Here is a 288,358-nt window from a genome sequence, read left to right as displayed (position 1 = left end):
AAAAAATCCATCAAGCAAAAAGTTGAAATCAGACCAGAGAGTACAAAGAACCCAGGGCTATAGAGTCAATTAGGAGGGAGGAACACAGAGAGTCTACCACTCTCAAAGACCAAGAGCACTCCAGGAGGGGGCCATCATTTTTCTTTTTTGAAGTTCTGGACATTTCTATTATCAGGTGTCTTTATCATACAGTCTGATTGTGAAGGACTGCAGTTGCTAGTTAAGAACTGATTCTTATCTCAGAAGATGCTTTTTGCTGGGAGTAGTTCAGGAACTAGGCTGAAAGACCATTTTAATTGTGAGCGACACACTGACATACAAAGAGCCTGCATTCCTCATTCAACCCTATGCAAGTTATAGTCCATTTCACAGCAACACCCACCTAAAAGATGCTTTGGGCTGATAGTGTGTCAACATTCCATCAGCATCCAGTCTCAGTACAATCTCTTTCTTTGTTAGAAAGATGAAAAATTAAGCAGTATTCACAAAAGTAATAGTGTGCACTCTGCATTGATTTTTAGAATCCCTGGTGCTTCGTTTATCCAATTGGCAGACTCAGTTTGCATAGGCCACTCATCAATATTATCAGAGAACAAAGGTGTCATTCTAAATTGGGGGGAGGGATAGCTCAGTGGTTTGAGCATTGGCTTGCTAAACCCAGGGTTGTGAGTTTAATCCTTGAGGGGGCCATTTAGGGATCTGGGACAAAAATCTGTCTGGGGATTGGTCCTGCTTTGAGCAGGGGGTTGGACTAGATGACCTCCCGAGGTCCCTTCCAACCCTGATATTCTATGATTAAATACAAGTCAGTATGTGTGATCTCAGAACCCCAAGGAGACAGGTTCACCCCTTGCGGAAGATGCATTGAGCTGGAACACAAAGGATGGCTATTTCCATTTGCCCTTGCTTTGATGAATTACAATGTTGTTTACCGACATATGGATTTATGAATTGTTATTTGACTTACAAATCTAATGCTATTAATTGTATTGATAAGTGAAATGTATCAGAGGGGTAGCCGTGTTAGTCTGAATCTGTAAAAAGCAACAGAGGGTCCTGTGGCACCTTTAAGACTAACAGAAGTATTGGGAGCATAAGCTTTCGTGGGTAAGAACCTCACTTCTTCAGATGCAAGCCTTGCATCTGAAGAAGTGAGGTTCTTACCCACGAAAGCTTATGCTCCCAATACTTCTGTTAGTCTTAAAGGTGCCACAGGACCCTCTGTTGATAAGTGAAATGTTCATGCACAGAACTCAGCCCTAGAAAACAGAAAACCTTGAAGTTATAATGATAGCCAGGGCTACATTTTCTTTGTTTCAGAGTAGCAGTCGTGTTAGTCTGTATCCGCAAAAATAACAGGAGTACTTGTGGCACCTTAGAGACTAACAAATTTATTAGAGCATAAGCTTTCGTGGGCTACAACCCACTTCTTCGGATGCATATAGAGTGAAACATATATTGAGGAGATATATATACACACACATACAGAGAGCATGAACAGGTGAGAGTTGTCTTACCAACTCTGAGAGGCCAATTAAGTAAGAGAAAAAAAAAAAAACTTTTGAAGTGATAATCAAGATGGCTCAGTACAGACAGTTTGATAAGAAGCAAGTGTGAAAATACTTACAAGGGGAGATAGATTCAATGTTTGTAATGGCTCAGCCATTCCCAATCCCTATTTAGCCCTGAGTTGATTGTGTCTAGTTTGCATATCAATTCCAGCTCAGCAGTCTCTCGTTGGAGTCTGTTTTTGAATTTTTTCTGTTTTAAGATAGCCACCCGCAGGTCTGTCAAAGAATGGCCAGACAGGTTAAAGTGTTCTCCCACTGGTTTTTGAGTATTATGATTCCTGATGTCAGATTTGTGTCCATTAATTCTTTTGCATAGAGACTGTCCGGTTTGGCCAATGTACATGGCAGAGGGGCATTGCTGGCACATTGGTATATCACATTGGTAGATGTGCAGGTGAACGAGGCCCTGATGGTATGGCTGATGTGATTAGGCCCTATGATGGTGTCACTTGAATAGATATGTGGACAGAGTTGGCATCGGGCTTTGTTACAAGGATAGGTTCCTGGGTCAGTGTTTTTCTTTGTTATGTGGGATGCTGTGGTCAAAATTCTTTGTTGTTGCGAATGGGAGTTAAGTATATAGCTATAATGAAGTTTAAAGGTTTCCTCAAGTAACACCAGGCTCCTTTCTGGCAGCAAGAACAGGGCATATGCCAGAGGCAGCAGTACCAGTGGCCCTTCCTAGAAGCATTCTAGCTGATTATCAGAGATCACTGAGGGACTGCAAGGAAAGCAAAAGCTGAAGCAAACTATGAAAGGGCACAGCATGCATTTGCCCTTCCACTGACCTTGTTCTGCCGGTCACTGCAGAAGATAGGTTGGGGCCATGGTCCTGTCCATTTTAGGGTCACTGTTGGTGCTAGACTCCCTGGTCCTTTTGCAAAAGCAGTGCAAGGGTCAAGATTTTAAACTGTCTGCCTGTTGGGAGTGGGGTCCTTGCATCCCTTCTCTCACCCTGTACAGCTGCAAAGTGCTAGCCACAATCTATCCCATAGGTTCTCTAGGATGGGACTGGGGAGAGCCTGTGATAATCTCAAAATTCTTGGAGGCTTGTTTTCCTTAGCTGATTAGAGTGCTTGTATGCAAGACCCAAACTCCTTGTCCCTCACCCTTTGTTTCCTTGGACCATTTTGTTCCTCCTGCCCAGCCTCTTCTCCCTTTTCCATTGCTCCTAGTTTAATTTCCGGCAGCCTTTCTAAGGTGCCAGCTCCATTCCTGTTTTTCATACATGAGCAGCCAAGTACGAGCATCCAGCATTAGGAGTCCTCTCTGCCAGCAGCGCTTCGCCCCCTGCTTTTCATCTCACACTTTGTCACTGCTGTGTCGTATCTCCCCACAGCAGCACTTTGTTTCCTAGCTACATCCATGCTCCCACAGCAGTTCCCCATCTTTAGAGAACTGTATAGTTCATTGATTTGTTAACCCTGCCTGAGACTCGTCCTTTTGTTGTGATTGGCGATCTGGAGGAAGATGAAGAGAGATACCATTTGCTGAAAATTCATGGCTTTATTGGAAAGCAGTGCCCCCCCCCCATCCCCCAGCATGATACCTCTAGCCATGTTAAACACAGACTTCCTAATACAGGAAGTATTGGGATTACATACATTAAATACCTACAGGACACAGCTACATAGGATGCAGGTATCTAGTCATGTGAACTGCTGTCCTTTGACAGATAGAGCCAGCCAAAAAATCAGTATGGTTTGCTCCAAAGAGTATATCACATCTGTTGGCCCCACCTTCTTATAAGATAACTGCAGTAGAGCAAAGTGATGGTATCACCTCTGACAATCCATTTCCAATGGGATTGCAAGACATTCTTCAAACCCCCATTAGAATTATGGATTCATGATCTATTTGAGTCTGGTTTCTTTTTAATGTATGTCTCTTTCCATCTCCAATATTACACCCTCTCTGATCATCTCCACCTTAACTAATTGCAGGTTCTTATTTGTTCTGTTAATATTGGCAAATACCAGCATAAGGATCCATGAAGTCCAGGTATACAGCACAGAACTCTGCATCACTATCTATATTTTAAGCGTAATACATAATAGGCGCGTGAGAAAAGTAATAGATAAATCAGAAAGAGTCTGGGCAAAGGTTTGTCATTTTGGTAGTAAAGCCTCCATTAGCTAGAGTGATCCTCTAAAGCCATGTATCATTATTCACTGTGAAATTCTTCCTTGTGCAGAGGGCTATATTGAGGGTTTAAGTGGGATTAAGTAGAGCCTATGTCTCATGTTAGCCCTCAGCACAGGGGTGAATTTCCATTCAGAGTAATAACTCAAAATTCTACATATTTGCACTTCAATAAATAGTTGAAGTTGCTTTCCCTGTGTACATGCCTCTTGTGTTTGTTTTCCAGCAATAGACTAGCACAGGGATCGGCAACCTTTGGCATGCGGCCCATCAGGGAAATCTGCTGGCAGGCCGGGCTGGTTTGTTTACCTGCAGCATCTGCAGGTTCGGCCGATCGCAGGTCCCATTGGCTGCGGTTCACCGTTCCAGGCCAATGGGGGCTGCGGGAAGCAGCGGCCAGCACATCCCTTGGCCTGCGCCGCTTCCCGCAGCCCCCATTGGCCTGGCATAGCGAACTGCGGCTCATGGGAGCTGCGATTGGCCAAACCTGCAGACACTTCAGGTAAACAAACCGTCCTGGGCCACGTGCCAAAGGTTGCCGATCCCTGGTCTAGCAAGTAAATTTACAGCCAGGAATTCTCAGAAACAGTCATTTTTAATCAACTGTTAGAGCACTTTGAACTTGTAACATGAGTGCTTGCACCATAAATTTGACTAAGAATTCTTCTTATTGAGTGATGTGTTTAAATCAAGACTGATGCCGTTCTAAAATTAATACTCTATAAAACTCAAAGAGTAGTTATGAGATTGATTCAGAGTTTACTAGATGAGGTTCTTTAGCCTGTGTTATGCAGGAGGTCAGGCTAGATGATCATTATGGTCCATTCTAAGTTTAAAATCTATAAGTCTCTGAAAACCATTTTAGGGGTATATAGCTGGGCTGTAAACATCCCTTACTTTGAATCTTTTTACATGGACATAGGATATATTTTGTTGTAAGGAAAATAATTCAGTCCAATGTTTGCAGGATAGCTGCCTTTTCTTAGCTGTCCTGAAGCAGCTAGTAAATTTTTTTGCTGTCCTAGCACATCTGAAATCAATTGAAAGTAATTGACTGACAGATGATAGACATTGAACTTTCTCTCACTGAAAAATCACTACCAAAATTCCTGAAGGTGTGTGCATGCGGAGGGTGATTGGAAGCTTTTTGAGGCATTGGCTGTTTTCTGTACAGGGCTGAACACACTGTTGGTGCTTTGCACATAATGATTAGTAAATTAGTGATCACACACACACACAACATTCCCCTTTCCCCAGCCCAAGGAAATGCTCAAATCCCTGATAGTCTGGTCACATCTCACGTTAGTGTGTTTCTTAAAACTCCCCACTTTCCTCTCTATGGGCATAATTCAAAGCCCATTGAAACCAATGGAAAGACTTCGTCTTTGGGCTTTGGCTCAGTCCCTATACTGTGTGTGATGAAGTAATGTGCCTTCTCCCCTTTGCACCACCTGCATAAGGACTGGCTAGGCATGCAGGAACCTCTCTCTCCTTACACCCTGGGGGCACATGGGGCCAGATTTACAAAGCTATTTAGGCACTTAAAGATGCAGAAAGGTGCCTAGTGGGATTTACAAAGGCACCTAAGTGAGTAAAGCACCTAACTCCTTTTGACTTTCAATGGGAGTTCGGCTCCTAACCTACTTAGACACTTTTGTAAATCCCACTGGATGCCTATCTGCATCTTTAGGTCCTAATGGAGACATAGTTTGGTCTCTTCATGCTGGCCAGCAACACAGTCAGGATGGGACAATATGCCACCCCCTGTAACAGATACATATAATCCCATGTATACGCCCCATGGGCACCACGTTGCTCTGGGAGGCATTCTGCAGCATGTTCTTCAGGTGCCGCCTATGCTCCAAACAGCTGCTTAGTATGGGCTACGTGCCACTGACAGAATGTAGCACTGTGTGATTATCATATACTTATAATCATTCTTACCAAACACAGAAACCAATGAGAATAAACATAGCAGGAAGAAATTACAGATAATTACAGAACAGTACATGCCTCAAACCAGTCTGCTAGAGAAGCAAGACTTAAACTTCCCCAGTGAAGGGCTGTGATGCCGCAGTAAGACTCCTTGCTAGCATAGCAGCTCATGCAAGCAGTGCCTTTGCAGAGTAGGGACCTGTGTCACACACATTCCACAGGATTCCTAGCAGAGCTGGTTGAAGATTTACTGACAGAATTTTTTTCCATCAGAAAATGCCATTTCATCAAAATCAAGCCTTTCTCTGGGCACGTGTCAATTCTGATGAAACTTCGTTTTGGAAAAAATAACCCAAAACAAAGTGTTTTGATAATGTCAGACCATTTCATTTTGACATTTTTGGAATGAACTGCTAATTTTTCATTTCAAAATGTATTTTTGTTAAGTTTATACTATACAACATTTAAAAAATGAGTCAACATTGAAATGAAGTGTTTTATTTTATCAAAATGAAATGTTTTGATTGGCCCTACATTATTTTTTCCCATAAAATTTAATTTCAGGAAAAATTTCAAAATTCTTTATTTTGAATAAAAAGTTTTGAAATTGTTGAATTTCCTGTAGAATAGAATTTCTGGTTCCCACACTGCATTCCTTGTCAGTAAGAGGTTACTAGCTATACATGCTGGTGATGCAAACCCAAAACTTGATCATCGTTCACATTCAGATATAGCTCCAAACTTTTCAAAAGATGATTTGCATATTAGTATAATAGTGAAACCTTCAGTTTAATGAATCAAATGTGTAGAACCTGTCTAATATCATTACTGCTTTTTGTAGCATGGAAATTAAAGGGCCAAACCTTGCTCACTTTCCTCACACAAGCAATCCCCTGCTCATATGTGATACAAGGAGGATTTTATCTATCTAGGCCCTTCTTAATCACAACAAGGTCGGTCATGTCTGAAGTGTCAACTTGAGACGGAATCACCTGCTTTGGATGACTTGTAGCAGAGTTGTAACTTTACTTGAAAACAATTGTTTTCGGTATTGATCATTAGTATTCCATGCTCCACGTCAAATTCTGTCAATTGTTAAGCGCATCCTAAGCAATACATTCAGTGCAGGTTTATGTTTCAATCTCTTGAAATTATACAAATAATAAAAGTTGCAGGAAGCTACTTTTGGCTGCCACAGTAAACACACAATTTAATAGCACATAGATTAAGTCCAAGTGAGAACCTGCATGATGTCTGTTGAACACGTTGCTTCTTGCCAGTGTTAGTGATTACCTTTTTCTTAATTAGTGCTCATAGGGCAATGATTTCCCTGTGAGTTTCCCAGGGCAATCTGGAAAATGCAAGTATTAACTTAAGCAGCACAACTAGTCTAAAAGGGGCAGTGCATAATTTCTGGTGAATATGCCCAGGGATTCCTGACTCCTGTACACATTGGCCAGTTGAAATGGTCCCAGAAGAGGGGATGCTGAGTATGAATTAACAACCTTATCTGAAAGGATCTCAAAGCACTTCACAAGAGATACAATACAGAAATGCAAGCACTTCTGGGAAGAAGGATGTCTGTCTGTCAGTCAAGTGGAACACAGGATATTAGCGGACCATGTACACCCTTGTAATTAATAATAATATTAGAAGCAGGGGAGGGAAATATTATCTGAAGCTATCAAGACTTTTACAAGAGCATTGTGAGATTTTAAGAGTAAAATATCCAGAACTCCACATAAAATTATGTGTGTGCAAACATACATGTGCATTTGAGTGTTTAAATTCCACAGGCAAGTACAGAACAGCAATTGTGTGTACAACCATGATGCTTGCATGTGCAAAACCGGTTTTTTTACTCCACCACCGACGAGGGGATTAGCGCTGAAATCGGCCTTTCCGAGTCGGATTTGGGGTAGTGTGGATGGAATTTGACGGTATTGGCCTCCGGGAGCTATCCCAGAGTGCTCCATTGTGACCGCTCTGGACAGCACTCTCAACTCAGATGCACTGACCATTTAGACAGGAAAAGCCCCGCGAACTTTTGAATTTCATTTCCTGTTTGCCCAGCGTGGAGAGCACAGGTGACCACGCAGAGCTCATCAGCACAGGTAACCATGATGGAGTCCCAGGATCGCAAAAGAGCTCCAGCATGGACCGAACGGGAGGTACGGGATCTGCTCGCCATATGGGGAGACGAATCAGTGCTAGCTGAACTCCGTAGCAGTAAACGAAATGGCAAAATATTAGAAAAAGTCTCAAAGGCCATGAAGGACAGAAGCCATAACAGGGATGCACAGCAGTGCCGCGTGAATGTTAAGGAGCTAAGGCAAGCCTACCACAAAGCCAGAGAGGCAAATGGAAGGTCCGGGGCAGAGCCGCAGACATGCCGCTTCTACGCGGAGCTGCATGCCATGCTAGGGGGTGCAGCCACCACTACCCCAAACGTGTGCTTTGACTCCATCAATGGAGAATCATGCAACAGGGAAGGGGGTTTGGGGTACGAGGAAGATGATGATGAAGACAATGAAGATAGCTCACAGCAAGGAAGCGGAGAAACCGGTTTCCCCAACAGCCAGGATATGTTTATCACCCTGGACCTGGAACCAGTAACCCCCGAACTCACCCAAGGCATGCTCCCAGACCCTGAGGGCTCACAAGGGACCTCTGGTGAGTGTACCTTTGTAAATATTACACATGATTTAAAAGCAAGCGTGTTTAATGATTAATGATTAATTTGCCCTGGCAATCGTGGCCAGTACAGCTACTGGAAAAGTCTGTTAACGTGTATGGGGATGGAGCGGAAATCCTCCAGGGACATCTCCAGAAAACTCTCCTTCATGTACTCCCAAAGCCTTTGCAAAAGGTTTCTGGGGAGGGCTGCCTTATCCCATCTGCCATGGTAGTACACTTTACCACGCCAGGCCAGTAGCACGTAGTCTGGAATCATTGCATAACAAAGCATGGCAGCATATGGTCCCGGTGTTTGCTGGCATGCAGACAACATCCATTCCTTATCTCTCTTTGTTATCCTCAGGAGAGTGATATCATTCACGGTCACCTGGTTGAAATGGGGTGATTTTATTAAGGGGACATTCAGAGGTGCCCGTTCCTGCTCGGCTGAACAGAAATATTCCCCACTGTTAGCCACGCGGTGGGGGGGAGGGGTGAAGTGATCATCCCAGAGAATTGGGTGTGGGGGGGGTGGAGGAGGGTTAGTTGGGTTTGTGCTGCATGTTAACCCGGAAACTGCAGCCCCTCCTTTTACATTGCAAACCCATTTTAAATGGCCAACCCAACGGGTGCTTGGTATGGGAAATGAGGGCGTTGCTGTTTGAAACCATTCCCACATGTTATGAAGGTTAAAAAAGCCAAAAGACTGTGGCTTACCATGGCTGCCTGCAAGCCGAATTCTGTTGCCTGGCACTGCGTGAGTGATCTCTCACACCAAACTGGCAGGCCCTCAATATAAGAAGAAAAATGCGACCTTGTAACGAAAGCACATGTGCTGTGTAATGTGAACAGCAAAATTTAACATGAAAGAGTGTACCCATTGTTCTCTAAAATGTGTCTTTTTTAACCACCTCTCCCATCTCCTCCACCAGCTGCAAATGTTTCTCCTTCGCAGAGACTAGTGAAGATTAGAAGGAGAAAACGGCGGACTCGGGATGATACGTTCTCGGAGCTCCAGATGTCCACCCACACTGACAGAGCACAGCAGAATGCGTGGAGGCAGTCAATGTCAGAGTGCAGAAAAGCACAATATGAACGAGAGGAGAGGTGGCGGGCTGAATTGCGGGCTGAAGAGAGCAAGTGGCGGGCTGAAGAGGATAGGTGGCGTCAGATTGCTGACAGAAGGCAAGAGTCGATGCTCCGGCTGCTGGAGCATCAAACTGATATGCTCCAGCATATAGTTGAGCTGCAGGAAAGGCAGCAGGAGCAGAGACCGCCGAAACAGCCCCTGTGTAACCAACAGCCCTCCTCCGCAAGTTCCATAGCCTCCTCACTCAGACGCCCAAGAACGTGGTGGGGGGGCCTCCGGCCACCCAGCCACTCCACCCCAGATGATTGCCCAGGAGCAGGATCAGAAGAGATGGCAGTTGTGGCATGTGCATGGAGCAGCCAGAGATCAATTGTTGCTGTTGGACTTAAAAGCAGGCTTTGCTGACTTCCGTGGCCAATTAAGTGGAGTGATCAATCAGACAGACCTGCTATGGCTCAGCTGTGCTCGCAGACTACCCAGAGACTGGGCAGGCACTGCTGCAAGGCTTTATTTCTAACACACTGTAATTCCCCCAGGTGGACAGTGCAGGTGTGAACTAAGGGTATGTCTACACAGAACAAAAATTCTACACAGCAATGAAACAGCCCCGCAGTCAGAGCCCCACAAGCTCAAGTCAGCTGGCACGGGCCAGCCACTGTTTTTTCTTTGCTGTACAGACATACCCTAAAAGGTTCCAACTTCGCATTAGCGTTGTCCTGTTCGAAGAGGTCACATTAATGCAAACTAGGAACCTTTTAGTATGTCCTTGCAGTGTCCACATGGGGGAGTTACAGCCTAGCACTTTGGTGCACATTGCTGTTCACAACCCCATAGTCCTAATTATGGGGCAGTGCAAGAGATTAATCGAAACTGGGTTAAATTGTATTATGTCTGGTGAGTGAATATTATGTTATGTGTTGCTTAAGCTACGAAGATAAGCGGTAACTAATGAAAGGGAAACAAAAATAGCTCAATGCCTATGAACATTGTACGTGTTAAAAGCAACAGAGGGTCCTGTGGCACCTTTAAGACTAACAGAAGTATTGGGAGCATAAGCTTTCGTGGGTAAGAACCTTCACTTGCATCTGAAGAAGTGAGGTTCTTACCCACGAAAGCTTATGCTCCCAATACTTCTGTTAGTCTTAAAGGTGCCACAGGACCCTCTGTTGCTTTTTACAGATTCAGACTAACACGGCTACCCCTCTGATATTGTACGTGTTGGCTATTTTCATTTTATACAGTGATTTCCATGAGCATCAAAGCTATAAGAATATGCTTAAGAGAGATTATATAGAGGAATTATTTTCTACAAGTTGGACTGTTTTGTTATATAAAAAAATATAATGAGAACTGATCATTTTAAAATAAAAATTGCAATCATATTAAAGGTAAATGGAGTTGAACTCCCACCCCCGTTATGTTAAGAACTTATGTGACATGCATTATTTCAGCAATGCAAGTTGGTTTGGAAGTCAGTAACAAAGAGAAAAGGGAATGTAGCAGGAATGAGATAATTTATACCAATACAATGTATTAAGTTATACACATTGGGAATTAGACATTCACTTTGTGAATATTTTTAGCTGCCCTGTGTTGCATGGTGCAGGCAATTTTCTTATGTACAAGAAAAGGACAAAAGAGAAGAACTATCATTAAAGGGTAAATTCTTCTACTGTAAACACCAGAGGCCTGGGACTATGCAGTGATCAGGGGCCATCCAGGCAGGCAGAGGGTATATCTGCACTGCAATTAAAAACCCACAGCTAGCCTGAACCAGCTGACTTGGGCTAAGGAGCCACTTAACTGTGGTGTAGGCATTTGGGATCAGGCTGGAGCTGGAGCCCTGCCTGTAGGACCCTATGAAGTGGGGGCAGGGATCCCAGAACTCGGGCTGCAGCCCATGCCCAAATGTCTCCACTGAAATTAAATAACCCCTTAGCCCGAGCCCAAGTCAGCTGGCACAGGCCAGCCACAGGTTTCTAATTGCAGACATACACAGAGTGATCTACTCTGCAAAGGCAGAAGCATCTGGCAGATAATACATTGCCCCATTCATGACCCCTGTTATGGATTATTGTTTACTACATGCATTATAGTATCACCTGGAGGCCTCAACCAAGATCCCATTGTTGTAAATGCTATATATACACAAAATAAAAGGCAGAGCCTTGAAGAGTTTATGTGAAATAGACATTACATTAAATAGGCAAGACAAAGGAAGCATTGTCATCTTCACTTTCCAGATGGGGAATAGAAGCAAAGAGAGATAAAGTGACTTGCTCATGGTCACACAGGAATGTTGAAGCACAGCCAAGCACTGAACCCAATTCTTATGAGTCTTAACCTCAAGCCCATCCTTTCTCTCAAGAATAATGAGTTTCTTTCAAAGGCAGAGTGTCTTGGTTAAAAGCAGTCTGGAAAATGGCTTATTCCTCAAAGTGGGAAATTCCATAGGAAATGCCCATTTTTAATGTCGTTTGTTCAGGTTTATAATAAAAAAAACCATCTGAACATTTTCAGTTTTCAACAACCAAACAATGAAAAAAATGTGAAGATGTTTTGTTTTTTTGGCCACTGAAAATGGCAGCCAGTCAAAAAGGTGTTGCCCAAGTGTCCAAAAATTGACTGCCAAAATCCCACCCCCAAATTTTCTTTTTGTCAAAATTTTTGAGAAAGTGGGGGATCCAAGCTTCCCTGACAGCACTAGTCTTAATTTTTTTCCTCACATGGATCTTTTCTAAATAGAATAAATGCTGTAGACAAACAGAGAAGTTTGGGCAATGGATTAGCTTTTAGATTGTTTACAGTTTGATCAACTGATCACACCCTGCCTATTTGTTTATTTCTGTTTTTAACTTACTCTTGCAGCGGCGGAGTTAGCTATCAGGAGGGAAACCTTGTCCGTCAAGCTCCAACGTAAATGAGGAGTTATAATTCTAGGTTGGGGAGACCAAGGCGGAGTATCTAGGATTTGAACTTCAATTGCCAAAGAATCTAGCTATTTAAATTCTGATGCTTAGGCAACTAAATCATCTCCTGAATATGACCAGTCATGATCGTGTGGCCTTCTAAGCGGGCAGAGCCAAGCTGTACACAGGTATAACAGAGCAGAATTTGGCCCGTGGAATTTAACCTGAGTGACAGGCAGAAGGCAGCTTAGTTGAATTGTCTTCTGCAGAAGCTTTATTTTGTGAACTAGACTTCTGTATGAGTGATGTTTTTCTTTCAAGTGTGAAGAATTTTTGTTTTCTGTATCAACAAATGAGCTAAAGAGAATGTAGATTTGTTCAAATGTAGGTTGGCTAGAAACTTGTATGTGGATTTGTATCTCCTCAGGCCAGTGGATCCAAACTGTTTTCATAGTGTGAAAGACATCTTCATGAAGAGTTTACCTCATGGCTCATATCTTGGGAACCACTGCTTTGGGGAATTTGAAACCTTCACAGTAAAAGTCTGTATTCAGGTGTCTACAACAGGAGCTACAGGCACACATCGGAGGCAGAATTTGTGCCTCATTGGTTGCTTGTTTATGTTTTATGCTTTGCCATGACTCATGAGCCAAGGACAGTGTTTGTTGTGCTGACCCTGGAGCATGTCAGGAGGCAGATTGAAACTCTGAGGGGCCTAATTTGCCCCCTGGGTATTTCTTCACACAATGCACAGTCAACTTGTGGACCTCTTTGCCAGAGGATGTTGTGAAGGTCAAGACTACAACAGAGTTAAAAAAAGAACTAGATAAGTTCATGGAGAATAGGTCCATCAATGGCTATTCGCCAGGATGGGCAGGGATGTAAAACCAAGCTCTGAAGTGTCTTAGCCTTTGTTTGCCAGAAGCTGGCAATGGGCAATGGGGGATGGATCACTTCATAATTATCTGTTCTTTTCATGCCCTCTGGGGCACCTGGCATTGGCCATTGTTGGAAGACAGGAGACTGGGCTAGATGGACTATTGGTCTGACCCAGTACGGCCGTTCTTATGAGTTCCTCCTTGCTCTGAGGGGGAAGTGCTCTGCACTACAGCAGCAGCTACACTGCTACCCATATGTGTATGAAAGGGGGAAGTTGCAGCTCTCCAGAGAGTACATCTTTCCCATAATATTATGCACAGGGTAAGAAACCCATTGGGAGCTCAAGGAGGCAATTTATGCCCTTGCTTTCCAATGTAGCAATGTAACCCAGGTGACAATTTGGCCCTTTATAAGTCATTGGCAACTGTGGGACAATATTTTAATTGCTGTTTTTCACATATGATAGTGGCATTATATTTCTGCCTTGCACTTCATTGCAGGCCACAATCCTTAAGAATGCAAGGACCTGCAGTAACAAATTTTGCATTTTTTCCTTTGTGCATTGCAAGATCTGTAAATTAATTCCATTTTTCCCCGATAGACACTTCTTTTGTGCATTAACCATGATTGGCTTACCTTGGACATTAGGCTGTAATTAAACTACTTGTCAAACAGAGGAAAAGAGTTAAGGATACAGCCTAGCCTATAATTTTCTCCCAGTGTATTTAAATTAAATGTCCATTCTAGTTGCATTCTCCTTTTTTCCTTTCAGTTTTGACTTCTTATAATTACTTTTCTTTATAGTTCAAAAAGAGCTCCTAACATGCACGGCAATTACGGTAAACATGATTAACTGACATAGAAGGGTTAAAAGGTTTTTTTCTCCTGTTATCAATGCACAGGCATATTACTACCCAGTTTAACACAATTAGAAGCTCTCGTCAGGTTCAGATCTCACCGAAATACTATGGGTGCTGCTGGGTAGGGCTAAGGTGCTTTTTCACAATATATCCAATTCCTGCATAACATTTACCCATCCTCCACCTGAGTCTAATCTAATTCTTTAGCCTTTTAACAGTCGTGAGCACTAAAATTAACTATAGCCTATAGGCAATGGTCCAACAGAACAAAGTCTAGCTTAGCCTGTTCCATTTTCTTCTTCTTTATTGAACTGAGGCTTGAAATTGGCAGCTGCATAAGAAGACATGATTGCAATGTTGCATCAAAGCCCATTTCCTATGCAGCTCACGTTTTCCCTGGGCTCTCTATCACTTTGTGCTGACAGCAAGAATGGGTGCAAAGATTTACTGACTGACACTGCAAAGTTGCCGTTGCCAGGAGTGGGAGACACCCTAATGATGTGCAACCTTGCTGAACCGGCAAAGAGAGAGACACTGTTTCCATGGATACACAGTAATATCTCTTATGTACAACATCTTTGTATCGTCTTCCCATCTGAGTCCATGCTGCAGATAGTGGCTGATTATGTCTCATTTAATTATTTAGTGCCTCCCAAGCTATTAATCAGTGAAAATGCAAATAGGAATGTGCCTTTGTAAATACTATTCCAGGAGTGTGCTAGGAATGTCTGATGTACACAAAATAACATGTCACTCTCTGCCCATTCCTACCAGTTGGGGATGATAGAAGCAGAGAGACCCTGAATGTGCATTGTCTGGGCATCAGTATGTTCAGAAACAGTAACTATTCTTACAGCTAGCTCGTTTTGGTGTTTGGCAAATAAACCCGGTACAGTCCCTAGATTGTGAGCTCTTTGATGCAATTTTCTTTGTTACATGTCTGAACAGTGCCTAGCACAATAGGAGCATGATCTTTGTTTGCGGGTTCCTAGATGCTACCATAATACAAATAAGTAATAGTACTAATTGAAAAATCTGTCAAAGTAAGAGGGTGAGAGAACCAAAAAATATCTCTTTATATTTCTCACTGTTATTGGAATTTGTATATCTGAAAAAATGTCTCCAAAGCTGAGAGGTAAAATACCTGGGGCCCTGTTCTCTTCCTCCAAGATACAGGTGACTGCAGTGGGGCTTACTGTGTGTGAGACTAGGTAGTGGTTAATAACATACAGGAGGAGGAGAGCTCAGTGGTTTGAGCATTGGCCTGCTAAACCTAGGGTTCTGAGTTCAATCCTTGAGGGGGCCTGTCAAGGCTGCTTCCCCACTCTGAACTTTAGGGTACAAATGTGGGGGCCTGCATGAAACTTCTAAGCTTAACTACCAGCTTCTCTGGTCCACTGCCACCACTCCCAAAGTGCTAATTCCCTTCCCTGGGTAGCCTTGGGAGACTCTTCACCAATTCCCTGGTGAATACAGATCCAAACCCCTTGGATCTTAGAACAAGGAGAAATTAACCATCTCCCCTCCTTTCTCCCACCAACTCCTGGTGGATCCAGATCCAACCCCCTTGGATCTAAAAACAAGGAAAAATCAATCAGGTATTAAGAAAAAGGCTTTTAATTAAAGAAAAGAAAGGTAAAAGAAAACCCTCTGGGAGAGATTAGCATACCAGCTACTCTCACAGACAACAGATTCCAAACACAGAGGATGTTCCCCTGGGCAAAACCTTAGTTACAGGGAAAAAAAATACTCAAATACCCAATTTGACTATTCCTCTAATTGCACAAGACAGGTTACAAAGAAATAAACATAAACCTATTTATTTCCTTCACTAATACTCACTACTTAATAAGAGGCTGAATTCTGGAGCTTTTCCACTCCGGTCCAAAGTGAAACTTAACAGACAAAGGGGACTTTCCTCCTTCCCTTTGAACCATCTTGTCCTCCCATTGGTTCCTCTGGTCAGGTGTCAGCTAGGCTAGGTGAACTTCTTAACCCTTTACAGGTAAAAGAGGCATTAACCCTTAACTTTCTGTTTATGACAGGGCCACTTAGGGATCTGGGTCAAAAGCAATACTTGGTCCTGCTAGTGAAGGCAGGGGGCTGGACTCGATGACCTTTCAGGGTCCCTTCCAGCTCTATGAGATAGGTATATCTCCATATATTAGTCACTTATCTCAAAATAACATAATGAGATTTGATGAGGTTTAAAATTATAAGAAATACAGGCGTTATAGAATCATAGAATCATAGAATATCAGGGTTGGAAGGGACCTCAGGAGGTCATCTAGTCCAACCCCCTGCTCAAAGCAGGACCAATTCCCAACTAAATCATCCCAGCCAGGGCTTTGTCAAGCCGGGCCTTAAAAACCTCCAAGGAAGGAGACTCCACCACCTCCCTAGGTAACGCATTCCAGTGCTTCACCACCCTCCTAGTGAAATAGTGTTTCCTAATATCCAACCTAGACCTCCCCCACTGCAACTTGAGACCATTGCTCCTTGTTCTGTCATCTGTCACCATTGAGAACAGCCGAGTTCCATCCTCTTTGGAACCCCCCTTCAGGTAGTTGAAGGCTGCTATCAAATCCCCCCTCATTCTTCTCTTCTGGAGACTAAACAATCCCAGTTCCCTCAGCCTCTCCTCATAAGTCATGCGCTCCAGACCCCTAATCATTTTTGTTGCCCTCCGCTGGACTCTTTCCAATTTTTCCACATCCTTCTTGTAGTGTGGGGCCCAAAACTGGACACAGTACTCCAGATGAGGCCTCACCAATGTCGAATAAAGGGGAACGATCACGTCCCTCGATCTGCTGGCAATGCCCCTACTTATACAGCCCAAAATGCCGTTAGCCTTCTTGGCAACAAGAGCACACTGTAGACTCATATCCAGCTTCTCGTACACTGTGACCCCTAGGTCCTTTTCTGCAGAACTGCTACCTAGCCATTCGGTCCCTAGTCTGTAGCAGTGCATAGGATTCTTCCGTCCTAGGTGCAGGACTCTGCACTTGTCCTTGTTGAACCTCATCAGGTTTCTTTTGGCCCAATCCTCTAATTTGTCTAGGTCCCTCTGTATCCGATCCCTACCCTCTAGTGTATCTACCACGCCTCCTAGTTTAGTGTCATCGGCAAACTTGCTGAGAGTGCAGTCCACACCATCCTCCAGATCATTAATAAAGATATTAAACAAAACCGGCCCCAGGACCGACCCTTGGGGCACTCCGCTTGAAACTGGCTGCCAACTAGACATGGAGCCATTGATCACTACCCGTTGAGCCCGACGATCTAGCCAGCTTTCTATCCACCTTATAGTCCATTCATCCAGCCCATACTTCTTTAACTTGGCAGCAAGAATACTGTGGGAGACCGTATCAAAAGCTTTGCTAAAGTCAAGGAATAACACATCCACTGCTTTCCCCTCATCCACAGAGCCAGTTATCTCATCATAGAAGGCAATTAGGTTAGTCAGGCACGACTTCCCCTTGGTGAATCCATGCTGACTGTTCCTGATCACTTTCCTCTCCTCTAAGTGTTTCATAATTGATTCCTTGAGGACCTGCTCCATGATTTTTCCAGGGACTGAGGTGAGGCTGACTGGCCTGTAGTTCCCCGGATCCTCCTTCTTCCCTTTTTTAAAGATGGGCACTACATTAGCCTTTTTGCAGTCATCCGGGACCTCCCCCGATCGCCATGAGTTTTCAAAAATAATGGCTAATGGCTCTGCAATCTCATCCGCCAACTCCTTTAGCACCCTCGGATGCAGCGCATCCGGCCCCATGGACTTGTGCACGTCCAGTTTTTCTAAATAGTCCCAAACCACTTCTTTCTCCACAGAGGGCTGGTCACCTTCTCCCCATATTGTGCTGCCCAGTGCAGCAGTCTGGGAGCTGACCTTGTTTGTGAAGACAGAGGCAAAAAAATCATTGAGTACATTAGCTTTTTCCACATCCTCGGTCACTAGGTTGCTTCCCTCATTCAGTAAGGGGCCCACACTTTCCTTGACTTTCTTCTTGTTGCTAACATACCTGAAGAAACCCTTCTTGTTACTCTTAACATCTCTTGCTAGTTGCAACTCCAAGTGTGATTTGGCCTTCCTGATTTCACTCCTGCATGCCTGAGCAATATTTTTATATTCCTCCCTGGTGATTTGTCCAATCTTCCACTTCTTGTAAGCTTCTTTTTTGCGTTTAAGATCAGCAAGGATTTCACTGTTTAGCCAAGCTGGTCGCCTGCCATATTTACTATTCTTTCTACACATCGGGATGGTTTGTTCCTGCAACCGCAATAAGGATTCTTTAAAATACAGCCAGCTCTCCTGGACCCCTTTGCCCTTCATGTTATTCTCCCAGGGGATCCTGCCCATCTGTTCCCTGAGGGAGTCAAAGTCTGGTCCAAAGTTATGGTCAATACAAACAAATTATAAATATGTTAAGCACATTAAAAAAAACATCCTGTGAATCTCTATGAAACTAACAAAATATGGTTCATTTGATTCTCAACATTGTGAATAGGCTGGTTCTCACCATTGGCATTACCCTTCTGTCTGAACCTGAGCTAAAAATCACTGAAGTCAGGACAAAGACTCCCACTGACTATAGTTCAAGAAGCCCCTGTCAGATATTCCTTTAAAAACAAAATTAAGCTGGAAAGAAAATACTTTTACCCCTTTGCCCACTAAATATCAACAAATCACTCTTCTTCCTTGTGACTCATACCTTACATTCTCTATCCCTGCAGCTTTCATAATTAACCATTTCCCCAGATTTGAAATGTCACAGTCATAGTCACTGAGTACCATGCCACATGTACAGTTACAGCAGTAGAAATAGCACAGGCTACATGAAAGAAAGGAATGGTCTTTTGCGTTCAGGTGTGTTTTCTGAGTGGTTAATTATGATACTAGCATTAATTCCTTTAGGTGGGGAAGGTGAGTTATTTCAATGTACTTGCAACTGCAGGAAATACAGCAATAGCCAGAGAGAGAGAGAGAGAGAGAGAGAGAGGGTATTTGCAATACCAGCTTCTTTCTAGCCCCTCATTTTGGTAACTCAGGTGAATAATTTTGTCAAATGGTAGAACAAGTGGGAAGTCCAGAGAACACAAAGGTGATCTGATCTATTTTAAATGACAGTTACTTTACATTATGAATTTTTTTAAAATGCCCCCTTCTATAGTATTTGTATGAGCCCAGTCCAAAGCCCATTGAAGTCAATGGGAGTCTTTATATTGACTTCAATGGGCTTTGGACCAGGTACTACATATAGTTAAGTCAATGGCAATATGTGCACATCAAACTCTGTTTTACCCCTTTGCTTTATTTAGAATGAAATCCACTTGTTTTAAAATATGTTTAGATGTTTGTGTATATATGTTCCATAAAAGACATACAAATACAAACAGCAGTTTGAGGGGAGATAACTGAAAAGATACAAAAAGTATCTCCTAGAAAGTATGATGCATACATTTACAACACAATGTTAGTTAAAACCCTCTGGGAAATCCTTCTGTGATAAGAGCCAGAACACCTGGAGTTTTGCTACAAGATACGATGAATCTTTGCAAAAGATATTCATGGCAAAGAAATACAATTGGCCCAGGAGCTGCAGATATGACTTGTTATTCATCAGTCCAGCAAAGAAAACAAAGTTGTTTTTCAGGCCTGATTCTGTAACCCTTACTCATGTTGTGTAAGTATTTAATCACATGAGTAACCTCATAGTCAGAGGTGCAACTTGAATGAGTCGCTTCTGCTGAATGGCGGTAAAGGCTGAAGAATTGTGCTCTCAGGTATCAATTCTCTATGTTATTCCAGACAAATGAATAACGCTGTGATGGAGCCTACCTCCAAGATGTTCCCTTGTGGCCCAGCAGGGCACTTCTCAACCTGTCATGGGGTCTCCAATGGTTATTTGCCATCTCTCACAGGGCCAGTGCAGTGGTGCTATAACCCTTCAGCTAAGGCATACTTGAGTCCCAGCCTTTCCAGGATATTAAAGTCCAGAAACAAAGAAATGCTAAAATCAGGGTCATCAAAGGAGTTTCAAGCAGCACCCCACCCTCTTTTTTCTGGGATTGTCTTCATGTAGCCAGTCCTTAAAATCAGTCTCCCTAGGCCAGGTGACCCCATCCACCAGGAGACTCATCTAGGTAGCAAGTTGTCTCCAGCTCTTAGCTGAAACAAGGATACCCAAACCAAACGAGAAGCAGAGCTCAGCTCTCCTTCCTAGTCAGCCCTGGGCTTTCTTCTTTAACTCTCCTTTCTACCCCTGACACCTGCTGCAGGAGTAGCAGGGTAGAGTCAAGCAGAGTCAACTGGAAAAGAGTAGGTCCATGGAAGTTAAGGCCCAGATCCATACCAATATTTAGGTTCCTAACTTTCTAATAGAAGATTGGGCCTGCTCTTTTCCAGTAATGAAGATGAAATAAGAACATAAGAATGGCCCTATTGGGTCAGACCAAAGTTCCATATAGCCCAATATCCTGTCTTCTGACAGTGTCCAGTGCCAGGTGCCCCAGAGGGAATGAACAGAACAAGTAATAATCAATTGAGCCATCCCCTGTTGCTCATTCCCAGCTTCTGGCAAACAGGTTGGGAACACCATCCCTGCCCATTCTGGCTAATAGCCATTGATGGACCTATCCTCCATGAATTTATCTAGTTCTTTTTTGAACCCTGTTATGGTCTTGGCCTTCACAACATCCTCTGGCAAGGAGTTCCATAGGTTGACTGTACATTGTGTGAATAAATACTTCCTTTTATTTGTTTTAGACCTGCTGCCTATTAATTTCATTTGGTGACCACTAGTTCTTGTGTTATGAGAAGTAGTAAACAATACTTCCTTATCTACTTTCTCTACACCAGTCATGATTTTATAGATCTCAATCATATCTCCCCTTAGCCATCTCTTTTCCAAGCTGAAAAGTCCCAGTCTTATTAATCTCCTATTAATATGTTGAATAGGACTGGTTCCAATACAGATCCCTGGGGGACGCCACTATTTACCTCTCTCCATTCTGAAAACTGACCATTTATATGTACCCTTTGTTTCCTATCTTTTAACCAGTTACCAATCCATGAAAGCACCTTACCTCTTATCCCATAGCAGCTTACTTTGGGTAAGAGTCTTTGGTGAAGGACGTTTTCAAAGGCTTTCTGAAAATCTAAGTACACTATATCCACTGGATCCCCTTGGTACACATGCTTGTTGACCCCCTCAAAGAATTCTAATAGATTGGTGAGGCATGATTTCCCTTTACTAAAACCATGTTGACTCTTCCTCAACAAATTATGTTAATCTATATGTCTGACAATAGTGTTCTTTATTATAGTTTCAACCAGTTTGACTGGTAATGAAGTCAGGCTTACAGGCCTGTAATTACCGGGATCACATCTGGAGCCCTTTTTAAAAATTGGCGTCACATTAGCTATCCTCCAGTCATCTGGTACAGAAGCTGATGTAAATGATAGGTTACAGACTACAGTTAGTAGTTCTGCAATTTCACATTTGAGTTCCTTCAGAACTCTTGGGTGAATACCATCTGGTCCTGGTGACTTATTGCTGTTTAATTTACCAATTTGTTCCAAAACCTCCTCTAATGATACCTCAATCTGGGATAGTTCCTCAGATCTGTCACCTAAAAAGAATGGCTCAGGTTTGGGAATCTCCCTCACATCCTCAGCCGTGAAGACCAATGCAAATAATTAATTTAGTTTCTCTGTAATGGCCTTACCATCCTTGAGTGCTCCTTTAGCACCTCGATCGTCCAGTGGCCCCACTGGTTGTTTAGCAGGCTTCCTGCTTCTGATGTACTTAAAAAAAAAATTGCTATTATTTTTTGAGTCTTTGGCTAACTGTTCCTTAAATTCTTTTTTTGGCCTTCCTAATTATATGTTTACACTTCAATTGCCAGAGGTCTTTCTATTTTCCTCACTAGGATTTAACTTCCACTCTTTAAAGGATGCCTTTTTGCCTCTCACTGCTTCTTTTACTTTGTTATTTAGCCACGGTGGCTCTTTTTTGGTTCTCTTGCTATGTTTTTTAATTTGGGGTATACATTTAAGTTGAGCCTCTGTTATGGTGTCTTTAAAAAGTTTCCACGCAGCTTGCCGAGATTTCACTTTTGGCACTGTACCCTTTAATTTCTGTTTAACTAACCTCCTCCTTTTTGTGTAGTTCCCCTTTCTGAAATTAAATGCTACAGTGTTGGGCTGCTGTGGTGATTTTCCTGCCACAGGGATATTACATTTAATTATATTATGGTCACTATTACCAAGCGGTCCAACTATATTCACCTCTTGGACCAGATCCTGTGCTCTACTTAGGACTAAATCAAGAATTGCCTCTCCTCTGGTGGGTTCTAGGACCAGCTGCTCCAAGAAGCAGTCATTTAAGGTGTCAAGAAACGTTCTCTCTGCATCCTGTCCTGAGGTGACATGTATCCAGTCAATTTGGGGACAATTGAAATCCCCCATTATTATTGAGTTTTTTATTTTAATAGCCTCTCTAATCTCCCTGAGCATTTCATAGTCACTATCACCATCCTGGTCAGGTGGTCGGTAATATATCCCTTCCACTATATTCTTCTTATTAGAGCATGGAATTTCTATCCATAGAGATTCTATGGCACAGTTTGATTCATTTACGATTTTTACTGCATTTGATTCTACGCTTTCTTTCACATATAATGCCAGTCTCCCACCAGCACGACCTGTTCTCTCCTTCCGATATATTTTGTACCCTGGTATTACTGTATCACATTGATTATCCTCATTCCAAGTTTCTGTGATGCCTATTATATCAATATCCTCATTTAATACAAGACACTCTAGTTCACCCATTTTATTATTTAGACTTCTAGCATTGGTATATTCTGTTGGAGAGTGATGTGCTAGAAGAGGAAGTGCTGAAATAAACTGATAAATTTAAGAGCAACAAGTCACCAAAACAGGATGGCAGCCATCTAACAGGGCTGACAAACTTTTAGAATGAAGCAGCTGACAGAATATGCAATCTTTTATCAAAAATATGCAATCCTGCATCAAAATTATCTACTGCACCAGAGGAATAGATACAACTTATGCTACCCTCTATCTTTTAAAAAGGTTCTAGGACTGAGTGGGGTTGATTTTAATGAATGTTTGGAGCCTAAATACCTTTTGTGGATCTGGGCCTATATCCCCAACATCAGAAGGTTAAGATTTTCCATGTTTCACCAAAGCAACTCCCATTAGTACTACCAGTTGTACATTTCTAATATGGTTCTCAGAGATTAGTAGTATCCAAGACAGCAGCAATTTGGTGCATAGGCTGCTGCCTCAACCCAATTAATATCCAACACATAATTTAATCCACATTTGGGAGACACAGATGGGTATATCAAAAATCAGCTCCAAGCTTCTAACATATTTATTTGTTATTTTTTCACTACCCTCTTGTATGCCACTTTAAAGACAATAGGATACATTCTGCACTGGCTAGAATTCAATGGTACCCCACTGAATTATCACAAGGGATATAAATCAGCCTAGAATTTAACCTATAACCATTTATTATTTTGTGTATATATATATATATCACAGAACCAGGCTGAAAAAAGTAACTTCCTTTGTAGGACAGAATGTTATATATCATGCTGATAAGGCTCTCTGTATTAATTATTCAGGGATTATCATTCATTACCCACCTTTGGCTGGATTTCTGCACTGCAGTACTGAAATGCTAGCTGCACTGCCGATGCCTTAATATAGAATGTTAAGCCTCATTAACATTGCTTCCTAGTGATTATGTAAGAATATTTCATTCAAAAATGCTGTTTTAAGACAAAATTATTAAGCAAGCTGTGTGCACTGAAAGCACTGGAATGTCTGACAAACAGATACATTGAAAAACAATGCCTGATAGAAGGGACACTACCTAATGTATGCCCATTAGGAGCATTAAAGATAAGAGTTGCTTGATATTGCTATTGTAAATCTAGTTTTATAGGAGGGATTCTTAAAGAGAAATGTCTGATTTACTGGTTTTTAGCAGACTGGTAAGGGTCCATCATTGTTAAAAATTTTAAAGGGAAGCATATTTTTTTATTAAAATTTATATCACCAACTTTGGGTTTGCATCACTGCTTTCTCCCTTTACACATCTGGGATAATGACCACTTGCCAAATCACAACAACACTGGGATTCAGCTCCCAGTGTTCCCAAATGGTTTATCGTTAGTCTGTTGGTGATGGAGTGAGAGACACTAAAGCCAAAGCATTGTAATATAGAGTTCTGTGTGTGTGTGTAGTGAGAGGGGAGAATTAGTAAATGGCTGGCTCAGATTTTACTAACGAGCGTGCTAGACAGGGCCAGCCCTAGCTATTCTGGGTCCGTACGCAGGCCCCCCGTGGGGGGCTGTGTGGGGCCCCAGGCCTCCATGGGGGATGGGGAGGTTGGCCCCAGGCCTCCGTGTGGGCTGGTTTGGGGAACAGGGAGGAACCACCCCCCAGCACTCACTGACGGCACAGCTGGGGCCGGGCTGCTGCACTTCCCGCTGCCGGTGAGTGCAGGTCCAACCCTGCTGCACTCATCAGGGGAGTGGGGTGGTGCTGGGGCGGAACAGGAGCGGGAAGAGGTGGGGCAGGCGCTAGAGCAGTGCCCTACACAGCTGCGTACTTTGCATATGGGTAAGGACGGCCCTGGCGCTAGAGTACATTTTGCCATTTCTTTCTCAGTATAACTGATCAGTAATTAAAACAACTCCTGTTGCTAGTGCAAGGTTAATGTTCATCAGGTTCTCTGTTTTAAAATGTTGACTTTCTTTTTCATTTACCTATTCCCTATTGCACACATCCACTCCTTTCACATTAGATTTCTCCTTCCGATATTCTCATGCATTCTGATATCACGTTGCTGTACGAATACATTGTGCTTCCATTGAAATGTGTACTATAAATAGAATATGTTTGAAAATTGTTTTTCCTCCACTTCCTCAACAGCCAAATATAAAACATTTTATCCCGCATGAAGACCAAAAGAGGAGGTCTCCTCAAAAAATTAAAATGGATTTGTATCTGAATCCCAGAAGTAGGATTGAATCAGCATTCACAATTCAAAGCTATAATTTACTGCCAAAACTCGCTAAATGCTGGGGAAGTTAATACTCAGATCGGGATTTCAACCCCTCAAGGTGGGTGGTATTGTGTGCTGAGGTTTTGGTTCTGCCCATTATAGATATATGGGGCCAAATTTACAGCCTACAAGAGTCTAGAGGGAGTTTCAGCTGGCACAAGCTGCATCTCCTACTGGTCCCCTCAACCTGTACATTACGTCAACTGAGATTCCCTCTAGACTGTGCCTAGTGTCACTTAACTTAGACTCCCTGACCTTGTCTACACAAGAAATACTTGGGCTCACATAATGCTGCAACAATACAGCTCCACCATTAACAACAGTGGAAACTAGTGGACAGGATTCAGGGTTTTCTCCCACCCTTTCATCTAACCCTACTCTTGCTGGAGATATTGTTGTTGATCTTCTAGTGGGAAAGTATTGTGTTCTGCCATTTTGAAAACATGTTTAAAAATCAGGCCATTCCTCTCCGAGAACTAACAAAAGCATTTTGCCACTTTATTTGCACTGCCTGTCCAGAGTGGCTCAGTCCTGAACTTTGGCAGGACTGCCTCTAAGGGAAAGAGGTTAATTCCCACTCAATCTTTTAAGCAGTAGCTGCAAGTGCTCAGCACCTCTAAAAATTATTGACTGACTCTCACTCACTCCCGACATGTGTTGGCTTTGAACTATTGACCCGGGCCATATTTAATCCAATTACTGCTAGATGAAAAGCTCAGGGTCCCACTGCCAATCAGCTGAGCCATCCATTACCCCCTTCCCAAAGATTATAGCTCTGTATTCTTTTCTGTTAGAACACATGATATGACTCATTGAAATATTTGCTTTGTAATAAAAGTGTCTGAATAAAAACCGGCAAGACTCATTAGCAGTGATTTTAAAAGAAGTTTAAAAAAAATTTAAAATCTCAGAATTTAGAACTTTAGTATAGTATCTGGCCATGATACAATTATTTTATCACTATTTGCAGTAATAAAGGTTAATTTTCCATAGACTGGATTCCATCGACCACTCAGAGTCCCAAATTTCTTATCATTTTGAATACCTGAAAAATCGTAACATAGAGCATTTCCTTCTGTTTGTGGCATAGTAGACTATCCACTAGAGCTAGTTCTTCAGCACTTTACATTCCAAATTGGCATTTTGTATGGGGTCACAATGAGAAACAAGTTAAAGTTATGGGACATCTACTTGTGATCAGTCTATTTGCCTAATTAGAACTTAAGGGAAAAAATAATCATCTCCCCAAGTAGTTTTCCTCTGTTACAATGATTTTTTCCCTATACTTATATGTTGTTTTCTTCTATTCTTATAGCAGGACTGGATGTGCCATTGTGTAAACAAATCAGTCATTAAAAAAATTGCTTCATCTAGTCTTCTGAAACATGTGAGTGATACCACAGAGAAAAAGTACAATTTCATCTATATTGTATATTTTTAGTGTGTAGGTACAGATCACAATTCCTCACATGCTGTGTTTATGCTATTGACCTTAAGACAACTTGCAGAGATTACTCATTTCAGTTATGCAATATCATCAGTCTTTAGGTATGTGATGCTGATATTCCCTTAAGCAAACAGCAGATAGATTTTACCAAATTAGGGTGAAATATGTCAACTTGATGATTAGATGAGAGTAAACTAGTAAAATAGATGACAGAATTGCTTCTATATGACTAGAAATTAAACTAAATTCTAGACTGACTTTAAAGACATGCACAAGAAATCTAATTTTAGCAAAAATGATTCTTTATTGGCCATAGTTCACATTCTTGGACAGCTTAAAGTAAGATGTATACCAGAAATAAAGCCAAACATTATCACAGATAGCTGCTGTAAATAACATGTTTGCCATCAGGATGTGTATTGCAGTCAAATCTGTCAAACTTAATAAACCACATTTATTATAATTTACAAAACTAACAATGCCATAGCTTGGTAACACTGTTGTATTATTTAGAATGCAAAGAAGGGCTACAGGGAACTCACTGAGAGATATTTCCAGTTAGACTTTACTTTGATATTTCTCCTGAGTATGTGTCTTATGAGTCATATTGTAGCCCACTGCATAAGGACAGTAAAATGGCAGCACAAATAGGATGCAAAAGCATCATTGTTGTGCATTTGTACTGTAATCATTTGAAGACTCCCTATTCTAATCCCCTTGGGCAGAGTTTGCCTGTCAGGAGCATGTATAATCTGCAGTGTATGAGTGTGTGCGCACAGGGAACATTTCCAGGTCTATATAATCTACCTATTTGCCTCATTTACACTATTCTGGTTGGGGACGGGTGGCAGGCGAGCTCCCTCCTAACTGCGCTCCAAGCCATCCAGTGGAGCACGGGTCTGCTGCTCTATCTCGGCATTTACTTTTCCGCCACGCATCCTTCTCCGCCAGAGAACTGGAAGGATTTGGAGGCCAGGGTGGGTGACCGGCTGCGGAGATGGACGGGACTGCTCCGGTGTCTCTCCCTGTGAGGGAGGGCGCTGGTGCTGAACCAGCTCGTCCTGTCCATGCTCTGGCACTGGCTCAACACCCTGAGCCCGGCCCTGGGGATCCTGGCCAGGCTCCAGAGGACAGCCCTGGAGTTTTTCTGTCCAGGACTGCACTGGGTCTCTGCAGGGGTTCTGAGTCTTCCCCTGGAGGAGGGAGGACAGGGCCTGGTCTGTCTTTGTAGCCAGGTCCATGTCTTCCGCCTCCAGGCCCTGCAGAGACTCCTTTATGGTGCAGGTAGTCCGGCGTGGAGCACGTTGGTGCACGCCTTCCTCCGCCGCCTCCGAGGGCTCCGATACGACCGGCAGCTCTTTTTTCTTCACCCAAGAGATTTTCCGCGAGACCTCTCTGAGCTGCTGGTCTTCTACCAGGACCTCCTCCGGACCTGGAAGCTTTTTTCGGCGATCAGGTCCATTGTGGCCACTGAGGGCGCAGACCTGCTCGCGGAGCCCCTGCTACACAACCCCGATCTACGTGTGCAGCTGGTGGAGTCTCCCTCGGTGAGCCGGAGGTTAGTCCTGGCAGAAACCACCAGGGGGGACTGGGTGGATCCCAGTGCGCTCGGCCGGCACATGGGGCTCTCCACCCTTCCTACCCCCCTGCGTGTACTCCAGGAGGTGGGCGCTGCCTTGTCGCCCCCTTCTCTCATCTTCCTGCGGCAGGTCCTGGGAGAGGGCGCTCCCCGCCCACCCCTCACCCCGGGTCCTCCGGACCTTTTTATCGGGCCCCTGTTCCGCCAGCCCCCCCCCCCCCCGGTTTCCCCGTTCCCGTACTCCGAGCCGGCTGCACGCCCTGCAGCCAGTCCGGTTCCAAACCGCGCCCAGAGACAACCTGTACACGCTCATGCTCCACACACTGCATTTCCTCACCCTCGCGTCCCGCCCCAACACCAAATGGCAGGACTATTTACCACCTGTGGAGGGTGAGGAGCCCCGGTGGGCCAGCCTTTATTCCACCTTGGTCCCACGGCCCGCTGGGGACATCGGTTGGCAGCTCCTTCATGGAGCCGTGAGCACGGGCGTGTATCTGGCGCGGTTTACCCCCATTCCTGAGGATTGCCCCTTCTGCGGCGTGAGGGAGAACCTGGCGCACGCCTACCTCGAGTGCGCCAGGTTGCAGCCCCTGTTCCGGCTCCTCCAGAACCTCTTGTTGAAGTTCTGGCTGCACTTTTCCCCACACCTGTTCATTTTCGCACACCCTATCCATGGCCCCACGAAGTCGCGAGACCTCCTCATCAACCTCCTCCTGGCTTTAGCCAAAGTTACCATCTATAATACCAGGAGGAGGATGTTGGATGAGGGGGTGCTCTGCGACTGTGGGACCTATTTCCTTTCCTCCCTGGTCTCACACCTCCGGGCGGAGTTCCACTGGGCAGCATCCGCTGGCTTCCTTGACACCTTTGAGGAGCAGTGGGCGCTGTCCGGGTTTCTCTGCTCGGTGTCCCCATCTGGCACCCTTATTTTGAACCTTTGACCGTCACTTCACTTCGTTTTTTCATTAGTTGTCCCACGCAATTAGTTGGTTCCTGGGTCCAGTGGTCCCGCCCACTAGGCTGGGGGATGGGCCTTTAGAACCTCCCAGGTTTTTCCAATAAGGCCTCACTACACTATCTTTAAAAAGGGGAACAAAGAGAACATGGGGAATTATAGACCACTTCACCTAACTTCAATACCTGGAAAGATACTGGGAAAAAATTATTAAACAATCGGTTTGTAAGCACCTACAATAATAGGGTTATAAGTAATAGTCAACACGGAACTGTCAAGAACAAATCATGCCAAACCAACCTAATTTCCTTCTTTCACAGGGTTACTGGTTTAGTGAGTGGGGGGAAGCAGTAGACATGATATATCTTGATTTTAGTAAAGCTTTTGACACAGTACCACGTGAAATTCTCACAAGCAAATTAGGGACATGTGGTCTAAATAAAATTAATAAGGAGGGTGTGACAGATGACAATAATATGGACAAACCTTATGAAATTAAGATAAACTCATTGAATTAAATTTAAGTATTGGGGAACTCCACTGTATTGAAAATGCAAATGTTTGTGTATTGTTGTGGGATTGTATAGAACTTCTTTTTGAGGAAGGCAGGAGTAATGCAATCTCCATGAGATATTAGGAACTTCAAAAGATTTTTTGGAATAATATGCCTGAAGTTCATTACATAGGAAATACTTGGGTGTGAGAGGAATGCAAATTGTCCACCCTGAAACCAACCTGCACTTTGAGCAGACACCCATTGTCTTGCTGATTGCTTATTCAGAGTCTCTTCAAAGAAGAAAACTGGATAAACAAGGGACTTTCTTACTCATGAGTCTTCTTGTTCTGGGCAAAGGGGTGTTATGAATTTGAAACCACCGAGTGTTTTTAATGTTTTCTCTGCATTGCTTTTACCTGAGCAATAAAATGTTCTTGCTTAGAAATATTTGTGTGGAAGCTTAACTGGGGAAATCACACTGTTATTTGTCTCTGAATAGAAAGTAAAGCATAGATGCTGGCCTGTTTAGGCAGTCTGCCTTGCTGGGAAATAACACACTATAGAAAGAATATTGTGCACTCTGAAAATATGCTGGTCAGAAGGAAGAGAGACAAGTGTCTCCATCCATGAGAGGCAACAACTGGAGAGTGCATGCTTTTGCTGGACCCCTAAGAGGAAATACAGATGCAGTTTCCCTGAATTATGACACAGGGTGCACAACCAGTTGAAAAGTGCAGTTATCACTGGTTTGGTGTCAAACTGTGAGGGCATATCTAGTGGGATACTAGTCAATATTTTCATTAATGACTTGAATAATGGAGTGGCGACTATGCTCATAAAATGTGCAGATGACACCAGGTTGGGAGGGGTTGCTACTAGTTTGGAGACCAGGATTAGAATTCAAAATGACCTTGACAAATTGGAGAATTTGTCTTAAATCAACAAGATGAACTTCAGTAAAGATAAGTGCAAAGTACTTCACTGAGGAAGGAAAAATCAAATGCACAGCTACAAAATGGGGAATAGCTGGCTAGGTGGTAGTACTGCTGAAGAGGATCTGGGGGTTATAGTGGATCATAAATTGAGTATGTGTCACAAATGTGATGCAGTTGCGAAAAAGGCTAATATCATTCCGGAGTGTATTAACAGGAGTGTTATCTGTAAGACATGGGAGTTAATTTCCCTGCTCTACTCAACACTGGTGAGGCCTCAACTGGAATACTGGGTCCAATTCTGTATGCCACACTTTAGGAAAGATGGGGACAAATTGGAATCCAAAGGTTAGCTACAAAAATGATGAAAGGTTTAAAAAACCTGACCTCTGAGGAAAGGTTAAAAAAAATGGATATGTTTACTCTTGAGAAAAGAAGATTGAGGGGGACCGGATAATAGCCTTCAAATATGTTAAGGGCTGTCATAACGAGGACAGTGGTCATATCTACTGAAGGTAGGACAAGAAGTAGTGGGCTTAATCTGCAGCAAGGGAAATTTATTTTAGCTATTAGGAAAAACTTTCCATCTTAAGGGTAGTTAAGCCCTAGAATAGGCTTCCAAGGGAGGTTGTGGAATCCCCATGATGGGTGGATTTTAAGGTGCGCATCTGTCAGGAACAAACATCTGTCAAGGATGGTTTAGGTACATTTGGTCCTGCTTCAGCACAGGGGGCTGGACTTGATGACCTCTTGAGGTCCCTTCCAATCCTACATTTCTATGATTCCTTGTGAGGTTGTATGAAGAGACAAAATTGAAGTTGAAAACTTTTGCCTATTTGTCCCATTGGGCTCAGAATATTACGGAATAAGCCTAACTGTACAGTCATTAGTACCATGGTACTATCTGAAGAGGTGAAAGGTCAATTTCAACACTCTCCAGTTTAAATTGAAAAAAGTCTTAATGGAATTTCATGGCAGTTGCTTCTACTACATACTGTCAAAAGCCCATTTTCTTCTCTTCTGCATTAAGGACAGACATTCTGGACACTGATTCCAATACAATAAAATACAGCTTTATTTCATATAGCTTCTTTCTTATCCACTGTGAACAGGTTTGTGAACAGGGGCTGCTAACAGGGAGTTTCGCAAGGGTGAAGGAGGAGCAAATACAACACCCTTGGAGTAAATGACGGTCTCTAGTGTGTGTTTGTTTGTGTTTGGGGGTTACTCACTGTGTGCTGAGCTTGTGTTTGTCCGTCTGTTTGGTTGGTTGGTTGTTTGAAGGACCGTGTGCTGTAGCTGGCAGTTGGAAGCTGTGAGCTTCAAAGGAAGGTTTGAAAGCTAGAAGCCTCTGTTAATTGGCTGAGCCTTAGTCAGTGGGCGGGGCTATCAAGCAGGCCAGGGCTTTATAAAGCAGTGCGCAAGCGACCAGGGGCTGCTAACAGGGAGTTTCGCAAGGGAGTTGGGAAGGGGGCAAGGGCCCCTTGCTGTTTTTTAAAACTATAAACTAAACTACATTCAAAACTTCTTGATTCAAACAAAACCCTTTCATTAACTAGGAGACCATGCAGGCAGAAGCCCAGCAGCAGAGTGGGGGCTATCCAGTTTATTGCGCTGAGTGCGGCATGTATGATTACCAGGGCCGCCCGGGGGTGGGGGGGCGCAAGTGGGGCAATTTTCCCCAGGCCCCGGGCCCCCACGAGAATATAGTATTCTACAGTATTGCAACTTTATTTTATGGAAGGGGCCCCAGAAATTGCTTTGCCCCAGGCCCCCTGAATCCTCTGGGCAGCCCTGATGATTACGTGCCCTGTGGGCGGGTGGCGTATGTGTGCATTCGGTGCAAGAAGCTCCTGGCCCTCAGAGACCGCATACGGGCTTTGGGGGCCAGGGTGGCGGAACTGGAGGAGCTAAGGGAGGCAGAGAGATATGTTGATGAGGCTTTCCGGGACACTGTAGAATTGTCCCACCTCCGGTCAGACAGCCCCTGCGCTGTTGAGGAGGATGAAAGGCCCGGGGAAGCAGAGCAGTTAACGGGTGCAGAGGGAAACCTTCCCATAGTTGGGACTCTCCTTCCAGATGGTGTTAGCATATGCTCTCACACTGAGGTTACCTCTCTGGGGGAGGGAACTCCAGTTACTAGGAAAAGGCAGGTGTTAGTAATGGGAGATTCAATCATTAGAAACATAGATAGCTGGGTTTGTGATGACAGGGAAAACCATATGGTGACTTGCCTGCCTGGTGCGAAGGTTGCAGCTCTCTCGAGGCATTTGGATAGACTTATGTGTAGTGCTGGGGAGGAGCCGGTGGTCGTGGTACATGTAGGTACCAAAGACATAGGGAAGGGTAGGAGAGACGTCCTGGAGGCCAAATTTAGGCTGCTAGGGAAGAGACTGAAATCCAGGACCTCTATGGTGGCATTCTCAGAAATGCTCCCAGTTCCACGCACAGGGCCAGGTAGGCAGGCAGAGCTTCAGAGTCTCAATGCGTGGATGAGACGATGGTGTAGAGAGGAGGGGTTTAGATTCATTAGGAATTTGGGAAATTTTTGGGATAGGGGGAGCCTATACAGGAAGGATGGGCTCCACCTAAACCAAGGTGGAACCAGACTGCTGGCACTAAACATTAAAAAGGTTGCAGAGCAGTTTTTAAACTAGGAGATGGGGGAAAGCCGACTGCTGCAGAGGAGCATGTGGATCGGACAGAGACTTCTCTTAGAGGAGAGTCTATTGATAGAGATTCTCTAGGTTTTAGTCAGGATGAAAGGATGGAAGAGGATAATGTAAGGGCCAGATCAGATGAGAAACATTCACATAAAGAATCGGACACATCAGAAAAGGGCAGACAAATAAACAGTGACAAGTTTTTAAAGTGCTTGTACACAAATGCTAGAAGTCTAAATAATAAGATGGGTGAACTAGAGTGCCTCGTGATAAAGGAGGATATTGATAGAATAGGCATCCGCAGAAACCTGGTGGACTAAGGACAATCAATGGGACACAATCATTCCGGGGTACAAAATATACCAGAAGGACAGAACAGGTCATGCGGGGGGTGGGGGGGAGGGGTGGCACTATATGTGAAAGAAAATGTAGAATCAAATGAAGTAAAAATCTTAAGTGAATCAATATGTTCCATAGAATCTCTATGGATAGTAATTTCATGCTCTAATAAGAATATAACATTATGGATCTATTATCGACCACCTGACCAGGACAGTGATAGTGATGATGAAATGCTAAGGGAGATTAGAGAGGCTATCAAAATTAAGAACTCAATAATAGTGGGGGATTTCAATTATCCCCATATTGACTGGGAGCATGTCACCTCAGGATGAAATGCAAAGACAAAATTTCTCGATACTTTAAATGATTGCTTCTTGGAGCAGCTGGTACGGGAACCCACAAGGGGAGAGGCAACTCTAGATTTAGTCCTGAGTGGAGCACAGGATCTGGTCCAAGAGGTAACTATAACAGGACCACTTGGAAATAGTGATCATAATATAATAACGTTTAACATCCCTGTGGTGGGAAGAACATCTCAAAAGCCCAACCCTGTGGCATTTAATTTTAAAAAGGGGAACTATGCAAAAGTGAGGGGATTAGTTAAACAGAAATTAAAAGGTACTGTGACTAGAGTGAAATCCCTGCAAGCTGCATGGACACTTTTCAAAGACACCATAATAGAGACCCAACTTAAATGTATACCCCATATTAAGAAACACAGTAAAAACTAAAAAAGAGCAACCGTGGCTTAACAACCATGTAAAAGAAGCAGCAAGAGATAAAAAGATGTCCTTAAAAGGTGGAAGTCAAATCCTAGTGAGGTAAATAGAAAGGAGCATAAACACAGCCAAATTAAGTGTAAAAATGTAATAAGAAAAGCCAAAGAGGAGTTTGAAGAACGGCTAGCCAAAAACTCAAAAGGTAATAACAAAATGTTTTTAAGTACATCAGAAGCAGGAAGCCTGCTAAACAACCAGTGGGGCCCCTCGATGATCGAGATACAAAAGGAGCACTTAAAGACGATGAAGTCATTGCGGAGAAACTAAACAGATTCTTTGCTTCAGTCTTCACGGCTGAGGATGTAACGGAGATTCCCAAACCTGAGCCGGCTTTTGTAGGTGACAAATCTGAGGAACTGTCACAGATTGAAGTGTCACTAGAGGAGGTTTTGGAATTAATTGATAAACTTAACATTAACAAGTCACCGGGACCAGATGGCATTCACCCAAGAGTTCTGAAAGAACTCAAATGTGAAGTTGCGGAACTATTAACTATAGTTTGTAACCTGTCCTTTAAATCGGCTTCTGTACCCAACGACTGGAAGAAAGCTAATGTAACGCCAATATTTAAAAAGGGCTCTAGAGGTGATCCCGGCAATTACAGACCGGTAAGTCTAACCTCCATACCGGGCAAATAAATCGAAACAATAGTAAAGAATAAAATTGTCAGACACATAGAAGAACATAAATTGTTGGGCAAAAGTCAACATGGTTTCTGTAAAGGGAAATCGTGTCTTACTAATCTATTAGAGTTATCTGAAGGGGTCAACAAACATGTGGACAAGGGGGATCCAGTGGACATAGTGTACTTAGATTTCCAGAAAGCCTTTGACAAGATCCCTCAACCAAAGGCTCTTACGTAAAGTAAGTTGTCGTGGGATAAAAGGGAAGGTCCTTTCATGGATTGAGAACTGGTTAAAAGACAGGGAGCAAAGGGTAGGAATTAACGGTAAATTCTCAGAATGGAGAGGGGTAACTACTGGTGTTCTCCAAGGGTCAGTCCTCGGACCAATCCTACGTTAGGGAGCTTATTCCTTCACCCTCTCACTTCCCCGGTCCTTCTCGCATGAACAGAGAGCAACAATACCCGAAGTCCAAAGGCGCAAACAATTCAATGTTTATTGGGGTGAACTTCCAGCAAGCATGATTCCAGTTTCCTGCCTCAGTGTCCCCCTTCCCAGCCCTGACACCACAGAGCCATCCCTGTTCCCATTCCCATTCCCCCCTTAGCAAAACATGATTCCAATTTCCCCACCCCCATTCCCTGTTCCCATTCCCCACTTACTTCCTGATTGACTGCAGACTATATAGTAAAACTTGAGTTCTGCTTAGCTGTTCCTTAACCAATCATTTTACTGAAATTTAACTAACCAATCCTAACATACTGTAACATGATTATTTAACCAATTATATTCCACCACCTTAATTAGTTTACACCTAGCAAAATTAATTATACAGCAGACAGAAACAATTACAGAACCAGACAGAGACCATGCAAATAAACATACAAAACAATACAGAAGTGAGGATTTCACAACTACATCTATACAGACATAAGGGTTTTTCAGCTGTGTCTATTGATAAGTAAGTTCTTACCAGACAGAAAACTATCAAACTAAATTTCCTTTTACATGTTCTAGGCTCTTTGCTTTCTCTGGAGGTGATAGGAATATCAGGACAGAATTGTATTCCTAACAGCCCAATAGCACCTTATTTCCATGTGACTAGTTTGGAATGTGAGGATGTGACCGTTCACTTCTCAGCTTATGGCTACCTCTGCTGCTTAGCCAAAGGCCTTACTTAAACTAAAAACAAAGCCTCAGACTGTCCCTTACACACATAGAGAGTGATTTTGATTCTCTCTTTTATACCTCTATAACTAGCTAAGTGATAAGAATACACCTAAATTCTTAAAGTACAGGCCTGTCTGTAAAGGCCTAAATATCTATATCCTAACATCCTATTCAACTAATTCATAAATGATCTGGAGAAAGGGGTAAAAAGTGAGGTGGCAAAGTTTGCAGATGATACTAAACTGCTCAAGATAGTTAAGACCAAAGCAGACTGTGACGAACTTCAAAAAGATCTCACAAAACTAAGTGATTGGGCAACAGAATGGCAAATGAAATTTAATGTGGATAAATGTAAAGTAATGCACGTTGGAAAAAATAACCCCAACTATACATACAATATGATGGGGGTTAATTTAGCTACAATGAATCAGGAAAAAGATCTTGGAGTCATCGTGGATAGTTCTCTGAAGACGTCCGCGCAGTGTGCAGAGGTGGTCAAAAAAGCAAACAGGATGTTAGGAATCATTAAAAAGGGGATAGAGAATAAGACGGAGAATATATTATTGCCCTTATATAAATCGATGGTACGCCCACATCTTGAATACTGCATACAGATGTGGTCTCCTCATCTCAAAAAAGATATACTGGCACTAGAAAAGTTTCAGAGAAGGGCAACTAAAATGATTAGAGGTTTGGAACGGGTCCCATATGAGGAGAGATTAAAGAGGCTAGGACTTTTCAGCTTGGAAAAGAGGAGACTAAGGGGGGATATGATAGAGGTATATAAAATCATGAGTGATGTGGAGAAAGTAGATAAGGAAAAGTTATTTACTTATTCCCATAATACAAGAACTAGGGGTCACCAAATGAAATTAATAGGCAGCAGGTTTAAAACAAATAAAAGGAAGTTCTTCTTCACACAGTGCACAGTCAACTTGTGGAACTCCTTACCTGAGGAGGTTGTGAAGGCTAGGACTATAACAGCGTTTAAAAGAAAACTGGATAAATTCATAGAGGTTAAGTCCATTAATGGCTATTAGCCAGGATGAGTAAGGAATGGTGTCCCTAGACTCTGTTTGTTAGAGGGTGGAGATGGATGACAGGAGAGAGATCACTTGATCATTACCTGTTAGGTTCACTCCCTCTGGGGCACCTGGCATTGTCCACTGTCGGTAGACAGGATACTGGGCTAGATGGACCTTTGGTCTGACCCAGTATGGCCGTTCTTATGTTACTATATCCCCAAACTCTTTACACAGGTAAATACAATTACAGAGGTACAGCAGAGGAAGTAAATAATAAGAAGTTTAGGGAGTGAAGATATATTTCCAGATGAGGTTTGAAATGTGGAGAGCCTTTGCTGTTAGACCCCAATCAATCAAAGTACTAAAGAATGAGTAAACCCATTAATTTAGTACACTTTAATATAACATCTCTGCACTTCAATATGAATCATTCATTTCAATGGTTCTACTCTTTTGCTGAAAGTTAAGCACATGCTGGAATGCTTTGCTGGATTGAGCCCTTAGTCATTAGGTTGCTGTGGCAGGTTCATGGACAGTCAAGGTATCTTTTTGAGTTATGCTTCTATGCTCAGGTCAGGCATTTGTTTCTTTTATGCAGAGCTAGATCCAAGTTTGAGTCTTGGGTATCCTGCATCCAGGAAGCCTGGTTTCTGGCTCCTCAGGAATTGTATACCAAACCCCTTCCTGCTCTAGTGTATACCTCAAGCTCAGAAGCAGCTAGCTCCTACATAGATAGGCTATTTAACTAGTTTTCAGTGGATTACTTACAAAATGGTTTCTATTAAATTAAGTAATGTTATAGACTCATAGAAATGTAGGGCTGTAAAGGAACTTCAAAGAAGGCATCAAGTCTGGCCCCCTGCACTGAGAAAGGATCAAATAAATGTAGACCATCCCTGAAAGGTGTTTATACAACCTGTTCTTGAATCCCCTTCACTGGAAGTTTTTCACAACCAATCTTGGAAGCCTATTTCTCTGCTTATCTACCATTATAGTTAGCAAGTTTTTTGTAATATCTATCCTAAATCTCCCTTGCGGCAGATTAAGTCCATTACTTCATGTCCTACCTTCAGTGGAAATAGAGAACAATCATTCACTGTCCTCTTTATAACAGCCCTTAACATATTGAAGAATGTTATCAGGTCCCCCCCCCCCAGTCTCAGGTGCTGCCTCCCAAGTGTTATGCTTAGTGGTTGGAATGCAGATTAAAGCCACATAGGGTCAGGACTGAGTTGAAGGTAGCACTGAAACTGAGATGTGGGGACAGGCCGGGACCAGAACCAAGATCAGCGTCCACAGACAAGCTAAAGGCAGTACTGTACCCAGAGTCCAGGTGAAGGCCAGAGGTCAAAGCTGGGTAGTCAGAGACTGTGAACAAGCCAAATCAGTATTGTAGCTGAAATCCTGATACAGGCCAGAGCTCAAATCTGGGTGGTCAGAGTCCCAGGGGGTCAGGAGGTGGAGGCAAGGCTGGAGCAGGTTAGTAACAGTGCTGGAGCAAGGTCAGAGTAGGACAATGACAAGACTGGAACAGGGATCAAGAGGTGTGTGGAAAAGTGCAGTCAGAACTTCAGGAGGAGGTTTTGGAGGAGCCAGAAGAGGGGCTGCAGTCTGGTGCACCCTATATAAATGTGCACCAGGGTCCCCCTTTCATCACACAAGGGGCAGGTGTCAGGAGAGCTGGTGAACCATGCCAGGTACACACCCATGCTCACTACTCTGTGAAGGAGCCACCAGCAAATGTCCTGAGCAGGCCGTGGGACCAGAGTGGAATACAAACTTGCCCTCCGGGGTCTCTTGCCTTCCCGGTTTGGCTGCAGGTTTGCCTCACAATCAGTCTCTTTTCTCAAGACTAAACATGTCAGTTTTTTTACCTTTCCTCATTGGTTAGCTTCTCTAAACCTTTCATGATTTTGGCTGCTCTCCTCTGTACTCTCTCCAATTTGTCCACATTTTTCCTAAAGTATGGCACCCAGAATTGGACACAGTACTTCCAGATGAGGTCTCACCACTGTTGAGTATAACAGGATAATTACCTCCTGTGTCTTACAGATGACAGTTAATACACTCCAGAATGATATTAGCCTTTTTCACAACTGCATCACATTGCTGACTCATGTTCAATTTGTGATCCACTATAACTCTTTAGCTATACTACCATGTAATGAGTTATTCCATATTTTGTAGGTGTGCTTTTGATTTTTTTTCTTCCTCAGTGACGTACTTTGCACTTATCTTTACTGAATTTCATCTTGTTGATTTCAGACCAATTCTCCAATTTCTCAAGGTCATTTTGAATCCTGTCCTCCAAACCCTGTCCTCCAACTGGGTGTCATCTGCACATTTTATAAGCATAGTCTCCACTCCATTATCTGAGTCATTATTGAAAATATTGATTAGTATCAAAACTGAGGACGCCTGTGTGGCCCCACTCAATACACTTTCCCAGTTTGACAGTGAAACATTAAGTACTCTTGGAGTACAGGCCTGTCTCATCTTACGCTGGGGTTACGTTCCACGGTCAGCGCGTAAAGCGAAAACCGCGTATAGTCAAAATTACATTGAGTGTAATGGCAGGCGGAATCGCCCGCACTACAGGAACAGTATTTAAATTGTTATTTTTCTCTTTTTTTGTTTTGTTTTTGTTTTTACCGACTGCATAAAGCTGAATTCGCGCATGTTAAATGCACGTAAGATGCGACAGACCTGTACAATCATGTACCCAGCTTATAGTTCTTTCATCTAGATTGGTTTTCCCTGGTTTGCTTATGAGAATGTCAAGTGGGACTGTGTCAAAAGCCTGACTAAAATCAAGATACAGCGCACACACTGCTTCCCTGCTATCCACTAGACCAGTAGCCCTGTCAAAGAAGGGAATTAAGTTCGTTTGGCATGATCTGTTCTTGACAAATCCATGATACCAAATAATTATAACTCTATAAGCTTCTAGGTGCTTACAAATTGGTGGTTTAATAATTCATTCAAGTATCTTTCCTGGTATCAAAGTTAGGCCAACTGGTCTATAATTCCCCAGGTCTTCTTTGTTTCCTATTTAAAGATAGGTCCTATGTTTGCTCTTCTCCAGTCCTCTGGAACCTCATTGGTCCTGCATGAGTTCTCACAAAGATAATTGCTAACAGTTCAGAGATTGCTGCAGTTACTTCCTGAAGTATCCTAGGATGAATTTCATCAGGCCCTGCCATCTGGAATACATCCAGCTTATCAAAATATTCTTTAACCTGTTCTTACCCTGTTTTGGTTCATGTTTCTTCCCCCTTGTTGTTAATATTGTGTTGAGCACCTGGTCACAATTAACCTTTTTGGTTGGGCATTAAATGGCTTGGCCATCTTGATGTCATCAGTTATTAGCTCTCTTCCCCCCTCCCTCCCAAGTGGAGGACTTACATTTTCCTTCATCTTTACTTGATCCTAATTTAGTTCAAAAACTTCTTCTTATTACCTATTATTTCCCTTGCTAGATGTAACTCATTGTGTGCTTTACCCTTTCTGATTTTGTCCCTACACACCTGTGTTATTCTTTTGTACTCTTCCTTAACAATTCATCCATGTTTCCACTTTTTGTTGGATTCCTTTTTGACTTTCAGGTCATTAAAGAGCCCCTCATGGAGCCCTTACTATTTTTCCTGTCTGTCCTTCTTATAGAGATAGTTTGCAGTTGTGTCTTTAATGTTGTCTCCTTGAGAAACTGACAGCTCTCCTGGACTCCATTTTTCCTTAGATGTTTCTTTCCATGGGACCTTACCTACCAGTTTGCTGAGTTTTTTGAAGTTGCTCTCACTCCTTCTTTACGTTGCAATCTTTCAGCAAGAATATTTATGTATTTATCTAACTTTTGTATGTATGCTGTGAATATAACATACTACATTAATAACAAGTACAGTGAAAGTACAGTGTCTCAAGGACCCTAGAGATAATTGGGAGTTTGAGAAATTTGGGAGCCTAGACTTCAGGTGTTGCTGGTCAATACCCTGATTAGAGTCTGCAAGGAGAGGAGTTCTGGGGCCTCGGAAGAAGGGAGAGCTGTGAGTGTTCACCAGGTGGACTGGATAAGGTAGCTTGTAGAATAAGAAAGCTGTCCCAGAAGTAGAAGGGGGTGCCCTTGATGCTTCCCTTCTATTAAAGTTCCACTATTGTGTTTATGTACTGTATTTAACTGCAGGGAGGGAAAGGATTGCTCGTGTTATAGCTATGAGGCAAATGAGTCTCTCTCTCCTAAATGCCAAAAGAGAAAGAGTTAAAAGAGGTGGTGAGTGGGAAGGAGAGGGGGTGAATTAGATTGTGATGAGTCACCACAGGTGTGACCAAACTTTCACATCATGAGTCAGAATAGGAAGTACTGTGCATTATTTTTACTATCTGAATGGATTCAGCATTCATTTAAGTAAGGCTATTCTCTGCAGGTCACAAAACGGTAGTTCTTTGTTAATGTTAGTTACTTACAACTGGGATTTTTCAGTGGAGGAGTCAAAGGGAAGTCAATGGGAGTTGGGTTCTTAACTTTAGACCCCTGGAATTTCTTATTTGGACATCAGCTGGAAAGTACTAGTAACCTTAGGTAGTAGGTATTTAAATGCATGAAGGAAAAAATGAATCCAGCTACATTCCTCTCTTTTTGCAATATAAAGTAAAATACTTGTACCGAATATATTTGATTAAAATTAATGTATTATTCATGGCTCTGCAAATGCTATGAATTTATTTTTGAACATTACTATTTTCAATAGGAGACTGTTCAAATCAAGGCTTCCTAAAGCAGAGAAATGCATAAAGACCAGCTTTCTCTCATTCCAGAAACTTAATGTTACCATTCACTCAATCCTAGATCATTAGAGAGTATTTTATGTTCATTCGTTTCCTAAATTTTTCTTACATTTAACATAACCAGTAGGAAGCAACTTTGATTTGATATGTCTGGAAGATAGGTGGGTATTTGGAAAAAATATCTTTTAATTTGCAGTGTTGAAGCTCCTTCTGGGGAACATTAAGCTGCAGTGCTGTTATATTAAATTGCAGAGATGTTATATAACTCTTGCTCTGTCTGTGGAAACACTCTTGGAAAGGATGAACACGGTGTATATGTTCTGCATTTGAGTACATTACCAAACAGAAATATGAAACAAAATCTGATCTTTGCAAACAATGCACATTGCTAGTAAAATGTTCCCTAATATGAACTACTATTAAAGAAGGTAAAGAGTCATTACTGTTATCTTAATGCATCACAAAAATTACAATTCTTATTATTACTGCTAATAATAAAATTTAAAAAATAATAAATAATAATATATTAACATTAAAAGATGGTCCAAAGCAAGAAACTTGATTCTGCATCCCTTCAAATTCTGGAAAGAGTTTGGATTCATATCACTGAACTGAGCCTGCTCTCATGGCATTAGTCTTAGATCAGGACCAATGTCAGTAGGAACCTATTTCCAATGTTTCAGATATAAATGAAAATTACAGTCCTAAATTGTGGCAAGCTTACAGGAACCGCTAATTTCACAAGGATGGGCATTATTATCCCCCCATTTTACAGATGTGGGGCATTCCTGTATAGATATATTGGATATATAATAATGCCTCTGCTACCCCAACTGCATATGGGGTTGTGTGATGGGGTGTATAAGCCTCACACCAGAGAACCAAGGATTAATGAGCAGCTCTGAGCCCAGAAGACCCTGCCCAGCCACACCTGCTGGGCATGCTCACAGTGGAGGCAAAGCTCAAAAAGGAGCCACCCAGTTCAGACAGGGTGGACAGAGCAAGGGAGAAGTTCTATGCTGCTAGCACCTGCAGAAGCTCCTCACTGCCTGGACAGATCCTGCTGCCAAGCCATCAAAGGCCCCCAAGGAGACCAGGAACACAACTGAAGGAGAAGAGCCTCCGGACCACTGTCAGTGAGAACCTCCCATAAACTGACTCCTGTTGTGACTTTGGAGGGGCAGAGGCAGTGGTAGGAAGTTACCCAAGGAGCAGGATTGGTGGTGTCTGCCCCCCAGGCTGCATAACTGACCTGCAGGGCTCTGGGTGAGAACCAGTTGGAGCTGGGAAGGCCCGGGTTCCCCTACCCATAGTCTCTCACCACTGGGCAATGCAGCTGTAGACTCTCTCCATTGGGTGATATGGCCACAGACTCTTGCCACTCGGTGACATTGCTGGACTTGGATCAATACCCCCTCTCTAACAGGTTATAATACCTATTTTTTGTAATGGATTTTGAGATTCCTTAATCCTGCCCCTATTCCCTTCCCTCTCTTCCAGTCCATCAGATCAAATCAAACTCAAAGCTAGCTAACCAGTTGCCCATGAATTCCTCTAGCATTGAGGGACGCTCAGGTATCATAGGGATGGCATGGTGTTCTGGAAAAGAGGGTCTGAGCAGGGAGCTGGTACATTCCCAGCTGTCCTTACAGGTCCTTACCAGCTGAAGCACCTTGGACCCTGAGGCTGCTGTGAGGAATCCAGCCTAGCAGCTGGCATTTGAAGGATCAGTTGGGCATAAAAATGGCTTCCAGCCACCTTTGCACCCCTGCCTTGTGTTGAGTCGAGGGGGCTGATCCCAATTATATGGCTCTATATATAGTGAGTACAAAATCCTATATAATACTACACACGACACTGAGAACATTATTATGGTTGAACATCCTGCAGCAGCCCAGTGCTGCAATTGCAAGGAAAGTGCTGCTCAGTTCAGCATGCCCAGTGTGCATGGAATCTTCAGAAAATTTAGCTGATTAAAATCAAAGCAGTCTCTGCTGAGCATGTGCAATTTTCAAAGGCCAAATTTGGGCAGATGTCAACAGGGATGGTGAAAGGCACATCCCTGTGGCACAAAGGCTATGCCCCTGCCAAATTTCAAGTCCCTGCTCCAGAGCATATGTGCACTAGAGCTTTTCAAAGAAAAGATCACTAGAATTCTATACTATGGGCAAAACAATGTATTTTTCTCTAATCTCAGTCAGAAATTGTTGAACTGTTTTAGCTGCAATTGGGGGATGGGGGAGCGGCTTCAACAGACACCCAATGGGTAAAATTTTAATCCAAGCAGTTAAAGTTTGGGAAAGTTATAAGTAATGGAAAACAGGGTCTTATAATGGAAAGCATCAGGCAACCTTAATGATACAAGGTTCTTCCAGCACCGTGTATACTATAAAACACACTACATCGTGACTAACCTCACCTATGTATAATAATGTGATTAATGACCTATTTTTTTCAGTTGCCTTTAAGAGCTGGTTTATGATATTTATGTTGACTCCTCTTTTCATTAACATGTGTTTGCTGATGACAGGGGTTAGGAAAATGGACTGAAAACAGCATTAAGTGGTTCATTCAAGTTCACCCTCTGCATTCTTTCCCCCTGGTCTGCTCTTCTTGTTTTACCCTGTGGGAACATTTGTTATGTTAGACATATTCTGTTACCCAGCAAACAGCTATGCATGCAATGTAACAATTATTGAGTCCATCTGTGTTTTGTTTTTTAAACTGTGCATGGTCCAAATGTTAGTTAAAACCTGTTTATCACCAACGAACCAATTTTGCGAAGAGACATGAATGTCTTTTCATTGTTAAATTTCAAATTGGAACTCATAAAACAATGTATAAGTGCAATATGCAAAAGGAATAGAAATGATAAAAATAATCATGTCTTACACGTATAGTCCTTTTATTCATGAAGGGTCCCTGTAGCGGGGTGGTCACCCCGCTCCTGCCCTGAAGAGCTTAAAATAGCCCTGGGAGAGGGCTGTGGCGGGGAAAAGCGAGGCTGATTGGGGGAAGCAGCCACAGTTGGGGCCACGCCCCAATCAGGCCACAGCTGGCCCTATAAAAGGACTGTGAGCCAGGAGCTCAGGCAAAGACAGTCTTGCTCTAGCTGTAGGGAGAGAAGGACCAGGCTGCCTGGGAGCTGAGAAGGGTACCTGAGGTGGAGCAGTGCTGGGGAAGGCAGAGGGAGCTGGGGAGCTCTAGCCTAGTAAAACCCCAGGCTACAGGTCTTGCTAAAAGGCCTACAAAAGGTACTGGGACTGCAGAGGGGCAGCCCAGAGATAGGCAGAGGTAGCTGGTCCAACCTCCCTTGCTGAGGATGAGTGGTTTATAGACTGCTGTCTGCCTCAGTGAGCGGGAGCTAGATGGTGACTGGCAGTAGCCACTGAGGCAAGGTGGGGATAAAGGGTTGGGGTCTCCCCTGGGTGGGGAGACCCAGCTTGTGGGTTTCTGCTAAGGGGCAGAACCCTGATGTAAAGGGCCAGCGGCAGGTGAGACACCGGCCGGCAGAGGGCGCTCCGGGCTGGAAGAGCTAATTCCCAGGACGACCAGCAGGAGGCACTGCGCTGGTGAGTCATCGCCTCCGCCACAGTCCCCAAAACACTTTAGAGCACTGAAACATCACCACCTATGGGTTGGAGGTCTGCAGTCAAATGATATATTTGCAACACTGAGGGAGGAGAGATATGTTGCCCACTGAAATCAGGACAAAAATCTTCTCTTATGAAAAGGACCATAAGATCTTTAGGGCCAAAGCTCTTGATTTGTGGGCACATAAATATATTTGCAATTATACTTTTGGAGCACTGCCACCTACAGGCATAGGTGATAGATTTTATTACCTGTTTGTATGACCGATAGTATTTACCTCTGCAAAACTCATTTGGCCAAGATGTGCAGATGACAATGCTTTAAGAGTGTGTGTGCACTAAATAGTGCATGAATAAATAAAAGCAGGGTTTGAAAACTGTGTCCTATCATGTCTATGGAGCCAAGTGGATTCTGTACGCTGTTTAGCTTTACCTGCAGGTAATTTAGTTAAGATCAGCTATTGGTTTTGAGACAGAGAAGGGACTGTTTCAAAATATGTATCAGCAGGGAAATGGGGATGTCGCAGCACCATAGGGAGCTTTCACTACAAAGATTCATCAGGACCATATTTAAAGTTGTCCTTGCTGTCCATATATTAGATGTGGATTCTGCCACCAGGTACCCTGAAGCTACAGTTCTATCTAATATAGAAGCTGAAACTGCGGCTACAACTTTAATTACCATTTTTAGTAGAATAGGTTTTCCCAAGGTAATCTTGTCAGACTCTGGTGCAAACTTCATATCTGTAGCTTTGAAAAACGTATGAGAGTTGTGTGGAAGGAGGCATATAAAGACTGTTCCCTATCATCCTGAAAATAATGGTCTGATAGCAGGTTCAATGGGACATTGACGTCTATGCTGTGTCTGTATGTTATCCAGCAAGAGAATAATGGGATGTGTTGCTCCCTTATTTGTTATTTGCATACAAAAGTGTTCCACCAGAGTCTATGGTGTTTACCCCCTTTGATCTCCTTTATCGGAGACCAGTAAAGAAACTCCAAGATTTAATTTCAGGGAGGGTAGTACAGAAGAGACAGGACAGCCTATAGGGGACTATGTCACTCGTTTTAAAGAGAATTTAAAGGCTACGGTGGCTATGGCATCAGAACCTTGAAATAAGTCAGGCATGCTGGAGAAAGAGCTTTGATATGGGTGACTTGGTGCTACTGTTGATTCTCACGAGGAAGAACAAGATGCAAGATTGTTAGGAGGGATATTTCAAGGTGATAGAGTGAATGAGGTCATTTATGATGTAATGAAACCCTGTGGCAGGGGAGCTGTGTGAACAGTACGTATCAATAGATTGAAAGCTTACCAGGAAGGAGAAATGGCAGTTAATACAATACTGCCCCATTAATTGATTTGGTCAGGGACAGTAAAGAACAGATTCTTCTGGAGAGCATTGAAATATATGGGAGGCTTTGGACCCAACCCAAAAGCAGGAGATATTGGACCTTTTGGCCTGCTACTATTCTGGACTTTGCCTCATCTCCTGATCTCTAGTCTCTAACTCCAGCCTGACATCAACCCTGACTCCTGCCTCACAATCCTAACCTGGTACTGCCTCTGATCTCCAGTCTCCGATTCCAACCTGTCTCTGACCCTGAATCTTGTTTATGGAACCTGGCCTTGTGATTCCTCTAACTCCTGCCCAGAGACTCCTGTCCCTGTTGGGCAGACATCAGCCCAGCTGCAACTGCTAGGCAAGATTGCCTGTGCTCTGGTCCCTTATGGCAATGATATCCTCTTCTACCAGTTCTTCTTTAGGATTTGTGCTTTCTTCCTCTTTCTCAAAGATTTGTCAAATACCTGTCTATTTATGTCAATTTCATAAGGTGCCTGTCCTCTGTAGGATCTAAATGCCAAAGCAAAAACCAATAAACTTCTAATAAAAATACAACCAGATGGGCTGAAAACAGATGGAAAACATCAGTTGTTTACACCACTAGGTTTCCATCATAGATTCTTACACTCAGGTTAGTATTTTTGCTATGGTATTTTCAGTTTTTAACAAGTGGTTACTCTAACGGAAAAGCAGCGGTGGAAATTTTCTTGTTGCATTTCAGTTTCTCTCTGGTCATGCATTTCTCTCTGTAGTCAAAAAGGTTATTTAGAGAGCGTATATGATTTATTCTCTGGGCAGAGATTTTTCATTTCAGCACACCGCCAAACATGATCACCATCTTGCCATTCCAATTTTTCTCATATGTGTGTTCTGTCACTTAAATCTCATCATCTCAGCCTTACTGTCAGATGTTACAAGCCTGGAACAAATGACTAAGGAAAAAAGTACAGTTGCAGAAGAGAAAGGATTGGACCACAGCTGCTATTATGGCTGACTTCACTGCTTAGCAGGTCTTGATGCATTTAGCAAAAAGGGGCATGCTCTTGCTGCAGTATCCATTGTTAGTGTGTGAAACATCCAGCAAACCACCACCTGCTAGGTTCTGACATTTAAAAGAATATCTACAGCCTACCTTTCCAAAAGTGACTAGTGATTCTGTGTTCCTCAATTTTGAGGCCTTGCTCAAATTTGGAAATCAGGTCCCTTTAAGGAGTTTGGCACCCAAAATGGCTTTTGAAAATTTAGATCTACATTTGAAAACCAAGAATAGGTTGGGAAAATAAATCTACTTCAACTTCCAATGTAAATTGTTTAGAGCAGAGACTGTTTTCCCATATATTTATAGAGGGATCAACACAATGGGGCCCTGATCTTGACTGAGGATCCTAGGCAGTACTCTCATACAACACTATTATTAATAGGGTTTATTCAGCACTTTAAATAGACTCAGAAAGTGTTAGCTAATGAAATTGCTATGGTTCTTAACTCTAATATTACATTGCATGATGTGCAAAAAGTACTCGAATCTTTCAGTATTAATTGCTTATTATTAATTAATTAATTATACATTGTTGATTGTTATATTTTAAAGCTCCATGGTGTTGAGCGGGTGTGTTTGAGGGTGAATTGTTTTGTCTGCCTGTAGTAAGAAATGGAAGTTTGGAACTAGTAATACTGATGTGGCAATAGATACAACAGAGGATCAGTCAGAGGATACAGGGTGAACTTTCAAAGAACTGAGGCCAGATTCTGGGACCCTATCAAGAGTAGCCCTATCAAGGTGGGTAGTTCCATTGAAATAAAGTTAATAAGAACTACTTAACTCAGGGATCGGCAACCTTTGGCACGCGGCTCGCCAGGGTAAGCACCTTGGTGGGCCAGGCTGGATTATTTACCTGCCACATCTGCAGGTTCGGCCGATCATGGCTCCCACTGGCCACGGTTCGCCGCTCCAGGCCAATGAGGGCTGCAGGAAGCGGCGCAGGCCGAGGGATGTGCTGACTGCCATTTCCTGCCGCCCCCATTGGCCTGGAACAGCAGATGGGAGGAGGGAGCTGGCTGAGGGGGTGCAGGGACACATGGGGACAGAGGCAGATGTGTCTGACTGAATAGGAGAGGCTAGAGGTCAGCCAGGGTCTTCATGGGGGAAGCTCCCTAAAAATCCCTCCCCATCACACAAAAAAACCCTCTTCTATACTTTTCCCACCCACACCCAACAACCCTCCAAGTTCACACCCAGGCTCCTTCTCAGAAATTACTTCCCTCTCTCTCAGCTCCTCCATTACCCCTGACTCCCCCAAGACTTTGCACTGCTTCTGAGGAAATACAGTTCTGTATTGTAGTTTAAATGAATTATTACTCAGAGTTCTTTATTAATATGCCTAGTAAGGAATCTATTTGTCAAAAAACATTTCTTTAATCCTTTTTTGTTTTCTGTATTGTTACAGACATACTTGCTGACTTGAAATAAAATTACTAAAACAATTGAAACTGGTGTGATTATATTGTGTTATTTTGACAAATAAAATATGCAGAATTTTAAAATATGATGTGCAGAATTTTTAATTTTTGGCACAGAATTCCCCCAGGAGTACAGACAAGTGGTTTAAAAAGGGCACAGAAAGGAAGTACTAGGGTGGAAGAGAGGAGAGAGTGAAAGTAGGGTATGAAAGCCTGAAAAGAGGTGCTCTTTGAGTAGAGCCCCCTCCCTGGGAAAAGGGGCCATAAAGCCGGTAAGCAGTGCAAAGGTGTAGAGGCATTGATATGTATTGAGGGAGGGGCAGACAACTGCAAATAAAGTACACACCAGTGTCGACAAGCAAAAAGATCTCAGAGCAGTGTGTGGTTGGGGCACGTCTACTGTACTCCCATCTCTTCCACATCACAACTGGGGGCTTGTCCAGCATCTTGCCTGTATCTGTGGGAATGGAGAATCTGATGGAGAAGCCAAGGTAGAGGTTTGGCAGTCCAGGTGATGGGGGGGAAATATGCAATGTCTGGTGGAGCATGCAGACTTTCAACAATCACACCACACAGAGAAACAGTTCTTTCTTGCTTGGCAAGGCAGAGCAGCAAAAGAGCCTGCAAGAGTTTATGAGAGCACAAGCCCAGCTACAACAGCAACTCCTACAAAGATTGGTGAATCCTGTGATGAGGGGCAGAAACTGGACACTGGGAATAGGACTCTGTAAAATGGCACCTGCAGATGACCCTGATGCATTTCTAGTCACCTTCAAGAGTGTAGCAGTAGGATTCAGTTGGGACAGACCACTCTGGGTCCTTTAACTAGCACCCTATTTAACTGGGGGAGCACAGGCAACCTATGTGGCTCTCAGTGACAAGCAGGTGAGATACTGTAAGAGTTGGGCTTGTCCATGGAAAAGTATTGCGAGCTGGATTGGGTGATTATGACCTCATGCCTTTACCCAGAAACTAGCAGACTGGGCTGCATGTTGATTATGGCCAGACACACAAATTGTGTGGGAGATTATAGACACTGATCCTGGAACAGTTTCTTCAGTGTCTCCCTGATGATACCCGAGTATGGGTTAGGCAGCATCAGACAGTTAATCTGGAAACTGCAGTTAAATTTATGGAGACATTTGCAGAGGTAGACATTCCCAGAGTGAGTCAGCAGTTTAAGGGACTAGATCTGGGGAGAAGGTCTGGAGAGCCTATGGCTGGAAAGAGCACTGTGAAGAAGAGGGAGGAGCCCCAACAATCTATGGTAGGTGCTCGGGCCACTGTGTTTCTCATGTGGTTGTGAAGGACATAAAAAGAGACTGTTCATACCTGGACTGTGGGTTTGCACAGTTTTACGGTTGGACTCAGACTTCCAGGATCCCAACAGGATCTCAACAATGGTAGGGAGGAGGCACCAAAGAAGTCTGGTGGACACTATTTTATCCTCTTGGCTAATCAGGTTTGAGTTAGTGAAACCCCACTGGATACCTCCTGGAGAAAGGATCAAAACTGAATGTGTACATTGGGACAAGAAATTCTGCCCCATGGCAGAGGTGCCCCTGGAAGTCAAGAGGAAACTTAAGCGGAAATGTAAAGGTAGTGGATGGATGTGGGCACAGATTTGGTTCCCTTTCCACTAGGGAAGCAAGAGGGTGTACAGGGGCCCCAGAAGGTGGAAATAAAACCCCTGGAGCAAGGTAAAGAGGAAATAAATGTAGAGGGGCTGGAGGTCCCTAGATGGAATATTATAAGCCACAAAGAAGGAGACAACACTGAAGTCCACCTCAGTACTTTGGGGGTGGAGATGATAAACTCATCCATTGGGTTGAACAGTTATTGGAGCCCTTGCCTCAAGAATATTGGGAGGAGGCATCTCTGGAATACTTTGGAGGGCTGGGTGAAATGGATACCCAGAGTACCCAGGAGGCAACAGGGCAAAAGCAAACCCTGAGACCAAAAAAAGAGAGCATGAGCGGAAAAAGTACTTCAACAGGCTACCCTTAGTATCAGGACTTATGGGTGGAGACAGAATTATGGGGGCAACCTCAACCCAAAAAATGCGTTGGTTTTTGCAGGTGGAGAATGGATGGGCTTTATAGGAGGATTCAGTATGACCATCCTGAGGGGCAGGAGAGACATTGCCCTAACAAAACCTCCAGTAAAGGATGGAAAGCAAGGGGGAAGAATCTCCCTTCAGTTAGAAAGTGGGTACATGCCAGAGAGCTGAGAGATGGAGCTTGAGCCAGCACTCCGGTCACTATTAGCACTAATTAGTTTCCTAGGAAAAGACCTAATTGATCTGGGGTGTGCCTGATTATCAGGCCAGAATGGGGCCAGGAAGTTAATGAGCTAATTAGCCCATTAACAGGCAAGTGGTTTAAAAAGGGCACAGGAAGGAAATGCTGGGGAGGAAGGCAGGGGAGAGACTGAGTGTGATAGAAGAGCATGACAAGAGGCATTTTCTGAGTAGAGACACCTCAGCCCACACCCCTTGGAAGAAGTGGCCAGAAAGCTGGAAAACAGCGCAAGGTGTTGGAGACATTGATGTGTATTGGTGGATGGACTGAGGCACTGTAAAGTACATGCTGGTTTTTACAAGCAAGAAGTTCTGTGTTTGCAGAAGAGACATGGTATGGTTGTCCTGCCCTGGCACAAACCCACAGCCCAAAAGATAGTGGCTAAACACTGCTCTGGCTGACGTAGAAGGCTGGAGAAAAGTAAAACATAAGAAACATCAGCACCTCAGCAGAGTCCAGGGAAAATAGAAATGTCACATTGTTAGCACTGAATAGTAATGACCCAAGAGGGAGTCTTTACATAACCGAATATTAAATATTAAACCGTTTTTCCAACATCACTAACAAATTTTTAATATCTTAAACCCAGAATTACCAACTAAACAAAATCCAAAGACATCCTTCCCATATAGGGAAAAAAACAACGTAATGTTGATAGATAGTGGGGCAACTTCTGCACTTGGTCACAGAAGCAAATCCACTGACTTCCCTGGCACTGCTCCTGAGTTTACTGAAAGCTGAATTTAGCCTTTGTCTGTTTTCTTTAAAAGCCCATTCTGCTCTTCATTGCCACATTGTGATGTAAGAATGGCCCCGAATAGAACACTGAATGCAGCCCATTAGCACTGTGCTCTGGGATGGTTCAGAACACCCACGGCTTCTTTAACTGGGAAAAATATAGAAGATATAGGTATAGGGCCAAACGAGAAGTTACTATGTAGTCATTTAAGCCTTGTTTCAGCAAGGCACTTCGGTATGTGTATAACCTTAAGGATTTGCTTAGATCCCATTGGTTTTAATTGATTTTAATGGGCGTTAAGCACATGCTTAAGTATTTTGCTGAACTGGAGCCTCAGGGCCTGATCAGTGCCAGTGAAGTCAATGTAAAGACTCCCATTGGCTGCAACTGACTTTGGAACAGGTGTTTAGACAAATGCAAAGGAGATGTAATATGCTATCATTCTGATATGGTAGCACATTACATCCACTTTGCACTGATGTAACTGGTTATATAAGGTATAGGGAAATTGCCTGTTCTCCCTCAATTCTCCTCTGGGGACAGAGTGCCAATGCTACAATTTATGCCTCCCTGTTTCCGGGTTCAATGTGATTCCACTTCTGGAAATAATCTACATTACTGTGTGCCTCACTTGCCAAATGAAAGCTTGACATGATGCACCTTTTGGAAACCTCATCCAGAATGCTTGTGCTTAGGCAGGTTTCTCTCTGATATTTAACCTAACCACGCTTCACTATACCAGGAATAGAGGGGGTCTGCTCCTTCTGTCATAGGCAGCAATCACAAAACTCCCTTTGATTTCCATGGACGCAAGAGCAGATACCTGACATCCTAACAGGAGCTCTGTCCTTTATGCCATTTAATCCTGCTGTTTGCAGAGGGGAGCTTTTTCCTTGAGCCTGTTCCCTTTTCTATTGCTACTGTGAGGAAATTGGTAAATTCCATGGCTCTCATTTCTGCTAGGCAGGGAAATATTTAAAACTCAATCACGCTGAAGCAGATGAACAAAGCTGGAAATGTCATTGTTATTTCCATTTGCTAGTCTAATGGTGACAACTATCTCTCAGGGCTGATCCTGAATTATTGGCGGTGGCTGTTTTAAAGTTCAAGATAATTTTTTTTCTGCTGCAAGCCAATCATTATGCAACCAAACAAGTATTTTTCTTTTAATATTTCTTCCCATTCTCTTCTCCAGTTATCAATCCTCCTTTTGTCCAAACAGGCTTGTTTATTCACTTACTATCTCCTCAGGGACATTCAGTTCCCTTCCAGATGCTGATGTATGTAGCCAGTCTTTGAAGAATGCCAAGAGAACTTGCTGATTGGCAGGTTGTCATTTTCTATAATTTACGCAAAACATTGCATGTTGCTAAAGTAGTTTGTTAAATCTTTTGGGCACTATTGTGTCCTAGGCTGGATTTTAAGCATTCTTCTGGCCCGATTTGAAGCTCATTTAAAGTTAGCAGAAAGATTCTCATTGACTTTGGATCAAGCCCTAATATAGACCCCAATCCAGCAAAGCACTTAGTCACATTTATGACTAAGCATGTGAGTACTCCCACTGCCATAGAACCCAGGGCTGCTTCCTTGGAATTCAATAACAGCATCTGTATTTTTAGATAACACATAAGAACAGCACAGCCTTTGAAGGCAAGTTATACAAGGAGGCTAAGAAAACTGAAAATGAGATATTATACAGACTATATTTAAATCATTCCCCAGCTGTTCTTGACATTTCCACTGATCTCGAATCAGAAATTTGATTTTTTTCGAAGCTGGAGATTTGATGTAAACACTCTTCCCAAGAGATCTGGCTTTTGCTGGTATGAGGAGAATGGAATCTGGAGATTTTGGGAGCTCAGTATATGTAGAAAGAGTTTCTTCAAGTGGTAAGTTTCAGTAACCTCATCTAAAGTTCAGTGATGTATTACTTCTCAGCCTAGTGCAGGGGTGGCCAACCTGTGGCTCCGGAGCCACATGCGGCTCTTCAGAAGTTAATATGCGGCTCCTTGTATAGGCACCGACTCCGGGGCTGGAGCTACAGGCGCCAACTTTCCAATGTGCCGACGGGTGCTCACTGCTCAACCTCTGGCTCTGTCACAGGCCCTGCCCCAACTCCATCCCTTCCTGCCTCCTCACCTGAGCCTGCTTTGCCCTCACTCCTCCCCCTCAGAGCCTCCTGCATGCCACAAAACAGCTGATCGGGAGGTGCAGTGAGGGAGGGGGAAGGCGCTGATCGGCGGGGTTGTCAGTGGGCGGGAGGCGCTGGGGGGGGGGGGGAACTGATGATGTATTACTGTGGCTTTTTGACAATGTACATTGGTATATTCTGGCTCCTTCTCAGGCTCAGGTTGGCCAGCCCTGGCCTAGTGGCTGATCTATTGAAGGCAAGGCAGTTAAGAAATGCTTGCAGTCCAGTATCTGTAGCAATTGTACCAGACTCTGTCCCTCACTAGGTGGTGTGGGTGCATAATAGGCAAAAAGATGCTGTAGACCAGTGGTTCTCAAAGCCAGTCCGTCGTTTGTTCAGGGAAAGCCCCTGGCGGGCCGGGCCAGTTTGTTTACCTGCCGCGTCCGCAGGTTTGGCCGATCGCGGCTCCCACTGGCCGCGGTTCACCGCTACAGGCCAATGGGGGCTGCGGGAAGGGCGGCCAGCACATCCCTCATCCCACGCCGCTTCCTGCAGCCCCCATTGACCTGGAGCGGCAAACTGCGGCCAGTGGGAGCCGCGATCGGCCGAACCTGCGGATGCAGCAGGTAAACAAACTGGCCCGGCCCGCCAGGGGCTTTCCCTGAACAAGCGGTGGACCGGCTTTGAGAACCACTGCTGTAGACTATTGGTTAAAGGTAGTGGACTGAAAGTCAGGCCTCTGAATGAAAATCCTGCACTGCCACTGACTGTGTTTCCTTGGGTAAGTCTCCTACTTTGTCTATGCACCACTTTTCTCACCTGTAAAAGGGGTCTTCTACTAGTATGCCCACTTCAGAAAAGTGTTGTGAAGATTCACTAGTTGATCTTTATAAAGAACTGTATAAAAAGAAGTTCCTCTGATGAGAGGAATTATAGAATTGCTAAATAGTATTGTTAGTGCAACCACTTAGACATCGGAAATCCAACCTGTACAGGATTTGAGATTGAAACTCAATCTTTCCCCTGTGGGAAATTCAGAAGCAGATTGAGAACCTGCCTAGGGAGCTACATCCAGCAGTCCTTGGCTGAAAGTTCCCATTTTTATGATGACCAAAACTGATGGAGGAATACATTTTTTGGGGAGGAAGGGAAAATACATCTTGTTTGACCAGTCTCCTACATAAATTACTAAACACATAACATTCTGTCTGTCCCTCAGGAAGGCAGTATCCTTTTTACTTGGATCTCTGTGTTACCCAATGGAATTCAAGTTGCAAGACAGGAAAACTCCTGAAAGTCATGAGAAATAACTGGATAAATTCATGGTGGTTAAGTCCATTAATGGCTAGTAGCCAGGATGGGTAAGGAATGGTGTCCCTAGCCTCTGTTTGTCAGAGGATGGAGATGGATGGCAGGAGAGAGATCACTTGATCATTGCCTGTTAGGTCCACTCCCTCTGGGGCACCTGGCATTGGCCACTGTCGGTAGACAGGATACTGGGCTAGATGGACCTTTGGTCTGACCCGGTACGGCCGTTCTTATGTTATGTTATGTTCTATGTTCTTATTAAAGGATCCATAAATATAATTGAAAGTTTTACCCTTAAATAATATTAATTTTCTGTACTTCTGCAGCACCTTCCAGCCATGTGCTTTATAAACACTAGGGTATTAATTATCACAAGTATTATTCCCATTTGGTATATGGGGAAATGGAAATACTGAAAGGGGAAGTAGGGTTGCCAGGTGTCTGGTTTTTGACTGGAATGCCCAGTCGAAAAGGGACCCTGGTGACTTCGATCAGCATTGCTGACCGGGCCATTAGAAGTCTGGTCAGTGATACAGCAGGGCTAAGGCAGGCTTGGCTCCATGCAGCTCCCAGAAGCAGCAGCATGTCTCCCCTCTGGCTCCTAGGTGTAGGGGCAGCCAGGGGACTCCACGTTCTGCCCCTGCCCCAAGCGCCAGCTCCTATTGGCTGGGAACTACAGCCAATGGGAGTTGCAGAGGTGGCACCTGCGGACGGGGCAGTGCTCGGAGCTGCCTGGCTGTGCCTCCGCCTAGGATCTGGAGGGGGGACCTGCCGCTGCTTCTGGCACCTGCTTGAGGTAAATGCTGCCCGGAGCCTGCACCCCTGAACCCCTCCTGCGCCCCAACCCCCTTTCCCAGCTCTGATCCCCCTCCTTCCCTCTACACTCCTCGATCCCAGCTGGGAGTCCCCTCCTGCACCCCAAATCCCTCATCACCAGCCCCACCCCAGAGCCCCCACGCCAAGCCAGAGCCCTCATACATCAGTGTAAATGAGCGAGTGAGTGAGGGTGAGGAGAGTGAGCAACAGAGGGAGGGGGGATGGAGTGAGCAGGGATGGGGCCTCAGAGAAGGGGTGGGGTCTCAGAGGAGCGGTGAGGCAGGGGGAGGAGCAAGGGTGTTCGGTTTTGTGTGACTATAGAGTTGGCAACCCTAAGGGGAAGTGACTTGCCCACAGTTAAAAAGTCTATGACAAGGCCAGGAATGGGTCTCAAATACCGTGACTTTAACTACAAGATCATCCTCCTTCTACAAAGTTCTTCTCATCCCAATTTTTATGTGAGAGATGAAGAGACTAGGCCTGATCTTGCAGTCTGCTAAGAGCTTTCTGAGAGGAGCACAGGACGATCAACTTTCATTGGCTTTAATGAGAACAGATAGTGCTGACAAGATTTCTAAAGCTATGCAGCGAATTGCACGATCAGGCCCTTAGCTGCCTATGGTACAATGGAAAACAAATAATGAAGAAAATAAAATGAAGTAGAAATGACTTGTTATAAAATGGATTCTCTCTTGCATCTGAAAATTAGAATTGCACCTGGAATTATGATTGTACCTTATATCTTTTATTGAACTTTAATGCTTCCTTTTATTGTTCCCTACAATCTCATTGCTCACATCTGTGCTAGCACACAAAATCTTTCATTTTATGAGCACTGCCTTATGTTCAATTTGATGCAAAATACCTGTGCCTTGTATTATTGAGCTTTGTTTTTCAGATCTTATTAATGGTGATAAAGTCCCGATCTCGCTATTGTTGAACTGAGTTACCAAATAATCTTGTGAAACAAACACAATTTGGCTGTTTATCAGATTTCTTTCTTTCCCCTCCCTCTCTTTAAAATCATGGGAAAGAGTAATTTTCCTCTAATGCAGTGGTTCTCAAACTTTTGTACTGGTGACCCCTTTCACATAGCAAGTCTCTGAGTGTGACCCCCCCCCCTTATAAATTAAAAACACTTTTTTACATATTTAGCACCAGTATAAATGCTGGAGGCAAAGCGGGATTTGGGGTGGAGGCTAACAGCTCGCGACCACCCATGTAATAACCTCGTGACCCCTTGAGGTGTCCCGACCCCCAGTTTGAGAACCCCTGCTCTAATGCATATTTTGCCTATTTAAACTTCTTGTTTAAACAAAGTAAGTGAGCCAGCAGTGATTGCTGCGAGTTGTAATATAGAATGTCCCAAGCAATTGGCCTGCCATAGGAAGGTGGAGTGCACCATACCCCACAAAGATTTTTTTTCTTTATTTATTATCTTGAGATCTGAGTTAGGCCATATTGTTACACAATATAAGTAACCTACCTAAGCTAAAACTAGAGTTTCAATGTCAGTTACTATACTGAAAATCCAGTGTAATTCCTCTAACATCAGTCTAATTACTCTGAATTTATAGAAGTGTCACTGAGAGGAGAATCCGGCTCTTTGATTAGAAATTATGGGTAAAAACATCTGATGTGGGCTTAGAAAGGAGTTTTAACAACATAATTTATATAAAATGGTAATTGAGAAGGGGGGAGGGGGGTTGTAACCTTGTTCATATGCAATGATTCTCAAGCCCAGAGCATAATATAGTAGGTGTGATGTAAAACATGATACAGACCCTTAAGGGTCCCAAAGAGGTCCTGAAGCACTGCTGCCCCAGTTTCTTATTAAAGAGACAGCATCAGCCTAGCTACTGGGGATTTAATGGTCTAGGACAGAGAGGAGTTTTTCATATGCTTACAGTCTATAAGTACATACAGGGGGGGAAATATTCTGTAATGGATTCTTCAGTCTATCAGAGAAAAGTCTAACATGATCCAAAGGCTGGAAGGCAAAGCTAGACAAATTCAGACTGGCAGTAAAGGATAATTTTTTAACCGTGGGAGTAATTAACCATTGGAACAACTTACCAAGGGTTGTGGTGCAATCTCCATCACTAGCCATTTTTAAATCAAGATCAGATATTTTTCGACAAGATCTGCTCTAGGAATTATTTTGGGGAAGTTCTATGGCTAGATGACCACAGTGGTCCCTTCTGGCCTTAGCAGCTGCTCATTCATAGATTCCAAGTACTACCCTGGTAGAGTAAGAGCATCAGAGCCTGACTCATCGTGAGACTGATTCAGGACTAGAGGTAGCTGTGCTGCATTGCTGACAGAGAGGCTTACGTAAGAGGTATCTTATAGGCACAAAGAGCTGGCAGTGGGAAACTTCAGCCCCAGGCAGTCCCCATAGGCTGCTTGGGCAGACCTGGGAATCAAGCTCTGCATGATGTTGTTGCAGACCTGACAGAGCTGGGCCTGCTGCAGCTCACTAAGTTGCCATCTGGCCTTCCTGCTGTTCTTTCCTGAACTGTTAGAGAGCAGGCAGCAGCTTGAATTCACTCCTGCTGCTCATCAAGTAGCTGAACTCGTTGCTGCTCTTTCATCATCTGTACCATTTGCTGCTGCTGTTGGGCCATCCATTTTATCGTCTTCCTCATGCTCCCACTTCCTCAAGTCCTCGAGTTATAAAGCCTGTTATTAGTGCCAGGAGCGGGTATGCCTCAGCTCTAGGCATCCAACCACCAGAACCTCCTTGGCAACAGGGAAGAAAATAGCTTCTTTCTCAGAGAGACCTCGCTGTTTCATTTTAAATCCTATCAGAACAAAGGAAACCCGATTCAGATGCCTTGCTCAGTGCCTCCAGCAGGCTACTCAACTGAAAGCAGAGTAACCACCAACACATCAATTTGCAACATGCACAGTTTGCTCCTCAGGACTTTCCAAATAGATTGTCTGAGCTTCCTAACAGAAGTGGAGAGAGGTTCCTTCTAGCAGTCTTTCTTCCCTAGTTACTGCCCAGTCTTTGGTCAGCACCTCTGTCAAGGCTGTATCCCCACTTTGAACTTTAGGGTACAAAAGTAGGGGGCTGCATGAGGACTTCTAAGCTTAACTACCAGCTTAGTTCTGGTCCGCTGCCACCATTCCCTACCTGGGAAGCTTTTAGAAAACCTCTCACCAATTCTCTGGTGAATACAGATCCAAACTCCTTGGATCTTAAACAAGGAGAAATTGACCCTTCCCCCCTCCTTCCTTTCACCAACTCCTGGTGAATACAGATCCAAACCCCCTTGGATCTTAAAACAAGGAGAAATTGACCCTTCCCCCCTCCTTCCTTTCACCAACTCCTGGTGAATACAGATCCAAACCCCCTTGGATCTTAAAACAAGGAGAAATTGACCCTTCCCCCCTCCTTCCTTTCACCAACTCCTGGTGAAAACAGATCCAAACCCCCTTGGATCTTAAAACAAGGAGAAATCAATCAGGTTCTTACAAAGAAGGCTTTTAATTAAAGAAAAAGGTAAAAATCATCATCTCTGTAAAATCAGTAGGGAAAATAGCTTTACAGGGTAATCAAACTTAAAGAGCTCACAGGACCCCCCTCTGTCTTAGGTTCAAAGTATAGCAAACAAAGATAAACACTCTAGTAAAAGGTACATTTACAAGTTGAGAAAACAAAGTAAATCTAAGACACCTTGCCTGGCTTTTACTTACAATTTTGAAATAAGAGAGACTTGTTTAGAAAAATGGGGAGAACCTGGATTGATGTCTGGTCCCTCTCAGTCCCAAGAGCGAACCACCCCTTAAAACAAAGAGCACACACAAAAGCCTTTCCCCCCCCCCAAGATTTGAAAGTATCTTGTCCCCTTATTGGTCCTTTGGGTCAGGTGTCAGCCAGGTTACCCGAGCTTCTTAACCCTTTACAGGTAAAAGGATTTTGGAGTCTCTGGCCAGGAGGGATTTTAGTACTGTACACAGGAGAGCTGTTACCCTTCCCTTTATAGTTATGACAACCTCTATTAGTGACGCAGCACAGCTACCTTTGCTAGTGAATCAGTCTCTAAAGGGACTCAGATCCTCTCTGCTAGGTGAGAAAGTTCCTCTGGATCCGAGCTTCCTCTGGAGTTCAGCTGTCCCGAGGTGATGCTGTCCTCTTTGATTAGGGAAAATGGACCTGGATGCCCCATTAGGACATTGATGCTCAACCTCAGGAACCTTGAAGGGTCTGCACCATGTATCACATGCAGTCACCTGGAGTCAGATCCAAATTCTCACTTCACCTCCTATGTCATCCCCCGAGATACCTTTTGTTCACTCCCCTTGGGGTACTTTACATGAGTAGACACTTTCATTAATTTCTGGAAAGTCAGGGTTAGAAATTTGTTTGGGCTTGGGGGGGGGCAGGGAGAAGAGGGGGCTAAAATTTTTTTTTTAATGTATTTGTGCTTATGTTTATATAGGAACCTGCCTTGTGGGTACTAAAAAGGGTGTTCTGTACACTCCCTTACAGACAGACACACACACACTCAGAAGTCATTGCTATCTCTTTTCTTACCTCCTCCTGCTGATGTTCCTGCTTTTCCTGCAGTTCCAGCATCTCTGCCTGCTCTAATCTGCTGACTGGCAGGACGCACAAACACACACACACAGGCAGAAACTGCACAACTCTGCATTGCATGGACATTTACCTGCTTCCTCACCTTTGTTTCTGTGGCAGCTACATGTCACTGAGGGATCTCACCTCTGGCTTAACCGAGTTGCCTCCATTTATCCTTCCTAATTCTCTGAGCTGCAGAAAGCTGTCTTCCTACTTATTTAATAAAGCAAATCCTAGCAGTCTCTGGATCTCCTAGGAAAGCTGTGACAGGGCACTCCCTGATCCTTTTTCTTAATGGGCGCTCTCTTAACGTCCCTTTGACTGATAATAGGACACAATAACTTGTCTCCACAGGGATTTCTGCCACCCCTGTAGCTGCACTGGTACAAACATCTAATGAAAGCTGCACCAGTGAGTGAAAATTGCATGGCACCAGTGTAAATTGTGTTTACATTAGGGGTTTCCAATGGTGCAGCCACACTGTTGACTGAAACCTGAGTGCAGATAAGGCTTTGCCATTTGACCTTGAAAATACAAAGTAGCCCTATTCCACTCAGGCCCTGATCCTGTTTTATTCCCTCTGAACTCAAAGAGAGCAGAGAGGGCTTAGCCGCAGCACCATCCAGCTCATAGGTTCTTTCTGTATTAAAGGATGAACAGTGCTCTTTGCTCTGATAGTCAGAATAGTCTGTAGCTGCTGCAATGATACGTTATCTTAATTACAGATAAAGGCCACTGTCTCAGGTTAAAGTGCAATGCATTTAGCAAACAAGCTGCATCTGTCCACTGGGAAATGCATCTTTGATAAGCATGTCTGAAGGCTGCAAATCATCAAAAGTGATGTTCACAGGAGGGATGGGATTTTGTCGTTCATCTTTTATATCTGTGTCTGGAGCAGCTCATTGTGTATTCAGTTCAAAAGGGAATGTAATCATTTCCTGGATACCAAATGGAAATTGTGGTTTATAAGGGAGAAGCTATGTTGACCTGGTCAAAGCCAAGAACCATTACAGATCTCACAAGAAAGTCTGCTCTCACAAGATTTCCAGCATGATTTCTCACCAAAGACGGTCAGACAAATATAAAATCAGCATTGGAACTCCTCTGTAAGTATGTGAAAAAGGAATAAAAGCCCCGGGTTGAGACATGGGGGGAAATAGTGTATCACTGTTATTGCACTTGGCCTTCTGGTATTTGACTCTAACCCTTTGCCAAAGCATGTGTCGTAGCTTACTGTCCTTTCAGGAGGCATTAGACAGTAAGACCCAGGAGCACTACTGCATTTAAATACTTTGGACGATACCTTGGCCCCATTGTGAAAGTTTTGCCATTGACTTCTGTGGGGCCAGGATTTCACCCTTCTAGCTTTATTAATACTTCCTTACTTGTATTCACTACTTGACAGAATGAATACAACACAATTGTTCCTTTTTAATATGAGTGGTCAGGCTTCATGGAGGTGCACATTTTCTGCTAGCATTTGCCATCTCTCCTACCCCTTTAGCCAGCATTTTTTGTTCTTTATTTGTTTAAGCACCAACTGTGTGCTCAGCCCTTCACATGACACAAAATAACCTTTTTCCCCCTGAAATTTACCAGCTACTAGATCAGGGGTCGTCAACCTCTGACATGCGGCTCGCCGGGATAAGCACCCTGGCGAGCTGGGCCACTTTGTTTACCTGCCGCGTCCGCAGGTTCAGCCAATCGTGGCTCCCACTGGCCGCGGTTCGCCACTCCAGGCCAACGGGGGCAGCAGGAAGCTGCAGCCAGCACATCCCTCAGCCCGTGCCGCTTCCTGCAGCCCTCATTGGCCTGGAGCGGCGAACCGCAGCTAGTGGGAGCTCCGACTGGCCGAACCTGCGGACGCGGCAGGTAAACAAACTGGCCCGGCCCGCCAGGGTGCTTACCTGTACTAGATGACTCTCTGCACCAGGGACTGTTTGGGAAGAGAATCCAAAGTGGAAAATAACCATCTATGGAAGAAAGCATTTAGTTATGAGGGCTATGAAAACTAGGAGGTGTGGCTGGGGACGTATCTATTCAGCTCTAGTACTGAGGGTTAGTCAGTCTGGGTTAGCTCTGGAGGAGGGAAGTGCTGGAGAGACTCAGGATGCTTTCTTTACGCCGGTCAATGCCATTCATGTTCAAAGCTCCCAATTAGGCAGTTTAATGAGCAGCACTCAGCTCAGCACCCAGCACCTGCCATGAAAATCTGGCCCCAGGTGTAGGTCCTGAATTCTTCTAAAAATCCAACTCTTTACGTGTACAAGCTCTGAGCGTTGTGTGAAAGAGTGCCCTGGGCTTTGACTGCTGCTATAGAAGAGACTGACATCTACATTGTAGTGCATTCATTTACACCAACTTAGTAGCTGACGGTCAGCTTGTCTGTTATTTGTATTCACATTCTCACCTGCATGCTGTGATCATATTTGGTAATAAAAATTCCCCACACATTGTGCATTATGCCCCAAGTCTTGATGTAGGGCCGTTATTTACCACCCTATGTAAAACAGCCTGATGATCTGGAGTGGATCATACATAAATGAATGGATTAGGTTGGGTATCAAAGAGTCAGTTGAACCTATGTTGAGTCACGTGGTTCTCTGCAAGTATCTCAGTGTAAGTAGGTAGATCAACTCATGAAAATTGCAAACCACTAATACTTAGAAAGATTGTTTCATGCTTGGCCCATGCTTCTGCTATTACTTTCATGTCCATGACTCCCAGACTGAGCCACCAGTCCAACCTAGAGTTCGTCTCACTTGCACGCATAAAAATGATAAATTCTAAATGAAATCAAGCTGAAATTGTCTCATGCTGAGCCATTTGAATTAACTGCCTGCTCAGTGACAGAATCTTCTGTACTTTGTTTAAAATGTCTTTCTTTTACGTGAGTTTAAACTGCTCCTTGAAGGCTCATGATGAAGAGTAAGCTTATGTTGGTGACATAATCTTAAATTCTTGAGCTCTGAAAGACTTGAAGATAGTTTGAAAGTGCAACCCCATTAAAAATGTCTCAGTTGGAATGTCAAACGTATCTCCTCGTTTCTCGTACCACTCATTAGAGTTGCCAATTTTATTTGGATGTATTAAAGATTAATCTTTAATTCCTGGTGTCTGAGGTGTCCTTTAATTCCAGGACAATCCTGAAGGTTGGCAACTCACTACCACTCATGGATATGCATTGGTACTGTGCATACTGTAAAACTAAAAGGATAGGGCACTCAGCTGGAGGCAGAAGAGATGTAGGCTCTGTTCATGACTCCACCACTGACCTATTGCCGCTTCCCATCTCTGTGCTGCTATTTCTCCTCCCACCCTTTGTTGGCCTGTCTATTCGATTGTAAACTGTTTGGGGCAGAGACTATATCTTACTATGTGTTTGTGCTGTGCCTAGCACAATTTGGGCTACTAATAAACCTGTCCAATCCTTTTGTAACTATTCCCAATATCATCTCCACGCAACATAATGCCTCCCCATCATGCTCTCCCCTGAAAGAGAAAAGAAGATTCCCTTTACAGGGCCCATTTCAGGCTTTGTCTTCCCTGCAAAAAGGTGCTTTTTTACATTGAGTGAGCTAACTCGAGACAGTTTTCTCATGTAAAATCTCAGCAGAGACAAGGCACTGTAGTTTTGACCCCAGTGTAGCAGGTTGAGGTAAACACCAGGTATGGGTGGTTTAATGTTTAATCTCAGTGATATAGATTTAATCTCAACTAGCTACATCAAGGAAAAAACAACAGAGCCTCGTCTCCTCTAGGATTTTACATTGAGACCTCTACATGGAGTTAGCTATCTTGATGTAAAAACCCGCCTATTTTTTGTGGTGAAGACAGTTTCGCAAACCACCAAGTGCCTCCTGCAAGGTGCTATTACCCCAAATCATACTGAAGTCAGTAGGAGGTGAGAGTACTTACCATCATACTGATGGCACTTATAAGTTTATGGGCCCTACAGCATCTCTCCATCCTTCACTTTATATCCTTTCCTTCTCTAGAAAGTCATGAGTTTGCAACTAATTTGATCTTTATCCCTTGTCACCATGTTTGCATTAGCAGTTACAGAAATAAAAAGCACTTTTTTACCCTCTTCTCCCATTACAGACATAACTGAGGAATATATTATTGTTTTGTTTGCAAGTTGACATTGTCTCTCTTTTTGCTCATTTAATTATCTTTTAACAATAGTTGCTCCTTATTTATGTATAGCCCTCCTCTTCTTTCTAACCAATTTTTGTGTTTGTGTTTTGGGGTTTATGGCCTGAAATATTCTTCACATACATATTTACTACAATAGCACTGATACTTTTGCCTATTTAAGCTTACCTAGGATGGAACTTTACAATTTTGTCACCTATTTCTTCTGTATTTCTCAGGAAACATCTTTTTCCCAATCCATTTCCAATCCCTATTGCTCAATCCCCTATTTATGATTTTGAAAAAAGAATTTTCTATAGCAAGAATAGCATGAAAAGACTATTCAGTCTTTGAGACATAAAAATGACAACCTTTTAACATGTCCTACATCAAAATTCTACATAATTTTCAACAAACTGTGACTAAAATATGGTACAACAACAAAAAATAATAAATTTGGGCCCAGCAACTGCAAACTTTGAAGCATATGTTTAACTTTATACATGTAAGTGGCCCCATTGTAGTTGATGGGACCACTTGCATGCATAATAGCATTAGTGGAAGTAGAATAATTTAGGATGTGGTGGATTCTTAATAACTTGTAGTCGTTAGGTCAATTTACCATTATTTAGGCCAGCAGGGACCATGAGACAATCTAGTCTGATATCCCGTATAACACAGGACACAGAACTTTGCTCAGCTACCTCAGTATGGAGCCCAATAACTTGTGTTTGGCTAAAGCATATCTTCCAGAAAGGCATCCAGTGTTGATTTGAAGAAATCAAGAAATGGAGAATCCCACACGTCCCTTGGTGCTTTGTTCCAATAATGAATTGTCCTCACTGTTAAAAATGTGTCCCTTATTTCTAATTTGAAGTTGTCTGTCTTCAGCTTCTAACCATTCATTCTTGTTATGTCTTTCTCCACCGGATTAAAGAGCCCTGTAGTACCTGGTATGTCCTTTGGGTAAAGGTACTTATAGACTGTAATCAAGTCACCTCTCAATATTCATTTTGATAAACTACATCTCTGATTGTAAGCTCCCAAATCATGTTTGTGGCTGTTCATTGCACCTCTCCAATTTTTCACCTTTTAAAAAATGTGGACACCAGAACTGGACACAGTATTCCATCAGTCTGGACATTAGTCTTACAAATGCCATATGAAGAGGTAAAATCACTTCCCTGCTCACGCTCACTACTCCCCAGTTTATATAGCCAAGTATTACATTCGCCCTTTTTTGCCATAGCATCGCACCAGGAGCTCATGTTGAGTTGGTTGTCCACTATGACCCCTAAATCCTTTTCAGAGTCATGCTTTTCAGGATGCAGTCCCCCATTGTGTAGTATGGCCTTCATGCCTTGTTTCTAGAGGGGACACCTCACATTTGGCTATATTAAAGCACATTTTCTTTGAATGGGCCCAGTTTACCAAAAGATCCAGATTGCTCTCTGGGATATTCAGTCATCACACAGTGCTTAAAGTGTTTGTAAGTGCACTGCTTTATTCTGTGTCCAGTTCCTGTGTGTACATATATTGTTACTGATTCATCTAGGGTTTCCCTATTTAGATATTTCTAAATAAATTGAATCTGTGCGTGTGGCATGCTGTTTACCTATATTTATACATGTTACACAGTGAAGCATATGGCAAATCTGAATTTTGACTATACATTTTGACTATGAACCATATTAAATACGAAATAAGGGAAATCCAATCTGTTATGCAAGCACACACTTGTCAGCAAAATATTCTAGTAATTCAGGGAAAAGGCTGTAACGTGCTTTCATTCTGATATACCTCAGTAAATCTGCATCTGTGTGTCAGAGTATATAAAATACTCTATGCAGAAAAGAAGCATCCAGCAGAAAAACATTAAAATCCTTAATACTTTACTTTTAAATGGCAGAAAACAAATAAAAATAAAACAAAAATGCCCACAAAATGATACAAAATGCATAATGTGTGTGCACATGATTTAATTCCAATGTGCTTTTTTAGTATTGTCACAGAATTAATAAGACAGGTGTTAAAAATAAATATTGCCACTGAATTAATGTTGTAAGTAGGATAGAAGTATGAAGGAAGATGGTGCAGCAGCAACATATTTGTAAGATTTACAAATCTTCTGAAGAGCTGAAAAAATATAGGTGTTCATCTACCAGCTGTATTATGCACCTACTACAAAAATGTAAACACATTACAGAATGTGTAATAGTTTTAATTCTAATTACACTGGAGATGCTCAATTTGGAGAGAACAGGCATGGTTTAAGTTCTATGAGATAATCAGTGCCTCAGGGCTCTTTCTGAACGCTAGGCAAAGAACAGGACAGGAAAACGTATCTGTGTGCACAGTGTGCTGAATCTCTGCAGCAAGGTAGGAGACCAACGCGTAGGAGGGACGACTGAGTCTACACAGATACAAATGTACAGCAGGTGCATTATGTCCTCGTATTTCCATATGAAATTTCCAATACTATACCTGGAAGAGGCCCTTTATGGTATTGCTATGCACTTGAATAACAACACTATTACTCAGACAGATTATAAAGGAGCCCTTTCTAATATATAGTATACAGTCAGAAAGGAAGAACTGGCAGGTAACTGGGATGCACACTGTAGGTTTGGCTAGTATAATAGAAAATTGTTTTGGCACAGGTTTACCATCAAAGTGATTTATAGTCTGACAGTGCAAAAGTGTTTTTTGGGGGGACCACTGAATAGTTGTTCTGAGGTTCCTTAAGATACAAGCTATTCTCTCTTTTTTTTTTTTAAACACATCTTTTCTTAATTTTATTGCATTTAAGAAATATTCATACGGCCTGCAAATAATTCCAAATTGTATAATATTTGGTCTTGTTCTGGAATCTTCTTTCCATTAGTCTCCCATACCTCTTGGCAGAGGGATTGAAAAACTGCATGCAAATCATCACTGTTCTCAGGTGTACCACCACCAGTCTTTAGGTATTCAATCTCTTGTCATACTGATCCAAGGGCCTGATCCAAAGCCTTTGAAAGTCAATGACTCTTTCCAATAGGCTTTAGCATGGGCTGTATTGTATTCTATTGTTACACTACCCTCATCACCATAGTATCTGAGCACCTTCCAGAAGTTCATTATGACATGAGAAGCATGTGAGGTTCTTTTTAAATTTATTTGTAATCCATTTATTTGAAGGCAAGGTCTAAGAAGCATGTCTTGCACCTAGAATAGAAAGTGGTGAGGTTTACGGTGGTTCTTAGTTCTTACAGCAGTTCATCCCACAGCTTTCGACCAGCACCAGAGAAAGCTCGGTTTTCTGCATAAATGAGCTTTACTCTTGGGGTGAACATCCCTGCTGTGCCAGAGTGGAGTTATCATCAGAGTCCTCATCCCTGAGCTTTAGATGATCTTTTAGGTACCCGAGCCAAGGTCATTGAGCACCTTGAAGATAAGGAAGAAGACTTTGAACTTGATTGATATTTTATGGGAAACTATAGAAAGGGGGAGGAGAGCAAGTCGGAGGTGCTCACAGTAGCCTGCATTGCTGAAAAGATGCTCCGCTGTGTTCTGAATTAGTTGGAGTTTCCTAACGGCCGCTGGCTTCATGCTGAAGGCATATTGAATTGCTGCAGTCTAGATAAGGTGATGAAGTACAGGCTAGGAGGTGATGAAGGTGTGTATAACTCAGGCCAGCTCATCATCCACCAGGATGCGATGGAGTCTTGTCATCAATCAGAGATGGTAGAAAGTGTTATTCATGCTCACTGCTATGTGAGAGCAGATTGTCAGCAAGGGATCCAGGAGCCCACCTAAACTGCAGACTGAATTTGCCAGTTATGGTCATGTCTACCAATGGAAAATGCACATGGCCACAAACTCCTCAATATGTCTGTCTTGAGCTGGTTCGGCTTTAACCAGCTGCTATTCTTCCATGAACTCATTTCTGCCAAGCACTAGGTCAGTTTGATGATCATGGTGTTATCATATGTCCTGATGGAAAGATAGAACTATGGGTCATCTGCATAGTGTTGGCACTTGAGTCCATGACTCCTTGAATCTCAGTGGCTGCACATAGATGTTGAATAGGACCAGTAAGAGAATTGGTCCTTCTATAACTCCACATGTGAGGGGTCTAGTTGTGGATGTGCAACTTTCCACCATTACTTTTGGGGGGCATCCCTCCAGGAAGGTGAAATATTTCAGCAAATTGCCTTGGACCCCTGCAACCTCCTTCAGGATGCCTCGTGATCATCTGTGTCGAATGCTGCCAAGAGCTGCAGGAAAATGTGAATGGATCTCTGTCCTCCATTCATTGACAGCAGCAGATCATTGAACAAAGCTTGTAATGCTGCTTCCCTCTCATGTCCTGCTCATCCCTTATCTTGCACAGCTATTGTACACTCATTTTTTTCCTTCTTATAGATGTTCTTAGTTCCATTGCCAGGATTCACTAGTTAATTGGAAAAAACTGCCAAAAAAGGTTTTTTAAGGATGTCCTGGACCCCTTCAAATCAACAATATTTCAGGGATATTTTTCTACATAGTTGGGATCTCTTTCTGACTCAGCAAATGTTGTCTAGCACACATCAAAATAAAAAGGATTAAAAAGCAGTTAAAAAAAACATTGAAGTGGACACAACTCTGAATATACACAGGGAGCAGAGCTGAGTAAGAAAATGCCATTTTTCCTTTGCACCAAGCAATTCAAACAGTAATGCTGAGTTCAGATCTCCCCCTCCCCCAGTTTTTAAGGATTCAGACATGAGGTTCTAGTTCTGGCATAACTCTAGGTAAAAGGAGCTTCAAAAGGTTGAAGGCAGATCATCCCAAACAGAAGAAGCCCATGACAAAAAAAAAGTACAGAAATCTTGTGCAATCATTTAGTCTGCCTGGTTTACAGAGCTGCTGGTGATTTCATCATCATAATAAATAATAATAAATAATAAGCATAGCTAGGTGCTCTCGTCATGTCAGAGATTCTAAGCAAGAGAATTCAACCAAGAGGCTGTAAATGAGCGGGTGGACGTAGAACAAGGGAGGAATCATAGCCAAGAGTTTCCAGAGATTTGCATCGGAATTGCGCTGCTGGCTGTCCTTTAGAGCACTGCATTGAAAATGGCTCCCTGACCAAGTAATGGTGTAACATTACAATCATGTCAGGAGCTGTGTGAGCACCAGGGTGGAAGAGAGATTGCAAGGACCTTTTTCTTCCATTCCCCTGAGCAAGTCTGTAAAGACCAGCCAAAATCTCTGTCCTTTCGCATCTAGCGTGTAAGGGGGAGTCACAGGGCTGGTCATGACAGTATCATCCCCAAACCTGAGGCTCCTCCCTCTTCCACACCTGCTGTTGGACTACACTCAATGCCAGGGAGTAGATGCAGAAAAAGGTGTAGCAATGGCTGCTAAAGTGTGTGGTTCCCCAGCACCCCTGCAGGCATTTAGCTCTGAGGAGGTGTTGCTGCATGACAGTCCGTCTGAGGTCCTGTTTGAAGGCTGCAGTTTTAAAAGCCCGAATGAAGGCCTTAGTGTACTAATAAAATTCCAAAACCACAAAGTGTGTTTTCTTTTGCCTTTTCCCTTGCTGCAAGATTAGAGCCCTTGTTGAAAGGGGTACATTATGGCTTGTCCCTCAGAGCGGTCTCTCATGTGCACCCACAGGTTACCTTTCATCAGACCCAGAGTATGAAACTTTAATTGTTCACAGGATGAGTCAAACCCTGCGAAGGCTTCTCGGTTCGATTTGTTCCTCAGAACCAGTGCAAGAGAAGGACTTTGTGAGCAGCCTCACAACACATTTAAAAGCAAAAACTTGACCTCTTTAAGCAGCAGGAGCAAAATGGCACCAATCACAGATTCCACTGCTTGTCATTCTGAGCTGGCTGTTTCCGTGAACTCAGTTCTCTTTGTGATCACGCAGATGTAAATCAAAAAAGACTCAACTGAAGTAAAATTTACTCTGGTGTAACTGAGGGGTGAAATCCCCCAATCTCTGCCACAGACAAACAAGCCTCTAAAAAAGCAAATCCGTATAAAAACCTGCTAATATCAAGAAATACCTATTGCTACATTTTTGATGGGGATTTGCACAGAGCTATTTCTGTTAGATGCAGAGTAATAGAGGCAGTTACAGCTCAAAGGAGACAGAGTAAAACAGAAAGGGCTAACCTGTGGCTTTTAAGTTACAGCCTGCACTGGGGGACAGTGCAAAAAGTCCAGAGAAGCATTCATGCTGACTCAGCCTCCAGGACCTTGCATCCCAGAAAGGTGGTTCAACTGCCTTTTAATATGATGCACCCAACATGATTTCCTACCCAGACTCTATTGGCTGGTGAAAATAGGGTAAGGCTATTCCTTCTAAATAGGTAGTATGTGCATATATTGTTGTTCTTGTTACTCCCCCCAGCAAATAGCATAGTAGTTTTTTTTAAAAAGGGGTTATCCTCCATATCTGCATCTTGCCTTATTTGAGTGGATTAGTGCTTGTTGCAGGACTAGAAAACATGGGACCTTTGACATTCCTGCTGGAATTTAGGCTGGCTCCCAAGCCTTAGCACAATAGGGAAGTGTGGAAATAGAAGAAGATTTCCTCTCCTTCCCTTGTGAGCTCACAAAAGGCTAGTCACAGCCCAGCTTACTTTTATCTAACAGAAATAAATACTTTAGGTTTCTCTTTCTGTGCACTGGAATGCACAACAATTAGCAAATAGGGGTCCCTGTTCATTTTATATTAAAACAACATTTAAAGATTATGTTTAGCGTAACAGCATCTTTCCCCACACTGCACTGAAACAGAAACAACCCCCCCTTGAGCTCCCTTTAGCAGCATAACAACTCCTAGATTAGGAAAGGTCCAGTTTTATAAGGAATGCTGTGGGACCTAACTGGGGTGGAGTAATAAGAAGACTCAGTTCACCTGTGCACTGTTAGGGCTTTACTTGCACCTATAAAACCCTGACTTTGGGAGCTTAGGGAGAGATAGGGCTGCAGCATAAGGAAGTATTTGTCTAGAGAAGGGTTCATCTAGAATGTTCTTCCTCAGAGACTTATTTATAGAACAGAGGTTCTGATGGATTTTAATGGTGTATTCTATTTTGTGTGAGAGGGTGATATTTTTTCTATGAGAGAAAAGAAATCTTTCAGTGAAGGACAACTATACCTAAACTGTCTAAGTTGCTCCATGCTAGACTTAAGGTTAGACCTTTAGTATTATCATTTATTTTTTAGTATTATATTAGCACCTGGAGACTTAGTTATACTAGGCACAACACATTCATAGGCAGAAACAACATTGCTGCGAAGAGTTTATAATTTTTGTTTTTCAAAACCAAAAATCCAGCAACCTGAGAATGAAAACTGAAATTCTGGTTTTCATTCCTTTTTTTTCTTTTATTTAAAAACTTGTTCCCACTCTTCTCTTCCTCCCCCTGTCCCTTTTCATTTGACTGTCAAATGGGGAGGGGAAAGAATAAAGAGAGGAAGGAAACAAAACTGGCATTTTTTTGGGTGGGAGGGGTGCTGAAAATATTGGTTTTTTGTTTGTTTGTTTTAATTCAGTGTCTTGTAAAACATGCTTATTGTTTTCCAAACAGCATTTTATGCTCGGTGGACTCTGCTGTTGAAATGCATGGAGGAGTCTTCCATGGGCAAGTACAGTGGCATGTCTGCAATTCCCTTTTCCCTGTTTACTAGCACTTACTTGGATCAGGATGCTTGAACTGGAGCAATTCACCATGCAAACGTGAAATAAGAGCATGTTTTTGATTTGGGGAGGTAGTACGATGCATAACAAAGCAGTGGGAAACCCTAGCCTAGAGCCACAGTCAGGGTTACATTGCTCTGTAGTGAAAGACAGCCTGTAGAGCTATGGAGGGGTTGATACACTATCTCTACCCTAAGTCCTCTCCTTGCCTCACCTTATCTTTCTCCTGCATGATAGCATGCCAGGTTCCCACGTGAAGCTGAGCTGTGTGCTCTGCTGGGGATAGAGACTGTGTGTGCTTCTGTCACAGAGTTTGGGGGAGACAAGGCCCTGCACCCCTGGCTTCCTGCGATTCACCATGACTCTCAGCCAGCCAGTAAAACAGAAGGTTTATTTAGATGACAGGAACACAGTTCAAAACAAGTCTTGCAGGTACAGACAACAGGACCCCCTCAGTCAGGTCCATCTTGGGGGGGGAGGGCAGGAGAGGCCAGAGCCCTGTCTGGGATCCCCTCCATGTTCCCAGCCAGCTCCAAACTGAAAACTCTCCAGCACCTCCTCTTGCCTTTGTCTCTTTCCTGGGCCAGGAGGTCACCTGATCTCTGTTCTCCAACACCTTCAGTTGGCACTTTTGCAGAGGAGGGGCCCAGGCCATCAGTTGCCAGGAGACAGGGTATCAGCCATTCTCTGTGCAGACAGCATCACACTGGCCCCCTAGGGCTCTGCAACAATCACACACCCCTAGACACTCAAGAAAGGCATAGGGGAAACTGAGGCACCCACACAGCACTTAGAGAAAACATTAAGAACATTCCCACTTCGTCACAGCTTCCTGAATCTTTTCCTTGTGCAGCAGAACTGCCATGATTCAACTTCATCTTGGGACTTCAGAATCCCCAAGAGATAGGGAGAGTGTGCACATTTCTTTGTATCTGTCTATAATTATTGCCTTTCAAACCCAGGCGGCAAGGGGTCAGGGGGCCATGGTTCCATCACTTTTTACTGGCCATAAGGGCAAGTGACAGGGTGGAGAGAGTGGAAAGGGGGTGGGGTCTTGGGGGTGAGGATGAGGCAGTGTGGGAGCAGGGCCTTGGGGGGAAGGAGGTGGGGCCACAGTTTGGGTACTGGTGCCCTCTCCCCCCTTTAAGGAGCTTCTGCCACTCCAGCTTTCAGAATGCCAACAATGCTGCATGTATTTGTCCGTAGTCTGTCTATTTGTATTACTGTAGAATGTAGGAGACCTGGTCCTGGACCAGGACCCCAGTTTATGAGGCATGTGGTCCAAACAAAAAATCTACAGTCTAAGTATAAAATAAAAGACAACAGACAGGAGCACAGGGAAACAATGAGACCGTATTGTTCAGCATAATTAGTGGTATCAGCACACCAGCAGCTTACCAATTGTCAAGTTTCTTGTAGATATCACAGCAAAGGGGAGTTTTAAGGAGAGATTTGAAGGACAGTATGTAGCTTTGGGGATGTTCATTTGCTTTGGTAATGTTAAATATAAAGTTGCAAATAAAAAAAATAGAATAAAAATTGTGTGTGTGGGGGGGAGAGAGTTGTTAACTGTCAGAGGGTGGGTGGTCCCAGTAAATGAAGTAGGCCCACTGCCTCTGTGCCAGGACACATGCTCCCATTTGTCCAATTATGAAGGCAGGGCAGAACCTGGAGGCTTTAAAGGACTGGGATGAGGCCAAAGAGAAACTCAATGAGGGAGAGTCAGTCAGGAAAAGTCAGGAGAGTGGAGGAGGTCTCTAGGGAAAGCTGCAGTGAACCGGGCTCTGCAGGGCCTCTCTTGGAAGAGGGAGGAATTGGCTAGGAAACTGTATGGTTAGGGCCTGGGAGAAATCTGAAGGCAGAACAGCAGGAAGAGGGGTTTGCTGGCTGGGGTCCCCAAGCCAGAGACCCAGGGCTGGAGAGGGCAGGAGGATCAGGACAGAGCGTTGTTTGTTTGCACTGTGGGGTGGGGGGGAGGAGAGAGAGAGAGATTCTGACTGACTGGAGCACTGGGCCTGGTGCAAGATCTGAGGCCTGAACCAAAGATTGTGAACCAAAATCAGGTCATATATTAAAGTAGATGTTTACAAGTTCACTGTCCAATACATGAAGTTGGGAAAGTTCTTGTTAGTGTATAGGCACTACATAGTTCCATAAATATATTCCAGCTAACACAGGTAAACCCCAATCTAGTACAAGATAAGATGGTTTGATAAAGTAATGAATCCCAGGGATATTTTGTCCAAGATATCCGGAACAAGGGGAGGTAACAAACAGATGTCGTGAAATACGTAAGGTGGTGTGGAAGTTGTGTGTGTTAGTTTGTTTTAGCCTATAAATGTCAGGGTACTTTGCCTTAATTCTTTGTGTGGCCTCGGGTACAGCAGAAACTCCCCCCGCTGACTGAGTCATTCCTTGCTACTAGACACTTATGTGTCAGTGCACCTGTAACCACAGAGACAGGGCACTGAGACTGTGTCTAGGGAGCAATAAACCTGGCTAAGTGACTTTGTCACTGAGCTGTGCCTGTGGTCTTTCTTTATCAGTAACATTGAAGTCTGCTGAACCAACATGCTGCACTATCTGCTAATAACATTAAAATTCCAAGGACAAAAAAGCACCGAGCAGCCCAAACAGTGCTACTGAGGCAACAACGTTCTGGCCTCCAGCACTTGACCACACTGGGTGGTACTATCAAGGTTTGCTGAACCGCCATCTGCGCAGAGCTGGGAAAGCACATGGAAAGAGCCCATGAACTCTCAAGCCAGCTAACAGGCACTAAGGTGGAGAGCTGGAGCCATGGCGCAGAGTGCTGCAGGCAGGGAAAGGGCTGAAACCTCCAGGGCTGGAGAGCTAGACCCAGAGGAACCATGAATAGGCCCGGGGGAGCGAGGAATGCTCTCTTGCCAGCAGAGAGACTGTGGGGGGCCCCCGGGAAGAGCAGGGTGTCCTGGTACAAGAACAGGAGATGACTGCACTGGAGAGCCAGGGCATAGTGGGGGAGGCCAGAGCTATATGTTGCATGCAGTGTCTGGACTATGCTGGAGAAATTCCAGACTATGGTTGTAGGACTTCTGTTACGTAGGACTTTGGGAATAAATGAGCCCCACAAGGGCTGTAGTTATACTTGGAGAAGATCCTTTGTACTATTTTGGGAGGCCTGAAGGAAGGAAACTGGAGCAGGTGCACTTGTCATGCTTCAGCCTGCCCATGGAGGATGCTCCAGGTAGGGCTGCCCTTCTGACGTTAACATTTAACAGAATTCCCATAGTTCAGTTTCAAATTTCACAAAGTGCTCACAGCTCTCTCTAGTAGAGAGCATTTTATGCCATTTCATAAGGATTTGGAGGTCAGACTTCATATTTAGATTTCATTTATAAATAGTTTAAAAAGATCAATAAAGGACCAATAGATGTTAGAAGCATCTTACATAGGTGAGTAGTATGTGATATAGAGGGTTCTGAGCATAGCAATAGGAAATATTTGTATATGGTTACAAGTCATGGTTTTAGGCATCTAAAACAACTGAATTACTATTCATCAAAGCATCTATAGATCTTTAAAGGGTTTATAAATGATGAAACCCTGTTACAACATGTGACTTTTTTTAACCTAAAATTTAGTTTGGTTCCTTTCAAGTTTTTTTACACTATTCATTCCCATCTATTTCTTCGAAAATAGACATTACACGGTGAACAGTCCCGTGTTCATTGCTGATTAACCAAATAAGCCCTGTAACTGAAATTCATTGCCCCAGTTGTAGGAGGATAAAAAGATTGAATCACACAGGTCTTGGTTTGCCAGACTCTGCAGTGTTAATCTGTTCCATTTGCTGATCTCCAGAAGAACTTCAGGACCTCTCATATCCCTTGAATTCATTGAAAGGTTTGGAGCAGTGACCACTGTAATGCACAGTGAGTTTAACTATAGCAGTCTGAGTTACTTTGTCTGAAATTTACCCAGTACTGTAAAGGGCAACTTCACACAATGAATTTAGGGAGAAATCCACTCTAGGTCCATTCAAAATTAGTTACATGGAGCCCACAAAATGTGACATTTAGGCATCATGTCAAACTCATAGCCGAGGAGGGGAGAAACCGCCATTTATTCACATCGTATTTAATCCAGGCTCTTCAGCCCTAAGCAAGGTACATTTAAGGATAACTGTTCAGTAAGCTTGCCTTCCTTCTTAAAGTCTGAGAAATGACAAAGAATAGCAAACTACTGTAGTTTAGTTTAAATTTATCTGTTCAATCCTGTCCCTGACTTGTTGTTTCTGCAATTACAAAGACAATCTCATAAAATCAGATTTACCATTTTGTCAGTCGTGTTTGTTAAAATCATAAAGTTGTCTTTCCTCCCATAAATGGTAAATAACATGTGAAGGATGCTTTCAAGATCTCCTAGAAATGAACAATTAGAAGATCTATGACTGCTCTGAATCTGGTTTCTGCTGCGGTAAACAAATGTTTAGCAACCCATGAAACAGAATCTCTCTCAGCGGTTTTGTTTTGAGCCAGAAATACTTGTCTTTATTTTTTAAATTGCAAGATACATTTTCCTATACATACTCATATAGGAATGCACAGTCAATTATCTGCTAAAGATTGATTGTCATAGGGCTGTGCAGTCATGCTAGTTCAGTTTAGGTCAAGTTGTGGTCATAGAAATAAAGAAACAAAATAGTAGGAGGTATTTCAGGATTTCCAGCCATTGCTCTATTGCTGTTCACATACAGTTTCATCATCCCCCCCTACAAGGCCTAATCCTGCATAAGGGAACAGGATTTGGCAGAGAACTTCAGCATTCACGGAGTTTCCTTCCAATTCTTCAGTGGGGTCATGGCTTGCCCTCTGCACTTGGAAGTAGAAGTGGGTTCAGCCATCCTCCAAAACCAGTAGATCCTCAAGATCCATGCAGTATCAGGAGGCACAGCAGAGGCTAGGGCTTGGCATCCTGATCCCGAGGAACCTCCTCTGATCTCTTACCATTATGGCTCCAGGCAGTGCATAGGGGTTAGCATTAGCTTGCCTCCTAAAGTTCCTCGAGTTTCAGTCGGAAAAGATCCTATACTCAGCCATTGGGCCAGCTGAGAGGCTCAATCCAATTAGAGCACGCTTAGAGGGGTTTCCGCACACTCAAGGGAAGAGGATAAGCATGCAACAGAAGCATTATTTCACTCCTCAGTGCTCTCTTTCCCCCACCCCCAAGGATTTTTCTGGTGTTTTGTCCCCTCATCTTAGCAGAAGCCCAGTGGACAATAGGGCCCATAGTTCTAAGCATTTTAAAGAATGATAGGACCCTACTCCTTTCTCTACCTGTCTTGGTGGTGGCAGCATGTGAAAGTGTATCCCTGCCCAATCCCCGTTACTGCCACTGTATCTCTGCCTTCCCTGCGTTGTTCATGTAAATTCTCACAGAATAACTCATTTATAACATACACAAAAAGGTGAATAAATTATGTAACTTTTTATTATGTAGTCTGCTTCATTCTTACCCTTGGCATTAGCTATACAAGCCAAAATATGCTCTTAGGTATACCGGTGTAAAAATATCCTAGCTCGCTTGACTCCTATGAAGGATAGCTCCGGTTACATTGGTGTAAATCTGCAATCTTCGAATGCTTCTAGTGGGGGGCAGGGTTTGTAAGGTGCGTTTAGCTCCTCAAAACCTGTGGGAAGCCATAGAGCAAGGCACATGAAAGTACTGTGCATCCTTACTGCTCCCAGCCTGCTCCCTAGATATGTGGGGGCACACTTTCTGCACTGACTGTCCATAGCCTTCCCCATGTACCTCAAAATGGATTCCCAGTGGCTGGCCCATGATTCTAGAACTCATTCCCAAAGAGACTGGGGTGAACAGCAGGGTAAAATGCAAAATCCACTTCTTCTGACCTAGTTTTCTCACAGGAGCACTCAAACAGTGCTATGAATCCTAATGATTTTATCACAAGTGTCACAATACTTTTCATAAATCTCCAGCTCCTGGAGTCATGTGATTCCACAATAATTTCAGCTTTCGTTTAAAAAAAGCCCTGCAAGTTTCTAGTCCTCATAGCAGTGGAGGAAAGTCTGAAAATGTGAACTCAACTTTCAAAAAACAGAAGTCACTCCCCCCCCACATTATTACTTTTTAAATCACTTGATTTTAAGCCACTTTATGATTTAAAGGGACCTAACTCATGAGTAAGGCTACGATTTAGTCATGGGTATTTTTAGTAAAATTCACGGACAGGTCATGGGCATTAAACAAAAATTCACGGCCCGTGACCTGTCCATTACTTATATTATAAATACCCCCGATTAAATCTTGGGATCCCACTGCTGGGGGGGGGGGTTGCCCTGGGGGCCACTGCTGGGGGGGGGGCTGTCAAGCAGTGGCTGCTCCCGCCACCTGGGGACCACTGCTGGGGGTCCAGGGACTGCTGCTGGGGGCTGCCAACAGCAGCTGCTCTAGCCGCCCCACCGCACTGGCCACTGCTCAGGCGGTCCACGGGAAGCTGGTCCCAGGGACCACCTGAGCAGCAGTTGCTGGTGCGGCTGGCCCCAGGGCCACCCCAGGAACTGGCTGCAGAGCCGCTCCAGCAGCAGTCGGTGTGGCCACCTGAGCAGCTGACGCTGGAGCCAGCTGCTTGGGTGGTCCCCGGGGCCAGCCACACTGTCCACTGCAGAAGTCATGGAGGTCATGGAAAGTCATGGAACCCATAACTTCCATGACCTCTGTGCGAATACAAAGCCCTACTCATGAGTTATGAATGACTGGGATTGGCAATACTGCAAACAAAGCCACAAACAATGTCCAAGGTAAATTCTGTGCAGCACTGGGACAAAGGTAAAAAGTATGTCAGGAGAGAGGGAAATTATTATTATTAATTTATACTGTGGTAGCTCCTAGAGTCCTCAACCAAGTAAAGGCTCCATTGTGCTAGACTTTGTTGAAATATAGAGTGAATGACTGTTTCTGCCTCAGAGTTGAGAAGACAAAGGTAGGTGAAACAAACAGGTGGGCATGGCAAGAAGAAGATCAGAAAAAACGAATAGGATGGCATAGAATAGACTAGCTCTGTACAGTTCTTAGTCACACCCAGTTCTTAGTCAATCAGTAACAGTAATCACAATTTACCACCTTCCTAGCCATTATCAGATGGATGACAGATCACTTTTCTGAGGTGCTCAAACACCATGGAATATGGTACAAAAGCATGGATCGGTAGATTAGTTGGTGTTATGGAAGGTGTCACCAGCTGGTGCTGTTACAGTCTTCCAAGTTTTTTTTTCTTAGCATGAAAACAAATATTTAATCTAGGGGAGACATGCTCTCTGATGGTGGTACTTTCTTGTTACACAAGTTTCTGTGTAGAGGGACCTGTGCAAGCAGCAGATGAGTCTGTTCTCTGCCAGTGGGAAGCTGACTTTCAAGGCACCGAACACCTGCTACTGCTTGGTAGAGGGGAAACAATAGATTAGAAGAGATGCGGAAAAGCAACATCGGTACTGACATGGGTTTAGTGAGAGGAACATAGCTGGCCCCCTGAATTTTGACCCCTCCAGCCTTTTCCCAAGCTGCAGAGACTGAACCCTGAACAGCTCCTGTAGATGGACTTCTGCAGAACGATGAATAGGGGTGCTTGTTCTGCAACCAGCACTCCCCACTATTTACACTCCTTCAGCAGCGATCTACAGATAGCAACTACCCTCCATTTATGGATGGGAGTACTGGGACTTGAGATCAGGTCCTGCGTTTGTGTATACAGATTATGAGCCTGATTCTCCTCTCACTTATTGTAGTATAAACAAGCAACACCTCTAATAAAGTCAATAGTTACTCCAATGTAAATCCTGTCCATATCAGAGGAGAATAAGGCCCACTGTATTGACTGCATTTGACATGTTTGAAGGTGAGTTGTCTACTTGATATTTATCGTGTCAGTATAATGCTTAAAAATCTGACATTTCAGATTCCGCTTTAGACGAGGATTTAGCTGTATTTGTACTTGCCCGATACTTTTCAACATCAGTCTTCCCCTTTAAACTTAAATGTCAGCCAAGTTCTTGAGAGAGAAAAATAGTTGAATTTCCCACTCTACAGCAATTTCATGGCAGTTCAGGCTTGGCAAAAAATCTGAGGCTAACCTGAGGCTCTGTGTTTTTGAAAATCTGCAGGATCTTTCAACCTCATATTCTTAACTTCAAAATCCAGTTCTAGCATTGAAACAAACTTTGCTCTTTCATCAGCACAATGCATTGTAAACGTCTGCCTTGAACACACCAAAAAAAGTGTAGGAGCCTGTCCCTTGGGCTCTGCTAGAGTCTCTGATCTCTGGGTGCCTGTGATAGATTGATCCTGCATGCAGCAGTCTGGCACGTAACTGTATGAGATCTTTCTGGACTCTTGAGGTTTTCCAGCATGCTGTGCTTAAGGAACTAATTCACTTTTGGCAGGTGCTGTACAACTTAGCCTTCCCAAGAGAGGAACTTTTTCTGTCTATCATTTGATAAAGCTGAGATTTACTAGAGAGACTCTAGTACTCTCACACTTTTTCTACTCCAGTTGGACTGACACTTGCACCTGATAATGACACAGTCCTATTACAAGTCAAGAAACTGAGAGATAGGGTTGACTAGCAGTTGGATTATGGGACAGGATTCTATATCTGGCTCCCAGTAGCATGCTCTGTGTAATCTTGGGCAATTTATTAGGCCCAAATTCTAGAGAGCAACCAATAATTTTGGGTGCCTCCTATTTCAGAAGCCCAACTTGAGACATCTGTGAACTGACTTTCAGATGTTCTGAACCACAAATCCAGCTGCAATGTATTCTATCAGAGCTGCATGTACTTAGCAGCTCTGAACATCAGTCCCCGGTAGCTGCCAGTTGTTGATCAGCCAATAACGGAAGCATGCAAAGCGGACATTTTTTGACAGCATTTGCCTTGGTCGCTCTGATTCATTGTGAATGTGCATAGTAACACTTACCTGACTTCCTCTTTGCATGGAAAAGTCATATAGATTTTAATAGATGAAACAAATAAGGTGCTAAATAGGTTTCTAAAGAAATCATTCTAAAAATGTATGAGTCATTTTGAAACACAATAAATGCCAATCTAATGGTTCAGTAGCATTTTTATCTGTCTAAGATACGTATATGGCCCACATTGCCATATTGTATGAGTGCCTTATAGTCTTTAATTTTTTTATCCTCACAACACCCTTTGAGGTAGGGAACTGCTATTATCCCCATTTCATGGATGAGGAATGAAGAGACTATAGGTCAGATTTGTAACAGTATTTAGGTCACAGCTGCCAACTTTCAAATGGTAAATAAGCACCCCCACTTTCACAATAAGCCAAAAATCCAGCTAATCCCATTTCAAAACAAGGACAAAGCAAGGCAGTCCCTAAGAACCCCAACACTCTATGTGACTAGATCCCCCCGACAAGCAGTCTGGGTCTATGATGGGCCCGCTGTGCAGCCCTGACTCTCTCCCCCTCTTGGCCCTGCTGCCCCCCCCCCGGCCCCTGCTTTCCGGGAGCCAATCAAAAAAAAAAAAAAAGCAACAAGCTACAAGCCAAAAACTAGCCAACAAGCAACTCACAAGCCAATTAAGCCAAAAACAAGCCCAATCTCTATATCCCCTTCCTCCCCCCCCCCCCCCCCCGCAGATTTGGCATGTCTGATTTAGGTATTTTACTCCAACTGATTTCATTTGAAATCAATAGGAGTTAAGTACCTTTAAAAATATGACCCTAAGTGACTTGCCCAGGGTCTGTGGTAGACTAGAGAATTGAATGTAGGTCTGAGACCCAAGCTAATACCCTAACTGTTCGTTCTTCTAGAGGTGGAACTTCTCCTGAATGATACATTCCACTGTCCTGCCTCTCTACAAATAGCTACAGTTTGAAGGCTGTCATAATGCAGACAAGAGTGTAACTGCAAAGGAAACTGTCACTGCAGATCCTGCTGCTTTTACCACACCTTCACCTTGTCAAATCAGGTTATATTCCCCCTTTCAGCCAGCATTACTTTTCTCTGAAGTTAACCATAACCTTTATTTTCAAATTTAAAACTATGTTACAAACCCTGACAATTCATCCTTAAGAAGAATTGAAAAAAATCAGAAATGAACATGGTGTGATAATGCTTGTTGAAAAGCAGACTAGGAGCTAAAAAGCTAATTGTGCGCTAATGGAAAACCTCAAGGCGCTTCTGGATTAGAGAAGAAGTCTGAGTGACCGGGGAAAAACTTGAAACGATAACTATCCCTTTGGATGACAAGCAAAAGTCTGCAAAGAGGTTTAGGCTATTTTTCTTGAAGCATTTCATTAGCACATCTCTTACCTACTGGGCTTTTCACTCTAGCAACTGGAAACATTGGTTTCCTATACATATCTGCACTGTTGCAGAGTTCAGCACGTAGTCTGGGGAAATGTATTTGTCACCCTCTGATCTTTGGGTTTCTGGGGCCAGTTTGTCCTCTGGTGCAGATCAGAGCAACCCTGAAGGTTGTGTGTGCAGTTGCCCATGGCCCAAGCAGCCAAGGAAAGTCTGGAGCACTGGACCTCTTAAACCCCCTCTTACTCTTGAAATCATGTCTAGGTTTGGGAGTTTTGGAGAGAGAGTGCACAGAGCTTTGCACTTGGAGGAAAAAGCTTTCTGTGCCATAGTTATTCCCTGGGGTCAAGGGAGGTATGCTGGTGCCAAGGGGACACAGAGCAGCCATTAATCAGGCCAGTTGTAGAAATACAGAGTTTTACTCTGCCCAAGCACCGGTTTTATACAGGTTTTGGCTTCAATGGAGTTTTTGCAGATTCACACCAGTGAGAGAGGTGAAATGGTGTATGTTCATTATTTCGTGTTTCATTTTTAGGTCAAATATTATTGTTGCCTTATGTCTTGGAAAAATAAAAATAAAGAATAGGCAACAATTCAATCAAATCTGATCAGCTTGCACTAGGTATTTGCAAAAGGCTGCAATGTTTATGTGAAATGCCCAACCCTGTCTGAAGGCATTTGCTCCTGCTGGGAAAGGGGTTAAGTGAGTTCTGCAGACTCACTGGAGCAGCTGATGTATTGATTCACCTGAATACAAGGAAGATGTAGGAGTTTCTTTTGGGGGAGAGAGCATCAGAGGGAAGGTTGAATAGTCCAGAAGGAAGAACTTTAGGAACAAAGAAACCCAGGGATATAATTTGAGCTGAATTTTAGGTTATTGTTGAATTCTCTGTTAATAAAACCAACCCCCTGGAACGGGGTCCATTTGGACTTCAAACAATCTTTAACATCACTAGGGAAAAAAGGTGCATTTTGAACCCATGTTACACTCCTAGCAAAGACAAGACCATTGTAGTTTTAACCTGTGTTTGCTGTTCAAGGTAAATCCTAGAATCCTCTCATAGGACTTACTTAGAGCAGGTAACACAGGTTACAACTACAGTTGCCTTCTCTTCACTTGGACTGAAATATGGCTTAGCTTAACACAAGTTTATAAATACATCTTTTTTCTCTTTAGTGTTACCCCTTTTGATCCAAGCAGTTGGCCATTATTTGGGGTCTTGTAGATTCTTCCCATAAGAAGGAGTCACTATTTCTCTGATGCAATCCTATTTATTTACAGAGAGTGTATGTAAAGTCCTGTTTCCCTGAACACAGGTGGTATCAAGCAACAGGAGTCCCTTTCTCTGCGCATTATTCCAAGCTTCTTTCCACCCAGCTCTCTATCCAAAAGTTCTCTTACCTTTTTCACAAGATCACATGACAATTGCTTCTCTGGCTGTCTGGGGGTGCTTTCTTTCTGCCTCTCTGTGTACTCTGCAGTTGGTGTTTCTGCCTCTTCCCTCAAACAGAGACCGTTACATCAAACACTACCCAGCCTTCCACGAGTCCTATTGTTTCAGCTATCTATTCCACAAAGGAGCTTAATTGCTTTTTACATGTGTCCTGAATTAAGGGCAGCTGTTATGCCCATCAGCTTCAGTGAAGTTTCACCCACACTCAACGTCACACTAGCAAGACATAGCCATAGTGGGTGGACTGCATTTTCAGCACAGAACAGGGAAGGTGCTTGCTCACAGGATTTCATTCCACCTTTTTAGACTAGCCCTTTTATTCTTTGCACAAAACATAACATGCTACACAGGAGAGGCAAAACATTACACATGACGCACTAAGTCAGTGTCATTTGCCAAGAGCTACTTGTATGGGAGGAGAAGATACTCAGTACTTTGCAGAATTGGGCTCCCAAGTGGATGAAAACCTTAACAGTTGTGTCTGGTGACTACAAGATCGGATACATACTCTCCACTTCTAAGAAAGTATTGTATAAAGGATGTTCTCTATGTGCAGTAAGCTTCTGTGGAGAATTTAGGTTTCAGTATATATAGGTGGAATAGCATGAAGACAAATCCTAATTCCAAGTCAAGTACAATATGCAAAACTGCATCTTAAGATTCACTTAAGTTCCTTCTTGTTCAAAATGTAAATGATCAGGGTATTGTAGTATGCAGTGTTGTCGCTGTGTCGGTCCCAGGATATCAGAGAGACAAGGGAGGGTGAGGTTATGTCTTTTATTGGACCAACTTCTGGTGGTGAGAGAGACAAGCTTATGAGCCACAGCACTCTGCTGGGAATCAGACCCAAATGACCCTCCAGGGGCTGGTCTGCAATGAGATAACATAAGAACATAACGTAAGATGAGCACTAACATCACAAACAGCTAATGGAGTTTATCTCCTGTCACTCCAGTAGGGTGTGTGTAGGACTAGGGGCGTGAGTGTAGGGGATATGATTTTGGAGAAACAACTGGTGAGTTATGGTCCTTCTTGAGTCATAGATTCCAAAGCCAGAAGGGACGACTGTGATCATCTAGTCTGCTCTCCTATACAACACAGGCCAGACAACTTCCCCAAAATTATTCCTAGAGCATATTTCTTTAGGAAAACATTCAATCTTGATTTAAAAATTGTCAGTGGTGGAGAATCTACCACATCCCTTTGTAAATGGTTCCAATAATTAATTACTCTCATAGGTAAATATGTACATCTCATTTCCAGTCTGCTTTTTCCAGCTTCCTTGGATCATGTTATATTTTTCTCTGCTAGATTGAAGAGCCCATTGGCAAATATTTGTTCCACACATAGGTACTCATAGACGGCAATCAAATCACCCCTTAACCCTCTCTTTGTTTGATTCAAAGAGCTCAATCTATTTAGCGTATCACTATAAGGCGTGTTTTCTAACCCTTTAATCATTCTCATGGCTCTTCTCTGAACCCTCTCCAATTTAGCAACATCCTTCTTGAATTGTGGGCATGAGAACTGAAGCCATTATTCTAGCATTGGTTGCACCAGTTCCAAATACAGAGGTAAAATAACCTCTCTACTGCTTCTTGAGATTCCCCTGTTTAGGATCACATTTTCTCTTTGGGACACAGCATTAACTATGTTTATGTTCAGCTGAGTAACCACCATGTCCCCCAAATATTTTTCAGTCACTGCTTCCCAGGATAGGGTCCCCCATCCCGTAAGTATGGCCTACATATGATATGCCTGTGCTCTTCAGTTGACGCCTGTGAGACATCACAAAGCAATAAAGTGGTGATGTTAACAGCAACAGAGCAAATATGGTGTTGAAGAGAATCTGACTTCTATTGGAATAAACACACTGAGCTCTAAGGGCTCAGTTGTGCCAAGCTCAATGTGGATGCATAGGGGAAAGATAGCATAAGATGCCTCTTTTTCTACCTGCTACCACTCATACAGGCTGTAGGGATGGACACAGAGTCATATAATCATAGAAGCATAGGGCTTGGAGGGACCTAGGCCCAAGAGGTCATCTGGTCCAGCACCTATATACCTAGATCTAGACAATCAGCTGTTTGTCTAACCTGTTCTGAAAAACTTCAGTGAAAAGGATTCCACAACCTTCTTTGGAAGCCTATTCATGCCATTCTCCCACTCGACACCACCCATCAGAGCTAGCCAGACCACAGGGGAGCACATGCAGCACCCGATGAAAGAGTGGAGGAGCTGCCACACCTGGAGTGTGTTCTCTGGGAGGTCCCAGGAGGTGAAGTCAGACAGACTTTCCTTGAGATCTCCAGTAGTAGCAAGTTCCCCCCATACCCTTCTAGTATGAGCTTTGAGATATTGTTCTGCAAGATGGTGAATGATCTGATAATGTCCCCTGTATTCTCAGTTGATACCATGAATAAACAGATGCAGTTCTCTATATTACAGCAGTTATATATTATTATCCCTGAACAATAAGCCAGACACAGACATTTCTACACATTGTGCTCTCCCTTTTGAACTTCACCCTGTAGGCTTGGAAAATGAACATCTGATTTCAATGCCTCTCTGAACTCAGAACGTCCTGGGTGGATGCAGAAGTTGCATTATCTTTGCATAATCTGAGGAAGGATTTAAAATGCACAGCCCTCTACCACTAATAGGAAAGATATAGGAGCAGCTCCTGCAATGTTTTCCCATTGATTTCACTGGGAATTGGGGGCTCTCAGAGGATCAGGTTCTAATCTTTACTCTCTGGATGGCTCCTACCTTCAAAATGTGTTTCAAGGTCTACCCTAACTCTGTGGCATCTCAGACACGCATTTAATGGTTCAAGTGTGTTGTGAAACCTGAGGGTTTCACACTACAACTTTAAGAATCATTTAAACTCAGAAGTAACATAATGACAAAACCTAGCATTGGTAGCATTTAATAAAAGAACCAAGGCTCCATCCTGCTGCCACTAGAGCTAATGGCAGAACTCCCAGGGGAAGATCCTCGGCTGGTGTGAATTGGCATAGCTTTATTGGAGTCAACTGAGCTATGCTGAGGATCAGGCCCCCGTTGCCTTCAATGATTCAGGATCAGGCCCTAACTATAAACAGCCTTTTCCTACTCTTCTATTTAATGTCTGAAAAATAAGGACTGTGGGATGGGAGGAAATAAGAATAATAATAAAGGTTTAGGCTGTATTGGGTTACACAGAGGTAAGAGAACAAAATTTGGCCCTTCACATTCCACGCATTTTATGAGAACACCTTGTAAGAATATATTCATTCTGGCGCAAATCCTGTGCCCAACACTGACGTGAACGCCAGCCTGGGGTGCAAGGGGAAGGAATCTTCTCCTTTAGGCTTCAGAGCAGCTAGGGAGCTGCCTCACCGAGGATACTTCAGCCCAGCACATAGCAGCAAATCCTCCAGCCACAGCCCAGCTGTTCTTTGGATGTGGTTACATGAGGGTTAGTCCTGTAGATCGAACCTCCCTGCTAGGAGAACAGCCCTCCTACATCCAAGCTATCCTCTTGAGCAGAGGATGTGCACCAGTCCCACTGCCTGGGACCCTTCCGAGTCTGCATTGGAGGTGGGGAGTCAAATTTATACTAAGGGTAAAGGAATGTTCTGTGCTTCTAATTTTACCAAAATGCCACATGATAATGCTAAGGTTACCTTGCTGGCTTGGAATGCTATAAAAAAATAAACTCTGAATTCAAAACCATTGGCTCTAGATTCCTCTGATAGCTTCCATCCATCTAATTTTAACTTCTCCTTTCTGAAGTGGAGAACGCTGCGTAGTTTTCAACTATTAAACTCTCTTAACTTTAAAAAAAAGCTGTACAGTGCAGCTGTAATTTATTACCTTTTTACTATTCATCCACTTTCATTTGTATGGTTTTAATATGCTGCATTGATTGTAGCAATATCAAATGACAGCTTTGCACTATGCTTCTGAGAGTGCACATTGCTGCAGTCCTCAAATAAAAGGGAATGTGTCTAGCGGGCTCCATTTAAGAGTTTCAGTGAATAAAATAAAACAATAAGAGATGGAGTAAATATGCCACTTCTCCATGTCCCTTGGTAGTTTTAATATTTTGCTCGGAGGCTAATAAAGCTGAGCCATTCTTACCCAGACCTCTGCCCTAATCCCATGGCTCTTGAAATTTGTTTTGCTGCAATGCAGTATTTTGTTTACTCTCAAAGAAATGAAGTTGAGGACAATGGTAAGGCATGACAGAGACAGTGATTAGCATAATAAAGCTATGGAATATGAGGCCAGAAAGGACCACCCGGTCATCTAGTCTGACCTCCTGCGTATCACAGGCCACCACCACCCGCACACTAGTCCCAACAACTGAAATTAGACCAATGTATTACAGCCTACAAGAGTCTAGACTAGTCTGTGCCACAGGAAGAGAATAAGGCTATGGCTACACTACAGAGCTTGCAGCTGCACTCTCAAATGTAGCTGGTCTACACTGACGTCAGCTTAACTACTCCAGTCTCCGTGAGCGGCGGTAGCTATGCCAGCGGGAGAAGCTCTCCCACCGATACAGCACTGTCCACACTGGCGCAACTTATGTCGCTTCGGGGGTGGCTTTTTCACACCCCTGAGTGACATAAATTATACCGGCATCAGTGGTAGTGTAGCGATAGCCTAGTAGGGGGAAGTGAATAAGTGAGATATACCCAGATAATCTTAGCAAGTGACTCGCACCCACCTGCGCTCCCCACCCCAAGGTCACTGCCAATCTGATCTGGGGGAAAATTCCTTCCTAACCCCACATATGATGATCAGTTAGACCCTATGCATGTGAGCAAGAACAGACAGCCAAGCACCTGAGAGAGAGAGAGAATGCTCAGTGCCATCTTAGAGCCCTGTCCCTCCCCATCCTGCGTCCCATAACCAGCCATGGCTATCTCCTGATGCTTCAGAGGAAGGAGATAAAAAAAACTCTCAGGAGCTTTCTCACTGGGAGAAAAATTCCTTCCTGACCTAAGTTAAATAAATAATATAAATAAATAAAATAAATTAAAGTTCCCGCTAAGCTGCGCAGCCGCACAGCAGGCAATCAATAGTCATGCAGGTGGGGAGAGGTGCCTCTCCCCCAGCCCCAGAGCTGCCGTGGACAGGGAGAGGTGCCTCTCCCCCGGCCCCAGGCCCAGAGCTGCTGCAGATGGGGAGAGGTGCCTCTCCCCCAACCCCAGGGCTGCTGCGGCAGGGAGAGACACTCTCCCCCGACCCCGGGATGCTGGGGCGAGAGAGGGCTGGGGGGAGTCCTCTCTTCCTGACACAGCCCCAGGGCAGTTTGCACCCCAAACCCCCCCCACACCCAACCCTCTGCCCTAGCCCTGAGCCCCCTCACACACTCCAAATCCCTCATCCCCGGCCCCACGCCAGAGCCTTCACCCCTCCTGAACTCCAACCCTCTTCCCCAGCCCTGAGCCTCCTCCCACACTCCAAATCCCTTGGCTCCACACCCACCGCACATCACCTCCATATTGGTGCACATAACAAAATTCATTCCGCACATGGATGTAAAAAATTAGAGGGAACATCATTCCTGACCTGTGCAGGTGAGTGGCTGAAACCTTGAAGCATGAACTTTAGGAACATAGGATATAAACCAGAAGTGAGCATCAGCACTCTTGAGCCCTGCCCCCTACCATCACAAGTAACCCTGTCACACAATCCCACTCACAAATTTGTCCAGCTCTTTTAAAACTAATTAAGTTGTTTGTCCCCACAGCTCCTATCAGGAGGCTGTTCCAGAACCTCACCCCTCTGATGGTTAGAAGCCTTCTTTTAATTTCCAGCCTGAATTTGTTCATGGCCAGTTTATCCAGATTGCAGCACAGATCCTAAATAATTATGATATGGGTTGGAATTTTTTAAGGTTGCTAGCCTTGACTAACCAGTCTAAGAAAAGGAAAGGGTGGAGGCTGGTGAGGAACCTTACTCCCAAATATTGGCTGAAAGAGAAAAAAGAAAACATGGTTGGAGAAATAAAGCTCAGTTTTAAATGCCATGAGGAAGGGCTAAGAAATTGCTCCGTTATTGCTAAGTGAATTCTGAAGTGTTGATCTTTCATTTGTGGAGGTAACTGCAATTCTACTGCAGCCACCTATTGAGGGCACATGTTTGCATATGGAATAAATAACAGCCAGCTCTGTAACACAGGTAGCATTCCATTGTGTGGTTCTGCTGACATCAGCAACCAAGAAACTAGTTTTTGTGGGGCTCAAGCTCCCTCTCCCAAAATGGTTTGATTAGGATTTTAAAGATTTTGTGTATGGATGTTTTAACTCTAAAATGTAAAGCTTTTCTATAGAGTTCTAGGATAGCCATCCATTAATACACACACATGCTCACATATACATATGCAGCTTAATTTTCATAAACTGCGGATTTTGCATACACCCAGTTATGGTAGTAGTGAGTGCATATTCACCAGGTACATGCTTGGTGAATTGATTGCCCGTAACTATATTGTTTGTTTCTATATCATTTGCATAATTTATATATATAGTACTCATAGTTTGGCTAGATTCTCTAAAGGCAAATATGAAGATCCCTGTCCCAAAGAGTTGTCAATGTGAAGTCAATATCCAAACACTGAAAAGGATAGGAGGAAAAGGGGTGACATGGGAACAACCAAAAGAGTATAAATGAGCACTGAAGTTCTATATGTGTAAGCCCCAGAACTAGAAAGCTAAAGGGAAAAGAAGCTTTCTGTTCTGCACTCTAGGAAAAAAAGCTAGCTAGCTCTGGCAGACATAATTTGCTTATATTCTAATTATGCCCCAGTGCATTTCTGAACAGTGCTTTATGTTGTATTGTTTGGAGTTTCTTTGTGTTCTGTTTTGTAAATTACATATGCTGCATATAAATGTGTTTATGGAAAGAGGGGACCTTATGAATGGTAATACCCCAGGGAAAGTGGACCACCTTGAGGTGACAGGTAATGGACTTCAGTGGGTAATGAGTCCAAATTCAACACAGCATTAAGTGGGCCTCTGTTTGAAAGACTAGTGAGCTTTGTGCATGGTCATTGCTTTGCTCTCGGTTTCTAATACAAAGATTCTGAATCCTGTGTAGATTTGAACACTTTAAACTTCATTGCTTATTCACTTTTTGTGGGGGGTTTTGCTTCCTATTCCCTTGCCCTGTGGTTATATGTAATCTGTTAGCAGATTTTTTAATAAAAGGCTCCGATAAGCCTAACTTCAGTATCAGGCAAATTGATTGAAATTTACAGGAAAAAACAGAATTATCAGACACACAGATGAACACGAGATGCTGGGGAAAGGGAAATCGTACCTCACTAACCTATTAGAATTCTTGGAGGGGGTCAACAAACATGTGGACAAGGGTGATCCAGTAGATATAGTGTAGTTCTACTTTCAAAAAACCTTTGAAAAGGTCCCTCTCCAAAGGCTCTTAAGCAAACTAAGCAGTCATGGGATAAGAGGGAAGATCCTCTCATGGACTGGAACTGGTTAAAAGATAGGAAACAAAGGCTAGGAATAAATTATCAGTTTTCATAATGGAGAGGGATAAATAGTAGGGTTCCCCCAGAATCAGTACTGGAACCAGTGCTCTTCAATATATTCATAAATGATCTGGTAAAAGGGGTAAACAGTGGAGTGGCAAAGATTACAGACAATACAAAATTACTCAGATTGTTAAGTCCAAAGTGGACTGTGAAGAGTTGCAAAGGGATTTCACAAAACTGGTGACTGGACAACAAAGTAGCAGATGAAATTCAGTGTTGATAAATGCAATGTAATGTGCATTGAAAACATAACCACAACTACACATATAAAATAATGGGGTCTAAATAACCTGTTACCACTCAAGAAAGAGATCTTGGAGTAGTAGTGTATATTTCTCCAAAAACAGCTGCTCAATGTGCAGAAGTAGTCAAAAGAACTAGTGTTCAGAACCTATAGCAGGGATCGGCAACCTTTGGCATGTGGCTCGCCAGGGTAAGCTCCTATAACCCTATTATCTTCTAGGTCTTACAAATTAAACAATTTGTTCCAGTATCTTTCCAGGTATCAAAGTTAGGCAATAATAGACCAGCCAACCTGGTTTCTCTTCGTTCCTCCCTTTTAAAGATAGATACCTGGTTTGCCTTTTTCCAGTCCTCTGTGACCACTCCCACTCTCCAGAAGTTCTCGAAGATAATCACTAACCATTCCTAGATTCCTTCAGCTATTTTCTCAAGTACCCTAAGATGGATTTAATCAGGCCCTGCTGATTTGAATATATCTAACGTATCTAAATATCTTTAACCTGTTCTTTCTCTAATTTGGCTTGCATTCCTTCTCACTTGTTCATATTAATTGTTAAGTATGTAGTCACAATCAACCTTTTTAGGTAAGACTGAAGCAAAATAGGCATTAAGCACCTCAGTCTTCTTGACGTTGTTCATTCTTAGCTCTTCTTTCCATCCTCCCCCACCTCCAAGGATCTACACTTTCCTTCATCTTTCCTCTTGCTCCTAATGTATTTATAGAACCTCCTCTTATTGACTCTTATGTCCCTTGCTAAGTGTAACTCATTTTGTGCCTTAGGCCTGGTCTACACTAGGAGTTTATGTCGAATTTAGCACCGTTATATCGAATTAACTCTGCACCCGTCCACACCACGAAGCTATTTAGTTCGACATAGAGGTCTCTTAAATTCGACTTCTGTACTCCTCCCCAACGAGGGGAGTAGCGCTAACTTCGACATGGCCATGTCGAATTAGGCTAGGTGTGGATGGAAATCGACGGTAATAGCTCCGGGAGCTATCCCACAGTGCACCACTCTGTTGACACTCTGGACAGCAGTCCGAGCTCGGATGCTCTGACCAGCCACACAGGAAAAGCCCCGGGAAAATTTGAATTCCTTTTCCTGTCTGGGCAGTTTGAATCTCATTTCCTGTTTGGACATCGTGGCGAGCTCAGCAGCACTGGCAACAATGCAGAGCTCTCCAGCAGAGATGGCCATGCCATCTCAGAATAGAAAGAGGGCCCCAGCATGGACTGATCGGGAAGTCTTGGATCTGATCGCTGTGGGGCGATGAGTCCGTGCTTTCCGAGCTGCGATCGAAAAGACGGAATGCAAAGATCTACGAGAAGATCTCAAAAGCCATGGCAGAGAGAGGATACAGCCGGGATGCAACGCAGTGCCGCGTGAAAATCAAGGAGCTGAGACAAGGCTACCAGAAGACCAAAGAGGCAAACGGACGCTCCGGATCCCAGCCCCAGACATCCCGTTTCTACGAGGCACTGCATTCCATCCTAGGTGCGGCCGCCACCACTACCCCACCACTGACCGTAGACTCTGAGGATGGGATATTGTCGACGGCCGGTTCCTCGGAGATGTTAGCGGACGGGGAAGATGAGGAAGGAGATGAGGAGGACGAGGCAGTCGACAGCGCTTACAACGCTGATTTCCCCGACAGCCAGGATCTCTTCATCACCCTTACAGAGATCCCCTACCAACCGTCCCCAGGCGTTAACCCGGACACAGAATCAGGGGAAGGATCAGTCAGTAAGTGTTTTAAACATGTAAACATTTATTTTTAACAGAACAGGAATATTAACAATATTAACAATGGGTTTTTCATGATTACTTTGCCCTAGGCGCTTCACGTTTCAGTCCTTGGCAGTGCAACTACTGAAAAAAAATCTAACAATGTCCGGTTTAGCATGATTGTTTTGCCCTAGGCGCTCTACTGTTTAGTCCCTGCCAGTGCAGCTACAGTAAAATCCGGTCTATATGTCCGGGGATAGAGCAGAAATCCTCCTGGGACATCTCCACGAAGCTCTCCTGGAGGTAATTGGAAAGCCTTTGCATCAGGTTCCTGGGGAGAGCGGCCTTATTGGGTCCTCCGTGGTAGGAAACGTTTCCGCGCCAGGAGACAAGCAAGTACTCGGGGATCATAGCCTTGCAGAGCATGGCGGCATACGGCCCTGGTCTTTGCAGGCTTTCCCGAAGCATCCGTTCTTTCTCCGTCTCTGAAATCCTCATCAGAGTGATGTCGCTCATGGTGACCTGCTTTGAATTAGGTAGGGGAATGTTAGTATTGGGACTGCTTGCCTGTTCCTTTACAGAACTGTAACCGGCGGTTTAGAGCCACGCGGTGGAGGCAGGAGAGGAGCAGCATACAGGGATCTTTCCCTGGGACAGCCGCGAGGGGGTGGGACAGGGGCAGAGTTCATGCTTGCCGGATTGCTGGCAGCAGGGACTGGCATTGCTTTGAACGTGAAAGGAGGCCAGTGCTATTATTAAAGTTTTAAGCAGCCACAAGTCTACGGCTTACCATGTCAGCCTGTTACCCAAATTCCGCTGTCCTGTCCCGCTTGTCTGATCTGCACTGCAAGACCCCAGGCACTGAATGCGAAGGCCGAAAATTCGACCTTGTCCTGAGTGCGCATGTGATAGGTGCTGTGCATGGTCTTGTTCACAGAGAAAGACTATGTTCTTTGTTCAACCAAAAATTTATCTTTCTGAGGAATTCACTCCCTTTTTCCCATCCCACAGCTGCGACTGTCTCCCGAAATACCCTGGCATCACAGTCCCAGAGGCTAGCGCAGATTAGGCGTAGGAAGAAGAGGACACGGGAGGACATGTTCTCGGAACTTATGGGCTGCTCCCGAGCCCAGGCAGCCCAGCAGACCCAGTGGAGGGAGAACTTGTCCCAAATGCACCGATCACACATGGAACGGGAGGAGAGGTGGCGGCAGGAAGACCAGCAGGCGACTCAAACGCTGCTTGGACTAATGAGGGAGCAAACGGACACGCTCAGGCGCCTTGTGGATGTTCTGCAGGACCGGAGGCAGGAGGACAGAGCCCCGCTGCAGTCTATCTCTAACTGCCCTCCCCCGCCACAAAGTCCCATACCCCCCTCACCCAAAGTCCCAAGAAGGAGGGGCGGCAGAGTCCGTGAAAACTCTCACTCCACCCCTGCAGACGGCTCAAGTACCAGAAGGCTCTCATTCCCCAAAATTTGATAAGTCCTTTCCTTCCCGCCTCACCCAAGCCCCCGTCCCAGTTTCATCCCCCAGTTTCATGTGTAGTTGCTAATAAAAAATATGTTTCTGTTAATTACTGTTTCCATTATGTTCTTTTAGAGGAGAGTCTGTTTGAAGGGGGGGAAGGGGGTTGGTAATTGGACAGGACAGTCACCTTTACCAGGGTACAGACGCGGGGGCAGGTTCAGCAGCAGGGCACACACACATTGCATTCACTAGTTACCCTTGTCAGTCTGGGAGGTGGTTTTCATGTTCTGTGGGGGGGAGGGGGACTATGTGACTTTGTGGCGGGGGAGGGCGGTTAGAGATCTTATGCAGCGGTCCTTATCCTGGATCACAGAGCCACGCAGCAGGGGATCTGTAACCGTCCTCCCCCTGCCACAAAGTCACATAGCCCCCACACACAGAGTCCCGAACAGGAGGGGTGGCAGGCTCCGTTGAAACAACCAGTCCACCAGTGCGGAGCCTGTCATTCCTGGAGTTTAGAAGCGTCCTTTGCATCACTACACTACACCCGCTCCCCACCACAGTCTGCGTCCCAGGTTCAACACTTTCCCGCGAAAACAGTAATAAAGAAAACGAAGTTCATTAACAAATTTCAAGTGATTTTATTTTTAAACGTGTGTTGGAAGGGGGGGAACGGGGTATGTAACTGGAGAGGATAGTGAACATTTACTGGGTAAAGAAATGGGGGCAGGTTCAGCTTCTCTGTAAACAAACTTAATAGTCACAGGTTACCCTGCTCACTCAGGAACCTAGCTTTCAAAGCCTCCCGGATGCACAGCGCGTCCCGCTGGGCTCTTCTAATCGCCCGGCTGTCTGGCTGGGCGTAATCAGCAGCCAGGCTATTTGCCTCAACCTCCCACCCCGCCATAAACGTCTCCCCCTTGCTCTCACAGAGATGGTGGAGCACACAGCAAGCTGCAATAACAATGGGGATATTGGTTTCGCTGAGATCAGAGCGAGTCAGTAAGGTTCTCCATCTCCCCTTGAGACGTCCAAAAGCACACTCCACCACCATTCTGCACTTGCTCAGCCGGTAGTTGAAGAGTTCTTTTTCAGTGTCCAGGGCGCCTGTATAGGGCTTCATGAGCCAGGGCATTAGCGGGTAGGTTGTGTCCCCGAGGATGACTATAGGCATCTCCACATCCCCAAGAGTTATTTTGTGGTCCGGGAAGTAAATACCTTCCTGCAGCCGTCTAAACAGACCTGAGTTCCTGAAAACACGAGTGTCATGAACCTTGCCCGGCCATCCGACGTTGATGTTTGTAAAACGTCCCCTATGGTCCACCAGTGCTTGCAGCACCATTGAAAAGTAGCCCTTTCGGTTAATGTACTGGCTGGCCTGGTGGTCCGGTCCCAGGATAGGGATGTGAGTTCCATCTATAGCCCCACCGCAGTTTGGGAATCCCATTGCGGCGAAGCCATCTATGATGACCTCCACGTTTCCCAGGGTCACTACCTTTGAGAGCAGTAGCTCAACGATTGCGTTGGCTACTTGCATCACAACAACCCCCACGGTAGATTTGCCCACACCAAAGTGGTTCGCGACTGACCAGTAGCTGTCCGGCGTTGCAAGCTTCCAGAGGGCTATGGCCACTCGCTTCTGGACAGTCAGGGCTGCTCGCATCCGGGTGTCCTTGCGCTTCAGGGCAGGGGACAGCAACTCACAAAGTTCAAGGAAAGTTCCCTTACGCATGCGAAAGTTTCGCAGCCACTGTGATTCATCCCAGACCTGCAGCACTATGCGGTCCCACCAGTCCGTGCTTGTTTCCCGGGCCCAGAATTGCCGTTCCACAACATCAACATGACCCATTGCCACCGTGATGTCCTCGGCGCGGGGTCCCGTGCTTTGTGACAGGTCTGTGCCACTCTCAGACTTCAGGTCCTCACCGCGCTGCCGTAGCCTCCTTGCCTGATTTCTCAGCATCTGCCTCTGGGAAAGGTGGATGATAAGCTGCGAGGTGTTGACAACGGCCATAACTGCAGCGATGGTCGCAGCGGGCTCCATGCTCTCAGTGCTGTGGCGTTCGGGCTGTCACTGACCAGAAAAGTGCGCGAACTGATTTCCCGCCGGCGCTTTCAGGGAGGGAGGGCGGTGGTGACGGTTGGATGACGACAGTTACCCAAAACCACCCTCGACACATTTTTTTCCCCAGAAGGCATTGGGGGCACGACCCAGAATTCCAATGGGCAGTGGGGACTGCGGGAACTGTGGGATAGCTGCCCATAGTGCACCACTTCCAATGTCGACGCTTGCCCTGTTAGTGTGGACTCACAAAGTCGAATTACTGTCCTTAGTGTGGACACACACGTTCGACTTTGTAATATCGATTCCACATATTCGATTTAAGTAAAATCGAACTACTCTCGTAGTGTAGACATACCCTTAGCCTTTCTGATTTTGTCGCTAGGTGCTACTCTTTTGTACTCATCCTGAATAATTTTGTCCATGTTACTACTTTTTTGTAGGATTCTTTTTATTTTCAGGTCCTCAAAGAGCTCCTGATGGAGTCACGTTGCCATCTTACTATTCTTCCCATCTTTCCTTTTATAGCGGGAGAGTTTGGTGTTGCACAACTGAGAAACTGCCTAACAGTCATGTATGCAGAAGTGGCTCTTTGCTGAAGCTGCAAGGGTCAGCAGCAGAACTGAGAGGACTCTTATGAGGGCTTCTCTACTCAGCATGAACAAAGCTGAAACTACTGTAGTTGGGTGAGGTGGTGTATCCTCAGGACCAGACTAGGCAGCATTTACCCTAGGGCCTGGCAACAGGACTGTGAGTACATCTCAGGACTCTGGGATGTCGCAATACACTGACATCAAGCCATAAGAGGGTATAGCAGAGAGGAAAGTAACACACGAAGGGAATATTTATTCACAGTCATTCACATGGTGGGTGAGGAGCTACTGCCAAAGATAGCATGGGGGACGGGTGTTTTTACTTTATATAACTGTAACTGTGTTTTCCCAAGTTGATGCTCTGTCCCCTTTTCCGCTAATAAAATTTTCCCTTGTTTTAAACTCAGATTCACTGCTTGTGAGAGGGGAAGTGTTGTGTGTTACGGGGGCCCAGACAAAGTATTTAGCTTTGCTCAGGTTTCCAAGTGGGGGCTTGACCTGGTGGTGTTTAAGTTGAAGAAGCACCCCACAGACATTTGAATCTGGCCCTTGTGGCTGCTGACAACAGCTGGCAGAAGAGTTCCCCAACAACACTAACAACAATCCCTTGATTCATGTTTGCAGTTAGACCCATGAATTATGACAGTCACTGAATTGCTCACCAACTGTAGCTGTAACCTTTCTCCTAGGATAATTGGCTTTACTAGTGTGGATTGTTTTGTAAATAAGCTTCATTCTAAAGCCCATCCCTGCTTCCTCCTTCCCCATACTCTTGCTTTAGTCATGCATGCTCCCAAACTTGCAGGTGGAAGCTAAAACAACCCAACAAATCCTGCGTACTGAGTTGTAACAATGTTTAGGTATTAATAATCCATACAAGACTACATGTCAATGCTGTTTTGTATCCTCTTCTCAACACTGGTGCTACAGGGATGAAAAGTCCAAATCTTAAATTTTTTTGCTAACCAAAGCCCTCCTCTTCCCATGAATCTGGATTGAGATTACCTCAGCTGAAATGTTTTGTTTAGATCATTTTGACCTTTTACATTTCCCCCTCTTTTTCTATCAATTCACAAATTTTGAAAGAAAATGCTGTTTCAAAAATGTCAAAATGTCTGTTTCAACAAGTTTCCAAACTTTTTTCAATTTTTTTTTTCCAAATGGGAAATTTGCCAGAGCTGACCCTTTCCTGTGGACAGTTTTGGTTTCAAGAAGTCAGCATATTTTAAGGAGAAATGTCTCATCAAAAAATTCCCAACCAGCTTCAGTGGGGACCATTCTTGGAATATTGTTTCTGGTGTGACTCTGGCTTTGAAATTCACTTTGGGACTGTTTTTCAATATTTGCATATAATTCAATGTTTCTGTAAACATTCCACCAATAAATTTATTTGCTAGAATGTTCCTGAAAAATAAATCCAAAAAGGCATTTGCAGTGTTGCAGTGAATTCTATAAGGCCCTGATCCAGACCTGTGACTCATATCATTAGGTCCAGCGACACAGGAGACAGTGCCTTTGGAAATTGCCATTTGGGACCATCAAAATGTCCTTTAGTTCAGAATGATCTGCTCACCCCACTTCACCATAATCCTTGGCATTTCCTGGCAGGTGGCTCATGATCCACCCATCCTTTGGTATGAGCACCAGATTAGCTTCTGCTCCAAGTTTTGCCTGCAAGTCTGCCTACCTGCACCATCTGATGAACCCCAGAAACAAGACAAACAGCCCTATGGCTTGGCCATGGCTCAGGTGGGACCACCACCAGAGTTGACTCCAGCACTGTCCTTAAAGTACAGAGACTATGGTTATGTCTTTGAGAAGAAGAACTCTGACACTTTACTATGACACTGGGATTATGACTGCCCAATTGAGCTGCAACCAGGGGCCAAGCTGTCATTTGACCATATCGATGAGATTTTCCTATCGCCAGGAGAATCTGGCCAAGGGTTTCATATGACCATATACCTCTCCTGCTCGGGCCCCAGTTCTGTTAGTTAAAAAGAAAGATTATACACCTGTACCAATATGTGGATTACCAGGCCCTCATTCAGGTTACCATCAGGAATCGATATGCTCTTCCACTCATCCTAGAGCTCCTGCAACATGTATGATAGGCCCAGGTATTCACAAAACTCGACCTGTGGGGGGCCTACAACCCAGTTCATTTTCGAGCCGGGGATGAGTGCAAGACAAATTTTCAAACCTGGTATGGCCATTACTAATACCTGGTAATGTTATCCAGGGATTTCTGAACCCAAAGCAGCAGTAACTTAACTGTTTCTCTCCAGATGATGTCAGGAATAAATAAATGAGGACACAGCTCCTCCGTCTGAATAATGATTGCTACAAATCAGAGTGCTTTTACCTAAAACTACTTTTTTATTAGGTCTCAAGCACATACACATATATGCTATAGCACATATTCAGAGCACCCAAAACATAGTTACCTAAAGTCTGAGATGGTTTTGAGAGTCACCAGCCAGGTTTACGGGGGCCCTGCTTCCATCCCGCTGATGCAGAGTTTAGGTGTCAGCTCCTGGCCCAAAAAATAGCTCCTTCGGATTGCTCTGAGTTTTTAATTTTACTTAATCTTTTATAGCTAACTCATACTAACCCTTAGTGGGTCACCAATTCTACTAGCTTCAACAATTTGCTCATTATCTCTCATCAGCAAAGAATTTCTAGCCATAATAATAATAAAACATATATATCAGGGGCACACAAAACCAAGGTCGCTATCCACTTATTCTTATCCATTCTTCTGGTCTGTTAACTCTTTCCCACCTCCTCTCATTCTAATTAGTAAAAACTGCAAGCTGCAGCCATTTGTCCTTGCTTATGAGAGCACTGACAATTATTCCTAGCTAGTTCTGCTTTTAATCAATGGTGGCTAAATACACCCAAAATGGCTGCAGTTTAGTTTGGTCAAGTCTGGGGTTACAGTAATGCTATTTGGCCTCACAAATGCCCCAGCAACATTCCATAACTTTATAAACGAGGTCTTCCATGACATCCTAGACCTAGTCTACCTAGATGATATCCTCATATTTTCCGAGGATCCCAAACAACACATGCAGCATGTCCGGTCGGTCTTGGAACAGATCCACCAACATGGCCTGTATGAAAAGCTTGAAAAGTGAAGCTTCAAGTCAGCGCTCCATGGAGTTCCTAGGCTACATACTGTCACCCAATGGCCTCCAAATGGACCCCAAAAAAGTGGAGGTGGTACAGACCTGGGCACCCCACCAAAAACATCGGGAGCTGCAACTTGCTAACTTTTATGGGCATTTAATCTCTGGGTTTTCAGGCCAAATTGCCCCATTGACAGCGCTTCTCCACAAAAACTCTACCGTCACCTGGCCTCTGGAGGCCCAACAAGTATTTCTCCAGCTGAAGTTAACTTTTACCAGTGCCCTGATCCTGGTCCATCCCAACCCAGCACAACCTTACATCACTGAGACAGACGCCTCCAATGTGACAATTGGGGACATACTCTCTTAAAGGCATGCTTCCCAACAGCACCTCCGCCCTTGTGCCTACTATTCACACAAGCTCACTCCAGATGAACAGATTATGAAATTCTAGATAAGGAGGTTCTAGCCATCACATCACCCTTTGAAGTGTGGGGCACCACCATCTTGATGGTATTCAGTACCCAGTTCAGGTATACACAGATAATAAAAACTTAAAGTACCTCAATCAAGATAAACTGCTGAACCAGAGGCAGTTCCTCACATGCTTCAATTTCACCATCACATACCACCTGGGCACCCAACACAAGACTACCAATGCTTTGTCCTGAAAAGGGAAATAGTTCGCCAGCCATGAGCCTCCCCCCCCCCCCCCCATGGAGTCCCCATGCATTCTTAAGCCCCAAAACTTCCTGGATGCCACGATTCCCCAAAACCTCATGTCACTAATCTGCTCAGCTACAGAAAAGGAGCCCCCCGCAAGGAATTTGAGACAGCAAACCAGGGGCAACACCAGGTTTAGGATGGCTTGCTCTATGTCAAGGGCCACTTGTATGTTTCACTGGGACCCCCCCAGTTAGAGATATTTCAACTCTGTCATGACTCACCATTGGCATGCCATCTGGGGAGCCTCAGAACCCTCAATTTGGCTGCCTGCTCTTTCTGGTGGCCCTGAATGCACATGACAATATTCCTGTGAGATGTGTGCCCGCACCAAAACGCTGTTCTTGAAACCCCTGAGCACCCTAATGCTTTCAGAGACCCCATCTAGACCTGGAGTGGCCATTACCCTGAACTTTATAGTCTAGCTCCCTTTCTCTAATGGGCACACTGTGGTCAACCAGCTAATAAAAATGGCCCACTTTGTCCCCATTGTTCACCTGTCCTCTGCAGAAGAAATGGCTCAGCTCCTGTCATGTCATTTGTCTCCATGGTCTCCTGGAGTGAGTCACAACTGATTGGGGTCTGCAGTTTGTTTTGTGGTTTTTGCGCAAAACACTACAATTGCTCAGGGTCCGCACTTACACATCCAGTGCCTATTACCCTGCACAGATGGTCAGTCAGAATGAATGAATCAAGTGTTAGAACAATACGTGTCCTGCTTCACAAATTTCCACCAGGACAACTGGTCGAGCATCCTACCCCCAGGAGAATTTGCTTACAATAATGCCAACCACGTCTCCACTGGGCAGAGTCCATTCTATGCAAACTGTGACTTCCCCACCATCTCCGCTCAGCCACACCAATCATTTCCACTGATCTTGCAGATGCTGTCTGGGTCTGGCAGATCTCCGAGGTCCAAGAAGGACTCAAGGCCCACCTGGACAAGGCAAGGAGGACTATAAGCAATACGCTGACTGCTGGGTCCAGGAAGGCCCAGCATTCACCATTTGTCAAAAAGTGTGGATCTCAGCCCAAAATGTCCACACCAACTGGCTATGTCATAAACTGGACCACCGATACCTCAGGCCATATCCCATCAGCCAGGTAATCCACTCAGTGACCATAAAGCTTCAGTTACCCAGCTCCCTCAAAATACACCCAGTGTTTCACAAATCCTTGCTAAAACCCTACATTGACAATCCTTTCATTCAGCAGGCTCAACCACTGCCCCCCCTCGGTGATGAGTATGAGGTTCATGAGATGAGTATGAGGTTCATGAGATTCTGGACTCAAAAATCAGACGTGGCTCCCTCTGGTACTTTGGGGACTGGGAGGGCTATGGCCCCGAAAAGTGATCCTGGGAGCCTGCATCCCAAGTCCATGCCTCTGATCTTGTGGCAGCCTTCCATAACAAACCCAGGCTGCTGGGGGTATGTGTAATATAAGGCCCCTGGAATCTAGAACCCACACCTGCATAGCTGCCAAGCAGCTGGCATCTCCATGCCACCACCTAGGAGTAGCTGTAATGAGCTTCCACTCCACTGCCTGTGACCCATTGTAGACCCAGACCATGGGAAGTCCTACCTTAAGGGGTCTGACAGGTAGAAGCCTCATGGCTCCTGATTGGCTCCCCATCCTGTATAAACCAAAGGGGCGTTCCAGGAAGTGTCCAGGCATCAGTGTGGATTTCCTGCAGCTGCCACAACCATTCCTTGCTCCTGTACTCCGGGCTTTGACCTTGGTTTGATTTGGACTTCGCCTTCTGACTTGAACTCTGAAACCTGACTTGGACTCTGACCCTTAATATTGACCCTAGCCTGGAAACTGACTATGCACTGCCCACTTCAGGTTTGCCCCTGCTCTGACTATGGGTCCTGACTGCCTGTGTTGGGATCCTGACATAATTCATTACAAAATAATCAATTAATATTGTGGATGTTTCTGTGCAGTACTTATCCACCTCTTACGTTTATCATATGGCAAAACATCACACTTGAAAAGCAAGCGTTAAATAAATAACAAAGGACATTCCCACCATCACTTGGAATAAAATGATATGAGATATTTTCTAGATATAGAAAATGAAAAAGGAAAGTAAATTAGAACAACATAGGACATTTAAAAAATCTAGGCAAATAGCTCTTGACAACTTGTTCACAGCTCAATTCAAATAAAGATGCCAACAACTTTAATAATGGCACTATTAAGCAAATGAATTAGAAGGTAAAAAAGAAACCTTAACCCAGAAATCTCTTTGATGAAAGCTAAAGAAGAGTTTACTACTTATGATCCAACAGCTATAGGGACATATTAAGAAAAAATAATCATCAGAAATTTCAAGGCTTAAGTTGTATAAAAAACCTACTCTATCTATTCATTTAAACCCTAATTCTGAGGGAAATAATTCTTTTAACTCAAATAATGAAGGGAGTTCATAACCAGAGGCAAATGTACAAAATAATGTAACTAGCTGCATATGATTGTATTCCAAGGTAATATGGACAAACAGTCAGAAGAGCAGATTTAGGAAACTAAGATGTAGTGATAAAGAATATTTCTGTGTCACAACTAAGATAGTTCAGACTTAAAGAGACAAGCTCCTTTCTTGTCCCATAGCCCTTAATTATATTTTGTGGGCCTGAGTCTCTTTTGCCTTGCATATTGTGTAGTCATCTTGCACCTATGCAGAGGGAATATAAACTTTACCATTCTGATGCGGTAGTCTTTTAGACCCTCACTCACTCAACTTGTTTAGCTGTAGATGCCTACACATATTGCAAGGCAGTGGAGAATCAGAGTAATTGTTTTTTGATTAAACAAATGATAGATAATGATAAAATATGCATGCTTAGAAAAGAATACTCACAAAGGACCTGATTTTCATAAAATAAAGTTTACAAGCAATGCATAATGAGGTGTTTGATATGCCAATGAGCATTTAAACAGCTAAATGTATAACTATGATATGCAAACTATTATACATACATAGACACAATTGGTTCAATTTTCCTAAAATGAGGCCTTCTTACAATACATTTTTGCATGGCTGTATTTATATACATGTGAGAACACACAGGAGGTGCATGCACAGGCTAATGGCTGTTTATTATTTGTTTATTTGTAAAAAGCACACTAGGTCTTTTCTACTAGATCTGAAGACAAGGGTAAGTTATTTATAGCTGTGTGAAATACTACCAAATCTGGATTCTGCACTTACATCTCCACTCTGTGCTTACTTTGGACAAGTATAAATAACTATACAAGAGGCAAGACAGTGGAAAATTAGGTTCTAGGTCCTTCATTATAAAGAATTCATAACCTGCATAGACAATAAGAACATAAGGATGCCCTTCTCTGTAGTTTTCCAATTCTAATTATCGTTTTTTGAGATGGGGTGACCAGAACTACACTCAGTATCCAAGGTCTGGGTATAACATGGATTTATATTGGCATTATGATAGTTTCTGTCATCTTATCTATTTCTTTCCTATAGGTCAGGGATCAGCAACCTTTGGCATGCGGCTCGCCAGGGTGCTTACCCTGGCGGGCTGGGCTGGGCCAGTTTATTTACCTGCTGCATCTGCAGGTTTGGCCGATCACAGCTCCCACTGGCCACTGTTCGCCGCTCCAGGCCAATGGGGGCTGCGGGAAGCGGCATAGGCCAAAGGATTGGTCTGGAGCGGCGAACTGCGGCAAGTATAAGAAATAGACAATATGGATTTGTCAAGAACAAATAATGCCAAACCAACCTAATTTTTTTTTTCGTTGACATGCTTACTGGCCTTGTGGATGGGGGGAAGCTGTAGATACAATATCTTAATTTTAGTACAGCTTTTGACACAGTCCGATGTTACATTTTCATAAACAAACGAGGGGAATGTGGTCTAGATGAGCTTACTAAAAGGTGGGTGCAAAATTGGTTGAGAGACTGTATTGCAAGAGTAGTTTTCAATGGTTTGCTGTCAAAGTGGGAGGATATGTCTAGTGGGGTCCCACAGGTGTCTGTCCTGGGTCTGATACTATTCAGTATTCTCATTAATCATAGAATATCAGGTTGGAAGGGACCTCAGGAGGTCATTTAGTCCAATGACTTGGATAATGGAGATGAGAATATGCCTATAAAATCTATGGATGACCTCAAGCAATTTTCTTACTCACATTTAGTTACCAGCATATCTAGCCCTCCAGGCTAGGGGATCCAACTTTCACATGCTAAGAGGGTGCTGTACCCTGTGTCACCTAAGTGATGGATAACTAAAGTATCTTTTTGTTCCCCTTATATTACTGAAAGTCTATTGTCTGTTCCTCAAGAGCCAGGAAGGCTTCCTGGAGTGCAGACTCTGACCCCCAGTGAGCTAATTAAGCTACTTCCTCTGCTGCTCGTTAGCTTGATTGTTTTGTTTACCTTATATATACACACATGTACTTTCATTGTCCTGTGCCTGCAATCAAGCCAGTCAGATAGGGAAATTCACAGTCCTTTGTCTAGGGTACACTCGATGTATGCATGTCCCCTCAAACACATTAAGAACATATTTCCAGCACACATGTGTAACCCTGTACACAACCCATACATACATCATGGAATGACTTTTGGCTACATGATACATGATAATTTACAAGTTATCTTTTAGATACATATTATGACAACAGTATATTGGGGTAGTGAGTGTATGAGGCTTGATATGAGTTACAGAATGGTGGGCCCTCTGGCAGTGGGCATTGAGGGGCTCTTAGGGTCACAGAACAGTGTCCAGATCTGAGCACCACACTTTAGGAAAGATGATGAACTGGAGAGAGCCCAGAGGAGAGCAACAAAAGTGATGAAACATTTAGAAATCCTGACATAAGAGGAAAGGTTAAAAAAATAAGACTGGGCATGTTTAGTCTTGAGAAAAGAAGACTGGGGTGGTGGTGGGGGGATGGGACCTAATAGTCTTCAATATGATAAGGGCTATTACAAAGAGAACTCTGATCAATTGTTCTTCATGTCCACTGATGGCAGGACAAGTAGTAATTGGCTTGATCTCCAGCAAGAAGTATTTAGGTTAGGTATTTTGAAAAAAAGCTTTCTAACTACAAAGATAGTTAAGCATTGGAATAGTCTTCAAAAGGAAGTTCTGGAATCCCCATCACTGGAGGTTTTTAAGAACAGGTTAGATAAACACCTCTCAAGGATGGCCTGCTTCGATGCAGAAGGCTGGACTAGATGACCTATCTAGGTCCCTTCCAGCTCTACATTTCTATGATTCTGTGTATTCTGCCATGATGGTTTTTATATTTGTTCTTTGAAGAGTACTTATGAAAATCACTGCACAGTGCTTAAGGAGAGGATTAGTACTTTGGCATGCATTGCCTGCAAGTGACATTTCAAATACTGTCTGGAACCCATTAATACTTTCAAACAGAACTGATTTCTGCATTGAGCCCCAAATCCTTTCCCCAGCAGCCATCCCAAGGACCATGACTTGGCCTGGCAAAATTCTATTAGGATTTTACCCTTGACTCAACCTGGCAAGCACTGGGGGACTATCAAGAATCTGACAGGGGAGTGTTGGGGTAACATCCAGGGCCCTTGAAACTCCCCAGAAAGAGGCCAGTAGGAGTCTAAGGAGCAGTGGATCCTTGGGCTCTGCCCTGAAGTGCCTTAGAGAGACTTCATATGCTGCTGTACTGCTAGTCCCTGCATGCTTTCACTCCTCTAAGAAGGCTTGAACTGCAGTGGATCCATAGTGCTTCCCCTGTGTAAGGTGCATTGGCTTCCTAGGAGAACAGGAAGGATGTGAGTGTAAGGGTACATCTACACTACCTGCCAGATCGGCAGGTAGCGATCAATCTATTGGGGATCGATTTATCGCGTGTAGTGTAGATGCGATAAATCGATCTCCAATCGCTCTCCCATCGACTGCTGAACTCCAGCTCGGCGAGAGGCGAAAGCAAAGTCGACGGGGGAGCCGCGACAATCCACCCCGCGCCATGAGGATGCAAGGTAAATTGAACTAAGATACATCCAGAAACCCAAACCTGGACAATACACCACTAAAGAAAACACATTCAGTTGCCCTCTGTATAGATCTTCCAGGTGACCTATACAATGACTACCAATTAGATAAACACATCCTTATTTCGATCGAACATGGGTAAGCCACCGTGAATGAGACATACAAGGATTTTGATATACCACAATTTTCCTTTAAATAACATGAATCATGATTAGGATGTGGGGTTACAGATTGTAGCCCCTATTTAAAATTGATTTAATAGTTCTGTATTAAACCACAGGTGACCCTCAGGAGTGAGTCCAGCTTCTGTGGTGCTACAGTTTTCAGATCAATAGAGTGAAAAGTTACCCTTCACGAGTCTCTTAGATTGGGAGGCTCTAGGAACACATGGGGAATGAGGCCAGCAATTACACACACAGTCACAAGTAAGAAATCTTGTCTGTATTGTAAGTTTCACTAAGCAGATTATTAAGGTTACAATCACACATAAGTATACAAAACCTGAGAGAGCTTGTGCAATAGCTGACACAGTATTCATACTCACATACCCAATGGTGTTGCAGAGACTGGTGGGTCTCTCAAAAGGTGTCCATCAATAGAGGGGTGGTTCTAGATGGAGTCTTCCCATGTGGTCTTCCCACACTATCCATACCAGGGAACCCTTTTTAGCCTGTTGTTTTGACCATGTCTCACATCTTATCCATATGCATGAGGGTTCCAACCTTTTCCTTATCTGTACTTCCACACCCCATAAATTTTGGAGTGACCTGCTTTTCATAGGTTGTCCTCTTAGTTCCCCTTATTCTTATTAGCATCTACGGACACTTGTTTCCATGATAACCTGAGGAAAGAACAGAACTTTCCATGATGTTCAATGGAAAGTTCAGTCAGGTGCCTCGCATCTAGACGGGTACATGTTTCCCAGAACATGACCTATTGGCACATTCTTTATAGTAGTCTTGTAACTTTACTTATTCCTGGGTCATCTACTTATGTCAAGACTCCTTAAGCCTGAGGCCTAGCATGGCTAATCTGAAATCTTAAAGGCTTTAGCCTGTACGCCTTGCATTCTGCTTTAGTTTATTTATCTGCCTAATACACACCCATTACTCCTAAATACTTATTGATCTTATATTCCTATAATACTAACCTACTTATATCTATACCTAAACCTACAACTTACATCTGTTCATCACACATTGATTATATATGCCACAACGATAGATAACATCATTAAATGCTAAAATGAACTAATTAACTACAAGATCCTATGTTTCTGATTGCCCTGATATCTTTTTACATTTAATTGAGCATTTGGCTCTCTCTCTCCCCTATGTCTTTGAATGCGTTTTTGGACAATACCAATTTAATTTTTTCCCATCTTTGATTAAATGTCACACCTGTCCCAATTCTAAAAATTGTAGGTGTTAGTGATGGTGTTTAACACATATTTGCCTAATGCAGAACAAATGTTTTACAATATTCTGTAGTCATAGCTGATTAAGTACTAATCCTATCCACAAGGAGCACTGAAGAAAAAAAGCCACATTGCTGTATTCACAATAGTTAAATTCACCTATATGCCAATTTGACAAATTTAACACAACAGGAATGTATGTGAATTAAACTTAATGGACTAATACTAACAGCTACATTACAATATTTCCATTACAATAGGACATTTAATAGAATTCTACAGTGGATTATCATAATTATAATTCACTACTGGTTTCCATAATTCCAATCTAAATTGAACATTGGTGATATGGCTTTTTCTTACAAATTTAGTTTGGATACATGCTTCATATTCTTCTTTATCTGCATGTTTCAGTGTACTTATCATAACTCTTCCCAATGCCAAATTTTCACACTGGGTTCTTTTTTTCCGGATTCCATAAGGAATTTCAAGCATCATCACCTTGAATCACTTCCTTCAGACTCAACCTATAGTCAACAAGTCCAGGCTCCCTAGCATATCAATCACAGGTTGATCCAAGGTGAATCTCTCAAATCAGGTCTACATTATATACCTTATGTCCCTGGGTGGGGAGATAATCTGATCATTACCCCTACACCACGATTCTTAGCTGGGACCTGATTTTTTTTTTATATTTGCATTAAATTGATTAGGTTTAACAATGTATAGCACAGAAAACCAAACAATCTATAATATTACATTATGAAACATTATAGCTACAATACAGCTATCAATACTACATTAATATTGTGGGGTTTTTTTAAATTAACTTATGAATTTTAACCTGGGTTATGCCAAACAACTGACCACATTGCTTAACAAACCACAAATTAAAATTAACAATAGGATAAACAAAAGTTTAATCAATACAAAAATTGTTTATAATTAAAATTGATTGAGGCAAACATACCTGTATTTATAACTGACATTTGCAAAAAAAAAAAAGATATTGAACTACCAGTAGTGTATTATAATAATACACCAATGGTGACTATTGCCAGGTACCTGTCCCAGAAGGTATTAAAGACTCCATATTAATGCCTCACTTTAGAGAGGGGGATGACATGGTTGTATTTATAAATACTTTTGAAATAGGGTATGAATTGAACAAGGTAGGGCAGGTGTACATGGTATGATATTTGGCTCCACTATTGTCAGGGAGAAAGGCCTTGGACATTTTCACCATTATGGACAGAGGACTATAAATATTATGAGCAATATTAACAAGGTGTATAAGAGAAGGTTTTGGGGAGTTCAGAAAAAAGGGGAACATGACCTATGCTGAGGGTTTCAACTCAAATTAGGGGTTGTGTAAGAAAATGGGGAACCATTTGGGATTTACCACTATCGAGGAGGCCTACAGATTAATGGGTATAGAATAATTCTATAAACTCTGCCTAAAACCTAACCTAAAATCATGGTTAGCAGACAAAAATCTCAGAGATGTAAACCACAGCTGGGTAATGGGCTGACCATTGTGTGTATAGTTGGTCTGGGTTTGATTAAAAAAAAAAACTAATAGGGAGAGAATGAGATCAGAGGACAGGGATGGGGCCCAATCCAAACCCCTCACACAAGAGGGAGAGAAAACACCTCTCAGAAGTCCTGGGACAGGTAGGAAAAAGCAGTGTGCCATACATGGCCAGTAGAGTCACTTTGACAGGGATTGCCCAGTCCAGTGCTGGAAGTGCCAACTGCACCCCAACCTCACAGAGTTAAGTATGTACATGACTCTCCAGAGGGAGGGAGGGAGGGAGGGAGTCATACAGCCAGTCTGCTGCTCACGTATAATGTTCATGGTAAGCCATTCACACTGCTAACCACTGCCCACATGTCATGCTACACCCTCCTGGGTGCAGATCCATCGGTTCACCAGTGGGAGTGGAAGATGATAGTTAATGGGGAGATGTTCATTGGATGGAGAGATACTGTGACCTCTGAGACTATAGATAAGCCCTATGTAATGAAACCCCATCAAATGCTCCCAGGGTAAGTAATCTGGGTTAAAGTTCCTGGTATAAAAGGCTTCACAATATCCCCAGCACAAATTTCTTTGCAACCCGCTCTTAGGGAATGACAGTATGGCTGCAGAAGCCTCAGAAGTGAATCAGATCCTTCACGCAACTCCAGCCCTGCAAGGGACTGCGTTAACCAAAGTGTAAATGGGGTATCTGACAGAGAAGACAGGAGTTGATCCCTGTTGCCAGTGTCCAAGGTGAATTAAGTTTCCTTGCCATTATATGCAAACAAATACCCGAGGAGAGGTGAGTGAAGAGAACTACTGATTTAAAGGGAAATTCTCTGAGTCCTGAAGCTCAGGCTAGGGGAATAAACTCTCTGCTACCCTTGCCAGGGAACCAGGGGCAGTTCAGAGTATGGTGATGGCAGTGTCTCCAGGCAAAAGTAGGAACACTGAGGCATCTGCCATGAAAATTTGACATCTACCCCAGAGTGGGAAATGCCCAAATAAAAGTGTATGACAGCCGCTTGGGAAATGAGACAGGAAACTATAGTCAGGAAGGAGGGGGACATCGTCTCACAGTCTGCCCGCTTGTTGGTCCATGAAAATGTAAAAGGCCCTGAGTCATGTGGGAGAGGAAATTCTGTTCTCCTTGACTCTGTGTGGGGGAACAAAAGGCCACTGCAGTGGGGTGAGGGATCAATACTCCTCCCCCTCCCACTAGAGAAGCTGAGGTTAGCATCAGGAGTCCCCTAGCCTGACCTCTGAGGGGGATAGGGCAGAGAAAAGGATTTGGCTATGGGGAGGTTTTAAGAATCTCCCTTGCCTGACCGTATGCTGTTGAAAGCGATGCATGGTTGAGAGCTGCTTCACAGGGATGCAGCCCTACCTTATTTCTCCCTTTGGTCCAAAGAACTGCTACTTATAATATTTCCACGGTGAGTGGGGAAGATCAACCCATTGTTGGGGCAACTGGCCCCTTGAGGCACAAAGGGACACTCCCCGAAACTGGATGGGAGTCAGAGGACCACATCTCAAGTTCACACCTAAAAGTTTTGGAGTAATAAAGATAAGAGGGAGCATGCGAGAGCTCAGCCCATATGTTCTAAAGAGAGAAATTATATGGGATGGTTGTTAAATGGATCTGAACAGATTTTTAAATGATGTATGCTGGCTTACTTGCAGAATGTTTATTATCTAAATACATAGTTGAAATGTGAAATTATAGAAGGTCATGGCAGAAACACCATCCAGGGAATAAACCTTTCCAGGAAATAAATCAATGTGTTCCCCATGGATGCCAGTCAAGCATGCTAGTTATACCCACTTCTATAGTTGGGAGATGTGACAGATATGGTAATTTCCTTCAATATCCTTGAAAGACCTTACTGTAATAAATGTATGTATTATTGTGTATCAGGCTTGCATGTATCCTCTCCACAGGGAAGATGTGACAGATTCAAGACCTGGGAGTTCAAAAGATGATGGTGAAAGTGTGCCAGACAAGTAAGACTTTTGGAACAATAAGTGTGTCATGTTTAGGGCAACTGCACCCATATTTCCCCCTTGTGAACCAGCAAGGGCACTCACTCTAGACTCCTGGCTCTTCAGCCACCCCCCCTCTTGTGGGGGAGACCTGCGTCATTCTCTTTTCTGACAAGATTTTTCAGGCTGCACAGTTCCTTGCCTACACTGTGATATCCCCAGCAAGCCAGACTCTCTAAACAGGCCAGCATCTGCACTTTGTTTTCTCTCCAAAGGCTGTGAACCACTGGAATTACCAGCAGTTACAATTTACCACACAGCTCATATAAGCAAGCACAGTTATTCTTAAGGTGAAAGCATTACAAAAAAAGCATTACAGAAAAAAACATTCACAACAAAAGAAAGAAGCTACACACATGCTAAAAAGCTTACTAGACGTCATTCCAACTCCAACCTTGGGTTCTGAAGGTGTCAGTCCTTCAAAACTCACACTGGATTGTCCCCTGGCTAAAAGTTCATAATTTTCTCAAATTCAGAACTAGAACCACCATGTCTTTCCATTTCCATGTCTTGGAGCTTTAAGGTTGGCCTCATGTGACAAGTGATCAGCAGACAAAAGGCCCACTTGCTGGGGCAGAGCTTCCAAAGGCTGGGTGCTTGCATAACTGAAGGCGGGAATCTTGCATTCACCTTCACCTAGATATTTCCCAGGAAATCCACTTAACACATATTTTCCCAAAAGTCCACTCTTGTCTGGCATATTGTTCAATATAGTTCTTAAATCATGCAGCCCTTACAGCATCTCTCTCCCATAGAGGTGACATGCAATCCCGGCCCACAATAATACATAAACTTTGCATTTAGTACAATGGACCAAAAAGATACTTACACTTAATTCAATAAGATTTGTCAATGATATGGCAGGAAATTGCCATATCTGTCACACAGTGTTAAATGGATTTCCTGGAGAATCCGTAGGGAGAAGATAATGCAAATTACCCAACTCCAGTTATGCAAAACCGCAGCCTTTTGAAGCTATGCCCTGTGAAGAGAGTTACTGTCTGCTGATTACCTGTTATGGAAGACCAAGATCAAAGAATAAAGTGTAACAAAACAGCAGATCTAGCCAGACTTTTTTTCTGGCTCTGGCTCTAAAATGGATGAACTTGTAAACATGGGGAAAACCCAGTTCTGGATTTTTTTCAAAGCCCCAGGTTGGAGTTGGGACTGACCTCTGGTAAGCCTTTTAGCATGTCTGTAGGTTCTTTTATTGTTTAAATATGTTTTCTCTGTAATGTTTACCTTAAGAAAAAGTGTGCTTGCTTAGAAAGAGGTGTGTGGTAAGTTGTGTGTGGGCAATACACTGGTTATAGACCTTGGAGAAAAAGCAAAGCACAGGCACTGGTCTTTTAGTCAGCCTAATATCACAGTGTAAGGCAAGGAGCTGTGTAGCCTTAAAAGCCCTGGTCAGAAGGGAGGAGAACACTTGTTTCTGCCCAAGAGAGGTGATAACTAGGAGCCAGCAGACTTTAAATGGGTGTCCTTGAGGGACCATGGAGGGGGAATACAGGTGCAGTTACCCTGAACTGTGACAGTACTTACTGTACAGAGAATGTAACCCAGCTGACCTTACCAGCACTGGGGAAGTAAATTTGACATGAAGTTGAATTGGTTTTGGTCTAGATCTCCTTCGTATTGGATAATGACAAACAGACACAAACTTCCTCCACTCTCCTTTTTTTCAGGATGAAAAATATTCATTTGTGCCATAGGGAAAAATAAATTCAAATCTCTATTTAAATTTCAATTCATAATTCTTATTTCCAGATCTGACAATTTATTATAAAATGATTATTGCTCTGATGCTTTCAAGACACCAATACCACTGAACCCTTTGCAAGTATTGTTGTGTTTGGGCCTGCGCCTTAGGATTTCTGTCTTTTGGGTAATGAAATAATTCCCTTCATTTGGGCATGGGAAATCAAAGGTATGGGCCATGTCCTATTGCCAAAATGCACCCAAATGAAACAGCTGCTGCAGGACAATCAGGAGGGGCAGTTTGGTGTCATCTGCAAACTTGCTGAGAGTGCAGTCCACGCCATCCTCCAGATCATTAATGAAGATATTGAACAAAACCGGCCCCAGGACCGACCCTTGGGGCACTCTGCTTGAAACCGGCTGCCAACTAGACATGGAGCCGTTGATCACTAACCGTTGAGCCTGACAATCTAGCCAGCTTTCTATCCACCTTATAGTCCATTCATCCAGCCCATACTTCTTTAACTTGGTGGCAAGAATACTGTGGGAGACTGTATCAAAAGCTTTGCTAAAGTCAAGGAATAACACATCCACTGCTTTCCCCTCATCCACAGAGCCAGTTATCTCCTCATAGAAGGCAATTAGGTTAGTCAGGCATGACTTGCCCTTGGTGAATCCATGCTGACTGTTCCTGATCACTTTCCTCTCCTCTAAGTGCTTCAGAATTGATTCCTTGAGGACCTGCTCCATGATTTTTCCAGGGACTGAGGTGAGGCTGACTGGCCTGTAGTTCCCCAGATCCTCCTTCTCCCCATACTGTGCTGCCCAGTCTCATGGGGTATTCTTAGTTTAGGTATGAGGATAAAAGTGAATGTAAACTGCTTATATCCCTTCAAAATAATCCCTCCTCAGACTTCCCTTAACCACTAAGGCTGCCTAAAGCCTCAACAAGGGTTATTTATAAAAGTGTTTAAGCAGAGCTACTACAAAGAGGTCAGAAGGCATTATTGATAATACTAGATAATACTTAGTCCTGTCTTGAATGCAGGGACTGGACTAGATGACCTCTCGAGGTCCCTTCCAGTTCTACGATTCTGTGATTGAATTAATCTCAAATACTATAATTCCAGCTATCTAGTATTAGCCCAGCATGAGTTGCACTGACCCAGCATCATACCTCTGCATTTCCTGGCTTTTAGAAGTACTTTTCATATCAGTTATATTTACATCTATTTTTAAGATGAAATTCATCTTTAGTAAATACCTCATAGCAAATGTAATCTCTCCTTTAATTGTATTCTGGATAACAAATTACATATAACAGTAATGTTATGCAGTTAACCACCCAGAACCTTAACTCTGCCCCTAGTATTTCCAATTGTCACTATTCACAACCTACCCCCAAGATATGTGTATGTGCATATATCAATACACATGTGTGATTATGTGTATATCACAAGTAGAATAACTACACACATTGCCGTGTGCTTTTGGTACAATCTTCAGTTAGTCTGACTTTGTCATAACTGCTCATCTCCACAAATTGTTGTTGTGTATTAACCCTGTGGGGATCAGAAATGAACTGCCTGCTGTGGGCTGACCAGCATACTTTTTGCATACACGCCAGCCAGTGTTGACCAGAGGAATAGGAATTACCCGGAGTCAAAGACTCATACAGCCATACATGCACTGTAACAGTGATGTAAAGGAACCTTAGTGTAAAAGAATCAGACTCATAAATTGTACGGTTGGGGGGCTATTCTGAACATTTATTCTAACCTTCATCACAGAAGACATAGAATTTCACTATGTGATTCCTGCATCATGCTCAATAGCTTCTTACTCAAATTATAGCACGCTTTCTAGAAAAACAATTCATCTTGATTTAAAGACTTCAAGTGACAGAAAATTTACTACATCCCTTGGGAAGTTGTTCCAATGGTTATTCTCACTGTTAACATTTTGTATCTTTTTTCTAGTTTGAACTTTACTGATTTCCAGTCTATCACCATTGTAATTTCCCTCAAGAGAGCAATCCTATTCAGCTGAGATGGAAAATGGAACTCTTGGAGAATGCTAACAAAATATTCATATATATGTTTTGTAAGAGTTACTGAATGTCTGCCATTTCCTAACAGTTAATAAATGTTTGCTTATATTCTACACGTATGAAGCATTTGAAGTGCTGAGGATTATTTCCCTCTCCATTGATAAAAGCTTCCCACCACCCTCCATCCAGCCCAAAAAAGGCTGAAAATAAATCATTTGTATTGGAAGATTAATGGCCCAGTAGGTGATCTAACTTAAGTGGATGATCCAGGCAGACTAAGTTTCCAGCACATTGTAGAGCCAAATAAAATAAATTATACAATTATGAAGTACATTTTAGAATTGTACTTTTCCAACTGACCTTGTCTGTATTATACGCTTTGTTAGGCAAAGCCACACAATATTTTTAAGGGATCACAGAGTTCTAACTTTTCCTAATTTTGTTAGGACGAAAGCAACTCAGATATTATAGTTCTAGGTCTACAGACAAAACATAGTGGCTATTCACGGAGCATTGCAGCTGATGACTTGTTGGATAAATTGGCCTGGCATACATATTTTTAATCTGTCAATCTTTGTTTTTAAAAATACTGAAAAACCCTGTCATTGTGCTCATACAAATATTGTATCTGAATTGAAAGAAACAAAAACATTCTGTCCCATGCCCATAAGGAAAAGAGAGCTGGAATATTATTATTTATTTGTATAGCGGTAATGTCTAAAGGCACCAATCAACAATTAGGGCCCTATTGTGCTAAGCATGGTATACAGACATGAGCTGAAGAGCTTCAATCTAAGTATAAGACAAGAGTCAATATGTGAATTCAACATGTATAAGGAATATAGGGGAATATAATACAAATCCTCCCAGATTTGGGACCAAGAACAAAGGGGGGGGAAATGGTAGACTTTTCCAGAAAGCGATCTTTTTCCATTAGGTTGAGGTATTTCTGATATAACCCACCTAGTTAAGAATTCACTGTGATGGAGAATATAATTTTTGGGACAAGATAGTCAGGGCCATCCCTAGCTATTCTGGGGCCCTACGCAGCCCCTCCGTTGGGGGGCTGTGTGGGGCCCCAGGCCTCCATGGGGGGTGGGGAGGATGGCCCCAGGCCTCCACGGGGGTGGGAGGGGGCTGGCTTGGGGTCGGGAGGAACCACCCCCCAGCACTCACCGACGGCACGGCTGGGGCTGGGCCACTGCACTTCCTGCCGCTGGTGAGTGCAGGCCCAGCCCTGCTGCACTCATCAGGGGAGTGGGGCGGGGCTGGGGCAGAGTAGGGGTGGGAAGAGGTGGGGCTGGGTTGGGAAGAGTTGAAGCAGGGGCTGGAGCAGCATGCAGCTGCGCAGGGCACCAGGAAATTTGGTGCCAATTTCCTGGTGCCCTACGCAGCTGCGTACTTTGCATATGGGTAGGGACGGCCCTGCAGATAGTGAAATGACCCTGCAGTGGCTGTTAGGCGGGCGCCCAGCTCTGCAGGCAACACCCCTCCAGCAGCAGTACAGAAGTAAGGGTGGCAATACCATACAATGTGTTCTGGTTCTCCTTCAACCCGGTTATTCATAGACTCCTATTGATATTAGTTTCTAATAGCATACAACACATTTGGGAGTCATAATTGTATTTGGCAGATTTTGCCAGGCTAATCACCCCACAACAAGGTGACAAACATTTCTTATTTTAATGACAGAGGAAGTCTCTTACAATAAAAGTCATTACAATAAAAGTAATGAGCTCACAATTTAGGCTAGTCATAGGATGGTATCAAAAAAGGTTTAACATATGCTACTTTTCAAGTTGACGGAGGTTATGAGGATAAGAAGATTTCCCTGGTTTTACAGTTATTGCAAATTGGAAAATCCAGGCAAGCTTTAAACCTAGAAACTAGATCTTGTTATTTTAAATAAACTGTTTTATGAATTGTTCATTGGGGTATATTAGACTGTCCCTTGCTGAACTCCTGTGTTGTTCTGGCTTGCTTGCCCATTTAGTCAAGCGGATTATATTAGTAATTTGGTTGGTCTTTTGGCTGAAATATTAAGATAATGTAGCGATATCCTATCTAGAAACCTACTGAAGTGAAAATTCTGCTCATCAGCATCACTCTGAAGCAAGGTTAAGCAACCTTTGAGAAGAGTTAACTCTGATATGTTTTATAATATACATTTTTTAAAAATGTCATATTATGCCTTTAATTCACTTTGATTAGACTGAGACTTTTTGCCATGAAGCAGCTTTAAGGAAAGTACCAATAAATGGATCTTCAGTGACAATTTTACATACATACCATTTACAAACAGGCCTTAATACTTCCATTTGAAATATGCATAATAAATCACTGCTGGTCTCAATTTGCGTGCTTCCTATCTAATTTTATGAGATTACTGTTTAATTTGTGTCTCCACAATATGAAAACTTCCTGTTGAAATTCATCTATATGTAAATTGCATAATCTTCCAAAGATGTGAAAAAGGAAGAACCATTGAACCTTAAACTTGGTTTAAACTTTGGGGGGAGGGATAGCTCAGTGGTTTGAGCATTGGCCTGCTAAACCCAGGGTTGTGAGTTCAATCCTTGAGGGGGCCACTTGGGGATCTGGGGCAAAATCAGTACTTGGTCCTGCTAGTGAAGGCAGGGGGCTGGACTTGATGACCTTTCAAGGTCCCTTCCAGTTCTAGGAGATGGGATATCTCCATTAATTATATTATTATTGGTTTCTGTAAGAAATTAAACACTACAGCATCCTGCAACACTCTCTCACGGCCAAAGTAGAAGAGCCCTAAGAAATAACACTATGCCATTAAGTTGACTAACTGCAACAGGTAGCCTGCAGAGTTTTCTATAGTCTCAGATGTGAATGACTCCCTCACTTCCACACTATATTTATTATGCCTAATCATGAGCTTTACTTGAATTACTTATGTGAATACTGATGGCTGTTAATAAACACTATCATTGAATCAAATATGTCCATAAGTACTGGCTCCACCCCTGGCAGTGAGAAAAACAAGTACGTAAAACTAGGTAGAGAAAAATTCACTGTAGACTGATCATAAATCACAAAAGCCCTAGTCATTGAAAGATGTAGTGAGGAAATACACATTTATTGCCTCATATTCCAATAGCCCTTTTATTATTAGCAACAAACCAAACAATTTTGCTGAGAAATACATGGCCATAAATCATCTTCTTGTGTTTGATCTTGGAAAGACTCAACATGAAGGTTCTGCTCTGTGGAATAATCTAGCTACAGATATACAGCAGCTATTACTTCTACATCAAAGAAATAGAAATTTCATGGAAAAGCAGTGGCAATATGACAGGCAACCTCATGTGTCATATGGTCTGTACAACCCATGAAATACAAATTAGTCCTAGGAATGGATTGTGCATTTAACATTTCCAAAGGTATTGTCAAAATCATATCAGATGTTTCACACCCATGAAATGGAATTATTCTTCTGGACATTGATAAAAAGCAGTAAATCAGTTCTCAGCAAGAAAATCTGCAGAGGAGTATGCTGAGCAATGGAAACTTTAATCCTGTCTTGTTATACATTGGGACAACTACTCTTAGTTACCGTGATGGGGCATACAAAGCCCACACTGGGCAACAGGGGTTAAGGAGCTGCCCTGGGCTCATCCATCCCTGCCCCGCCACACTTGCAAGATATGCAGAGACTGGAACAAAGGAGGGAGCAGAACAGCCCACTTGTGGGCAGACTGGGAAAGAGAAAGGACCTTTATAGTAATTAATGGAAATATCCCATCTCCTAGAACTGGAAGGGACCTTGACAGGTCATTGAGTCCAGCCCCCTGCCTTCACTAGCAGGACCAAGTACTGATTTTGCCCCAGATCCCCAAGCGGGCCCCTCAAGGATTGAACTCACAACCCTGGGTTTAGCAGACCAATGCTCAAACCATTGAGCTATCCCTCCCTCAGTGGCTCCTGAGAAAAGGGCTGATGGGGAAGGCAGGATCTCTCCCTCAACAACCTCCTGAAGGTCCCTCCCTGAGGGGATTGGGAGGACCTGCTTCTGTTATACTCAGAGAGGAAGGCATTTCCTCCTCTCACCCACTAACCCAGTTTATTAGTGTTGATTCCCCGTCCTTTGTTTATAGACTACCCTGGAAAGGGAAAGATTTGGAACTGACCTGGCCGGAGGGCCAAGGCACAAGAGGAGGCAGCCGCTGCCCCAAGCGGGATAGAGCTACCACATCCAGGTGTGAAGAGGTGCCAAGAGGTGAGCTGACCCCCTTTATAGTTTCCTGCAATAGACTGTGAACTTTCGACAATAGCAGGGTGCTAGGAAGTGTCTCAGAGAGGGCAGCCTTAAGGCATTCCTGGATGTCAAACCCTTGGGTTGACCTCACGTGGCCCTGGTCCAGAGGCTGGTGGAATGGAAGGGCCCAGGCTCCCCTACCAACCCCTTCCTCCCCCCCCCCCCCCCGGCATGTCAACGGACCTAAGCCCTGACTACTAGGCAACACACTCCATGAGTGAAGACCATCACAGTTACACACTTCTGGAGTCAGTCATGTTATTCTGTATTTTCATAGTTCAATTGATTCATTCTCTTTCTAGACTCCCTTTTTCAATGAAAACTTAGATTGCAAGCTCTTTGGGCACATCTTTTTGTGTGGATGAAGAGTGCCTCATACCATGTGACTTCCTTTCTCTGAACAAACTATCTAGTTTCTAATACAAATAGATCAACTAGTAGTGGCCATGGAAAGTTCTTACAACATATCCTGTCCATATTTGGGATTGGGTACTAACTGCCTAATAAGATTTATATTACATATAAAACTGTACTGTATTGAAGGTTATACATAAAATTCTCTCTTGGGTTGTGTAAGGCCTGCTTATCCTCCTTTGCCTGTGTACTCATTCTTCTGTGTCACATATATCATTGCAGTTACTCCAGATTTACGTCATTATCACTGAGGGAAGAATTTGGACCACCATTTTTAATAAGTTTGAATTTAGTAAGGACAAACTTCAAAGGGATTAGCATTCAATTCTAGTTTAGATAAGCACCCAAATGTTTGGGAGAGCAATTTGTCAGCCAGTACAATATCAGCTTACCTCTAATCATTTCATCTCTCTCTCTGTCTACTCATCCAGACCAAACCCGAATCTCTGAAGACTACGGAATTCTCAAAGTCTCACAAAAATAGATGTTTGCAAGATATTTCAAGCACTCACACTTCTAGTCCCAGATGTAAGAATGATCTTTCTTGCAGTCCTTCAGTATTTCCAATCAATAAAATAATGTATAAGAACATTTAAGACCTTAGAAAAAGTCCATTTTAGTTCTAGGAAGATTTGAACATTTTTAAAATTACAGGAATTGGTTGTCTCATGGTCACTTAAATTAATATGACTTTCCTTAGTGTTTTCAGCAATGAGGAAGATACAAAAGTCACGTTTACGGCATTAAAGTTCCATAGGGTTTTAGCATGATTTTATTTTTAACTGTGTCCAATGCACAATTCCCAATGCATTCAAGTTAGGGATTTGCACACATGTAAAGCTATGTACACAAGTACTCCCAATTTGCGCACACTCAGTATTTTATCCACCAGTCAAACTTGTGCAGTTTTGAAAACTTAAGCCCACATGTAAAATTTGCTATCATAAGCCTTGCTACAACAGATATTTTTTAATAGATCTCCTCACTCTGAATATGACACTTGCTGTAAGCTGCTTCTTGAATAGCATAGGAAATATCTTTTCAACAGATCAAAAATCTGAAATTATGAAAGCTTATCTGTTACTATCTATATAACATCCATTGTTACTGTGTATAAAATCAGCCACTCATGCATTATGATGCAGAAGACAAAAATTGTGCATGTTATATATAAAATCCATATATAATATCCATTTATATGATATATAAAATCACTGTATATCAAAACAAAGCACTCATTATAAGGCAGAAAAGCAATAGTTTCATATGAGTGGATTTCTCTTACCCTCAGACAATGCAGTTTTTTTATACTTAGTGCTAATAAGGGATTAATTCATCCTTGGTGCAGTTCCTCTGACTTCAATGTATTTTAGACTGCCTTTTAATGTAGTTTAGCAGGTGGGAATAAAAAGATGGAACTAGCACCATATGGCCAGCAGACTTGCTGAAGACCGCCAGCTAGTTCTTCAGAGATCACTGGTGGTCCATAGATCATGGTATGAGAATCACTGCGCTAGAGGAAAAAAGGGTTAGAGAAATACAAAACATCTAGAAACAGCCATTTTAAAATTACTCCGAAATGAATTATAGATTTCCTTGTAAAATGCTGTATTTTCAGAGTAAGTGTTGTGAATTTTTATTTGAGGAGCTACTGTAATATTAATAAGTAACAGAGATATAATCCCTGCTTTCAGCACAAATCAACACAATTTTAACTATGGAGCTGCAACACTACTATATAATATAGGAAAAATACTAATGGTTAATTATTATGACCTGGCTTATTACCTATTATCTACCCATGGGGGGGTCTTACAATCTGAGGACTCAGTCCTGCAAATTGCTTGAGTTTAAAACACCTCACAAGAATTCTTCAGGACAAAAACAGACAAAATGGATCAAACTCTTATGCCATGATCCAACAAAGCATTTAAGCACATGTTCAATTATAAGCATGAAAGTAGCTCCATTGACTTCAATGGTACTACTTAGGTGCTTAAAGTTAAACATGTGCTGAAAAATTCCTTGCTGAATCATGACCATAATGTAGACAAGACATGCCCATAATGCACTGGGTGATCAGATAAAGGTCAAGTCTCAAAACAGATGACTGGGTGTGAGAGACTTGATTTCTCAGATTACAATATGAAACTGTAGATACTATTCTGAATACCAGAATTCCTCAATCAACTTCAGATTCACAGAGATCAAAACAATCACAGGTAGCTAATTATAACTCAGAGGTCACCTTCTGAGTTCTTTTGGTTTTAGAATTGTACTTAAAGGGAACTGCACCCACTTGCACCAGGACTGAATCTTAGACCTCTTGAACTAATGTAGTGAATAGATCACTGCTCTACAGCCAAAATGCTTCTGAAATAAATGTAGTCAAACTTTACTAATTCTGGGTCACTGAGAACGAAAATTATGCTTAAAATTGTTGATTGGCTCTAGTTTTCAAGATATGCTACTGGGTCAGTATATACGACCCTTGACTTGGGAATGGCGGAGGATAAGTGAGTTATAAAGGGAAGGGATCTCAATTTAAACCAGAAATGACTAAAATACATCTTTGACTGGATCTATGAATAAATCTATGACTGGGTTTGGACAGTACTTGCTTTTTAGGCAAAACAATGAATGATGCAATCTGAAACTGGTATTGCGTCATACATGATATGAATTGCATCATGTTATTCCTAGAAGTCATGGATGATGCAATCATAACGAAGCTTACATCACTCTGCTGAACAAATTGCCCTATATCAGCTCTAGAAATCATACAGTGTCGTGCTCTCTTATTTGTCAGTGTTTGATTTTGCAAAGGGACACATTTCTGTTTAGCCAAAGTGAGCAGAGATGCCTCGTACTTGTGTGAACAGTGCAGATAACTTCTGCTATGTTTGTGGTGAAGTGACTTTTGCATCACAAAAGCACAGTATAACCACTATGGTTAAGAAAGCCTATCACCTTTATTTTGGCTGCAAAATTGGAGATCAGGACAAGAGGTGGGCCCCACACATATGCTACAACACTTGTGCAACAAATCTTCGCCAGTGGTTGAACAGGAAAAGGAAATCTAGGCCTTTTGCAGTGCCAATGATTTGGAGAGAGCCAACAGATCATACCAGCAATTGTTACTTCTGCATGGTGCCTCCAGTTGGGAAAGGTGTGTCAAAGAAGAAAAAGTGGACTGTGCATTATCCAAACATTCCATCAGCTATACGCCCAGTACCCCACGGAGAAGGACTGCCGGTTCCTGATGCACCAGAATCATTCTCACTTGAGTCAGACGAGGAAGAGGATGAAACTTCTGGTCCTGAACCATCAATGTCAAAGGACCCACATTTTCTCCCATCCTCCTCCTCTGAACCACACCTCATAACACAAGGTGAACTGAATGACCTTGTCAGGGATTTGGAACTACCCAAAAGTAAGGCAGGGCTGTTGGGCTCCAGACTACAGCAGTGGAATCTCCTGGCAGGTGATGTTAGGGTTTCCATGTTCCGTGACCGTCAAAAGGATCTTGTCCCATTCTTCTTCATGGAAGGTGATCTTGTAGCCTGCAACAACATCGATGGTGTGATGGCAGCCCTCAACATCGTTCACGATCCAGATGAGTGGAGACTGTTCATTGATTCATCGAAGACGAGTCTTAAAGCTGTTTTACTGCATTATGGCAATGTTTGGCCATCAATTCCAATTGGTCATGCAGTCCATATGAAGGAAACCTATGACAACATGAAACAACTTTTGAGGTGCATAAACTATGACCAACATCAGTGGCAGCTTTGTGGCGATTTGAAGGTTGTTGCTCTCTTGCTTGGTCTGCAGACTGGATACACAAAGTACTGCTGTTTTCTCTGCGAATGGGATAGTCGTCCAAGAGATTCCCACTACATCAAGAAAGATTGGCCACTCCGACAGTCATTGGAGCCTGGGAGGAAAAGTGTTCAGCATCCACCACTTGTTGAATCAAGGAAGATTTTGTTACCACCCTTACACATCAAGCTGGGTCTGATGAAGAACTTTGTCAAGGCCATTGACAAAACACAAGCAGCTTTCAAGTACCTCCGTGGAAAATTTCCAAGGTTAAGTGAAGCTAAGATAAAGGAAGGTGTCTTTGTTGGTCCTCAGATTCGTGAACTTCTTCGAGATGATGCATTTGACCATGCGCTGCATGGCAAGGAAAAGACGGCATGGAAAGCCTTCCAGTTAGTGGCAATCAATTTTCTCGGAAACAACAAGGCAGACAACTACAGCTTGTTGGTGGAAAACCTCCTCAAGGCATACAAAAGCCTTGGTTGCAACATGTCACTAAAGATACATTTTTTGCACTCTCATCTAGATTTTTTTCCACCGAACTGCGGAGCAGTGAGCGACGAGCACGGCGAGCGATTTCACCAGGACATTGCAACAATGGAGAAATGCTATCAGGGCAAATGGAGCCCATCAATGCTTGCAGACTATTGCTGGACAGTGACAAGAGATGCTCCATTTAATGAATACAAGAGACAAGCCAAGAAGCGCCAAGTAGACACTGAATAGGACTAAACTATGTACATAATAGTTTTTTGCCTTTTGTTTCATAATAAATTTTATTTATATAACCCTTTTGCTGATTTTTAAAGTGTTACATAAACAGGACAGGTGAACTATTATCATGTAAAGCAACCATAAACACATGAAAAGACCTAGGTTTACAACTGATGATTAAAACTCTACTATCTACACAATATACATAGACATAAAATGTAAAAACTTAAATATCTTAGAAACAGTAGCCAATCAGTTGTTTTAATTGTCATATTTGAATTCAGCACATCAAAATACATAATAAATAGCACATTTTATCTCTGAAGCAGACGACTTCTCAAAAATTGTAGACTAGTGTAATGCTGAACAATAGTAGATCTCTAGCCCACATTGTTTCTTTCAAACTGCATTTGAGTCCCTAGTATTGCAGTTCTTATTAATGCTTCTTTAGCCTTTAGGATTATATCATCATCATCTTAACAACACACACTCTCCTCTCTTTACACAAAACATTCTTCCACTCACGTCAGAATATTTTAAAATCTATCCGTTTTAGGGTTTTATACTGCCGTCCATCACTGAGTATCTAAGCTCCTTCTGCATACAGTAAATAGCAATAGTGAAGTCCCTTCTGAATTTCATGGAGTCTGGCACTTCTCCCTTTTTGTGGTAAAAATTCTGTTTGAGGTAGGGGTTTTGGTTTTGATAAAAATAAGTCCTTCACCTATATAATCTTCCTGTCTTTTCCCTTGATCATAAAAACAGATAGTCCCAATGTAGTTCTGTTCTCCTCAGCCCATCCCCCTTCCTGGATAAATTCTGTCTGGGCACATTTGAACAAAACACAGAAAATGCCCTATCGGGATATATAATGACCAATGGCTGCAAGCTGAGTATGGTGTTTTGTTTCCTGGATATTCTACTTCAGCCAGTGCAAAAAGCCACATTTCTAAGACTATTATTCACCAACCTCATTCTTGCTTATCTTATGGATTCATCCTCAAGTTTTTGCACCCAAAAATTCCCTGAGAAATTTGCTGGTCTCCTGAGTGTATTTGCTTTTAAACTGCAATCGTATGGGAAAAAAATCAATTTCATGAATGGTATTTTTCATATTTTAATCACATTAACCTGAGGGTCATCCATCCACTTCCTCTCATTTTGTAAATCAAACTGAAATCTTTCCTATTTTCATTATGTTTTTAGTAAATACAGTGAATTGTATTTCACTATGTTACATTTATGATATTATGCTTTCTTGTGAAGCACCCTGGGATGTTTCAGTGCTGACCAAACAGCATGAATAGATTAAAACTAAAACCACAGATCTAAATTCCCATGAACTTTTGGTGCCTGGAGGAAGAATCTGGGTCCTGATCTAAATTATGCAGCTGGATGCATCTTTAGGTATTTATGCTGCAATGCAAAGGAAAAAGCTGACAGGTGCTACACTGTCAATCCAACACCATAAAACATGTCTGTTACCAGCACTGAATTTCCAAATCATCCCGCTGCCTGCTGATTTCAAAGCTCTTGGTATGCAAACACCAAACAGTAACTGCCTGGGACTAGGGAGAAATTTCCCCTATGGGCAGGTTTTTGTCCACTATGAGGTTTCTTGCACCATATTCTGAAGCTTCTGGAATTGGACAGGCTGATGGACTAGATGGACTGCTGGTGTGATCCTGTGTAATTAATTCTTTATTCCTTTGTTCCTACAGTTTAATCTAGCATATGGCCAGATTCTGCTTTCAGTTACAGCAGTAAATCTGGAGTAATTCAATTGACTTCAGATGCACACTAGTGTAAGTGAGAGCATAGTCAGGCTGAAAAATAGGTCCAGCATAATGTCACCTTTTGGGTTCTGCACTGAATGTGCATCTAGTGTATTTTGCTAAGGAAACATGTTACACTAACAATATACAAAAACCTACTCATAAGAACATAAGAATAGCCATACTAGGTCAGATCAAAGGTCCATCTAGCCCAGTATCCTGTCATCCCTCAGTGGCCAATGCCAGGTGATTCAGAAGGAATGAACAGAGCAGGTAATCATCAAGTGGCCCATCCTGCATTGCCCAGTCCCATCTTCTGGCAAACAGAGCTAGGGACACCATCCCTGCCCATCCTGGCTAACAGCCATTGATGGACCTATCCTCCATGACTTTATCTAGTTCTTTTTTTAACTTTGTTATAGTCTTGGCCTTCACAACATCCTCTGTCAAAGAGTTTCACAGGTTGACTGTGCATTGTGTGAAGAAATACTTCCTTTTGTTTTAAACCTGCTGCCTATTAATTTCATTTGTTGACCCCTAGTTCTTGTGTTGTGAGGAGGAGTAAATAACACTTCCTTATTTACTTTCTCCACACCAGTCATGGTTTTATAGACCACTCTCATGTCCCCCCTTAGTCATCTCATTTCCAAGCTGAAAAGTCAGTTTTATTAATCTTTCCTCATATGGCAGCCATTCCATCCCCCTAATAATTTTTCTTGCCCTTTTCTGTACATTTTCCAATTCCAATATATCTTATTTGAGATGCGGTGAATATATCTGCACACAGTATTCAAGATGTGGGCATACCATGGACTTAAACAAATGCGCTGTGATATTTTCTTACTTATTATCTATCCCTTTCTTAATGATTCCCAACATTCTCTTAGCTTTTTTGATTGCCACTGCACATTGAGTGGATGTTTTCTGAGAACTATACATAATGACTCCAAGATCTCTTTCCCTGGCTCAGCCAATCAGAAAGCTTGAACAGTGACTGGCTGAGGCTCAGCATGTGTGCCATTCTCCCTGGCTTTCTGAGCCTGTGTTGCCGGCATTCTGAGCAGCATATGTGAATTTATACGTTTATTTGAATTCTGTTTACAAAATACAGTATACAGTAAATACATTGATGTTGCAACATTAGTCATCTATAATTAATTTAGTACAAAACTCTGGGTTATTGTGGTGAAAATAGTGTATCAAGCCTTGGTTCAGGAACCAATCCCCCCTTCATATAATTTATTCCTATGGGAAAAGCGGTTTTGACTTACAACGTTTCACTTACTACGAAATTCTGAGGAACGAATTGTGTCGTAAGTCCGAGGACTCCCTGTATTGAGTTTTTAATTTTTTTAACCTCTCTGATCTCCTGGAGCATTTCACAGTTACTATCACCATCCTGGTCAGGTGGTCAGTAGTATATCCCTACTGCTATGTTCTTATTATTCAAGCATGGAATTACTATCCATAGAGATTCTACAGTACACTTTGGTTCATTGAAGATATTTATTTCATTTGACTCTAAGCTTTCTTTCACATATAGTGCCACTCCCCCACAAGTCCAACCTGTTCTGTCCTTCTGATATATTCCGTACCCTGGTATTATTGTGTTCCATTCATTATCCTCATACAATCAAGTTTCTGCGATGCCTATTATATCAATATCCTCATTTAGTATGAGGCACTCAAGTTCACCCATCTTATTATTTAGACTTTTAGCAATTGTATGTAAGCACTTAAAAAAATTGCCACTTTTTATTTGTCTGCCATTACATGATGTAATTGAATTGGGACTTTTTTTCATTTGACTGTTTCTCATCAGATCCTACCCCTATTTTGTCATCTTCTATCCTCTCCTGCTCTGAGAATGACCCCAAAAGGATATATGGGACATGTGGGAATCCATGTTTATTGTTTCTCAATTATTTCCATATCAAGTGTGCTCAGCTTACAAGTAGATTTTGTTTTGTTTTTTTTACAAACTGCCAATCCTGCAAACTCAACCTGTGCTCTGAGAGTCCAAATGGGTTTTTTATTTTTGGTGCACTATATTAATAATCAAAGTTCTGTTCTGCAAGTCATATTAATCTCTCAGTCACGCCTATGCAATTGCATTTGTCTTCAGTGGGGTTGCACAGGAATATGGATCCTTCACAAGCTTCATGGTAGGCACATGCCTAAGTATCTTGCCGAATTGAGGCCTTAATAAACAGATCTCCTGAGGATGGACAAGAAGGAACAGAATGCATCTCACTTTCCCTCAGCAGAATTTGCTAAAAGGACATGTCCTAGTGAAGCTGGAGGTGTCATTTCCTGCTCAAGGAAACATACTTGTGCTAGCTCTGATCAAGATAGTGTACTAAAAATGGTGCGAGTGGAGGCCTGGGTTAGCCACCTCAAGTAGGTACTTAAGGTTTCAGACAGTAGCTTACTCCTGGCAACTAGCCCATTCTGCTATTTGCACTGCTGCCGCTACACTGCTTCCTTTAGCAGGCTAGCTCAATCACAGCTATTGTGGGTATGCCTATCTGAGCTGGAAATTCTAGCGCTAGCTCCAGTGTAGGCATCTGTAAGTACCAACAGCAGTAAAAAACAGAAGTGCAATTTTGTCACTGAGGGTTCAGGAAAGCAATGCAAAGTAAAGGTTGTAGCAGTGGATTAGTGAAATAAGATCCTAGACGCCTAGCCAGAGTAGGATTAAAGCAGAAGGCCCCAGTTCCTGGAGACAGGTAATGTCAGAATCTGAATCTGAATTTTCTTTTTTGAATCCTTATGGTTGTGAAGAGAAGCTTGAAAACATGAACAGCGTATAAGAGCTGCAGTGGCATCTGCCTGCGTCTTCATACACTTCAAACAAAAGCTCTAAGAGATGTGAACTACAGCATGCATCTCAATGGGGTGTTATCTCAAGACCCACAGTTCTAGGTGTCCCTGCCTACACCACCCCAACAGATGATACTGCATGTGGCAGAAGAGTGCTGTTGGCCCCGTCCGCCCACCCAGGTAGGTATTCCAGCTGCTGGAGTGTACATATTAGGAGCCCACCTATAGCCACTCCTTCCTCTCCAGAGGGGAGAAAAAGGAGACCTAGGCTACCATCCCTGTTGCTCCTGAGGGTTACCCCCTGCCACCACCACTCCAAGTGAGGGACAGAACCATGGTGTGGAGATAGGGCCACAGGGGTCCTAATGCCATGGTGTATTTAGGGTCCTAGATTGTCTTAATCTGGCCTTGCTCCCAGCCCACTTGTGTCCAAAGAGCAGAATACGAAAGCATTGGGTGGTTGCCAGGAGAGAACTCATGTAAAAATATATAAGCCAGAGCAATTAAAAGGTTTCCCTGTGGATAAACGTCTAAGGCCCTTTAAAGCTGTTTGGGAGCCAAAGGTCTGTTAAAGAGGCCATTTTCCCCCTCAATTAATTCCCCGTTATTGGCTTGGTGTCTTTTTCAATATGACCCTTTCCATGGTCCTCAGTGCGTTTTTTCTGGCACAGAGGAGGATATTTGAACTTGTGATCCTGCATGTTATTTCTACAGTGCTGTTTTGCAGAGGACTTTTAAGAAAGAACAGCTTAATAAAACTGTAGGTTCCAGTGTCACAGTGAATCTGGAGCAAACAGATGGGCACTTGATTGACATAACCAATGTTTTGTGGATCAGTGATCAAATAATTACCTTTGTATAGGTGACAGGACATTGGGTCACTGGGTAATGTTTTCTGACTGACTGCATTGCATCCAAAATGAACAAATCAGAAAACATGCAACTCATTCTGTTTGTAAATATGGAAAGAATCCCACTATAGTCAACTAATCCAGGAACTACAGCAGCAATTCTGCTTTTTTTACTATCAAACGATAGTGCCAAAGAAATGAGGTACAATTTCTGTTAAGCTTTGGATATAATTACAAGCTTGACACATAAGAGTTTCCTTGTCAGAGATAAATGATCTCAGATACTAATTTAGGTGACTATATCATTCCAATCTTATGCTTCTATCATAATCATATCTCCCTCATGTGAAAAAGGTTAAAAAAAAAAGAAAAAAAAAAGAGTTGATTTCTTGTAACACTGGACAAGGAACTATATTAGAAGATTGGAAATACCTAGTCTGTCTCTCCCACTGCTTCACTATAGATCTTTGGACCAAGAACCTTTCACAGTTCTTCTTCAACTGGTTTCCTTCTTCACAATTAAAGAAACAGGACACGTCACCACATTTCCCATCACCTCTCCTGATCCTTTCCCCTCCACGCAGCCACACACTCTCCCTTACAAACAAGCTTTAAATATGAATATTCATAGATTCATAGATTCTAGGACTGGAAGGGACCTCGAGAGGTCGTCGAGTCCAGTCCCCTGCCCTCATGGTAGTACCAAATACTGTCTAGACCATCCCTGATTGACATTTATCTAACCTACTCTTAAATATCTCCAGAGATAGAGATTCCACAACCTCCCTAGGCAGTTTATTCCAGGGTTTAACCACCCTGACAGTTAGGAACTTTTTCCTAATGTCCAACCTAAACCTCCCTTGCTGCAGTTTAAGCCCATTGCTTCTTGTTCTATCCTTAGAGGCTAAGATGAACAAGTTTTCTCCCTCCTCCTTATGACACCCTTTTAGATACCTGAAACTGCTATCATGTCCCCTCTCAGTCTTCTCTTTTCCAAACTAAACAAACCCAATTCTTTCAGCCTTCCTTCATAGGTCTTGTCCTCTAGACCTTTAATCATTCTTGTTGCTCTTCTCTGGACCCTCTCCAATTTCTCCACATCTTTCTTGAAATGCGGTGCCCAGAACTGGACACAATACTCCAGTTGAGGCCTAACCAGTGCAGAGTAGAGTGGAAGAATGACTTCTCGTGTCTTGCTCACAACACACCTGTTAATGCATCCCAGAATCATGTTTGCTTTTTTTGCAACAGCATCACACTGTTGACTCATTTAGCTTGTGGTCCACTATAACCCCTAGATCCCTTTCTGCTGTACTCCTTCCTAGACAGTCTCTTCCCATTCTGTATGTGTGAAACTGATTGTTCCTTCCTAAGTGGAGCACTTTGCATTTGTCTTTATTAAACTTCATCCTGTTTACCTCACACCATTTCTCCAATTTGTCCAGATCATTTTGAATTATGACTCTATCCTCCAAAGCAGTTGCAATCCCTCCCAGTTTGGTATCATCTGCAAACTTAATAAGCGTACTTTTTATGCCAATATCTAAATTGTTGATGAAGATATTGAACAGAGCCGGTCCCAAAACAGACCCCTGCGGAACCCCACTTGTTATACCTTTCCAGTAGGATTGGGAACCATTAATAACTACTCTCTGCGTACGGTTATCCAGCCAGTTATGCACCCACCATATAGTAGCCCCATCTAAGTTGTATTTGCCTAGTTTATTGATAAGAATATCATGCAAGACCGTATCAAATGCCTTACTAAAGTCTAGGTATACCACATCCACTGCTTCTCCCTTATCTACAAGACTCGTTGTCCTATCAAAGAAAGCTATCAGATTGGTTTGACATGATTTGTTCTTTACAAATCCATGCTAGCTATTCCCTATCACCTTCCAAGTGTTTGCAGATGATTTCCTTAATTACTTGCTCCATTATCTTCCCTGGCACAGAAGTTAAACTAACTGGTCTGTAGTTTCCTGGGTTGTTTTTATTTCCCTTTTTATAGATGGGCACTATATTTGCCCTTTTCCAGTCTTCTGGAATCTCTCCCGTCTCCCATGATTTTCCAAAGATAATAGTTAGAGGCTCAGATACCTCCTCTATTAGCTCCTTGAGTATTCTAGGATGCATTTCATCAGGCCTTGATGACTTGCAGGCATCTAACTTTTCTAAGTGATTTTTAACTTGTTCTTTTTTTATTTTATCTTCTAAACCTACCCCCTTCCCATTAGCATTCACTATGTTAGGCATTCCTTCAGACTTCTCGGTGAAGACCGAAACAAAGAAGTCATTAAGGATCTCTGCCATTTCCAAGTTTCCTGTTACTGTTTCTCCTTCCTCACTGAGCAATGGGCCTACCCTGTCCTTGGTCTTCCTCTTGCTTCTAATGTATTGATAAAAAGTCTTCTTGTTTCCCTTTATTCCTGTAGCTAGTTTGAGCTCATTTTGTGCCTTTGCCTTTCTAATCTTGCCCCTGCATTCCGGTGTTGTTTGCCTATATTCATCCTTTGTAATCTGTCCTAGTTTCCATTTTTTATATGACTCCTTTTTATTTTTTAGATCATGCAAGATCTCGTGGTTAAGCCAAGGTGGTCTTTTGCCACATTTTCTATCTTTCCTACCCAGCAGAATAGCTTGCTTTTGGTCCCTTAATAGTGTCCCTTTGAAAAACTGCCAACACTCCTCAGTTGTTTTTCCCCTCAGTCTTGATTCCCATGGGACCTTACCTATCAGCTCTCTGAGCTTACCAAAATCCACCTTCCTGAAATCCATTGTCTCTATTTTGCTATGCTCCCTTCTACCCTTTCTTAGAATTGTGAACTCTATGATTTCATGATCACTTTCACCCAAGCTGCCTTCTACTTTCAAATTCTCAACGAGTTCCTCCCTATTTGTTAAAATCAAATCTAAAATAGCTTCCCCCCTAGTAGCTTTTTCAACCTTCTGAAATAAAAAGTTGTCTGCAATGCAGTCCAAGAACTTATTGGATAGTCTGTGCCCCGCTGTGTTATTTTCCCAACATGTATCTGGATAGTTGAAGTCCCCCATCACCACCAAATCTTGGGCTTTGGATGATTTTGTTAGTTGTTTAAAAAAAGCCTCATCCACCTCTTCCACCTGGTTAGGTGGCCTGTAGTAGACTCCTAGCATGACATCACCCTTGTTTTTTACCCCCTTTTTTATTAATACCAAACAGTAGGCCAAATTCTTATTTACACCGAAGGTCTCTTTACACCACTCTGGCAGGTCTTAGTGTAAATAAGAATTCAGGCCAATATATCCAGAGGAGTCGCCAACTACACTATTCACCCAGATCTGGTCAACTGCTGGCTGAGAGGGAGTTTTGCCCAGCTGATTTACCTGGATGATTAAATCACAAAGGTGTAGGCTTCTTTTCCATAGGTCTAGGGCTTCTCAGCAGTGAATAGTGAATACCATGGCTGCTAGGGTCACTTGGGTTCCAGTCTTGCTGAACTGCCATCTTCTTAAAACTTTCTTTACAAATCGGTCACCCCTTTATCTGAATTGTAAATTTAACAATAATTTTGCAAATGTCAAGGTTAACAACACAAGGCTGTTAATTAATACTGTTTGTAAGCACAGATCTCAGGAAACATACACCACCCGCTATTCCTGGGGTTTCCCTGATTCCTTTGATTTGACACATACACCCCCAAATGTCTACCCTGTATGTGCTTCTAATGGCTGGGCAGACATCATCTGTCCTGTGTTTTCTCTTCTCACACCTGCCACATTTCTGCCTAGGGAGCTGTATGCTCTATTGAGTCATTTTTAATTGAGCTTAACTTTTTATCATGGGAATTTCATCTTTGCTACTTCAAGCACCTTGCTAATATATTTCCAATATTTCCTTGCTGAATGGCTTGCATTTTCCATAACTCAGAACGTCATGCCAGGTACAAAGCCTGTTCCAGTTAGCTCAGATATTCACTGTGGCAATTATGAAGGTTTCTTGTTTAAAATCCTAGCTACTAGGTGATCGTGTATGTGATGTGTTCTTCATTATGCCTGCTGAGTTACAATGCTTTGCTTGTTCATATAGGGCCCCTTATAAAGGATTTCACACACTTTCCCTGGGACTCAGCACCTTCTGATAAAAGCATGCCCAGTCTTGTATTAGATTCCTTTCTGAAATGAAATGCTCTGACTTTTTAAGAATGATATACTTATTCTGATGTTCTCTCTCGGTGAAGACAAATGAGTCATACATAAATAGTGCTGACCAGCAGCTTTGGTGCTCAAGCTTATGGCTTTATGTAAGTGTTTGGGTAATGTGTGTGCTGGTTTTATGGCTGTGTGTATTTGAAGTTATTGTGTACGGTGGTTGTGTTGGGGTGTGGGGCAGTCAACAACCTGAGCAGGAAGCTCTCTGAGCTGCCCTACTTCCTGGGCAGTTGGCTATAGGAACATGTAAAGTGATGACTCAGGCGAGTGGGATAGGGGAGGGGCAGAGGCAGTTTGGGAGAAAATGAGGAGTGTGTGCTGTCTGTGGTGAGGAGCTGTGTGTGTTTGAGGTTATTGTGTAGGTGGTTTTGAAGAACTATGGCAAGTAGGCCATCTTCTCCAAGCTCTGTGCAATCTCCCTCATACAACCAATGAAACCACTGAATGCAAGTTACCTATAGAGGAAGGGTGGTGATTGGTTGAGTTACCTCTGATAACACAATAGTCTAGGACTCTTGGCCTGGCATAGATACATGCCTTACTGTACCTGTACACCACATTGATCTAATTTTGTAAAGTCAAAATGGCTGTGAACTTAACAATTGGATGCTTGTAGTTGTTTCTATTGCCTCACACTTACTTGGAACTAGATTTCAGAGTGCCACACAGACAGATGACAATCCTGGAATTTTACCATATAGATTTCAAACTTGTTCCTAACTGCATGAATTAACAGGCTGACTTTCACTTTGCCACTGTGTTAAACTTCCTGGTGGTTTGGGATTTGGGATGTGTTCCGGACAGATAGACCATTCTATTGTCTTAAAGTCTGGTGACGGGTTGAACTTTGGTGGCTTTTCCCCCCTCTTAATTATGTTGGTTCAAAGTGAGTCAACTTCTGACACTGTCATGTGACAGTGGCCAAGAATCAGTCATTTTATTCTAAAACTGATTAAAGAACTTTTGGAATGAAGAGAACAAAATTATGCTGAAAGGTCCTCTTTTTCACTGCTGTGCTTTTGCCCACAACCTTTCTACAGCATTCTTGCCACTACATATTTAAAGAAACATCACCACAAACATCATGATGGAATTTCTGGTACACTCATTGTCTTAATTTTAATCCTTGCTCACTGACAAACTTTAATAGCAAAGCAGCAGAAGAAGACAATGACAAATTCTGATCCACTGACCAGACTGGGGGAGGGGGGCGAACCCTGAAACTACTGCAGGAAGCTGCTGTTCTATCTATAACTTGCTCTTTATCACAAGCCCAGACATGGCAATTAAGTGTTCTGATCAGGAATAGGCCACAATTAAGCATATGACATATCACTGTTCCACAATCTTGTTCTAAATATGCTTTGTTTTAAGTGGGTAAGGGAAGCTTAAGCAGAGACTGGAGAGGGGGAAAAAAAGAGAAAAGTGATGAAGGGTCAGCAACTCTGGAAACAGGATTTTCAAGTACTTTTTTTGTTTTGTTTTATTAGTATAAGGAGACAAAAGAAACAATATTCAATGCTTTGTTTTTTATAACTTTTTGGAGCACTCTGAATTTTTGCTGCAGCTCCAAATGGCACCATTTAATTTATATTCTTGTCGCACTCACGGAAACCAAAACACATATGCAAACTTCAGACCAGATTCTCTCTTGCTTATGCTAGGACTGCACGCCCACACGAGAGCAAGGAGGAGTAACAACCCCACTTACACCTCTGAATGGACTACCTGAACCTCTGGTGAAGATGTATAGGAATAAGTGCACCTACTTGCCCCCTGGTGGTCAGAGAGTGAGGGTATCATTTTTTGCTGTTACAGGCTGGCAGCATATTATTACCCCTCCAAAGCAAGGAGGAAGCTAAAGAGAAATTGCATTTCCAAGGAATGTCTGAATCATACTACTTCCCAGGACTACTTCTGGGATGGTGCAATATGTTCAACATGTTTTTTTCCAGGGCTGTACCTAAAGCCACAGTCTACACCTCAATGAACTCGTCTCTCTTTGATCAGTGGGGTGGGGTAAGATACTACTCAGTGTGTCTATGTCTAAGTACGAGCGAGAGGTGTGATTCCGTTTGTTGTGGGCATATTCTCATGCTAGCTTGGTGAGAGCTAGCACGAGTTTAAATAGCAGCATAACCACTGTAGCGTGGGCAGCAGAAGCCTTGCTGAGCCGTGCTGAGCACATACACACCATTTTCAGGAGGGTTTGTACTTTGCAGGGCTCAGCTATTTTTTTAATTAATGGAGATATCCTAGCTCCTAGAACTGGAAGGGACCTTGAAAGGTCATCGAGTCCAGCCCCCTGCCTTCACTAGCAGAACCAAGTACTGATTTTGCCCCGATCCCTAAGTGGCCCCCTCAAGGATTGAACTCACAACCCAGGGTTTAGCAGGCCAATGCTCAAACCACTGAGCTATCCCTCCCCCTATTTTTCCTCTGCTGCTATGCTGCTATTTATACTTGTGGTAGGGCTCCCCAAACCAGGGCGAGTATATGTAAATGAATACGGGACTCATAACCTTAGTTTATAGTGTAGACATAACCTTAGTGTGAGAGAGGATGGTAGATTCTGGCCTCTAATATGCAGGAAATCCATCATGCCAGTGAAGCAGCTGGTAGCAGCTGTTTAAGAGTTTAGGATAAGGAGTGAAGAATGTTACATCCAATTTAAATGATAAGCATAATTCTGAGGCCTGAATCTGCCTCCCTACTCACATGGAGCAGTGCCTTACTCTGCAAGTAGTACCACTGAAGCTGCATTTGGAATACTTTTAATGGGGTATATGGTCCCTTTAAGGCTGGAGGGGGAACTCTCAGAGGTAAGAGTAACCTACCCCAGGAGTTCTGCTGCAGCCAGAGGCCTGGGGAATAACAGAAGCAGATTTTAACAGAGAGGAAGTGGTGCCCGGTAACAACTGGTGCATGGAAAATCCCTGGGCCACTGGGTTTTTTAGGGCCTGGGACCAAGACTTATACTGTGTAGCATAGGGGAGTGCAGCATTCATCTGTCTCAGCCAATCAGCACAAGTTCTGGGAAGGAGGTCATCATATAATCTGCCTCTTTCCTCATAGCAAGAGAGACAGCAGTAAAAAGAGGATTATTTGCTTCCTAACCTCTCTCAGGCCAGGGACAATGAGACTGAACTGTTTTGACTCTGCCTCCAAACTATGCTCTATTGTGAGGGCTTTGTGCTTCAAAATTTGTTTATTTCAGAGATTTCACTGCCAGTCTTGGTAGAGCTGTGTAAAAGTAGTTTGCAGGACCTGCTGGGTTTCAAGGTAAGGGTTCTAGAAGCCACCCCTAGTTAGGCATAAGAACAACCTGTAACCTAGCATTTGACCAGGACCCTGGGGCTAACACCCCTAACTTCTGTGAAAAGTGTAGTCACTAGTCTATTGACTGCAGTGAAGTCAAATCAGATTCACACCTATCTAACTAATTAGCATCTGGCCCAGTAAGTGTCATGCGGGTGAGTTAACCTTGAACCAAGAAACTTTTTTTTAATTTCCTCATTTATGTTGATCTAGGTTAGTCCTTGAACGCTGCATTAGGGCAGGTTTTCTCCTTCACCTATGTGGAATATTAGTTGGGTAAAGTGATTCAAAAGAGTAGGAATGTGCTGTATGAGGTAGCCCCTGAACCTTCTGGAGTTGGTATGATAGGAACTGATGCTGCCTCTCAGTTCTGAAGTACTTTATTCTGGACTTGTGAATGATAAGAATATCTGTGAATGATAAGTATCTGTGAATGTTGACTCCATGAGAAAGATTATGACTGCAAAGCAAACTGCAGGAGGATAGGATACATGTACAGATCTTTAGTGAGAATGTATTGTGCATACACAAATTCAAGAGTCAGCATTTGGATTAAGTTATGTTCATGGACTTTCCTGGAACTATAGAAAGTTGAAACAGAATACATAAATGTATCCACCAGAATCTCAGTAAATGTATCATTTTAGACTTTCCACAACCATCCATTTGTATTTTGAGAAACTAGCCTCCCATCCTAAATTGTGTAACATGGACTTTCTTGTATAATTCAGAAGAGATGATTCACATACAGAATTTTCATAACCGAACCTTGCATCCAGCACCATTAACTAAGTGTTTTCTGCATCCATATTATATTAGTGTTTAAACAAATACTCTATCACTTTAAGGTAATCAGGGACTGATATTAACCTTGTAACTTATTATACATGTTAGCTGTGCATTTTCTATAGAATGTCTATCACATGCAAAAAAAATCAGATTGATAATCTAAATTAGATCTTTTCACTTAACAGGTGTATATTTCTGGAACTTTCATTGTATTAGCATATTGTTAATTACCTTGGAGTGCAGAACTTTATAGAGTATAATATATCATTCAAACAGCAACACTGTTCTCTCTTCAAAGTCTTTCCCCACTGCAGCTCCTGACATTTGGAACAAACCTTCCTGTATTTTTCAGCCACATTGAGACACTCTCTCTCTCTCTCTCTCTCTCTCCAAATCTCATATGACAATATATCTTTACTCTCGTCTTTATTTCTTTCCCTCATGTTCCTTATTTGTTATTTTAATTCTGTAACTTCTCTAACTCTGTAAAACACCTGACAATATGTTTCGCAAAATGCCATACAAAAAGTCTCATCTCAATGTATCATCATGTCATCTTTCAAATTTTTCTGAGCAGAGCCCCATCTTGCCCAGATTGCAGATGTCAACACTAATTAATTAACATTGATTATCTGGCTACTTAAAAATTCCAAAGATATCCTTCAAGCACTTAGGGCTTGATTCTGTGAGATACCGATTAGAGCTGGCTGAAACTTTTCCATCAAAATTTTTCAAAAATATCTGCTTTCCTTGGAATCTTTAGAAGAACTGAACACACCACAATTTGGCTGAAAACGGAAATATTTCAACTCCAAAATGTTGCCATGGTGCCTCTCCTGGCAGGTACAACATGCTCCCATTCTCATCTATGGGATTGACTTCTCAGTCAGACTTTATCTCCCATGTTGCACTATGGCCATGTAATTTCCAAGATACAATGCTCTCCAAATGAAGGAGGGACCATGGTGCACCATGGGATATTTAAATCCAAGCAGGAAATGCACCCTATGGAGCAAAATAGGAGTACGAGGCATCTCAATTACAACTCATGTGCAGCACGACAGCAGCATTTCAGAATAGAAATATGTAGGGTGGGAGCAAGCCACCCAAACCTCAATTTTCCATGGGAGGAAGGAGGCAGTCCCATTTGCTAATGAGGACAGTTAACATAAGAGCTCAAGTCCCATTGAAGTCACTGGGAGCTGAGTGCACTCAGCACCTTATAGCAGGTGCTCAGAATCTTTTCATACTGAGGTGCAGTCATAATCTGTGCCCATGCAGATTGCAACAATCCAACATCCATCAGACTGTACAATGTATAATATATAACATACTGAGTCAAACCTGCAAGCATTATGAATTTCCTGTACAATTAATTTCTTACCCCAATTACATTTCAAAATGTATGCTGCTATTTATGTTCAAGCATTTAAGAAAATAGGAAGAGCACCCCTCATTTGGGGGCTACTTTAATTTTATCCTTAATTTGTAAATAATTAAACTATAATAGAAACATTTGCTTCTGGATCTGAATATATTAAGGGAGGATTTTCAAAAGTCCTCAGCTTGATCCAACTCTTATTGACTTCAGTGGGAGCAAAGCTAGCTCAACATTGAGATCTTTTTAAAAAGTCACACCCTAAAAATAAACTGGGGGAGCAGAGCTAATCAGCCATATCATGACAATCTCAGAGCTCCTGCCTTGGACTGTAAATCTTCCCTTTAAATACTGACCTCCTTAAAGACTGCACCTTTTCCCCGCTACCAGGCATTAAGCGGTGCTGCTGTCAGCTTAAAGAAAGTTGCCTTGGAACCAAAATTAAAAATAAAGCAAATGGCTTTTTGAAGGCCAGGATCTCAGTATCCATACAGCAACCCTGATCTCCTCTGTTCCCCTTAGAGTCACCACCATCAGTGGCCTAGAGACAAGTATTGGATGAATCAAAGCCTCATTAGATTCTGCCCAGGCTATAATGGATTTAAATAAAAGCTGCTACATCTTTGTTGGAAAATGAAATACTAACTCTTTTTATAAAAATGTGTGCACTGGACCATCAAGTGAAACCCACTGAGACTTGGATGGTAAGTACAGAATGAAGTTAGAGTCAAATGCTACCAATATAAATCCAAAGTAATTGCTATTTCCAGATTTCAAACTCTGCATTATGGAGCTACCTATTTCTTCCTTACTGCTTCTTTTTACAAATACTCCATGGAAGAGTGACCCAGGCATCCTCTTTCTCGCCCTCCCCCTTCATTTTCCTATCTTACAACATTAACGATGGTCATCAGAATTTTGGCAGGGGAAACAAAGAATCCTAAACTCAGATTTACTGATGTAATGACAACTTAATTATTAGTAATAATGCTATTTAATATTTAGCATTTGTACAGTGATCTTTATCTACAAAGCACTTTAAAAACAAACGAAAGGAAGTGAAAGAGGGCTGGTTGTCAATAGTTTGGTTTAAAAGTGATTAATGTTCAAATCTACAGGCTGTAAATTCTTTGGGGAAGGAAATTCCTTATTATCTATATTGTAAAGTTCCTTGAGCATTCTAAATAGCTATATAAATAGTAGTAGTAATAAAGGGTGTGATTTTTTCCTTGTAGTTGCAGCCCACTGTCCCAATGCTAGGAGACATTGAGCAGCTGAAACAAAAATGCTTCCTGAACACCTGGGCGTATAGAGGCAATGAACCAAATGCTGCATCTTTATAGAATGCACCTTACTTCCCCCGTGCAGTTCTCCCATTGTCCGTGCATCCAAGGGGGAAGTGGAGACATGGACCTCTCCCTTTGCTGCCCTGTCCCACTCTCTTTGGGATGCCACACAAATAGAGCGGGAGAAGTTCCTAAGCTCCCCAGGGTGCAAAGACTTCAATTCTGCCTGCCTTCAATAAACAAGCTTTCTGTGGGTGATTAAAATACTCAAACGATACTTCTTAAAATCAACTGTAACAGCTCTCCAATAAGGATGACAAGTTGCTGCAAATTGCAAGATATTCTAGTTATCAATGATGCCACATCCTCACTGCTCTGAAATGTACTCAGAAACAAGTAGATGGGCAAGTCAAAATCAGAACCTTTACAATAAACAATGGCCAGACCATCATCTCTCTGTACTATTCCATTGGATCAACAGCTGTCTGGCATACCTTCCAAAAACAGAGAAGGTTGCTGTATCTCATGTGCATCAGTGTCCATTTTAACTGGTTTTATCTAAGAGCTATCAGACTCAATGTTTCTTTAGATATTTTTAGAGGGTTATAAACATGGAGATTTCTGTCAGATAACAGTTTGTTGTGAGTAAGGGAATAAACAGTGTGAGAAAACCAGAAGTGCATTATCCTGATCTTTTGATGTCCTGTCAAGTCTCTTCCTACATTACATCTGTGGCAGCTGTTGTTAGAATAAACTTAAAAGCATTACAATAACTATACATGGAGGGCACAGGTAACTTAAATCAAAGATCAAGAGGAGTAGCAAGAAGGCAGAGACATGATGTCTAAGTAATTTTCACCAGTAAATCATTTATTTCAATGAATATCCAAAGGAATCTTTTTTATCGTAATCCTTCTGCCAGGTGGAGTTGGCAGGAGCAATGGCCATATTCAAGAGCTAGATATTCCTCTTCACAACACAAAATAGAAATGGCTTGACTCCCCACTCAGTAATCAGGGCAAACTTACCACCACCCCGAGTGCCTCTAAGGGTACATCTACACTACGGGATTACTTCGATTTTACAGAATTCGATTTTTGGCAACAGATTGTATAAAGTTGAGTGCATGCAGCCATACTAACCACATTAATTCAGCGGTGTGCGTCCATGTACCGAGGCTACCGTCGACTTCCGGAGTGTTGCACTGTGGGTAGCTATCCCATAGTTCCCGCAGTCTACCCTGCCCATTGGAATTATGGGTTTAGCTCCCAATGCCTGGTGGGGCCAAAAATTTGTCGCGGGTGGTTATGGGTAAATGTCGTCAGTCAATCCTCCCTCTGTGAAAGCAACGGCAGACAATCATTTCACGCCCTTTTCCCTGGATTGCCCGGGCAGACGCCATAGCATGGCAACCACGGAGCCCGTTCAGCCTTTTTTCACTGTCACAGTATGTCTACTGGATGCTGCTGACAGACGCGGTACTGCAGCGCTACACAGCAGCATCCCCTTGCCTTTGCAAGTTAGCAAAGACGGTTACCAGCCATACTGTACCATCTGCTGCTTTGCAAGTTGGCAAAGACGGTTACCAGCCATACTGTACCATCTGCTGCTTTGCAAGTTGGCAAAGGCAGTTACCAGCCATACTGTACCATCTGCTGCTGTCATGGGTGCTCCTGGATGGCCTCGGTGAGGTCGGTCGGGGGCGCCTGGACAAAAATGGGAATGACTCCCCAGGTCATTCTCTTCTTTAAGTTTTGTCTAATGGAGAGTCAGTCCTGCCTAGAATATCAGGCAAGCCTACTAAAGAACCAGAGAGGCAAACGGCCGCTCTGGGTCAGAGCCCCAGACATCCCGCAGAAATGATGAGCTGCATGCCATTCTAGGGGATGCCCCTACAACAACCCCACCCGTTGCTTCCCTCCTCCCCCACCCCTCCCGGGCTACCTTGGCAGTTATCCCCCCATTTGTGTGATGAAGTAATAAAGAATGCATGAATTTGAAACAACACTGACTTTATTGCCTCTGCAAGCAGAGATCAAAGAGGGGAGGGGAGGGCGGTTGGCTTACAGCGAAGTCGAGTGAACAACCATTCTGCACTTGCTCAGCCTATAGCTGAAAATGGGAATCTGTGATAAGCACTAGGATAGAAGCACAGGCAGGACTGAATCTCCATTTGTGTGTGGGCCTTTGGTTGACACTGGTAAAATACAAAATGTCCCAGGATATGTATGTTGGGGGACAGTTCTAAACGGCAACTTTATTTTTTTATTTGCAGCAAAATGTAGAGGTCTAAGTATCTGATTGTGAGCCCTGGGAGCAAGGAGTAGGCTGGGGTAGGTGCGACCGTGCGGTGCTGCTGACTGGGAGAGCAGCCTGAGGCAGAAGCCTCCAGCTCCCATGATATTCCAGGCAGGACTGAATCTCCATTACACAAAACTTAAAGAAGAGAATGACCTGGAGTCATTCCCATTTTTGGCCCAGCCCCTGCCCCCTATCCCCCCCTGCTTCTCACCCCCTGGCGCCCCCCCCCCCCAGGACTCCTGCCCCATCCAACCCCTCCTGTTCCCTAATAGCCTCCCCCAGGACCCCTGCCCCATCCCCCCCCATCTCCCTATCCCCTGACGGTCCCCGGAACCCCTGCCCCTGACTGCCCCCCGCCGCCCCATCCAACCACCCCTCCTTCCTGCCTGCCCTCCGGGACCCCTGCCCCCATTCAACCCCCCTGTTCCCTACCCTCTGACCGCCCCGACCCCTATGCACCCCACCTAACTCCCCTGCCCTCTATCCAACCCTCCTGCTCCCTGACCGTGCTGCCTGGAGCACAGGTGGCTGGTGGCGCTACAGCCGCGGCACCTGGCTGGAGCCAGCCACGCCACAGCACAGCTGCAGAGCACCGGGTCAGGCCGGGCTCTGCAGCTGCGCTGCCCGGCTGCCCAGAGCATTGCGCTGGCAGTGTGGCGCGCTGAGGCTGCGGGGAAGGGGGAACAGCGGGGGGGGGGCCGGGGGCTAGCCTCCTGGGCCAGGAGCTCAGGGGCTCGGCAGGAGGGTCCCATGTGCCGGATGTGGCCCGCGGACCGTAGTTTGCCCACCTCTGCCATAAGCAGACCCAACCTCACAGTGCATTGGACAGTGTCCTTTGCCTCAGTTTCCCACCTTGCAGTGGGAAAGTCCAACAAATATATGTCCCTTTAACACATCACCCCCCCCTCTCCCTCCGCTGCACCAACACTCACAGTTGGCTGTCCTTGGTTAGTGAAGACCTAGAGTTTAGAGTTGCATTCACAGGGGTTCACCTCCCCCTGCTGGGTTGGGGGGGGGGCCTTGAGTATTGCCTCTGCTACTACCTCTGCAACTGGCTTCCAGTTGCTGCTGTTTCTCTGAAATCAGTATTTCTCTGCCACCGCTGCTTGCTGCTCCTGCAATGTCATGTTTTGAGGTGTTGCTACTTAACCAAGCACTTAGTGATTTCAGCAAGTGCTGGAGAACCTCACAGTCAGTGCAATCTCTGTGTTGTCTTTCTCTGTCCCCAGATAAGGTCTAAGGCTTAGCCCCTAGACCTGCTCAGCAGCTATGTCAGCTCTAGGAATCACCAACCAAAAACAAGGACTCAATTGAGTCTAGTCTCTTCTGTCATTAAATACTAGAGAGGGGCAGGTGAAATGGTGCCTAGGACTCTTTAGGCAGAGTCCACATCCCCAGGTAAAAATAGCTGTCCCTACCCACTCTTTTCACTGGGATTTGGCATCCCTGCCCCCTGCTTAGCAAGTGAGGTTCAGTTTAGGGTGACCCCCCCTCAATCAGGGCATGCTAAGCACAGTTCTGCCACCACTTACTTGTACAATAAATATAACAGCATTTCATTCCCCCTACATTCAAATACTAGAGTGATTGGTAACCCAAAACCAGCCAAAATTGATCCTTTTGGGAAAGCAGCTCCATCTGCTGTGCATCTAGGCAGAGTAGGCGTGTCCATGCAAATGAGATCAGCTCCTGAAGTCTTTCCCCCAGCTCATCACTAGATGACAGGGGAGAGCTCATTCAGACTCTGCTTACCTTATGATTATGTTGACCTACCAAAAGTGCCTCTGTTCCCCTATAGGTATAAAAATCAAAACTTATACTGAAGTGACGTTGGCTTAGACAAAAGGTCAGGGATGTTGTCCAACAACAACCCATAATTGTGCAGGTTTTTGTCAGTTATGTCTTCATGCTCACTGTCTGGTTCTGTATAGGATTGGGATAGTCACTGTTTCGTTATAATATTATGCAAGTTACTATATTCTTATTGGCTGATAGTGAATCATTGTACAATTGCACTTGTAATGCACAGAAGCAAATCTCTCTGGCTTCTTTGCTCAAAAATTTTCAAACTATACATCCAAGCTTTTGCTGCTTGTTGGTGCAAAAATATTTGGTGAAACAAAGGAATATTTATGTTTTCTCTGGTTTCCTTTTGAAAAGTGGGCTTTGTCACAGCTTTCATTACAGTAAAATTATTTTTCCACAGACTGTCTTAAGTCACTTTTATTGAGGCTGTAGGCAGTAACAGTGACTATTAGAAAGTGAAGTATAGCATCCCCATAAACATCAAGGTGCAATGCAAACAGGGTGGTTTTTTTTCATAACTACATTCGTAGAAAAATCCTATGGAAGCTAAGTGAGCTTAAACCAATGGATCAACCAACCATTTATAGAAATTTATACAGTTCTATAGACATCACTCCTTGCACTGTCCATTTAAGTCTGAGGCAGAATTGCAGTCCCTGTTTTTCAGCCAATAAATGGACTGCTCCCTCCTGACTTCCCCCAAAGCCACATGATGCCCTCAAAAGGGCCAAGAGCAGGCAAGGCCATGATTCTGCCCTTCCTATGCACTAGCTGGCCAGCTGCATTGGGTCAGTGAGCTGCATCTCAAGAAGTGTAGTATGGGCAGACAAGAGGCTGGATTCTTCCCAATGTTCCCACTGGACTGTTTGGTTCCATGCTGCCACTTACCAGAGGCTGTGCCTACAAAACAGTCAAAACCCTACAAAATTTAAGGAGACAACTGTCCATTCTACAGCACCCATATACCATCATAAAGGATAATAGAGAATTATATCCATGGTGAAATGCTATATATTGTTTTAAGATTATATGGGGGGGAATATCACTACTCAATCCTATAGCATGTTTTCCATAAGGAACCAATTCAGGAATTTTTTTTCTTGGTTGAGGTTACAAAGTAATTGCACTCTTAATGAGAAAATAAGATAATACCAAAGAGAATGATTAAGGCAACTTCTATGAACTGCAATACAGAATATTTTAGAGGGAAACCATCAGCTGATATTTAGAAAATATCAAAGGATGTTAAAAGGTAGTTTTCCAGTATTTACCTGTATGAGTCAGCCTGCCCATTTTTATACTTCTCCATTTCATTTTCTAATTTTAAAAAAGTGTTCCTGTCCTCAGCTGCTGTAAGAAAGGAAATTGAATAAACAAATTATCCACAGTGCAAACAAACTTGGGGGGGGGGGAAATCTGTATTATTTCAATTACACTGATTTTAAACAGTTAACATAAAGGATTTTCAGCCAAAAGCACAATTTTAAAATCAAATGTCCTTTTAATTTATTGTAGCCTTTTTCAAAGATTGTACATTGTAGAATGTTAAAATCCACTACACCTTGAAGTTATTACTTCTATACTCAATCCCCCTAAGATTAGGCTGTTTGGTTATAGTTAGTGATCTTCTTAACCAGCTCATTTTCTGAAACTCCCTCCCAGCATCCTAAATCAGAAAAACATATTAATATTAATGAAAGCAACAATTATTTTTAGAAGTATATATAAATGGGAAGTCCCAGAAGTCCTTAGTTAAATTTGCATATGAGTCCCATCAGAATTTAGTTACAGCAGCACCACCTATTGGTAAATTCCCTATAATATTCTTTGTGTCACCTTCTGTAAAAAACATGCAAGCGTAAGTATCAGCTGAAATCATTAAGGAAGGCTACCACCTTGTGAAAACAGCAAGTAGCACAATTTGCTATACTAGCACCCTATTCAAGATCAAAGTAAATCAACCAAAGGAAATTACTGATAACAGGTGAAAGATAATGCTGAATTTGATGCATGAACAATTCTACATAATACCAACAAAATAGTATTATACTTTTTATTTAGTTTCTTGTACTATAGCACATCAGCTAGATCTCACTGTATCTACATTGTTCTGAATCCCATGGTAACAAACAAATGGATGAACTAGTTTAGAAAAAAAATAGGTGTAACGGTAGACACTAGCATCATATTGACAGTTGCCAGGTGACAAGACTTGACTTTTGTAACTGGCGCATGTCAGGTGACTCTGGCCACAAAATCAAGTTCTCTCTTACCAGCCTTCCTGTTTATCATAACTTTTGTTTTACAACAGAAACAAGCTGAAAACCCTGCCCAGAATTAGAAATGAACAAAAATATTTATGGACGAGGTCCTTAGCTGGGGTAAATCAGTGCTGCACGCTCATAATAGACCACAAGCCACTTGTGCCAATAATAAATACTAAGGGCCTAGGCAAAATTTTGCTTGATATTGCCCTTGTATTTGTTGACCTATTGCAGAATATGATCTGGGGAGTTCATAGGGGTGGATTGACACTATTGATCACCCAGATTCTCCAGAAGGGCGGGGCTGTTTTGAGTGGCCTGCCAGCCTCCTCAGATAAATGAGAACTGATTAAAATAGCCACTAGTGATATCTAACTGCTAGCTGTATCCAAGTTTATAAGATATGGTTAGCCAGTCACTTACCAAAGGTCTCACATCCAGCCCAAGACTTCTATACAGTGTAAGAGGGGAACTCTCCAGAGCTACATGTCTGATTACCTATGGCAATTTTATGGTAGCCCTACTGTCCCACAAGTCAAAGAAGTTCTCATCCCTTTATTATTCCCCAATATATCTCGGAAAATATCACTAGATGTGTGAAAAAAGGAACATGTTATTGTAGCCACTGACATATTCTCTCTAGATTTGTAGAAAAACTACTCCTCACTAAGACCTGAATATCAAGTCAGGAAAATTAAAAAGCACCTTTCTTCCAGAATGCTGTGATGAGAAAAGTCAGTAGCAGTAGGTCAGTTTACCAGTGCTATATTTTAGTTGTGGGGGATAATGTATGAGTTAATAGACTCTAAGTGTTCAAACTGCAAGACCATTGGGGCATAGACTGACCAAGAGACCAATCTGATTTTCTCAGAGAATTCTACAACAAAAGTGCCAAATGGCAACCTTCACATCAGTTACGCACATAAACCTACCACAGCTGCTTCTTGGTCAACAGATCACAACACTACCAACCTTAGTAGTATATCTTTATTCTAAGTTATCCTCCTTAAGGATGTGATGTTAAGAGATGCCAAATCTAATTGGTCTTAGGCTTTCTAATTTAATAGTCTGAATGAAGTGAAAAGCTTGTCCCCTATTTGAAATCTGAAGTTTCAGTCTTGATAAATCTGGATCAGAAAAAATATTGGACAATATCAACTGTAACTGACATTGTTCATGGTTGAGACCAATCAAGGTACCTATGGTTAGACAGCTGGTGGTGCTTGGTGGTCACTATTTATCACAAGGATCATCTCATTGTTGCCTTGTGTTCCCTCTGTCTGTTTCCAGCTGTTGTCTCATTTTATACTTACAGTGTAAATTCTTTGGGGTTGGGATTGACAGTTGTATATTTGTACTCAGGTGCTCCAATAATCCAAAAAAATCAATTCTGAGTACAGAAGAAATAAGCAGCATTCCAAACCTAGATGAATTGTCATAGTACCCTATTACTTGCATTGCAACCTTAAAGAAGGGAGATACTTCAAGAAGAATGTTCTAAAGTCTATGTGAAACAGCTAGGGAAAGCCCTCTTCAATGCCAGAAGAGTGCTGAAGCCAGAGACTTTTGGGGGTCCTTAATTTGTTGTTCTTGTGAAATCTTTTGTGTAGGGGAAAAAAGTGGGAGGATGGGGAAAATTGTAGATTTTTAACAAATACTGTACACAGCAGGAATCCAGGAAAGAGGGGTCTGTGAAAAATCACCTGCAGTGAATAAGAGGGAGAATGTTGTTGGAGATATTATTGCTACACTTTTCTAATAGGTTCCTTGTTCACGGGTAAAAAGAGTGATTCTTTGTCATTCTTTACTATTGTCATCTGACTAAAACCTGGAGTATCTAACTTTGTGGAAAGTTGTTCTATACTTGGTATCGCTAAATAAATAGTAGGAGGTCACATCTTTTACATCATCACTGTTTACATACCATTAACCAGAGTGGTGTTAGGACATCAACATACTGGGAGAAGTTATCGGATACATATCCAATGCAAGTGGAAGTGTTAAACTATCAAAAGCATACTGTCTATTACCTAGAACTTTGATAAAAGACTAAACTACCATAAACAAGCTGCACATGAAGCTATCTTTAACTTCATTAGTCCTCATGTTATTTTTTCAGATTATCAAAGCTGAACATTTCATCCCAAAGCTATACTATGTATATGCCAAGTACATATATAAAAATATGTATCTATATCTTTCTGAAACAAACATAAATCCTATTTGCAAAATAAGATAGCAGCCAAAAAGGAGCTGGAACACGTGATTCAGAAACATTGTTGCACATTTAAAATAAGCAGTAGAGAAGGGTATATGCTGTATTTTTAAACTTTTCATTCTACATATTTTAGGGATATAATGGGGTCTACAAACCCCATACTGAGCAGAGGTAAGCCTCTCCTGCCTTCAGGCAAGCAGCTTGACCACACCCCCAAGCAGCTGCCACAAGGGCCAACCATGGAGGCAGGCACCCACAGCTGCAACCAATAGGGGAAACAAGGCCTGCTATAAAAGGAGAGAGCACAGAGAAGAAAGGGGAGGCAGAAAGGCCTGGGACAGTGAAGGGGCAACACCCCTGTAGCAGACTGCCTTCAGAAACACAGCCAAAGAGCTGAAACAGGGCACTAGGGCTAATTAGAGGTCAGGGGGCAAGAACTGTCATGACAAGGGGCTAACCAAAGAAAGCCAGATCAGGGACAGTAAGACCCCTCAAAAGACCACATCAACGACTGGTGACAAAGAATTACAGCTAACTTCTGGCTTTTAAACCCTTCTTTCTCATAGGCCCTAGTCCAAATTCCATTGAAGTCAAAGGAAACATTTTCATCAGCTTCAGTAGGATATGGATGAGATTCATACATAACAAGACAGATCCTGGAGATCCTTGATAAAAGTAAAAGAACAGAAAAAAATGTTGTCTAGAGGACATGGAGCTTTTCATTTAAAATACATGTGTAATTCTATTGATTATGGTGAAGGAATCTATTTAGGAACAAATGCACAGTCCATTATGTATATTGGATAAAAATTCCAGAGTTAATTTAAAATTCAACTCAGTCTACTCTGTTACACATTGTTTTTTTCATTTTTATAATGTGCCTTAGACCTTTAACTTACATTTTTTTTGCAGCAGTACGCTGATCTCCATGTAGAAGAAATAAGTTATTTGGCAACAAGCAGTTTCAAATTACTGCATTTGAGTTTGTTTTTGGTCAGAAGGAATTTTTCAAATCAATTCAAGAGTGAGAGAATGGGACTAACAAGGAACGTGTGTGTGCACTATTTTACAATTCCAATTTTAGACCCCCCCTACCAAGCTTCACCAAGCTGAGACCCAAGAGGAAGATAGTCCTGTGCTGATAGCACAGGATTGGGTTTCAGGACTTCTGGGTTCTGTCCCTGCTCTGCTATGTATTATTCATGTGTCCATAGATGAAAACACTCTCCTCTCATTTTCCATCTCTGAGCACCTGTTTCCTGTAGAGGGTAGTCCTCAAAATTTATGCAAAAAGAGGTTAATTTATTCATATAATGTTCAATTGTTACAGACTTGCCTTTACTGAATTTGAGAGAATTATTTTTATGCATATGGAGCTTGGAGAATGGTAGCTGATATGTTTCTTTCAGTTGCTCAAAATATTCAAACTAAGGAAATTCCTAGGAAATTTCCACTTTGTCATCACAATAGGCCCCCTACTCAAGGAAGATTATACCTCCTTGATAATAAAACCATATTTATTACATCCATGTGTGTTTACACCAAATCTGGAATGCATCTTTATTATTTAACATTCCATTTTATTTTTTACACTATGTTTTGGAATATGTATATAAAACATTAATTATTGTAAGTTGTGCTTTTAATAGAATAGTTGACAGACGACTTAAGTTGCAAACTGTAAATGTACTGCAAATGGTAGGATGTACATCTAGGAACCACTTGGTCAAAAAGCTAAACCACCATAAGAAGGTCTTCTCAAAGAACAGGCCACATTCTTTTATCTAAGACAGAATTCTAGTATCAAGAAAATTTCTCTCTCAAGAAAACAGACTTTGTAAAATATCATGTAAAAGAAAGTAAGGAGGCTCTCTACTCAGGATCAAAAAATATTAATGCTTTAGGGATGTGTTAGAGCTATAATATAAGTAATAAAAGTGGGCTTTTATTTTATCCCTCCTCTTTGCAATGCAGAAAGCATTTAGTTTAAATCCACATAAAGGATTCTAGAAATATAGCTATTGAAACTGATTTTTTTTAAACATTCACGTCTTTGTTCTTTACACTTCCAAGAGAACATTTATGGTTTGGAAATGTTTTATGGAAGATATTTGTTACTTCTAATTCATGTTTGCACTTAAAGGTGAAAAACTTATCGCTCAAATGCTTCAATTGATATAAGCTTTTTTTTTTTTTGCAAATATTTTGCAAAATCTTGCAAAATCCTGCAAGTCTTCATATAATAACTTCCTGATACCATTGTTATATGAACAATTAGATGTCTTATGTACAAATATAAAGAGGTCACTTTATGCTATAATTGGTTACTAATGTAAGAAGCCATTTGAACATAAAATGTTGATATTAGTAGGGAAATTAGTTATCTGGCAATGCTCAAGCACCTCCTTACCAAACTCTAAAAGACAGGAAGCACCTCTCCAAGGACTGCTAAGAAGGAAAGACAGTAACTTTGACTATTTAAGGTTAAAGACTAAGAATTCTTAAAGTTTAAAAGGACTGTTTGAGAGCTGAAGGAAATAAGAATGCTCAATTCCTAACCTTAATGGAACTAAAGGAATCTCAGAAAATGGATTGAATAAGAGAAAGTTAAATCCAACTAAAGATGTACTGAATGTTTCTAGCCAGAAGAACAAAAGCAATTACTACCCTGCTGCATATGCATTAGGGGAATTACATATTCATCAACTGAATAAACTAAGAAGACTATCCTACAAAGGCATTAAGGGAATTAAAGGTGACAGTGGCTGATATCTGAATCCAACCAAACCCCTGAAAGACCTATAATTCCACCTTCAGTGAGATTATAGAAAGGAGGTGTATAAATCTTTCTGAATTCAGGAAGCCAGACAGCTAAGAACAAAGAAGCCACAACACAGCATCAAAAAGCTTACAGCCCAGCAGAGCCTCTGAAACATGGTGACATCATAGATATTTCAATATCATTGGTAAAATGGAGTTTGCAAAATCACTGCCAAGGGATTAGATTTACATTTTCCCTGTAGTCATTTTAATGGGATATTGAAATGCTTTTTTTAATGTAACTGTTTTTCCTGTTAACCCCCCGATTATTCAGACTGTATTCCTAGAAAGCAACATAAACTTACTTTGGTAAACAGTAATAGTGGAATTGTATTTGAATATAAGATTCTTAATATTCATTAATTTGCCCGCTCCATCCTAAACGAAACAGGATTCACCAGACCTTAATTGGAATTCCTTTGCCTATTGATAAACTGTCTTCTCTATCTCTGACACTGAGACAGGACTTGAAACTCATTTGGGGAATGATGCATTTTGGTCTTATCTTACCTAGAGAAGAATGTTCCCACCGGGGCAGGCCCACTCTCACAGATGTGATCTCTATTGAAAGCTCTCCACAAAGACACACACAAGAAATTGTAACTGAAGTAACTATTGTTCATTTCTTATGTTCCATTTGTTTTCCTTAATAAGGAAAAGTTGTCAACAATTGTGATTATTTTGCTTGTTTTAAATCATGGTGTTCCCTAAGGCATGTTAAGATGATCCTTGTGACTACAATAGTCGGAATCATATCCCTGAATCGGCACTGAGACACAAATATGAAGATTTGGCCTGCTATTTCTTGTTTTTCTAGACTACAGATTTTTAGTAGCTCTTGGGATAGAAGTTATTTGGCACCCAGTTTTAAACACCCCTTTCTATTCTACAATCCCCATGTGCTAACTTCCCTCCAACAGGGGGGCCGTATGTTTTAAGATATTAAGGTTTGTAAAGGGCTTTGAGACCTGTGAATTTAGGGTATCATTAGGAAGTTACCTTAATTTATTTTCTCTCTGAGAAAAATGAAGGATTGGTGAATTGTCAAATAATCTCTCCATCTTAAAAGTCTTGCAGGGCTGAATGCTACATGTAAGGTAATAAAGTAATAGACCGCATGGATTTGTTAAGAACAAATCATACAAAACCAACCACAACACACATCCCAGTCTCAGATTCCCCCCTAGAAACATATGTCTTGTACTGCCCAGCCCTCCCCTGGACAGTACAAATATATTGAGCTCATTATTCCTTTAAGAGAATGATATGCACTCAACTTGTTACCCCAAATGGAGTTACCCAGACACTTCATCTTGAATCCACTGAATTAGATAAAACAAAACAAGTTTATTAACTACATAGATAGATTTTAAGTATGTATAAGTAATGAAGCATAAAAATCAGAAATGATTACAAGAAAAATAAAGATAAAATTATTACTGATATCTACTTAAACTATCTTTGCTTTGCAACTAACTTTCTCACCATATGCTCCGGTATATTACTGACCAAATTCTCAGATCAGGACCCTTCCCCCAGTCCAATGGCTGCTTCCTTTGCATCTTCAGGTGCAGTGACTGTGATGGGGAAAGAGAGAGAGAGACACAGAGGTGCCTTGGGCCATTTGTCCATTTGTTTTTAATATAGTTTCAATCCCCCTCTTGAAAAACATTTCCAGCTGAAAACCAGGATCCAGAGAGTCTATGTGGAAGGATATTCACTCCTGGTTTTCTCACCTGTTTGAACTTCCCTAGTCTTTCCTTCCTGCTTGTTGACTCAGTTTACTGCTTAAATACAAATTAAACAGCATACATTTCTTTGTTTAGGACAGATCTGTTTGCCAGCTTCTGTTTGGGCAGGGCTGTGTGGTTTGGAACATATGCTAAGAACACCAGACAAGAGAATCCTAACTTCTCATATAATGTTGTCACACATTTTATCAGGACAGTATTGACCAGCAAATTAAGAGTTTTCAAATGATACCTTACAAGGCATACATTATGCAAACATTACAATAGTGTGTAGAATGTGAACACAGGGGTACAGTCTGTCACAGGTGTATTAACAAAAGTGTTGTTTCTAAGACACAGGAGGCCTCAGCACTGGTGAGGCCTCAGTTAGAGTACTGTGTCCAGTTGTAGGAGCCACACGTGGACAATTGGAGAGAGTCCACAGGAGAGCAACCAAAATGATAGAAGGTTTAGAAAACCTGTGCAGAAGGGTAAAAAACTGGGCATGTTTAGTCTTGAGAAAAGATGACTGAAGACTTATCAGGTCCCATCCTCAAATACACTGAGTACTCTAAAGAGGATGGTGATCAAATTTTCTCCATGTCCAATGAGGTAAGACAAGAAGCAATTAGCTTGATATGCAGCAAGGGAGGTTTAGGCAGGTTGAGGAATCCCATCATTGGAGGCTTTAAAGAACAGTTGGGGAAAACACCTATTGTGGATGATCTAGGTTTACCTGGTGCTGAGGAAGGACAAAGGAGAGGATTAGACAACCTCTGGAGGTAGGGTGTCCAGGAGTCCGGTTTCAATCGGAACACCCGGTCGAAAAGGGATCCTGGTGGCTCCTGTCAGCACCGCTGACCGGGCTGTTGACTGTCCAGTTAGGTCCCTTCTAGCACTACATTTGTATAATTCTGTGTAATGTCTTCAATGCACATATATACATATTCCCCAAATTTTCTTGGTCTATTAGGTCTCGTGCTCATAATGTTTTGTCTTTATATAGATCCTCAAGGGCCAATCTCTGTGTAAACTTCTAGCATTAGCAGGCTTATTTATTCCTGCATAAACCACTGCTTTGTTCTGTAAAATCAATATAATGATAGATGTAACATATTTCTTTAGTGTGCTTTGTATTCTCATTTCATTAGAGAATGTTTTAAAGAGTACAATTTAAACAGCATTAATAGGGTTAAGAGGCTTTTTAACAACAGCCAGGGATTTATAAATAAATAAACTGTGAAAATGCATGTAGTGTTTCTTTATATATCTTTAGCTGGAATCTGGGCTGGAGGGAAACTCAGGAAGATTCTAGGAAAAATCTCTGCAGTGAAGTAGAGAGAGCATAGCTTTAAAGATAATGCTGTTCTTGTTCAGGTATAGTTCCTTGTTCAGAGTTAAAGGAAAGTGACTGTTTCTTTGCTACTGTCACAAAAACTGTGAGGAAGAAAATTAACAGCTCTTCTCTGTGAACTATTGTATATCACAGCTGTGCATATATAGTGTTGCATTGTGGAGAATATGCTTCAACAAATGGAAGAAAGGTACAGAAACAGAGCTCTCAGTGCCAGATGACTAGAGCAAGAAATTACTTGACTTTTTGCAAATTAATTTCAATATGTTGCCTCTCTGCATGCAACATAATCTGCCAATCACTTTTGCAAACAAGGCTTTACCCTTTGTTTCTAGAGCTACAATACACATGGGCTGTGTGTTTAGGAACCAATCCTGCACCCCTCCTCTGTTGATATGGAGCAGGGCCGGCTCCAACTTTTTGCTGCCCCAAGCAAGTCCTGTCCCGCCAAAACAAACAAACAAACAAAATCTTGAGTGCCGCCCCGCCACCCGAAGATTGGCCGCCCCTTACAAGGTGCCACCCCAAGCACGTGCTTGGTCGGCTGGTGCCTGGAGCCAGCCGTGGTATGGAGGGCCTTGTGGCAGCACAACTGATATGATTACAATGTGCAAGTGGGGTGTAAGATATGGGGTCATTAACCAGATGAAATTGTCCTTTGTGTTAGCACAGGGGTTCCCTATACATAGAGCCCTGCACAGATACAAAATTTGGATGTGCATTTCCATGATCTGCAAAAATGGTCCACGGATATCCACATCCGTGGATACCGATATAAAGCGGATGTCCTCAGATTTGTAGGACTCTACCTATACAGTGTGGCACAGGGACATCTGAGGCTGGGATAATGGGATGGCAGGCCCGGGGTGGGCCTGGAGGATATATTGTTACATGGTCACTCCAGTCCTTCCACAAGCAGACAGCACTAGGGTAGGAGGAAAAGAAAAGAAAAAAAAAGGGGGGGCGGGAATCCACACATATACCACTGAGGATCAGTAGATGAAAAGCAGAAGTTTTCATAATGTTTGTCACACAGTTGTGAGCCACTCCAGACAGTGAGTGCTAATCTCAGGTCAGACTGTCAGAAGACAGGGCAGACACCGTAAACTAGTGGTATATTTAATAATTAGATTTCACCAAGCCAGTAACAAATGTGAGTTCCTGGATCACTATCAGTCTTACCATGGAGTCACAGACAATCTCCTTAGACTCTCCAGCCTATCTTGCCAGGCAGACAAACTGGATTTAGTGATAATGGTCACATAAGCCAAAAATCATACCACATCAGGTTTCTCCAAGTCCAAAAGGACCAGTCACTTACCCCAGATGAATTGGTACTCCAGATCTTACACCAAAGATAATGCTGGCAGCCAATTCTATAGTAAACTAACTATAGATTTATTAGTTAAGAAAAAAGTTATTGAGAGGTTAAAGCAGGTAAAAATATAACAGGTTTTGACTGGGGACCCGGGGGCCACGCTGAGATTGCTCCATTAGGGCAAACTGCAAAGAATGGGGCAAACTATCCCCAAAACTGGCAAGTTAGCAACAGAACAGCTTCTACAATACCTTACTGGTTACCCTGAAGCCAAACACACAGTTCCCATAAAGCAACCCAGCCTTGGGCTTCCTCACAGACAGACAAGTCAAATATAATGCAGATTATTGAAAATCTTGTTCATCATATTAAATGTTCTACCAATCCCAAAGGATTGGACACATTACCTTCCAGGTCACTGAATATTTTAGTTCTTGCCCAAATATCCACTTACAGCCAGTTCTTATGAACTAAACTAAGATTTATTAAAAAAGAAAAGAGAGTATTGGTTAAAAGATTATACATACAGACACGAATAAAATTCTTAGGTTAGTTTCATAGCAGAGATGGTGACCTTTAGAATTGAAAAGAGTCCATTCCAGAATCAGTTCATCAGGTTATAGTCTAATGTCCAAATATCCAATTTCAGGGTGGTCCAGAATGGAACTGGAGACCTGTGTCTTTGGGCTAAAACTTTCTGATAAAGTTTAAGCAGATCTGAGATGAAAGGATCAGGTCCCATGAGACCTTTATACAATTCCCGGAGAAGCCTCTTGACAGCATGCAGTCCTTGGGCGAACAATAGTGTCTTTGAAGTAACCTCCTATTTCCTAAACATCACCAGTAATTCACTACATGGATTAATATAAGGCAATTGCCGATCTTCCGCCATTTCCAGGTGATTTGCTGTATACTTCAAAGAGAAATTAAGACAGCAAAGTGATATGTATATGATATCACTACATATACAGTTCATTTAAATGTTATCTTATTTTGATATCTGAATTAACAGAATACAGCGATAGACAGGAACTGTTTGATTACATTGTTAACCTCTAACAATATATATGTAAACATACAAAAACCACAAACATTATCTTCTAATATGGTTGAGTCTGGGTCAATTAGCCTGCTAGTCGTGTAACCATTTCTGGCCCTGTGTCACATGGTAAGTCACAGTTTCTAACTCCAAATGGTGGCAGTGATGTAATAAATTGCCAGTCTCCCAAAAGTCTTACCAGGGCACCCAAAATAATCCTGGGGATCTCCACTTTGCATCTGGTATACTTCCCTGTTAGAAATGATGGATCATTTCTTCAATCCATGTTTATAGTTCCACAGAGAGCTTGCTGACAGTGTCTGTACCCACATGGGCTTTTTGTTTGATGACAGATAGTGAGGAATGCACTTAGAATGCTTGATCTCCATCATCACATACAATGACCACTTGACCACTCACTTTGAAATGGTTGGCAAGTCTAGACCCAAAAAAAATGCAAAGCTGGGTGGAGTAGGGCAAAAGAAAAAGAGGATATATGCCAACTAAGGAGCTGGAAGCAGAAAACTCAGCAGCCATGGGGATGGCTAATAAAACAGTGGCATAGATTACTGCCAATTCAATGGTAGTGCTGAAAACCTGTTTCAGCAAGCTTGAAGAAAATTAAGTGGCAAACCGGAAACAATGAATAGTCAAATGAACTAGCATTTGCCATTCCAGACATGGATGCTCGAATTGCCAGCAATGAGGAGAAGAGTCAGAGTCAGGAGGAGAGACTTGTAGTCCTGGAGTCTCTAGCCAGAACACTGACTGAAGAACTCAAAGATTTGGAAAATAGGGGCCACAGGAAAAAATGAATATTGTGGAGCTGCCAGAGAGGACCAAAAGCAAATCCCCGCATACAAACATTTGAAACAAGGATTCCCAAAACCCTAAGTCTGTGGGCCAAGTGAGATAAAATTAAGATGGAAATGGCACACTGGATCAGGGTACCAGCAACAGAAATGTGACTAGACTGTGTCCTGTCATAATATGGCTATACAACTTCAGAGACCAGGTTTTGATTCTTGACCCAGCCAGGAAGCTGAAAGAAATAAGAGTGGTGAGTAACAGAATCTCCTTCTATCAGAATTGTTCTATAGCTTTACAGAGGAAAGGGGCTGAATTTACAGAAGTCTGCAAACAGTTTTGATTTGCATTGATTTCCCCAGCAATCCTGAACATATAACAGACACATCTTTTATATGCCAGGAGAAGCACAAAAATTCCTGAACTCGGTACCAGAACCAAATGCAGAAGACCAAAAAGAAGTGGGAACCAATTAGATTCAGGCTGAAACTTCATCAAAAACTGTAAGTATCCGGGAAGGGGAATTGGGATGACTTTTGAATGTAATCAAACAATGGGAAAATACTACTTTGTGGCAGAAACCTTTAGAATGATTTGTAAGTTAAATGTATTAGAAATTTTAAGTAATTTTCAATAAGTTCTGCACAGAAGTTAATGTTAGGAAAGTTGTAAATATTAAAGACAGAAATGTTAAAGTATATGGAAAAATGAATAAAATACGTAATAATGGTTTAAGTTTAGTAAATTAATATATTGAATATAAATGCCGGGAAGCTGATAAATACTACACCTCTACCCCGATATAACTCTGTCCTCGGGAGCCAAAAAATCTTACCGCGTTATAGGTGAAATCGCGTTATATTGAACTTGCTTTGATCCGCCAAAGCACGCAGCCCCACCCCCCCGGAGCGCTGCTTTACCATGTTATATCCGAATTCGTGTTATATCGGGTCGCGTTATATCAGGGTAGAGGTCTATATAGATGTAGATATTTGGGAGTTGTGTGTAGAAGAGGAGGGTGAAGGTGCTACATAGTAATGACAATCAAATAGTTTGAAAAATGGGTAAAAAAGAATCAGCAACAATATGGTGCTCCTGGAATGTTAGGGATTAAACCACTCAATAAAATGAAAAAAATATACTTTCCACTTTCAAAAAGGAGATGGTATCACTGGCAATGCTTCAAGAAACTTTAAAAAAAAATAGTAATCAAATGTAAAAGGGAATGGGCATCTCATGTATATGGAACTCATTTCAGTTCCCATACGAGGGATGTATATACTAATTAGTAGTATGGGAATGTAAAAATATCAAAATAGACAGAGGGCAGATGGGTTTTGGTGCAGGGATGTATAGAAGGTAAACCTGTTACAATATGTAACAACTATGCCCCAAATGAGGAGGATAGCTCATGTTTTAATATTTTTGGAATCACAACAGTTTTTGTAAGCCACATTTCTGAACTGGCATTGAGAGAGAGAGAATTACTAGTTTGATGGGCCATTTCCTGTTTGTCCATATTATACATTTTTAGTAATTTTGTGGATAAAAATTCTTGGCGCTCAATTTAATACACCCCTTATCTCCACAGTGCTCTGGAGGCTGAGCTGCCCCACCAGTTTACACAAAAGCAGGAAGACAGAGGCAGTGTCTGACACCATGTTTGGGGATACCATTATATTCCACTCTACTGTCTTCCTTTGAGAGAAGGAGCTATTTATGTGCTACACTAGAAGATGGTAGCCCAGTGGGTTTGGCTCCTAGTCTCTCTCTCTCATGGAGTCAAAAAATATGAAACAGTGTGCAAAAGGATATGTGCTGAAGCTCTGTTGGTATAATGGAGTTGGACCAATTCCTCTGCGTGCGCCTGGATTTACTTCCCACAAGACACAACAATATTCAAATACTGCAAAGACAAAGGCCCAGATCATTAAGCTTTGCTGCACTCAGCTTTGCAATACTTAAATGATTTAGGAGCCTAAATATCATTTTCAAGCGGGACAAGATGGGTGAGGGAATATTTTGCGTTGGACCAACTTCTGTTGGTGAGAGAGACAAGCTTTTGAGCTTGCACAGAGCTCTTCTTAATTTTCAAAAGGGATTTAAGCACTTCAGAGTCTCAATTCCATTGACTCTTCAGTGCCTAAATCCCTTATTAAAATGGAATTTAGGCTCCTAAATCAATTAAGCCTTGCAACACTGAGGACAGTGCTTACATGCCTTTGAAAAATCTGGACCAAACTGCCTTTTCTCATCTGTGCACCTTTGTCTCTGACTCACTCACTGGTGGAGACAGTCAGAGATCCCAATACCTTTCCATTTACAGCTGAGTGGCAGTAAGCCACAGACTGTAAAGTGAAAACAAATTCAGGTTGATTCTTTTCTTAAGAGGGCTATTCATTCAGTTCTACACATTTGTGCATTTTTGTCATGCTGCATCAATGAAGATTAGGAATAAATAACGCATTACACAGATCTGGAAATTAAATAGGCCAGGCACACAAAGGAGATATTATGATCTCTATATTGCAGATGGGAAACAGAGTGTGACCATCCAAGGACACACAGGAAGCCTGTAGGGGAGTTAGAAATTTAATCTATTTCCGGAATCCCAATCTAGTGCCTTAACCACAAACCAGTACTTCTCCCCTAGGTAAAATAAATGGCTTTTCCAAGCCAGAGTGACTAGAATTTGCACTGGATTTAAAAACGATGGCAGGCATTTTTAATGCTAAATAATTGTTTATAGCACTTCAAAAAATTGCATATAAGAGAAGAAAATGAAGCCATACATACGGTACTGCATAAAGATATTGTTCTTTACTTTTGCTCATGAAAGTAATTAGATCATCATGGGCAAATACTTCAGAAGCCAGAGTTCAAACCTATTATGATAAATTAGTTCTCAGTAAACAATGTAGAGTCCAATTAAAATGACATGTTGGACCATAAGGCAAAAAGCTTCGAGTGTATAAGCCACACTACAACAATTCCAAAGAAAGATGAATGACTGCCAGACTAAGACAGCCTGGGAGGTACATTACATGAATGTAATGACCAGCATAAATGTCATTTGTGGAAAGGGGGGGAAGAAAAATAGATACCTGGGATTACAGCCTCTAGGAAGCTGATAAAAACAGAGGACACAGGGAGTTTTGGAAGTTCTTCCTTGGTCCATCTCATGTTATGGCTATTAAAGATAAGAGACAGTATCACTATGATGAAGCTAACACTGTACCTCAGCATCACTGATATTACTGGAATTATTTTTATTATTATTACTACAAAAGACTCTTGTTGATAATTCCAGCACATGTTTTGGGACTGAGAATGACACAGGTAACAACTTTTTGGGATGGGTTGGGGGGGAACCCTTCCACAGTGAGTTGGCAGGGATCACATAAACTTTCTCAGAAACCTTCAATACCTTCTACCAGGCCGAGTTAACAGAAGAACAGGCACATTATGATTTCTCCCCCACAACATAGTTACTTATCTGGTAAATGGACAGTGCAAGGACCACTATATGCCTAACAACTGAACAATTCTGCATTGGGTGTATATCTAAATGAACTAAGAGGCATTAAATTGCTCCTAAGGAATATACATCATAGGAATGCCTGCAGAAATACAGCCAAGAAGCAGCAACTAACCTGTATACAACAGCCAGAGAATGACGATTAAAAAACAAATAAAAGACCAAACTAATGGTAACAAAAGACACACACACACACACATCAGGCTAACCTAGTCAATGGTATAGACAAACAAGTAGACAGTTTCTGCTGCTTGGTTCCATGTTAACATATGGCAATAGCTGTGAAGATGACATTGACAAGCAGATAGCTACCGCCAAAAGAATGTTTGCATGCCTGAATAAAAGTGTTTGGAACCTTCAGTCTGTGTCCATGACAGCTAAAATCAGATTATATACAATGCTTATTGTTCCCACTTGACTTTATGGTTATGAAACATGGATACTGATAAAGCATCTGGAGCAAAAGATTCAAATATTTGCAATGAGATGCCTGAGCCATATCCTGGGCCTGACAAGGTTAGATAGACTAAGAAATTACCACATCCATAGAAGACTGAAAGTACAGCATGTGATCACAGTCATCAAAAGGCTCCAACTACAGTTGTGTGGTCACATTGCTAGAATGACCCCAGCCCAGCCGTCTAAAATTGTACTACATGAAAGTGTTCATGGAGAGAGGTGCTGTGGACAACCAAGGAGACAGTGGTATACCACGGTATATAAAACCATCCAGGCAACACCCGACCAGGCTCAAAACAGATGTGGATGGAATCTGTTCATAAACTTGGCTTTACCCAACTTTGGTACTAGAAAAAGCAAAGATGAACTTCATAAGTGACGTTAACCTTTGAATAACCTTTATTGTCTAGCTAGCCAATCAAGTTATTTGTGAGTAAATAACAAAGGGTGATTTGGTCATGACCAAAAAACCAAGCAGGAATGTCTAAAACAACAACAATTTGGGGGCTATTGACACCCAGGATAATTAAGGAATTTGGTGCAATACATTTGAGCTTATAGCAATTGTGAATTTCAGGAGCTCCTGAGAGTTAACAGAGAGACAATGACCAATCAGAATTGTGAGAAAGAGAAAGGGAAGAATGGTATCAAAAGGATGATAGGTCCATCTGAAAAAGTTTATGTCTACAGGTGCAAGTTTAATTCAGCTTTTTTAGAACATTATGCATAATTTTGCACACACAAAAATTCACCTTCCTGATCTGCATTAGAACATAAGAATGGCCATATCCTGTCTTCCAACAGTGGTCAATGCCGGGTACCCCAGTGGGAATGAACAGAACAGGTAATCACTGAGTGATCCATCCCCTGTCTCCCATTCCCAGCTTCTGACAAATAGAGGCTAGCGACACCATCCTGGCCTGAATTGATGGAGATCCACTGGTGCTAACATGCCACATAAGGTGGGGAAGAACTGTTCCAGCGGATGCACTGGAACAGCTGTGGAAGGGGTGCCTGCAATATGAATCTCTCTCCTTCCCACCCCTGCAAACAGACTCTCTTGACTTCACCGGACTTTGGATCAGATTCTATCAGTTTCACTGGAAATAAAACAATGGCCACTTTGTGCCTCCCGTTAAGTCTGATTACTCAGGCTTTGGGCCAGATGTGCACTATTGAAGGAGAGAGTTCAGCCATTTAACTACATTAGTTCACTCTCAGTGAATTGGGCCTTCATTATACAATGAAAATTGCTTTTTCTAGTGCTTTGATATATTTGATTTTTTGCGACTGTTTGTTTAAAGTAGCATTTCTGTTGATGTTTGTACATGTTGTCTGGTAATTTGTATCCAAGCTCTTTAATTCCTAGCTATACTAAATCCCATTATGCCCCATGGCTGCTTCTTCCTAATTACAAGAATAAGCTGGATAGCTTTCCCATCTGTCCTTTGGGATTCTTTGCATTGCCTTCTTCCTCACTCTGTGAGTGCTCCCCACACTACCTTTAAAAACTCCCCATTATTATCTAGAGTAGAGAAACCCCCATAAAAGAGCCCATTTGCCTCTTTTGTTTCATAAGAGACCAGTGTATTAGGTCACCCACTGTATAGAACAGCTACAGTGCATAAATATCAGCTATAGTATTTTTCCTCTTCCACGGAGGATTTTAATTCTAGCTAGAATGAGACATTTTCCATAGTAGGTGCACTGTCTTATATGGACTAGTACTGTCAGAATGACAGAAGAGGCCTGATTCGCCCTGCATCACTCCTGTGTAACACCATTGATATACATCAATGTCACAGCAGTGTTGCACCAGCATATGTTGGAGAAATGCAATGATAAACTAGGCCCTTGGTTTGTAAAGGCAATACAGGTGATGACCCTCCCATCTGAGTCTCTTGCATATCGATGGCTCCAGAAAAGGAATTCTATGAAAAGTTAGTTGATTGTGAAAATCCTGCTACCCCGGCATGATCTATACAGAGATTTTAAGCCCATGTCATACTGTTTGTTTTGTTTTTTCAGTTCTGTTGTTTTTCTTCTTCAGAACTATAGCACAGTTAGGAAGTCTGTGTGCGTGCGCACGTATGCATGAACAGTGAAACAAAAAAGTTTGTCAGCTTTTTCAATTAGTTGAAAATTCAAAAAAAAAAATCAGTTTGATTCCATTCAGGTCAGATTTTTCCCCCCAGAACTGCCTGGGAACTGGGAAAAAAAAAGCCAGTTATTTGCCCAGCTTTATTTAGAGATGAACAGCAAAGAGGTATCCAACCATCTGTCCTCTGAACTGGCTCATTCTTTACAAAGGTATAGCTGAATATGTGGCAAGGCGACAGTGTGAGAGTCTGGATCTAGATACAGACTAGGTTCAATTCTTGTGAAATTTTGGCCAGTTTGGGCCATATCCAAACCAAGGTGGGAAGATAGGCTCCTTCTGGTTTGGGATCAACATGGAACCAAAGTTGTTTGGTCATTTTCAATGGTTCAAAACCAGCCATCCACCCTGAAATTTAGAAAGTTGAGATTTGAGGTTCCCATCAGACTCATTTCTCATTTTAACAGGGATTTGGATTAAAGGGAGAAAGGCATCATATCTGGGTTATCTGAGCTACATTAGGATGCAACAAACACTGCCAAGGAGGCATCCAGAATCCTAATCCAAACAAATGAATGGGTATCAGACAGTTCAATAGTGTTTTAAAGGAAATATAAGTGTATTCATTTCAAAGATTACATTAAACCACCTGTTTTGCTGAAACTGCTTTGTTACATATTTGCCCAAGAGATGTGACTAGTTCTAAAGGAACTGTGCTGGTCCCTTGACTAAGTAATACTAAACAAGCCTGAGGTGAAATCTTGGGACTAAGTGCAAGGTTAGGAGAGATGAAAGACCCTTAATCCTAACCATTCATTATTAATTCCCTGGAGATATCACTTACATAACCAAATGCTGCTGTGCCTTCAGGGTGCTATGGAAAATACAAGTGCTGAGAAAGCATGAATCATTTAGCAATGATTTATACAGCAGGAAGTTAGAATTCTATTTTTCATCATCAGTATTCTAATGGATTCATGTATACATTTTCACGAATATTCTCCCCCCACCCCCTCATAAATATAGTATATACTAGATCAGGGGTCGGCAACCTTTCAGAAGTGGTGTGCTGAGTCTTCATTTATTCACCCTAATTTAAGGTTTTGCGTGCCAGTAATACATTTGAACGTTTTTAAGAAGGTCTCTTTCTATAAATCGATAATATATAACTAAACTATTCTTGTATGTAAAGTAAATAAGGTTTTTAAAATGTTTAAGAGGCTCCATTTCAAATTAAATTAAAATGCAGAGCCGCCCGGACTGGTGGCCAAGACCCGGGCAGTGTGAGTGCCACTGAAAATCAGCTTGCGTGATACCTTTGGCACGTGTGCCGCAGGTTGCCTACCCCTGTACTAGATATACTGCCTAATTAATTCCAAGCCAAGACCCTGATCCTGTATTAGGATTTGCTAGCATGTACTCATGCAGAGTCCACTGGAAGTCAGGCTTCCAGATCCTAATACAGGATCAGGACCCAATCCCTGAGGAGAAAGCTGAATAACCTAATAGTTCTAAACCAGTGATGGGTAACCTGTCAGGGTAATCCACTGTCGGGCCGTGAGACAGTTTGTTTACATTGACCATCCGCAGACACGGCTGCCCACAGCTCCCAGTGGCTGCAGTTTGCCGTTCCCAGGCAATGGGAGCTGCGGGAAGCGGCACGGGCCGCAGGGACGTGCTGGCCACTGCTTCCCAGAGCAGGTTAATCCTGCTAACCCTTAAAAGGACATGGATACAGTCCTCTGATGAAGAATAGGCACACAAGCAGTAATTCTTCAAAAACAAAGTCTTATTTATTAAGAGAAAGTTAGGTGGTTACAATATATCTAGTAAAGTAAGAAAAGGAAAAGAAAGAAATTACAATGTATCATATGCAATAAAGCACAATTGCATTACTTTTAAAGGTCTTGCATTTAAATGGTACCAGAGAATACACAAACTGTTAAGACAAATACAATGTTGCAATTTCATACATATGCATAAGGCCTCTAATACAATAACCAGGACAATGTAACATACAAGAACCCCATGCGTATGAATAAAACAGTGCTACAATATAGCATTAAACAAACATTAAACAATTAACAATTACAATTCTGCAAGCAGTGGCCAGCTGCTCACAGGATGGGGTGAGGCAATTCTCACTCAGCAGCAGGTATCCGGCTTTATTGACAAGCATACACACAAGCAGTCTTATAAAATAAGCAAAAATCAGACTTGCACTGCTTCTCTCAATTCCCTCTGACTCGTCTTAGGTCCATTTGATCTGTCACTCTCTTGCTTTCCAATCTCCGATCGTTCCCGTCTATCTCCACACTCTGATCTTCTTCTGCTGCTGTTTCTTCTCTCTTCTCCTTTTCCTGCCACACACCTTCTGACTTGCCAACTGTCTCCTTATATTCAGTTTTCTGACCTTTTCTGATTGGTTGACCTTTCAAGCTGCCTGCTCCCTGCAAGGGTGGCAACTCATTCAGCCAATCAGCTTTGCCCTTTCATCATAGCTACTCCTCCTTCTGTCCCCTCCCTGCAGGTGTTTTGAGTAATTATTCTGAACTTTGTTTGACCCTTGTTTCTGACTTACTGTTGGTTAATTTAGCCTGTGTCCTCCATATTGGGAATTCTTAATAGAAAATAATAGCTGTGGCCATGTTGGATTTTTAACTACAAGCTATCATTAATTATAATTTACCTAAAGTATCTAGCCTGAAACTAACTACAGTTTTAGCAAGCCAAAATACTTTGATGCTAACACTACCTTTGTTAAACTGATTGCGGGAAATGAATGTTTTGGCAATTTAAACCCCTCTGAGGTTTTTCCTTGCAAGCAGATGCATTCATATACTTCTGTCCTGGGTACTGCCAGTCATTACACAGAAGTCAAGTAAGTGAAAATAAAAGAAAACCTCTGGTAACACTCCCCTCCTTGCTGGTACAATAAACTAGTTTATCTATCCAACACTTCACAATCTAGTGAGTTTAATGAGTGTGGGGTCTTGTCCAGAGTTGACTCAGGGCTTTCTTTCGCTGGGAACTGAGTCATCATGTCTTCATACTGGCACAGTCTCTCATCACCCTCTATTCTCACTGTGGTCACACTCGTGTGTATTATAATAATTTCTTTTCAGGTGAGGGATCTTCATGTACTTTAGTTCTTTGAACTTTTGCTTGATCCAGTATACCAGGACAAGCAGCATAATTACCATTAAAACGTGGAATACTAAGATGATTACAGTGGGATGTAAAACTACATTAAAGAATTCCGTTACTGTGGGGGACCATCCTAAAAACACCTCCCACCATCTATATTTGGTATCACTTCTCATACGCTCAATTACTTGTTCAAATTTCTTAGTGGAATGGTGGACAGTGATCATAACCCTTTGTGCAGTCTCCTGAGCCTTTTGTAATTGTTTTTGCAATTCAGGATGACTCAATTACCTAACTAAACATATGTTTAATCCTAAAGGGATCGGGTTAATTCTTTCATATATCTGATATTGATCTTTAATTTCTTCATTCTTAATTTCAGGTATCACAAACTTTGAATCGCAACCAATCACTGAGGTAATGTTACACAAACATGTTTTCATAAGGATTATGGGTTACATTGTATATGTAATTTACTTCAAATAGTGTGCACCAACTTCTAATACATACACATTTTTTCCACCCTATACAACAATTGAACTGTTAAATGGAAAATGATCTAATTAATAATTGCATTTTCCTCTTTCTTCATTTAAACATATGTCATGAGGTTGAATCACATCATTACTAAAAATATATCCAATTCTTCATTCTTCCATACAAGCCTCAAGTTCCACAGTTTTACATGTTTGATCTGTTTTATTGCCCAAAGTTTATGTTCAATTGGTTGTATTACACTTGCATTATTATTTAACCCAAGTGATACAATAGAAGAGATCCATTCAATATGGGCTTCAGACATTATAATTATGAATGTGGTTGGTTGGTCCAATTGAGGATTGTATGTGAAGTTTATCATTCTCCACCAAGAGTACAATCTCTTCTCAGTTTCTGAGGTATGTTTCCACATAATACTAATTTCAAGAGGAAAAATATCACTCATTCCATCTTATAATATCCTTTACCGATCATTGGTCCAAGTTTGTGCCTGGATACATGCTAAAGCTAAGGATATATTGTCTTGCAATACCTCTACTGTCTTTAGAATAGTCAAATGATCTTTTCTTTGTAATTTTTTTCCCAGCTGGGAAGCAAATTCATTATAAAATGATGACTAACACTCATATCATTCAAAGATGTCATTAAAGGTTTTGAGATTGCTCCCAAATGTTGTCCTACTGAATTCAACTTATTGGCTAATACCTCAATATCTATGCTGTTTAACACACCTAAGCCTGTACCTGTTCCTCCCAATACTGTACCCATTAAATCTCTTCTCATTCTATTGGTTGAGGTTTTCAACTGAAATTGAGTTTCCATCCACCTTTTCCATCCCTCAAATAATGGGTTATTGTACTTTTTACATTGTGGATTTTGGCAAGAAATATTCATATGCTCCAAGTCTATCATTACTTTAAGGAATAAGTGGGATTTATTACCAATTGTTTCTTAATATCCCCTTTCACAACATAGGGACCAATACCCATTGACTCCAGTTTAGATATCCCTGTAAAAGAGAAAGAATAAGCAAAGTGAGGACCATTAATTCTCCTTTTTCTTAATTTCCTTTTTCACATTTCACCTTCTATCATATGTGCATACCATGGCATCTGTAATTTCATCTGAATTTTATATATATTTTAACTCGTAATTCACACTGAACATCTATTCTACTGACCCCTCCTTGTGGGTCTATAATTTGAAATGGAGTTTCTGTCAAATTAACACAATTATGATACCATTGTATGAGATTGTTTTTGAACTCTCCTTACTCCTTGTAGGGACGCACCATGCCATGACAGCACAAGAAGAATTCTTATTTGGATATATGATCAAATTATCTGATCCTGCCATTACATTCAGACCCTCTATTATGGCACATTGCCATTGCCCTGCTCTTACTACTTTCCTTTATATTTTACCCATATTATCAGTAGTGTCCCAATCAGTTAGATGGCTTTGGTGAGGTCTGATGATCCGGATGGGTCATTAAGTGTCCTCGCCTTTGAGAGTCATACACAATAGAATACTTATGAGCATCATAATAGGTTGTAACAAACCTCCACCTCCTATCTTCTACACTTTGCTCTTTTATAGGCTTTTATAGGACCTCTGATAATGGTAATTGCTTTTGTCCTATCATTCTTCTGAATTGTGAACTCACACCCCTGAATACTGTTGACAATAGTTACTGTATTAGGTTTGATCCACTGTATTGTTGTTTCTGTGTTTGCTTCATTGTTCTTTTCATAAGCATCTTCTGGGATTTAATTGTGGTTTCTATACCTGAATCCACCCTCTCTTCCACACTAACTAATAGATTGGGTGAGCATGCAATTATTTTTAATCCTTCTAGTAATGCACACTGCCATGGGGTTTGACCCTAACTACTCTACCACATATGGTTCCTATTCCTTCATCCAATTTCCATGTACAATATGAAGGTTGTGATGATTTCTCGTCAGACCTTCACCACATCAATACTCCCTTTCCTTGATCTCTGAATAAGATATTAAATGTGTGGGCATCATCTGTGATGAGTACCTTACCCATATAATTTTGTGCCATAAACTCTATAATTCAAACAGGTCCCATTACTACTTTTATTACTGTATTTCTTAATTTCAGAATTGTGAAAACACATTCCTCTATACCAGGGTTCCCAAACTTGGTTTGCGGCTTGTTCAGGGTAAGCCCCTGGTGGGCCGCGAGATGCTTTGTTTACCTTTCCTGGCCTGCGCCGCTTCCCACAGCTCCCATTGGCCACTGAGAGCTGCGAGTACCTGCGGATGCTCAGGTAAACAAAGTGTATCTCAGCCCGCCAGGGGCTTACCCTGAACAAGCTGCAAACCAAGTTTGGGAACCCCTGCTCTATACTATTAGCCAAAACCTTATCATTGGATGAGACTTGGTCCATTGGATCATTGGTGTTGTGTCAGAATTCACACCACCATAGTAGAATCCCGTAGACACAAATACCCAGAAGAGCTAAGATGAATAGAATCACATACCCTATCATTTGGCTTCCCCTTCTGAAAGATAAAGAAAATGAAAGACTCTTTCCTTTTCAAAACAAGCTTGATTTTTATAGCTATAAACAAACTATATATAACTTTGGGTAAAAACCTTTAAACAAATTCATCTTATTTTAACAATTATAAAATTTTTCTATTCATTAAATATAAAACAAAATTCAATTCATATCTTATTTTATCTCCCTACACTAATTTAACATAACTATATTACTTTAATTTTTAACAACTTATTTTATAATAACATTTAGATTTTAATAAAACATTCAATGGAATTATATTGCACTCCAATAGGCTCAGTGATTCAGATCTATGAGACAATTTAAGATTCTAATATCTACCCCAATGATTCCATAGCCTCCCACGCCCCTGTGCATTAGGCCAAATCAAGTTGGAATCAACTGATTGCCTATGCTAATAGACATGGCCTGGCTGATATGGATGGGGATTTGTCCCCCTACCCCGTTTACCATCATGGTAGGGCCCCCAAGATCTATATTGATGTCTAGATTCAGTATAGACATTGACAACCCTGTGTCTATATGGCAGAGTATCCCTACTCTAACCCCTGGGTCATTCTGGACTATCGGGACCAAAAGTCTTCCTTGAGGCTCTAATATCAGTTGTGTTATCATTAGAGGGAGAGCTACTTCTTCCTCATCCTCAGCTGTTTCCTCTATCTTCTGATTAGTCATGGTCTTCCTCTATATCATTGAGTACCTCTTGTAATTCCTCCTCATTCATGCCCATTACATTCAACATATCCTATTAATTTAAATCTAGTAGATTCGAACCATTCACCTGCCATTCTCTCCTGTCTTATTCTTTTTCTGATATTCTCTCTGTGTTTCTGAATCACTACTCTTCCTTTCCCCTATTTATTTTAGAACAAAAGAGTTATCACTCTACTATCACTAACTTATTGTCTTACTGTTAGTTCAACTTATTCTTATATTTACTATTAGTATTGTTAATCTTATGATACTTCTCATATTATTATTACTAAACGTAAATTATACTCTATACATATAACTACTCTTATAACTATACTCAATATCGGTCTGTTTTGGGACCGGCTCTGTTCAATATCTTCATTAATGACTTAGATATTGGCATAGAGAGTACACTTATTAAGTTTGCAGAAGATACCAAACTGGGAGGGATTGCAACTGCTTTGGAGGATAGGGTCATAATTCAAAATAATCTGGACAAATTGGAGAAATGGTCTGAGGTGAACAGGATGAAGTTTAACAAAGACAAATGCAAAGTGCTCCACTTAGGAAGGAAAAATCAGTTTCACACATACAGAATGGGAAGAGACTGTCTAGGAAGGAGTATGGCAGAAAGGGATCTAGGGGTTATAGTGGACCACAAGCTAAATATGAGTCAACAGTGTGATGCTGTTGCAAAAAAAGCAAACATGATTCTGGAATGCATTAACAGGTGTGTTGTGAGCAAGACATGAGAAGTCATTCTTCCGCTCTACTCTGCTCTGGTTAGGCCTCAACTGGAGTATTGTGTCCAATTCTGGACACCGCATTTCAAGAAAGATGTGGAGAAATTGGAGAGGGTCCAGAGAAGAGCAACAAGAATGATTAAAGGTCTTGAGAACATGACCTATGAAGAAAGGCTGAAAGAATTGGGTTTGTTTAGTTTGGAAAAGAGAAGACTGAGAGGGGACATGATAGCAGTTTTCAGGTATCTAAAAGGGTGTCATAAGGAGGAGGGAGAAAACTTGTTCATCTTAGCCTCTAAGGATAGAACAAGAAGCAATGGGCTTAAATTGCAGCAAGGGAGGTTTAGGTTGGACATTAGGAAAAAGTTCCTAACTGTCAGGGTGGTTAAACACTGGAATAAACTGCCTAGGGAGGTTGTGGAATCTCCATCTCTGGAGATAATTAAGAGTAGGTTAGATAAATATCTATCCGGGATGGTCTACACAGTATTTGGTCCTGCCATGAGGGCAGGGGACTGGACTCGATGACCTCTCGAGGTCCCTTCCAGTCCTAGAATCTATGAATTAGTGTCTGAACCTTCTGTTTCATATCCTTCTTTTCTTACTTCATTGTGTCTTATCCAGCATTCCATAGTTCTTTGGCTTTTATGTCTAACATACAATTCAACCTTTTTATAATATCTATATCAATGAGTCCTCTACTACCAAATCCCATATTTGCTAAACTGAATCCCACATCTATTTGTTGAATACCTATATTAACAGATAGAGGAATACTTAAGGGAACTGATATTTGTTCTCCCCAAAACAACAAGGAGTCCGGTGGCACCTTAAAGACTAACAGATTTATTTGGGCATAAGCTTTCATGGGTAAAAAACCTCACTTCGTGTTTTTTACCCATGAAAGCTTATGCCCAAATAAATCTGTTAGTCTTTAAGGTGCCACCGGACTCCTTGTTGTTTTTGTGGATACAGACTAACCCGGCTACCCCCTGATACTTGTTCTCTCAATAGTCCCATAAGTGTGTATGTGTCTCCTGACATATATCATGTAATATCCACATCTACTGCTGTATTTATTATCGAAACTAATGACCCAGTATCCCTATAGCAGAGTGTTTCAATTTCTGCCTCAATAATTTGGATTGGAACCATGGGTCTCATGTACTGATCTAAATATATCTGGGACACAATTAGAGCTCTTTCTTCTTCTTCTTCAATCCCACTTTCTTCATCTGTATCTCTTTCATCCACTGCTGCATCTAGTCTTCATCTATTGGCAAATCTACATTTAATAAATCTCTGATTTCTTCATCATCCATTAAATCTCCTATCTCATTGTAACAGGGTTCTCAACCTGCCCCTCTTCCTGGGGCCCGCTTGCTGCTCCCAATAAGGCTCAGAGAGGCTTCAGGGTTGTGCAACACCCGTGTCTTTATTTACTTACAGTTATCCCACCATCAGTGTCTATCTATATACAAGCATGACAGGATTAGTCACCCCCTTTTCAGGCAGAGTCATCCTTCAGCTAGGAGGCCTCCAGTTCCCTCCCTCCCTGACTGATTTCTCCCTGGCTGCCCCCTGCCTTCTGGCTCCCTCCCAGCCTTTATGGCCCTTGGCTTGTCAGGCCAGCAGGTGTTGCCAATCCTCAGGCCGGCATCAGGCCTTTTCCATCAGCCTCAATCTGTTTCCCCTGATTGGAGCTGACTGGGCAGGAACTAATTAGGTGCTTTTGCACCAGCACCCTGCTACACTCATCTTCCTCCATTTTCGGGATTTCCTCAAACTAAGCTACCATTTATTTATCTATTCTATTTTTTCCTTTTTCTTTCTCTATCAAATAAAAATAATAAAGACCAATCACTACTTTACTCATATGCAGGGCCGGCGCTTCCATTTAGGTGACCTAGGTGGTCGCCTAAGGTGCCAGAATTTGGGGGGGGGCGGCATTGTGCCGCCCTCGGCGGCAATTCGGCGGCAGGGGGTCCTTCCGCACTCTGGGTCTTCGGCGGCAATTCTGTGGCGGGTTCTTCACTCGTTCTGGGACCCGCCACCGAAGTGCCCCGAAGACCGGGAGCGCGGAAGGACCCCCCCACCGCAGAATTGGCAATGACGACTGGGAGCGCGGAAGGACCCCCACCTAGGGCGCCAAAAACCCTGGTGCCGCTCCTGCTCGTATGTACATATATTTTATTAACAATATTCTCTTTACTTTGCCCACAGGATATTTCTATCTAAATCTATTGGACATCCTTAATGCATCCCTATTATTCCAAGTCCATTCTGTCCCAACTCCATAACTCCAAAATGTATATTGTATATTTCCTTGTTCCCTATCTTGACATCCAATAGTATTGTTACAGTGATTTCACTTTTTATTCCCAATACTCCTCATATTTCAGCTATATCTGAGGGAAAATAGGGTTGGAGTCTTGAGGGGTTATATATATTGTTTAAAATGGAATAGGAAGATCCTGTGTCTAGATAGCCTGCTTGATATATTTTCCCCTTTTTATGTACATTGTAGTCACTGGTCTCTCACATTGATCTCTACATAAAGGAGATATGACTTGAAGAGGTTGTCCTTCCATTTGATAAACTACAGCTTCCGTTTTGGATGATTGGTCCACCCTTGAATTCTGACTAGTTGGTTCAAGAACAGGCACATTTTCCAGGAACTCCTCTAACTCTTGCTCTGTCCAGGTAGAGAAGCTGAAGGTGGATACCAATCTTCCTCATCCCATATCTCATTCAATACTCCTTCTCTCTGCATTTTTCCCCCTATCTTATATTTTCTGACCCTATAATAAGAAAGATATTGTAACTATTTGGTTTTCCCTTCCACCATTTTAACTGTGAGTGAAACCATTTTCACACTTTCCTTTTTCATTGTTGGATATCCAATTGATACACTGTAGGACTTGCTTTATTGACTATTCTAACTGGTCCTTCCCAAATGGAGCTTAAGATATGACCTTTTTCTTTTATGTTTTTGCATATGACCATATCACCAATCTGCCATTCCTGAGGGTGCAAGATTGGTCCCATTTTCCTATCCATTTGCTTTAAGTGTTGTTGCTACCTGTTTATGCATTTCAGCAATAGATTCTATTAATTTCTGCATCCATTGGTCTTTTAACACCCTAGGTTGTAATCCATCTGTGGGTGTACCAATTACCAACCATTGTTCAGGCCACCTCATATCTCTCACTGTCATGGCTTTAAATGGAGTTACGCCCTGGGATACTATAGTTCCTCTAATAGCCATCAATATTAGTAGTAGTTTTGATCCCAATCTTTACCCTGTTGATTTACCACTTTCCTTAGAGCAGTTTTTATTGTTCTATTGCAGGGGTTCTCAAACTGGGGGTTGTGACCCCTCAGGGGGTCACAAGGTTAATACTTGGGGGGTCATGAGCTGTCAGCCTCCACCCCAAATCCCATTTTGCCTCCAGAATTTATAGTGTTAAATATTAAAGAAATGTGTTTTTTAATTTGGAGGGGGGGCGAGACGCACTCATAGGCTTGCTGTTTGAAAGGGGTCACTGTAGCGGGGTGGTAACCCCGCTCCGGTCCAGAGGGGGCTGTGGCTGGAGAAAGCAGCTTTTAGGCTGAGCTGATTGGGGGAAGTGGCTGCAGCTGGGGCCATGCCCCAAACAGACTCAGCTGGCCCTATAAAGGCCAGGGCAGCCAGAAGCTCAGCAGTCTCTCTCTGAGTGCAGAGAGAGAAGGGCCTGGCTGTAGCAAGCTAGAGATAGCGTACCTGAGTGGAGCAGTGCTGGGGACAGGCTGAGGAGCTGGGGAGCTCCAGCCTGAATAGCCCCAGGCTGCGGCCTAGCGGAAGGCCAAGGGGTACTGGGGGTTGCAGAGGGCAGCCCAGGGGTAGGCCAAGGCAGCAGGTCCAAACTCTCCTTGTCAGTGATGAGTGGCCTATACTGCAGTCTGCCCCAGGGAGCGGGGGCTAGTTGGTGACTGGCAGTGGCCTAGTGCTGAGGCAAGGTGGGGATAGTGGGTGGGGGTTCCCCTGGGAGGGGAGACCTAGTGTGCGGGTACTGCCAGGGGGCAGCACCCAGAGCAAGGGGCACTGGGGTCCTGGGAGGGACATGGGAGCCCAGAAGAAGACAGGTGGATCACCGGCCTGCAGAGGGCGCTCCAGAGGCTGGGGAGCTAATTCCCTGGGAGACCAGCAGGAGGCGCCGCAGGGGTGAGTCGCACCTGCTTACAGTCACCAATACAAAAGTTTGAGAACCACTGTTCTATTGGTCCTTTCTACCTATCCTGAACTCTGAGGATGTCCAACTGTAGGCAACCTTTGTTTAAAGCCTGGCACAATCCTTTTGTAATTTCTCCTATAAAGTGAGGTCCCTGATCTGAATCTCTTTCTTTAGGGATACCCTATCTCCTAATAACTTGATCCACCAGAAGTCTAGCTGTGGTTAACACTCTTCTTGTGGGGATAGCCTCCACCCATTTAGTAAAAGGATCCATTATTACCAAACAATACTGGTTTCCTTTTGCAGTTTTTGCCAATGGACCCCCCCTGCTTTCCCCCACCCCCCAAAAAATTTGCAACCTATCCCATGGACCCTCTCTTCTCTGATGTCCTAATGGTCCTTTTAGTATCTGCATTATTTGCTGCACAGGGTAAACAATTGTTTACATATTGTTCTACATCTGCCCTCATATTTGGCCACCAACCTGCCATTTGCAGTTTATCAAGGGTTTTATCTATGCCCATATGTCGTCCATCATGCACCAGTGAGATCATTTCAGTTCTAACTTATTTTGGAACTACCCATACAGACATATCCTCTTCTGTTTTGATTGCTAATACTGATCCTGTTTCATGTTGCCAAATTTTTCCATCCTTGGTGTCTTTCTTTTGACACCAGTTTTTGTACCACAGGGTCTTTTCTTTGTAAAGCTGCTATATCAATTTGCTCTATCCTTTGTCTATCTTAGCTACTGGGATCGATTGGGATTGTGGCTGCCATACTATCCCCTTCTTCATCTGTCTTCTTATTCCATTGAGCCCCTTCAACATTTTTCTTATGGACTTTTACTTTTCCTATTAATACTGGTTGTGTCCTTTGCTGTGCCAATTCCCACAAGTATATCCACTTTTCGGCATGAGCAAAGTATTTACCTGCCCCTCTTTTGCCATTGAGGCATCCAATCTACAATAGCCCTTAAGACCCATTCAGAATCTGTGAAAATAGCCACAGTTTCATCTGTTGGCATATTTTCCAATGCTCCAGTTACAGCTACAATTTCAGCAGCCTGTGCCGAATGAGGTAAACATACACCTTTGACCGCTTCATTAGATATCTTTACAGCTGCATATCCCGTGTGTGCATTGCCTTCTTCATAAAAACTTGAACCATCCACAAACCAAATTGCATCTACTTTATCCATGATTTTCCTCAGCATTGCTCCACCTTGGGGGAAAAAAATATAGGTCCTTCAGGGGGGGAAGCTCTGGAAAGGGACATTCATGTTGTTCTCAAATTATGAGACCATAAGGAACAGAATTGTCTTCCCTGGAAGGTAAAGGCAAATTTGTACAAAGAGTCTGGGTGCACAGAGATTGCGAAGAATGCATTGGCTAAATCCAGGACAGTGAACCATCGTGCTCCTCCCATAATGAAAGCAATCACCTCAGGCTACTTTGCTACTACAGGAGCAGTCATTGGAGTTACCGTATTCAGTGGCCTCAGATTAACCATCAATCTCCACATTTTACCATCTGCCTTCAAAACTGGCCAAATTACAAATAATGCTGTTCTTTGTTGCTCCACAATTACTCCTTGATCCAAAAGCCCTTGATAGTTTTAATTAAACTGGGTTCTGCTTCCTTAGGGTACTTATACTGTCTTTGAGGTGGGGGATCTGGTCCAGTATTAGGACTTCTGCTTCTATTTTTCCCCATTCTGCCTTATTAGTTGTCCAGATTTCCTTATACTTTTGTGCTATTTCCAGAACCTCTGTCAGCCAATCAGATCATTTTATCTCTTCAGCAGCCTTGATAGCAGCTAACCTATATCCTGCCTCAATAGCAATTGGTTGATCTTCTGTTCTGATCCTATTAGAAGGTATTTCCCATAATACCTTATTTACCAAAGCTACTTTCAACTCAAGTTTACCTAACACATCAATACCAATTATTTTATCACCATCTAAATTCATCATACCAAACTGTTCTTTTCCTTGTTTTCTCCCTAATTGAAAATGAATTGGAGCACTAAATGGCACTCTACTCATTGCTTCATTAAATCTCTGCAGTTTTCTGACTATCACAGGAGGTCTGAATAAATCCCTATTCTTTGTATTAACTACAGAAAATGAGACACCTGTGTCTAACATGTTTTGCCCAAACGCTCCCCTATTAAATTCCACATCTACAGTTGGTCATCCCCAGTCATCTGTTTGTAAATGTGCCACTAAATTAATTTGATCTTCTTTTGTCAATATTGGGGAGATGGGGGCAACTTGTCCTCCCTATACCTGATTTCTAGGGTGTGATGGAGCTGTAGACACGCTCTTCTCATGGTCCGCCAATCTTCAAAGTAGCTCTTCTGTAGGTTCATACTGCAGCAATTTTCTCCATAACCAATTTCTTCCTGGCTCACCTTTCCTATCCTCTTCTTTAACCCTTCTTTGTTTGATTGGTTCTGCTGATTTCCTTGTCCTTTGGAACCATTATTAGAGAGTTCTTACAGATAGTTTTGAAGGTGGCATGGTCTCCCTCTGTATCTCATACAGTCTTTTTACTGTATCTTCTATAATGTGCACAGGGGTTTGCACAGGATCATCAGAGACCATTGCCATTCTGATGGTTGGATCAAAGCCGAGCATTAATGCTCTTTTAAACTGTGGGGAATCATATATTAGTTGATAACCCAGGGGAATGATTCCCATGTTTGTACAATAATTTCTTCCTAACTATATATGGTTCAGATCTTTCCTTTGGTCTTTGCTTCTCCTGATGTAACCATACTGTGACAGATTTTCTTTACCAATCTGCCTGGGGCCACAGTTGATCAGGCTGAGGCCACAGGATCTTTTTTGTGGAGGAGATGACGAGGCACACCAAGTGTCTAAATTTTAAAGCTTTATTGATAAAATAATAAAACAGCAGAGAGTGCTGGGAATGCTCCCACATCACTCAGGGGAAGAAAGAAAGCATTAATGCCCCAAGCCTTAACCCCCTTTCATACTCCCACACGAACGACACAGACTGGCCAAGTGTGGGTGTAATGTCAGAAGAAGGGGGGGGGGGGGGAGGTGGATGGGAGTGCTGTCCTGGGCCTAGGCCGTCCAAGTATCCGCTGTGCTCTCCAAGTTGCTTCAGCTCTCAGGAGGGTTTTAAGTCCTGGGCTCCTTGGCGGGGGTTTTCATTCAGGGAACTCTACTCCTGGTGCTCTTTGTGCCAGTATAAACCAGCTTTCTGTGGTCTCTTCAACGTTCCCAAAACACCCCGGTTCCAGGGACATGAGACTCGGCTCCCTCTTTCACTGTCTTGTCTGTTTTCCATCTCTGCAGCCCCTAGACTTTGTTTTCCTTCCCGCTGGCCTTGCTGTTTTGCAGGTCTGTGCAGCTGGATTTCTCTCTCACAGCCACTCAGGCACATTCAAGCCCTCCTCTTTCTCGGCTGTCAGCCAAGTCTCGGCTGTGAGCAGTGTCCTTGGGCGGGGGCCAGAGTCTTATCTTCGGACTGAGCTTGCTAGCTGCAGTGTTGAGTTAACTCGTTCTCTGCTCTTTTCTTCTTCTTCCCCCCCTTCTCGTACCTACAAAGGAAACTTCCACTCACACACCTTTAACCCTCCCCAAAATGCTTTGCGATGCTTGCAAAAGCATTAATATACAGTGCTGATCTACCTTCCCAGGGGACTCCCTAAGGGGAGGAGGCCATTGGGTTTTGACATTACCCCTGGAATGTCTCCAGGAAAGGAAAACTTCAAAATTTAGCTTCCTATTAAATCCTTCTTCTCCTCCCTGGATGTCATAAGGAAGTCTATCAAATTCATCTGAATTCATGCACTCTTTTATTAATGCAGAGAGATCACTTCCCGTCAATCCAGGTATCCCTGTTGTCTTAGCTAACCATCCACTCACTGTGTTCTTGTTCAAAGGACCCATGGATTTTCCTAGAACTCTAATTGGCTCAAGGGTATAGGGTCTTTCCTCTACCCTCTCTTCTGTACCTCCTCTGTTTCCTTGTGCAGTAGTTTCTATTACTGTGGAGGTAATTGGAGCTATGGGAGATGGCCTTTGATAGTCTTCCAGCTCTTCTCTTGATGAGCTGTAAAATTCTGGAATAGATTCTTTGGGATACTCATTACAACAAGGAGGACCCATGTCTTCTGCATCAGATTCCTCCTCTTCATCATGTAGGGATTTTATTGCTTCTATGGCTCCCTTGTTGCTTTTCAATTCTTCCTCTAATGTGGGAATTTTCCTTCTACATGCTTCATGATTTAATTTTCTTTCCTTTTTGGCATCTGAGATGATCAATTTCATTGCAGCTTCTCTATCAATTGCCTTCTGTTTCCATTCTTCAAATTCTACTGTTAGTCAAAGAGGAGTGGGAGAAACTTCATTCCTTTTGTGACTCAGCAATCTGAAGTGATTGAGTCAGAAGAGTGGCTCTCAATGTATCAGCCTCCACTGTTAGATTGGCTTTTTCTTTTCTTCTTAGTTCCTTTAATGCTTTATTCATTTCTATATCTAGAGTTGTGGCTGTAAGCAGGAGTCCTTTCAAGGCAACACACTACTTTTCCTTTTTGTTTGGTTCCCTTGAGAACAAGCCTCTCTTCTTCGGTTGGATCCATTGTTCCCATTGTTTGCATAATTGTTGATAGGCACTGGGCCAAATAAAAACCATCTTCTTTCCAAAAACCCCCATCCAATTTTCTTTACAAAATTCTCCAAGCTGTTTTTCAACATCATTTCTGAATTATCACACCTCAGTTTCCCTTTCATGGTCATTTCGAACTATTGATCCTAGTTGTTGAGCATCTTCACTATCTACAGTCGCCTTGTAATAAAAATACTGATACGTCAGTAAGGCCACTGCAAATATCTGATCCCAATAGACCATGTTTACTGTGATCTATACTCGCTTTTTACTTCCAAATCCCTCAGAATAGGAAAGCACAAACCAGTTCTACCTTCCTGTCCCTCAGAACAGGAAAGCAATTAGGTTCACCATAGTCTCAGGATTATCTACTGTATAGCAATTACTTTTGAGATCTTATTAACAAAATATTTTATTTACATTTACATAAAAGGTAGGTACTTACCTTTTTCCTGACTCAGAGAAGAAATTGGTAACAAGAAAGAATAGAGAAAGGAAAGAGAAGAAAATTAAAACAAACAAGAGACGAGAAGGAAAGAGGAGGGGGGGAAATTACTGCTTGTCTATTCTCCTTTTATCCAATAGGGAGTGCTATACCCTCTCTGTAGGCCTTAAAATTATGCTTTCAAGGCCTTAGGGTTATAATAGTACCTTCAAGCCCACCCCTATAAGGGATGCCTGTTTGTTACCCCAACATTTGGACATAAGGCACTTCAATATTGGTCTGCCTATAATTCCAAATTGATTCATTAATTTGTTTTGTCCAGATGGAGATAGTGATAGTACCCACCCTAAGGGAATTGCGAGGAAGTTTGTCTCTGACCCGTGGGAAAACTCCCCGGAGCAGGCTAATCCTGCTAACCCTTGAAAGGACATGGATACAAGCAGTAATTCTTCAAAAACAAAGTCTTATTTATTAAGAGAAAGTTAGGTGGTTACAGTATATCTAGTAAAGTAAGAAAATGAAAAGAAAGAAATTACAATGTATAGTAGGCAATAAGGCACAATTGGATTACTTTTAAAGTTCTTGCATTTAAATAGTACCAGAGACTACACAAACTGTTAAGACAAATACAATGTTGCAATATCCATACACTCTGAACCTTTCATACAGATGCATAAGGCCTCTAATACAGTAACATTAGACTCATGACAATGTAACATACAAGTAGCCTATGCATAAAACAGCACTATAATATAGCATTAAACAGTTCATAATTATAGTAATTACAGTTAATAATTACCATTCTGCAAACAGTGACCAGCTGCTCACAGGAGGGGGTGGGGGCAGTTCTCACTCAGCAGCAGGCATCTGACTTTATTGACAGGCATACACACAAGCAGTATTATAAAATAAGCAAAAATCAGATTTACACTCCTTCTCTCAAGTCCTTCTGATCTGTCACTCTCTTGCTTTCCAATCCTTCCCGTCTATCTCCACACTCTGATCTGCTGCTGCTGCTTCTCTCTGGTCTTCTCTCTTCTCCTTTTCCTGCCACACACCTTCTGACTGGCCAGCTTTCTCCTTATATTCAGTTTTCTGACCTTTTCTGATTGGTTGACCTTTCAAGCTGCCTGCTCCCTGCGTGGGTGGCAACTCATTCAGCCAATCAGCTTTGCCCTTTCATCATAGCTACTCCTCCTTCTGCCCCCTCCCTGCAGGTGTTTTGAGTCATTCTCCTGACCTTTGTTTGACCCTTGTTTCTGACTTATTATTAGTTAATTTAGCCTGTGTCCTCCATCTTGGGAATTCCTAATAGAAAATAATAGCGGCAGCCATGTTGGTTTTTTACCTACAACCTATCATTATAATTTACCTAAAGTATCTAGCCTGAAACTAACTTCAGTTTTATGCAAGCCAAAGCACTCTGATGCTAACACCACCTTTGTTAAGCTGATTGCAGGAAGTGAATGTTTCGCCAATATAAACCCCTCCGAGGTTTTTCCTTGCAAGCAGATGCATTCATATACTTCTGTCCTGGGTACTGCCAGTCATTACCCAGAAGTCAAGTAAGTGAAAATAAAAGAAAAGAAAACCTGGTAACAGTACCAGGGGGCATGGACAGTATCTTTCCTTCCTCCCTCCCTCCCTCGCTCCTTCTTTTGTGAAATAACTGAGTGATCACAACCCTACCAAAACATTCTGGCTGTAGGCTGTGGCAAATAGAATTTCAGAGTCCTGTCTGTCAGATGCAGAGAACGCCAAAGCACATGCCCCAGACAAGCTGTTCAAATTAGCCCTGAAAGACACACAGCTTCAAGCCCAAGGCTCCAATTCAGAAAAGCACTTAAGTGCTACTGGTGCCAATGGAATTTTAGCAAGTGCTTAAAGTTAAGCACATGCTTAGCTGCTTTCCTCCATGGGCATCTTTAACTGAATTGGGGCCTAAATACAGCTAAAATGACAGCCTTAAACTCAACCAGCAATTAAAATTAAAACCAACCAGCTGAAAGAAAATCCACAGCAGAACTAACAGGGCTAGACCAATAGAGGATCCAGTACTGAAAACCCTCACTTACCTATTCTTATTGAAAAATATGATGGATTTGGCTTTATACTGATGTCAGTGGGATTAGTCAACTTCATAAAGACCATTTATGTGATTAATGGCTTGTAAAACTTGGCCCTAAAAAGAGCAGAAGCATTCACAACACTGTCCTGTACACTATCCATTTGTCCCTTTGCTTCTTTATTGTGGTATAAATCTCTTTTCAGCAGTGCTGTGGAATTCTGTGGTAGCAGGCCATATGTTAACTGGTACCACAAGCATTTGCAAGGAGGCTGTGTTAAAGGGGCTCGAGAAACTGTAAATCTGAATTTCCTGACCAAAATTATTTGTCATCTATGACATAAAAGTTAAGTGAAAACTTTTGATTTCATATTTACCTAGGGGTTATGGGCCTCATCCTACATCCACTGAAGTCATTTAAACACCTTCATTGACTTCAGTAGTGCAGGGTCAGACAGTATATGAGCACCTGAGAGCTACAGCTATACACGAGTGCTTCAAAGGCTATTTATTTGCCACCGAGACTCCATGTGTCAGTTTAAGTTGTTTTTTTTTTTTTTGTCATCAGTGAAACTAAGCATGGATAGCCAGAGATTAGAACTCTAGCCTAGAACTTGGAAGATGTAGGTTTGAGTTCCTGTTCCTCCAAACACTTCCTGTATGACTTTGGGCAAGTCACTTAGGCTCAGATTTAAAAAAAAAAAAAGGTATTTAGGCTCCCATCTCCCATTAATTTCATTGGGAGCTGGATGCTAACTACATTTACGAATCTGGTCTCAGCCTCTGTGCCTCAGATGCCCATCTGTAAAATAGGGATAATTAGCACTTCCTTACCTTGAAAGGGTGTTGTGAAGGTTAGCTACATTAACAATTGTGAGGTGCTCATATACTGTGGTAATGAGGGAACTGTATATTTACATTAGACAGATACAATGTGACTGCTGGAAACTACAATTGCTCCTGAATATTCCAGCTATTTGGGTGTAGAGGGGAATTTATAACAAACAAGGATTATATTCAATATGCTATATACACATTTGAATGAGGGTTTGTTAAAGAAGATGTCTGACAGACAAGTTTCAGTGCTAAAACTTAATTAATTGTGTATTCAAAAGTCTAAGTGCATGCCTTGGACTGAGATAGAGGAGTTGTAGTCCACTGGGGGGGAATGGTCCCTCTCCCTCCAGGACTGTGGGCGGCCAATCTGCCTCACTACATCTCTAGGAGGTTGCCCGGCATGGAGAATCAGCGGGGCGATGGGAGACGAGAGCTCAGATCTGTGATCAGGGCCAAATGACACAGTTACGGAGCCCTAGCCCCTGGTCAGGGTGGGGCAGCAAAGAGTCTCTGGCTCAGGCCTGCACTCAGGCTGAGCCACAAAACAGTCAGGCCTCCTACCTCTAGCGGAGGGCCAATAAGTGCGGGCTTTTTACCTAAGAAAGGGGGAGACTGCCACCCACAGATTGGGGTGGCAGGGGGGACACAGGCCCACCCACTCCACTGCATCCTGGCCCAGGGCCCTAGCAGTGGCAGAGCGGTCTGCCACTGGGTCAGCAGTGATCCTGACCGCAACACGCTGACTCACTCACTTGCAACGTTGCAACCAGACAGCAGTTGGCTACCCCTGGACCACTTCCCAACTTCCTGTGAGGGTGTACCTGGCTCAGAGAGGATCGTCCTGGTCATTGGGGAAGAAGGCCTAAGAACATAAGAACAGCCGTACTTGGTCAGACCAAAGGTCCATCAAGCCCAGTATCCTGTCCTTTGACAGTGGCCAATGGGAATGAACAGAACAAGTTATCATCAAGTGATCCATGCCCTGTCACCCAATCCCAGCTTCTGGCAAACAGAGGCTAGGGACACCATTCCTGCCCATCCTGGCTAATAGCCATTGATGGACCTATCTTCCATGAATCTATCTAGCTCCCTTTTGAACCCTGTTATAATATTGGCCTTCACAACACCCTCTGGCAAGGAGTTCCGGAGGTTGATAGTGTGTTGCATGAAAAAATACTTTCTTGTGTTTGTTTTAAACCTGCTACCTATTAATTTCATTTGGTGGCCCCTTGTTCTTGTATTATGAGATGGAGTAAATAACACTTATTTACTTTCTCTATACCATTAATGATTTTATAGACCTCTATCATATCCCTCCTTGGGGGGGGAGGGATAGCTCAGTGGTTTGAGCATTGGCCTGCTAAACCCAGTGTTGAGTTCAATCCTTGAGGGGGCCACTTAGGGATCTGGGGAAAAATCAGTACTTGGTCCTGCTAGTGAAGGCAGGGGGCTGGACTTGATGACCTTTCAAGGTCCCTTCCAGTTCTAGGAGCTAGGATATCTTTATTTATTTAGTCACCTCTTTTCCAAGCAGAAAATTCCCAGTCTTATTAATCTCTCCTCATATGGAAAGCCATTCTATACCCCTAATCATTTTTGTTACCCTTTTCTGGACCTTTTCCAATTTGGCCTCTGTCAGAGCTTGCAGCTCCTCCGTATTCAGGTCTGTAAATGGCCCTGATGGTCCTGACCAGTCCACAGCTCCCTCAGGGTCTGCGCAGCTCCTCCGTGTTCGGGTCTGTAAATGGCGCTGGTGGTCCTGGCCAGTCCTTGGCTCCCTCAGGGTCTGCGGCAGCCTCCCAGCTCAGGAACTCACAGGAGGTGTCTGTCTCCTCCAGCAACTGGACCCCAACTGAGTTCTCCGGCCTGCCTTTTGTACTTCCTGTCCTGCCCGCTGACTTCCGGTGGGAGGGTTGAGCATGGCGTGGCTCTGCCCACCAGGGTTCAGTGAGGGGCCACTCCCCCTCCGGGTCTGTGGGCGGCCAATCCACCTCACTACAGGAGTGTATAACCCACACACAGGACAGTTACTGGACGTTTGTATAGTACTAAAACTAGATAACTATATGCAATGTTGCTGTAGTAGCCATCTTGATCCCAGGATATGAGAGAGAGAAGGTGAGTGAGGTAATATCTCTTAGTGAACCAGCACCTGTTGGAGAGAGAAGTTTGAGCTGACACGGAGCTCTTCTTTGGATCTGGGAAACATACTCACTAGAGTTTTGGGGCCATACCAGGGTATTCATTTGTAAGCAAAAGTCTGCAATGCTGGTGATACAAATGTCTAGCTTAATGTCATTACTATATGAGGGCAACACAGTGGCTCTGTATTGTATTTCCCTGTCTGATGCGCTATGTACTGTCATCTTTCCATTAGTCCTCTCTATTTTGTTTTGTTTGGGTCTGTTTTCTTCCAAGAAAGCACTGAGCAAATGTAAAGTCTCTTTTTATGCTATGATGAATATGACTTATTGTACTTTATTGGCGGGAATGCTATATTAATGGGGCACATTGTGCTATTACCTATTACGATCATCCAACTATTTCACAACTGTCATTAGACATTGCTAGAAAGTTTGGAACAGAGTTATTAAAACATTAAATATTCCAATGAGGAGGCATAAGAATTAGTACATTTTTAATACTGGAGTAGGAGGCAGAAGTGATATTTGCATGAATAAGTTTGTATATGAAACACCTCACTCTAAACCACACCACTTTTTAAAGGGCAACTGCTTCTACCCACAGCTAGTAGCAATGTTCTGTCCACAGGACATGAGCTACTTATGAGATGTAATGCATATAACTGGTCAAGAACTTTGGTGGGTGGAGTGTCTGTCAAGGTAGAATTATGTTTGTCCATCTTGCCCATGAAATTAAATATCAATTGTAAATTCCTAGTGCACTTAAATGTCAATTATAATTTAAATTTAATGGACGTGAATTACTATTATTAAGAGTGGTGTTGTTTCTAAGTTACATTTGAATTCTTAAATACTATGAGCCACACACGATATACTTGCTCACACAGAATAATACAATATTATGGGCTTGATCCAGGGCCCACTGAAGTCAAAAGTCCTCTCATTGACTCCAATGGGCTTTTGGATTGGGCCCTCTGAGCAGCCTCACTGATTTCAGTGGGACTGTTTGCATAACAACTATCAGAAGCAGTTCCTATCACTTCAACCACAACAACTGAGTAGAAACATAAGGTTTACATATAAACCGACAAGTGACTGGCTGGAAAAATATATAGCAATGACCTCAGTCTATAATCAGAACTCTGCATTGGGGATTTCTGATTATAAGTTGATGGCATGATGTGTCTAGCTAACATGTCATCACATGCACCAGGGGGATGTGATTTGCTGGAAGGTGATGGCACATACACTGCTATTAGCAGCAAGGGTTAGTTGGGAACAAGTAAGGTCAGTACTTGGAGAAGACACAAGTATCAGTCAGTGTTAAGAGGAACAGTAAACACCACCCTTCTAGACCTTGCGACATCTCCTCCCTCTCCCCCAGAGAGTCCCATCCTTCACTCTCAGGATCTCTTGTAGAAAGGATGCATCTGCCTTCCTTGCTGATCACCTTCAGTGGGATAGCTTGCCAAGCCAGACTGCTCTTCCAGACTCTCAGCTATTTCATAGCTGTGATAGTATCTGAGCTGTGGGAACAAGCTAAAGGTGTTATAATAATATTGGGCCAGATCCTCAGCCGATCCAAAGTTGTACAGTCCACCTCATGTCCCTGATACTTTCAAACAGAACTGCAGCATACAAATTAGCTGGTGACAAGGGGTGATGATTGGTTGAATTGATATCACAATGGCACACTTAAGACTGACATGAGCTATTGGCCTGGCTTTGTCTATTAGTCTATAACCTGAACAATTAGATATGCCCTTAAATAACTAATCTTAATTGGAACCCAGTTTCTTCAAATCTGGAAATCTGATATGATCTGAATGTTAAAATCATTTAGGACAAAGGAGTCCTGTCAATGAGAGCTTTTGTTTTAAAGGGGCTGTTATTAAACTCATGAACTAATTAGCAGATTTACATGTAGAGTCTCAGAAAAACCATTGTGTGCAAAAAGAACAAGTACTGCAAGTTAAGGGATGGTGCACAGTATTCTCCATACATGACAGGCTGAATTCCTGCTTTAGGTGCAAAACAACTCACCTTAATTATGGAGTGACCGCCACAACCTCCATAACAATCACAAGTTAGACTGCATAGAATCTGATCAAATGAAAAACTCTGTGCTACCGTACATGAGCCATATAAGCAGTGAGCACAATAAAGCTGTTGCCTCATATTTGTCATTTTACAGCCCTGCAGCTGGTGTTGCTTTTATTCTGTGTCTTCTGACTGCAAATGCCACATGAAATCACCACCAGCTACATGATACTTGTACTTCTGTGCTACACAGTTGCTGTATGATTTCAAACAGCACGTCTGAGGCTTCAGGAGTTTGCAAAGTGCCATAGACAAAGAATTAAGGGCTAGATTGTGCCATTTAGGTACAGCTCATAGTAAGGGGAAAGTCCCAGAGGGAGCAGGACTTCCTTGGTACCTAGACACCACGCATTTGCTAATGCACCACTGTGGGGTACAGCTTCCTGTCCACATCCCTCCTGCACAGGTGGGGAGGGGACCCATCTCCTGCCTGCTCCCCACCCATGTGTGGAACTCTTTATGCTCCAAGATGTTACATACATCACAGTCTCGCATGGACCAGCATACAGCCATGGGTCCATGTATTCTCCACCCCTCCTTACTTCATATGGGCCATCATGTGCTGTGGGGCAGTAGTCAGAGAGCAGTCCTTGTTTTCTTGACTGCAAGGACTGCAGTTTCTTCCAGGCCTTGATATAGAATCATAAAAATGTAGGGCTGGAAGGGAGCTCAAGAGGTCATCTAATCCATCCCCCTGTGCTAAGCCAGGACAAAGTATCCCTAGACCATCCCTGACATGTGTTTGTCTAACCTGTTATTAAAAGCCTCCAGTGATGGGGAGTCCACAGCCTGCCTTGGAAGCCTATTCCAGTGCTTCACTATCCATCTAGCTAAAAAGCTTTTTCTAATATCTAACATTAATCTCCCTTGCTGCAGATTAAGCCCATTACATCTTGTTCCATCTCTAGTAAACATGGAGAACAATCGATCACTATCCTCTTTTAGTAAGAGCCCTTAACATATTTAAAGACTGTTATCAGGTTTCCCACCCTCCACCCATTCTCTAGAACAGGGGTCGGCAACGTTTGGCACGCGGCTCACCAAGGTAAGCACCCTGGCGGGCCGGGCCACTTTATTTACCTGCTGACACGGCAGGTTCGGCCAATTGCGGCCCCCACTGGCCGCAGTTTGCTGTCCTGGGCCAATGGGGGAGGTGGGAAGCAGCGCGGGCGAGGGATGTGCTGGCCGCGGCTTCCCGCCGCCCCCATTGGCCCGGGACGGCGAACCGCGGCCAGTGGGGGCCGCAATTGGCCGAACCTGATGCGTCAGCAGGTAAATAAACTGGCCCAGCCTGCCAGGGTGCTTATCCTGGCGAGCCGCGTGCCAAACGTTGCCGACCCCTGCTCTAGAAGAAATTAAGCCATTTTTTTAACCTTTCCTCAAAAGATTTAGAAAACCTGACCTATATTCTTTTTTGTTGCTCTCTTATGGACTCTTTCCAATATTCCCACAACTTTCCTAAAGTAAGACACCCAGAACTGGACACATTATTCCACCTGAGGCCTCACCAGTGCCAAGCAGAAAGGGACAATTACCTGCCATATCTTATACATATTGCTCCTGTTAATATACCCCAGAATGATATTAGCCTTTTCTGCAACTGCATCACATTGATGACTCATATTCAGTTTGTGATCCACTATAATCCCCAGATCCTTTGCCACAGTACTCCTGCCTAGGAAGTTATTCACCTTTGTGTAGTACTTCGCACTTGTCTTTACTGAATTTCATCTTGTTGATTTCAGATCAATTTTACAATTTGTCAAGGTGTTTTTGAATTTTAATCCAGTTTTGAATTCAACCCCTCCCAGGTTGGTGTAATGCACAATTTTGTGGGTACTCTCCATTCCATTATCAAAAGTGTTGAATAGTACTGAACCCAGGACAGGCTCCTGCATCACCCACTAGATATGTCCTCCCAGTTTGACATCAACTTTTTCAGCAACCAGTTTGATAGCTACTTTTTCAGTATGGCCTTTCAACCAGTTTTGCACCTCCCTTGTAGTCTATATGAAATCACTACATTTCTCTAGTTTATGAGAATGTCACATGGAACCATGTCAAAAACCTTACTAAAATCGAGATGTCATGTCTATAGCTTCCCCGCTATACACTAGGCCAGTTTGGCAGGATTTGTTTCACAAATTCATGTTGGCTGTTACTTATTATTCTATTATCTTGTAGAGCAGGGGTCGGCAACCTACGGCACGCAAGCCAATTTTGAGTGGCACGCTGCCTGCCCGGTAGGAGGAGGAGGGGCGGAGGGGCCGGAAAGCGCCACACTGGGGGGAGGAGGGAAGCTTGGCTGCCGCAGGACCAAGCTCCTGCCTCCGCAGAGGAGAGCGGTGAGGGGTGGGTCCCGGCCCCCGGCCCCCGGCCCCCCCACCCACCACTCTCCCCTGCGGGGGCAGGAGGCAGAAGCTTGGTCCTGCGGCAGCCAAGCTTCCCCCCTCCCCCGTTTCTTACCACAACATGGTGCATTCCGGCCCCTCCTCCTCCCCCTCCCTCTCCCTGCCGGCGATGGCCCTTGCTAGGGGGAGGGGGAGCAGAGCAGAGCTGAGCGGCAGTGTGCTCCCTGCTCCGTAGAGCAGGCAGAGAGAGGTAGGGATGGGCCTTGGGGAAGGGGGTGGAACAGGGCATATCCCTCCCAGCCCCCTGCCATGAGCCGCTCAGGGCAGGGGGCTGGGAGCACCCCCACGAGCCGAGCACCCCAGCCTTCTGCCCTGCACCCCCCAACCCCAACACACACCCATCCCTCTGCCCTGCACCCCCACAGCCCCATCCCTCTGCCCTGCACCCCCCACACCTCCTAGCCCTCTGCCCTGACCTCGAGTCGCCCCCAATACCCAGCCTTCTGCCCTGCACCTCCACACACACCCCAGCCCTTTGCCCTGACCTCCTCCCAACACCCAGCCTTCTGCCCTGCATCCCCACACACCCCCAGCCCTCTGCCCTGACCTCAAGTCACCTCCAACACCCAGCCTTCTGCCCTGCACCTCCACACACACCCCAGCCCTCTGCCCTGAACCCCCCACACCCAGCCTTCTGCCCTGCACCCCCATATCCCCCCAGCCCTCTGCCCTGACCTCGAGTCACCCCCAACACCCAGCCTTCTGCCCTGCACCTCCACACACACCCCAGCCCTCTGCCCTGACCTCCCCCAACACCCAGCCTTCTGCCCTGCACCTCCACACACACCCCAGCCCTCTGCCCTGACCTCGAGTCTCCCCCAACACCTAGCCTTCTGCCCTGCACCCCCACACCCGCCAGCCTTCTGCCCTGACCCCTGAAACCCCCCACACCCCCAGCCTTCTGCCCTGAACCCCCCACATCCCCACTGCCCTCTGCCCTGACCTCTGAACCCCCCCACACACACCCAGCCTTCTGCCCTGCACCCTCTGCCCTGACCCCTGAACCCCCCCCCAGGTCTGGGGTCCCGGCTGCCGGCCCCTTGCCAGCCGGCGTCCCGGCCACAGGCCCTGCTCAGCCCGCTGCAGGCCTAGGTGAACAGAACCCCAGGCTGGAAGCGGGCTGAGCAGGCTGGCGGCGTAAGATCAGCATTTTAATTTAATTTTAAATGAAGCTTCTTAAACATTTTGAAAACCTTGTTTACTTTACATACAACAATAGTTTAGTTATATAATATAGACTTAGAGAGAGACACCTTCTAAAAAACATGTATTACTGGCACGCGAAACCTTAGATTAAAGTGAATAAATGAAGACTCGGTACACCACTTGTGAAAGGTTGCCTACCCCTGTTGTAGAGAATTACAAATTGATTTAATAATTTGTTTCTGTATCTCCTCAGGTATCAAAATTAAGGTGACTGGACTATAATTCCCCAGATTTTCTGTTCCCCTTTTCAAAGATAATCTGGGAACTGTTAGCTATTGCTTCAGCTAGTTCTTTATGTACCCTAGGGTGATTTCATCAGTCCCTACTGATTTAAAAACATCTCACTTATCCAAGTATTCTTTAATATTTATCATGAACCATACTGCCCCTGCTTCGTACACCCATTTAAATACCTGGAAGATTCTGGACCTAAATAAATCAGCAATAGATCACCCTACAAGGTTTTCCATCTGTTGCTCAGAGTTGAGCAGTAGGGAGCTGTTAATTCCACAATAATATCATTGGAGTGAGTTCTTCCCAGTACTGGGGTATTTATTCATTTGAATATAAATCAATAACAGCCCTAGTTGTTATTGGCATAATCTAGTACATAACTGAGCTAACAGTGTAGGTTGAGAGTGCTGTAAACTCACAAGTATGGTATACAACACTATATATTTTGGTGAGATTGAACAGACTACTCCTGGGCTTGCTGCAGAGGAATATTTTTGAAGTGGAGGTGTGCTTTGCCTCTTAAAACAACAATCTTCCCTTATGTCTCTCCTTTTCCATCCCTCAAACTCATTTATAGAAAATGCAATTTCCCTAGCCATTCACAGGCAGGATGTTTATGGGAAGCTCTTAATTTCTATAGGATTTTAACATTCTGACTTTTAAATAATGGAATTCCATTACAATTACCTTTAGGCAAAGATAGCCAAATGGATAAATATAGCAGAAATTCTCAGTGCCATCTATTGACTCTTATCTGGTTTTTCCTTTGGACTGTTATTAATTAATGTTTGTACAGCACTTTGGAGAAAATAGTGTTAAGCATTATTCTCATTATGATTAGAGGATACACTTAATAGCTATTAAATATATTCCTATATAGAGCAGCTCTAATGAATTACTGCCTAATAGAAGAGGGTTTTTTGTTCTGGTTTGTTTTTTTAAACAGGAGATTTCTATAAACACTTACCAATTTTATTTAGCAATGCAGTGCTGTACATCTTCAAAGGGTTGAACAGACATTAAGTAATCTTCAGAAACACTCCTGTGAAGTACCATTATTCCCATGGGAACAGGGACACTGAATTACAGAGGTTTAGGCCAAAATTTTGAAGCTTGAACATGTAAAGTTACCCACCTACAGTCAAATCCATACTTTAGGCATCTAAATATATGGTCTCATTTTCAGAAACTCTGGCCATCCACAGCACTCATTGACTTCAGCTTTTATTTAAGTGCCTCACTACTGGAAACAAAGTTTTGACCAAAATAACTTGTGCAAGGCTAGATGTCAAGTCAGAGCCAGAATTACAGCTCAGAAGTTCCTGGCTTCTAGAATTGCAAGACAATGCTATAATGTTTACTTTGCAGCTTTTAGTCACTTTGGGCTAGACCTGCTTGCTCACACTGAGTAGTACCTTACTGCACAAGAAGTCCCACTGATTTCAACAACCTCACTAGTGTACTAAAGTACTATTCAACATGATTTAAAGGTATCATAATCTAACCCTCTATGTTTTAGAGGTAAGTGAAAACATTGTATAAGTTATTTTTCTTCCTGTTTTATCTATAAGAACAGCTGTTGGTGTGAGCAGCTCAACCCACAATGTTTCATCTCCTCTGTTTTAAGAAAACTTCTTTATCACATGCTACCCCAGAAATTGTACCTGATTATTTGCTCTATATCCCTACTATCTAGAGAGGAACAGAAATCCTGATTTAATTATAAATGTTTTCTTAACCATCAACTAGATAGGAAAATAATGACTAATCATGGCTTCTTAACAAGTTTCTATACTCAGCAAGATATATTTCCAGTGGTTAAGGCACTAGGATTTGGGAGAGCTGGGTTCAAGTCCCTGTTCCTCTACAAACGTCTTGTACGACCTTGGGTAAGTCACTTAGCCTCTCTGTGCTTAAGCTTCATACCTGTAAAATGGGGATAGTAGTGCTTCCCTACATCATAAGCATGTTGAGAGAGTAAATACAATAAAGATTGTGAGACACTAAGGTAATAGAAGTACCTACAACAGACTACAAGCAAACTGTCATTGATAAACTAAGTAGGCTCAAGTATGGCCAAACACTTGGACTGGAGATCGCTAGGGAAGTGGGCTAGTAAATTCAGTAGCTGGTACACTTCATTTTGCTCCAACAATGTGTTAGAAGGCAGTGTGTTGCTAAAGGTGCCATCTAGAGCTTTGTTGTGGTTTAAATCCAATTTTACATGCTGTTCAATGATATACTCACCCAAAAAGACTAAAATCAGCTGGTGCTTCTTTCTGTGGGGTGTCCCCACTTTCGGGGTGGGGGTTGTTGTTTGTTTTATTAATGTTTGTCTCAGCCCTAGAGAGGCATAATCTTCATAGCTATGCAGATGTTACTCAATCTATTTTATTCTTCTACCTGCCATACTCCAATTTCTACACTGCTCAGCTGTTTGTGGGATATTCAGTAACATGTACCCTATAGCTTTATGAAGGTGAGGCTGAACAAAACAAGAGCATTGATTACGACTAGTCTAAGCTGTTGATGAGTGATACCTCCAAACTGGTAATCCTGTTTTGATCCCCCTTCCATCCAGCCAGGACCTCCTCATATTTAGCAACATGGGAAAGGCAAGATACTTGTGACTTTATAATCCCCAGGTTAAGAACACAGCTGGTTGAAGTTTTAATTAATTTTTTCATTGGAAAAAGGGACATATTTGACCATCTCTAATTGAGAAGCAGTGTTTTGCTCACTTTCAAACATCTCTACCCTGGCACAAGTGCTCACTCAAAAAATAGAAAGTACTCAATACTTATTTTCGTTAGAGAAGCAAGGTGTATTGCAATTCTGCAACCTCTGCCTACCACCATACCTAAAACAGCTTTTGCTCATCCTGACACCCAACTTTGCCTTTCCACACTCCTGTTGAATAGTAGTTTACTGTTTACTCTGCCAGTAGTGTCATGGATTTCAGCAGAACCACTTGCAGAGTAAGCTATAATTAACATAAGGGTAGCAAAGTCTGGCCATTATCTTCCTCTAAAAGGAAAATGGCAATATGTGAAATCTCTAATCACTGTGTGCAAGAATAGCAAATTAAGTCATGTGATAGTACTAACAGCCTTTTACTACCCCACCCATGTCATGTGACTGTTGCCAGGAAATAAAGACAAGCTTCTTGGCTGCACTCCTGTATCTCTCACCTTTATTGCACTAGGGGTGCATCTACACTACAGAATTCTTTTGACAGCATGTAGTGTACATATATGCATAGTTCCCCTAGCATAGGTATAAGTAGCAGCTTAGTCAGTAAGGTGATGTATGTACCCAGAGTACAAGTCTGCAGTTCTTTACTGGCCCAATTCAGGCAGAATTTTAAAAATACAAAAAGCAGTCCTGGATACTCATTTCTGCAGTGGGATGTTAATAAAGTCTATCTGTAAAACTGCAGAGGACTTTAAGTCCCCTCAAGATTTTCATTGGACTAGCTTCTACCTGACAATCTGGCCCCTTTGCACGGCTATAATAGTGTACAGGCATGAAAACTGCTGGAAATTCCCCCTTCACCCCAGCTGAGAATTGCCCCCAGCACAGAGCTCTTAGCTGGCAGAAAGTCAACATGCCTTTATGCTACACTGAACTCCTGCTAGCCTCAGCTGGTGAACATGCCACCAGAGAACATTACCAGCTGGCAGGTTTCATAGTGGTAGCCGTGTTAGTCTGTATCAGCAATAATAACAAGGCGTCCTTGTGGCACCTTAGAGACTAACAAATGTATTTGGGCATAAGCTTTTGTTGGCTAAAAGCCACTTCATCAGATGGAGTGGAACATACAGTAAGGAGGTATAAATACACAGCACATGAAAAGATGGGAGTTGCCTTACCAAGTGGGGGGGGTCAGTGCTAATGAGCCAATTCAATTAAGGTGGAAGTGGGCTATTCTCAACAGTTGACAAGAAGGGGTGGAAATCACTTTTGTAGTGCTAATCAGGCCAATGTAAACAAGGTGGCCCATTTCAAACAGTTGACAAGAAGGTGTGCGTATCAGCAGAGGGGAATTAGTTGTTGTAGTGACCCATCCACTCCCAGTCTTTATTCAGGCCTAATCTGATGGTGTCCAGTTTTCAAATTAATTCCAGTTCTGCAGTTTCTCATTGGAGTCTGTTTTTGAAGTTTTTTTGTTGAAGAATTACCACTTTTAAGTCTGTTATTGAGTGTCCAGGGATATTGAAGTGTTCTCCTACTGGTTTTTGAATGTTATAATTCCTGATGTCAGATTTGTGTCCATTTATTCTTTTGCATAGACACTGTCCAGTTTGGCCAATTATGAAGAAATTGTAGCATGAGTACTAGCTAAATTCTGTACCACATTCATTGCTCACTCACTCCCCTGATAAGTTCTTCTCCCTATCATTTTAGATTTGGAGGGAGCCCTCTCCTGGATGCCACTTGCCCTTTCATAGGTTTAAAGGCCAAGACTATGGAGAACGAAACTGTTTCTCACTGCTAGATAGAGTACAGCTAGATAGAGTACATGTACATGAGCCGCCATCCATAGCCCTGGCTGCAATGTAGATGTACCCATAGCGAACTAGCCGAGGCTCTTGTGGTTCTCAAGATATCCATGCATGGGTAGGAGAGTGGTGGTATTCTGGAGGCTAGTCTCAGCCCAAGCTACATTTACTCAGCCTTCAGAACCCTCCCACAGAAATCTCTCTGCCAATACTGGCTCTTGTATAGGACAGGAAACAGCCCTAAATCTGTCTCTCCCTCCCTCTAGCCCAGTGGGTCTCAAACTTTTTTAATGGTGACCCCTTTCATATCACAAGCCTCTGAGTGTGACCTCCCTAATAAATTAAACACACTTTTAAATATATTTAACACCATTATAAATGCTGGAGGCAAGCGGGGCTTGGGGTGGAGGTTGACAGCTCACGACCCCCCATGTAGTGACCTCGTGATCCCCTGAGGGGTCCCGACCCCCAGATTGAGAACCCCTGATTTAGCCCTTCCTCCACTCTCAAAGCAGGGATTTAATGCATCCTCCTGAGGAGGGTACATCAAGCATGATCCTTAGCTCAACCTATTTCTCACTTTATACATTAAAAAACAGACAGACAATCTACACTTGAAGCCCTGGAACAAACTGCTTTTGGACTAAAATAGAGGTTTTAAAACCAGGAATATAGGTGCCTGATTCACCTCCTAATTACTTCAGTGTAAAGCAGGAGGAGCGCCATTTATAGTGAAAAGTTACACTGTGTCAAAGTGATGTTAGTGAGGTTAGAAGCTGGCAACAGGCGATATATTGGTGCTGAATGTAGCTGGGAGGAAAGGTTCAGTGGGTTCAAGTTATTATAGCAGGAAAGCTTGTAATGATAGTAGACCATGTGTAGGAGAGATAGGATAAAATTGTCAGATGCTTTTAAAATGTCATTTTTTTTCAGCTGCCCTTTCTGCACAAACTGTCTCTGGAGTTACAGAAATATCCTTCTGACCATGAGATTGTATGTATTAGATTTACAAACTATTATGCACTGGGCACAAACATTGTATTTTAATTTGAATGTGACTTTTCAAAATGTGAATGTGACCTCAGAGCTCAACAGTTGGCTTTGAGTTTTTAAAACCTTGTGTACATTGTCTAACCCAAGTTTAATAAAACGTATTACACTGGAAGTTGTTCCATGTTAATTACTCTAGATACCGCCTACTAAGATGCTGGCATATTTTCCTTTTACAACTGTTTATTTCCCCAGATTCACTGTAATATCTTCACAAGAGGCAAAATCCTAAGGACCTGGGGGTGTCCTTAGTCTTATGGCAGAGAGCTCAACCATGCCCTGCCTGCTTCTGAGATTGGTTAGGAGTATCGTGCAGTAAACAGCACAGAGGAACTGCTCAGAAACTTATAGGAGGATGAGGAAATAATGCAAAGAGCCATTTGCAGAATTTTCATTACCATTGTTGACAACACACAACCCAGCAAGAACACAACCTGACACTCAGATCCCAGGTTAAGTTTGCATTGCTGGCAGTTAGCAAAACCATAGTTTTTTCCCTTGCAATCAGATCACATTTGAGAGAAAGTAATATGAACCCAACAGTGCCACTTACATATCTAAGGATGAATTCTCAGTTACACAAAGGCTTTTACACTGCTCTGGTGGGCTGGTAAGTTATACCTACTCTAAGGCCCCTTTACACCCCTCTGGCCCTGTAAAAGACCTTACTGTAAGTGTAAATCAGGCCTTTACTTTTTAGTCAGATTACACTGCACCTGAAAATGAAACATCCCATCACAAGGAAGGAAGAAAGAGACTTACAATTCAGGTCATTCCTCCTTCCAGGTCATTCAGTGCTTAAAAGATGCAAGTCAGAACAACGGTAGATTAAATTATATCCTGGCTGACATGTCATGCTTCTCTGTTGTCTTTAGTGTTGTTGCAGAGGGACAGAATTTAACACTATGAGTGCATCACTCATACCAGAAAGTCTCAGTCAACATATGACTAATCTATGTCTTAGTGTGACCAGGTCATTTCAGGTCCTATAACAAATTACAACATGGGCTCCAGTAGGGTCAAATAAACACACATTTCTTGCCAGTAGCCATTGGCTATGATGGTCATATGCCATCCTTAATAAGGGTCCAAGCAGAGCAACAAACTCAGTCTCACAGGTTTAAAAAGCAAATACCTTAGCCAGAGAAAACAAAGCAAATGTAAAAGTCCCACACCAGGCTCCTTGTCCCCAGAGAAGCACCGGCATCTAGCAGTTTTTGGATACCCCCTAGCCCTAGGAAGTCCTTCTTTCAAGGAACCAGTACAAGAGATCTACTCCCTCAGCCAGTCAACCACTACTGAGGTGGGCTTTCCCCCCCTTTTAATTCCTCCCTCCAGGCTTGACATTACTCACAGCTGTAATGGAGTCAGGGCTGACAGAGACCACAGGCTCTCATTCCCCCCTTCTTGGTCAGCATGGGGTCTGTATACCACATCTGACACAGGTGCCGACTAACAAAAGTCTGAATATTTTGTGGGGAGAGAAGTTAAGATCAGCACTTAACATTAAATGACTATAAGTAATTGATACATTTTTGCTTAGACTATGCAAGAGAGCTGGACTAATGTGAGACTGCTGGGCTACCATGCCTACAAAACAACCGCTGTATTTTGTGACCTTTGGCATCCTGAGAATTGTGTTCACATTTAAGGGAGCCCACTGAGCTGGTAAGTTTGTATTTTCCTGCAGCCAGCTCAGCCCCAGTGTTAATACTGATACCACACAGCCACGCTGGAATCTTTTGAAGCTTGAGCTGAATTTAGATTCTTCAGGTTAATTTTTATCATCACGTTGCAGGTTTCTGCTTTGCTCTTTTTTAGAAACTAGGATAAATTGCATCAGATTCTGCAGATATTACCCTAATTAAACTTCTCTCTTACTCATGTTGAAAGCCCAGAACCAGATTATGATTTGCACTGCATTCTGGGGACACAAATACATAAGAACATAAGAATGGCCATATTGGGTCAGACCAAAGGTCCATCTAGCCCAGTCTCCTGTCTTCCGACAGTGGCCAATGCCAGGTGCCCCAGAGGGAATGAACGGAACAGGTAATCATCAGGTGATCCATCCCCTGTCGCCCATTCCCAGCTTCTGGCAAACAGGCTAGGGACACCATCCCTGCGCATCCTGGCTAATAGTCAGCAGAGACTTACCCTTGTGGAAAGGAGTTCCCCCGGTGTAAAAAATAAAAAACCAAGAAACCCAGCTCCTGTGGTGCCATGTAAACAGAGCTCTCTAATGCTGTTTTCTCTCTTTTTTAAACCAGATTTGCAATATTCAGAAGGTGCCCTTTTTTATTAGTGTTCACAGCAACATTATGCATAAGCTTCCAAGATTGTATAAGCTTTTATAAACTTCCAGTATTCTACTAGCTGGGCTCCTTGTAAGATGCAGCACATTAAATTATATTATGCAGCAAGGTCTCCTTTGTTATGGTGGAGCCACAGTGAATTATGCAGCAAACTGGGGATGATGAAGCAATGTTAACTGATCATGGAGTCATTCTACAACCTTTCCTTTTACTGAAATTATTCTAAAAGTGCATTACAGCACAGAAGTATATCACGAATGCATATTACATTAAAGTAAAAAACAGAAAATGTGATTCCGAGGTTAAGAGGACATTACACACTAGGGTGTGTGTGTGTGTGTGTGTGTGTGTGTGTGTGTGTGTGTGTGTGTGTGTGTGTGTGTGTGTTATATAAGTTCAACTGAAAGGTTTGGGAGCTCAGCAAGTGTAAATTAGGAGCTCTGTATGATAGCCACATGACTGCTTTGGGTAACACCAAAGCTCAGTGTTCAGTGGCAGAAGCAACAGGGACACTGCCTTATGAAAGTAAAGGGTGGCTTGCTGGAACTGTACAGGAGTGGAGCCACAGATAGCAGCCAGTTCCTGTAGCTCTCCCTTCCTTAATTAAAGCTCCTTTGCCCCCATTCCTCTAGGACAAGGTATGGCACAGTAGATTACTTCCTCTTACAGGGGTGCTGGAACAATTTCTATTGTGGAGGTGCTGAGAGCCACTGAACCACACTGCAAACCCTGTATATGATGGAAACCACTTCAAGCCAGGGGATGCAACCCCCAGAACCCCTAGTTCCAGCCCCTATATTCCCTTATTGTTGTTCTGAACTAGGAAGGATCTGCCTCTGTCTGGCTTCATCTCTGTTCCATCAAGGGCAGCAGCACTGGAGCAGGAAACCTGCTGAATACCCTACGATGGAGAAATCACAGAAACAGACCCACACAGACATGGGGAAGGAAGGCAAAATGAAATAAGTGTCCAAGCTCAGGAACTGAACTATACAGGAAATGGTCTAGGTTTTGTTTGGGCTTTTTGATAGATTTGTGAGGCACAAACAGATTTCTGTGAAATCTTTTCAGCAAAGTAAATTATGTGGCCATTTGTGTGCCCACATAATCTCATTACACAGGCAGCCCTGGCTACGTCACGGTGTCAACCTTTACTAATAAGGGTAGGCACAATGTTCTCATTCTAAAGCTAACCGCTTGACTTGCTATCAATCTAATTCATGCAAATTACATTTAAATATTAAACGGTATACAGAAAATATCCCTGTATAATCCACTAAGAATTATACAGGTATGTTGCCATGCCCATCACCATTTTGGTCAGACTTATCAGTTTCCTGACATAGCAACATGGCACTCAGATCCTCAGAATGAGAGACAAGGAGAGCCAAAGCCCCTGAAATGAGGGATGTGATGTGGACATCACATTTTCACTGCAGATAAATCATTGTTTCCTGAGCATTAAACTGTTTCAACTGCCCTCGGAAATTTCTTGGGAGGTATTTGTCCATAAACTATCAACTGCCATAGCACAATATAACAATGAAAGGCAAAATCATAAACAATAAATTCACTGTTAGCATTTCCATTGCAACTCAATTCTTCACATTTTTCTTAGCCTTCATCAATGAGAGTCAAAGATTTAGACACTTGGGATTACATAGTTTTGTATAGTAAAAACCCAATACACACAGGCATATTTATGATTTAGATTATTCTTTTTTTTTTTCATTTTAAGTGCAAACTTTCATCATTCTAGGAGCTACAGGGTTTGTGCCACAATCACATTCTGGTTTTGTAATTCTGCTTTGCACAATTCACGGCTGCTCTCTCATCCTGCTGGAGATGGGTTTTCTATAGGCAGCATAGCAGGTCTCTCTCTCTCTCTCTCTTTCTGGGGGAAGCTTAGATGAACTGTACACACCATTACCAGAGTCGTACTGTTGTCTCAGGTTCTTGCTCACATGCTCAGGGTCTAACTAATCACCATATGTAGGGTCAGGAAGAAATTCTCCCCAGGTCCGATTGGCAGTGACCTTGGGGTGTTTACACCTTCCTCTGCAGCATGTGGGTGTTGGTCACTTGCCAGGATTATCTGGGTATACCTCACTTAATCATTTCCCTGACATTGCAGGGGTCTTGGGTTCTGGTGCACCTCGGTCTCTCCTATTCTCTGCCAGTAGCACATAATAGTCTAGTCTCTTGTGGGCTGTAATACTTCGGTCTAATTTCAGTTGTTGGGTTGAGTGTGCGGGTGCTGTTGTTGGTGGCCTGTGATAAACAGGAGGTCAGACTTGATGATCTGGTGGTCCCTTCTGGCCTTAAACACTATGACTCTGACCCTTTCATCATGCTTTGTGTTCGTCTCAGGGCCCAATTTACAGAGGTGGAAAGTCTGTTACTGTACTTTACTAGAAAGTCTGGCTCTTTAACTCAAGTTGTAGAGATATGTGCTTTTAGCTCTGGAGGTCCCTGGTTCAATTGCCAGTGCTAGTCAAGGTAGTAGCTGTTGTACTACCAGCTGCTAAGAAGGCTCGAGAAAGCAGCATTCAGGCCATCTTGTTATCGGTCATGGAAGAGGAGGACAGGATGGGGGCCATGAGAATAGAACACTTGGGAGGTATGGATTGGAAAAGTACCATTAATGTAGCAGCATCACCAATTCTCACAACTGTATCAGGAGTTTTGCCATACTTCATGTTTTTCTGACCAGCTATAGCTTCTGGAGTCATGAATACATGCAAATCTCAGATTTCATTTAAAAAAGAAAAACGAAAAAGTAAGGTACTTCTAATCAGAGAGAAAGGCTTGAAAATGTGATTTTAGTACAATCTAAAGTGTCAAAAACCAGAAAGTAAATGAAAATAATTCAAAGTGTACTGGGTTATTTTTATTTGGTGGGGGGGAAGCAGGAGTGGGCTGATCTCATGATTTTTAATCCAGACTCATGACTTTTTGGAGGCCAGTAGTAAAGATGTAGACTTGCTAAATCTCAATAGTTCAGGACATAGGAGATGCTGTGGCTTCAGCATGTGAAGAACCAAAGACTAATTAGAGGGAAGTGGTCAGGATTCTCGGTTGACCAGTTGGTATCCACAGAGATCCTTGAATGGTCTGAACCTACTTTACTTGTTGAAAGAATTGTGTCCCAATATCAATTTTATCAAAACATTTAAACACAAATAAAATCAAGAAAACATATCACCAAAACTGAGCTACCATTAATAATATTAAATTAACCTAAAAATGGAGCATTACTTCAACTATGAAATCAAAATCATGTCAAGATCAAATCAACCAAACAAATTCATCTCAATATTTGATTGGAATTAAAACAAATTAGTTAAATCATCAAATTATTACCAAAAATAATCATCCTTATATATTTGAAGAAAGTCTAAGATGGTGACTGTCCTTTTGGTTATAAATCCAAAGTAAAGAATTTTACCAAAGTCAGTCGACTCTATGATTTAAAGCTGCCCATTGGTTTATTGAAACCAAATTATTTAATGTCTAAACCACAATCTCAGAGCCAATTATAAAGCTTCTTTCTTAGCTACCACATAAGAATAGAATTCTAACCCTTTCCTCCTCCCTCAGACTTAATATAAATACCCATAGACTCATAGACTTTAAGGTGAGAAGGGACCATCATGATCACTTAGTCTGACCTCCTGCACATCGCAGGCCACAGAACTTCCCCCATCCCTCCAGACTTTAACAAAACACTCTTGATAAGCAGAAGTTTGACAACTATTTACCAGAAGTTACAGGTGACAATTTCAAGCCTCTTAAACATAGAACACAGAATACATTCAAACAGTCTAATGTGTAATTTTTTTATACAATATCTAGCACTGTTTAAACCAGGGAAAGTTTTCTTTCTGTTGCCTTCCCTGTGTGGACTTCCCAGGCTCATGCACACAACCACACTTTCACACCATAAAAATTAAAGAATATGAAAAAGCTGAGAAGCTTCCCAGCTAATAAAAGCAGAAAAAGGGGGAAAAAATAGAATACTTAAGATAACAGGGGTTTGCAAACTCTTCAGCTTGTGTAGTCTCTTGGAGAATAGGGACTAGAATTGCAGGCAAGGAATCACATGGTGATGTTCTGCTGGCACAGGACTTCTTACTAGTGGACCTTCTTCAGGTGGAAGGAGACCTCACCAGCCTTTGACCAGCCTGTTTGTGGATGTCATAAATTCCTCTCTCGCCCTGTTCTGTCAGGTGACTTGTTGACCCTAGGGATGATGCCAGGACTTAAATTATCATAGAGTATTTCCCAGAGTCCCCCATGCATTCCCCCTCCTCCCCCAACATGCTATATTTGAAAATATTTACCGGAGCTCCACTCCAGGCAGCTCTGGCTGAATTTAAGCCCTGGATTATGCTTCTCAGCCTTACCCTTGATACTTCTGGTTTGCAGCTTTGCTTACTTCTCCTTAGAGCACCTCCCTCCAAGGTCTTCTGACAAATCAGATGTGAGGCCTGCCCTGGAGCCATGCAGCTTGGTCAACTCAGATTTGAATTAGGTCATCTTTAGCTAGTATCAATTTTGGCTAGTCTTGTTTGTGACAGGTCCCCCCCGGGGTGCCACCTGGAACGGAGGTACAGCTGAGCCCTCTGTGTCACCAATCTGGGTTCCCTCTTGCACTGTGACATTGTGACAAGCTGCAAAGCCCTCCAAGCTTGTACTCACACCAACATCCACAGGCAGGGACCACATGCAGCTGTGTTCATGAATGCTCAGGCCAGCCACTCATAAACCCACAATAGAGAGGCTACAGCCAAAATACTCCCAGCTCCCCAGCCTAAGACCCCAGAGCTGTACCATCCTGCCCTGGTCAAAACCCAGCCAGTATGAATTTATTGCCCAGTCCATAACTTCTACAAAGGAAAGTGGACGTGAACCAACTCTTGATCATGAGCTGAGTTTTATCCCCTTTGCATTTCAAACACACAGTGTTTAGGTAAAATGTAAAATAGATTTATTAACTACAGAAAGATATCTTTTAAGTGATTATAAGTGATAGCAAACAGATCAAAGTAGATTACCATAAGAAATCAAACAAAATCGCAAACTGAGCCTACAAAACTAGATAGGATCTGAATCAGTAATCTTTCACCTTGAATGATGATACATACAGTTCACCAAGTTTCCATACACAGGCTAGAAATCCCTTTTGCCTGGGACAAGCACTTCCCCCAGTTCAATCTTTTTCCTCCGATACTTTCAGGTGTGTTGTTGTAGGAAGAGTGAGGTACAGTCATGATGTCATTTCCCCCTTTTATATCTTCTTCCAACTTGCTGGAAAGCTCTTTTGCTGTGACCTGGGTCAAGCAGTTCCCATTGAGTAGTGCTATCTCTGAGAGGTTATTGTACACAGTTCCTGGGGTAAACCTTGTGCTTGTGTGCATTTCCTCAATAAGCCATTAACATTCTTTGGCTTATCTATTGTTGTACCTGAAAGGCTTCTCCTGAAAGGTGTGGGTGTTCTCAACCTCACAACATGTTTCAGTAGCCCATAGAATCATAGAATATCAAGGTTGGGAGGGACCTCGGGAGGTCATCTAGTCCAATCCCCTGCTCAAAGCAGGACCAATCCCCAACTAAATCATCCCAGCCAGGGCTTTGTCAAGTCTGACCTTAAAAATCTCTAAGGAAGGAGATTCTACCACCTCCCTAGGTAACCCCTTCCAGTGCTTCACCACCCTCCTAGTGAAATAGTTTTTCCTAATATCCAACCTAAACCTCCCCCACTGCAACTTGAGACCATTACTCCTCATTCTGTCATCTGCTACCACTGAGAACAGTCTAGATCCATCCTTTTTGGAATCCCCTTTCAGGTAGTTGAAAGCAGCTATCAAATCCCCCCTCATTCTTCTCTTCTGCAGACTAAACAATCCCAGTTCCCTCAGCCTCTCCTCATAAGTCATGTACTCCAGCCCCCTAATAATTTTTGTTGCCCTCCACTGGACTCTCTCCAATTTTTCCACATCCTTCTTGTAGTGTGAGGCCCAAAACTGGACACAATACTCCAGATGAGGCCTCACCAGTGTCAAATAGAGGGGAATGATAACGTCTCTAGATCTGCTGGCAATGCCCCTTCTTATACAGCCCAAAATGCTGTTAGCCTTCTTGGCAACAAGGGCACACTGTTGACTCATATCAAGCTTCACATCCACTGTAACCCCTAGGTCTTTTTGTGCAGAATTGCTGCCTAGCCATTCGGTCCCTAGTCTGTAACAGTGCATGGGATTCTTCCATCCTAAGTGCAGGACTCTGCACTTGTCCTTGTTGAACCTCATCAGATTTCTTTTGGCCCAATCCTCTAATTTGTCTAGGTCCCTCTGTATCCTATCCCTACCCTCCACTCCTCCCAGTTTAGTGTCATCTGCAAACTTACTTAGGGTGCAGTCCATGCCATCCTCCAGATCATTAATGAAGATATTGAACAAAACCAGCCCCAGGACTGAGCCTTGGGGCACTCCGCTTGATAAGGCTGCCAACTAGACATGGAGCCATTGATCACTACCCGTTGAGCCTGATGATCTAGCCAGTTTTCTATCCACCTTATAGTCCCATACATAGCCAAACTTCATATACGATAGCACATACAATCCAACCAGATATTAATGTCTAACAGATCAAGATTTTTAGAACGATATCTCACAAGGCATACTTTGTACTAAACATATCATAATTATATGACAGTGGTGAATATAGGGGTGCCAGGACGTCACACCATTTAAATCAGCAATTTAAAATACATTGTTTTGCATGACAGACAGACATCTGTGACCTCCCAAAATATCAACAATCCAGACACACAAGACCACTTTTGAGGAAAGTGGCATTATCTTATCTGGGTGAAAGGAAAATAATGTTAGGTCACCAGTTTATGGAAAGTTCAACATAAAAATTCTATAGAAAGAGCTGATTGAAAAAAATAACATTCAACATTCTCTCACGAGCAAAATTAAAAATTCAAACTTATGATCAGTTATCAGTTTCATCACCTCCAGTTCCAACTCAGAAACAAGGAAATTACAGTAATTTCTATTTTGGGGCTGAACTACAGGTCAAACAGTTTATCTTCAGGAATCTTCATGTTGATAGAGAAAAGTTACTTTAAAGCCTATCAAGATGAAAGCCCACAGAACATGAAACTTGACATTTTATGTAGTGTCTGTATTCCCATATAAGCAATTCCTCTCACAAAAAAAGAAGCAGCCAAATTCTCTTTTGGAAATATGAGCTTCATGATTTTTTAAAAACAAGAATATTAAACATCTAACTGCAACATGTATTTCGGCCATTCAAGGGTAACACCATCTTGTGATACAGCATAAATCCCTCTGTGCAGTACTCATTTTACACATAGGAAATGTCCTAGTAAACTCAGTACTTTGGTACATTAATACTGTGAAGAATGAAAACAGAGACTTGGAAGGGACTATTCATAAAGTAAAAGCAAGAACATACACAAATATTTGAAGGATTAGGGCCTTATGATGGAATCTAGTTGCACCATAACAATAGGGAGGGTACTGGCTCTCCATAATATCCTGCACGTACTTAAAAAAATCATGACTGTGCTCAAAATGAGCCAACATATCATTAAAAAGTGGTAGTAGAATATTAGCAGTTGATACAGTTGTCATGAGTTTTCGGTATTGATATTACCATTTTAAAGGTTCAGACAGCTCTGTCATAAATGCTAACCAGAGTAAATGTACTATAATCATATGATGATACTGTGTGTTGATGAATTGTAGCAGAACATGCTAAAAGAAGGCTCTACGCTTCCTAAAGTCTTTTGTGACACTAAGCGGTAATCTCAGTTTCAGGTGTAGCCCATAAGGTCAGTTTGCTAGCTTGCTGTATTGCATAATATGTTTTCTTTATTGGTTTGATTCATATTATTTTGTTATCATATCCTATTATTAGTGAATCATAGTATTTTCTTGGGTTTTGGTTATGTTGAATTCCAGTTTATAGTATTCATAGGAGTTATTCATGGTTATTCATAATAGTTAGCTGTAATGCAGGTAACCTACAGGCTTGTATCCTGTATGCTTAGCTAGAGAAAGTTAGTATAAGTGTTTGTAACCTTTGGCATAGATAAATGGCCTACGGTCTCCCCTACTTAACTTTGGGGAACCGAACAAAGAACTGAATCTGTTTACCTTAGGTCTGGAGCAGACTGGTAAGTGCAGGGCACACCGCAGAACATGGAAGTCATGAGTTAGGCCAAGGGTAACGGTTTTGGGAATGAGATAATCAATACTAATATGTATGAATATATGCCGTAATATGTTAACCTATAGAGTAAGTGTACCTGAAGATTTATGTGGGTGAGGAAATAAGATTTGGGCATGGTAGGTTGGGCCTAGATTCCAGGAGTGGGCAGTACTGGAACCCTATAAGAGGGCAAACAACCATGCAAGGTCGTCACTTTTTCCTATCTTCTATCAAGCTATCAGTTCAGCTTCGCAATACAGCCTAGCTACTCAACACTTTAACCTAATCCCTACCAATTTGGGAAGCCTGGACCATTAGTTCCTCGGGCATGCCAGAGACAAGGCTGGTCCTCTGTCTCCTACTACCAGGTCTTTAGGGAAGGGTGTGAGGGTGTGAGTATTCTAGCTTAATAGAATAGAATAGAAATGTTACCACCAGGGGTCAAAGAATTGTATTACTTCTTTGTGACTTTGTGTTTTGTAACATTTATTCTTCTTTCGTTCATTTTAATAAAGATCTTAACAAGTTAGTATTGTCCTCAGTATAACTGTCCTTGCCATACACCCTGAAAGTCCTCTCACAATATTGAACTCTCTGTGTTCTCTATCCCTGTAGCCTGAATTGGGACAAGAACTTAAAATATCTTCTGATCAGATCAGTGGTGAGCCATAATAAACTAGCCCATTAATTCAGGTCAACACAGGAACATTTTACAAGTGTCAAAGGATAGCTACTGTTAGCATAATTTTCTGGACAACTAATTATATTTTATGTAAGTATCATGGATGCCTCAACATACAGTAATGTAAAATATAAGAAACTAGTGGCCTCTTTTGGGCTGTCAATTTTGGTTCGACACATTCCTGGAAGTTTCATCACATGACGTAAATTTTAAAATTAATCTTTAATTCCTGGAGGGTTGGCAACCCTAGGCCTCATTGTATGCGAGTTGACTTTATCCCTTAATCATACAGATTCAATACTAATTACAATTAGATAGAAAATATTTTTTTAAATAGACAAGTTCCATTTTTTAATCAATTTACTAATTGTGTCAGGGTTGTCTGTGTAGTCAGCTGTCCTCTTGGTCAGGTCCTGCTGCTTCAGTCTCTCTTTTAGTTCAGAGTGTCCAGATCTCCTTAAATGGGGTTCATCTTCCTTGTCAGTAACCCCATAAACCTGCCCCCATAGGCATAGGGGAATCTGTGGTGGGAAGGGGGACTAGGACCTGATGATCCATTGGATCCTGGTCCAAGGCCCTGAAAGTGCGATTGCACCAGGATGGTCTATGCTCGGCCCACCTTCTTCTCACCTTCCCTGGGACACTTCCTACCACAACCAATGCCTCAGTTTGGGGCTGCCATTTAATCATAGTCCTTTGCTCCAAACCGCAGAGTCTCAGGGCTGATGCAGGTAGAGTTGCCAACTTTCTACTCACACAAAACTGAACACCCTTGCCCCGCCCCTCATCTGAGGCCATGCCCCTTCTCCAAGGCCCCAGCCCTGCTCACTCCATCCCCCCTCCCTCTGTCACTCACTTGCTCATTGTCACTGGATTGGTTCAGGGGGTTGGGATGCAGGAGGGGATGAGGGCTCCGGCTGGGGGTGCGGGCTCTGGGGTGGTGCCGGAGATGAGGGGTTTGGGGTGCACGAGGGGGCTCCAGGCTGGGGGATGGAGCTGAGGGATTTGGAGTATGGGAGGGGGCTCCAGGCTGAGGAAGGGGGTTGGGGTGTTGGAGGGGGTACAGGCTGTGGGCTGGGGGTTGTGGGTTCCAGGGGTGGGTCCAGAAATGAGGGGTTCAGGGTGCAGGAGGGGGCTCCAGGCTGGGGCACGGGGTTGGGGCACAGGAGGGGGTCAGGGGTGCAGGCTCCAGGCAGCGCTTACCTCAGGCAGCTCCTGGAAGCAGTGGCATGTCCCCCCTCCTCTCCTACTCGGAGGCACGGCCAGGGGGCTCTGCACGCTGCCCCATTGCAGGCGCCATCCCCACAGCTCCCATTGGCTGTGGTTCCCTTAGCCCCACTGCACCACCATCCGGACTTTTAATGGCCTGGTCAGTGGTGCTGACTGGAGCTGCCAGGGTCTGTTTTCGATCAGGTGTTCCAGTCAAAAACCGAACACCTGGCAACCCTAGATGCAGGCAGCCCTTTGGTCCCCTCACATACAGTTCTCAAAAAAAGACTCACTGACAGACCTCCTTAGTAAGAGCTTCTTCCTCTACTGTTGCAGAAAAATGACATCCTGAAAATGACATCTCTCCTCTCTGTTGCCTGGGCTGCTGAAGCTTTCTTTATACTGCTCCTTTCGCCAGGAGCATGCCTGGCAGTGCTGAGGGGCAGAGCTTTCCAGGCCCAGCACTGCTCCAGCCTTTCCCCTGCCTTCGCCTTAGTGTGGGGTTTGTAAACCTCATCACACTAATTAAATCCTTGAAGCCGGGTAACTAGCTGAACAAGCGCCCTATGCTGTATAGTTACAATGAAGTTGTACTTACAGTATGAGTTTCAGACTGATCAAAGTGACTGGAGTAAAAAAGTTTGACATAAATTTCAAATGATATTTCAATTTGCCCTATAATTATCAATTTGATTCTATATTGTATTGTATTGTAGGGTTGTTTTGAACAGGAGGATTCTGTACTAAAATTGCCTTGTTTAATTCCACTTTCTTGGTTTCTTTGTTATATTCTTTTTCTGGTTTTGTACATATAATTATGTCTCAGGTACACTGTTGTAAAAATTAAGTCTGGAATGTCTGCTTTGGTATTTCAGAACAGCTCATCACCAAATTGCTTTCTCTGGTGTCATATCTGCCTGAAACCTTCTTATATGGTGATTGATTGATTCATTTATTTATTTGCAAGATCAATGTTAATTTTCTTTCTCAGATAAGGAGATGAATACCATCCTTGATTCTGCCTTCTGATTGTTGGCAGTCTTACTCATCCCTTTAGAAATATTATGTAAAGTGGCAGTGCCTTTTTGTCCAGCATTAATTTAATAGACAAAATCTCACCCAAGAGCTTTCCATTTTAAAATATTTCATTATTTTAAGGCCTATTAAAGTGTCAGGTTTAGAAAAAAAAATTAGCTATCCTACTAAAAATATTTTATAGTATTAATTAATACCAGGGATGGGCCAAAGAGGTAGTATGTGAATCTTGGTCCAGAGAATCTAGGATTTAAGATCAAGGTCAGATCAGAGTTAGGGTAAGACTTGGCATTGAAAAATGGTGAGTTATTCACATGAGGTTTAAGCAGTAAATGGTTGAACTCTCATGAGATATGCTACTCTTATGAGATTCCAGTTTTGTCCAAACCAAAATTGGAAAACAGGACCCTTTCCATTTTGAACTGACTGGGAAGCAATACTATAGGGGTGAATTTGGATCCAGGGATTTAAATCTGAACTTTTCCTTGGAATTCAAAGGCATTCGGACTCAAGTTTCTCACTTTTGTCCATCTCTAATTAAAATGGAAATATTTAAAACAAAAGCTAATTTTATTTTTACTATATTTTCTGTTTGCTTACTTTTTCATTTCTCTCAGTGTGGAAAATGAAAACTTACTCTTGTCTCTGGTCCATTTCACATTTAGAATTATTATTTATTTAGTGTAGTGTGACAGGGTGTACTGACCCCACACTGGTGAGGGGGGGTTATGGAGTTACTCTGGACACAGGAAGCCATGCTCTCTTGCCACTGCTGGGCATGCTCCCAGTGAAGAGTGAGTTCAAAAGGGAACAGCTCAGCTTGGTCTGGGCTGACCAAGCAGAAGAATGGTTGGGTGCTACAGCCTTCTGCAGAGGAGCTGCTGAGGCTCACAAAGGCCAGGACCAGGATCTACAGTCAAGCCACTGCAGACCCTTCAACCACGGGGGCCGAAGATGCTCAACAGCCACAGGCAGGGAGAGACTCTCTGGAGGGTGGCCCAAAAGATCTCTAAGGGGACCCAAAGAGAGATTGGTGGCCCCAGCAGAGGAGCCAAAGCCAGGGTAGGAAGTGGCTCTGGGAGCAGCTGTAGGGGCGCTTGTCTTCTAGGCTCTGCAATTTGAATTATTATTTCTTTGGGCCCTGGGTTGGAACCTGGTGGAGCAGGAAGGGCCTGGGTTCTACTACCCTCAGTCACCGACTCTCGCCACGGGGTGACCCAGCTGCTGAATCCTGCTGCTAGGCAAAGCAACCACTGATTCCCACCACTAGACAGCACAGTCTGGAATCTCACCACTTGGCCATACTGCCGGCCTTGGACTCAAAACCCCCTTTGACATGTGGGCATTTGTACGTCACTCATCAATGTTGTATCAGGATGCACTGTACATGGCTTAAACTGAGACAAAAATAATCTCTCTATATATATAAATAGGGGGCTAATTCCCTTCAACTCTCCTCAACATGACAAGCTTTTAAGACTTTTTAAGACACATAGTACTTGAAAAAAGGTCAAGAAGATAAGTCAGCTAAGCTGGAATTTATAGAAATGCCTGGACAAATATTCTGAAAGTGGCCAGGCTTGGACCTAGGCAAACTTCTAGCTGCAGAAAATTCTGCAAGCAAGGGCTTGCTATTGAGAACACCAGGCCCCAACTTCCTTTGACTTCACTCTTTGGGAGGTGAGCATAAGCCTTTTAGATGAGAGAGCGAAAGAGAGAGAGAGAGAGAGAGAGAGAGTGTGTGTTTACATCCAGCTGGTCTCTAGGCCATCTAGGGATCTCATGCCCTAGCACGAAGCTGCAGTGTTTGAGTTGGGAACACTGCAAGGGAAAACTTTTGTTAAAAACTGTTCCCACTCTAATTTAGAAAAAAAATCCTGTAAAATCCTGTAAGCATTCCTATTGGTGTTAGGTTTTGTAAATTCTTGTTTTTGCAATGCCTAAATGTTGAGCAACATTTTGTCTGACATTACACATCCCCTCTAATGTAGGCACAGCGCATAGATTCATCCACACTGGGGATTTGTCAGCATAGATATGTCACTGGGAGGGATGGCTTTGTCACACCCTTCACCGACATAGCTATGCTGGTATAAAGCATATGCGTATGCAGGTGTATATAAATCTGAAAAAGGTCAGATGCTGTGGAAATTCTCCACAACAGAATGAAAGAAATTAGCATTGAAAAGATAGATGCGTCTGTATTCTGGTTTTGAATTACTCCTTCTCATTTTTTTATACTTGTTTTTCTAGTTAATTGAATGTTACGATGCCCAAACCCCAGTCTAAAGCAATCGCATTCAAGCATTCATAAGGTTTTTGACCACCTCGACTGGCAATCAATTTTTGGTCGTTGTTAAAGACAGGTTTTGCTGTAAACATAATAGTAAAAGCTGGATTCTCAAACTGCGAGGCTGTTGTTCAAAGGGAGATGAGAACAATTTCCAAGGAAGGCAAAAGTTTGAACAATGGCCATCAAGAAGGACAATAGTTCTTTTCCCATAGCACCCCAACGATAATGGTACCTTTCATAATAAACTTGGGGTCTCCAGCCTCTAGTGAGTCTGACAAGGGATCAGGGGACTCTCCACGCCTCCTACAAGTGCAAGGGCAGAGCCCTGCCCCACACAATACAAGGGCAGCGCCCTCATGCAGAACAGAACAATTTGAAGTAGCCTGTGTAATTAACTCAGAAATAGAAAGTGTGAGGAGGTGCAGATATACACAATGTTCAGTAGAGATTATGCACCTGCTGCTAGGAGCTGTGCTGGGAATTGTGGGATAGATACTCAGAGGTTATTGCAACAACTCTTTAGAACTGTGTTCAGAGGCAAAAATGGAACATTTCTAAACCAATCTAGCTTTGCTATTGTGGGTGCACTGAACTGTTTGTGCTTATATTGCTCCTATCTGACTAGTTTATTAGTAATGGCTCAGTTCTCTGCCCACTATCTCTTCACTGTCAGTATGTGATATGCGTTCCCCTCTGGGCTTGATCCAAGGAAGATGAGCATCTGCTACAGAGCCCTGGCTCTTTAGCTCAAGCTGTAGAGCCTCATGCTTTTAGCTCTGGAGGTTCAATCCCTTATGTGTTGGCCAAGATGGCAACTGTCACGTAGATTGGATTTAGGGCTGGAGAAAATTATAAACCTAATACAGGCTATTCAGAAATGAATACTTAGATGAGTCCCAATTTGATAAGCAAAGAGTAAAGCTGACACAGCAGAATGAGATATCAGGCTGCTCAGTCCTTTCTATGGGTACGATTTTCAAAAACCACAGAGAGCTGGCAAAACACTGCTCCCACTGAAGTCAATGCTACAACTCTCATTGAGTGGAATGGGAGCAGATCAAACCAACGCTGAGCACTTCTGAAAATCTCTGTCTAACATAGAATTTCAGGGGTTTCCCTGTGATGTCCCTTTCTTTCACACTTGGGCCAAAAGCTAGCACTAGGTATAAGCAGACTAAGCAATTGCTTAGAGCCCCAAGCAGCTCGGGGAGGGGCAGGGGGCTATTCACTTTTTATTATAAGAACTTGCCTGTTTTAGTATTGGGGGGGCAAATATATTCCTGCTTATGGCCCCCAATGGGCTAGCACCGGCACTGCTTTGGCCCCAGACTATTTAAAATGTTTACAATATGAGAAGCCTATGTATTTTTTCTGTGATAAGAGAGTGAAAGTTTGGGAAACCCTGAGCTAGAAAAATACCAGCCTAGCTGTTTCTCCACAATTAAAGTAGGCAGCAAACGTCAAAATCATGTTCTCCGAAAGATAAATGTGAACATCAATTTTCAACATTTAACACAACCCAGAACCTAATGCATTGAGGACTTAGATTGATTTGCAGCCAAGTAATAAATGAAATTGAATGATTTGATTGAGTCCCTCTTTTTTATGGAAAACATTGTTCTCTTTATTTTATTCTTTGATTTCTGATGAAGTTCTCTATCTTTAATACTGGAATGTTATAGTTCCGACATTAAAAAGAGAGACTACACATAAAACAAAGCAATAAAACACAGAATAATTTATAAAGGAGCAGTTCTTCATTGGGACTAAAGGCCTAAAAGAAAAAGGTGGGGGAGTTTGTTTTCCTTCTTATATCTACAGTCTACACAATGCAGTTAGAATATTATATAATTCTCAGTAGTAAAACAAAATACCTGCATATGCTAAAATGCAAGCCCGAGGGCTAAAACTAACCCTTTAGATGTTTATACCGGTTTCGCATTGAAATCAATGGGATCCCTGCATGTACAGCCCAAGGTAGAAATCATTCTTTGTTTGTGATAATAGGAGAGATTTTACAGGACACACCTCCTCTGTATATAAGAGCATATCCTTAGCCTATCATGCAGCCAAAACACCAGGCACAGCCCATGTCACTGGCTGTGGGGTACATACACTTCTACCTCCTCACCGTTTCTGCTCATAACACACAAATGAAGAACAAAGCAAAGCTGGGTTTATAGTTGCTGTGTATTGCTCGACTGGTAAAAAGCAACTGTGGACTGGTTATTCTGGTCAAAAATGTATTATGTTGTAAGCCTGCTACATTAATAACCTGGACTCAAACATGTCTGAGCTGGGCTACTGGATAGCTCAGGCAATTGATAATGAGATAAGGAACTTTTCACATTTAGGCCCAGTTCAGTCACCACATCACTAAAAATATCACAATTAGTACCTTTGCAGGTAGTTTCAGAGAGACCAAGGCTTTAATAGGCCTGTTGGTGCTTCCAGGTCAGGGTTGAGGCACCTTTTCAGACAATACTGTATACGGACAAGTCTGAGCTGCCATTGGCCATGTTCTATGGATGAATAGCAGATTTCATTCTCTCTCTTTATCAATCTTACACCTTTCACAAGCACTAAATTTTCTCCTTAACAACAGTGAATTATTTAATTTAGGAAAGTGGCTGCCAACCATGCATGTTAATTATGTGCCAATAAAAGTTTCATTTGGACATATTAGACTGACAATATGTGGTAGCTACATGGCTATCTCTGAAGTAGTTCTATTAACTAAGGATTTTCCAGGTTAGCTTTGAAATAACTGTGAACACAATGGCTGCAGAGACTTTTCTCGCGGGACTTTCTTGTGGTCCGTTGTATTAGTAGTGTCAAAAGCCAATATAGCAGGTTGAAGAATCCCTAACTGGTTATAGAGCTGCTGCAGTCTGCTATGTAGGCTTTAGAGATGACTTCAGTCAAAACTCAAGATCCAAGTATCCATGAACTTTACCACGTTAGGGTAAGAATACGAATTTACATCTGGTTCAAATTTTGCTGCTGACTTCACCTCCGAAACGGAAAACATTAGAACTGAACACCCCAGAATTTATGGTGTGTTCAGAATCCAGATCCAGATTTTCATCAGGTTCTTCATTGGTTAATGCTTTTAAGGATTCCTTAAAAACCCATCCACACATTATATCTGAGCTATCAGTCCTCATTCTCAAAGGAAACTTGCACAATGCTTTCAAAAGACGAGCCTGGGAGCTGAAATTAATTACTCTGCTAGACACCAAAAATCATGGACCGAACAGAGACACTGGATTATGGGTTATTACACTAATCTGTAACCCACTAACCCCTTCTTTTTGTCCTATGACTACAGACATGTTAATGGGCCACTCTACCTTGAATGGTCCCTTACAATATGTACTAAATACTTACGCTAAACAATTTGTTCTATCTTGCATTTAGCTGTGATGCTGGGATTTTCTTTCCCAGAGATGAAGCAGAGCTCTGTGTGGCTTGAGAGCCTGTCTCTCACCAACAGAAGATATTACCTCACCCACCTTGTCTCTCTAATATTGTGGGACCGACAAGGCTACTGCCATGGGCAGCTGGTGACCCGGCCATTGGGGGAGGCTAGCCCCTGACCCCTCCTTTTGTGCCCAAGGCCCTTCCCCTCCCCTTATGCCCTCCCTCCACTTCTTCCCCTCCTCCCCTGCAGGAGTCCAGAGCACCTCCAGCGCCCCCAGCCCCGGTGCTCCAGGTGGCACGGCCGTATCACCCCCAGGACCCACAGCCCCAGTGCTGTGGGTGGCCCAGCAGTGTGGCTGCAGCACCCACAGCACCAGTGCTCTGGGGCTGGCCGCCCAGCACACAAGGGCTGGGGGTGTTGTGGCCATACCGTCTGGCCACCCTTGTGCGCCAGATGGCCAGCCCCAGAGCACCAGGCGGCGTGGTCTGAGCGCCAGGTGGGCAGCATGGCCCCAGCAGCAGCAGGCCAGCCAGCCCAGGCCAGAGCACTGGGAATTGCAGGAGGGAGCCTGGTCTAGCGGTGGAGTGTGGGCGGGGCCATGCTCGGCTGTTTGGGGAGGACCGCCTCCCCCTGCCTAAGATACCCACTGCCCATGGCTACAGCTACACTGCATACATCCACAAAGTAGACAGTATTGGCTTCTGGCAATCATCCACATAATTAAACGGGTCCTCAATAAATTATTAGAGTTTTAAAGATAGAATAATCATCATGTAACAGTGTCCTATGCACCTCCATGTGACTCTCTTCTTATAACATTTTCTAATATGAATGAAAAAATGATCTAAGAAAATTAATTGACAAAAAACAAACAAACCTATATTCCACTAACAGAAAGTCTGAATAATTCCAAAAAGTAAGCAGAAATAATGGGAAAGCTGAAAGGTTAGTGCTGATTAACCATATTGCACTATGGAATTGTATTACAAGGGGAGTTCCAAAAAGCAGACAATAGTTATAAAGAATATTCAGTACTTGTGCTTTAGATAGTTAGAGATGTAAGCAAAGCTCTTTTACAACTCTTGTAAGTCAGTAATTTTGACGCCCTTTACAAAACCGCAGACCAACAAAATAAAACTAAACTGGCAACTTTCTGTCTTCTGACAGTGTGGACACAGATGGTTCAGTAGCTAAGTATACTCAGAGCCTCTGTCATTCTCTGTGCCTTTCCTGATTTACAGCTGCACAAGTACTTGAAACCATTTTATGCTACAAGACAGTAATTGCATGTCCTTTTTTGTGTTTACAATAGGGATCAAAGGAAGGAAGAATAAACACTCAATTTGTTTCTTTTTAAGCACTAGAATGAACAGCACCACATTTCTGGGTTAAGTGCAAGCTAAAGGCTGAGACACTCTGATCGCAGATTAAGGTTCCAGAACAGAAAACTACTTCTTTACTAAAACAACTTTGATAAGTCTTGGAATACTGGGGAAGTTCCAGAAGAAAGCTAATGTTGTGCCAATATTAATAAAGGGTAAACAGAATGCTCTAGGCAATTATAGGCCTGTCAGTCTGCCATTGATCCTGGGCAAGATAATGGAGTAGCTGATACAGGACTCGATTAATGAAGAACTAAAGGAGTGTAATGGAATTAATGCCAATCAACATGGGTTTATGGAATATATATTCTGTCAAACTAACTTGATATCTTTTTTTGATGAGATGACGAGTTTGGTTGATAAAGATAATAGTGTTGATGTAATATATTTAAACTTCTGTAAGGCATTTGACTTGGGAACATATGACATTTTGATTAAAAAACTAATATATAAAATTAACATGGCACACATTAAATGGATTAAAAGCTGTCTGATAGGTCTCAAAATGTAATTGTAAATGGGGAATCATAATCGAGCAGGTGTGTTTCTAGTGGGGTTCTGCAGACAGCGGTTCTCCGCCCAACACTATTTAATATTTTTATCAATGACCTGGAAAAAAATGTAAAATCAAAACTGACAAAGTTTGTGGATGACATAAAAAATGAGGGAGTGGTAAATAATGAAGAGGATAGGTCACTGATACAGAGTGATCTGGATTGCTTGATAACCTGGATGCAAGCAAACAATACGCATTTTAATATGGCCAAATGTATATGTATATATATAGGACTAAAGAATGTAGGAATACTTGCAGGATGCCCCCTCTATCCTGAGAAGCAGTGACTCTGAAAAAGATTTGGGGCTGTGGTGGATAACAAGCTGAACATAAACTCCCAGTGTGACCCTGTGGCCAAAAAGGCTAATGCAGTCCTGGGACGCACAAATGGGGAAATCTTGAGTATCAGTAGAGAGGTTATTTTTTGGTACTGGTGTGACCACTGCTGGAATAGTGTGTCCAGTTCTGGTGCCCATAATTCAAGAAGGATGTTGATAAATTGGAATGGGTTCAAGGAAGAACCACAAGAATGATGAAAGAATTAGAAAACATGCTTTATAGTGATAAACTCAAAAAGCTCAATCAATTTATCTTGAAAAAAAGAAGGTTAAGGGGTGACTTTATTGCAGTCTATAAATACCTACATGCAGAACAAATATTTGATAATGGACTCTTAATCTGGCAGAGAAAGGTATAACTCAGTCCAGAGGCAAGACAAATTCAGACTGGAAATAAGGCATTAATTTTTTAAGTGAGGGTAATTAACCATTGTAACAATTTACCCAGGGTTGTGGTGGATTCTCAATCACTGGCAATTTTTAAATCAAGAGTGGATGTTTTTCTAAAAGATAGGCTTCAAAAAATATTCTGGGGAAGCTCCATGACCTGTGTTATACAAGAGGTCAGACTAGATGATCACAACAGTCCCTTCTGGCCTTGGAATCTATGATGTGCATTATTAGGTTGATAGATTAGGACTGGAGCCAGCCTCTACTTTTATGGTGCAGTGGAATTACTAGATGTCATTAGAAGGACTGGTGCTAACACTGCAATACTCAGTAAGGCTATGTCTACACTTGAAAATGAGATTGTGATTCACAGGTCTAGTAGATATACTCACTCTAGCTGTCATAGAGCTAGTGTGCTAAAAATAGAAGTGTAGCTGCAGTAGCATGGACAGTGGCATGCACTGACATGGGCTAGCCCCCTAAGTACAAACCCACCCACACCCAGCGGGTACATAGTCGGGGCAGCTAGCCCATGCTGCCACTCACCACCATCCAAAACCTCATTCTTCTAAAGCTGAAGAAAGGCTTCAAACTTTGGGCATTCATAGAACGTTGGTGTTCTAGCTCGACCACATTAGGTTTTTCTGAGCCTCTCCCAGGTTTTGTGTAGCCTACATTGGGAGAATTAAAAGCCAATCAATGTCAGCTCAGTGACTCTCACATTGGATTTCTCTCTGCATTAAGCTCTGCTATGGTCTGGCTAAAGTCTCTCACCAACAGCTCACTCCACCAGAGATCAGGCCACCTCATTGGCCTTTCTGAGCAATACCTTGATAGCTGATCTCTGCATAGAAGTAACATGGTTGTCTGTATATAACTTTTTCAAACATGATGCCATCACTCAGGCTTCTCATGGCAATGCCAACTTTGGCAAGTCAGTATTACACTCTTTTCAGATGATCCGAAGTCTCTCCGCCTGTAAGAGAACTGCTGATGAGTCACCTGCAGTGGAATGTATATGTGCACAATCACCCGAAGCCAAAAAACAGTTACTTATTTGTACAGCAACTGTTCTTTGAGATGAGTTGTGCACAGATATATTCCACCACCCTCCCACATTCCCCGCTACTTTGGACATTAGACCAAAGGAATGGAGTGGTGCGAAGGAATGGAGAGGATGGCAGTGGACACACCCCTTCATGCCCTCAGCCAGGCCCACAAGAACCGCACGGGTGCACGTGCTACCTGATTGTACTGCTGGCAAAAGTCTCCAATTCAAATGCATTGGGCACAAATATACCTGAAGTGGAATGTATATGTGCACAACCCATCTCAAAGAACAACAGTTACTGTACAGGTAACTAATCATGTTTGTTTGTTTGTTTGTTTTAAGACGGGGTTCCCAAACTTTTTCCCTGAGGCCCAGCTGTGCAGCTGCAGAAAGCACTGCGGCCCACTTCTTGAGGAAAATTATTAATTGTAATTATTACACACATATAAATTATAACATTATAAACAATGTACATGTTTCCTTTTCATTTTAATATATACACTTGTCATTATAGAAATCCCTAGCAATATGCACTCGAGGAAATGCTTCAAGATCTTTGAAACTAAACAGTTTTAGTAAAACTACACTTTAAAAAAATATTGAGAGCAAAATGCAATGGTCAAACAAGAAAAACAAAATTTTGTATAAAACTGAACAATAAGTAACACAACGTTAACAAAATTGTTAAAACACATTGTGTTATTATTTGTTGATTTTAACACAAAATAGTTGTCCAACTTTGAATACTATATTGTGTTTTCAATTTTTTTAGTGTAAACTCTGAATTTCTGTGCTGTGTAAGTAAAGACCTAGCTCTACTGTCTACTAATTAGAAAAAAATCTAATATTGTAAATAAAAATATAAAATAATGGTTATATTATAACACACTGAGGCAACAGGTACTCATCCAATCAGGTAAAGGAGAATCCAAACTTCAAGTATGTGTCATCATATAAAATTCTTACCATTTTCTTTATTTTTTTGGCTGGCTCATTTTGTGTAGCTCTAGATGGTTCAGGACTTTCATTATCTTCTCCACCAGTGCACCCTTCTCATTTTTGAAAAATAAACCGATCCATGTCAGATTGAAATACTGCTTGCTATTTTTACAGTTGTAAATGGCAGGCTGTGTGCCTGTTGCTAGGTTACCTAGCAGTGAAACCCATGGTTGTACTCCTGAAAATTAAACTTGACATATTGGCGCTAGTTTTTTAAAATAAAGAAAGTTTTTTTTCTATTCTCTGTCCAACATATACAGCTCAAAACATTACATTTATGTAGCTTTTACTTAGATTACATGAGTCACATGGAGTTAAAGATTTACTAAAAGCTTGACTGGAGAATGCAGTTGCACCAGCAGATCACCTGGAACTGTGTTGCAGCCCACCTTTGGACCGAGGCCCACTGTTTGGAAACCCCTGTTTTATGAATACAAAGTGTACAAAAAATTATGAGTGGCAGATAAATTCCTAGCCTGCTCATAGAATTATAGGCCTAGAAGAGACCTCAACAGGTCATCTAGTCCAGTCCCCTGTTATACTGCTCTTCACATGCATGTGGTTTTTACATATAATTAACAAACAATAGTGTCAACCAGCCAATAAAAACACATCTTTGTTAGTGACTCCACCAAAATATTTTGCATCTACAGTCTTAAAATATGATGTGGGGTAACAGGGATTTGTAAATGGGTTTTTTGAAGTATGTACAGTACACAGTCTGCAATAAAGTAAAGAATGTCATATGTTTTTTTAACTGAAGACAGACAAATACTGAATGGCCAATTCCAGCAGTCCTTTGGCAGGCAAAATTCCCATTGAAGTCACTGGGATTTTGCCTGTATTAACACTTCAGGATTGGGGCCTTAGTAACTTTCTATTTTATACATATGTTCATAAAGCATCCTCAGTAAAAATTATTCTATACTTGTGCAAATAAAGATGTTATAAGAGTAGATGAATAACTGACTAATGTATATAGACTTTATTTACCTACCTCATGGCACAGACACAATACAAGTGATCCATATGGATAAACCGAACAACAATGTACCAACTGTCCTTATTCTGGTATCAGTTTTCACACTATGAAGATAAAATGCACCTGACCCATAATTTTATAATGGTCATTTAGGAACAGAATTGGGGGAGCAATTGTTATGAGTTAATTATCTCATCAAGCCCATATAGGCAATGTCAGAGCCACTGCTATGGAGTATTGGTATTTAGTTGAATTAATAAATAATTGACGGTTCTCTATGCCATTTGTCTTCTTTTTAATATCAGAGGTCAATATCCCATTAATGAGGGATTTAATAAATGACTAATAATAAATCATCTGCGTATTCTACAACCAACAATAGTTCTGAAGAGAAAATGCTGAACACTAATGCTTCTGCAAAGCCTTTATTTTTTAAGATAAATTGAAGTATAGTGAAAGTCTTGAACCAGTGGGCAGACTCACCAGCCGGAGAAGAAAAATAAAGTCCTAGATACCGATCACTTCACAGCCTTTCCTCTGGGTTTGCTTTTATCTCCGAAAAACTCTCAGAGTCAGAACAAATCAACTCAAGCTACTGGGCAATAACCCAAGCCCTCTCCAGCTTGCATCAGTAGGAAGAGCAGAGGACACAACCATACTTTATAGTAGCCTTCTTTCCCTCTGCTTCCTCTTTCCTTTTATGACGTAAATGCTGGAGCACCTTCACATTGTGTCACTAAGGCCTGGATCCACAAAGGGACTGAAGCATTACAACGCTGAGCGCATCTGTGCCTAACTTTTAGGCACCTAGAAAATCACAGGAACACTGTGATCCATAAAGCCTGAGTTAGGCTTTATAGGCTCCATGTACAATAAATGGGGAGAGAGAGGCACCTTAGAATGCAAGCCACAAAAGCCAGCACACTCAGTGGGGAGCTGCCACACTCAGTGGGGAGCTGCCTAAGCTAGCCCTCCCATTCCAATGACAGAGGTGTGTCCTAAGCTCTGCCCCTCTCACCAGTGTGTAGGCACCTAAGTCTGGGCTGCATATCAATCCATGAATGGGAGCCCATCTCCCGGCAGCTTAGGCATCTAAGTAGTTTCTTGTGGGAATAAGTTAGGCACCTTCCTCATTCTAGACAAAACAGGCCAGGGAGGAGGTGGTGATGCCACCCATCAGTTAGCAAACTCACCTGGGATGTGGGAGACTCAGGTTCAACTCCCCCCTCTCTGCCTAATGAAGATAAAGGATTTGACCAGGTGCCTTCCCCCACCTTTCAGGAGAGTTCTCTAACCGCTGAGCTATGTGATTTTCCAATGTAAGGGTTCTCTCAATCTCTCCTGTTGACGCTGTTCCACTGCCTAAAGACTGCTTGGCGCAGAGGGAGTGGACCTTCGGTCTCCTACCTCCCAGGTGGGTGCCCTAACTGCCGGACTACAGAGTCATTCTCACTCTTGCTCTCTGTTCATGTTTACTTTCATAAAAACTTCAAAACATAGACCAACATTGACAGTCACAACGAGGACAAATCACAGATACAAAAAGAAATCATCCAAACCCTCCACGCCTCGGACACTTTTCCCTGCAAACTAGACAGCCAATCCAGTATCATTGGCCCCCATGCTGGTCACCATTCTGACAAACTCATTTGTTTTTTTCTCCACCATTGCTAACAGCCAAATAACTGCACAAATAGTGTGAACTAAAGTTTCAGGTGAGTCATTCCGTACCTGAAAATAGGTTGAACGTCGACTCTGCCATAGGTTGTATAAAACCACTATGTTAACAGCAGCCAGTCTCAAAAGAAAGTGTGTGGCAAATGTCTGATCTTCCTGATTGAGATAAATGTTGAATCCTTTGACATCTGAAAATGTCCAAAAGCAAATTGTCCACAAGTTTGGCTACACAACAGTGGGACTCTCAGTTTTAAGGCCAAAAAATCCCAAATGCAGATGTCAAAGGAGTAGAATATAAAACAGTTTTTCATTGTCTCCTCTACTTCAGAGTAGGCTTCCCGGGGGCCGCCTATATCTACTATGTGCTTCCCTTGTAGGTTAACTCTGACATACAATTTACCATGAAACACCCACCACCGTATATCCCTGTACTTGAAGAGAAGTCTATTATTTCAAACAGACAATGCCCCACAGAGAATCTTCTGGACAATTCAGTGCTGCTAAATGGTGTTCTCAAAAAACATTTCTAAAGCACCACTGATATTGCACTCTCCTAAACTGTGACTCACCATCATGGAATGCCTTTGCCTACATTTGTCAATAGAAAATGCATCTTAAAGCAATTTGTATCTAAGAGGGAACCTGCTGGGCTGTTGCAGGAAAAATACCTTTTTAGGGGCTGCATCCCCTTTTTCCCACCAGTTGCCCTATTTCTTCCCCTGTGACATTTCCCAGTAATAGTGGAAAATAAGTGGCCATCCCCTGGCCCCTGCTACATGAATGCTATGAAAATTAAAAAATAAAAACTGCCCCATCAAGAAAGCTTCAGAGCATACTATCCCCAAGCCCCCTTCTTTAACCGGCAGGTAGACTATACTTCCCTTCACTAGGTTACATTTATTGCCCCAGACCATCTGAAAAAAATACCCCTGTCCATCTGACCAACAATTTTCCTGAAGGAAAATATGCATATGTCACATAAATGCAAAGAGGTAACAGGAATGTTTTAATTAACATCACCCTTTCTGCCAAAGTCAGGGTCCATCTCCTGAACCCCAGCACCTTAGCTGGGGTTTGGGCTTCTAAGTACCTTTATGGATCGGCACCAAAGTTCCTTTATTCCCATTGCTTTTCTAGAAGAATGAGAAAGTTTGCTGAAAGGTGAACCTTCTGATGTACAAACAAGACCTGAACCAAAAGACTTCAATGGGCTTTAGATCTGGCCCAAGTGCAAATATAGAATTGAGAAATGGGCATGGTAGTGGCCAGTTACTCAGAAGTAAAGCCTTTTTGTTCAGGAAAGGAAAAGGGCATTTAAGGCATCCTCTAGACATAAATATTTCTGTCTGGGGAAAAAAAACAGAAAAGCAGTCTAATTGGAAAAAGGATTTCCAGTGTATATAGCATGACATATTGCCTTCCAATGGCCATATACAATTCATTAATAACCTACGGGCTACAAGTATGGAATTGTCAATTCGGATATCAAGACAGTGAATACATTTTAAAAACACTCTGTTAAGATAGGTGTCAGGGATCCTAGCTGAGCCCAGACAGAGTTTATTGCCCTCAGCTGATTCAGCTAATGAACCTGGACCCCTGATTGGCTGAAGACTCCAGCAGATGTATTCTTAAACCCTGCAGCAGCAATGGGTATTGGGCTACTCAAGAGTGTTCCATGCTTGCAGCTGTGTTTCTGGTCCTGTTCCTGTCACACAGCTCTTTCCTTGCTCTGGCCACTACCCCTGCTCCAGCTGATACTGTGGCAGTGACTTGGCTCCTGGCTTCCGCTCCTAGCTCCTGCTTCTGCTCTGGTTGATATTCTGGCTGTGACCCTTGGCTCCTGACTCCTGGCTTGCTCCCTGGACTTGGTATCTGGCTTCTGAGCATGGCTCTGACCCTTGGATCCTGTTCTCTGGGTCTTGACTCCAGCTCACTCCCTGGTCCTGGTAACTCATCTCCTGGTTTGGGTTCTGTCCACTAGGCCTGGCTACCCTGCTCCAACCTCTAGGCCAGTCTCCCAACCTGACCATTAAGGCAAGACAGCCCACTGCCTGGTCCTTAACAAGGGACCTTCATCAAGACTATATACACCTCTACCCCGATATAACGCGACCTGATATAACACAAATTTGGATATAACGCGGTAAAGCAGCGCTCCGGGGGATCAAAGCAAGTTCGATATAATGCGGTTTCACCTATAACGCGGTAAGATTTTTTGGCTCCCGAGGACAGCGTTATATCGGGGTAGAGATGTATTGCTTCCTATGCATTTCACAATAATGGCAGATTACATTTGAAGAATACTCTTGGGAGCAGGGCTCAAACAGAAAATCTCTAATAAGGGGAATTCTCTTTCCCTTCAGTCACACTTATGTGTGCATTAAACTAATCACTTTTTTCATATCCTCCGCTTGGCCTCTGGAGGTGGAGGAGATAAAACTTCAGTGGATGCTTGCTGTGGGCCAATAGGAGGGGTAGTGGCAACTGTAGTATTCTTCCTCTTTCTCTAGGGCCTGCAGAAACTCCTCCACGGAGGTTCCGGAGGAGCTGTATACACAAGTAGGGAAGGGGTTAGGATGGGGGCTATCTATATATCACCCCTCCCCACTAATCATACCATTACTACTTTCCTAAAATAATGCTGTTGGAAGCTTCTTCCTTCCCTGACATGGGATTCCCCTGTAGGATGGAGTTACATGGCACTGGCTGTCAGGGAAGTCCCTGGCAATGCAACTGCAGCAAAGCATTGCTGGCACTGGGCTGGGACAGTGATCAAGGGGGCAGAGAACCAGTGCAGAAGTAAAGTCTCAACTAGCCATGGCCTTCACTGATCTCTTGAACAATGCTCAGACAATATGGTGATGAGGCCATATAAGTAGTTTTCAGGAGATCTGATGATTGGGGCTGGGGGCGTGTCAATGAGGGTATGCAAATGATATCCCCAAAGGGCACGATTCCAGGGATTCTCTGTACAGGAGACATTGTGGGATTTCCAGTCCCAAATACTGGTAACTGATGAATGTGACCCTTCATTTATAAAAAGAGAAATTATCCCCTCCCATCCCAAGTCCTGTTTCAGACCACTAGTGAGTGATTTCATGAACATTAGGATACATAGTTTTGCTTATTTTTGTATTTTCTTTAGCTAATTTTTTTTTCAACAGAAGCATAGCCTATGACACTAATATTCTTGGGATAACAGAAAACAAGTATTGGAGACACAGCAATAGGCGGTTATGAAAGGGGTATTACCGAGAATCTGGAAAGAAAGGCTGCCAGGTTTTGTTTGGCAGCCACAGTATATATTAGAAAGCACTTGTATAGAATTGGGTAGCAATTTAAGTTCTGCCAAGTGTGTCATTGATCGCTTAAGAATTGTCTTCTGAAAGAGGTAAGCAATGTAATTTTTAAACTTTCTATAAAATGGAAAAGGTTTAAAAGAGTACACTGACAGCTCACCTGGTGAGGGCCACAAAGAATGGCCTACATCAAATGTGTTTTTCCATTTCATCATTAGATTAACAGGAGAAGAGAGCGAGATCAGGAAAACAATCCAAAACAAAATCCTATGTGCTCCTGACCCCATAGTGATGTTTCTGTGGCCAAACTGTTGTCTATGCAGCATTCATTGCAGGATTAGGAACTAAGCTTACACTCTCCTCTGGGTCTCCTAATATGTCTTGTCTTATCTTTGTCTCTTTCTCAGAGTCTGATTCAATTCCTACTTAAATCAATGGGAGTCATTTCTTTTTACTTCAGAGGGCGTTGGATTGGTGCCCTCTATCATAAGCTATTTGGGGCAAGGGCTGTCTTTATATTTGTCTCATATGCCATTCAGCATAATATTGATCTTTAATAGTAATTGCTCAGTAACTCAGTTAATTTAAACTTGATGCAACAACTGGTAAGATAGTCATAGAGTTCAAGGCCATAAGAGACCACTAGGTCATGTAGTCTGACCTCCTATATTTCACTGGACACCAGCACCCTCACACTCAACCCAACAACTGAAATCACACCAGAGCATTACAGCCCATAGAAGACTAAACTCTTATGTGACCCAGGTAGAGAATAAGAAGTACTGAAGTTCACCAATGCCTGAGGCCCCTGGAATAGCAGGGAATTGATCAAATGAGATCTACCCAGATAATCCCTGCATGCCATGCTGCAGAAGAAGACAAAAATCCCCAATCTGACCTGCAGGAAAATTCCTTCCCAGCCCCACATATGGCACTTAGACCCTGAGCATGTGAGTAAGAACCAGCCAGCTAAGCACAAGATGATACTTTGCAGTTAGTTTTCTTTATACGCATCAATGTCTGTTAATAAAAAAACACTATTGGGTTTAAAATGTTGTTGTAAATAGTATTGCGTACTACTCGGAATGTCGGGCTGATGTGCCTCATCATACAAATCTCTTTTTATTATTCTTGCTACTGAATACTAAAATTGTTTCTATGTGGACATTAAAAGGTAAAAAAAATACTCAATATACTTTTCTAGAATTTACTGTTCTCACAAATTACCTGATGGCAAAATACAAAATACTGCACACTATCAAAGATAGCCTGTTCTATAATGTTTCCCCATACAAGTATTCCCCAGTGAAATGAAGCTGTGCAGAGTTACCATAGCACAAGATGATGGACACTTGCATGAATCAGCAATAATGTAATGCATGCATGCATATGATCTCTCTGATTAGTGAAAAAAAATAGGATTTGTTCAATGCACAGACTCAAGGAGATGGGGATTTGCACCCTCTTGCACCTGTAGGGGCAGTTGCACAAGCAGGGGTATTTACCTTTGACAGAGGGCAGACAGTGTTACTGCTTCATACTCCTGGGAGTCAAAGCTAGTGGAGGCTGTCCTGGAGATACGGTCAAAAAATTCAGACAATGTCCTTCTTTCTGAATGGCACACTCTAGCACCAGACGCCTTCCACAGAAGGACTGCTCCCCATGTTGTGTTCTTTGGTGGCTTGTCTCCAGAGTAGATTTTATTCTACAATAGCAGGAATTTATTTTAGGAGAATAAACAAGGATTGTGATGCAGTGGAGCTTATGCACTGCAACCCCAGCATTCAGGACTAAGAAAATTGCAAAGCACACTCTAGCAGGAATGTTTAATGATCTAGTCACTAATCTGCCTTTTGTGGAAACTCTTATTCTATCTGATATTGTATGGGACTGAATTCAAGATAAAAGTTTATGTATTGTCATTAAAGGGGATGTGCAAAACCATAGGGTTTTAATTGCTGCACCTTAGGGAATCTACATGAATGTATGTGAAGGAACAAATTTCATGACTAGAGAATTAATCATACTTTCTACTCGGCATTCAAGCATGATCTAGTATGCCCCAACTTTAAATCCCATGCCCGTGTCTGCCATCTTCCTTCTCCTTGGCTCCTTCAAGATTTCCTTCAGTCTAGATTCTGGTATCTTTCCTTCACCAAAACGTAACTTACCAACGTCCGAAAGCCTCTTCCTGATTAAGTCAATATCCTCTCTCTGCCTCCCCCTAAACTTCCCCTTCTCGTGGCTTCGGTAACTGTGATTTCTGAATATTCTCCTCTTGGCTTTCCAACTGCTCCTTCTGTTTCACTTCCAGTGGTTCTTCCTCTTTCCCTTTCCATCTGTAGCATTCTTCTTCCTTTCTCAACACCATAATATTTTTTCCTTAATCACTACTCAGACCATGTCCCCCTCTTGATCAAATCCATCCAACTAGTGCCCCTTTACTATCTGAATCAAAGTTAAGATTCTTGTCCTTACCTTCCAGGCACTGCACAACATTGTTCTCTGCTACATTTACACTCTCTTATTATATCTCCTCCTCTCTGCAGATGATGCCAATCTCTCTGCTCTTTTTATTTCAGTGTTCCCCTGTTGTTTTCCTACTTTCTTCCATACTATGCCCTGTGCCTAAACCTCTCTAAGACAGTGTGTCAAGCTCCCACCTCTCTTCATTCAAAACCTGTCAAAAAGGTCTTTTGCAAGGCTCACAGACACTAATTCATGTTAATATAATCCCATTACCTGACCCATTCATAAAATTATATGAAAAAGTAAATTAAACCCCATTCTAACATAGCACCACCCTCTGGACCATCTCTGATCTTATCAGCATTTTATATTATAGGCTCCTTGAGTCATGGATCATGTCTGTTTTAGTGCACCTAGCATACTACTGCTGCTCAACACATACAAATAATTAGTAATTGATAATATATCATAGAATCATAGAATATTAGGGTTGGAAGAAACCCCAGGAGGTCATCTAGTCCAATCCCCTACTCAAAGCAGGACCAACACCAACGAAATCATCCCAGCCAGGGCTTTGTCAAGCCGGGCCTTAAAAACCTCTAAGGATGGAAATTCCACCACCTCCCTAAGTAACCCATTCCAGTGCTTCACCACCTTCCTAGTGAAATAGTGTTTCCTAATATCCAACCTAGACCTCCCCCACTGCAACTTGAGACCATTGCTTCTTGTTCTTTCATCTGCCACCACTGAGAACAGCCTAGCTCCATCCTCTTTGGAACCCCACTTCAGTTATCTGAAGGCTGCTATCAAATCCCCCCTCGCTCTTCTCTTCTGCAGACTAAATAATCCCAATTCCCTCAGCCGCTCCTCGTAAATCATGTGCCCCAGCCCCCTAATAATTTTCATTGCCCTCTGCTGGTCTCTCTCCAATTTGTCCACATCCCTTCGATAGTGTGGGGACCAAAACTGGTTACAATACTCCAGGTGTGGCCTCACCAGTGCCAAATAGAGGGGAATAATCCCTTCCCTCGATCTGTTGGCAATGCTCCTACTAATACAGCACAATATGCCATTGCCCTTCTTGGCAACAAGGACACACTGCTGACTCATATCCAGCTTCTCATCCACTGTAATCTCCAGGGCCTTTTCTGCAGAACTGCTGCCTAGCCATTCGGTCCCTAACCTGTAGCGGTGCATGGGATTCTTCTGTCCTAAGTGCAGGACCCTGCACTTGTCCTTGTTGAACCTCATCAGCTTTCTTTTGGCCCAATCCTCCAATTTGTCTAGGTTACTCTGGACCCTATCCCTACCCGCCAGCGTATCTACCTCTCCTAGGGTGACCAGACAGCAAATGTGAAAAATCAGGACAGGGGGTGGAGGGTGATAGGAGCCTATATAAGAAAAAGACCCAAAAATTGGGACTGTCCCTATAAAATCGGGACATCTGGTCACCCTAACCTCTCCCCAGTTTAGTGTCATCTGCAATATATGCAGATCGGTGTTGTGGCTGGCTAATTTCTTGGTATTCAGATAGTGGTTAAGTCTGTGAGATTGGACTTCACCTATTTTAGTTCTTGAACCTACTCACTCCTATGGAACTGGGTGAGCAATACCCTCTCGAGTCACTTACAGTGTCTCAATAGGAACTATGCTGACAAGTGTGAGAGAGGCACAACTAAAAGAAATACAAATCAACTAATTGCTAGGACAAATAATGGGAGTAATCTGGTAAAATGTAATGACTGCTGAACTATTTACATAAAAGCTGATGCAGGCATATACCTCTGAAGCTTTACATTAAAAGTCATGTGACCAGTATGGAAGATTGCTCATTCCAAAGACAAACAGTTTTTTATTTCCTGGATCTCTCAGTAGTGGTATAATATTCCTTGCATAATTTATTCTCAGAATAAACTATATTGTTCTTAATTAAAACATTGCAGGATTTTCAATGCAATCTCTATTTAGCAACCAAATCGGCAAAATTACCTCATTCAATACATGAGATGAATTTAGACAACAAAGGCTCCTTTTTGCCATCTGCTACATGCACACAGCTCTCTCAGACTGCGTATGAGTAGTCAATTAGGGCGGGATTTGACCTTTTAGAGCATAAAATAATTAGGAACAAAGAAAAGCCCATCCAGTCCATTCATAGTTTTTCTTTCTCCATTTCACAGCACCTTTTATCCTCTTTCCACAGCAACAATTATAAATCCAAATTCTGCTTTCCATTGCACAAGTGTACTTGAATTATTACTGATTTACACCAGTTCAGTGGCGAGCAGAACTTACCTCATACATCGATGTCTCTTGAACTCAGATCAATCTTTGTTTCACTTACTTTCCCCACTAATTTATACCACATGATTAATATCCGTCATCAGACTTCACAAGAGACCTAAAATTAAATTAAACTATCACAATATGTATTACAAAAATGTATTGAAAGGCTCAAATGAATAAAAGGTCCAAGTTCTACTACACTTTGTTTAGGTTTGTCTTTCAAGTATCCAAGGAAATTATTTCCCTCAAATACTGCTTACAAAGTAGTCAAGTGTTATGCTTATGATCAATACTGATACATTTCACCAAGGGAGGCTGTGGAATCCCTATCACTGGAGCTTTCTAAGAACAGGTTAGATAAACTCCTGTCAAGGATGATCTAGATATAATTAATCCTGCCTCAGCATGGGGGTATGAACTAGATGACCTCATCATGTCCCTTCCAGCTCTACTTTTCTATGATTCAATTATTTATTAGAAGAAACATATTTTAAATAGCTTCCCTACATCTCTGATTTGATTATAATTTATTTAGAATTTTAAAGTATTTGGTTATCATGGCCTGATTGTCACATGCAAATTATATCTGGTTGGAATGTTTAGCATTGGTATAAGGAATATGTTTTGAGGGCTTTTAAATACGTTTTGATGCACAAAACACAATCTGTTGTAAGGAGGGAGGGAGGGAGATCAGAATATTGAATTTAGGCTTAATAACATTCAATGGCTAAAGTTTTAGGCTTAATAAAGTTCAGTGGAAATGTAGTTTTTCTACCATGAAGAAAGGAGTACACTTGAGAACTGTTAATCCTTCACAGTCCACTTTAATGTAATCTCAGAATGAATATGTATATTGATATTTTCCATACCAGACAGTTAAAACAGATCCCAAGTGGCAAGATAACATTCCCTATCATTATAAAATTAAGTTCAACTATTCTAAGTACTCATAGGAAGTTGACTGACTCAGCTAAGAAAAGCTTGCTACCTGGAATACATTTTACTCTAATGCATAGATTTTCATACTTCATTACTACAAGTCTTCCCTCACAAAAGGAAAAACTTCAGCTCTCTCCTGATATCAGCAAGTAGGGAAGCCAGTGCTAGTTTCAGTTTTCCCTTCCTAAAAGCCCAAAGGATTTCCAACTGTTACTCCCCTTATATCACAAGGAGCAGATAGCTTCTTGGATCATGGGCCACTGCTACCCTTAGTGGGTTCTCAGATATGAAGTATTATCCTTCCTGTCCTCTTAATGGCCCCCATCCTAAGCCCTTCAGCTGGTTTTAATGGACTTTAGACCAATCCTTTATCTCCTATTAAGAGTTCTATCCGCCCTTCTTCTTGACGTGAGAGCTTTGCTTTCCAGCAGAGCTAGGAACTTCCTTCAGCACCTTCCCACCCCTATCTCACCTGAATGGAGTATGTCTCAGCTCCTCCCCTATCAGGTCCACTTCTTCAATGGCTGGATTTAGTGCTCTGCTCTCCACTCTGCCAATATGCTTCAAAGAATGTGGAGTGCCAATTGCAAGTGCTGGAGAAGTGGCAACTGAGAATGTGACAGGGTTCCTCGGTGCAACTTGGATTCTGGGACCGCTGAGCCCTGTGCCCCACCAACCTAGGGTATCCCTCTCATAGTGTGATTGTAGCGGGGTGGTTACCCGCTCCAGCCCTGGGAGAGGGCTAGGGGCTAGGAGAAAAAGACCAAGCTGATTGGGGAAGGAGCTACACCTGGGCCACGCCCCAATCAGGGCAGCTGGGCCTTCTAAGAAGGCCAGGGCAGCCAGAAGCTGAGCAGAGTCTCTCCTCTAGCTGTGGAGGGAGACAGGCCTGGCTGCAGGGAGCTAGAGAAGGTACCTGGAGTGGAGCAGGGCTGGGGGAAGGCCAAGGAAGCTGGGGGAAGGCCAAGGGAGCTGGGGAGCTCTGGCCTGGAAACCCCCAGACTGCAGCCTAGTAGAAGGCCAAACAGGTACTGGGGTTGCAGGGGGCAGCCCAAGGCTAGGCAGAGGCAGCAGGTCCAAACCCAACCTTGCCTGTGATGGGTGGCTTATACTGCAGTCTGCCCCATGGAGCAGGGGCTAGTTGGTGACTGACAGTAGCCTACGACTGAGGTGAGGTGGGGATGGGGGTGGGTGTTCCCTGGGGAGGGGAGACCCCAAGAGTGAGGAGTTACTGCTAGGGGGCAGCACCCCAGATAACAGGGCACCAGAGTCCAGGGAGGGACATGGGGACCTATTGGCAGTGGGACACCGGCCTGCAGAGGGCGCTCCAAGGCTGGAAATGAGCTAATTCCCAAGACACCAGCAGGAGGCGCCGCAGGGGTGAGTCCCACATCACTACAGTGATGTTGTTGCTGAGCCACAAACCTCTGGCAGGTGCTGTAATTACACAGAAATCCACAAACAGGGACACACCCAACTGAGTTACATGAATGCTTTCCCAAGCCACTCATGAACCAACAGTAGAGAGGCTCCAGCCAATTCCCCATGGCTCCCAAGTCTTGCACCCCAGAAATGTACCATCTTCCATTGGTCAAAAGCCTGACCAGTGCAAGTTCATTACCCAGTCCACCCCTCCCTCAATATGGAGAGGACATGCACTAACCTCACAACATACTTCAATAACACACACATAGCAAAACTTCATAACTTCCCATACAATCCAACAGGATATTAATGTTCAACAGATCAAGACTTTCAAAATGATACCATACAAGGCATACTTTGTACAAAATATATCATCATTATGTTACAGTGGTGAATATGGGGGTTCCTTCCAGGGTGCTGCTTTGAGGTACAGTATGGAGTGCTACAAAGAGTTCCACCATCCCCACTTATCAATATGCTTCAGCTTTGCCATGGAGAGACTCCTTGTAGGTGAAGCAGATATTTAATTTAAACATCCAATAACAAAGGCACCATTTGATGCTAGCTGTAGTAGTGCTTTTGTGATGCAGATATTTGTGCGCTCACTAGGTGACCTTGATGGAAAAGGATTTATCTCCGTGTGTATTCATTGCTGAACTTGCTTTTATGAGTTTTTAACTGTTTGGCAAATTACACTTGGTTGGAGTCTGAAACATGCTGATTGCTTTTTAATGAAACAGTGAGGTGTGTAGCTTTCATGGTCTCTAAATAAGAAGTGGCCCTTACAGATCATTGACAGGGTAGCCACAGCAAATCCTTCCCAGACCAGGTGGCCTGTAACTAAAAGAAAGGTGCACCAGTCTTTCTGATTATACTGTTTTTCATATTCACCTGGTGAGAAGAACTTTCAGAAAGTCTAAAATAATGCTTGGCACTGACATTATTTATCTAGATCTCTAATACCGTCAAAGCACTTCAGAAACTAATTAACCCCCTCCAACAGCTCTGTGAGGTAGATTATTTTTCCCATAGTATGTAGGTTAATTCATCATTCCCATTTATAGATGGGGAAATTGCACACAGCCTGATTCTCCCCTCAAAGCAGCAGAAACCCCATCAAGGTGAATGGAGTAACACTAGCGTAAAATTGGTATAAGAGGAGGATCAAGTCCAATGACATTAGTAACATCCCTGGCAGCCAGTCAATCTATCAATTATAAAATAATTTAATATTGTTATTTGAAAGATATTTCTGGGTCTTTTGCTGATGGTGTCCATATTATAAATGCCTTATTTACAGCAATATAAAGGTCTATTGCCAGACATAGTAAATGCATCAATACAATAATTTTACCAAAATGGTTATACAAAATAGTTAGTGAACAAGACTCTTTTCTGATTTTTGAAACCTGTATGCAAGCAGGATATAGCGTGGTTTGAGATCGTCAACTTTAGTACAATGTTGCTGGTTTCACACATGATATCACCTTTCAGAAATTTAGCTCTTGGCAACAGCAGGCACCAAAATGCCCACATTAATGAGAATTTTAATTACAAAATCAATTTGCAGTGAGAAATACTTCTCAACCTATGAAATTACAGAAACCATCACTTAATAAAACGAGGACAGTTTTTTTAAGGTCTTATTTCATGTATGGGCAAAAGAGCTCTTTTAAAAAAAAACACTGTATCTATGGAATGCAGGGATCTGATTCTCCTCACGCTTACTTTCATTCAGTTCCATTGATTTTAATTGAGTTTCTCCTTATTTACACAGGTGAGAGATCAGAATCAGGTCCCATATGTCTTGTGAGTCCCCACTATCCACTCTTAATAACTGCCACTTTATTTTATGCAGTTACAAAACTCACTCTTCACCAGTGACTAGAACACAGGATGTTTCATAATGCAAGCAGATACCTGAATGGAATGGGTGTGGTCCTAACCTCCTGATATTACCACATTCTCTGTTGTTGTGAGTCATCTAGCAGGGAGAGTAAGGGAGTAGAGGGAAGAAAGAGGAGAAATGAAGGTTGAATTTATGACTGTGGCAATTCATTGAGTCTCAGTACATTTAGATTCGGGCCCTGGCTCTTGGAGACTTTTAGCAAGTCACTTAGCCCCAGATCCTCAAAGGTATTTAGACAGCTAACTCCCATTGGTTTCAATGGGAGTTAGGCACCTAAATATCTTTGAGTGTCTGGGCCTTAGCTGCTGATCCATCAAAGCACTTAAGCATGTGCTTACCTAAAGAGGACTACTTGTGTGGTTTGGAACCACTCACATGCACCAAGCTAAGCATGTCCTTAAGTGTTTTTGCTGAATCAGGACCTTAATCTTCTTGTGCCTCCTTCTTCATCTGTAAAATGGGGATAATCTTTCCTATATCAAAAGGATGTTGCGAGGCTAAATTCATGAATGTATGTGAGATGTTCAGCTACTAGAATGACAACTGCTATGGAAAAGCAGATAAATAACATAAATGATTGTGTCTGTCTTGTTTCTAAGAACATAAGTAACAAGAAAGTAAAAGAAGCAGTGAGAAGCAAAAAAGGTATCCTTCAAAAAGTGGAAGTTAATCCTATTGAGGAAAATAGAAAGGAGCATAAACACTGGCAAATGAAATGTAAAAATACAATTAGGAAGACCAAAAAAGAATTTGAAGAACAGCTAGCTAAAGACTCAAAAAGCAATAGCAAAAAAAAAAAAAATTAAGTACATCAGAAGCAGGAAGCCTGCTAAACAACCACTGGGCCCACTGGATGATCGAGATGCTAAAGGAGCACTCAGCGATGAGGCCATTGCGGAGAAACTAAATTAATTCTTTGCATCAGTCTTCATGGTTGAGGGCGTGAGGGAGATTCCTAAACCTGAGCCATTCTTTTTAGGTGACAAATCTGAGGGACTGTCCCAGATTAGAGGAGGTTTTGGGACAAATTCATAAATTAAACAGTAATAAGTCACCAGGACCAGATGGTATTCACCCAAGAGTTCTGAAGGAACTCAAATGTGAAATTGCAGGACCACTAACTGTAATCTGTAACTTATCATTTAAATCAGCTTCTGTAACCAATGACTGGAGGATAGATAATGTGACGCCAATTTTTAAAATGGGCTCCAGAGGTGATCCCGGCAATTACTGGCCGTTAAGTCTGACTTCAGTACCGGCAAACTGGTTGAAACTATAGTAAAGAACAAAATTTTCAGACACATAGATGAACATAATTTGTTGGGGAATAGTCAACATGGTTTTTGTAAAGGGAAATCATGCCTCAACAATCTACTACAATTATTTGACAGGGTCAACAAGCATGTGGACAAGGGGGATCCAGTGGATATAGTGTATTGAGATTTTCAGAAAGCCTTTGACAAGATCCCTCACCAAAAGCTCTTAAGCAAAGTAAGCAATCATGGGATAACAGGGAAGGTTCTCTCATGGATTGGTAACTGGTTAAAAGATAGGAAACAAAGGGTAGGAATAAATGGTCAGTTTTCAGAATGGAGAGAGGTAAATAGTGGTGTCCCCCAGGGGTCTGTATTGGTCCCAGTCCTATTCAACATATTCATAAATGATCTGGAAAAAGGGGTAAACAGTGAGGTAGCAAAATTTGCAGATGATACAAAACTACTCAAGGTAGTTAAGACCCAGGTAGACTGCGAAGATCTACAAAAGGATCTCTCAAAACTGGGTGACCAGGAAACAAAATGGCAGATGAAATTCGATGTTGATAAATGCAAAGTAATGCACATTGGAAAACATTGGAAAACATAATCCCAACTATACATATAAAATGATGGGGTCTAAATTAGCTGTTACCACTCAAGAAAGAGATCTTGGAGTCTTTGTGGATAGTTCTCTGAAAACATCCACTCAATGTGCAGTGGCAGTCAAAAAAGTGAACAATGTTGGGAATCAAAGAAAGGGATAGATAATAAGACAGATAATATCATATTGCCGCTATATAAATCCATGGTACACCCACATCTTGAATATTGCATGCAGATGTTGTCGCCCCATCTCAAAAAAGATATATTGGACTTGGAAAAGGTTCAGAAAAGGGCAACAAAAATTATTAGGGGTATGGAACAGCTGCCATATGAGGAGAGATTAATAAGACTGGGACTTTTCAGCTTGGGAAAGAGACGACTAAGGGGGGATATGATAGAAGTCTATAAAATCATGACTGGTGTGGAGAAAGTAAACAAGGAAGTGTTATTTACTCCTTCTCATAACACAAGAACTAGGGGCCACCAAAAGAAATGAATAGGCATCAGGTTTAAAACAAATAAAAGGAAGTATTTTTTCACACAACACACAGTCAACCTGTGGAACTCCTTGCCAGAGGATGTTGTGAAGGCCGATACTATAACAGGGTTCAAAAAGAACTAGATACATTCACGGAGGATAGGTCCATCAATGGCTATTAGCGAGGATGGGCAGGGATGATATCCCTAGCCTCTGTTTGCCAGAAGCTGGGAATGGGCAACAGAGGATGGATCCCTCTGGGGGACCTGGCATTGGCCACTATCAGAAGACAGGATACTGGGCTAGATGGACCTTTGGTATGACCCAGTATGGCCATTCTTATTTTCTCCGCCAGTGACTTGACCAGTACTGGAAGGATGAACAGACTTGGGTATCCCAAACTTACTGGATGCAAGTACAGTGTTCTGGATGATAAGAGTGAATGTGAGATGCTGTGGTGACTGGTTTTGCCATAGGTTGTGGGAAGGTCAGGTCTCCCGTAGAACTCCCAGTTCATGTGCAGGAATATAGAGATTTTCCTGGGACAGTGGGGATCTGTCAGTGATAGTAGAAGACTAAATGGGGAATGGTGGTCAGAAGAAAGGGCCTGATTTTAAGTCTAGTTTTACTTCCAGACTTTTCAATATTTAAGTCTTTTGAACTACAATGTTTGAGTCCATTGTCAGAGCTCTAAGACTCCCAAGCTACTCTACCGCCCCCCTACGGCACTTCCCGCAGCTCCCATTGGCTGGGAACGGTGAACCACGGCCAGTGGAAGCTGCGGGCGGCTGGGAAAATGAAAACAAATTGTCTGGCGGCCCGCCAGTGGATTACCCTGACGGGCCGCAGGTTGCCCACTACTGCTCTAGACCAAGCTGCTTTTGAGAGATGATGTTCAAAAACACATCAGAATGATTTTTCTAAAGTTAAATCCTCTGATTTTATTCCAAATGTCATACCTTTTGAACACCTTATGTACTTACCCCTCAACTTTCCACAAAGCTTTTCTTCTTCCAGAAGATCACACACATGAGATATCAGTTGAATTTTGGCCAGATTTATAATGGCAAGGATAAAAACAGGCTTCTAACAGAAATTAGTCATAACAGTAAGAACAGAGAGAGTACCATTATAATACCTTCTAGGCAACAGAGTATGTCTAAATCACCAAGACGTAATAAATTGATGAAACTGAATAGACTGGTGCTGAATTTCACTAAGCTCTAGCAGGTGTCCCTTGGCACTGAAATGTTTAAAGATAGATTAAAAAACCAGATATGAGTTTAGTACAAGTTCCTTTTCTTTCATTTCTTTGAGATAACTATAATGTAGGACAGACACAAGAACATAATTGTAGAGTGTGATTTTACTTCTGAATAGCCACACTAAACATTTATTGAAGATGAAAAAAATAGTAACAAGAAGTCATACATACCTGAAGTAGAAGAATATCCTATTGGTGCCTAACACCTGTTAAAGAACAGTTCTTATGTCACAATTGTTTCTGTAATGATGACAAGGCTAGTAATAGCTTATAGCTATTGGCTGTTTTAGTGCTGTCCGTGCAAGTTAAAATTTGCTTAGGCTCTGGGGATAGCTTTAGCTTGTGCGATTACTTTCTGAAAAATATCTGCATTCAAACATCAACGTAAATTACACTTTTGTGCCAGTTTTTTCACTTTCTTCTATTTTTTTGACTCTGCTTAAACTTGTGTCCCCAGTTCATTTGAATTGCAGACAGCCAGTGGAGTATAATGATTTTAACTGAAGGGGTTTTGTTGGGTTTTTTACTATCCTGTATAAATTATAGAAATATCATCCATATGTATAGTATTTGGCATAACACTTCTTAGTATATGGAATTCAAGAAACGCACACTTATTGTGAACACTAATATAAGATAATTAGTTTTTCCCCTCATTTTTCTCTCAACCAAATTTATAGCATGTGCTTCAGTTTTCAGTACCATTCTCACCTAGCTTCATGTTAAGCAGGTTCTTAATATATTATAATTCAATAATAGGCTGTGTCTAGTGATGAGAGACTGCATTTTTAATATTTGTGTTGCTATTCAGAATTTTAATATCATCAGCACTTTTGATCAATTGGGTTAGCTTTAGTGATTTCCTTAGTGAATTCTGTGAGATGGCTCATGCCAGCTTATTGTAACCTATTTGTAACTGCTACAGTGGAATATTTTACATGTTCAAAAGGTAATGATACCCAACGATTTTAAAAGGCTAATTAAATTCCTTTACATCGTGGAAATGCTGTATTTTATAGGCTATGTAAAAATTCGATATTTGTTTTACGTTCATTTAACTTGCATCAAAGTAACATACTTTGGCACTTCATCTGTGCAATAAAATAGAAGTAGATCTTGGAAGGCTTTAGAGTGGTTTGCTTCTGTGTTAGAGAGGATAAGAACAGTTTCATTTGTTCATAAAGCCTGGCATGAGAGACTATTTATCCTTAAACGTATTTGGGTCCTGGGAAAGGTATTGAATCATCTGATCTATTAATATATGAGGCTGAATCTGATCTATCCAGTCTAATGTAATCTTTCTTTTAGATTTAGTAATGTAGATATATAGATTTATTTTAATTTGCATTTCCAGCAGTCCAGATAAAATGCATTATTTTCTATCTCATTTGCCCAGATCTGCAGTAATTGCAAAATCTCTGCTACCCTTACTCAAATAGAATAGTATCTTACTCATGCAAGTAGGGTATGCATATGGACTTCAGTCAGATTATTCACATTGACACGGGGAAAGGGATAGATACCTAGTTCTTAAAATCATTATTTTATTATGTGTATTGCAGTACCACTCAAACTGTCCAATCAGGATTGGAGCCCAGTTGTACAAACACCTTATTAATACCTTGCTCTTATATAGAATTTTTCACCAGTAGACCTCAAAGCACAGTACAAAGGAAGGCAGTATCATTATCCTCATTTTACAGATGGGAAAACTGAGGCCCACAGAGATGAAGTGACTTGCACAAGGTCACTCTCAGGCCAGTGGAAAAGCCAGGAACAGAATCTTGATCTCCTGAGTCTTACTCCAGCACACCATCTGTTAGGTCACAGCTCTGGTCTACACTGGGGGGAGGAGGGATTGACCTAAGATACGCAACTTCAGCTACGAGAATAGCATAGCTGAAGTTGACATATTTAGGTCTACTTACTGCGGCGTGCGCACGGAGCTGAGTCAACTGCTGCCGCTCCCCCGTCGACTCCGCTTGTGCCTCTCGCGGCAATGGAGTACCGGAGTCGACGGGGGAGGGCTCAGGGATCGATTTTATCACGTCTACACTAGACACAATAAATTGATCCCCGACAGATAGATCACTACCCGCCGATCCGGTGGGTAGTGTAGACGTACCCACACTGTTAGAAGGGATGGGCTCTTAGGAAAAGCAGAGGTTATCTGACATTTCCCGGTCCTTTAAATCAGGGAGGGTCCTGTAGCCAGGCTAGCTCCAACTAAAGATAAACAATACAAATTATGCTGTGCTGGTTCACTCTGATTGCTAATAAATAGAAAGCTTAAGTGTCTTGAGTTTATTCCATTTTAGTTTACATGGAACTAGGGGATGCAGCTGTGCCACATTTTGCTGTGGTTCTGTGAGATTTCCAGGTTGGGACACGTTAATTCTTGGGTGGAAGACTATTGAACTAGCCAATACCCAGGTATGGGGTTTGAGGACATTCTGCTGTTGGAGGTGCTACCTTTTTGATGAGATGTAAAGCTAGGGTTCAAGGAACTTGTAGTCATTAATGATGAAATAGTACATTTTGAAAAGTAAGGATTTTACTGAAGTGTCCTAGCTAAATACTAATTTGGCACTTGGTAAATTCTGCCTAGCTAGACTCCTGGCTCATAAACTCCTTGATATATTATTCATTTGCTTTTCTAAATGGCTGTATAGTGTTTCTCTGTTTCACCCCACAAATGTCTGCCTTTCAGTGATGCTGAACTGATACATATATAGTTTGTATATCAGTGTAAGTCTGTAAAATTGTTTGGGATCTTATGGGATGATAGGTGATCTAATAATGAGTCAACCAACCAGGCCTCTTTCAAGATAGTTTGCAAATATATTAGCTATAACATGTGCAGAAAGTTCCCAAGTACTGTGTCCAATCAACCACTCCCAATTAATATTTGTCTGACTAGATTGAAGTGAATTAATATTAATGAAACTCCAGCAGAAAGGTAATTTAATGACAAACTGAACACAATATTTTGGTAGCTGCCTCCTGGCTCCCAAATAAACTAGTGCTAAATTTTAGACTAGAAACATAAATGTAAATGCAAGAAACTAACATGGGACCTCAATTTGACACATACCTATTTTTAACAGCAAGGCAATGCTGTCCAGTATGTAGAACACATAACTGGAACCTAGGTAACTCAGAGCTCAAATCACAGCTCTACCATTGACTTGAGCTCAGCTGTGGGCAAGTCACAGGCTAAAATTTTTAAAAATGGGTGCCTAAATTAGGCACTAAGTTCCAGATTTGTAAAGATATTTAGGCAGTTAAGGGAATGTGGGTGGGAGTGTGAATATTCAGAGGCATCTAGAAGAGCTAGTAAGTAACCTTCATTTCTCCTTTGAGTGGCTCTGCATATTCCCACCTACGGGATAGACTGATAAGCAGTATTGAAAATAACGTGGTGGCAGGGACAGAGTCCTAACTGAACAGAGACTGCAGTTTCACTCTACCAAATCCAGCATCCGCCCTAGAGGCCAAGTCCAAAGCATAATACTTAGTGAAAGTGTGAACAAAACTCTAGGTAGAGCTCTGAAAATCTCCACAGTTGGGACTTAAGGCAAGCAGAAGAGGTTACAATGGCTCAAGTAGAATGTGAACATGTTGTCCCAGGTTTAGGAGACTCTGCCAAGGAATCACACTCAATAATACATGGTTTGTTCCATCTAGAAATTTTCTGGGAAGAAACCATATATCCCATGTGATTTTTAGCATACAAAACAATATGGATGATTTATGAAAAATTGTAGTTTGGGCTAAATAATAAGCAAGGATCCTCCTGGCATCCAAAGTTTGCAAAGCTGACTCACCCTTATTAGAAAGTGGTTTGGGGGGAAAATGGGAAATTAATGGACTAATTGATATGAAAATCAGAAACTACCTTAGGCAAAAATCTGGGGTCAGGCTGAAGAACCACCTTATCTTTATAAAAAACAGTGAACGGTGGATCAGCCATAAGAGCATTTAGCTCACTCAGCTTTCTGGCAGCTGTTATAGCAACAATAAAAGCTATTTTAATAGACAAAGAATGTAAAGAACACTCAGAAAAAGATTCAAGGATGGCTTCATCAGCATGGCAAGAACCAAACTGGGATCCTAAGGAGGGACAAGATCTCTCAAAGGAGGAAACACATTAGATAAACCCTTCATAAACTTCTTAATGGTATTAGGTGATCTACCATCAACTAGAGTATGATAAGCAGAAATGGCTGCCAAATGAACCCTCACTGATGAATTAGATAAGCCTTCAGACGTTAAAACCCCAGCACGTGGTGTCAGGTCACGTAGGGTTAAATGGAAGGGCGGAGGTGATTCTGCAGCTGGGTAGGTCCTACGCCAATGACCCTTACTGTAACATGGGGTAGTATTACTTAGTTCATAGAGTTAGTGAGCAGCCCTTCCCATCAGGGCAGCATGGCCCAATGGCCAGAGCCAGTGAAGTAGCCCACCTCTGTGAGATTGCCTGGCCAGTTGGCCCGTTGGGGGAGTGGGGTGCCACTCGGGGATGTGGTGCCCGGGTAAGGGGGCTTGGGCCCTCCCTGCTGCTTCGAGCCCCAGCCCAGGGCCCTAGTGGTGGGGGTGCTCACCACCAAGTCAGCGGGGATTCTCCCAAAACACACTGACTGGTCCCCCGGTTCACTCACCGGCAAAGAGTTTGAGTCCCCTGGGCTGCTTCTTACCCTTTCCCCCTCATCAAAACTCCCTGGGTCCCCTGGGTCTCTGGGGTCCTCAAATATCCAGGCTCCCACCGGTGCCATCCTTTCTCTGGGCTCATCAGGCAGCCTGGAGTCTCCAGTCAGGAACTCTGTGAGCCATAGTCGTGGTTTGTAGCAACTCCCTCCAGGGCACTTGCAGCCTATGTCATTCCCTATCTGCAGCCTCTCCAGACTGAGCTGCGCTGCTACCTTTTATATGCTGCCTCCAGGCTGAGCGTGCCCAGCAGGGTCAGAGGGGTGGGGCTTCTTCAGCCTGCAAAGCAGAGTTAACCCTTTTGGGGCTGGGGCGGGGTAGGTATACCCCGTCACACCATCAAATATTCTAAAACACAGGGTATGGATGTTGAAGCAGGAGAACCACCTTCCCAGTCACAAATCTGGTCCATTTTGACTTATAACACTGTCTGGTTGACTTCTTACTGGCATTAAGCAGCAGATTGCCAAGAGCCAACAAATAAGTCTATTCAAGATTAGACAGAGTCAAAGTACGATCACCCAAGCTGTCAGAGGGAAGGACTATGGTTCTGGATGAGGAATCCTCCTTTCCTTCTGAGATAACAAATCTGGTGATGGAGGAAGATGCATGAAACTCTGCTGGATAGCTGGAGGAGATCAGTACACCATTGCTGGCATGGCCAAGCTCGATTGATGAGAATCATCCTCACCATGTCCTGATGTATCTTCCTTACCACTTTCTGGGACAATGGAAACAGGGTGAAAACATACAGCAGGCCCTGTCACCAGTGCAGTAGAAAAGCAGCTGATAGAGATTGGCTGTCCCTACTGGCCTTGGAGCAGAAGAGAAATCCAAGTTCAAGTCCCTTTCTCTCTCTCCTCCCCTCCCCCCATCAGGCTGAAGGGGGATTGAATCCTCCTACATCCGGAGTGAGTATCTACCCACTGGGCTATAGTTTCTAAGGGAGACAGCTGTTGTTGCCTCCTCTCTATGCGGGTTCAGGTATGCTCTGAAAATGCATATTGGATTGGGACCCACCTGGGATTATTTTGTTTGAAGACCCCACGGGGGTTTAGGGAAAGGGTACATAGTCATATGGGGTGTCTAGACTTAGGCAGCTGTGTGCATGCTCACTGTCAGAGACTCAGGTGCCTGGTGATTTGTGAGTGACAACTGAGCAGGAGTTTTGAGGATCCTGGTGCCTAAATGTTTGACTTAGGTACCTAAGCCTTTTGTGGATCTGGCCCAAGTCCTTTGAAGATGTAACGTGCTGTGTAAGTAGGCATTATTAACGTTCTATTATTTAAACATTTGTATTCAAGAAAAACTTAGATTTTCCTGTAAAAACCCATCCTGTAAAAACCCATCAGTCATAAAAACAGTGCCAGTAAAGAACTGCCCATAAAAAAACAAGGGAAAGCAGATGATGAAGTCCTAGACAAATATGTGTTATTCTGATTACAATTAGGGCCTGATCCAAAGCTCATTCAAGTCCATGGGAGTTTTTTCCATTGACTTCAATGGGCTTTAGATCAGACCCTTAATGAGAAGCTAAGTGCTTGTATCAGCCAAAATCATGGATGAATAGGAAAATCAGTTGGTTAAGCAAATTAATCAAGAAGCAACATTTAAAGAATTTGTCTGCATGATTATGGAGATTTTGACAATGTCAAGGAATTTGGTAAATGAACATTTTAATGAGTTGTGTTCCTGTGTTGACACAGCAGTTCTGATTGTCATCTAAAGCTTTCTCTAAATAAAACAATAGTTTTATTTCCTGCCACACATATTAAGTATTGCAAAAAAAAAGTACTTGTGCCGGAAATGTGTTGAAATTGCTCATTGTACAGAATTAGTGAAAATACTGGAGCCAGTGACTGTAAGATTACAGAGAAGATAGTGAACTCTCTTGTTTACATCAGTGTTAATTAATCTCATAAGGTGACACACTTTTTCAGGACACTTCTTTGTTTACTCCTGTATCTTCATCTCTCTGTCATATGAGCTTCTGGGTGTCCAGCCACTACTATTTCACCTAAAATGGACAATGCCAATGTGTTTTTTCTTTGTTTTTAAATTAACCAATCTAAAAAAAAATCTCTTTCTGATAGAGTACCCATAAACAGAATGCTCTGAATTCTTAATTTTTAAAAAATATTAATTTCAAATATTTATAAAAGTTTTTCTGCTCAACTATTTGTTTATAAGGGTCTTTTCAGTTAGTCAGATTTCCCCTTGGAAATATGGCAGGGGGACCAGTTAAATTGATATACATTAAGTGCTGTCAAATGCACAGCGAAAACAAAATAAATAGGGAAATACATAGTGGTTTAGTTATAGTAATCTCAGGTCTTATTTGTAGCAATAAGGAAGATTTTTAAGAGTGATTAATGCATTCAATACTTGCACTACCTTATGTTCTTCCTTGGATATAAAGTTCAAGTGTATACTCTTCATCTTCAAGGAAATGTCACGCCAGTCTATTTACTTGTCTGTTTCTCACCTCAACCTTTTTCTTTAGTTAAGTTTAAAGCAAGTCTCCATCCTAACAGCAATTATAGCACTTTAGGTACATTAATAAAATGAAATTGGATGTGTGATTGTTCTAATGTCTGTTTCTACTTTTTATCTAAAACACAGCTTAGTGTGTAAATCAGGTGACCTGATCATTTCCACTTTTACCATAGACTTAAGTGACAATGGCATTGAAGAGTCTTACCACTCAAACAGTCCCTCTTAAATCATTGGGATTATCTGTGGTGTTAAGTACGATTCAACATGAATAAGGGTATTGGAATCTGGCCCATTGTGATTACCTTTGCTCAAGACCATGTTATCTGATATAGCTATTGTATTTGTACTACAACTTGTATTACTGTAGTACCTAGGAGTCCTAGTGGTGGTCCTGGATCCCAGCATGCTTGGTGCTGAACAAACACAAAATGAAAAGAACACTCCCTGTCCCAAAGAACTTACAATCTAAGTATAAGACAAGAGATTAATACAGACTCATGGTGGAGTACAAGGAAACCATAAGACAATCTTATTCAACATGACAGCCAGTGGTCTCAATACACTAGCTGCCTAATTGTGGTCTGTTATTTTTGTAGGGCTCATAGCAAAGGACAGTTTTAAGGGGAGGGGGGATTTGAAGGAGAACAAAAAATTATTTTTGTAGCAGTTTATGGGGCACCCCTTCCATGTGTGAGTAGCAGCGTATATTTGCTTGGTTGTTTAATGATAATGGACACATTATTAACTCTAAATTATTCCAAAAATATTTGTATGTAGTGCCATAGGTGTGCATTGTGCTTTACACAGAGTATAAATTCTGACAAATGCTTTACTATGTAACATGAATATGACAGACAGGATATAGGATGCTTGGATGCTATGGTGGATGCCAGTATAAGAACCTGAATGGATGAATGACTAGATGGGGGAAATTTAGCAATGAAGAAGGAAAAATGTAGTGCATTAATTCATTTATGGCACAGTGCACATCATGTTAGTTCCTGTTGGGAAGTTTCCCCCTAAATGTATGTTTAATTATGTTAATGTTAGTGTTTATGTTTGAATTAAAGTGTTTGCTGTAATGATTAGTATAAAATAAGTTAATTATGGAACAGAAATCAATGAAGTCCATGAGTCAAGATGGTGTCGTGCCATAATAACAACTCGGACTCCATGTCGTTGCTCCTTCTTGTCAGAACTATCGCACTTTTCAACCTAGTGGTAGGAAATGAGCAACGGACTCTTAGGGGGCAGTTAGAACCAGTTCAGACCACGAGGTTCACGCCACTGAGCCTATAAAAAGGGCTGTGCACCTGAGCATTCTTGCTGTCCATCAGAGCGGTAGCCAGGTATCACGTTGATTTGCGTGGATGTCGAGGATCTCCTCAGTGACTCCGGACCCACACCATTGGCCAAGAAGACATCACTCACGAACTATAACACCTACCTATTACACTGCTCTACAGCCAAAATGCTTCTGAAATAAATGTAGTCAAACTTTACTAATTCTGGGTCACTGAGAACAAAAATGATGCTTAAAATTGTTGATTGGCTCTAGTTTTCAAGATATGCTATTGGGTCAGTATATACGACCCTTGACTTGGGAATGGCGGAGGATAAGTGAGTTATAAAGGGAAGGGATCTCAATTTAAACCAGAAATGACTAAAATACATCTTTGACTGGATCTATGAATAAATCTATGACTGGCTTTGGACAGTACTTGCTTTTTAGACAAAACAATGAATGATGCAATCTGAAGCTGGTATTGCGTCATACATGATATGAATTGCATCATGTTATTCCTAGAAGTCATGGATGATGCAATCATAACGAAGCTTACATCACTCTGATGAACAAATTGCCCTATATCAGCTCTAGAAATCATACAGTGTCGTGCTCTCTTATTTGTCAGTGTTTGATTTTGCAAAGGGACACATTTCTGTTTAGCCAAAGTGAGCAGAGATGCCTCGTACTTGTGTGAACAGTGCAGATAACTTCTGCTACGTTTGTGGTGAAGTGACTTTTGCATCACAAAAGTGCAGTATAACCACTATGGTTAAGAAAGCCTATCACCTTTATTTTGACTGCAAAATTGGAGATCAGGACAAGAGGTGGGCCCCACACATATGCTGCAACACTTGTGCAACAAATCTTCACCAGTGGTTGAACAGGAAAAGGAAATCTATGCCTTTTGCAGTGCCAATGATTTGGAGAGAGCCAACAGATCATACCAGCAATTGTTACTTCTGCATGGTGCCTCCAGTTGGGAAAGGTGTATCAAAGAAGAAAAAGTGGACTGTGCATTATCCAAACATTCCATCAGCTATACGCCCAGTACCCCACGGAGAAGGACTGCCGGTTCCTGATGCACCAGAATCATTCTCACTTGAGTCAGACGAGGAAGGGGAAGAGGATGAAACTTCTGGTCCTGAACCATCAATGTCACAGGACCCACATTTTCTCCTATCCTCCTCCTCTGAACCATACCTCATAACACAAGGTGAACTGAATGACCTTGTCAGGGATTTGGAACTACCCAAGAGTAAGGCAGAGTTGTTGGGCTCCAGACTACAGCAGTGGAATCTCCTGGCAGGTGATGTTAGGGTTTCCATGTTCCGTGACCGTCAAAAGGATCTTGTCCCATTCTTCTTCATGGAAGGTGATCTTGTAGCCTGCAACAACATCGATGGTGTGATGGCAGCCCTCAACATCGTTCACGATCCAGATGAGTGGAGACAGTTCATTGATTCACCGAAGACGAGTCTTAAAGCTGTTTTACTGCAGAATGGCAATGTTTTGCCATCAATTCCAGTTGGTCATGCAGTCCATATGAAGGAAACCTATGACAACACGAAACAACTTTTGAGGTGCATAAACTATGACCAACATCAGTGGCAGCTTTGTGGCGATTTGAAGGTTGTTGCTCTCTTGCTTGGTCTGCAGACTGGATACACAAAGTACTGCTGTTTTCTCTGCGAATGGGATAGTCATGCAAGAGATTCCCACTACATCAAGAAAGATTGGCCACTCCGACAGTCATTGGAGCCTGGGAGGAAAAGTGTTCAGCATCCACCACTTGTTGAATCAAGGAAGATTTTATTACCACCCTTACACATCAAGCTGGGTCTGATGAAGAACTTTGTCAAGGCCATTGACAAAACACAAGCAGCTTTCAGGTACCTCCGTAGAAAATTTCCAAGGTTAAGTGAAGCTAAGATAAAGGAAGGTGTCTTTGTTGGTCCTCAGATTCGTGAACTTCTTCGAGATGATGCATTTGACCATGCACTGCGTGGCAAGGAAAAGACGGCATGGAAAGCCTTCCAGTTAGTGGCAATAAATTTTCTTGGAAACAACAAGGCAGACAACTACAGGTTGTTGGTGGGAAAACCTCCTCAAGGCATACAAAAGCCTTGGTTGCAACATGTCACTAAAGATACATTTTTTGCACTCTCATCTAGATTTTTTTCCACCGAACTGCGGAGCAGTGAGCGACGAGCACGGCGAGCAATTTCAACAGGACATTGCAACAATGGAGAAACGCTATCAGGGCAAATGGAGCCCATCAATGCTTGCAGACTATTGCTGGACAGTGACAAGAGATGCTCCATTTAATGAACACAAGAGACAAGCCAAGAAGCGCCGAGTAGACACTGAATAGGACTAAACTATGTACATAATAGTTTTTTGCCTTTTGTTTCATAATAAATTTTATTTATATAACCCTTTTGCTGATTTTTAAAGTGTTACATAAACAGGACAGGTGAACTATTATCATGTGAAGCAACCATAAACACATGAAAAGACCTAGGTTTACAATTGATGATTAAAACTCTACTATCTACACAATATACATAGACATAAAATGTAAAAACTTAAATATCTTAGAAACAGTAGCCAATCAGTTGTTTTAATTGTCATATTTGAATTCAGCACATCAAAATACATAATAAATAGCACATTTTATCTCTGAAGCAGACGACTTCTCAAAAATTGCAGACCAGTGTTACAGGGTGACCAGACAGCAAATGTGAAAAATCGGGACGGGGGTAATAAGAGCCTATATAAGAAAAAGACCAAAAAATCAGGACTGTCCCTATAAAATTAGGACATCTGGTCACCCTATACCTATATCCTGATTCCAGAGACGTCTTTATCTTCAATCCTGGTTCCAGTAGATCTTCGCTGATGATCCTATGCTCCTCCTTCCTGTAGCCCAAGTCAGGCTGCAAAGCTTGGTTTGAGGTCCAGGATTTGGATCCCTCGCTCTCAAGCTACAACGAGATACACCACCATCAGCTGTTTTTGTCTTACCTGAAGTTATCTCCTCTGACTCAGTACAGTATTGGGGTAGTTTGTGTTTTCCTTTTGTTTAGTCTAAATATAGCCAAGGTTAAGGGTTGTACATGTCTCCGGGCTTCACGTCCAATTGGGGGCAGCCACACTTGCATTTGTATTGGGTTGTTTATTCTAGTTAACATTCCCCTATCCCTGCTATTGCCAATTTCCTTAATAAATCTTTGTTAACTGTTTTTGAAGCATACACATCTCTCTGTCTCTTTTCTATCATACACAAGAGGGAGGTGGGTGGACTGACAAACTGCTTCCACAGGTGATCAGATACTATGCCAGCCCAAGTTCCTGACCCTGTTAGCTACGCTGAACATTAACATTCCTAGCTTACCAATGTGTGTTCATTTTTATTTTATTATAACTTTTTATAAATCCATGTATTTATCTGCATTGCAGTGCACACAACAGTGAGCTGTAGTACTTTGCAAGGTGTGAATTTTTTGCCTCCTGACCGTGAGAGGGTGCAGGTTCAGTACTAGAATCCTGGTAAACAGGTGAGCTTTAGCTTCCTTACCTTCTTCCCCTGCACAAACCCTTTAAGTAAAGGATGCTACTAAATCTAAATGCAGAGAACACCTGTGCGAAGACAGGGCTCAATATCCAAATTGGGAGGGAAGGGCCAACACCCTGATGGGGAGGATTTTTGTTATGTTTGTTTCACCTATGGTAAATTATTTTGATTTAAGATGAATAAAGACTTGCTCCTGCTGTAAAATCCTTGGTGATTACTGCTTTATTTTGCTGAATCACTACACCAGTTTATAATGACTTTAGAAATTATCCTCAATCATTAATGCTTAGGAACATAAGGTAGAGCTGGTCAAAAATTTTCATCCAAGTCATTTTTCAATGGGAAATAACTTCTCAATTAAATGGAAACTTTTGCCAAAAAAAAAAAAAAAGTCAAAAAAGTCAGATTTTCAGTTTGATATAAGTGACAGGTTAGACCCCCTTTTTTGGAATGCCACCTGATGTACTGGGATTTCACTGAGCCTGCCTGCTCCAATAGCCTGGGCTCCCTCTCCCTGTTTTGCTGAATTAGGCTCTCTGGCCTCTGTTAGCACACACACACAGGTAGGGATGCACCAGCTGTAGAATCACAGAGTCTGCAAAGAGCTCTCTATGAGAAGACTCAGCTAGGAAATTATCCAGCACTCAAGCACAGCTCCCCCCTGGAAAGTATACCCAAAATAATATTGTCTTGCACTGTAGAGAAATCTATACAATGTAAGTTCATAAATTCGCCCCCTCCCTCAATGCGGAGGAAGATATGTACAACTTCTTCCCCTCCACCCCATTAGAAATTGCACGAACTGGGTTTAATAATGAACAAAAACAAGTTTATAAAAGGCTGATTTTAAGTGATTATAAGGGATAGCAAACAGAACAAAGCAGATTACCAAGCAAATAAAACAAAACATGCAAACTAAGCTTAAGATCTTAAAGAGACTGGTTTCAAGAAATAATTTCTCACCCTAAATGTTGTTTTAGGCAAGTTGCTGAGTTTCTGTAGCTTAGAGTTCCAGTTATTTCTTCTTACAGACTGGATTCACCCCTGCCTTTCCCCTCAGGTTAGTTCCTTTTTTTCTTCAGGTACTTTCAGCAGTCTTTCTTCTTGCATAGGAAATGGAGAAGAGTTCTGTTTTCCTTACTCCCCAACCTTAAATAGAATTTACATAAGGTGGGAAGCCTTTGTTTCCAGTGGAAAAGTACCAGAAGTGTCCAAGGTGGCACTTTTTACCAGGTGACATTATCACCTGACCTTGCAGTATCAAAACAACCATGAAACCAGATTTATTTGCAATGTCCACAGGAAGGAACTCCCAGGAGTTGGGGAATCCACATCTTCAAAGACTCATTGTCTTTTTCCTAATGGCCCATTATGGCTGATTGCTTATTGTCTGGTGGGCATCTCCAAGTGTAACGACAGTTGTACTTGTTACATAGTCAATATTCCTAACTCCAGATACAGAAATGATACATGTATACAAATCGAATAATCACATTCAGTAAAGTAAAACCTTTCCAATGATACCTTACAAGATGGATCTTGTATAACATATATTTCAGTTATGCCATATCCATATCATAAGCATATTTCCATAAAGAATATGGAGTGTCACGCCACAATAAGTCCAAAGAATTTTGAAGAAAAATTAATGAAAATGAAGAAAAAAATATTTTCAGCAAAACTTTTTATGGGAAAAATACATTTCCTGAAAAGCTTCAACATAGGACTTGACTCTGTGCTCACATCAGCTGTAAAATGATGCTTCGCTAGTATAAGTGAGAAGAGAATCAGGCCCTTAATCTACACTGCTGCAAAAGGATGAAATGAAGGACAACAACAAAGCGTATAGCAAACTGAAGACAGAAATTACATCCATCTGTGACTCAGAAATGCTTTATTCTACCAGGCAAGCATGACATGTCAGATGCAATCACATTCCACTGTGATAAGCTACCAATTAATTTCATTTGCTAAAAAGTGCTGATGATCCAAATGCTGTTATTTTGTTGTTATTAACATCTGGCTTCATATGGATGATTTCAGTGAAGTTACAAATCCATGGACTGGTGAACTACAGAACATTTTTGTACCTTAGCTGCCCTTTAATGCCATGCGAAGAAGAAATCAGATGCAGCAACTAAAATCCCTGTCTTCAGGCCACCCACCTGCAATCATAGTCTTCTGATTGAAAAGCCCTAAGAAAACTCTTATATATTTCTGTTTGCTCAGACAGTAATTTTTTGGTGGAAGTGCATATTTTTCAGAATGTTGTGCAATCATACTGAGTGCTATCCTCAGGCAAGAATTAATATTTACTGTTCTCTAGCAGCATCTTCTTTGCTTGATTGTAGTTAAACAATGCCTTCCCCCTTTTTCAAATTGGCTATGTGATTCTTAGAGAGAGGACTTATTTTATATAACTCATATAGTTTCATTATTCATAGCAACAACCCTGCTGCTGATATGGTGAATCAGATAATGAGCAAGAAGTTAAGGCAACACCATTTAGAATGCTACTGAAAGTGCATTTTGGCATATTTTTCTGGGATGATGTCAGGTATAAACATCAGTGAAAAGCAGGGTTCTAAAGAATATGTGCTCAAGCTTCAAGCTGGAAAAAGTTGATATTCACTTATTAGGGCCAGATCTTGCAAGGTGCTGAACACTGTCACAGCAATAGAATTACCTGATGTGGCCTACTTCAAGGAGACATTAGCAGATTTAAGGCCTATGAACTGTTACCCTGAAACTTTGGGGGGAAACCTAAAAATCATTTCAACAGAGTCAGCAAAGGAGCCATCCCAATGCATGCTGGAATTTGTTGAACTTTATTCTCAAAAATGAGCTTGAAGTCCATATGTTTCCAAACATTGTGAGTTTACTCAGGATTTCCTTGTTTTCAACTGAAAAGTTGTTTGGATTAAAAGAGCTACTGAAAAATTCTGATAGGACTGTGCAACTGGATATATGAGGCACCATAGGCCTCCACAGGTTTCCCTTCATGTTGCTATGTGGAGGCCAACCCCAAGGACTCCTAGACCATATTAAGGAAATCAGGGAGACTCAGTCCACCAAAACTCAGTTATTCTTCAATACATGCACCGCATGAAGAAGCAATTAGATGCTATGGGGATATTTGCCTATAAGAACTTTTCCCAAGCCCAGAAGGCTCCAACTAGGAGATGCAACAAAGAAAAGAGAGAGAGGAAAGGGGACAGTTACTCTCCTGCACTTTTTCTGGAAGCTTCAAGAAATCCCAGGCTCTTAAAAGGCCCTTGCCAAGAAAGCTGACAACAGTAGCTAGGAAGAATTGAAGAGGAACTGAAGCTTCTGCCCCTTTCACCTGGATTGGAATCTGCCAACTATTCCCAGAACTGGGGGAAGTGATGCAGAGGGTTACTTCACCATTGATAACTGTTGTTAACACCAGCCATAGAGTTGCTGATAACCAAATGGGTTTAGTCAAACTCATCATTGCCAGAGAGAAATGGACCAGGTAATGACATCCCTTCCATTCCCACCCAACCAGTGATGCTAACTTTAGTAATCCTCACAGGACCAGTACAAATTCAGCATAGCATTCACTGAAGTAACTGTGGGCACATAGAGAAAAGGCAGTCAGCTGATGTGGAGAGAAAAGATGACATCCAGATGACTACATATGGTTGAAAGAGAAAATAACACATCCCTGTGGACAAAAATGAAAATGTCAAGCAGGAAGTACATGAAGAAATTTAAGGACAAGAGAAAAGAATTTGAAGATTTTTTTCCCCCATGGTAAATAACTGAATTTAATGAGAGACTTGTAGTTGGGCTAAGGGCATTATGGTCACAGATTTCTAACAACCTAAACTTTGCTTGTCTTTTGAAGAGGAATGCAATCCCATAGACTAGTTTTTCAACTGACTTTGCTGTAGGGTGCCCCTACTCCGCATGAACAGGTCAGCACTATGGAAGGGTTAGTCTTTCTCCCCTTTGAACTTTGATTTATTAGTGGGTGGGAAAGGGCTCTGCCCCAAAGCACTGGTTGACTAGAGAATTGGGATGAAATCTCACTCCTGATTTCCTGCTGCCAGTCTGCTTCTCACTGGAGGAGAAGAATGCTGCCCCAGGATGGGAGCTTACCCCTACACAAGTAGGAACAATGGATTGGTTGTAGGCTACATCATTGCCAGTGGGTCTTATTGGTTGGCACAGGGATGGTACTTCGGAGAAAGTCCATGGGCAGTGAGCACTTGTTGCTGCTGGAGAAAGCAGGCCCAGAGGTAGCCTGAACCCAGGGCTATGGGATTAGCTCAAGGCTGGGTGCACAGACCCAGGAGAGGAAGCCTTTACCAGCATGGTGACCATAGGAGATGGACACCTGATGACTCAGACTAGGATCACCACTCCAAGCCTGAACCAAATTAAAGCATCAGTGATTGCTGCAAGGACAGAAAGGTGCCTTCTTTTCTTACTAAGGCTGGGAGGGAGTTTGTATCCTCTGTTGGCTAATATAGCATTGTCCCTTTTTCCAGTACCAGTGTCTCATTCTGACACCAGCATCACCCCTCTGCTGGGTAGTAACAGATGTGAAGGATGGTCTAGGTATGCTTTAGGGGGATTGAGGGGGCTATCTGCAGCTGCCGAGGGGGGAGATGCTGATTAGAAACACACTGAGAAATAGACACAAAAACTATAGCAAGCAAGCTGTCTCTGCCAGCCCAGAGATGGTAGTAACTTTTCTGAATCGAACTTACTGAGCTTGCAAAGAAAGATTAAGGGTTGGGTAAGGGAAAATATGCATATAGATCTCTGGTTTTACCCTTTACTCTGCATGCCATGTACCATTGGCTGAACAAATAATGCTTTGGACATGCTGTTTTTGAGTCACTTTAATCAGCTGCTATCACAGGCTCCTGGGGGAAAAGGACTTTAGGTGTCAAAATCAGTTGGACCTGTCAGGTTAATGCAGCTGGTTAACATGGGGGGCTGCAGCCCAGTGATCTGGTCTAGGAATGGTAACACTGTGGTTCCACCCAAAGATAGATGCAGGGAACCAGGCCTGTCCTCTGAGGAGTTCAGTCATTACTCATGAGAGATTAAAAGGGATCTAAAACACAGCTCACCCTGTAACTTTGACTGGCCTCAAGTGTTCAAAGAGAAGAAGGTAGTTTGGGGTGGCAATAGACTGTTTTCGAAACCACATCCAGCTGCTGCCTTTGTTCAAGGCCAATGTCATTGCTCCCAGGTGCACTGTGAACTGGAGCTTCCTCTCATCACTGAGCAACTGTGGAGTGTTTTTTGTGTAGTGTGAGGAAACATCATGGTACAAAACCTGCAGCCATTCACAGTAGCACAGCAGATCTGCAGCACCGTGCCACAGCTCAGGAACAGCAACTGAGCTATAGGTGCGAAGTCAGCAACTACAATAGACCACACAAGAATGTCAACAAGAGGCAAGGCAGGGCCAGCTTGGAAAGTAATTGGCAGTCCAGCATCAGCAGCAGGAAGCACAGCAACACCAGCTGGGCAAGCAGTGGGCAACAAAAGTGTCAGCTTGAAGCACAGTACAAGCAGGAGGTGTAGTTGCAGCCTAACATGAACATCAGAAACCTATCACCAGCAGCAGGAGGCACATTTGAAAGCACATCATCACCAGCAAGAGAGGTACTTGGCAGCTCAGCACCAGCAGCAAGAAACACAGTAATACCAGATGAAGTCACAGTGGGGCAGCTCAGCGTTACCAACTTCAAGCACAGCAACACCAGGAGAAGGCACAGTCAGCAGTCAAGCATCAGCATCAGGAAGCCCAGCAGTAAATCCAGGAACCTACGACAGTATATCCCATAATTATTTGCGGGAAGGTTCTCAGACCAGCGGGTTTGACATAAGTAGTCTCAGCCTCACCAAGATGGCCTTCTTGGCACATTTGAAAAGGTCAAAGACCAAAGTTACAAACAAATTTATAGATACTAGGAACAAAGAGTGTGACAGATTCCTACCTTACCTGCTCTTGGTGCTCCAGGAGGTACCACAAGCCTCCAAAGGACTTGCTTTTCAAGTCACTATAGGGACAACTACCCATCCGAGACCTCATCAAGGAAACCTGGAATAGTGAACCCACACAAGCTAAGATTGTGTTTTAATTTTTCTCTTTATGAGGGAATGGTTTGATACAGCAAAACATCTTACCTAACAGAATTTGGCTCAAGTCCTGTAGGCTTTGACTTGGCATTACAACAAAGGAGAGAGAAAGAGACAGACAGACAGGTCAGTTTCTCTCTCAAGCTTTCTTTGAAGGCTTAGATAAACACATAGCTCTTAACAAGATGGGTGAGGATTACAAGAAATATTGTACTGCAGATGATTAAACGTTATTACTAATATAATTCATGCAGGTGAAACAAAAACGAGAAAAGCAGTTCCACCTTCAATATTAATTAATATTTTACTATACATTAAGATCTACACAATGAGCTCCATTAATGAGTGATTTATAATCCATGTACGTTCCAATTTCATGTTATTTATATGGGGAATACAGGAAATTGCCTGTGCATTTATTAGGCAAAATTATTATTTATGAAGAAAAACTGGTTTGAGGGTAACCTGAGAGTTATTGGTACATATTCATAGAATCATAAAAGTGTAGGACTGGAAGGGATTTCAAGAAGTCATCTAGTCCAGTCCCCTGCACTCAAGGCAGGACTGTGTAATAGCTAGACCATTCCTGACAGGTGTTTGTCTAACCTGTTCTTAAAAACCTCCAATGGTGGAAATTCCACAATCTTCCTAGGCAATTTGTTCCAGTGCTTACCTACCCTGACAGGAAATTTTTCCTACTGTCCAATTGTAATGGGTGAGCTCACTGCCTCATGCATGAACATGGTGTTGCTAGGTTCTTCCACTCTAGCACTCCCTATTGTCTGCTGATGTGGTTCTGCAGCAGTCTGTATCTTCTGAGGCCCAGTCCTCCAGCCAGGTCACATTTCAAGTTCAGTCTCTTTCAGGGGTAACAAACGTCCAACTGAAAATCCCAATGAACTTCCAAACAAAAGGTTCTTCTACTCCAGTTGGGTTACAATGAAGTCCCCTGCTTTTCACCCCTACTCCCAGGTCCTGTAACGTTCTTCTAATCTCCTGAAACTGAGTACTGCCTCCGCAGGTTTTCTCCCTGGGGCTCTTTTCCTCATAGCAGGTTTCCCACTGCCTCCTTTCCCTTGGCATCCCAGAAGTTTCTCCCAGCCCTGCTTCTTATAGACCTATCTCCGGGCCTAACCAGCTGTCTGTTGTTTCTATCACAGCCTCCTCCCTCCAAGCTCTTCTCTCTCAAGTCTTTTTATGAGGCCCAGGTGTTCACCGTGCTAACACATAACCCCATTAATCTCACCCCTCAAGATGGGAGACAGTTAATTAAAGCACAGAGGGCTATCCCCAACTCCCTTTAAAGGTGCCAGTTACCACGTGAAAATATTCATGGGTCAACCTGAAAACTGGGTGGAGAATGAGTTGCTGTGAAATGGGAGACAAGGTAAATTTTAAACTGTTTTTGTTTTGTTTTGTTTAATGGAAAAAACAAAAAATGCATGTTTAGTAGTTGAAGATACAAATTAGAATAGCCCCAGGCAATACTAATCTGCACAGTTAACATTTATAGTATGCAGTAGAGTATTCAAGCTGACGTTGGCCTTGGCAGCACTACAAGGGTAGAATTTTCACAAGGATGAACATGTCTTAGAGAGTGTCTTCAGTTTTCCTGAGCACAGTTATGATGTCTTTAAATATTAGGTATGCTTAATTCTCCTACCCTATTCTTTGAAACATGCAATTATGGTCAATACAAAGAATGACCTATTCATTGCTAAAACCAAAGTTATTTTATGAACTCTCATAGCATACAGGAACAATAATACAGAAAAAATCATAATCCAAACCCTTGTCGTCTTTCATGTAGACAACTGTTCACTAGAGGAACACTTCTGAAGAGATATAAGAATGATTTTGATGGTTTTTACCGCAAGCTTGAAAGGCTTTTTCACAGAGGGCTGATGGATATTTTTTTCTAACAATTAAGACAAGGGCCAAAATAGGAGCACGAGTCTGCATTCAGGTAACTGCACTCACAAATATATATTTACTCAAGTACAACAAGGAATTAGGTGCATCATCCTGGTGCTCTCTTTACAGCAATTTCAAGGTCCTCTTTATCTTGATCTTCAAGTCCTTCAAGACTCTCATGTATGGGTTGGGAAACATGGATAACTTATGCTCATCAGGAGAAAAGGTTAAACAGTTTCCATCTCTGCTGTTTACGCCACGTACTCAACACCAAATGGCAAGATAAAGTTACTAACGCAGAGGTTGTTCAAAGGGCAAATTTACCAAGTGTGACAGCCCTGCTCAAGCAAAGATGACTGGACTGGTAGGGCCATCTGAGTAGTTTGGAAGATGGACACATACCCAAGAACATGCTACACAGGGAGCTATCAGAGGGAACAAGAACAACAAGATGTCCCAAGCTTTTCTATAAAGACACAAGCAAGCGAGATATGAAGGAATTTGGAATTGATCCTGACCAATGGGAAATCTTGGCAAGTGATCGTAAAAAGTGATGCCATTGTCTCCATCAAGGTATCAAATTCCATGACAGAAGCTGGCTCCTACAGCTTGAAGAGAAAAGAGCCCGTAGGAAGCAAACAGCTCCCAACCAAGATACATACATTTGCAATAACTGCCAAAGATCATGCAAATCTTGGATTGGACTATTCAGTCACATGAGACATTGCAAACCATCTGCATCATAGGCTGCAATTTCCACTGTCTCTTGTAAATTAAAGGATGCCAACAATGTTTTCACCGTCAATTTTCGGGCTCTTTGTAATGAGCACTGCATCCCAGGATTCCCCCCAGAAGTCTAGCTCACACCCTTGTATCAGGGTCAGCCACGGGAGCTTGCTCCAGTCCTGTATCTTCCAGGTATTCCCCCGGCTTCCTCCTAGCCCTGCAGGAGCCTTCCTGTCGCCCCCCCCCCCCCCCGGTCTCTCTACTACCATGAAAATAGATTGATTTCACTGGGAGTCAGGAGCCTAAATGCTTTTGAGGATCTGGACCTAAATGACTTAGAAGAGTAAGTCTCATTGATTTTCAGGAAACTCTCCAACAGCATCTCTCTAAACTATCCATGGGATAGGAGGAGGGGTGAATTTCCATGGGACTTAGGCTCCTAAGTTACTTAGGTGCTTTTTTAAACTTTTACACATGGACTAGGTTTTACGCTCAGTTAAATAGATTCTAGCTATACCAATGAATTTAGATTGACCGCATACTAGAAGCACTGCAACAAGGTTCTGGATTTCTTACAAATGAATACTATATATCCAAAGCATTCATCATCAGGATATAAAAATAAGAGTTGGTTGTAAGATGAATAGTTCAGTTCTATATCTGAATTTTGAACACATCAAAGTTAGGAGATGTTCAGATCTGAAATTTTGGTTTAGCATAACCTCTAGTAAAAATAGCTCCTCTTCAATCTGATGCACTCCTGCCACCATTATTTTGGCCTACAGTATTATTACTGGGAGCTAGCAAATAGCCCAACACTTAATTTTTAAAAAATCTATTGACATCTTTACTAAATTCTCTGCTAAACAGCTAACGCATTTCTGAGATTCATAATATATATATTTCAAATGCACATGTGCAGTATAACAAAACCTATGTAAAAGGAAATAATTCGCTACAATACATATATACTAAACACTGTAGCCATAAACTATAACTATATTTACTGAAATATACAATTATCAATATATTATACTAGAGGTTCCAAACACTCAGTGATAACCTTGCTCTCTGGATACATTTTAAAACATGTTGTTTTCATATTTATACTAAAGCATTTACGTTCCAGTTTCTTCAGTAAATAAATCACATTTAGGCAGTGGCAGAAAGTATGGTAATAGAGAAAGAAGCAAATACATCCCTTTTAGGAAGTGTGCAGGCATTAAACAGTCAGTTCTGTTGACATATTTCTCAATTTTCAGGTATCATCATTGGCTAGAAAAAATTTTGGATGGTTCAGGTCAGCTAAAAAACAATGTCAGCTGCTAACAAAATAGGATATAAAATTCTTTTCCAACCATCACCACCCAGAATCTTATGTTCTCACATAGAGACTGATCCAAAGCCCGCTGATGTCAACGGAAATCTCTCCTCTTATTTAGTGGGCTTGAATCAGGTCTATATTGAACAAGAATTACTCTTAAGCATAGACTCACTAGAAGGTTTGCCGATATAGTTATACCGATATAGGTATAGCAGCAAACCCTTCTAGTTTAGATGCAGCTTGTACCAAGAAAAGATTGCTATTGCCAGTACAGTTTATACCAGTTCCCCATGTGAGATAATCTATACTGGCAAACAGCACTATTATACAGCTATAATTGTGCGTACCCTAGGGCTTTTGCCTGTATAGAAATGCCATAAAAATTACATCCCTAATTGACAGTACTGTACCTGCAAAGGTTTCTAGTGTAAATGGGCGCTTAATATCAAACAGGTAATCTATATCCTATGACACGATTATCTGTTTTTTCTGCTAGCATTATAAAGCCATGATGCATTAAATTAACTTGTAAAATTAATTATAAGCTTTTATATGCTACATTTCAGTTTTACAATATTATTGTATAACATACACAACTGCTAACCTTTCATCTATTGCTAGTATCCAGAATAGTACAAAACCTTTGCCAATTAAAATGTTCTTGACAGATGTTGAAACTAGAGAGTTGATCTAACTATTTTCACACCCCACCACTCTGGACAGAAACATTTTTGAATAAAATATTTTTCACTTTTCATAGGTATTTTTTAGGCAGAACATGGATGCAGTCTCCTGGTGACACTGCAGAGGCAGCAAAGAAACAGAAATATCCAAGTTGTTTGGCTGGGAAGCTCTACCAGGTAAATGTCATTCATGCCTCTTCCCCCAAGGATACATGAGGAAAAACAGAGGGGAAGTTACAATCTGCTGATGCACTGATTTGAGTTTGGGAAGAAGTTCTGAGGTGACAGAAGCTCACTTTGAATGAGGGGTCGGGGAGGACAGAGGTCCAGAGTGAAACCTAAACATACCAAGCACCTAAACATAATAAGAATGGGGAGCAGGGAGAGTCAGAGGGAGCAGGAGGAAGTCAAGGTGTCAGAGAAAGTCAGGATGGGCATGCTGCATGGAGAATGGGGGAGTCAAATTGTCACAGATAGGAACAGGAGTCACAGTGGCTGCTCTGCATGGGGAGTGGGGGAAATCGGGGACAGAAGGATGTTGTGATAATCGGGCCTACATATATACCCTAATTGAGAGCTCAACAGTGAGAAATGAATGAAAATCTGTAACGTGTCAACCAATAACAACAAATGTTGATGGGAAAGGGTACAAAGAGCAGACAGATTGAATTAGTCCAAACAAAAAAGCCCACTGATATAAATCAAGGACTGTGTGTGTTAACATCATGTCTGGTAAACAAGAAAAGTTTGAGACTAGTGTGACGGGATACCCAGGGTGCAGCCTGACACTGTGGGACCACTGTGCCCCCTTAAATCTCCAGCCTGGGCTGTCTCTCAAAATGCTTTGCTAGTGACAAGCAGCAAACCCCTCCAGCCACTGTTATCACTCAGCACAACTGCATGTGGAGCCCCACACCAGCTAGATTGCATGAATGCTCCCAGAGCCATTCACGAATCAGAGAGAAAGGCACCAGCCAAATCCCCCCAGCTCCCAGCCTTTCACCCTAGGAATATATCATCTTGCATTGCTCAAGACCCTTTCTTGAGCAATGCAAGTTTATTAATTGGTTCACCATTTCATCAATGGAAAGTGAATATACACCAGCCTTTGTAAACCTGAGGAGACTTACCAAGCACTTCAGGCAAACTCACTGGTAAAGATAAACAGTAAAACAAGTTTATTGATTACAAAAGATAGATTTTAAGTGATTATAGGTGATAGGCAAAAAGTCAGAGTGGTTACCAAAAGAAAAGAATATATAAACATGCAGTCTAAACTCTCAACCCTATTAGACTGGGCAACATCTAGATTAACCAGTTTTTCTGTCCCCACTGGATATTGCAGTTCACAGTACCCATGTTTCAACCTTGAAATCTGGGCCAGTCTCCTCTGTTGGAGTCTTCAGTCTTCTGAGTGTCCTTGTTGTTTGCAGCATAGGTGGGGGCAGGAAAAAGGCCAAGCATGGGGCCATTGTGTTCTGATTTATACCCTTAGTCCATGTGCTTGAAGAACACAAGTCCAGGCATGTCTGGTGGGCATTGCTGAGTCCCAAGGTGAAGCGATACCCCGGTGTGTCTCCTGTGAGTGAGTCATTGAATTGTAACTCCTCTGCTGGACAATGGCTGGTGATGTCTATTCAGCACCCACCCGGGCGTTGGTTACCTCTTCCCTTGTCATTGTCTCTGAAGAGCTAATATCTGGGCACTTCCCAAACCCATAGCATATTTTAGTGAAAACCATACAACACAATTCTGATAATTTTATATGCATTAATGATACACATATTTTGATGGAACAATGGCTTTCAGCAGATCATAACCTTTCCCATGATACCTCACATGGCATGCTTTATATGCAATATCACAATTATATGTAAACGTGGAATATGGGGGTTATAGGGCACTCCCCCAAGGTATAGAATGTCACAACTAGAAAGCAGTGACCCAAACTTAATGTGGAAATTAGGCCTAATTTGTGAACAAAATTATGAAAGGATGGACTATTCTATCCAACACTTCCTTGTGGGGCCCTCAAAAAAGAGATTTTGGAAGATGAAGAGAAGGGGGACAAAGGCTGACTGAAAGAAGGGGAAGGAGCGAGCTTCACCATTCTGGCTGCCACCCCCACCATCTCCTGGGACTAGGGTTGCCAACTTTCTACTCGCACAAAACCGAACATCCTTGCCCCACCCCCGAGGCTCTGCACCTGCCCCGCCCCTTCTCCGAGGCCCCACCCCCTCTCACTTCATCCCCACTCCCTCTGTCGCTTGCTCTTCGCCACCCTCACTCACTTGCTTATTTTCACTGGGCTGGCTCAGGGGATTGGGCTGTGGGAGGGGGTGAGGGATCCAGCTGTGGGTCGGGCTCTGGGGTAGGGCCACAAATGAGGAGTTCAGGGTGCAGGAGGGGGCTCCAGGCTGAGGCAGTGGGTTGGGATGCAGTAGGGGATGAGGACTCTGGCTGGGGGTGTGGGCTCTGGGGTGGGGCTGGGGATGAGGGGTTTGGGGTGTAGGAGGGGGCTACAGGCTGGGGATACAGGCTCTGGGGCTGGGGGACGAGGGGGCTCCAGGCTGGGGATATGGGGTTCAGAGTGCAGGAGGGGGCTCCAGGCTGGGGCAGGGATTTGGATGCCCCTACACCTAGGAGCTGGAGGGGGGGCATCCAACTCCCTGCCCCAGGGGAGCCACGCAGAGCCATGGCAGGCAGGGAGCCTGCCTTAGCCCCGTTGCGCTGCCGACCGGACTTTTACCAGCCCGGTCATCAGTGCTCACCAGAGCCACCAGGGTCCCTTTTCAACCAGGTATTCCAGTCGAAAACCAGATGCCTGGTAACCCTAGCTGGGACATTGGGATCCACTGGAACATGATTTGGCCTTTGTCACCCTGAACCCAAGGAATGACTTGAGAAAGAGGGACTCAGATGACATTGCAACCTCCATTGATTCCAGCTGAATCCTAAACACCACCTAAGATGTGAGACTCTCTCTCTCTCTCTCTCTCTCTCTGTCCTTTTCCTTCCCTGCCTTATTTCTTTTATTTTCTATTTCTCTCCTTTTGCCTTTTATTTAATAAAGAGTCTGGCTTAGCAAGTTAAGACCGTATATTTTGCAAGACTGCTGTGAGCATATGATCAGAGAGGCAGCTAAAAGTAATGCCCTAAACAGTCTGGTGCTGGTACAAATTTGCCAGGTCTCAGAGTGGCTGATAAGAATGTGTACTGGGCCTGTGTTTTTCAGCAATGGGCTTGCAAGTCAACGTCAGAGACAAGTTGCATTTTCTATCTTTGCTATTCTTTTCTTTCTCCCTTTGTGTGTGTTTGTTTTGTTTTGTCTTTTAGGAAATGGGATTGAACTTCAACAACACAAACAATCACAACTAGAACTGGATGAGCTGAAACTAAATAGCTTCTTCTCTCTTCGCCAAAAGAACAGTTATTGCCATCTTTAATACCATGTAAGAGACTGTTAAACAAGGAGGGGTTCTTTCTAAAGACTCTCTTCAGCTAAAGGGAAGAAAGGGAAAAAGGAATGTTTTTGTTAAAATGAAAGCCTCACTTAATACTTTATATTTGAAATGCTTAAACTGTGTTTCTGTCTTTTATGTATCTTTAATAAAAGGTTTTAAAGGATTTGTAATACAGTGTTTGCCATGGTACTAAACAGTCTTAGGTATTTGTACACCAAACCCCAATTCTTGTTTAAAATTATTTAATGTTGGACAGTTTCAGGGTCATGTTAACACCTCTGACTCTTTGGGACCCATTATTCCATCAAAATTAATACAACAGGGGGAAGTCGGGGTGTTCAGGGACGTTGAGATGGGTGCTCTGCATGGGGAGTATGGGAAGTCAGAGGAACATGGCGAGTCAGGGTATCAGAGATAGGAAGAGGAGTCAGGATGGGTGCTCTTCATCATAGGCGCTGACTTACTCAGATCGGGGGGGGTACTTGACCCCCCACTCCACCCTAGGCCCTGTCCCCATTCACCCCTTCCTCCAAGCCCCCACCCTGTCTCTTTCCACTCCCACCCTGACCCTTCTCCCGCCTCTTCCTGCCCCCACTTCTCCCCCTCCCCCCAGCACCTCCTGCATGCCACAGAACAAATGGAAGCAAATGGGCTATATTTGCATTTTTATCCAAAGGCTGGAGTAAGCTTTTCATATCAGAATATCAGACACATAGTAATATTATAAAGAGAGTTTATTATATATTTTTATTTTATACTGCTCGTTAGATTGACAGCTCTGGAGAATGAAGTCCTCTATTCACAGACAAAGTATGGACAACAGCAGTACAAGTCCCCTGGTGGGATATCAACGCTCTCACCTGAACCTGGAGCGACAACTTCCCTTCAGTATAGAACTTTAAAACGGGCATTTCTGTAATTTATGAATGCTTAACTTTACTGTATTTATGTTCCTCTGACATAATTTTTGTATGGGATTATCATTCTGACTTTTTAAGTCCCTTATAATATAGATAGTTACCTAGCTCTTGACAATTTTTTAACATTTAATAATAATAATAATTAATAAATACCTATCTGTCATCTAGCACTTTTCATCAGTAGCTCTCAAAGCACTTTACTAAGGTGGCAACTAAGATTATCAGCTGAAGATTTTACCCATGAGATAATATTCTGGCCCCGACTTCACTTGCTTTTAGTTAGCATAACCAGCTACCTGGGGATTCTCAGGGTGTAGGTGGATGGGGAATCTCAAAGTGAGATAAGGCCAGTATAGTGTCTCCTATGCCAATGCTCCTCTTGATTTCCAGAAAGGGTGTGTGTGGCCAGAGAGCTGCTGGGGAAGAAATAATTCTACTCTTTCCCTTATACAAATGCCTACATATTTAATCTCAGGCCAAGTTTACACTATAAACTTTCATCAGCATAACTATGTCATTCAGAGGTGTGAAAAATCCACACTCCTGAGCAACGCAGTTATACCAACCTAACCCCCAGTGTAGACAGGGCTTCTCCCATCAACAAAGCTACCGCCTCTCACGGAGGTGGATTAACTATGCCAGCAGGAGAAGCTCTCCTGTCAGCATAGTTGCATCTTCACTAAAGGTCTAGAGCACCACAGCTGCAGCGTTTTAAGTGTAGACCTGCTCTCAGTTTCCAAGCATTGGTCTGATTAGTAGAAGAGAGAAGAAAACCAGACAGGGTCCAGATTTTTCAAAGGGGTACTGTATCCATCTGTTTCGGAGCAAACTATGCTAATAGTAATGTAGACACACCTATTTGAGGAGCCTCTGAATCCTTTCAGAGGTGTCCTGATTAGACAGATCTCTACATAGTATCTGCTTGCTTTGAAAGACTGCAAGTCCCAGGATGTACTGCTGGCTGCCCTTTGGGCCTGGACTGAGCTTCCTGGGTCATAGAATAGTGCAGGGGATTGACGGCCTCAGTTTTGTGGTCAGGGAAGTGGAACAGAGAACTGCTGCTCCCCTTTGGGTCTGGCCCAAGAGACCCTGTGACAGAGTCCTGGTGTTGAGTTGCCAGGGTTGAAGACACATAACCATAACCAGGGTTAAGACTACACTCCAGCTGACAGCTTGTTAGTGCTATGCCCTGGTTTATGGATTCCTCCACAGCTAGGCATTGAGAGCAGAAGCTGGAGACTGTCTGCTGTGCAGCAGATCTGAATTTGGCTTACAGCCAATTTTAGGAAAGAGTGAATTACCTCTGGGTTATTGCTCTCTAACGTAACAACTGTTATTGCCAGCTAGTACTGTTAACATAAGATGGTCACAATACAAAATTGCCTCACTCCTTCTTGCTTCACCTGGACTGCCTTTGCCAGACTTACAAAGTGCTGGCCTGAACTCCTGCTCACCGAGCAAACCAATGCAAGGACCATAAACTTAAGGGAGAGTGCACATTCGGGGATGTGGTAGATCAGTGTATAATGCCAAGCGTGTTGGTTAGGTTTATGTTGCAACTTGCTGTGGAAAGCTGCAGCCATTAGTTGAGCCATTTCAGTGCCACCTACTGATCTGCTATAGACATAACAACTTAATCTATTGTGTTAGGATAACTTTTTAAGTAAAATTGCATTGGTTTTATTGTGGATATTTATTGCCTCTAAAAGAGCCATTATTTATATTTTTGTTCCTGGAGGCAACCAGGGTATACGCACAGATGTATGCAGTGCCTGTCCAGATGGAGGCACTGCCAACTATAGGTATTCATAGGAGTAAAAGCACTATTGCAGAGGAGTGACTAGTGGATTCCCACCTAATTCCCCATATCATCTTGTAGCGAAAGGTTCTTGCTTTAGCTGTTTTGAATTGTCTTACAGTTCCTTAAATGAAGGATTACCAAAAAAAAAAAAAAAAAAAAAAAAAAAAAAACCTTGGAAGGGGGTTTAAATTCAGAGAAATTATAATTTGTGTAATTGGGGATAAAAAAGAGTGGTGATAGTATCAGGGCCCTTTGGAATGCCTAAAACAGTAATTAGTTTTAAAATTAAAGCTTTAATTAAATAGAAATTAATAATAGTTTAAATTAGAAAATCCAGTAATGGCAGATATAAGGTAGTGTAATGGAAAGTTCCATTTCCTGTGGAAGATTCCATCTCTAAGGAAGATAGGGGTCCATTACCTATGATGTAATAATTACATTCCCTGTGATGCAATGGCAAATTCCACTTCTAGTAAGGAACTTTGATTGACAGCTCCTGGGGTCACCCACAGGTCAGCTGAAAAACTCCCATAGGAATACATAGGAGCCCATAGGAATGTATAGGGATGATGCAATCGGGAAACAATATTACATCATTTCCTGTGGGGAATGACTCAGCAAAATCTCATAGAGATACATTGTAGCCCATAGGAATATATGCAATTTCCTGTCACACGTAGGTAGGTACACATGACTGGGCAGGGCTAGGGACGGAGCCAGCAGAAGGCTATAAGGGTGACAGCTGACCCCTGTAGTGGGATAGGGACCTTGGAAGAGAGAAGAACCTGCAAGACATCTACCTGGGAAGAAGAGGATTGTTAGGCAGATTTTGGGTGGAGTTTTGTTAGGCTTTGGGAGGGGGTTGCCTTGAGGTTCCAGAAAGCCTCTACCTAAGCATCAGCAGCAACCATAGAATTCCAAGGTTGCCCATACAACAGCTGTTCCAGCTACCCAGACAGTAGGAGGCTACTGCAGCAGCAGCCAAGCAGGGCTTCCCAGAGAGGGGGGCAAGTGGGGCAATTTGCCCCAGGCCCCGGGCCCCGCAGGGGTCCCCATGAGAATATAGTATTGCAACTTTTTTTATGGAAGGGCCCCCCGAAATTGCTTTGCCCCAGGCCCCCTGAATCCTCTGGGCGGCCCTGCAGCCAAGCAGGCCTCCATAGCCGTCACCAGAGAACAGTGCTTTTACCTCAGAAACAGCAAACAGTGGCAAGTGTATTAGGGGGGAGGGATAGCTCAGTGGTTTGAGCATTGGCTTCCTAAACCAAGGGTTGTGAGCTCAATCCTTGAGGGGGCCACTTAGGGATCTGGGGCAAAATCAGTACTTGGTCCTGCTAGTGAAGGCAGGGGGCTGGACTCAATGACCTTTCAAGGTCCCTTCCAGTTCTAGGAGATGGGATATCTCCATTTTAAAAAAAAAAAAGCAGCATCCACTGACAGTGGGCAACAATGGACAGTGCTCCCTACATCTGACAGTGCAGAAGGGCCTACATAGACAATCAGAGGGAATTGCTGTGTCTGTGTAAATTCAATTCTCTTTTATTTACTATACAGTAGTGTATGGGCTTCATTTTAAATAAAGCTGGCTGGCTGTGGTCTGAATGAGGTCTTCCCCTACCCATTTAATAACCGCCTGGCCTGTGCTTACTGGATGTTTAGTATTAAGTATTTAGTATTGTATGTTTAATTGTTATATTGTTATATTGGTATATGCTATAGAGTTAACTAAGATTGTTATTGTATTAGTGTTTTTCATTTGTTGCGCCGCTTCATTCTCTTCTTAACTGTAACCACTATTCTATCTATTTCTATTCTTTTATTGTAACCACTCACTTCTAAATAAAATATTATTTTTGTTTTTGAAGATTTATTGCTTGCTTGTCTATTCTTGATTGGAGGACTGTATCCGTGTCCTTTCAAGGGTCAGTAAGGCTAGTTTGCTTCCCTGGCAATTCCTTTAGGGCAGACCACAACCTTGGTTAGCAGTTTAGATAAATTAAGAATTAAGGTTTTAAATTAAAAGCAGTGTCTTTAGGCAACATCAGTGGTATAGTCTAATTGGATTCAAATCTTCCAGTAACAATCTGGGATCCCCAGGATCTCCATTATCATTAATGAGGTAAGGCACCCAGGCAACAGGTGAGAGTTGCCTACTCCCAAGTAACCCAGGAGGGAAAGGAGGGTTATAGTAATATTATTCAAATCCAAATAGAGGAGATCTTTATTGTCAAGGTCTTGTAATTCCAAACTAGCCTACCATCACATATTTTGTCTACACAGCAAGTATTTTACCTAATCTAATTTGCCTTTATCTAATATTAGTATTCCCTCAACAACTGAAGACACATTTCTAGTTCTAATTCCTAAGTAAATTATACACCTTTTTTCATAAAATCAGAAGGAAGCTAATAGGCTTATCAGAGTTCTTTGTGAGCGGTTAAAACTACAATGTCCTAAAAATTCAGGAAAGATGGTAAAATAACCATTTTAATGCTAATTTTTATACCTAATTGCAGGGTGATCTCTACTCAGTCATTTTTGTGAATAACTTTGTTATTAAGTTTTAGGCTCATGGCACTGCTTTGGAAATGTTATCCACTCTTAGGACCCACTTTTTTGAAGTTAATGGTAGAATTTCCATTGACTTCAGTCAGAATAGGATTAGGCAACTCCTTGCTGGTAGGTAGAGTAAATATTTTTCTACCTACATAGTTCTTATCAATATCTAGTGTGTCTGGTACATTTAACTATCTACTTACAAAGAGGGAAGACATTTAATACAGGAAGAAGTGAAATGAAATTTCATTCAGATTTTAAATGAAGTCTTTTCATCTGCTCAGAAGCCTCTGTTTTATTGGATCATTATATTACTTTACAATTCTGTCATGCAGCTGTTTGTTTCTGTTAGAAATACAGTATCTCATCCATGCAGATCAGAAGATGGATGTCAAAATAAACAGTAAAAAACGTGTGGAAAACTTGGGAGCTCATGTAACAAAGAAAGAATTGTAATAGCAAGATGTAACACAGTATTATGGTGGAGCAATTGCAACACCATAGTTAAGGTTGCATTTTATATTGCAACTAAAGTAGGAGATCATTCTGTTTTTTTGTTTTTTTGTTTTTTTTATAGGTATAACACACTGTATCTGACCCAAAATTTCAGCATGTAATCTTTGGATAAAACTGGAATTTTCTGATGTGGATGAAGAAAATCAGTTAATTAGTTTCCAAGTTCTAATCAAGTAAAAATTGACCAAAATAGTTCACTTTCTGAGTCTCATGATTTTTTCAGTCCCTACAACTTAGAAACTCCAAACTGTAGAAAGTGTGTTTAAAAAAAAAAAAAAAAAGGTGTAGTGTGAGAATTTTGCGAATAGGAACTGGGAGGCTGGGTTTGAGAAGGAGGTGTTGAGACTGAGGAGGTGCTGAGGAGATACTGGCTTTCGGAGCCTGGGGCTGGTTGGGCAAGGAGATTTGTACAAAAAAACTAAATTTGACAGTAGTTTCACCCAGTTTGAGATCAAAAGGGGAGGCATTTATGAGATGAATGCTGTTTGGAAACACTGAACAACTGAACATTACATGAGGTATTATAAATCATGCTTTTACTTTTACTGTACCATTTGCTCTCTAACTCAAGTTAATGCACATAGTATTAAATATACTTAAATCCCATTTAATTTGCATTGTTCCAATAATTAATTATGTTTCCTAACTTTATGCATCACTATTGTTTTTCAGCAATGCAATTATCAGTATTCAGCACAAGGACATTTTACAAATTGCATTTTCATGCTCCACTAGAGGATCAATTCAAGGTGTCTTACATATCACCCAGAGACTAATTTGTTTGAATTTGTAACCAAAGTACAGCAGCAAAATTAATAAATAAATTGGAAATATGTTAGTAGATACCCTGGTTTTTCATTAGGTACATTTGGAATTACCATACAAAATAATTATTGGGTCCAAATTTTATATATGCATTAATAGTTTTCTATAGATCTTGAAACATCTGCAATACACTGTCACTTCCAATTTCCATTTCCCTTTTTTAACCACAGCAGCTTTGGAAAAGTTATGTAAGATGCTATACTTGCATCAAACCTAAGCATGATGTATCCTTTCCTTTTTTATTATTAACATCACTGTTATCATAACCTGTAATTGCTCATACTTATACAATTGTTTCAAGGCCCAAACCTACTTTTTACTCAACAAAACTCTCAATTTGTAGGGTTTTTTCTTTATGTAATGGTAATAAAGTTGAAGTAGCTAATCCTGCCTGTAGCATGGGCATAAGTACAGGCAATGGTAGTTTTGTCATTTGTTTCAGGATGGACAGGAGTAGACCCAGATTTCCTCACCGCCAAACACAGCCCCCAATTAATATAGCAGTACTACTATTTCCAGTTCTCTTTTTATATGTGTGTGTGTGCCTAAAAGATAAAAAGGACTTGGAGGAGGGAAAAAGGAGGTCTAAAGTATTGTAGGGAATGAGAGGATTGGAGAGTTTCCCTGGGGAGGAAGACTACCTTGAAGAATTTCTGACGGAAGGAAAGAATTAATAGGAGTCTTTAGAGAATATAAGAGTGAATTAGGTTCACAGTTTGAAAAAGAAGTAAAAGTCCAGTGTCTAACCAAGTAATGTGTAACTTGTTCTCTATTTCTCATATTCTTCTATTCATCAGATCATTTTCAAATCAGCCAGGTAAATCACAAACTGCAGACTATTATAATACAGAGTGGGAATTAGGAAAGGGAGATCAACTATGAAGAAACAAATGGAGTTTACTTACTGTAACTGAAAATGCTTTGAGATGTGTGGTCCCTATCTGTATTCCACACATGGTATGCATGCACGACATGCACCTGAGTCCAGAAATTCTTACAAGCAATGTCTATTGGCCTGCATATGTGCAGCAGGTCTCCTCATACTCCCAACTGAGGGTATAAAAGATGGTGTGGGCCAGCTCCTCTCCAGTTCTTTTTACTGTGAATTCAACAGGATCCAAAACAGAGGGAATGGAGGGCGGGTAGTGGAATACAGATAGGGACCACACATCTCAAAGAACTTCCAATTACAATAAGTAACCTCCACTTTTTCTTCAAGTGCTTGTCCCTATGTCTATTCCCCGTGTGGGTGACTGACAAGTAGTGCTCAGACTGGAGTTGGGTGTGAGGAAGCCAACAGTAAGGATGTTTGCAGTAATGCAGATCCCACTGCTGCATCCGCAACAGAAGCAAGAACTAATATGTAGTGTATAGCAAATGTGTGGATGGAGCTCCAGGTGGCTGCTTTGCAAATATCTTATATCTGGACCTCCTACAGGAAAGCTGTAGAGGCAGCCTGTGCTCTCGTGGAGTGAGCTGTGACACCTCCAGTGGAGGGATGTGTGCTAACCTGTAGCATTCTAGGATGCATCCCGAAACTCACTTACAGATACTTTAAGTGGACATAGTTTGACCATGCAATCTTTCTGATATGGCAATAAAAAGCTTTGGTGACTTTCTGATTGGTTTGGTTTTTTGCAGGTCAAATGCCAGGGCACACCGGACATCGAGGGAGTGAAGTCTCTTCTCTTTGATGGAAGCATAGGGTTTCAGAAAAAAGACTGCAAGTGGACATTTTGGTTCATGTCGAATTCGGAAACAACGTTGAGAAGAAATTTAAGATGTAGGCGAAGGGAAACCTTCTCCTTGTGAAAAATCATATATGGAGGGTCTGCCATGATGGCTCTTAGCTTGCTGACCCTCTTGGCTGAAGTAATAGCCACTAAAAATGCAACTTTCATGGACAGGTGGGGCATGGAACATATCGCCAAGGGTTCAAAGGGAAGGATTCGGAACTGGAAATGTTCCTGGCCCGCCATAAGCTGAAGGAACCTCCTGTGGGAGGGCTGAATTGTTGCCCTAGATTTGAGGGATGTGTGTATGATTAAGCTAATTGCAACGATATTATGTGCATTCACCATGAATTAATGAAATAGAACACCATATAGTTAAGGCTTAATTTGAAGGTCAAAACTAGCTGCAGTTTCTGCTAATCAGAATGGGAGGAGGGGAGAGAAAAGTAAATAATTGAGACTGAAAGAAGATAAGTGGATGAAAAACTTTGAGCCTAGGTGCCTCTGATATTAGAAGTTTATTGAAAGTTAGAAAAAGTGATGATCCAGTAGGGATCATTATGACCTACGTGTTTTGCAGAAGTTAATTATAAAAAGCCTAGATAATACAGTGTACTTTGGAGCACTCCTCTGGAGCTATCCTTGGAGAGGCGTTTTTCCTGATACTTTTACTCCCCGGCAGGGAGGCATTTGACCAGCGCTGATCCACCATTGATTACGCAATACCCTCTCAGAATTTAGGTAAATATCTGGGATGTTCTAAACCTATTTCTTATTTCTGTGTGTTCTTAAATCTAATAAACTGCAGTTTTAGACAAGAGCATATTTACTTGCATTAAGCTTTGATCAGATGGAATTACTGTGTTCCCATTGATTTATTCCTGACACCACCTGGAGTGAAACAGTTAAGTTACCACTGCTGGGGGTTCTGAAAACCCCGGGTAACAGAATGTCTATATGGAAGTCACATCCTTCATGTCCACAGACACAAACCACATCTCCTCCTAAAGGGAGGGGATTATTGATGCCAACGTAATCATCCTTAATTTTGACTTTTGAATAAAGATGTTGAATTGCCAAAGGTCTCCACCCTCCATCTTTTTGGGAGGACTAGGAAATATGGAGAGTAGAACCCCACACACACACCCTGGATACTGAGGTTGGATGCATTCTATTGCCCCTCGGTGTAGGAGGGATTCTGCTTCCTGTTGAAGAATCACCTGAAGAGAGACCAGGAAGGGGGCTTGTTAGGGGGAGAAGGAGAGGAACTATATGGCTTATCCCTGATGGATAATCTCCAAAATGTCTGTCATGATTAACCACTGGTTGTGGGCGAAGAGGGTGAGACAGCCTTTAACAGGTGGCTGGGAATGGGTAGACATTGTGGTGGTAGAGGGGACTTAAAAACAAGGCCTCTGAACCCTCTGGCATTTTGTTGGAGGCTCGGCTGGGCACTGCTAATAGAATGCATGAGGAGGCGATGGCCTTGGTTTATAGGTTTGTCTCTGGGGTTTCCTCCTGGGAGCTGGAATGTAGATCCCCAGGGAGTACAGGGTCGATCTCAAGTCCTTTAACAAGTGTAGAGATTCGTCCATTTTCTCATTAAAGAAATTCATTTTCTCATTAAAGAAATCAAATTTATCAGAATTTTCTCATTAAAGAAATTCACTTTATTGTCAAAGGAAAGGTCCTGAATGGTGTTCTGGACCTCCCTGGGAAATCCCAGTGATTGTAACCAAGAATCCTTCCTCATGACTATACCAGTGGCCAGACTTCTGGATGCCATATCTGTTGCATCAACTGTGGCCTGAAGGACTGTTTTCACTACTAACTTGCCCTCCTCTATGAAGGACTGAAACTGAGCTCTGACATCTGTGAGGAGCTTGTCCTTAAAGTTTGCTCACCTGGAATAGTTGTTAAAGTAATATTTTGCTAACAGGACCTAATAGTTAGCGATGCAAAATTCCAGGCTCACAGAGCAGAAGACCTTTATCCCCAGGAACTTGAGACTCTTCGGGCCCTTGTCCATCAGAGTGGTCCTTTGATATTGTGACCTAGCCCTTTCCGTGGCTGCCTGTACCACCAAGTTTGGGGCAGGATGGGAGAACAACAATTCAGTTCCCTTGGCAGGGATAAAATAGTGTCTTTCAGCAGTCTTAGGTGTGGGGCGCAGGATGCTGTGGTGTGCCAAACCAATCTATCCAATTCTAGGATGGACTCATTAACCAGAAGGGATACTTTACTCAGTCCTTGAGGTTGCAAGGTATCCAGGAGCTGGTATTGTGGGTTCTGGATTTCCTCCACTGGTATCTGGAGGTCATTGGCAACTCTCTGTATTAGGAGGGGCACTGCTCATCTGAGGGGGCCAATGGACAGGGAAGTCACCATGACCCAGATTGGATAGTGGCCTCATAAACTTCTTCATTCAGTGTTTCCCAAGGCAAAGCTCACAAGCTTCTCAAGTTCTTGGTGGAAACCAGTGACAAATACTGCACTTTGCAGAGATATGCGTATCACCCAGACAGTAGATGCAGCACTGGTGTTCGTTGCTGATGGAGAAGGAGTCAGGGCAAGAGACACAATTCTTGAATTGCAGGATTCTGGACATAGTCCCAAACAATGGGGAAGTAATCCCCAGCTGGGGAAAAAACAAGCTACACTAACTATGCTATAAACTCTAAGTATACTAATAGTCTAAGAAGAATAAAACTAGTTACAAATCTATTTAAAGGTTTTACAAAATAGCTGAAGGAAGAGAGGACACATGATTCTGACACAGGCCATGTGGCGGTAAGACGCAACTGGAGAGGCATTGGCCTGCACTGTCTGTCATACCCTTGGTCAGGAGCACAAGGATATGGACCAATGGACACTGTTTGTAAGAACTTCTGGACTCGGGCGCATGGCACGCATACGTACCACATGTGAAATACACACAGGGACCAGCATTTCTTCTTCAAGTGCTGCTTTCATGCAAATGTCATTATTAATAAAGAACTAGAAAACTGAACTAACTATAATATACAATATATGAGGATTATTTCTGAGTTATTTTTTCAAAATTTCCAAGAGCTGATATGAGCAGTTCTTGACATCATGTTGAAGTAATTTTTTCAACATATAACTAGAACCCAGTTTGAAATAAAATACAAAAACAAATAAATGATTTTAAAATAAATATTGAAGACTTACTTCCTCACATGGTTTTGTATCCATTTTCTATTATAATATAAGTATAGCGCTACCCTGCTTTTAGATATGTTATCAGAAACAACATGAAAGCCAAAATTCACCATAAGGGAATAGATCTACAAAAATATTACAAGTATAAAAGAGTTGAATATGATACATAAGCAGAATGTATGGGAAAATGTGACATTTTCTTCTTACACTTCTAATTTTTATATAGTTCTATTCCCTTGTTATTTATTATTGAGGACATCAGCATTAAAATATCTTATTCTTAGTTTATCTGCTCCTTCTGCTTAATTCTTACCTTAAATCATAATCCTCTCTTTGTGAACATCATAATTGGTAGCTGTGGGAAAATGCTTATGATGTAACAGATCATGACAAATAATGATAATTAGATGTTTGCTTGTAATAACTATCGATTGATCAAATCATTTTAAGTGGGTTCTAAACATCATGTAAATCATGCAGACTATCTTAATATTTTGTTGCATAAAACACAAATATTTAAATTGTATATTGTTAATATTTTATGAAAAATGAGGCTTATTACACACATCAGATTTCTATTAATGTTACATAAACTTTAATAGTGTCTTATTTTCTATTAACATTTTTACTAATAAATATTCATCATAAAAACTCTTTAGTTTCAAATATTCACAAGAGTAATCTTGAATAAATCACCAAACAGTAACACAATATTAATATGGTAAAACCCCAAAATAGTAAACATAAACTATCTATATTAATGATTTACAAAACAGTTCAACAATTATCAGAAAAAGTGATTTATGATACTAAAGTCTAATTATCTGTTCTGCTTCAATGTTGGTAAAAGAATCCATGAAATTATTTCAGATATGGGTGAACCTTTTTGGGCTTAGCTTTTCTTGACAGCCCAATCCTGATAGGGCCACTGCATGTTTTAAGAGGCTGCAGTCTTATAATTTCATGTGACAAATAGTTTCCTAAATATATAAACAAAAGAGAGAGAAATCAATGTTGAAAGCAAAAACATATTTTCATATCATGTACATATAAATTACATTCCTTTAGGACATAGAAATCAACCATGGGTACTATACTGTACACTCGACAGCTAATACTATGGAGATGGATACTATAAAAAATACATAGAAAGATAGAATATGAAGGATATATAGTTTTGTCTGTACCCATAATAAAGACCAAATTATTACATTATACTTCAAACAATCAGAACACAAGTCACTATATTATAAATATGGTCAGGAAAACGTCTTGTTAAGGAGAGCCATTAAGCAGTAGTCTACACCTTTTGGGATTTGACAATACAAGTGAATCAACTAGACAAAACCCCATCTCAAAACCAGATAATAATTAGACCTGAACAAGTGGTGAAGCGGGTTACTCCTCTTGAACTAAAATTTGTGTTAAATATTAATTATATGGAAAAAGAGGGAAGGATGGGAGTGTGCATGTGTACTGATTGTTTAAAATATAGCTGGAAGCCAGGTCAGAGGAAGTTGGGGAAGATTCTAGACAGCTCTACAGTAAAACAAGGAGAGACAAAGTCGCTTAGGGAGAGTACTGTTTTACTTATTCTAATAAAGTTGTATGGCACATGACAAAATTGTTTACTATATGGAGCCATCCTGCTTGCTCCAAGACTCCCCTGCTGGCTATTGCTGCCTGCAATTACCAGTTTCAGGGCACAAAGTGGGACAGAGATCATCATTCACTTGTTGATTTCCTAGCAGAGGGGGTTGATGCTGAAGACAATAGCCATGCCTTCCCTCCCACTCCCTGCACTGAAGTATATCACTGTAGAGTTTCCATGGAAGGACTTCCACAATACTGGAAGCAAAGGGCAAATACAGTTGAGAAAGTGCTCCTTCCTCTTTCTGCATCCCACGCCACTCAACATCTTTGGGGCTTTTGTCCTCTACCTATAGAATAGGAGGGTATGATTTGCCCACCTGTTCTAAACTCAAAGATAAAGTATGAATGACAGGATACCCCCATGCTAATCAACAATTAAAAAGATACGTAATTGCTGTGCTAGAGAAAATGGAAAAAAATAAATAACATACATTTTTGTAATATTTTAATAACACTGGAATGTTTTGCATAATTAGAATAAAAACTTTATTCTTACCTCTTTCTTTCTGTAAACCATCACGTCTTTCCTTCATAAATGTGTGAGACAAAAAAACAGGGTCCCATGGGAATCGATTTTTACAACCTGAATCAACATAGTCTTAAAACAAAAGCATAAATATCACATTTAACTTTTAAACTGCTATACATAGATAATTAAAAGTTGCAATTTGTACTGCTTGTAAATGTTATGAGTAAAAATGTCACATATATGCATGACATATAATTTAAAAGGTCTGCTTACATAGCATATAAAGCTCTGCATATGCATCATTCATTGTCTGTAGTTCTTGTCTCTCATTCTTTTTCAATAAGACACTTATACAAAAAGACAATTTTATGGCTCATTCTCCTTAATTCTTACCCCTACTTATTATTACACAAAAAGCCATATTAAAAGAACATTATTAAGATTGCAAAGTCAAGCACTCAAAAGTTAAGAAATGCCAGAATTAAGGTTGCCTGTGCAACCTTAATTCATCTCCCTTGCACAAATATATTATGACACAGTCTTTAATTACATAATCGCATACTATTTTTCCATAGATCCCTGATTCATTCGGAGCACAGGACGGATGATGCTCAAGTAATGAGGATCTATTCAGTATTTTGTTTTATCCTTATTGTTCAATGTGTATCCCTAGGCATTATTTACTGCACACTATTCAAACCCTGCTATGCAGAATTATTAATTTCCTCATGGACGTTTCTATGGCACTCATCACTATTGTCATTGAGTGCTTCAGAAACATTAATTAATGTATCTTCATAAAATCTCTGTGAGGTGAGGGGCTATTATTATGCCATTGTACAGATAGGGAGCTGAGGCGTAAAGAGATTAAAGTCAAAAGTATGCACTAATTTGGGGTGCCCAATTTGAAATGCTTAGGACCTGATTTTTCAGAGTACTTAGCATTCTATAGCACTTTCTATTGGGAGTTATGCTTTGAATATAACTTCAGTTGCAGCTGTGAGTGCTCAACAGTTCTGCAAATCAGTCTCCAGGATCTCAAATTGGGTACCCAAAAAATGTGGAACACGCAGTTAGTGACCACCTCTGAAAAGTTTAGTTGAAGTGATTTTTTTAGCATCGCATAGGAATTCTGTGGCAGAGGAAAGGATAGAGAATTGCATGAATTATAGGAAGCAAGTACTGAAGCCTGTGCACTGTACTAGTGACAGTAGCTCAGTACTTATTTCCTATATTTCATAGAACCACTAGGCAGGCTCCTGATTGATCAACTGCTGTCTCAATGCAGCCAGAGCTTGGCAATTCTGTAGATTCCCTTAAAGCTCCCACTCCCATTTTGGACCTTACCTTCATAAAAAAAAATCACAATAAAGCCTCAAACCTTGTAAGGTATGTAAATATGTAACAGTGACCATTATCACAAGCAATATTCATAAAAAGATGTCTGCTCCCATGCAATAATTATATTCTAGTGAATATTTTTAAAACTGAAAATGTACTTCTCCTTTACAAAATTAGTTTTGCACTATATACAGAAAGTTATTTCCTTTGTGTTTCTGTAACCCACACACCTCCTGGGTGTGATGCTCTGTCCCTTCTCTGCTACAGCTTTAGCTATGGGTCATGTGGCTTGTAAGCTCATGCAGTTGAGGCTTATGTACTAAGCTCCAAAGGCGCCAGGTTCAATCCCACCTGCTAACGACCGGGGTCTGTCAGTGTTACAAGCAGGGGCTCATCTGGGATTTCTGGTGGAGCTCGGGAGGTGCTTCCTCAGCTAGGGAAAGTATGTAACTCACACACCTCCTGGGACTTATGCCCTGTCCCATCTAGTGGCACGAGACCACTTAGAGATTAATGAGTCTGCTACAGCCTTAGCTAAGGGGCATGTGACTTTTAGCTCATGCAGTAGAGGCTCACGCACTAAGCTCCCGAAGCCCCAGGTTTGATCCCACCCGTCGATGACCGGGGTCTGTAGGTGTTACGTTTCTACTAAAGAGCTGTCTCATAGGATGTGTGCACTGAGACATTGCCACTCCTGAAATTCACAAGCTGCAGGAGCTTTGCAGTTGCTCTGCATTCTGGCTCTGCATTTGGGGAAGGATTCTGTCCCACAAATACTTGCACAAACCCAAAGGGAAAAGAAAATTTTCAATACTTGGGCTTTACACGGGGGACAAAAAAATTGTTCATAAGCTAGAATTCTGCCCTGCTACTGTATGGATAAGAGCTCCTCATTAGTACTAAGGCACCACGTCTCAATAGAACACGCATGTCCTCAGTAGAACTCCCTTGGAGCAGAGCACAAAATTTGATCACAAGTATTTATTTAAATGTTTATTAACATATTAGATAATATTTTTAAATAATTATGTTTGCTTACCTTCTTCAGAAAGTGAATAGAGCAATTCTTCATCTGACACACTTGAAGAACAGAACTCATGAGGTACTTTTTGCTTTACATTTCTATTTAATATTTTTCCTTTAAATGAACTTTGGTTATTCTTAGTTATATTTTGCCCTGCTGTAGTACCACAGATTGGAAAGGAAATACATACTTTTGTTTGAGAAACACTTTTTAAATTTTCATCTATCCCTTCAGAATTATTCCATTCTTGAGGATTTTCTTGTATAGTGTTTGTTTCTACTTTGGATAGCTTATTTTCATGTTCCTTACTAATTTCATGAAACATACAAAGCTCTTCCAACCCTAAATCAAATTTGCTCTTCATTTCAAATTCAGATATGTTTTTACTTTCTGAAGGTAAATGCTGATCTGTCATATCTTCAAAACATCCATTGTCCATTATGGATAAATGTGGTATTAATTTGTCTCCTGATGCAACACATATTGCAGATTCATCTTTTGAATATGACAAAATTAAATTAGTTGATCTACTTCCATGCAGTATAGTCTGATGCTGATTTTTGTTAGTTATATAATGTTGCCCAGAACTTATTTCTCCCACCTCTTGTAAATCTTCAAGATTTTGTTTTATAGTCATTGGCTTTGAATTGAGTGTGCAAAAATTTCTATCTTTCTGAATGTCTTCATCTAGAGAAAAAGTCATTGTTTCTTCTCTCTGAACCTTAAAATACATTTTATTATTAGATACTTCAGAACTTCTCACAATTTGGTATTGTAAAATGCTGTTCATTTCTTCACACAGTTTTTCTGTGTCATCACTCAAGGAACTCCTGCAATGTCCCTCTTCAGTTTTTAGTACTACATCTTTATCTGTAAAAGGGCCATAAAAGAATGGTGAAGTGGAACACTGGCCATTGTCTAAGAAACAGTGAAATATGTTTCCATAATTGAAACCAGTATTTAGAAAGTGTACATATTTTCTTTCATTTTCTAAATGTTGACTATTTCTACTGTCTGGTAGTAACTCAGGGTTACAATTTACTATGGATGTTGTTGACAATTCAGGTAGAATACAAACATCTGATTTAGCAGGGACATTGTGAATATGTTTTATACTAGCAACTGTGCTTTCTTCAATGTATTTTTCATTATTAGGATTAATTTGCCTTACAAGTGGAATCTGGTCCATTTCTTCAGAATCAGTACTGAGAGGAATTTTTTCATATGTGTCAAAAATAGAAAAAAAGGGTATTTTTGGAAGACTGCTACAGCAATTTTTTTGCAATTCTCTACAATTGCCATACTCTTTTTTGTCAGAGTTTTCTTTGTTAGCGGTTCTCAAATATTTTGGAATAAGATTTGTGGCTTCATGTGCAAAGGTCACACTATTTGTGATTCTCCTGCTTCTGTGTTTTTTATTTTCACTTAAAACAGAATGCAAAGTTTTCAGCTTTTCTTTAGGAAAAGCAATATTATGTATTTTTCTTTGTTTCTTCTTCTTCTGCTTTATTGTAGCTACCAGTATTTGAAAATTTGAACATTTATTATTTAACTTTTCAAATTTCATTTTTGAAATTGAAGGCAAATAATTCAGAAGTCCAAGGTTTGTTTCTGTCAATATTTTTTTGGTACTGCACCAATTTTTCTTCCATAAGAAAGAACTATCAAAATTGTCCCTTGGTAAAAGCAGTCCATTAGCAACTAAAAGTTGCCTTTTACTATCTTTTTCTTCACTGTCAAACATTGAAATGATACTATGCATTCCTGTACTACCTCTGGATAAGAGGCAGTATTGTTTGGCACATCTCCCTTCAGATGACACTCTTTGTTGGTTATGAAACAGTGCTCTTTTGTATAGAAAAGAAGCTTCCTTGAGTTCAGCTACAGTGCTAGAATAATGAATTTTCTGATATTTATGATGTAATTGAAAACCAACATTTTTTACTAATTTAGCATTTATAATTTCTTTACACATACCTCGATAAGTTATGTATTTTTGCTGAGATTCTGTGTTTCCTTTCAAACTATTATTTATGTGTGAGTTTCTCTTAACGTGTTTTCTGCAATAGAAAGGATTTTTCTCCACTGGTATACATTTTTCTTCAGCTGGATGTAAACAATTTATATTATAGGGGAAAAAAGCAAAGTTTGATTTTATTGTGTTCACATTTTGCTGTTCTGAAACAGTAACTTGCAAATAAATATGTGTACTATTGTTATTAATACTGGTTATTAGCTCTGGAATGCTGTATTGTTCTATTGACTTTAACTTTTCATACAAATGAAACCAGCCTATGATACTGTCATTCTCTTGATATGTAAGCACATCTTTATTTAAAAATCCAGGTCTTGTCTTCAGACCTCCTAATAACATATCATGAATGAAGATTTTTAGTTTAGTCAGCTTCTTCTGCTTCAATATATTGTCAATGTCTCTTGTATCTGGCAAATCCTGTGTAGTACTATAGGGGCAATTGCCTTTGGTGACAACACTTTTAGATAAGTATCTTTTGATGTCAAGTATTTTTGTTGTAGAAAGTTTTAATTCTGATTCATGTAAATTCCTGTTACAGTTAGCACAATGCATGTCATAATTTGTGTTTAAATCTCTGTTCCTTAGTACTTCTGATATCAATGGAACAGTTGTTTCTTGTATATTAAATGTCACATCCTCATAACTGACTTTTCCCCATGTTCTTTTCAAAATATTGGTAGAGTCGATACATTCATCACTTTGAGGTGTTCTAGAACCAAAATATGTGTGAACACTTAGGTATATGTTTGGTTCCTGGTCTTCATCACCTTCTGCATTTCCTAGCTCTTTCTCCTTGACAATCCTTTTAGCAAACATTTGATTACACTTGACACTATTGATGTTGTTCCTTAAATTAGTCTCAGTTATTTTTTCTCCTTCTTCTGCTAAAGCCAAAGTCTTTTGCTTACTAACAGATTGTTGGTTACTTTCATTAAATTCAGAACGAACACTAGCAGCATTCACAATATTTTTATCATTTTGAAACTTTTGTTTCCTTATCATAGATATGTTTTGGGAACAGTAAATCTTTTCAGATTGCATCACATATGTTTGATGTTTAAAATTCTTCTGTTCTATCTCCTTCAAATTAGTTGATAACATGTTACTATTTAATGTATTTGAAGCAGTAGAACATTTACTTATGTTCCCTTTCATAAAAAAATTTGTTTGGGGGATTTTGAACGTTTGTATATTTTTAAACAATTTTAATGTAGGAAATGTATGTGATGAAGCATTTTTTTCTTTATTACCTAGTTGTTCAACAGATTCACTCTCATTACCATAATGATCTTTATTTTCTTCAGTGGGCAATTTTTTTAAACAGTTGTTTCTGTCCTTATTCTTTATTTCAGAAAATGTAGAATTAATGCCACATAAAAATGGAACATCTAAAAGCTGGTGTTCTTTCCACTTGTTATCAGTACCAATTTTCTGACTTGATGTTTTTACCTGAAACAAATCTGTGTTTAAAGATGAAAGTGATGCATTTAATTTAAGCTCATTATCATTGTCTGTTTTATTACTT

The sequence above is a fragment of the Emys orbicularis genome, chromosome 3 (genome assembly GCF_028017835.1).
Source record: "Emys orbicularis isolate rEmyOrb1 chromosome 3, rEmyOrb1.hap1, whole genome shotgun sequence".
Classification (NCBI taxonomy): Eukaryota; Metazoa; Chordata; order Testudines; family Emydidae; genus Emys; species Emys orbicularis.
This window is presented reverse-complemented; position numbering follows the sequence as displayed.